Source organism: Dryobates pubescens, chromosome Z (genome assembly GCF_014839835.1).
Source record: "Dryobates pubescens isolate bDryPub1 chromosome Z, bDryPub1.pri, whole genome shotgun sequence".
Taxonomy (NCBI): Eukaryota; Metazoa; Chordata; class Aves; order Piciformes; family Picidae; genus Dryobates; species Dryobates pubescens.
Window position 1 is genome coordinate 92,669,627 of NC_071657.1, and position 288,358 is coordinate 92,957,984.

A 288,358-nucleotide genomic window follows, 5' to 3' on the forward strand; every position below is an offset into this window, starting at 1 on the left:
CCTGTGACCTTCCAGTTCCTTGATCTCTCCAGCAGGGACACACAAACTGGATTGCCACATGTCACTGAACTACATCCCTGGACATCACAGAATTTACTATTGGGAAACAAAATAAATGCCAAGCTCCTGTTTTTACCTGCTGACCTTGCTGGAAAGAAATGGTGCTTTAAATGGATAAAGACATGTATTATTCTGTTTTCATGACTACAGATATGGCTAGAGACACCTACAGTGTTAATGTCAGAAAAGGCAAAAACCCACTCTTCTGGAAGCAGGTTTCCCTGTAATGCAAGACATCTTCTGTGCCAGAGACCACTGATCCCAGAGTAAGCACATTTATATCCAACTACCCATCTAGAATGGGAGCAGTCAGAGTACACTTCCCACTGGTAAAAATTTCTAGCTGTACAACCCTGGTGATGCTCCTTGTCCCAAGCCAGCCTCTCTGTTGTCAAAACTCAGGAGGGAAGACAAAAGACGATACTGCTGCTGTCTCATCCCCTGCACTGCTGTCTGGAGCTGTGGGGACGCAGGCCATGGGCAAGATTTGAGCTGCTTTTGTATCCATACCTTTCACACAACTGTTTTAACCATGAGGGGGAAAAAAAAAAAAAAAAAAAAGAAAAAAAGTTAAAGCTGCTTCAGTTTTGTTTGTTTCTAGCAACACAGTCTCAAGCTGCGCCAGGGGAGGTTTAGACTCGAGATGAGGAGAAAGTTCTTCACCAAGCGAGTCGTTCGTCATTGGAATGTGCTGCCCAGGGAGGTGGTGGAGTCACCGTCCCTGGAGGTGTTCAAGAGGAGATTGGACGTGGCACTTGGTGCCACGGTCTAGTCATGAGGTCTGTGGAGACAGGTTGGACTCGATGATCCTCGAGGTCTCTTCCAACCTTAGTGATACTGTGATACTGTGATATTGTAATTTTGTATAATTTTACACTTGGATTTGCAATAGTTTCTGCCACAGTCATTAACCCAACACAGCTCATAGGCTGTGTGCATCAGGCTGCAGCATGTGCCACTCTTGCACTGCCACAAGACCTGTGCTTTCTGCACTGTGAGATGGGAAATGCTGGTGAAAATGGACGTGCACTGACATTCCATTAGTGCATTTCTTCCTTTAGCTTCCAATGATGTTTTCCCTGCTTTGGCTTTCTGGCTTCTCAGTGGTGTTAGGTAACATTTCACTGCTACTCAGCAAAGGCAAAGATGCACCCCTCCAAGCTGCCTTTAGCACAACTAATATTTTGTAGCGCTCAAAGTGTGCCAGACTGATTCAAGAGCCTGATCTACACAGTATTTTCAGGATGAATTGATGTAAAATGCCATACCAAGGCCATGGAAGAGGTCTTCATTCATGTTGTCATGCATTTTAATCTTGTTCTCTTTTTGTTTTCCAAAAGAAAAGTTGATTCATGTTGTGAAGCTATAATTATATGTGAATTTTCAACTGCTATAGTTCTTCCAAATGCTGTAGTTCTTTCACTAGATTTCATAATTCTTTATAACAGAAGGATGCATACAATGTCTTCACAAGATTAAATAAGACTGAATAACTACATTAAGCTACATAACCATTTACAGTTCAATAGCTGCTTAGATAAATGTAAACAGCATATGCTCTGTCTCTAAGAAACTTCATATTTGTGATATGCCAAAGCAACATTTAGATGGAAATTAGAAGTCAGCTAAATTACATGCAGCAGAATTTAAGAGTAGTTTTATTTGTTAAATTGCCTTACATTTGCTGGATACAAAAGAGAAAATAAGCTTATCAAATCGTATTCTACATTAAAAACTGATTTATGAAGTAATACAATGAACTGAACAGATTGTTCCTGGTGACTGTGTCCTTCAAGATTTTAGAACTAATAAATTTCACTTCCACACTTCATTTTTATTTGTAAACTGGATGACAAAACTTGCTTGCTTTTTTTTTTTTTCTTTTGCTTCAAGCTGGGTTCTCATTTTTGAGGGACATAATTTTTTGGCATAACTACTTCAGGAAAATGGGCTAGTCTCTGCAGATGCAAAACAGACCTGTTTCAGTGGAAAGTTGTTGGTGGTTTTTTTTGGTTGGATGGTTGGTTTTAGAATACATACATACATAGAATAAACCAGGTTGGAAGAGACCTTCAAGATCATCGCGTCCAACCCATCAACCAATCCAACACCGCCCAAACAACTAACCCACGGCACCAAGCACCCCTTCAAGTCTCCTCCTAAAAACCTCCAGTGATGGCGACTCCACCACCTCCCCAGGCAGCCCATTCCAATGGGCAATCACTCTTTCTGTATAGAACTTTTTTCTAACATCCAGCCTGAACCTCCCCTGGCACAGCCTGAGACTGTGTCCTCTTGTTCTGGTACTGCTTGCCTAGGAGAAGAGACCAACATCCGTCTGTCAACAACCTCCCTTCAGGTAGTTGTAGAAAGCAATAAGGTCACCCCTGAGTCTCCTCTTCTCCAGGCTAAGCAACCCCAGCTCCCTCAGCCTCTCCTCGTAGGGCTTATGTTCCAAACCCCTCACCAACTTTGTTGCTCTTCTCTGGACTCGTTCCAGCAAGTCAGCATCCTTCCTAAACTGAGGGGCCCAGAACTGGACACAGTACTCGAGGTGTGGCCTAACCAGTGCAGTGTACAGGGGCAGAATGACCTCCCTGCTCCTGCTGGCCACACTGTTCCTGATGCAGGCCAGGATGCCATTGGCCCTCTTGGCTGCCTGGGCACACTGCAGGCTCATGTTCAGTCTACCGTTGACCAGCACCCCCAGGTCCCTCTCAGCCTGACTGCTCTCCAGCCACTCTGACCCCAGCCTGTAGCTCTGCATGGGGTTGCTGTGGCCAATGTGCAGAACCCGGCACTTGGATGTGTTCAATCTCATGCCGTTGGACTCTGCCCATCTGTCCAGCCTCTCGAGGTCCCTCTGCAGAGCCTCTCTATCCTCCAGCAGATCAACTCCTGCCCCCAGCTTGGTGTCGTCAGCAAATTTACTGATGATGGACTCGATGCCCTCGTCCAGATCATCAATAAAGATGTTTTTTTGGGGGGTTTGTTTTTTTGTTTTGTTTTGTTTTGGTTTTTTTTTGGGGGGGGGGTTGTGTGTTTGGGTTTTGTTTTGTGGTTTTGTTTTGTTTTGTTTTTTCAGATGCATGTCCACTGCATGATATTGCAAGATTTTGACATGTTTTCAAATGTCAACAACAAACATGTTCTGCTGGGCATTCTTTTTCTTGGTGCACCAGGCATATAAACTTACAACCTATTCTGAAGCAGAAGATAGGCGGGCGAGAAATCCAGAGTTCAGAGATGCCAATTCCTCTCATCTGTCTCTGAGGCTACAGGGATAGCAAACAGGGGTGGGATGATGAGAGTCCATTTAGACCTTAACATTTCATGAGATCAGCTATGAAGCTGATCTAGAGCGATGTTCTTTGCTTTTAAAGGTATGTTTTTCATTGCAAATGCTGATGTGTTGGTTTCATAATAAAAAGTCCACTGCCTCAGTTGGTTTGCAAGAAACATCTGTGCTCTCATTTCTCTTCAGATCATATGATCTGTATCGATACAGTCCTTTCACACCAGTGTCCAAACTAGAGAAGGGTGCAAGATTAACTTCTTGATTCCACTTGGTACAAAACTGAACTTTAGTTAGCCCAAAATATGGAACCAGATTAAGTGGCTGGAGAAAGACCACATTGTTAAATCAGAAATGCAACAGTGAGGTCCATGAAAAGATGATCTTTCATTATCACAGTGTGAACCTATTCTTTGCTACCTGGGGTTGCTGATATTTCCTTCTGCCCAGGTGAAATCAAGAACTCAGCTGAGCTCTTTCACAGTTCTGTCTTTCACCAGAATAAACTAATTTTGTCCTCACAGTGTCATAGGGCAATTTGCAGTACTATAAAAAGCATTGTCAGCTCAGACTACTGTTCTCAAGATATTTTTGTCATTACAGATATTAGAATGAAAAACTTCATTCCTGTGCTCTTGACTCTGCCTAGAACTGGATATGAGAGTCTACACCAGTTGGTGGGAACTATGACCAAATCCATGAATACTGAATACTCAATTTCCCATTGATATTAGAGGTAGATTAGGAGCCTTGTCACTATTGTGGGTCTCATCTGTTTTCTAGATTGCTTTAAAGTTGTTGACCTTGCCTGTGCAACATCAAGTAATACATTCCTGTATGTGGCAAACGTACACACATGACTGTGCTGTAAGGGTATCTCTGCAGTGCTCTCGGAGGGATTAGTCGCAGTATTCTTTGCCACTGGGAATGAGCTATGTATGTTCTTTACCCTGAACATGAATTCAGGAGGCCAGGACAGAAATGATTGTTGCAGTGCATCATAACTCTGTTCATTTTAGCATGCTTCCCAATAAATTGCTATACTGTCATATCATATTCTTAAAAATCTCTGAGCGTGCTGCATGTAAACATACTGCGTGCAACCTGAGACACTGAACAGCTCTGTGCTCTAACACAGCTGTGCATGCTCCAGCTGCTGCAGTGACAGGGCTTTACCTCTCCCACTGCAAGCTTTTTCCTATTCTGCTTTTTTTCCTAGTTATAACTTAGCCTGTTTTAGTTCTTCACATTACAGCTTTTCAGCCTTCTGTTTAGTTCACTTGTTATTAAGTAACTTCCATTTAAGACTGTGAAGAGCCAACTGCAGATAACTGTGCATAGCTCTCTTACTAGTTTAACCCCCTCTGCAGCAGGAAGGCTTAGGTCAGACACTGTCCCTTTTCAGTCCAAATGTCATTTCCAAGAATAATTTTCCCTGGTTGCTTAGCAACTTCTGTTAATCTTTCCATTCCCTCATTCATAACATGCTGCCTCTGGCTTGCTGTTTACAGTGTCCTGGTAAAAAAAAAGTTAGAAAGTCACTCAAATTCATTTTCATTGCTTTTCTTCCCAGTATAGTTACTTTCAAGGTTGGTTTGCCTGAGGAATACATAAGTCACAAGATTTGCAGGAAATGTAGAAACAAATATACTATTGGGTTTATATACTGAGGCACAGAGGTGTGACTCAGTTTAGCTTTTTCTGTCTCTGGGGGACCCTAGGCTGGGCAGAGGCTGCTTCTTGCTCTGTTGATAGGCAAGCACCTGAGGAAATCTTCACACAATCATGTAGAGATAAGCTTCAAGCTCCTAGCGAGTTCCTGTGTCTTTTTTTGGGCCCTTGCTGTTTTATACTCATTTATGCACAATTTTTTCCCTGTAATTTCTATGATGCTCAAGACCTCACTTCACAGATAGTACTGAATGTCACAACTTTCTTACAAAGTGACCATAGGTCACTTCCAGTTCAGAATCCAGTGAAGGTGGTATCATATTAACTACAGTTAAAATTGCCCTGTTATCTTAACATTCTAAATGTTAATAAAGATTCTTTCTCTGAACAAAATATTTTTTCTGAAGGGTATGTAGCAGCCATTGTCCAAACACAGGAGCTTAGAACTTTTCTCATCTTTCCAACTGCACTAGCATATCCACCAGCAAGAACAAAAGAATAACAACAAAATATCACTATAGCCTCATATGGTTTGATTTTCAACTCTGCTAGCATCTCCCTGTTTGCTTATGCATAAGTAATGAAGGTGTGTGCTGCAGTTTTGTATGTGTGATTGCACTGGCACTTTATTTTTCTCAAGCTTTAGGAAAACATTGTTATGTTCTTGCCCCCAGACATATACCTGAGGAAACGCCAGCTAAGACCTTCATCCATTTTTAAGGTCTCCTTTGCTCTACGACACCAAGCAGAAACCAATGTCAGTCCAGATCAAATGACCCTTTTAATGAGCAGACAACTGAAATGCAACAATAATGTAACTTCAAGTTCTTAGCCTGGAGAAGAGGAGACTTGGGGTGACCTTATTGCTCTCTACAACCACCTGAAGGGAGGTTGTAGACAGGCAGAGGTTGGTGTCTTCTCCCAGGCAACCAGCACCAGAACAAGAGAATACATAGAATACATAGAATAAACCAGGTTGGAAGAGACCTTCAAGATCATCGCGTCCAACCCATCAACCAATCCAACACCACCCAAACAACTAACCCACGGCACCAAGCACCCTGTCAAGTCTTCTCCTAAAAACCTCCAGTGATGGCGACTCCACCACCTCCTCAGGCAGCCCATTCCAATGGGCAATCACTCTTTCTGTATAGAACTTTTTTCTAACATCCAGCCTGAACCTCCCCTGGCACAGCCTGAGACTGTGTCCTCTTGTTCTGGTACTGCTTGCCTGGGAGAAGAGACCAACATCCGTCTGTCTACAACCTCCCTTCAGGTAGTTGTAGAGAGTAATAAGGTCACCCCTGAGTCTCCTCTTCTCCAGGCTAAGCAACCCCAGCTCCCTCAGCCTCTCCTCGTAGGGCTTATGTTCCAAACCCCTCACCAACTTTGTTGCTCTTCTCTGGACTCGTTCCAGCAAGTCAACCTCCTTCCTAAACTGAGGGGCCCAGAACTGGACACAGTACTCGAGGTGCGGCCTAACCAGTGCAGTGTACAGGGGCAGAATGACCTCCCTGCTCCTGCTGGCCACACTGTTCCTGATGCAGGCCAGAATGCCATTGGCCCTCTTAGCTGCCTGGGCACACTGCAGGCTCATGTTCAGTCTACCATCAACCAGCACCCCCAGGTCCCTCTCTGCCTGGCTGCTCTCCAGCCACTCTGACCCCAGCCTGTAGCTCTGCATGGGGTTGCTGTGGCCAATGTGCAGAACCTGGCACTTGGATGTGTTCAATCTCATGCCCTTGGACTCTGCCCATCTGCCCAGCCTGTCGAGGTCCCTCTGCAGAGCCTCTCTACCCTCCAACAGATCAACTCCTGCGCCCAGCTTGGTGTCGTCAGCAAATTTACTGATGATGGACTCGATGCCTTCGTCCAGATCATCAATAAAGATGACTGAGAACACAGTCTCAGGCTGCATCAAGGGAGGTTTAGGCTGGAGATTAGGAAGAAGCTCTACACAGAGAGAGTGATTGCCCATTGGAATGGGCTGCCCAGGGAGGTGGTGAAGTCACCATCGTTGGACTTGACAGGATGCTTGGTTGCATGGTTTAGTTGATTAGGTGGTGTTGGATGATAGGTTGGACACGATCTTGAAGGTCTCTTCCAACCTGGTCTATTCTATTCTATTCTATTCTATTCTATTCTATTCTATTCTATTCTATTCTATTCTATTCTATTCTTGGCAGAATTCAAGACTCTATAAAAGCCATTTTTACATAGTCCAGAACCTGTAGTCATGTGCAGTGCAGAATGGAGAGTGCTAGTCAAAGATGAGAAATAGGATCAGTTTTTAATGTGATTGGAGACATCAGATGGTTACCAGATTATTAGTAAGTCAACTGCTAAAACAGCTTTCCGAAAAGAAGCAAAACCCAGCTAAACAGGATGCAGGATATCCTTCTGACATGAAGGAAGCATCAACCAAGAGAAGTTCTTCATCTGTATCAAAATTATAGACAACCATTATTAGTAGTGAGTTTATTCCTCTCAGCAGGGCAAGAACAACAGGATATTATATGCTGTCTCATTGGAGGAGAAAAGCACAAATCCTGACTTGCTTACTTAAACTGCAGGAACTAGGTAGAACTATGAAGACACCCACTGCTAGTGATGATACACCCTGGGATCAGTATGACATTAAATGAAATTAGATGGATGAGAGAAAAAACTTGTCTCAATTTTTTCTGTTCCCAGGAGTGAGATAGAAACAAGATAAAAATAATAGAGACACATCATTATTCATATTACTACAGAGAAATGGATTTTCTTTTTGCAGAGCCTTAACAGAAGTTTTTTGAAAGACTGGGTGAACAGCATCTCTTGTGTTGCTGCAATAATTATTAAAAATGGAGGCAAGCAGAGCAGGAAGGAAGGTAGCACTTTCAAAAGGGAAGGGAAGGGAAGGGAAGGGAAGGGAAGGGAAGGGAAGGGAAGGGAAGGGAAGGGAAGGGAAGGGAAGGGAAGGGAAGGGAAGGGAAGGGAAGGGAAGGGAAGGGAAGGGAAGGGAAGGGAAGGGAAGGGAAGGGAAGGGAAGGGAAGGGAAGGGAAGGGAAGGGAAGGGAAGGGAAGGGAAGGGAAGGGAAGGGAGGAGAAGGGAAGGGAAGGGAAGGGAAGGGAAGGGAAGGGAAGGGAAGGGAAGGGAAGGGAAGGGAAGGGAAGGGAAGGGAAGGGAAGGGAAGGGAAGGGAAGGGAAGGGAAGGGAAGGGAAGGGAAGGGAAGGGAAGGGAAGGGAAGGGAAGGGAAGGGAAGGGAAGGGAAGGGAAGGGAAGGGAAGGGAAGGGAAGGGAAGGGAAGGGAAGGGAAGGGAAGGGAAGGGAAGGGAAGGGAAGGGGAGGGAGGGGAAGGGAAGGGAGGAGAAGGGAAGGGAGGGGAAGGGAAGGGAAGGGAGGAGAAGGGAAGGGAAGGGAAGGGAGGAGAAGGGAAGGGAAGGGAAGGGAAGGGAAGGGAAGGGAAGGGAAGGGAAGGGAAGGGAAGGGAAGGGAAGGGAAGGGAAGGGAAGGGAAGGGAAGGGAAGGGAAGGGAAGGGAAGGGAAGGGAAGGGAAGGGAAGGGAAGGGAAGGGAAGGGAAGGGAAGGGAAGGGAAGGGAAGGGAAGGGAAGGGAAGGGAAGGGAAGGGAAGGGAAGGGAAGGGAAGGGAAGGGAAGGGAAGGGAGGAGAAGAGAGGAGAAGAGAAGGGAGGAGAAGAGAAGAGAGGAGAAGAGAGGGGAAGGGAAGGGAAGGGAAGGGAAGGGAAGGGAAGGGAAGGGAAGGGAAGGGAAGGGAAGGGAAGGGAAGGGAAGGGAAGGGAAGGGACGGGAAGGGAAGGGAAGGGAAGGGAAGGGAAGGGAAGGGAAGGGAAGGGAAGGGAAGGGAAGGGAAGGGAAGGGAAGGGAAGGGAAGGGAAGGGAAGGGAAGGGAAGGGAAGGGAAGGGAAGGGAAGGGAAGGGAAGGGAAGAGAAAAGAGAAGGGAAGAGAAAAGAGAAGAGAAGAGAAGAGAAGAGAAGAGAAGAGAAGAGAAGAGAAGAGAAGAGAAGAGAAGAGAAGAGAAGAGAAGAGAAGAGAAGAGAAGAGAAGAGAAGAGAAGAGAAGAGAAGAGAAGAGAAGAGAAGAGAAGAGAAGAGAAGAGAAGAGAAGAGAAGAGAAGAGAAGAGAAGAGAAGAGAAGAGAAGAGAAGAGAAGAGAAGAGAAGAGAAGAGAAGAGAAGAGAAGAGAAGAGAAGAGAAGAGAAGAGAAGAGAATTACCCGGGTTGGAAAAGACCTTCAAGATCATCAAGTCCAATCTATCACCCAACAACATCTAATCAATTAAACCATGGCACCAAGTGCCTCACCCAGTCTCTTCCTAAACACTTCCAGTGATGGCGACTCCACCACCTCCCCAGACAGCCCATTCCAATGGACTCAATGCCCTCATCCAGATAATCAATAAATATATTAAAGAGCATGGGGCCCCGCATTGATCCCTGGGGGACACCACTAGCGACTGGCTGCCAGCTGGATGTGGCACCATTCACCACCACTCTCTGGGTTCAACCACTTCCTAACCCAACACAGAGTGCTGTTGCCCAAGCCATGGGCTGACAGCTTGGCCAGGAGTTTGCTGTGGGGGATGGTGTCAAAGCCCTTGCTGAAGTCCAGGCAGACTACATCCACAGCCTTCCCCACATTCACCAGACGGGTCACCTCGTCATAGAAGGAGGTCAGGTTGGTCAGGCAGGATCTGCCCTTCCTAAATCCATGCTGGCTGGGCCTGATCCCTTGGCCATCTTGTAAGTACTGTGTGATTGCACTCAGAATGACCTCTTTCATAATCTTGCCTGGCACTGAGGTCAGGCTGACAGGTCTGGAATTCCCTGCATCCTCCATCCAGCCCTTCTTGTGGATGGGCATCATGTTGGCCAGCTTCCAGTCATCTGGGACCTCTCCAGTGAGCCAGGACTGCTGAAAAATGATGGAGAGTGGCTTGGCCAGCTCATCTGCCAGCTCTCTCAGCACCCTAGGATGGATCCCATCTGGTCCCATGGACTTGTGGGGATCCAAGCAGCTAAGATCTCTAACTGCTTCCTCCTGGATCGCAGGGGAACTGTACTGCTCCCTGACTCCACCTGCCAGCTCTGCAGGCCAGCTGTCTGGAAGACTTTCTGTCCTGCCATTAAAAATTGAGGCAAAGTACCTCAATTGTTAAGTACCTCTGCCTTTTCCTCATCTTTTCTAACAATATTCCCCTCTGTGTCTACCAAGGAGTGGAGGTTGTCCTTGCCCCTCCTCTTGCCATTAATATATTTGTAAGAGGATTTTTTTGTTGTCTTTTACAGTAGTGGCCAGTCTAAGCTCTAAATGGGCTTTTGCCTCTCTAATTTTCTTCCTACATGACCTAGCAACATCCTTAAACATTCCATGGGTAACCTCTCCTTCCTTACACAGATGATACACCCTCTTTTTTTTCCCTTAATTCACTCAGAAGCTCATTGCCCATCCAGGCTGGCCGTCTGCTCCGGCAGCTCATCTTCTGGCACATTGGCACAGCCTGTTCCTGCCCCTTCAAGAGTTCTTCCTTGAAGTAGGTCCAGTCCTCCTGGACCCCTTTGGTTTTAAGGGCTGTTTCCCAAGGTACCTTCTGAGTTAGTTCCTTAAGTAACCTGATGTCCGCCCTCTGGAAGTCCAGAGTGGAGGTTTTGTTGCTGCCCCTCTTAGCTTGACTGCATATTGAAAACTCAATTATCTCATCGTCACTGGACCCCAGACAGCCTCCAACCACCACATCTCCCACCAGCCCTTCTCTGTTAAAAGAAGGTCAAGCAAAGCCTTACCCCTGGTAGGCTCACACAGCAGCTGGGATAAGAAGCTGTCCCCCATACACTCTAAGAACCTTCTAGACTGCCTCCTCTCTGCTGTGTTAAGTTCCCAGCAGATATCAGGCAGGTTAAAGTCGACCATAAAAACAAGGTCTGGTGATCTTGAGACAGCCACTAGCTGCCTATAGAATAATTCATCAACTTCTTCATCCTGTTTGGGTGGTCTATAACAGACTCCAACCAGGATGTCAGCCTTCTTGGCCTTCCCTCTAATTTTCACCCACAGGTACTCAACCTGATCATCCCTGATCTCTAGTTCCATGGCATTTAGAGCCTCCCTGATGTACAGGGCCACCCCTCCCCCCCGTCTCGCTTGCCTGTCTCTCCTGAAGAGCCTGTAGCCGTTAATTGCAGTGCTCCAGTCATGTGAGTCGTCCTACCATGTCTCTGTGATGGCAACTCCATCATAGCTTTCCTGCTGTACCAAGGCTTCCTGCTCCTGTTGTTTGTTACCCATGCTTTGTGCATTAGTGTACATGCACTTCAGCTGGGCTGCTGGTTTCACCCCTGACTCCAGCTTACCACCCTCAGACTCCTGTCTGGGGGACTGGTTTCAGCCCCTTCCCCCTTCAAATTTTGTTTAAAGCCCTGTACATAAAGGAGATAAACACAGGACAGGTATTAATTCAGCAAATATCCAATCAGATGACCTACAACGATGGAAAAAGTGGGAAAAAAATTGCATTTCAATTGCTTGATTTTGCAGTTAGGAGCAAAAGAATTGGAAATTTCTCATTTACAAGAAGACATTTAATATAATTGACATTACAGAAATCTAGTGGGAGGAACTGCATGTCTGAGATGTTAAAAACATTCCTTTAACCTGGTTAAGAGGAATAAAGCAGGTATAATGTAGGTGGAAGATTCATCCCATGTGTCATAGGCAACACTGATCACTGTAGGGACTTGAAACTATGGTCCAGAGCACAAACTAAAATAATTTTAAAAACCCACAAACAAACCAACACAAAACAAACCAAAAAACCCCACAACAAACAAAACAAAACACACACACACACACACACAAAACCAAACAAGCAACAGAAGACTGGACAGCAGCTTGAAAGATGGTTATACCACCTACAAGTTGATGCTTTCTTTAGCTCTTTTTTTTTTTTTCCTTACTTGAGACATGAGTAGATTGAATGTGGTAAACCAATTAGAAGAGTATATATATATATACATATAGAGAGAGAGATGATAAAACTGTTGTCTTAGTCAGGTTGCTATTCTGAAATTTGTGGCTTTGACTTGGATGCTACCTGGCGTGCTGCTGGATCCTATCCTTATCTGTTCTTCCCTTCAGAATGCTAACTGGTGTTCTGGTGGGTTTCTGTAAACATTTGTAAATGTTAATCTAGTGTCAGAAGGTCATTGTACAAGTTGTTTTTATCCTCTCCAAAGTTTCTTTATTTACATTCCCACTAAAAAGTCTTTCAAGGTCTGAAAGTTTTTCCTGTTTCAGTTGTTTCTGAATCCTGTAAGATAAGATGCATGGTTTAGCATAAGTACTGGGGTTTGGAACACAAGCCCTACGAGGAGAGGCTGAGGGAGCTGGGGTTGCTTAGCCTGGAGAAGAGGAGACTCAGGGGTGACCTTATTACTCTCTACAACAACCTGAAGGGAAGTTGTAGACAGACGGATGTTGGTCTCTTCTCCCAGGCAGACAGTACCAGAACAAGAGGACACAGTCTCAGGCTGCACCAGGGGAGGTTCAGGCTGGATGTTAGGAAGAAGTTCTATACAAAGAGTGATTGCCCATTGGAATGGGCTGCCTGGGGAGGTGGTGGAGTCACCATCATTGAAGGTGTTCAGGAGGAGACTTGATGGGATGCTTGGTGCCATGCTTTAGTTGTTTAGTTGGGTTGGATTGGTTGATGGGTTGGACGCGATGATCTTGAAGGTCTCTTCCAACCTCGTTTATTTTATGTATTCTATGTATTCTATGAAAGATTTGGCCAGCTTCATCTGAAAGAAATGAGCTGACAAAAGAGAAATAATAAGTTTTTAAAGAAGAGTTTTCAGATAGTTATTAAGCTACAATCAAGACAGGAATTTTATTTTTGAGCAAAAGTTCTTACTGGAAAAATGAATATAGAGAGAAGACAGATGTGTAACAATGAAACAAGAAGGAATAGGTAAAATGAGGACGATGTCTAGTTTAGAGCATATGAAGATGTAACGAGGAAGTTAAAAATTGTTGGTAAAATCTGTGGGAGGTAGGACAAAGAACAAAGCACCTTCCATTTAAGTGTTTTAAGAAGAAAATATTACTGAAAGTAAGGTGAGCACCTATTTACTTAACAGGTCCTTCTGCCTCATTAGTAACAAACTTTCTGATATCATTTACTACTTTATATCTGGAAAAATCAAGACAATATACTTGATAAAATGGAAGATTCCCAGACCAGTAGAAACATCAAGCTATATAGAGAGAGGGTGAACACTTGAGTCAGCAGGAACAGATAACTTTTTCATGAGTCATGACATAGATTTTCTGAGGAAGATTCTAGACAGGTGATATTCTATGTAAGATAAATTTTAAAATAAGTTTTAGGAGAGGCCAGAGTAAATACCTGATGACTGAAAGAGCTGCAACATTGTCCACACTTCAGAAGGAGCAAATGGAATGACAGATGGTGGCCTAGTTTGACAGAAATCTCAGGCTAAATAGTGGGAAGCCAAACAATCAATTGTAAGAGATTAAGGGACAGAAAATGCCATTTTACATCTGCCATGGCAACGCATTTGCCACTGCTGCTCTATTCTGCCCAAACACTGAGCTCTGCAGTCAAGAAGATAGGGCTAATCTCAAAGGCTAGGGCCATTTTGACCTTATTCCCACATTTCTGTCCCTTTTGGTACCATTTGCCCTCTTCGTTTCCTTTTTCCCATAGTTGTAGCTGGAGAAACACTTTATTCACTGAATCTTTATTGGCTGGAACAATCTATCTAATCTACCATGGGGGTTAATTGATAAAGAATTAGAGGAAGACAATAATTGAGTAAACGTGATTTTATGGAAAACAAGTCTTGCCAGTCAGTTGGTTTAATTTATTCAGTGGCTGAAGGTAACTGTCTTAGAATACATAGAATACATAGAATAAACCAGGTTGGAAGAGACCTTCAAGATCATCGCGTCCAACCCATCAACCAATCTAACACCACCTAAACAACTAACCCATGGCACCAAGCACCCCATCAAGTCTCCTCCTGAAAACCTCCAGTGATGGCGACTCCACCACCTCCCCAGGCAGCCCATTCCATGGGCAATCACCCTCTCTGTATAGAACTTTTTCCTAACATCCAACCTAAAGTCTTGAAGTCTTGAATGGTGGTAACACACTTGACTTTGTTCTTTACAAATTCACAAATGAAAAATGAGTGCTCTAAAATATCTTCAAAGCACATCAACTGGTTAATGACTTTCTTATAAGATAGTAGGGGGAAAATGTTGCCCAATATTTGAAAATCCATCATCAGCTATAGTTTATAGAGCTCCAGTGCACAGCAGCTTGCTCATAACCTAAGCAATGAGATAAAACATGAAACAAATTCAGTTTTACAGAAAGTTTTCAAGGTAGCAGTGGAAGACTGTAAAAAAGGTACAGTGCAGCTGAGAAATCAGCAAAGTGTAGATATACACAACCCAGCCTTCACTGAGATAATAACCAAACTGAGCAAATTCAGTCACTGAAGAAGAAACATTCACTTTGCCTAAATACAAGTGCAAATACAGACTGTACCAACCTCCTTGCATACCTGTGAGTTCTCATGTGCCCAGGGATCCAGGTGGCATTTAAAGACTGCTTACACTGATGCACCTAAAGAAGGGAGAGAATGTTGGATAGTCAGATGTGCACAGAAAAAGGACAATTAACAGAATGACTGTTTGCAACACTCAGCAATACATCTTAAGGTACCTTCTTGCATGTGAGAGACAACCGTTATTTAAAATGGGAGGGTTTTTTTATATATAAAAGTATGCCATGAGTATGTCACAGGGTGAGTCAGACACTGATTGGGAAAGAGCTAGCAAGGGTTTCAAACTATAAACTTGGTTTGAAAAATAGAGTGAAAAAAAGTAATGAAAAGTCTTACATGGATAGGACTGGAGGAGTTTGCATGGCTTATCAGTTTCATCACACCACAATTTAAGCAAAAAGGTGTGGCACAGAGATATCCTTGGACTCTTCTCTAAAGAGCTTGGGTAACTCAGACTGGAAAGGATAGCAGGAAGTTGTTCATGCATCACCTGCTCAAACATGCAGGAGCAACAAGATCAGATCATGGCACTTGAGGCCTGATCTTGAAAAGCTAGAACACCACAGACCCCACTGCCTCTCTTGCTATCCTACTCCACTCTGGAGTATCCCCACAGGGAAAAAAACCAACTTTCCCTTTATATATAATGTAGGCTTCTCTTGCTTCAGCTCAGAGCCACAGTCTCTCATCCTGATGCCTTGCATTACTGTGGAAAGCCTGATTCCGACTTCTCAGTGACCTGCCTGTAAAAAGCAAAAGGCCACTAGAAGTTGCTACCAAAGTCTTATCTCCTCTAGGCAGAAGCAGGCCTGTCCCTCAGGCTTCCCTTGCAGAGCAGGTGCTTCAGTCCCTGTGCCCCCTCATGGCTCTCCTCTGGTTTAACTTGACCTAATCAATCTCTTTTTGAGGTTCTGTTCACAGAAGGAGTTGTTGGCCATTGGAATGTCTTGCCCAGGGAGGTAGTGGAGTCACCATCCCTGGAAGTGTTCAAGAGGGGATTGGATGTGACACTTGAAGCCATGGCTTAGTTAGTCATGAGGTGTTGGGTAACAGGTTGGACTTGATGATCTCTGAGGTCTTTTCCAACCTTATTGATTTTATGATTCTACGAAAAGGCTAGCAAGGTACTCACATTAGTTTCCTAGAGGAGATTTGCAGTCAAAATAGAGTACTGCTGGTCTGATGCTATTTGGAGAAAAACTCTATTTTTTATTGCTTGTATGAACATGTAATAGTTCCACTGGTCTAGTATTATCAGTAAAGTGCTCATCTTTCATATCAGTGCTATCTCTGTCTTAAAAAAACTCCCTAATAGTAATGAAGAAGATCAGGCTGCTACTGATCAGAGATTGAGCTGATTTTGGCTGGATTTGATTTGTGCTCTGTCTTCTGGAGCAGGACATAACTCATCAGACTTTCACAGAGGAATGGGAAGGATCTGTTTTCTGACTTGAGAAGGTAATCAGTTAACCTGAGCTAAGTACTGCTGTGAAAAACAAAACAAGAAACCAAACCAAGATAACAACACTACCTGTAAATATTCATTTAATACCTTGCAATAGTTTCACCTGACTAATATGAGGTTTATTTATATCTGATTTTGTGAATATTCTGTTCAATGAATTTACTTTATGAACTGACATAGAAAACACTAAGATTTTATGTTCCAAAACATTTGGCCTGGAAACTTATGCTTAAATGCCAAGCAACATGTGTGTTAAATTAAAACAGCTCAACTTTCTGAAGCCTAGTTACTAAAAAAGTAAACAGTAGTTTAATAGTAGATAACAAATCAAATAACATTCCATTTCTGGACTGCAGAACGTGAAAATAATTGCTTGGATTGTACATCATCTTGTCCATCTCACACAGGCAAATATCTCTTTCTGAAAGATCAGCCTCCCCCTCTTCACCTCTACTTTTTACACCAAACCCAAAGTACTGTTCCCAGTGTAGGCTGCTTCTTGAAAATTTGCTTCAGATTAAAACAGTTAATAATAATTACTATCTCTTATTTGTGGAGTGTTGGAAACAAAAGAAACATTACAATAGAGACGTTAAGTTCCTGGAATACATCCTCTTAAATGAGAATGAGATTCATCCAGAATGAATAAACCATGATAGACGCAATTCATGTTGTGCTCAGAAAAAGCAGTTCTCTTCCACTGTGAAAGGGGCTTTATTAACTAATTACACAGTAATAATCAGAACATGCTGATCCCAGGGATTAATGACCAGAAGTGGGTGATTTTTTTTCTGTGCACACCTTGGCCCAATAGCTCCCAGCATGCCCCTAGTTAGTCATCCTCAGGAAATTGCATTATTCTTATTGGCATATTAAACTGCATATGAGAGCAGAGTCTTCAGGTTTATGGATAGCTTAATTTTGTTGGCTAAAGCAGAAACAGCTAGTGTGTACAGCAAGGGAATTAATGTCGTGTGTATCAAATTAATTTGGAATAATCCCTGAACTTTCTCTTCCTTTGATAATCACAACAGATTTTTCTACTAGTAACATACCTGATTTTATTTCACACCACTATCTTTATTACCAGCACCAACATTTTCATATTGCTACCATTTGTCTCTCATTTTAGAAACTAAACAATGGCATATACATAATTTGACAATTTTGGAGCTTGATGATTTCAAAACAGTAATTGCAGTCATTCATGAAATTACAAAACCTCTGAAGAAAGGAAGGAAAGGAATGAGCTTGCTTTCAAAGAGAAGAGTGACTCCCATTAATTAATAGTACTGAAAACCATGACCTCAAAGATCCATTTTCCAACCATTAGGAAAGGGTGCAGACTTTTTCCTACTGGATATGTTCTTCCTTCCACATAATTCATAGAACTGCTTTATTAGATCCCATCTAGACTATGTAATCTCTCACAATAGGATTTTCTAAGACAAAATAGCAGCGTGTTTCAAAACTGTGAGGAGATGAATATCCTTACAGTTTTGAAACACACTGCTATTGCTGCTACCTGTAAAACAAGACCTAATGGCTTTGTTTTGTGGTAATTAGTGCGATGGGGCAGTTTCTGCAACAGGTTTTCCAGCACTGGCTATTATTTGAGGTTTAAACAGGGTATGGTCTGCTACTGGCAGCAATGGCTTGATCATATTTGTAGGCATGGCATGGCACCACCATGGTAACTTTCCAGACAAGCTTATGTGGGACAAGTGCTCTGGATTTGTGCCATTTTGTAGTAACAATGGTCTCCTCATTTAAGCAGGAAACAATATCAAAGCATTGAACATGCCTTCTGAAGAAAGCAAGGCTAAGTGAAAGAAAAAAAATGGAAAAGCAGCTACTCTTTAGTCCAATGTAGAAATATAATGAGCTTAGGCGACTTTCATCTAAGCTCTCCATGGGCTTTGGGTAAATATATCTTGCATTATTTTTATTTGTAATTTTAGAGAACAATCTTCAATAGTTATGCATTAAATTTTATTTTATCCAAGTAGGACCACAGATTCAAAAGAAAATGATGTTTTTCCCATAATCATATTATCCCCATCTCTTACAATCACTCATTAACATAGTCTCATTTTATCTGGATAAAATACAAAAGCAGTATTTCAAGCCATCATTTCACAGATGAGATAGCAAGGTCCAGAAAGATTTAAACACTGGGGAAGTGGTGCCTAGAGGTAAAGCCTCAGGACAACAATAACAGGTCATCCCATCTTCCCTCTTGCCTGGCCCATTCCCTTGCTCTGTGGCAGAGTGGATATATATATTGGAGTATATTGGAGCAGGTTAGGTGTCTTGTGTGGGTTTTTTTGGTGTAGGTTGTTTGGTTTTTTTTTTCGGTTGGTTGGTTTGGTTTGGTTTTTTGTTAGGTTTGTTTGCTTTAGTATGCATTAGAATCATGGAATTATTTGAAAGGGAAGAGACTTTAAAGATTATCCAGTTTCACAGCCCTGGACACGGCACTGGCTTTAGTACCAATTACTAGTCTTAAAGAAGAATGTGCTATATACTTCACAGTCAGACTCATGCTCAGCTAGGTCTCTTTTTTCAACAGGGATACACAATTGAAGATGCCCTGTGTGTCTCAAGCAATGAAAAGTCTGTCCTGAAAGTATTATCTTCCCTGAAGCATGACGTGTTCTGGAGGATGGAGAAGTCCTTAAAGCAAAGAATTTGTCATTATTCTAGCAATGATTTTGATGAGGAGGACTTCTAACTCTTGTTCTGAAATTGAGGAGGATGTAACAGTTAGCAAAGCACACGTTCCTCACATATTTGCCATCATTTTTATGAGGCAAGTAGCTGCATGCTGTACATCACAGGCTTCCTGAAGTGTTCATATTAAGACAGAGGAAGAAGCTGCTGTGAGAGTCTATACAACACATGACAGGAATGTTGATGAGTAGAGGTGCTTCCTTGCTGGGAAGAGGAGAAACTTTCTGTACAACCTGAAAACTTCCTGACCAAAATACAAGCACAATGCTATACTCTGCTAGCCTGGTTCAAGGTGCTCAAAATACTGATGAGACTAAAAGATGAGGTAGAAACTTAAAGTTTCCTAGTACTGGTATAAAACTGTTAATACTCATGTATGTCTTGGCTGGGTAAAATTTCTACCAGCTACTCTCCTACCATCAGTTCAGATATTCCAGGCTCTGGAGTTCCTGCAAAAGGAAGGAAAGGAAGAAAAACCATTGCTGTCTCTACAGGTGTGGCATAAATGTCTTGTCTCACAAGCTCCCTGAGGATGAATAATGGGAGGGAGGGAACAAAGTGGGTGAAATAGAGCCTAGGTGGGTCACTAATATACAGACCTACATAGTCAGAAATATTTTCCTAACCAAGTCCCAGAAAGCGCATGCAGGTCTGTAAAGCCCCGTATAAGGTCTTGATACCAAAAGCCTGCCAGAAGCCTCTCAAAGCACCTGCTTATTCCAGTAGCTTAAGGCCAGCAGCAAGCTGCCCATGATGCCAGCACTCATCAAAAGAAGAGCACTAGTTTCCATTTGGTCATCCTCATGGCAGGGATGGCACTTTGGTTCTGGGCAGTGGCGGGCAGGTTTGCTCATGGCAGGTCAGTCACAGCTTTCCACAGTCATTAGTACTTTTAGCCATGAAGGTCATATGGCCTTCATTCTATGGACAAAGTGGGAATCATTATACCACAAACAGCCTTCTGAGGTTTCTGTTTGAGAGGACAAGTCTAAATTTCAGTAAGACCATTAGTTGGCTTTTGCTACTTCTAAGCAAAAATTGCTCTAATTTTGCCTTAGAAACAAGAAGAGAATCCAGGGAAGCATAGCTAGCAGCCAGGACTAATTACCTGTGTATCACACAGGACAGCATTTGTCTGATACAGTTGTGTCTGGGAAAGAGAATATTCATGTGGGGCTACTGAAGAAGATATGTAGCTGGATTTGATTTGGTGTGGTCATAATTTGTAATATTTCATCTGTATCAACACGCTAATCTCTCTGGCAGTTAATTTTCTTCTGTGTTGTTTTAAAATGCTCAAATTATGTTTTTCCAGCAAGGTACTTGCTCAAGGGTTTCAAAGAAAAGGTCAGTTACCTAAACTGTCTTTGATAGCTTCTAGTTCTCCTGTTACTCAGGCTTAATCCCCAGTGAAATATATGAGACAAACTTCTGAGTGTGACTAGATTGTCTTAGAATAATATATTAACAATACAATTTAAAAATTACTATACATTTTTTTGTTTGGATTAAAAAGTGAAGAGCTTGCCAGAACTGCAGAGCCCTGAAGCTGGAAAAGGGCTTCTTTTGCTGCCTGCTGAAAATCATTGATTGGTAAAAACAAGCCATCTTGTGGCTATGAATAGCAAGAATGGAGGCAGACATCTCCATCTTGGAGATATGAGGACACGAACAGTGGCAGATGAATATGCTGGCAGCTGGAACAAAGCACCAGGAGACACTGATGCTCATATGTCACTTGGTCTCTCCAAATCAAGACCAGGTATCTTTCTGAAAAAAAAAACAAACACCAAATCATAGAGCCATGGGCTATGGTGAATCTTTATAGCACACAGCATATTGGTCAGACTAAATAACCAGAGCTATCTTCCCACTGAGGGAGAAGGGAAGGGTTCAGATTTGGGTTAGTCTCTTCTCCCAAGGAACAGGTGACCGGAGAGAGGAAAAGCACTCAAGTTGCACAAGGGGAGGTGGGATGTAGGAACTATTTCTTCCCCTTGAGGGCTGTCAAGCCCTGGAGCAGGCTGTGCAGGAGAGTTATGGAGTCCCATCCCTGGAGGGATTTAAAATCTGTGGAGATGTGGTGCTGAGGGACATGGTTAGGTGGTGACCTCACAGTGCTGGGTTAACAGTTGGACACAATGATCTTGAAGGTCTCTTCCAGTCAAAGAAAGACTTAATATCCATTAGTAAACTGCTCAGAGCAGCAAATGAAAGATTGTGCATTCAGTATGAACCACAGGCAGGAACTGAGACAGGCAGAAGATGCAATTTCCTCACCTTCTAGAGGGCAAATCACAGCTCCTTTAGTCAATAAGGCCACAACGTATGTTATAGCAAGGCACATGGATTCTTGATTTCACCCCTACATGGTGAAACATTTTTCCCTAGGAAAATTTTATTCTTTCCATGCTTTTTTATTGTTGTTTTAATATGAGACAAAGAACAGGAACAGTGCAAGACTTTCTTTTGTAGCTCATTTTATATCCCATATCTGAAAATGAAATGTAGCATGAAATTTACTTTTTGTCCTAATGTGAAATTGGATCAGGTAAAAGCAATTTCTGTGCTCCTAGCAAGCAGAGCTCCTTAAAATGGCTGAAAAGGCCTCCACTCGGTTTAGAAAAAAATAACCATCAGATTAGTACCTCAGCTCACAATGCTTTTATTACCCTCTGATATAAAATGGATGATACTGAATTACAGATGGATCACCGTATCAAACAACAAAATTATGAGACTTTCCTTTTGTACTAATGCATTGTTCAAGTCCTGGCACACTCTGCATCATAAAACCCATCAGTCTCTATGCAGCTGCAGCTGAAAGAATGTCTGCCATAAAACATCAGCTTTGTTTGTAACAACCAGAAATACAGTTTTTACTTTAATAACAGTGTTCAGTGGTTCATGTTAATACATAAGAAGTATAGGCTTGGAATGCTTGGATTTATTTTTATTAATTATTCCTCTATTTGAACGTGGCAGTAGAGTTCAGAAATCTCTGGGGGAAAAGTTATATTATTACTATTATTCATGCTTAGTCTAGCAGGACAGATCAGCTGCCTGGGAGGTTGTAGCAAAACAGGGAAGAAGAACAAGGGTTCATAGTCTCTTCCCCAGTGGCTTCCCTATGTACTTGTCCCTGCTGTAGGAGCCTGGTGACAGACACAGAAGTTGCCACAGCACTGCCCAGCTGCCTTCACACCGCCACCCTACAGCATTATGCAGTAGCATATGCTCTGCCACAGCCCCAAGGTACAAAACAGCCCCATGGTGGCAGAGTGTAGCTCCTTCTGTGCCACACGAGATGCTCTTGTGAGAACTTCCGTGAAGAAGCTCCTTACAGACCACATCAAACAAAATCGACTTCATCAAATAAAACAGCTCTGAGATCAAACCAGTCCTTAGAAATCCTCGGTTAAAGAAAGTTAAAGAACATTAATACATGTAAATTAGTGGAATAAGCACAATGTGCCTTCTTCCACAGATCTGTAGTGCTGGCATCCCTGTGTATGGACAAAACAAGCTGTCTCTGAGGGCAGCACTCTATTCGTTGCCTTGCAAAGTATGTAGAAATACTGCCAAAACAGCATGGTTTGCACAAACAAACAAACAGTCCCAGTTTGTAATTAGTATAAAGCAGAATGATAAAATATAATGAAAAATGAGACCTTCCCCAGGCCATAAATAATTGTTTTTGACACAGTGTTGAAGAGCAATTTGTCCATGTACGAGAACAATGCAGGATGAACAGCAAACTGTGAGAGCTTTCATACATCAATAAATTAAAATTATCTAGGACGAAATTATACATGGACATGTAGACTCATGTGCATACACAGAGAGTTCACTGCAAAAATTGCTCTCAAGCTGTCCTCTGAAACCACAACTGTCAAAATAACTAAATTTTCAAAGACTCAGGTGCTTGGCTTCACCTCTCAGGCATCCCTAATGCGAGAAAGGGATTAGCCACAAGTAACAGCTTAAGCAAGTGCAGGATGAAGCTTCCAGACAGCAAAGCTGCTCTTATTTTGAGGAAGGCTGTTGCCATGGTTTCTACAAAAATATTCCAGGTAACACTGAACTAGTCACTCATCCTATTTCAAACATATTCCTCCTGCTAGTGGTGATGGTGCATCAAAAATCCTTGCCCCGGCATCCAGGCCTTTCAGCTGGGGAATTTCCAACCTGTGGTAGGCAGCCACAGATTAAGCTCCCTGTGCTCTCCTGTTTTGCAAGAGTTGAAGGTGCCCAGGCTAGCATGGCTGGACTGATGCCCACGAGCTAGGGGAATGGCTCAAGGCACAGCACATCACTGGAGCCCCCAAACTACCAGCTTGCTACTCCAGGGTACAGAGTAACTAGTTCAAACCCTGTGGCTACTTTCTTACCTGCCACTCTGGTTCACCAACACCCTGTGTCTCTGCTGTCCCCTGCAAAGACCCAGTGGACCCCAAGGACCTACCCAGATCCCCAAAGCAAGGTTTTCCATGATGAAACCTCACTGAGAAAGGCCTGAGCCCAAGAGCATCCATCCAAGTGCCCAAACTACCACCTATGGTCTCTCCTAGAGCAAAACTCTGTGAGCACCGCTTTGAAAGGATAATGAAATACTCCTAATGATGGAGGCGGGGTGAGTGTGGCTACACACAGAAGTATGGTCAGACCTCCCATTCACCAGGATTAGCTAATCCAGTGACTAACATTAAATAATATTACTACAAAATATGGACATTTACTGCTAAAATAATCCACTTTTAAAATGTAGTGGCATACAATGAAAGCCATTTGTCTGCAGTATGAATGAATGCAGACTAGAACAGGCACACTTGGAGAAAGATACAGCTGGACAGTCCCTGCAAGGGCATAAAACATCCTGAAGCACTTAGCTGTGGAAACCATGGGCAAGGAGCTGTGGGATTTTTCTCTTGAAATACAATATAGATAAACTAAACACCAGGAAGAAGAATTGGTAAGGCCAAGGCAAAAGTTATAAAATGCCATTAATACTGGCAGTGTATGTATCAATATATATGACAATATATATGTCAGTATCAGGCTGGGAGTGGAAGCTTCCAGACACCAGAGACTGTGGATCAGCTTCTTGGTCTGGACAGTGGGCAAGACTGAATATTGAAGTAGATCTTGGCAGACATATGAGTGGGAAAACAGAAAGTGATAGACAAGGATAGTGGGAGACTAGACGTGGTGATTCAGGAAGCTTGATTCCTATTTGCATAGCTGCAAGCAGAAAAAGTTTAGTCTGAAATTTTTAGGTTTTTCATGGTGCTGATGCCAGGTAGCATTGATGAAGCGTGCTTTTACCCTTGCCATCTCTGTAAGAGGTTCATTCCCATCATCACAAATGACCCAGCCTGGTTTCACCACTTTCTGTTATTGTCACCTGATCTGTAGTCACATAAAACTAATAGGATCTGATAATCAAAAAGGTTTAAATTTAAGCAAAACTATTTCTGGAGTAAAATGTCCTTCTGCAGCTACATTTTCCCCTTGGAAGACCTATTACAGAATGGCCTATGCCTGCCTGACTGAAGTACCACTGTATTGATGAGGCTTCTGTAAAAACCTATATAAAATGTGTGCAGTCTTGATAGAGACACGTACATAGACGGGAGGAGTCAAGTTAACACCATGCATTAGAGCTTCTGCAGAGGGCTACTGTAAATTGCTTTATGTGGTGCCTTCCAAAGTTGTAAATTTAAATGTGATGAAGGAAATAACAGTCTCTTTTCAGATCACTGGGGAAGAGATCATTTAATGTCATTAATATTGAGTAAGAATGAATTACAAGCCCACTGTCTCTTGTAAAAACTGAATGAACTCTGTTGACTCCAGGGCTTTTTGCAGCCACTACAATTTGGAAAGCCCTTAGGCCTCAACAGCACCATCCTCACAGCCTGGTTTGGCCTGGAACTGGGGACTGTATTTTTTTTCCTTAGTGGACAATGAGACCAGCAAAACCTTAGTGTTTATAGTGAGTGAGAAACCTGGTGTTCAGACAGTGTTTCTAGGGCTTATAAGCATAAACAGAAGAGCATGTGCCTTTGTGCATGACTTGTACATGAAAGAATAAACAGCCATGAACAGTAGGTTATTTTTGAAGAACAAATGAGGAACACTGGGTTGCATGCACTATCTGGATATTTCTTCACAGTGTGACTGCTGCATGCTCTGAATAGAAAGACTGAATTATATCTTAAGGGCTGCAAGCATACTTGTCTTAGCCTATATGTAATGAAAGACTGTGGCCGTTTGACGCTGTGCCTTTAAGGAAGGGGCACACTGGCTAAATGTTTGTAAAATATTTTGGTATTCTAAACGAATTTCATTGGCCAAGGATTGTGGGAGGTCAGATTGGACCCGGGGGAGCTGGGAACTTTCTCTCAGTCTTCCTTCCTTCGCTGTCCCTTTCGGCTGGATCTGCTTCTGGGATTCTGGCCAACTAAGATAAGATACTAACTCCCTGTGCAAGGCCTTTATTCTTTTCCTGCCCTGTTAACTGTCCTTGTCTCTTCTTCTACCTCTTTTGGGGGAGAAGGGAGGTAGGGGGCTGAAGGGGGCACAGGGGGAAGCCCCCTCTGTGGGGGGTCTGGTTTCTGGTTGAGTTCATTTGCTGTATATTCCTGTATATATTGTAAAGGCCCTGTATTTGTTGTGTTGCATCTAATCTGTTTCCCTGTAAAATATAATCTCATTTCTCCGACTGGGTTTAGCCGTGGTCTCTTTCTCAGTGGGGGAGGGAAAGCAGAGCCTTTCCTTTCAAACCACCACACACTCTTTTTATTGGCGCCCAACGTGGGGCGCCAAAAAATGTAATGGGTTGGGGCAGACCCCCTCCCCACCACAGGCAGAAATAACGACTCAGACAAACGGATTGCAAAAGTGATGAAAGTTTAAATAGAAAGCGGTGAATGTTACAGAAAACCCAAAGCGCAGTGACAAAGAAAGATCCCATCCCCACCTGAGGGTGCATGCAAAACCCCCAGGGCTCCTCCTTCCCCCTCCCTCTGCTGGGCTAGTCTCAGCTGGCCAGGCCTGAGACTGCCCATCCCCCTGTGGCCTTGGGCCCAATCAGGCCCATGGCCGGGAGATCTCTCCCCCAGTTACCAAGTCTCGGAGAGGGAAGGAAAGAGGAAGTGCCAGACCCCGCACTGGATCTTATAGTGGTGCAAAGAATTATGGTAGGAAATACACACTTTCCTGTGTCCATCCCTCAGGGCTGGACTTCTGGACACAGGAAGTGAATGCACCAGGGGGGCACCCAGCTCAAACTACAACAAAGACTATGCTCAAAGGGTGAGAAAATTATTCTTCTTTTAGGGACCGGATGTGCAGGATTCCTGTAAACTGGGAAGAGTGGGAAAAATACTCCTAACATTTCATATTCATTTAGGAATAGTGTGGCCAGCAGGAGCAGGGAGATCATTGTGCCCCTGTACTCTGCATTGGTTAGGCCGCACCTTGAGTACTGTGTCCAGTTCTGGGCCCCTCAGTTTAGGAAGGACATTGAAACACCTGAACGTGTCCAGGGAAGGGCAACAAGGCTGGTGAGAGGCCTTGAGCACAGCCCTATGAGGAGAGGCTGAGGGAGCTGGGGTTGTTTAGCCTGGAGAAGAGAAGGATCAGGGGTGACCTCATTGCCCTCTACAACTACCTGAAAGGTGGTTGTAGACAGGAAGGAGTTGGTCTCTTTTCCCAGGCAACCAGCACCAGAACAAGGGGACACAGTCTCAAGCTGTGCCAGGGGAGGTTTAGACTCGAGGTGAGGAGAAAGTTCTTCACCGAGCGAGTCATTCGTCATTGGAATGGGCTGCCCAGGGAGGTGGTGGAGTCACCGTCCCTGGAGGTGTTCAAGGGGAGACTGGACGTGGCACTTGGTGCCATGGTCTAGTTGTGAGGTCTGTTGGGACAGGTTGGACTTGATGATCCTTGGGGTCTCTTCCAACCTTAATTATACTGTGATACTGTGATACTGATTCAGTTTGTTTATGGACAATGACAAAGCTGTCCTGAAAAACCTCACCTAGCACAGTGAGTTCTGCTGGTTTAATGCATAAGAGCCCCATGCATATGTGGAAGCAACTGCATGCCCCTGCAGAAGACACTGGTGTTACAGTTACACCAGCTTCTCATTTAGACAGGTGGCAGACTTTGAAATGTGTGGTGTTTAACAACCCTCGCTCCCAATTTCTACGGAGAATCTACTTGTGAACAGCCCATAAGCAATGTGTCAGTTTGTCGTGGATAGCTTTAGAGATGGTCCAATGCACATCTAGGAATACTTTCTCACAGTCAAGCTTTTTTTCATCCTTCTACCATACACAAATAAATCCAAATGACTGCTTTGGAGTACTAAGGGTTAAGCAGGATTACAAGCTGATGATGCCACATGTGAAGCTTTACAGCTTTTCTGCTTGCAGAGGAGGACTCTTCCATAGTGATCAAAACACATGCAACAGCAACAAGAGTAACACAAAAATGGGCATAATGGTTTGCAGTTTTAGGTTCTGTAGTCTAGGTCAGATTTGTCTCTCACTCTGTGATGGTTTGTGTACAAAGTTTTCTGAAGTGAAATTCAAACAGTGAGTGCAGAAAGGTAGAAAAAGAAAGAGCTTGCCTTTTTAGGACAGGGCATGCTTTCAGATAATGTCATATCATATTGGCAGTTCTCTGAAAACCCAGTAATTGCTCCACTGTGCATAGCATACTGTCAAAATTACTTGTTGTTGTTGTTGAAACTGCCAGAGTTTTCCACCCAGTGGCATTTGTCTGCACTTAAAAATAGAAGAAGACAGCTGGAACTTGGGGTTTTTCTGTCCCTAAAACCTGAGCTTCAGCAATTAGTGCTGCAAGTGCTTCACCCAGCAGGTCCTATGATTTGCTGTGGGGGAGAGATCAGCTCCACAATGATGTCTTAGGGAAAGTCAACAGACTGGCAATAGCCAGAGAGACACTGCACAGCTAAACAGGCAGGTGTGGGTTTGGGTTTTTTTGGTTGGTTGGTTGGTTTTCCCTCCTCCCTCTCCCTCCCCCCCCCCACCCCCCCACCCCCCCAGTTCCCACTCTGTGAATAATGTATTTTGAGCTATCATAGATGCAACTGATATGTTAGTGTTTTCAAAGAAAAACTTTATTTTAAACAAATAAAAAAAATCTCAATTGTAATAGAACTTTGTGATTTCATGTGTGAATGCTGGGAAAAAATGCAAAGCAGATGTGTACAGGAGGGTAATCTGAGTCACAAAAATGCACCTTTTGTAAAAACTCAGAGTAAAACACTTACAAGGCAGCATCTCTTGCTTTCCAGAGGTATTTCAGGGCAATGGACAGTCATACCCAGTACAGACAGGAATGACAAGCTGGATGGCTGTCATGATGCCAGGCAGAGAGTGTCAAGTGCAGCAGGAAATCCACTCATCTGCCAAGACATACAACAGGACCCAGAGCATCCTCCTCAAATTCTGTAAAAAGAAACTAGGATCCATCCACAGGAAGAGAACAGGAGAGATCAGGGACATCACTCACATCACTGGTTCTCCAATAGCAAATTGATGTGCTATTAGAGGGCACAGTCTCAGGCTGCGTCAGGGGAGGTTTAGGCTGGAGGTTAGGAGGAAGTTTTACACAGAGAGAGTGATTGCCCATTGGAATGGGCTGCCTGAGGAGGTGGTGGGGTCGCCGTCGCTGGGGGTGTTCAGGGCAAGGCTTGACAGGATGCTTGGTTGCATGGATTAGTTGATTGAGTAGTGTTGGATGATAGGTTGGACATGATGATCTCGAAGGTCTCTTACAACCTGGTTTATTCTATTCTATTCTATTCTATTCTATTCTATTCTATTCTATTCTATTCTATTCTATTCTATTCTATTGCAAAAACCTAGGAAAAATAATCCTAGATGGACCTACAAAGCAGACCAGGATTATGCTACAAGAGCAGACATGAGAAGCTCTCAGTTGTCCCTAAAGTCTAGACTGAGTACTGGCGATGGGTTCAAGCAGAGCAGAGATGTGCACTGAGATTCCATTGAGGTGAATGCCCCAGCAGCAATGGTACACAGTGCCACCACCCTGGTTCACTAGTCACCAGTGCTGTGGAGGCCAGGGAGACACACCCTTCCTGGGACCCCATACAGCTGAAACACAAGGTACCAAAAGTACAAGCATGATGTCAGCAGAGGAGTGCAGTATGTCTTCAAAAACCCTGTGGCTTTGATTTGTTGCACCCAAGGTCTCACAGCACAAACCTCATCGCTTTCTCTCGAGATTCCTCCACCTATTCTGTTCCTTGTGTGGGGCCATGAAGCTCCATCTTAAAATAAGCCTATGTGGCCCATTTCCCTGACTGAATGAGCTCTTTAGAACTTGCCTCTTCAGATACTGAAAAACTGTCTTTTAATTTGCAGTGTAAATTTATTCATGATCAATATGTATCCTTTTGGTTCTGAGCTAGTATTATCCTTCAATTCAAAAAGCTCTTTCCTCTCCTCAGAAGTTACAAGCTGACATATTTATTGAGAGACACTACATTCCCTCTAACCTTTGTTCAACTTGGCTAAATGAGCTAAGATCATCAAAGGGAATACTATAATTATTTTTAATACAATTACCAGTTCTACTAACAAGAAAGAACAGAGACTACAAAGTCAGGGGGGCTTTAGTAGTAACAACTAAAACAAGAAGAATCCTGTCTTAGAGGTTTTAGCTGGAAGCAACCATTAATTTCCCTAATACACATTTCCCCATGAAACACAGCAATACACAGGTCTCCTGCTAGAGATAAGCATAATTCACTTTACCCTCCACAGTACCAAACCCACCCACCAGCCAGCCAGCTGCCAGCTGGAGCAGCTCTTTGCACATCTTCTGGTCTTTGCCAGCATGGGTCTCAGGAGGTCCCTCCAGCTGAAGCACAGGCAGCAAGTGCATTAGAGGTAGGAAGCTGGCTCTATTGAAGGGTGATCATTTCGCAGCTTATTACTGAATTTGTTTTCCACCAACAGACTGCCAGATACACTTTCCAAACAAGATTTTTTTCAGCCTGTTTTGCTGGTTGTTTTAAGGAAGAAAAATCCCTTCTGTTCTTCAACAAAGCTGTGTTTTTAAGACATTTATGGTTTTATTTTGATGTGTCAGAGGTTGAATGGCAAGTAAATGAACTGAGGAAATTTGCCCCACATTGGGAAAGAACGCTGCCATTAAACCAGGGACACTCAATATGCCAAAAAAAATCCATCTCTGAAAAGGAATAGTAGTAAAAAGGTCTACAGTTTTAATGACAGTCTTCTCCAAGAAGTCAGTAGCTGAACAGACACCAAGCTGTGGTTGGAGTGCAGGACTGCTCACCCACGGTTGGTAAGAGAGGCCACAGAAGGACACCCTCAAGTCACTTGTCACCTTGTCTGAATTAGAGCCCTGCAGGGGTGAGGGACACTTCATTAACACAAACCTACTCCAGTAGGAATTAATCAGCTGTTGAAACCTCTATCCACTCTGACTCACTGTGCTTAAATCCTGATGACTCTAAGTATCCAGGAATTGTAAATATCTATGTAGATGCATATAGGTACATGCATCTGTATAAAAGATGCTTTCATAAGTGCTAGAGGAAACAGCTTCCATTTGCATAGAGGAAGAAATATGTTCTTGCCCTTCAGTCTGATAAAACTTGTAAAAGCTGTAGATGATTTCTCTTCTTCATCTGTGGTTCATTTTCCCCAAATCATTACATTTAAATCCAATGTCAAGACATTCATGGGAGACAAGTGTTGCAGGGGAAAAAAATAATAAAGAAGAAGAAAGAAAGCAAAAACAATTTCCTTATACTGTGTGATGGATGGAGATACAAATGTCACCATATGGCTGAAAGGTGCTGTGCAGCTAAGTGGAGGTGGTTCATTTGCAGCCCAAACTGCACCACTGTGCCCAGGGAGGGGCCACCCCAGGCAGTTTGTGTTAGAGCTACCTGGGGCAGCATTCTAGGGCAGGGATTTGTTCATTTATGTTGTGGCATATGTCTCTGCAGCTTTTGCCTTACTGGATTAATCCTGCCTCCTACCTTGCCCACAAAGCACACACAAGAAAGAGGAAAACACAACTCCTTGGAGGAAGAAAAGGGGAGAGGCAGAGAAGACACTATTCAGTAAGACTCTATTCAGTAAGCCATTATCGCAGTGAGGAGCTGGGCTCCCAGCCATGTTGACTGTATAAGCAATATATATACATAGAATACATAGAATAGAATACATAGAATAAACCAGGTTGGAAGAGATCATTGCGTCCAACCCATCAACCAATCCAACACCACCCAAACATCTAACCCATGGCATCAAGCACCCCATCAAGTCTTCTGAAAACCACCAATGATGGCGACTCCACCACCTCCCCAGGCAGCCCATTCCAATGGGCAATCACTCTCTCAGGGTATAACCTGGACACAAATTTGAAGACAATACGACTAAATGAAGCTAGCCCTTATGTTCTGTTAAAATCACAGTTTAATTTCACAGACATTTTCAGAAGTCTCCAACATGAGAAAAAGCAGAGGAAATACATGAAAAATGTGAATGGTAAGTGAACAATGAGCTAGTAAATGAAGAACAGAAATTCTTGTCCAAAAGTGCATAACTCTTTCCTTTCTTTTGCTTTATTTTACTGTTTGTTTTGAAATATATTTTGCATTTCTGGGACTTTAAACATGGGCTCAGGTTTCATTAGCACATGTAGCTTCAGCCCCTGCACACTGCAAGGCCTTCAGGCCCTCAGCATGGCCTCACACAGCCTCCTGGCACTCTGCCATAGTGGAAGCAGACCAGAGTCATGGGCCAAAGTCTTCTGGACACAGGACATGAACATGAGCATGTGCAAAGAGGTGCACCTGCACCATTTACTGTTTGTCTAAGGCTGATTTTCCTTCTCTTCCCCTCCTGCTAAACAAGAGCCCAACAGGAATGTGAAAGGACAACCATGATCTTGTGTCTGGACGATCTCGCACTTCTATACAGCTGCTAAATCCCTGAGAAAATATCCTGGAACAGGAAAAAGTTCTGCCTTTTCTTCAACCACTAAGAGTTTTTTACCTTTTTCCTTACAACAAAGGAACAGTCTCCTGATGATGCCAAGAAAAATGTTGATCTATAACTTAAAGAAAACAGCCTACAACCCCACATTATTCAAAGCCAATTTCTGTGAAAAGCAGTTTTCATGAGCAGCCAGCTTAGGCAATGAATGGATGATTTAAAACATCTGTTTGTAGTTTTCTCCTAAGAAATGACAGATTAGACCAGAGAACACTGTAATTTAGACATGTTAAAACAGGCTCTAAAAAAATGTATATTTTGGGTTGTTTTTTTTAAATCAAACCTTTTCTTACTACACATTAATGATACCCAGCCAAGAATTCTTTCAACAGTACCACACACTGTGGGGAAACTGAAATATATTAATCTCTTTTCAAAGCAGGTGATTTAAAAGCATTATTAAAGTAAGGCAGAGAAAAACAGCTAAATTTCTTTCCTCTAAAGGACCTGAGGTCAATTTTCCTTACTGCCAACATTTTAGTCTTTAATGCATTTATTTTCTTGAGATATATTTTTTTCTTTTTACATTGGATAAGCCTTTAGGTAGAATAGTCTGACTTCCGCAGCTAATGTTGCTCTAGAAGACTTTCTGAACCCTTTCTCCTGTTTCTTGAGGTCTCCTGCAGCAAGCACCCTCCCACACCACTTGAACATGAACATGCTTGTCAGGTCTGTGTGCAAGAGAGACAACTGCCCTCAGAGCTGCCTCTGGATAGAGGCCTACCATAGCCATTCTACAGAGGGAAAGGAGTACTGATCCATAGACCATTTAATTTTCACTCAAAGGCAGTGTGAAGGAGCTTAAGATACAGAAAGAATGTCAAAGTATATAGAATACATAGAATACATAGAATAAACCAGGTTGGAAGAGACCTTCAAGATCATCGCGTCCAACCCATCAACCAGTCCAACACCACCCAAACAACTAACCCACGGCACCAAGCACCCTGTCAAGTCTTCTCCTGAAAACCTCCAGTGATGGCGACTCCACCACCTCCCCAGGCAGCCCATTCCAATGGGCAATCACTCTTTCTGTATAGAACTTTTTCCTAACATCTAGCCTGAACCTCCCCTGGCGCAGCCTGAGACTGTGTCCTCTTGTTCTGGTACTGGTCACCTGGGAGAAGAGACCAACATCCGTCTGTCTACAACCTCCCTTCAGGTAGTTGTAGAGAGTAATAAGGTCACCCCTGAGTCTCCTTTTCGCCAGGCTAAGCAACCCCAGCTCCCTCAGCCTCTCCTCGTAGGGCTTATGTTCCAAACCCCTCACCAACTTTGTTGCTCTTCTCTGGACTCGTTCCAGCAAGTCAACATCCTTCCTAAACTGAGGGGCCCAGAACTGGACACAGGACTCGAGGTGCGGCCTAACCAGTGCAGTGTACAGGGGCAGAATGACCTCCCTGCTCCTGCTGGCCACACTGTTCCTGATGCAGGCCAGGATGCCATTGGCCCTCTTAGCTGCCTGGGCACACTGCAGGCTCATGTTCAGTCTACCATCAACCAGCACCCCCAGGTCCCTCTCTGCCTGGCTGCTCTCCAGCCACTCTGACCCCAGCTTGTAGCTCTGCATGGGGTTGTTGTGGCCAATGTGCAGAACCCAGCACTTGGATGTGTTCAATCTCATGCCGTTGGACTCTGCCCATGTGTCCAGCCTGTCCAGGTCCCTCTGTAGAGCCTCTCTATCCTCCAGCAGATCAACTCCTGCCCCCAGCTTGGTGTCATCAGCAAATTTACTGATGATGGACTCAATGTCCTCGTCCAGATCATCAATAAAGATGTTATATATCACAGGCTGGGTGAGGTGGGAAAGGAACCTTTGGAAGTCATCTTGCCCAATCCCCTTCTTAAGCAGGTCACTCAGAGGATATTGCTCAGAGCACCACGGAGTCAGGTTTTGAACCTCTCCAAGGATGGAGACTGCACACCCTCTCTGGGGTGCCCAAGGCATCTGGCATGACTTAATGCAGGTTGGACTTGATGATCCTTGGGGTCTCTTCCAACCTTAGTTATACTGTGATACTGTGATACTGTTGAATAGGCTTGATGTTATCATCAGAAGTATTTCAGTTTCAGCTTTTTCAACATGGCAACATGAAATGTAGCTGCTTATAGCATTACTATAAAAGTCAGTTTCTACCAAATTTAGAAGTGTCCAATCAAATATATTTTTCACTAAATTAAGACAAGAATCATAAAAACACTTCTGTTGGAAATAGCCTTCAAGACCAAATGTAAGAGATGTGGATGAAAGAATAAAAAGAACTAGAACGTGTCTGTTGCTTTGTGCAATCCATAAATTGTCCTGCATGAAAATACTTCCAGCAGCAGTCTCCTTCTCTGCCCCTGACAGGCACTGGGGCGTGCAGGCATGCACAGGCTCTGGGGTACCCAAGCACATCATCATGACCTGTTGATATCCTGCATGTAGGTTTATTAGCACAAGCGGACTACCCACAACCCACCTTGTCTTTTGCTTAGACATACCCTTTTCAAATGTGAATCCCTCTGTTATACAGTGAAGTAACTTACAATGAGACATGAACACTTGCAAAGACTCTGTGTGGTACCAACCAGGAAGCTGCACGGTGCCTTTGTACCCAAGGGACAAGCAGGAACACTTGAGCACTGTCTCATCCTGTTGCCCTCACTGGCACTGTCCTTGGTGGCTGCAGCCTCACTGACCAGCCCAGTAAACCTGCATCTGCAGCAGACCAAAGTCTGTTGGCTTCCCTGCAGCACTCGGACATCCCTTTGAAGCAGTGTTCAGGTCATTGTTTTCACTACCCTTGCCTTGTATTATTTGCCTCCATTTTGCTTAGAATCCCCTTTGGTGTTCGTGTAATTGACTTACAACACTCTATGCCTAGGGTTCATCTGTGAACACCCCTAGGTGAACACCAGAGAACACAACCTTCTGTGTTTCAATACTCACTGGCACATCTGTCACAGCTAACGGATGTGTAGGAGTGTGTGACTCCTGATTTAGAGAACTAAAGTTGCTAAGGTTTTTGGTCTAAGTTAATAGAAGGATATTTCTTCTTCTCAATGTGGAGGACTTTCTCCGAGAAACATGCAAGGATTCAAAGTCTGACAAAATGATGACTGGAAGCTGGCTAATGTGATGCCCATGCTGGCCACACTATTCCTGATATAGGATGCCAGGATGCTATTGGACCTCTAGGCCACCTGGGCACACTGCAGGCTCATGTTCAGCCTACCATTGACCAGTACCTCCAGGTCCCTCTCTGCTTGGCCACTTTGCCTCCAGCCACTCTGACCCCAATCTGTAGCACTGAATGGGGTTGTGGTGGCCAATGTGTGGAACCCAGCACTTGGATGTGTTAAATCTCATGCCCTTGGACTCTGCCCATCTGTCCAGCCTGTCGAGGTCCCTCTGCAAAGCCCGTTTATTTTCCAGCAGAACAACTCCTGCCCCCAGCTTGGTGTCGTCAGCAAATTTACTGATGATGGACTCAATGCTCTCATCCAGATCATCAATAAAGTTGTTAAAGAGCATGGGGCCCAGCACTGATCCCTGGGGCACACCACTAGTGACTGGCCACCAGCTGGATGTGGCACCATTCACCACCACTCTCTGGGCTCGGCCCTCCAGCCAGTTCCTAACCCATCACAGTGTGTTCCCATCCAAGCCATGGGCTGAAATCTTGGCCAGGAGTTTGCTGTGGGGGATGGTGTCAAAGGCCTTGCTGAAGTCCAGGTAGACTACATCCACAGGCCTCCCCACGTCCATCAGGCGGGTCAACCTGATCATAGAAGGAGATCAGGTTGGTCAGGCAGGACCTGCCCTTCCTAAATCCATGCTGGCTGGGCCTGATCCCTTCACCATCCTGTAAGTGCTGTGTGATTGCACTCAAGATGACCTGTTCCATAATCTTGCCTGGTACTGAGCTCAGGCTGACAAGCCTGGAATTCCCTGGCTCATCCAACCGGCCCTTCTTGTGGATGGGCACCACGTCGGCCAGCTTCAAGTCTTCTGGGACATCTCCAGTGAGCCAGGACTGCTGACAAATGATGGAGAGTGTCTTGGCCAGCACATCTGCCAGCTCTCTCAGCACCCTAGGGTGGATCCCATCCGGTCCCATGGACTTGTAGGGATCCAAGTGGCTGAGCCTCCTCCTGGATCACATGGGAACTATACTGCTCCGTGCCTCCATCTGCCAGCTCAGGAGGTCAATTGTCTGGAAGACAACCTATCCTGCTATTAAAAATTGAGGCAAAGAAGGCGTTAAGTACCTCTGCCTTTTCCTCATCTTTTGTTACTATGTTCCCCTCCAAGTCCACCAAGGACTGGAGGTTGTCCTTGCCCCTCCTCTTGACATTAATATATTTATCAAAGGATTTTTTGTTGTCCTTCACAGCAGAGGCCAGTCTAAGCTCTAAATGTGCTTTTGCCTCCCTAATTTTCTTCCTACATGACCTAGCAACATCCTTAAACATTCCATGGGTTGCCTCACCTTTCTTCCAAAGATGGTACACCCTCTTCTTTCCCCTTAGTTCTTTCAGAAGCTCATTGCCCATCCAGGCTGGCCATCTGCCCCGGCGGCTCACCTTCCAGCACATTGGCACAGCCTGATCCTGCCCCTTCAAGAGTTCTTCTTTGAAGTATTCCCAGCTCTCCTGGACTCCTTTGTTTTTAAGGGCTATTTCCCAAGGAACCTTCTGAGTTAGTTCCTTGAGTAACCTGAAGTCCACCCTCCAGAAGTCCAGAGTGGAGGTCTTCTTGCTGCCCCTCTTAGACTGACCGAGTACTGAAAATTCAACCATTTCATGGTCGCTGGACCCCAGACAGCCTCCAACCATAATTTTTCTTTTCCTTTTTGCACCCAACTGTGAATGTTTATACTTCTTCACTCTTCTGCTCGAACTCTGCAGCTATCTTCTAAAGGCAGAGCCTGAATCTGTCACAGTTCTTCACCATGAGGGTGGTGAGACACTGGAACAGGTTGCCCAGGGAGGTAGTAGAAGCCTCATCCCTGGAGGTTTTTCAGGCCAGGCTGGGTGTGGCTCTGAGCAACCTGATCTAGTGTGAGGTGTCCCTGGCATGGGGGTTGGAACTAGATGATCCAAGGTCCCTTCCAACCCTAACAATTCTATGATTCTATAACTCTATGATTCTATAATTCTGTAAGTTGTAGAAGAAACTGGAGTTCAGGCAATGATATCAACCCTTTTGGGTCTTCAAAAGCTATCCATGATGTTTAAAGTTGATTTCAGAGTGCTCAGCTAGGACCTCAACCCCTGAACACATCACTTTCGACAATGTTATACTGAGCAGGATGCACATTTGGAAAACATCAGTGTCACAGGGGGTTGAGGGGCCAGCGGCCAGTGGAGAGCCCGAGGAGTGTGGCTACCTCATCACCCCTGCACAGTGCCCAGCACAAGCTGTCTGCCATGAAAGGCTGTCTGCCTTTCTGTCCAAAATTGAGCTGTGCTTTTCAGTTTCAAAACATCATCTACCAAATAATTACTTTAAAATAGCCAAAAGGCTGGAGTTTTGTCAATGTGGAATGAAATTTTAAACAACCTTTTTCCCCCCTGCCTTTTGGGAGTTGATCAAAGTCTCTTCAGCACTGGGAAGGCAGAACTTCAGCAATTTTTGCTGGAAATGTCTGCAACTATTTGCTAGCTATCTTTGCCCTCTGGTTTGCCTGTGGAGGAAGATTCCAAGGAGGCACCAGAAATCTGTCTAGGGAGAGGGCAGCTCAAGAGTTGTGCCTATTCAGCCTGTGAAAACAAAACTTTCAAGAGAATACCTATAAGCTGCCTATTTTCTTTTGCAACTATATTGAAAATAAATGTTTCAGCTGCACTGAGAAGGAACATTCGGGTAATTTTTATTCTTATGTGGCTTTTCGTCCTAAAGTGTTTTATTTTGTATTGCACTTCACTGAAAACAAAAATCTACTTCATTGATCCGAAGTGTTCTAAATGGTTGATTCTAAATTAACCATGTTGTGTACCCACCCCTCCCCTCACCCCCATCCCCACCCTCCCTTTAATAAAGGAAACTTTGATGGTTTGGACTCTTTTTTTTTTGTTGTTTTCCCCATTTTACTATGAAAACAAATAGCAACATTTTGGACTTTTCCCAGTAAAAGGAATATTGAATTTCAACCAAATCTTGTTGAAAATCCCAGCTGTTATATTCACAGGGATATGAATTGCATAGTTTTATCTACACATTTACAAGCAATTATTTTTTAATTCCATTTTTTGCTGGTCTTAATAAAGATCTTGCGAGCTAGAGGTAGAGGCTGGGGAAGAGTCAAGTTTGTTGCTTCTTAATGGTACAGGTGTGAAACATTACCTGCATCCCTATTTACAGCTAACAGCAAGATAATACACCCAAGAGACAAATCATAGGCTCTTTTGAAGTATGTTAGCTCAGAAACACAGCACCCCACAGCATTCAGCAGACAACAAAGGTTTGCAGAGGCATTGTTGAGTTTATTGTTGGAGAGTAAAGAAGATATGAATGGACACAGGACTATAATATAATTTCATGAAAGGGCACCAAGAGAACAAATTGAAACTGACATCTTTGCAGCATGACCACAGAATCAAATAGGGATGAAGTCCTAAGGAGAGTGATGGTGGAGGGTCCTGGACCAGCTGCTCTGGAAGAAAACAGTGGGAGGGTGCTCAACTGCTTCACTGACCCTTTTCCAAAATGAAAGAAATGGTCTGAAAACACATTTGTTCACCCTCAATACTTGTTCCCAGGCTTTTATCAGAGATGCAGTTTCCCTGGGGAATATTTCTTTGTTCCTGAAGAGTGTGTTGGAGAGGCATGAGACTCCAATAACATCCTCATAGAAAAGCTCAGGAAATGTGGCACAGACAATTGATCCATGAGGTGGATTGCAAATTGGCTCGACAACAGAGTTCAGAGGGTTGTCATCAGTGGCACAGAGTCAACTTGGAGGCCTGTGGCCAGTGATGTTCCCCAAGGATCAGCGCTGGGTCCAGTTTTGTTCAATATCTTTATCAATGACCTGGATGAAGGGATTGAGAGTACCCTCAGCAAGTTTCTTGATGATAAAAAAATTGGCTGCGGGGGAGAGGGGATTGTTGACTGACACACTGTCAGGCTGTGCAGCCATCCAATGAGACCTGGACAGGCTGGAGAGCTGGGTGCAGGCAAACCTCAAGAAGTTCAATGAGGACAAGTGCAGGGCCCTGCATCTGGGGAGGAATAACAGCAGGCACCAGTACAGGCTAGGGGTTGCCCTGCTGGAAAGCAGCTCTACAGAGAAAGACTTTGGAGTGCTGGTGGACAGCAAGTTCTCCATGGGACAACAATGTGCCCCTGTGGCCAACAGAGCCAATGGGATCCTGGGATGCATCAAGAACCGTGTGTCCAGCAGGTCTAGGGAAGTTCTTCTCCCCCTCTACTCTAGCTAGCCTGGAGAAGAGAAGGCTCAGGGAAGAACTTTATTGCTCTCTACAGCTACCTGAAGGGAGGTTGTAGCCAGGAGGGGATTGGTCTCTTTTCCTAGGCAAGCAGCACCAGAACAAGAGGACACAGTCTCAAGCTGTGCCAAGGGAAGTTTAGGCTCAAGGTGAGGAGAAAGGTTCTTCACAGAGGGAGTTGTTATCCATTGGAATGGGCTGCCCAGGGAGGTGCTGGAGTCACCGACCCTGGAGGTGTTCAAGAGGGGACTGGACATGGCACTTGGTGCCATGGTTTAGTAGTCATGAAGTCTTGGGTGACAGGTTGGGTGTGATGGCCTTTGAGGTCTCTTCCAACCTTATTGATTCTATGATTCTATGAATATACAGATAAGCAAAGTTACATTAATCTTATTATGAGCTGAAGCAAAGTGAGAGGATGAACTTTTAATGATGTGCTCAAATGGGAGGCAAAAAAGTAACTTTTTTGGTACAAGGAAAACTACCACCACTGGCCAAAAAATTTCCTTTAAAACAAGTTTCACAAGACTTCTAGCCATAGGCATGGGCAATGAATAAGCTGCTCTCCTGGTCTTGGGAGTATGGGAACCAGTCCTTTCCATATGAATTTTAAAATTATCTGGTTCTCCTGTGTATTTTCACATTGTCCTTTGTTTTTTATAGTACCATGATCATCTGGGGACTACCCAGAGCCTTATTAAAAGCCTTGACTGAGCACATACAAATAATCCTTGTCAGCTCTAGTGTTGTCCAAAATACTAATAGGTGAACTCTATGCGCTTTGGTTCTCTAAAAAGCTCTGAGGTTGAAAATTTGCCTGCTGCCTCACTGTTCCCTCATTTAAAGTGGCTAATAGCAAAACACAGGACTTCCAGGCACTATGGCCTCTAACATGATGAGCAGTGTCTTTTCCAGGACTGGTAGCAAGACAGTGACCTGGCCAAAGAGATTTTAATATATCCTTGAACCAAACCACTTAGCATCACTTCAATGTGTTTGACTGAGAATCCCGAGACTATCCTGTCATCATCTGTGGAAGAAAAGGTACCCCAAAAAAAACTAAATCTCTTTTTTCAAGAGAAAAAATTGAACTTACTTTTTCCTTACACAGGCCCAAATGGTGAAAGCCAAATATTGTGTTTGCTTATGACTGTTCTTGTGAATATTCCCAAAGGTGGCCTCGGCCCATTGTTGTGAGGCCAGCTGTGGTCCAGTGAGCAATGTTATCTTTGCACCTTCCAAGAGTCCTTCCAGTGGCTCTGCCCAACACACATCAGCTGCTGTCTGGGCAAGCATCAAGTGATTTTATCTTTATTGAGTCACACCAGGAGAGACAAGCTTTTAGTCTCTCACACCATCTCAATATTTGAAAGCTACAGGCTTAAAACATTTACTGTGACCCAATGATGAGAGCACACATGAGCACACACCTGGGAGTGCTAATTCTGGGATCCTCAGGCCACAAACTCACTAAACTAATAGCTGTTTCGTAGTCAATGCTCAGCTGGCTAAAACTGTAATAGGCAACCTCCACACCCAACTCCACACCTTCCTCTGCTCTGTATATGATAGCTTTCAGATGGGCCCCAAACAAGTCAGGGTTCAGCACTCAGCATCTCAAAGATACAAAATCTATACAAAATGTTTCATGTTGCTCTGCACGGTATAGATCAGACTTTGAGTAGGAGGGCAACAGCAGGGGCAACTGTTGCACCGGCAGCAGCATTACATAGCACTTCCCAGTTCTTCCATCCTACTGTCACTATCTCTGCTCTGAGGACAGCTGTATGTCCTGCACATGCTGCAAACAAATACTGCTGCCCCTGGCAGGTCCTGCCTGGCCACTTTCTGCCAAAATCAAAAAACCCTTTCAGGTCAGGATGCCTGTTGGACTTCAGTTCTAAGCCCATGATCCTGAGGTCCCTAAGCACATGCTTAAACCTCATCAGATTTGAAGATACTGCACTTGTAGAGATTACCAAGAGGATTACACACACACACACACCTGCCCCACCCCAAATCAATACCCATGAGCAGTGACCTCTTGATAGTTGAGTTCACTGACCAAGTATCAGTGGCTACATGATGAGATCAGTGAGGCTATTTACTTGAAAGCTCCATGTCTGCTGTATCTGGTTTCCATTTACTGCACCTGGCCCGTATTTTCTGCTCCCTGATCCCTTTACCCCTTTCAGCTCCACCCTGAAAATAATCTGCTGCACAATTAAAATCCCCATAGAAACAAGCTCTCAAGTTGATATGTTCTCAGAAGGATTGTTTTGCAGAGGGTCAGAAAGCTTGTTAGGTAGAGACATACAATAGCAGCAATAGAGATAATGAATTACTGGTTGTGACCTCTCCCACTATTGAAGTGAAATCGTGAGTGATTCTCACAATTTCTTCATTTCCCTGTGACAGTATAGACAACCTCAAGATTTTTGTCCCTATTGACGTCAGATTTCTTTCAGACTGGATGACTTTTGCAGCTCCACACCCAAATCACTCCCTGATGGGTTGTTTTTTTTTTTTTTTTGCAACTTGATCTGCCAACATACCGAGAATGACTTCCCTGCAAGACTGCAGGCAAGTTCTTTAGAAACTATAAATGGGATATTGCAAAGCTGTGGTTTATTTTATATTGATCTTCAGCCTCTTTTCCTCACTGCAGCAGTTAACATGTCCTATAAATGCTGAATTGCTCTTGATGAGAACATGGCTGTGTTGCTGCAGATGAATTTCTTCAGTTTTACAGCTAGCAGGTTTATGCAGTTAGCTCCCCCTTGCCACCCCTCTCTCCCCTCCAAAGCTGTACATTGTCTGAAGAAGGGAATAATCTGAAAATGTCAGTGTTAATCAATACAGCAGGAGAAAATCAGCAAATAGCACCCAGTAAACCCAAAGGGGAGGGACCAACAATACTACAAGTCCAACCATTAACCTAGTACTGACAAGTCCACTAATAAACCATTTCTTTAAGCACCACATCTATGCAACTTTTAAATACCTGCAGGGATGCTGACTCAACTGCATGCCCAGGCAGCCTGTTCCAATACTTGGTAAGAAATTTTTGCTAATTTACAGTTTAAAGCCTCACTGACACGACTTGAAGCCATTTCCTCTCATCCTGTCACTGGCAGCTCTGGAAAATACACTGAAAACTGCCTTGCCACAACTGTTAAGATACACCCACCTCACAGAAGTGCATTATTTTCATTTTTCAAACACAAGCATCCATGTGATTTCCTAGCCAAAGTGAAAATCAGAGAAAATACACCTTTATTTTTTGTTTTGGTTTGGTTTTGTGGTTTGGTTTTTTTTTCCTGAGAGAAGGTAAATGAGTAGCAATGCAATTAGACACAGGCTAGCAATTAGACACACTCTAGCAAACCATATATGTGCTGAGCAAACCAGATGTGCTGATGCTCAGCAGTCGCTCTGTAAAATCATTCCTCAGCACTATCTTTGTCCAGGCCAACCATCACAGCTGTGTTTCAGCTGGGAGCAGCTGGAGTGAGCAGTTTCTCCCTGAAGCCATCCAGCCAAGCACAGCATGCACCAGTTCTGTTCTTCTGGTCTCAGTTTCCCTTGCTGCCATGGCTTGGCAGACACATGGACAGACAGATCTTTTACCATCTCACCTTCACCTGAGAACAAGTCTGGGCACACAGGAAGCCTGCTGAAATTTGAGCAGTCTTTCTTTAGCAAAGGGAGCTAATCTGTTAGGATCAGAAGGGTTCCAGTAGGAGCAAAACACAAATGGTGGGTTCTATTGGAGCAAATGCAAGGTGGAACAAGACCGAAATGATTGGCAAGCCTGAGTGCCTAATAATAGTTTTAAAGCTTGCATATCTAGGAACATTTATTGGAAAAGTCTACTTTGGCTGCTATAGCCTCACACAGCTTGCTTTATTCCTGGACAGATCTGAGAAAAAGTAGTAATTGCTTGTACAGCCAGAACTTCCAAAGGGCTGGGGGAAGTACTATTTGGCAGGATATGGGTCTCAAATCCAATTTACAGTCTCTATTCATTCATTACCTGAAGAGATGAGACTGAATTTGTTGTAGAATTAATGTATACTGGTAGTACCAGTGCAATTCTTCCACGGCACCCATTTTAATTTTTGGAGGTAATGTGTAAGTTTGGGTTTGCTCAGGTGTTTTTTGCAAACTGTTCTCCTGCTGATTGCAGTTTTTGTGCTTCTTGCAGCATGCCTTCCCTGTGTTTATGTAGGTTTCAAATTCCCTTTTCCACCTGTGTATTATGTTCTTTCCAGCTGACAGAACCAAAGGTAGTATTTCAGAACTTATGAAAAATACAAGTAGTTAATAGAGGCACTTATGAAAGAATGTGATTGATTTAGGCAAGCTAATCTTAAACAGGAAAATCTCACTTTGTGCTGTGCTGAGGTGCCAGCGCATCTCATTGCTTGACCAGCCAGTTTTTGGGTGCCTTCAAGCTCTCTTCTGAGCTTGCCCAGAAACACTTGTCTTAACACAGGTAGATGCCTACATGCAGGCGAGCCAGAAAGGAGGGGAAGTTAGTTGCTTGCTATGTTAATAAAACAAAAACCATTCTTCAAAGCGTAATTCAGCCCTTGCCACAGAACGACATACAGGCTTGACTGTCTCCTGCTCCTTCTTAACCTGTCTCTTCACAGCCTCATAGCCCTTGCAATCCTTTTTGCAAAGTACATCTGCTTCCAGCTCACTCTGCAGCATTGGTGGGTTAGGTGCTTTCCTGGGACAAGTTTAAGAGGGACATTGAAACACTTGAACATGTCCAGAGAAGGGCAGCAAGGCTGGTGAGAGGCCTTGAGCACAAGCCCTATGAGGAGAGGCTGAGGGAGCTGGGATTGTTTAGCCTGGAGAAGAGAAGGATCAGGGGTGACCTCGTTGCCCTCTACAACTACCTGAAAGGTGGTTGTAGACAGAAAGGGGTTGGTCTCTTCTCCCATGCAACCAGTGCCAGAACAAGGGGACACAGTCTCAAGCTGTGCCAGGGGAGGTTTAGACTCGAGGTGAGGAAAAAGTTCTTCACTGAGCGAGTCATTCGTCATTGGAATGTGCTGCCCAGGGAGGTGGTGGAGTCACTGTCCCTGGAGGTGTTCAAGGGGAGATTGGACGTGGCACTTGGTGCCATGGTCTAGTTGTGAGGTCTGTTGGGACAGGTTGGACTTGATGATCCTTGGGGTCTCTTCCAACCTTAGTTATACTGTGATACTGTGAAGAGAGATGTGGTTTTAATTTTCCTGGCCTGAACCTTAACACTTTCCTTGCGGAGTTAATGCAGGGAAAGAAGCAGCATCACTATTTGTCAAATGAGCTGTGGCTGTGACACTTCTATACAGGAAACTGAATAAATCTATATACCTGGTGAAACCCTTCGGCAGTCGGGTGGATGGACACCAGCTTGCAAGTTTCATGTGGGCACAGGCTTTGTGACAAAATGTGCTGACTTGTGCTACACTGAGGGCAGGACTTCTCACCTTGTGCAACGGCAGCAGTGGCAATGCCCAAAAGTCTAAGTATCTATCACAACTCTGCACAAATTTCACAGTTAAGATTTTCTCTGAATTGCCTGCTCAGGAGACAGCTCTTAGAGCATGGAAATAGAAATTCTTGTTATAGGTTCTACTACTCCCACAAGCAAGTAATGTGGTCCTTGTTACTGTAAGCCATTACAGCTATAAAATACAATGTACCACAGGAGCAGACAGGAGAGAAACCATTGGCCTTGAAGGCAAAATGTCTTCCGTGCTCTCACTTCTAAATATGTACATACATGTGAACCAGGCACAGCAAGTTTCTTCACCACAGACACAATTCCTACCTTTACCTTCGCTGGAGCTTCAAAGTCTGATGTGATGTAAATACATTCAAGAAAGACATTTCTTTACCCCTGCCCCCTCCATGCAGCATTTCTTCCGAAGTCATTCTGTTAAAAGCTGCCACACATACTGCACTGTAGGTATATTCAGAGATAAGAACGTGGTCTATAGCAGTGAATTGGTGTGGTGGTTTTAGGCTATGCCTGTAAAAGTTAGCTGCAGATTTTTGAGCAGAAGAGTGAAGAAGTACAAACAATTCACATTTGGATGTAAAAAGGAAAACGAGATTATTCTAAACAACATGGTTGTTGACACAGAAGGGAACATCTTTGTAACAAAGGATGAGGAAAAGGAAGAGGTACCTAACACCTTCCTGGCCTCAATTTTTACTAGCAGGACAGAACGTCTTCCAGACAGCTGGCCTGCAGAGCTGGCAGAAGGAGCCAGGGAGCTGCGTAGTTTCCTTCTGTTCCAGGAGGGGGGAGTTAGAGATCTCCTCAGCTGCTTGGATCCCCACAAGTCCATGGGATCGGATGGGATCCATCCTAGGGTGCTGAGAGAGCTGGCAGATGAGCTGGCCAAGCCGCTCTCCATCATTTACCACCAGTCCTGGCTCACTGGAGAGGTCCCAGATGACTGGAAGCTGGCCAATATGATGCCCATCCACAAGAAGGGCTGGATGGAGGATGCAGGGAATTCCAGACCTGTCAGCCTGAGCTCAGTGCCAGGAAATATTATGGAACAGGTCATCCTGAGTGCAATCACACAGCACTTACAGGATGGCCAAGGGATCAGGCCCAGCCAGCATGGATTTAGGAAGGGTAGGTCCTGCCTCACCAACCTGACCTCCTTCTATGATCAGGTGACCCGCCTGGTGGATGTGGGGAGGGCTGTGGATGTAGTCTACCTGGACCTCAGCAAGGCCTTTGACACCGTCCCCCACAGCAAACTCCTCGCCAAGCTGTCAGCCCATGGCTTGGACAGGAGCACTCTGTGTTGGGTTAGGAACTGTCTGGAGGGCCAAGCCCAGAGAGTGGTGGTGAATGGTACCACATCCAGCTGGCGGCCAGTCACTAGTGGTGTGCCCCAGGGATCAGTGGGGGTACTGCTTGATGGTAGGCTGAACATGAGCCTGCAGTGTGCCCAGGCAGCCAAGAGGGCCAATGGCATCCTGGCCTGCATCAGGAACAGTGTGGCCAGCAGGAGCAGGGAGGTCATTCTGCCCCTGTACACTGCACTGGTTAGGCCGCACCTCGAGTACTGTGTCCAGTTCTGGGCCCCTCAGTTTAGGAAGGAGGTTGACTTGCTGGAATGAGTCCAGAGAAGGGCAACAAAGTTGGTGAGGGGTTTGGAACAGAAGCCCTACGAGGAGAGGCTGAGGGAGCTGGGGTTGCTTAGCCTGGAGGAGACTCAGGGGTGACCTTACTGCTCTCTACAACTACCTGAAGGGAGGTTGTAGACAGGCAGGGGCTGGTCTCTTCTCCCAGGCAACCAGCATCAGAAAAAGAGGGCACAGTTTCAGGCTGTGCCAGGGGAGGTTTAGGCTGAAGGTTAGGAAAAAGTTCTATACAGAGAGAGTGATTGCCCATTGGAATGGGCTGCCTGGGGAGGTGGTGGAGTCACCATCATTGGGGCTGTTCAGGAGACTTGAGGATGGCTTGGTGCCATGGGTTAGTTGTTTAGGTGGGTTAGATTGGTTGATGGATTGGACGAGGTGATCTTGGACGTCTCTTCCAACCTGGTCTATTCTATTCTATTCTATTCTATTCTATTCTATTCTATTCTATTCTATTCTATTCTATTCTATTCTATTCTATCTATTCTAAATTTCATTGGTCAGATGTGTGGGATGTATGCTAACAATTTCACATGCTTTTTCATTCATTCCTTTCTCTCTCTGTTTTTGCCCTGCTTTACTGGAGAAGGACCTTATCTGCTAACCTTGAGATAACACTAACATGACTAATGACGTTTTTCTGAGCTAACAGTATTCTCTAAAGTCTCTTTCTCTTTTCTTCTAATTAGAAGAAAGGGGGGGGGGGGGATAGTTAGGGGATAAGCGGGGCAGTTTCCCCCATTCAGGGGGGTTTCCATGCTGTTTTCTGCCTTTAAATACCTGTATAACATTGTAAATACTGTATATTTGTTCATTTTCATTGCATTCCATTGTAGAGTGTAGTTATTGCTTGTAAATATAGCTTCCATTTGCTTTCCTGACTGAGTGAGCCAAGCTTTTGTTAATGCTGGTGGGCCAAACTACCGCAGCAGGTATGTGCAGAAAAGGGACTCAGAATGCTGCAATGCATCAAAGAAGTGACAGGATATTGTAAGAGAAGTAACAGAAGATACACAAGATACTGCTCAGATATGCCTGGAACCAACTGGTTTCTTTCTCCTCTCGTCAAACTTCACCTTGAGCATTTGTATGAGTGGGTTTTAGAGCTGCAAGACTGGTACATTATCTGCGTAGTTTTTGCACCTACCTTGTACCCCCCTTCATTGAGGTGACAGACTGTTGGATTTTGACCACACATAAATTACTGAAGAGTTTCATTTCTGGGCAAATCATCGAGGTTTCTTTATGAGCTGAAACATTTTTCTTCACATTTATCTACCTGCTTTCCACTGATACAGAAGAGAAGTTGATACTACGAAACAATTAATCATGACCTGGTAACACATATGGAAGCATATGTAGTCTTTGGGTTCATTGAAAACCAAGTCATTACAAAAGTGAATGTGATAATAACATTTGACCCATGTGGCAGTTTTAGGCTATGCCTTTTAAATTATCTGCAGATTTTGAGCACAAAAGTAGAAAAATATAAATAATTCACTATTGGGTGTAAAAAGGAAAACAAGATTATTCTAAACAGATTCATCAGGCAGGTGTTCCGTAACATCTTTCACATTTCACTTCCATTTCTATTCCTTCTTTTCTCCTGTGGTCTTGGCTGCTCTGCTTTGCTCAGGGAGACAAATAATCGCTTCTGGTTGGCCTTGAGAAAAGAAAAGAACACTAACACTGCTTTTTTTTTTCCTAACATCCCTTCCTTTTAACTAAAAAGAAAGGAAAGGTGGGGGGAGGGGGAAGGGGGACATGGAGCAGCTTCTCTGTTTCTCTGGGAACCCAGAGGGGATACAGGGGGGGTTTCCATGCTATTTTCTAATTGTAAATATCTGTATAATATTGTTAATACTGTATATTTTGTACATATTCATTGCATTCCATCGTAGAGCGTAGTTTTTTCTTGTAAATACACAGACATCTGAAGAGATAACACAGAGAACCCAGCTGATAGCTGAGTTTTAAGACTATTTCTGTTTATGAAATCCCTCCACCTTCAGCCAAAATCTTGAGGTTTTTATGTGTACTGAGGTGTGACATTCTGGTCCCGTTAAGGTGAACACAAGCTAACCCTTTTCTGCCCCTATTGGCAGAACAGAACACCATAAAACCCAGTAACAATATATGAAACCTGGAATTTTCAATCTTTATTTTACTGATTGCTTGCAAAATCATAGGCTTTGACATTTAGTTTTCAGAGATTACAGTACAGCTACATTTTCTACTAATAATTCAGTCTTTTGCTTTTCCAGTGACAAAAGTGAATAAAACACAAAATGAAGTAAGTACAAATGTGCTAATGTAGTAGAGTCATCATCTTCTTCAGGACAAAGAGTATCAGCTGTCCATGTCTTGTGAAATGTAGGGGATGATCTCAGTGATTTCCTAATAAACCTTCATGAATATCAACCACCAAAGAAAAACCTAGAGGCTTTCATCCCTGTAATTTCAGTCATCACAACTACTGCTCAGAACCACACTTGAGTCCACAGAGAGGGACATACTTAGGAATGCTTTAATTTCTAATCCTACTTTACAAATCAATTAAAAAAGTGGAATCACAGATTGTTGCATTTGGCTTGTGTGGACATATGACATTTTCATAACAATACCAACATTCTACTACAATGATAATGTCCTCAAGATAAAGAAGTTCAAGTGTGACATACAGATATTTGCATCACTGTTGTGTACAGAGACCCTTTTCTCCTTTATTCCTCAGTTTTCAGCATCATGTTGACTTTTGCTCTCTTGCACTAACATGGATACAAATAAGAGAAGACTCAGAACCCCAATATCTAGCATGTGCAACAGTCTTCAAGTACTCTTCCACACTCTTAATCAAGTGTGATCGATCCCCAAGCTGAACAGAAAAAATAACCCACTGCACAGACTTTAGCTGGTTATTCCTCACAACATCCCTGTGAGGTAGGATGAAAAACATCTCCTTTTCCAGCAACCAGAGACAAGGCAGAGAGCATGGGTGACACGTCTCAAGGCAGTAAGTGGAGAACCACAGAAGCTGAAACTCAGGAGTTCTTGACTCCTGATTCTTTGCTTCAGAAACCAAGGTTCTGAACTTCCAGACATTAATGGGTCATTAGTCTCTTTTTAGCCATATATTGATAACTATGGCTTCTGTGCGTATGCCAGCAAAGCATAGTTCTATGGTGGCAGCAATATACACCTGAAGCTGCCCTCAGGTACTTCCATACTTTAGGTATATGAACAAAAGTTTGCTGTAATTAACTAATCAGTCCTACAACTAATGTAGCATAGGTAACTGTAATAGACTGACATTTTATTTCTACGTTTATTTCCCAGATATTTCTTTTTTCCCTGTAGTCAAGTTTATAGTGACTCCCTTCCCTTTCATAGCAGTTCTTATACTCCTCCCCTAAAACCAGCATCCGTTCTGGGTTCTCTCTATGAGATCTTTAAGTGACAATGAACAAGATACCTTGAGAGATCATAGCATCCTTGGCCCTGAAAGCAAAAATAGACACGTTTTGCTGTGTACAGCACCACAAGGGTCCAAATTGTCACAGAGGTGTCTTATGAATTGGGGAAGAGGCCTCTGGGCTGCTCTTTCCAACATCAGAACAGTTTCATACTGAGCTAAAATTCTCATCTTTTGTTTTTAAAGATACTTTTAATCTGCCAAGCCAGTGTGAGCAGAATTTCAGTCCACATCCACAGCAAGAAAAATAGCTAAACTTTAAGAAGGTTACTTGTTTGGAATTAGTGACTAACACAGGAAATACTTCTAAACAGAGAAAACAGGTGTAAACTAAAGCTACATAAAAACTAATTTACTCTACTCCTAGATTAAGATACTCTAGAGCATTTTGATCAGCATAATTTGAAGTCTGGCATTCGAATCACCTCTCATAAAATCACTTGTGTATGTTTAAACATGAAGTCAGTGCTTTCCCATGGGTCTTGCCTATATGATCAGGCTACAACACAGCCTACCACCCATTAACCCCCATGAGTTCAAGTCATACAGTTTAGGATAATGTGAATACTTTTGTTCAAAGGCATATAGTTTATTCCTTTGTGGGAAGAAGGATAACCTGTTTTTCTATAGACAAGAGGTCATCAAAGACTTGTTTGGAGTAAGTGCAGTTAAACAAAATAATCTCTCTAATCAAAACAGTTTTACTGCTGTAACACCTATGTGTGGATCAAGACAAATCTTGGAACTGTCCCATGAACAAGAAGGACTCCTTATTTCAGAACGGAAAAAACGCAGTACAAAGGCTAGTAAAGCAGCTAAATTCCACAGGATTTTCATTTCTAACTCCCCAGAGATGTGTTACATTCCTTACACAACACACACTGACTATAGTGAATACTTCATCCATCTAGCATTAGAATGCTTTTCTATATCACATCCCAACACTTATTACATGTATGATAGTCACCTACATATATTTATTTAGGCATCTGTATTTTGCATACTTTCAGTCACTTAATTTGCTTCAGTCCTGATGTCAAACATTACATCCCAAATTTTTGTAATTGAAGAACTTTAAGTGTTCATACTTATTTGAATAACAAAAACCACCATACTTTGAGAGAACACTGTTATTTAGTTAATGTAGATTTCCAGTCAGTTCATGCTTGGCATAACTAAGATATCCTGTGAAGATCTGGGATGTGAGATCTAGTCTGTCATATCACCTATTCCCAAAACCAGCCGTCACTTTGTAATTAGTAACAGGGAAAGTAAGATCCCTGTTATAGAAGGGGTCAGAGTTGAACTTTGGGAGTGTAGCCTTGTTACTGCCAGGACACATACACCATGGAAACAGCAGATACATTCAGGCCTAAGGACCCAGTTATTTCCACTGTTTAGTTTCATCAGTCTCCCTAAAGGGTTCAGAAAAAAGGGAAGTCCATACTCCTGATGTCTTTAAAGCTATGTACATTTGCTGTATGAAAAAATCCCCATACCTTTACAGGAGAATGGATATGGTAAGTGCTGTAGTTACAAATCAATGGAATAATTTGTAAGTTTAATGACAACAGAAAAAGCAGAGGCAATCATAAGTTTTGCATGGTCATTTTCTGAAACTGTGCAAAAATTGTAGTATTTAGCAGAGAAACTACAAGGCATTTTTATAAAACACTGTTCATTTACATTTTAGTACAACACTATTCAAAATTTAGAGAATAAATTCAGCCTTCCATTAAAATCGGTAATGTTATGCAAATAAAATACAATTCAAGCTTATAGGTTGAGTTTAACTATCTGGAAACTACTTACAAAAGCCTTTCAAGAAAAATCAAAAACCAAACAACAACAACAAAAAATTAATTGAGAAACAATCATTGATTTCTTTTCACTGAGCTCCCATTTGGAAACAAGCCTTCTGGCAAGTTGAGCCCAGTCTGCATTTCATGTTTAAATCTGCCTCATTGGTATTAGTTTTGGAGAAACCTAGTAAAGAAGAAGGAAAAAAACATAACAGTTGGTATACAGATATATCAATGAATCCACTATTCACTTCCACCTCTATTAGCAACATGTCAATGAAGATTAGAGCCACTGCATTTAATTAAACTGATACATTTACAGTATTTCAGAGATAAACACACCCACAACTACGTTTTCTGATGCAGGATCCAAGGTATGTGAGGTGCTTTTACCCAACCTCTCACCTTCATTTATTTTGAGTTGTGTTATGGATTTAAGAATGCAAACAGACTGAACTTGGACAGCTGAATCTGTACTTGCCCCTGCTAACTTCATGATCTTCCCAGATGGCTTCCAAGGCCAGCAGAAGGAATAGCTGAACTCAAGTGAAGCAGCTCCTCAATTATACAAAGTAGAAGGTGGCATGTAAACATAACAGAAGAAATAGGCCATGGGTTAGTTAACACATGCGCCTATAAATGGTTTGTGTACAGTGGGGCTGCACTTGCCATGAACAGCAATGGGAGAGAGAGCTGCAGATGAGCAATGACTTCAGCCATCACCTTCTAATCCATTTGCATTCACACACCAGTACTCTGAATGATGTAGAGGTAACAAACCAGATTGTCTTCAATACATCATTGAATTGCCACTGCAGTATCAAAACAAGCATGCCGATGAGTCTTAACATTTACGATTTTCCTTCTTTGCTCAATGGCCAATTGCCTTTTCCTTCCCACTCATCAGGAGACAAAATGCTGTCTACCAGTGCCAGGTCTGCACAGAAGCAATCAACTGAGCTTTGGGGATATATAATGTATACTATACACATACTGCACCTATAGTATTTGTATACATTTTAATTTTTTATGATGATAGAATCAAATGTATCCAATTTACTCTATTTAACTTGCCTTCTTCCATTCATATTAATTTTAGTTGTTCGGCAATGACACAGTTCAATATTCTAATTTCACCATTTTTTTAGACTTGCCTTTTCTATTCACATCCATTTCTGTGTGAAGACACACTTCTGTATTCTATTGTTTTAATTGCACATACTCATAAAAATCAGTTAGTGATAATAGATGATATCCATCAGACCAAAAAATCCCCAAACCAACAGTTAAGCCTAAACAGGAAATTAGATGAGACATTTGGTTGAATCCTGACTACAGGTGTACACAAATACTCTGTGGAAAAGATCCCCTATAGAAGATGCAAACTACTTTAAATATCTCCAGCTCTTGCCCTTGTTTAAATAGGTGCCCCAGGGTGAAGATCAAAAATAACTCATGTGATCTCACTTGTTCAGAATGAAAAAAAAGTTTTACAGATAATCTCACTCCTAGATGATTAATGTGCTTCCCTGAAACATGACATTTCTTCTACCTCCTTACCCCACCGTTTTTTCTTAATGTTACTGAATAGACTCATTCATGAAGGAATGATACATATGGGCCTTTCCAAGCATTAAAGCCTCTTTCTTTAGAGGTGCGGGGCTTTATTTCCTGTACCAGTTGGATCTCTATGTTATCCCTCCCTCATCAACTACATATCATTTATAACCTTAAGAGAATAGCCATCAAGGAAAGCTTAGTTCATGAAGAATGTGTTTACTGTATCAAATGGTAATGTAACATTTTCACTGGATGAAATTTTTTATTGATTTTTTTTTTCAAAGTTGTGTGTGAACTAGGACAATAAATAGATGTAAGAGGTAGAAATGTAGAGAAGTTGGAGTAAGTTCCTGAATGAACCACATTCCTAGGCTAGTTCCAGAAATGTTTCAATATTTCTGACTCCAAGGGCCTATGTGTCTTGCTTGATTTGGGTCTGTTTCTGCCTCACCCAGGTATGGTTCTACTGAAGGAAAGGTGAAAACTGGAGAAAGATGATAGCATCATTAAAATCTGTATTCTGCAAATAATGACAAAAGGCAGTTACAGGAAGAACTGATTGTTTTGCTGCTGTTGTAGACTTCGGTGCCATCAAAACCTCAAGTGTTTACATTTCAATGAGCATATTGCATTAAATGTAATATCTACACATCTGATGCTACCAGCTGTCATTTGTGTGTGCCACTATCCACTTCAGAAAGGGTCTCATTCCCCTTGAGTGTTGAAATGCCACAATGCCTGATGAAGGTAACAAAGATGGCAAGGCTCCAGCACTTCTCAGAACTGGACCCAAATACAACTGTTTGCTTTCAATAAAATGTAATTATACAAACAGAAAAATGATAATGTAACAAAAGTGATGGTTTGTGATGGGGAAAAAAAAAAAAAAGGAGTAATCAAGTCTGAAATGCAGAAAGCCTCTTGAGTCCACTGATTAAAGTCCTAGTGGAGTCAGTCAGTTTGGTAACATTCTGTGCTAAAAGCACAGCACTTTGCGAGGACTGAACATGCTTAATGAAGACTATTTTACAGTACATAGCTGCAGAATTGCTACTTCCTAACATCAGCTCATAAACAACACATTCTTAATATTATTTCACTTACAGCTTATCTTGGAAGCTCCAAAATACTTTGCTAATGCTGAACAGGTAGATTTATTGGGAGCAGCTGGCTTGGGCAGCCCTCTGTACAGCCTCACGTGGCAAGAGGGGACACAGCCTCAGGGACAACCTGCAGTTCAGCCTTGGCAACTCTCTGAATCCCCAAACCAAACTACCCTTTTCAGCTACACAAACATCTCTCTGCTTATTTCATTATGTTTCTTTATAGCAAGCAGTTCTTTCAAAGCCTGATTCTGGATGATGCTTAGTCTTAACAGCTCCTGTCAGGTAAAAGCAACTTACTGATCAAAAATATAAAAATAGTCCCTCAAAATGAACCAAATAACAAAAACCAAAACAAAATCCCACAAGTTGAAAAAAAATCACCAAATGACAACCAGCATTAGCATTTTTGTTAAAGCAGAAGCTGCCTATCCCTTATTAACTCCTAATTATTTGAAATTGCAGATAAAAGGGAAAAACCATTTCAACATCAGCTTTTGCTGAAAAATCTGTTTCTAAAGGGACTTTCTGATTGGAAAAAAACCACAACATCCATTTGAAAATGAACTCAATCCTGCAACAGCCTTAAAGGATAATGGACTTCTAGAAAATAAAACTCTATCCTCTATTATTTTGTACCCATTGGCTTGAACCTGGACCGTCACTAGCCAGTTGCTCTTCAACAATGTAGTGTTTCCTTGGCACAGGCTTTTCCTAAACAGAATGTTCTCTCTTAAGATAATTTTGTAAAACTAAGCTTTTACATTAAGAAAATAAAGCAAAATCAATCCAAACCAAACTAAACCAAAACCAACAACCAAAAACCCCCAGTGAAACCAAGCCCAAAACCAAACCAAACCAAATGAACAACAAAAAATGAAAAAAGGAGGGGAAGGGGCTGTTTTACCCAGACAGACTTACCCTGATTATTTTTATAATGAAATATATCTACAGAAGTATGTTCCTCAGTCTGTTCTCTCATGGTTTCATCAATGGCATAAGCCAGTACAAGCTCAAACAGATTAACTGCCAAGGTGATCTATATGCTAGGCTACAGCAAATCTGATTTAAGCCAACACTTTGTCTTCACAGCACAGTAAAATCAAGGACAAACTGTTTATTTTTGATATGATGCCAGTCTATAATGAAGACTGTTGACTCTAAATAACATTTTCTTTGACATTTTGTGGTTGCAAATGTCCTTTAGGAGATGTTTTCCAAGTAAGTATGCAGGCTATGAAAATGGGAGTGTACAGACAGATGCGTCTCAATGAAAGCCATATAGGTTTACAGCTTTCTAAAGTTCTCCTCTCCTAAAGCAGTCTGCATGGGGAGAGACAGTTACATATAAAGTACAGCTATCCCACAAGATGTTACTTGCAAGGAACAGAGAGATATGTATGGTTACTTCAGATCATTCTCTGTATCCATTGAAAAAAGCTGTTAGAAAAGGGTCATTTCCCACCTGATAGTTGTGTTTCAAACTAGCAAAACATAGGAGGCAAAACCTGTGGTAGCAACAGAGTATCACTCAAGTTCCTGTTGACAATGTACCCAGGAACAAGACGTCTCATTCGGAGAACATAAATAATCACAAGCACAACTCTTACTCTTGCAAGGAAGCCTGAGGAGTGGTCTTTAAATGTGGAGAAAAGAACTGAGGATGCTGCTTTCTTAACAAATGCTTGTTGCAGTGCCCAAACCTCTATTTCTTGAACTCCAAAGCAAAGTGAAGGAGCTGTAGGCATTCACTGTATATTGAAATCAGTTCATCAAAGGTCTAATATTATACAACAGTGACCGAGTCTTGCTGACACAGATACCAGTGTAAGACTTGGTAAGGATTTCAGTGAGAGGAGAATAGGGTCACTGTGGTCTAGAAACATTCCTTAGGAAGGGGTGGGGGGGTGGGGGGGGTGGAGGGTGGTAGAGAAGGGAGGAAAGAAAGAAAAAGAGGAAGGAAAGGGAGGAAGAGCCAGTGCTCCTCTATGCCACAGCTTTAATAAACAAGTAACTGCAGCTCATACTTCTAGCTGCAGTGCTATGGCGATTTCAGGTGCTTTTGAATGTAACAATCAGCAGGGAATGCTGACCCCCAGGCATACATCGGCAGAGGTACGTGCTTAGCAAGGAAGCACCGCTTTGCAAGCATAGGACTTTTACAACCTGGTTAATTCTATTCTATTCTATTCTATTCTAGTCACATGTTTTCAAGACAAATACATGGAAGTGCATAAAACAAGCAGCATCCACATTTTCATACCCACAGCTCCTTTAGTGCTGCTCATGATTTCATGCATGACTGCAGCAGCCATAAAAACAGAATCACAGAATGGTAGGGGTCAGAAGGGACGTCTGGGGATTGTATAATCCAATGCCCCTGCTAAAGCAGGTTCATCTTGAGCAGGCTGAACAGGAACATGACCAGGCAGGTTTTGAAAGTCTCCAGAGAAGGAGACTTCAGGATATCTCTGAGCAGCCCATTCCAGTTCGAAGGAAATAAGCTTTTCTGGTGAATTTCTTTGCTTTAGTTTGTGCCCATTGCCCCTTACCCTATGATTGGGCACCACTTGAAAAAGTCCAACCCCTTTGTCTTTGACACTCACCCTTTAGATATTGATATACACTGATAAGATCTGCTCTCAGTCCTCTTTTCCAGGCTGAACAGTCCCAGGCCTCTCAGCATCTTCTCCTAAGACTTCATTTTTCCAGTCCTCTCATCATTTTTGTAGGCCTATGTTGGACTCTCTCCGGAAGTTATTGATCGGTCTGTTGTTTCCTGGGTTCTCCCTCTTTCTCTCTTTGAAGACTAGCACAACACTGGCTTTCCTCAAATCCTCAGGCACCTCTCCTTTTTCTCTATGACCTTTCCAAATTCCAGACTACAAGCCAAACTAGAGTTTGCTGTCAGAAGAACTAGGGAATGGTGCCCATAAGTGTCCCTTCCTGATCCCAGTGAAGCAGATCATGGAGACCCTCACAATGAATTCTTGCATTATCTCTCACCAATTGCTAACTTTCAGCTGTCCTAATGAGTCAAAATTTATACTGCTGCTTTGCAACATTTACAGGAAAGCACTAAGAAACAGTGAGCAGTGTCAGTCCTTATTTGGTCCTTTATTGCCCTGTGATATCCCACTTTGATGCTGCAATGCTTAATATCATAGTCTGTAATTTGAAATTAATTTCTTCTTTATCAGAACTCTTTGGTTGCTCTTGTTTTCATTGCCTTGATCACAGGCTGTTGGACTTCACTTTGGGTACCACATTCTCAGCTGTATACATATTGGTCACCTGAATGAAAAAGAAACCATCTCCTTCCGAACAAGCATGTCTGGACTGATGTCTTCTCACAGCAAAAATCCTTCCCCATAGTTTCAGTGTATTTAAATGATTACTAAACATGTGCCCTTCAAATTCATCATGAAGTTAATCTCCTAGTTAAATATGTAAGGATGAAACAAAGTGACTGACCACAAGAGATTCAAATCTATGCAGCCATTTTTATATTTCCATTTTGGATCAGCCAAAGAAAAAGAAGCCCTGGAAGTAATAAAAAGTTTTAAAATGTGTAATTTTTTCTTAATTACAGTTAGAAGATGAATGAATATATATATATATATATATATGTATACATAGATATATGTATATATCTATGTATACATATATATATACACACATATATATGTATATACATATATATATGTATATACACATATATACATATATATGTATACACACACACACATATATAGATACACACATGTATGTGTATATATATTTGCACAGAGAATTGCTGAATATGGAAAGTTGCTTCCACTGCAAATTAAAAGACAAAAATGCCTACTATAAAATGTTACATGGAAAACTAATAATGGAGCAAATTGATTTTATAGCAGTTTTCTATGCTCCACAGTTGCAGATCACTTGTCTTCACTAACTGAACAATTTTTGTCAGATAAACAAATGTATTTTTAAAAGTTATTTATTGGAAATATTTTAAACCCCACAAGAAAAAGAAAGCAATTTTATATTCAGCTACTGGAAATGCTTTCTCATGTTCACAGAAAATGAATGAAATTCCACAGGCTCATTGTTCAAAAAGTTTTACATAATGCCAATAGTATGCTCAAAGCCTTAATAAAAAAAATTTCATATACTAGCTGTTTTGCAACTTTTCAATTTTTTGCCCAAGCCTTTCCATGGAGCTCTGCAAAGGGTAAGAGTATTGCACTTCACTTCCAGATATTCCCAAATTATTTTTACAGCACAATTTGTACAGTGCCATACCGAAGTGTTCTCACCAAAGTTGGGCTACCTGCCTAAAAGACTTTATGATAAAGAAGAAAAAAAATCCCTAACATATGCCAGCAGTGTGCCCAGGTGGCCATGAAGGCAAATGGCATCCTGGCCTGCATCAAGAATAGTGTGGCCAGCAGGAGCAGGGAAGTCATTGTGCCCTGTGCTCAGCACTGGTTAGGCCACACCTTGTGTCCTGTGTCCAGTTCTGGGCTCCTCAGTTTAAGAAGGACATTGAGACACTTGAACGTGTCCAGAGAAGGGCAATGAGGCTGGGGAGAGGCCTCGAGCACAAGCCCTGTGAGGAGAGGCTGAGGGAGCTGGGATTGTTTAGCCTGGGGAAGAGGAGGCTCAGGGGAGACCTTATTGCTCTCTACAACTACCTGAAGGGAGGTTGTAGCCAGGAGGGAGTTGGTCTCTTCTCCCAGGCAAGCAGCACCAGAACAAGAGGACACAGTCTCAAGCTGTGCCAGGGGAAGTTTAGGCTCGAAGTGAGGAGAAAGTTCTTCACTGAGCGAGTCATTTGTCATTGGAATGGGCTGCCCGGGGGGGTGGTGGAGTCACCGTCCCTGGAGGTGTTCAAGAGGGGTTTGGACGTGGCACTTGGTGCCACGATCTAGTCATGAGGTCTGTGGTGACAGGTTGGACTTGATGATCTTTAAGGTGTCTTCCAACCTTGGTAATTCTGTGATTCTGTATGAGAAGGTCATGACAACACTGTATGTTGTTAAACACACATATGCAATTAGTTACAATCCAGTGTGCTACAGTTTTCAATTAACAAGTCAGTTTTATGTTAGCATTAAGTGAGGCTTAAGAATGAATGTGAATGCCAAAAGGCAGTGGCTTTCTCAATTATTGCATATTCTTCGTACAAAACAATAGAGAGAAAAACAAGAGATATCAACAGCAGAACATTTAATTGGCACTGGTAGCCCAGAGTGGACATATGTAGTCAACTCCTGTTGAGAAGACTCACAACATCACTTAAAGATTGAAACTTAGAATCATAGAATTTTTAGGTTTGGAAGAGGGAGTTAGGTAAACTAATTTGTACAGCAGAAAAACAAATATTCATCCATTTCTCAGATTACAATCTGGTCTGCTCTTCGAAGCACCACACAAGTTCCCTTTACACATTTCCCTTTTACTCTTAGTCATTTCTCTTCATTTTCCCTAATTTCTAAGGCTTCCAATATAATCACACTAGATTAGCCCTAAATGTCCTTCCTTTTTTCATTGTTAAGTACCAATGTGCCAATCTACTCAGTCCTCTCCTACAAGGAAGGAACTTAACACATCTGTAAGTCTTCATGTGATGAGTATTTGTGGAGAATATTTGTTGTGACCCCAGATTAACTATATTGGTCTGTAAAATGACTTACCGTGAAGTCACAGCCAGTACTTTTCTTGATATCATCCACTGTCAGCCCTTCCCAGATTTCCACAAGGGTCAATCCCTTCTTCTTGTCCACATCAAACACAGCCTATCAGGTGCATATAGCAGACAATTAATTCATTGGTATCAAAGCACAAAATGAATATGTTGCTAGTAATATTGTGGAAGATGGGGCGCTGAAGCAACAAAAGATGCCATTATCAGTTAGTTTCAGTTTTTACTTTCCTGACTAATTTCTGCTAAATTTATTTGTACCTGAAAGAGTATGTGCCATTTACAACTGTTCTTCACTGTATGAAATGAGGACTATGCCTCCAGTTCCCATCTGGTCAGACCTGAGCAGTTCGAAGGAAAGAGCCAAGACACTGTTTGCTGCATACCAATACTCACCAAGAGATCCTGAAGGAAAACAGGAAAAGGTAATGTCTTCCTCCTCTATTTCATTTTAAGCCAGTACAGAGGTACAGAATGGCTGGCCAGCTTTGTCAGATTACAAATTTCTCCACAGTTACTGCACACCCAGTGCAAATTTTGGTATTTTCAGAAGCAAGAGATGAAAGGCAACATTTCTTACTGCATTTTTAATAGACACCCTGGGTGGAAGTGGCAAAGGAGCAAAGACTGTTCTAATGTCTTCATAAAGAATGCTTTCCACTTCCAAGGCTCACAAGCACATAAAATAAAAACACCTATGAAATTATCTGCACTTTAATGGTGGCTTCTCAGAAGACTCATTCTCCAGGCCCTTCGCCAGCTTTGTTGCCCTTTTCTGGACCAGCTCCAGGATCTCAATCTCCAAAACTGAACAGAGTACTCAATCTGTAGCCTCACCAGTTCTGAGCATAGGGTGACAATCGCTTCCCTGTTACTCTGCTGACCACACTATTCCTGATACAGGCCAGGATGATGTTTGCCTTCTCAGCTACGTGGGCACACTGCTGGCTCACATTCCGCTGGCTGTCAGTCAACACCCCACATCTTCTACTGGGCAGCTTTTCAGCCAATCTTCCCCAAGACTATAGGGTTGTTGTGAACCACATGGAGGACTTGACACTTGGCCTTGTTGAGTATCATGTAGCCTTTCTTGGCCCATCAATCCAGCCTGTCCAGGCTCTTCTGTAGACCCTTCCCACCCTCCAGCAGACCAACATTCCCTCCCAGCTTACTGTCACCAGCATTTGTGTCATCAAAGGCTGAGGGAGGTGGGTCTCTTTAGCTTGAAGAAGAGGTGTTTAATGCTGGGGGGGAAACTTCAACCTACCACAAGGAATGACCTCATTAATGTTTATAAATAAGTGACAGACAGTGTTGAGAGGACAGAGCCAGGCTCTGTTCAGTGATGTCCAGTGACAGGACAAGGGTCAATGAATACAAGCTGGAGCATAAGAGGTTTCACATAAACATAAGGAAAATCTTTTTCACTGGGAGGGTGACAGAACACTGGAACAGGCTGCCCAGAGAGGTTATGGAGACATTCAAAACCTGCCTGGGTGTGTTCCTGTGTGACCTGCTCTAGGTGATCCTGTTCTGGCAGTAGGGATGGACTCAATGATGATTCAAGGTCCCTTCCAACCCCTCATATCCTGTGATTCTGGGTAAAGCAAACAGATTTGTCAAGTGGTGACAGATAAATTTCTGTCTGTTATTTTCCATTACTCCTTTTCATTCTTATTTTCCTGTGTCTGTGGCCAGTCAGTAGAAGACTAGAAAAATTTCCACATTTTCATTTATGTTCTCTTACTTTGTGGAGAAAAAAAAAATCTTTACATTACAGTAGCAAATATACCACTGGGAGAAAGCAAATTCTACAGCAGTGCCTTTGATGCATTCTACTTAGTATAACAGATGGTTCACAGAGGAACTATTCAAAGCCCTTTAAAATATGAACACTGATAATAAAAGGAGTATGATTACAGCAAAAACCTTAAGTCACTTATCCTTTGCTGAAAAATCCACTAATGTACTTTGAGCAGCAGCAATATAAGATGGTCACATGTACTTGCACTGGACAGTCAATTGCTTCACAAATGGACTTAAGTGAAGAGAAAAGAAGTAAAGACCAGCTACAGGTTGTGTTTCTCTGAAAGCCTCTGTAGTACACACCAAGGAAGATGTCAATCATGTGACATACATGTGCTACCCAGTGGTTGCTCTTGGAAAGAAAAACAAACAAGCTGTGATTACAGCTGTAGTTGAGGATTTGTATCTCACACAGCAAATTTTCAGGCATACTTTGGGAAAAATAAGGAGATACACACTTTGCATATTTCTCATATGTGGCACCTTTGTTCTGAAGCTATCTCCTTGTAGGGTCCAGCATGCTTGATGACAATGATGAAGGATTTAGAAGTAAAAAGATGAGCCCCCTGACTTCTGGAAGTGAACTCCAAGGGAAGCTTAGAACTTCATTGGCAACAGACACTGAATACATCTTTAATTTTTACTAAGCTTCATTACTTTTACTGAGTGAGTCCCTGCTTAGGGAAGGGGGAGGAAATATTGATAAGGATTCAAGAAAAGTACTTTACCTTCTCTGTAATGATGCGGTTGACACATTGTTTCCCAGTAAGTGGTAAACTGCACTTTTCCAAGATTTTATGGACATTGCCCTGTGTTTAACAATATACAGAGAAACATTAATTTTCAAAAACAACTTACTCAAAATTTAAATATGTATGTGAAACGCAAAGCTGCAGCCACTCAGTTTCACTTGCTGGAGCGTGTCCAGAGAAGGGCAAGGTTGGTGAGGGGCTTGGAGCACAAGCCCTATGAGGAGAGATTGAGGGAGCTGGGGTTGCTTAGCCTGGAGAAGAGGAGACTCAGGGGTGACCTTATTGCTCTCTACAACTACCTGAAGGGGGGTTGTAGTGAGGCAGAGGTTGGTCTCTTCTCCCAGGCAACCAGTACCAGAACAAGAGAACACAGTCTCAGGCTGTGTCAGGGGAGGTTTAGGCTGGAGGTTAGGAGGAAGTTTTACACAGAGAGAGTGATTGCCCATTGGAATGGGCTGCCTGAGGAGGTGGTGGGGTTGCCGTCACTGAGGGTCTTCAGGGCGAGGCTTGACAGGATGCTTGGTTGCATGGTTTAGTTGATTAGGTGGGGTTGGATGATAGGTTGGACACAATGATCTTGAAGGTCTCTTCCAACCTGGCCTATTCTATTCTATTCTATTCTATTCTATTCTATTCTGTTCAAGGTACCCAGAACACTCTTCGAGTTCACTGCTATTGCATATTACAGCTCTGGTGATTTGGGGCAGTAAGTACTGAAATTCCACACATCGGAAGGTGACTAATAAGAGATTTCAGTGTGCCACTGAGTGGGCTCCTGAGTTTGAGTTCTTCACACTTCTGCTTCATAGTTTGTCTTCCATGTGGCAACGTGAGCATAAGATATACATGGGACCTCACTGATGACACATGAAGGACAAAAATTAGGGAAAGACATTTCACGCATGATATTTCTCTTACACTTTATCACCAACAGTATGAGCAGGGTCAGTCATACACACAGGTATTTCAGATCCTCAGGGATCAAGCGCATAGTCATGCTCTGAAAATAGCAAATCCAGCTTCTTTACCCACACTGAATCAGACTTAAAGAGATGAGTGCAATATGCTCATCTTCCAATGCCAAACAGATGTTACATCACCTCTGACTTAGAAAGCATGCAAATATTGTAGAAAAGAGTACTGTGGTAAAGGATGTATATATATAAAAAACCCAGAATTTACTTTAACTTACATCCTTTTCTGGAGCATCAAGTGTTAGCTACTCTAAATCCTGAGAAAAATATTACCTAAGAGAAAACTTAGCTTCCAATAAAAAGTTGGGCAGATAAGGTTTGGGTGATGATTTTGGTTGTTTTGGGTTTTTTTTTCCCTTCCTCTCTTTTTTATTCCTTTTTTCCTTAAATTTTCTAAAATAGGAGTTCACAAATAGCTTTAGATCCTGCTAAATGAATGTACGCTGCAAGTGCTCTCAATGGATATAAACCAGACAGATCACTGCATTTTTAGTCAGCATTTGGAGGTGTTTTACAGAGGTAGCATTAAGTGCACATTTTTCTCATATCACAGACTTTTACTTTTTTCTCTAATTATTAATTTTCAACTAGGCATTTCAGAACTCTCAGAGCTGTATGTCTTAGACATATCTTATTTAACCACCCGAATGCAGTATTTTTTGAAGTTCACAATCATCAGTTTGCCTTACAGATTAATATAAACTCAAGAACCATTTCTCATCCAGTTTGATTCCTGAGTGACAACAAAATGAACAATCCGTGTGCTTCTGAATTTATTTTTTTCTATGAAGAACTATGTCTTCATTCCAGTTCCAATACTGGCAAGATCCACATCTGGTATCAGCATAAATATTCTGATGAAACTCACTCACTCAATGAAAATAATGACTCCCAACAGTGTTACTTTCAACTGATCTGCTTGTATCTTGTTCATCTTGAGGACCTTGCCATGAACCATGGCTGTCATTAATCTGTGATATTTGCAATATGTCCAATAAAACATCAGGTATAATTTGCAGCCATACAAAATAAAAATGTCTCTTCTTGATAACCACTTGAGACTGAAATGCATGGACTTGCAGAAGTGACACCTGAGTGGCTTCTGTAACCCTGAGAACTGGCACATTCCAGTTTATCAAAACACTCAAGCTGAAGATTATTGTAGCATGTTAGCATTGAAGACGTCTTTCAGAACAGGAATCAAAATGGGACTACATGAGTTACTGTGGGCTTTGTTCAGATAGAGAAAGACTGTTGTGTAGATACATAAAACATTAATGTGTTTCAGGAAAAAAAAAATAATTAAGATATTCTACAACAAATTAGACTTAAGGTCGATTTGCCACATGTCTCATTGCAACCTAAGTATATGGAGCAAAAATTTGGTGAACCTCCTGTTTCCTGACTTGCTGTGATGTACAGATTTCCTGAGCTCAGACTGCTTCTAGACAATAGCATTTAATTGTCACTGATGAACTTTAAAACAGTCCCTCTCATATAGCCTTAATTCTTGGAGCTACTGCATCAACCTGCCAATCATCCACAACTTCATTATCTAGCTGTAAAAAAATGTTCCTTGTTTTAAAACATGTGTTGCTAATTTCAGTTGACTACCCTTTCTTCTTTTCTTAGGCAGGGACTAGCCATTCTGCAGTCAACTTCTCCATTTTGTGTATGTCTATGTTACTTTTCATAAATGGTGTATCTTAAGCTAAAGAACATTCTTCAAAACTCATTTCATGTTCTATCACCTTTCTTCTGCATCTTTTGTTTTTCATCACATGCAAAGATCTAAGTAATAAAAAATGTAATTAATTTGGGGGAGAACATATTTAGTTCTATTTGTAATATACTGCATATCAGAGTTCTAAAAGTTAATTCTTTGAGTATTAAGACTAATTTCACCCTCACAATTAGCTGTACCTTATATTTTGCCTGCACTTCAAAGACACAGCCTATTGCTGTTTAAATACTGCAACATGTGTACATAAAGCAGAATGCACTTTTAAACTCTTAGAAAACTTATTTAAATGTTTAACAAGCCATTGCCATTACACTAAAAAACTTGAAAAGTATTAAAAGATCTTTCACAAGATGACAAAACAGACAAAACTGACTGCAGAGGCCACCTGCACTGACCATGTCCACTGAAATTACTGTATATGCCTTCCACTGTATTTCCATTCATCACATCTTGACTGCAGTTGATTTGCAGGAGACTCTGGCATCTAACAATATATTTATTATTTACTTGGGGAATAAGGTGAAAAAAATGACCCTATACAAAAATGCCTGTAGACACAGAAGAGTGTCACAGTGCATGCAGATGTTCCTTTTGACTCAATGGCACACTGGGCTTTGAAAAGGACAAAAGACTGCTCTCTTGATGAATGGATGCATGGGGCCCAGCAGTTGGCTGGATCTAGACCACAACAAGCAGCCAAAAAAAGATCTGTTCTACGAAGCTGTCAGTACCGATTTGACTAACAACTTATATTTCCATACCAACAAGTATTTAACCATAGGGAGCTTCATTTTTCAAAGGCAAAAAGAAACACCTCTGGGGTAGCCACCTACCATAGGTCTGGCACTTGATACTCTGATTAAATTTGCATGAGCTAAAAACTGTGTACAGCTTTTAAACTTTAAATTAGAATTTCATTTTTTCCCTTGGTGGAAAGAGGAAAGAAAGCATATTAGGCTAGCTTCTAATAGACTTCCACAACTAACAGCAAAACTGTCAAATTTTCACAGAATGAATTTAAGATGTTCTTTTTCTTCTTCCTCTTCTTCTTGTATGTTTTTTTGGTACAACACAAAACACTTATTAGACAGAAGAATCAGAGCCTTACCTTGGCTGAGTGCTCCATGGTGACAACCACTTTAGTCTGTGCACTAGATACCAGGTCCATGGCACCCCCCATTCCTTTCACCATCTTACCCTAAAATTAGATTTTGATGTAAATATAACATTCTTACTATATCACACACAAAAAACAATAAAATAAACCAACAAAAGATACAATCTATTGTTTGCAATGACAGCTCAAGACACTCACCTCCTCCTGCACTGAAAGTCCACCTATTGCACTGAAAGTCCACCTATTTCATCAATGCCATGTACAAATGCTAACATAGCTCCACCAGAGTGAAAACAGCTGTCTCATTTTAGGCTCCATTAGACAGGATAAGAATGATGACTAGAACAAGAATTCATTGCCATAGCTGGTGCTCTGGGATGTAACCTATGATTGGGTACTACCGCTGGCTTAACAGAAGCTTTGACAGTAATGGACAATGAATTTAGTTCCAATGGTTCTGACCCTGGAAAAGGAAAGTGTTCTTTTTTTTGTTGATAGAAATGTCATTATTTGCTCAAAACAAATCTTTGCTTATTGTCCTGGGTTAACACAGCCCACTCTCACAAGCCTTTCCCCTTCCCCTCACCTCCTCCCTCATGGGGGAGAGGGGAAAAAAGGGTCTGAGAGTCAGAGTTGTTAGTTGAGATAAGGACAATTTGCTACTCTATTGTAGGGACAGAAAAGAAAAGTAGAAAAGGTACCGACTAGACAGAATCCCATCACAAATGTAAAATGAAACCAGAAACAAAATGAGACAAACCCCAGCCCAGAAACTGGGGAAGAGACACAAAAAACCTGCAACAGGAAACTTTACAAACTATAGAATATGTTGTAATTCCCGTGAGCCCTGGCCAACCCCTTTCCAGTCACGGAGTGAGAGAATGATGTTCAGCATGGTGTGGAATATACAGTCCAGATTGCCCTGCTGCTCTGGGCCACTGGGGGTGGGAGGGTTCCTCTCCTGCCTCCCTACCAGTGAGGCCAGTCAGTTTAAACCAATACACTTACGAAATGTAGTACATTTCAGCACTCTCCCACTGCCAGCAATTGTTCATATCACTGTATCAGCACAAGCAGATTTTTTTGCTCTATTCCAGCTATCTGTGCATGTTATACCAGAAGACAGCAAACTGACGTTTGTCTTTCAGTACGAGCAAAGCTTTCTGCCTTTGTTACTTATTCTCAAGAATGTCAGAATTGCACCTGTTCTCACAGCCCATGTATTATGGCTCAGTGTTAATCTAACTATATTTTTATTTTGTGTCATGCTGCAGCATTCAACCCCTGCTTGCTTCCCTCATCAGAAAACGAACACATCTCATCTAAAAAGGTAAGAGGTGGCACACTTCTGATGGAACTTTACTGTTAGGATAAAGTTCTATCAGTGTCAGCAGAGTAGTCATTTTTAGACAACAAGCACTGGACTCCAAAAACTAAACAAGGAAACACATCATATGCCACTCTGGAGCTGCTGAAGAGGGCAGCAATGAGAGTAGAATATCAAGGCATCTACATGATAGGGGACGTTAGCCGGAAAAACAAGGCAAAAAATTTTACAGGTTAAAATAAATTAATTTCTGTCCCAAGTGTTTTGTGTTTGCTCTCTTCTGATTGATTATCATCTGCAATTGAAATAAATTAAGTACAGTAATACGATGCATGCTCTTTTATGTATAAAACATAATAGTACATGATTAACCAACTAGAACAATTCCCAGTATAAAGCTTTTCTTTTACATTTCCTTCTATTAGCTATGTGATTCACTACCTTACTAGTATCACTACCTATAATCCATAATATAAAACATATGGAAAAGACTTGTCTCATTAAGGGTCCAGGCCAGCAAATCACTGTTCTCTTGATCATAATGAAGGGACTGTATGCACATACACCCTCCCCTGTTTGGACAGTGAAGAACAAATTCAATCTTCCTATATCTATAAACAACTCCTTTGGAATTTCTCAGGTCAGAAACTTGTTTAGTATCAATCATATTAATTAACATTATTACTAAATCTCTGTCCTTACCTTCCTGGCAATGCTCAGATCTTCTCTATCCTACCTGGAAACACAGAGCTCTTATATAGACAGAAGTGACTTCTCACCTGCCTGCCAGAGGCTTACTGATTAGATAATGCAGAGTAGCTGAACACAATGGGTTATCTTCTCAGTATCTCAGAGTTGAGGCTTATGCTATTGGTACACCTGTCCTGATAATGCCCTTAGTTAATTTTTCAGTCCTTGTAGTTCTATTAATTAGTACAGACCTACAGCAGATAGAAAATATCTGAAGAAATAAGTGGCAAGGAAGGACAATGACAAATCTGCTGGAGAAGCTGTCACAGAACACTGAGAGATTTCATTCCTATGCAGGAAAGTGCCATTATGTTGAAGAGAAAGACATAAGAAGCTTTAAGTTACTACATCTGCTCCTGCTCTTTAAGAAAGTATTCTCATCACTGCATTATGCCTTGTAAAGCAAATAAATTAAGCATTAACTCCAACTAGCCAAGTAATTACACCCTTTTCCTTGAGGAATATCCAAACCATAAGAACCTTTGTTTTAGTGTAATACTTTGCACATAATATGCAGTCTGCCAGTAATATGTGATCTGTCATGAAAATAAACATTTTACCCTTCTGAAGATCAGTTGCAATAGATACTTTTGCAGTGAAACCTCTCAAAAAACAGAAGCTGGCTTTACAGTTGTATTGGTTTGAGCCTTAACTGGGAGTTAAGAGCTCAGATGGGGGCAAGGCTGAGAATCTCTCCCCTGCTCCTCCCTCCTCCCTCCCAACAGAGAGGGGTAAAAAAAGGAAAGGGAAGGAGCAAATCCACCGAGCAATAATTTGGAGTTGGCCTGGAAGTAGAGAGGTAAAGAGTTTTCTTTAAACAATATATATGTAACAATAACAGGTAAGGTTCACAAGGGCAAGGAACAAGGATAGATTGGGGGGGGGGGTGGGCAAGAATACAAAACCAGTCTCTCTCTCTCTGAAGAGGCACGGAGGCAGCAGGGAGGATGATCAGGCCCAACCACGTGGCAGAAGAGCAGGAAGGCAGCCACAGCAGCTCTCATCCAGGAGAGGCAGGAGCCGAAAGGAGGCCTAATGACTGCAAAGTCCTGCTTTTTATACCCTAGCTGGGCAGGGAGGGGGGAGTGGAACAGACTCAAGTTTTCCAGGGGGGAAAATGCCCTGCAGGGAGTGCAAAGCCCCCGCAAGCCCTCCACCCTGTTTTGTTTCTTTTCAGAATGGGCATTAACCCACCACAACAGTGAATAGCTGAAGTGGGAACCATACATTTCACTTCACTTTTTTTTTAACTTATTTTTGATTGAACAGGGCAAACTGCAAGCAGTAAAACTGTTCACTCTTGGTTTCTTGATAAGGCATTTCAGCATAATGCAGTAATCAATATGAAACTCAATTGTTTAAAAAAAATCATAAAACTAAAAAAAATTAATTTTTTTTTTCAAAAAAGTATTTCAAATAAGCAGCTGTTTAACCATATAAAGTGCCTCTGCAGGTTTCCTGCTCCTTCTTGAGAGGTTGGTATGGTCCAGTGTTTGCATGTCCTCCCCTCACTTACGCAAGACTATTTTTATTAGTTTCCAATTACAATAGCACCACTAAAGAAATCAGAAGGCAATACTTAGATCAGTAGTAGAGCACTGGTAATTTGAAGACCTGCATCAGGAACAGTGTGGCCAGCAGGCACAGGGAGGTCATTCTCCCCCTATACACTGCACTGGTTAGGCCGCACCTCGAGTACTGTGTCCAGTTCTGGGCCACTCAGTTTAGGAAGGATGTTGACTTGCTGGAATGTGTCCAGAGAAGGGCAATGAGGTTGGTAAGGAGTTTGGAACACAAGCCCCATGAGGAGAGACCGAGGGAGCTGGGGTTGCTTAGCCTGGAGAAAAGGAGGCTCAGGGGTGACCTTATCGCTCTCTACAACTACCTGAAGGGAGGTTGTAGACAGATGGATGTTGGTCTCTTCTCCCAGGCAGCCAGTACCAGAACAAGAGGACACAGTCTCAGGCTGCAACAGAGGAGGTTTAGGTTGGATGTTAGGAAGAAGTTCTATACAGAGAGAGTGATTGCCCATTGGAATGGGCTGCCTGGGGAGGTGGTGGAGTTGCTGTCATTGGAGGTTTTCAGGAGGAGACTTGATGGGGTGCTTGGTGCAATGGGTTAGTTGTTTAGGTGGTGTTGGATTGGTTGATGGGTTGGATGCGATGATCTTGAAGGTCTCTTCCAACCTGGTTTATTCTATGTATTCTATGTATTCTAAATCCCCCTTTCCCCATCTCCATCAGCAGAGGTTTGAAATGGAGAAAGGCGACGGCTACGAAATTGCCTTCCCAGGTGTGAAATTGCCTTCCCCTTCTCCTGGGGACAGGTAATCAATGTCCATTCTTCCCGACAGGGCAAAGGCCCCTCACAAGGTATTTACTGGTGGGGGAGGTCGGCTGGGTTTGGGGTTGGGTTTGGGGTTGGGTTTGGGGTCATTCTGCCCCTGTACACTGCACTGGTTAGGCCGCACCTCGAGTACTGTGTCCAGTTCTGGGCCCCTCAGTTTAGGAGGGATGTCTTCCAACCTGGTTTATTCTATTCTATTCTGTTCTAATGCATATGGAAATACAAGCTTGAATAATTCCATTTAAAACTGAGTACCAAACGATAGCCAAGCTGAAAATATATACCCACTTGGAAAGGAACTGAGTCACTTACTTTTTATGAATTCTAGCACATACTGCCAACTGACCTAATACTGCATTAAATAGTGTTCAGTCTGAAATTTCTTTCCTTCCATTAAATAAAAAATACATATGCCTCACACTATGCTAAAAGTGAGTAAAACTACTATTCCAAAAACTCAGAAGATAAAGGATGCTTCTAGTTTAAACTAGAGTTCTCATGCAGGCTTCCCATTCAACCTGAATTTTCAGGCAGCCCCCAGAAGACCTTGAACAGGCCACCTAGGATGACAGAGTAAAGATCTGAAGAATGTCACTATGATCTCTGATGGTCAAAGATTTGCAGCTTCTTCATGAAAGGAAATAATTATAACACACTAGGGACAGCTATTAAAATCCAGAACAATAGGAACAGTATAAACTCCACATGGAAAAGCAGAAATGAAGGTAATGCAGTTCATACAAGATACTTCCATTGTTATTATCAATGGTACTAATGTGGTAGTCAAAAGGATGAACTCAGGACCCCTTCAAAATGTTCTGCTGTGCCCATATCTACAGTGGTATGCATGCACTGCTAATACACATTAGTCACAAAGTTGTCTCACCCTGTACAGGTACTGTCTGCCTTCACAGATGTGCCAGCTTCAAATTACATGCACAGCACAAGTAATGAGATCATCAGAGCCATATGTAACTATTTAAAAAACAGTATCTCATCAGCTGCTGTGCAGCTACATGTGCTTGGTTTGCAGTTTTGTTTGTTTATTTGGGAGGATGCATATTAGCACAGACCTTAGGTTTCTAAGAAAAAGATACCCATCAGAAGGTAATGTTTAAAAAATGCATATGCCTAAATCTACTGTAACTACACAAAAATACAGATGGCAATTCTTTGCCAATTGCTGACAGTCAGGTCGAGTGTTTAAAGGAAAGGTAAATTTATAGTTCATTCTAAAATGAAAGCCACAACACTTCCAGGTTTCATTCTTCATTGTTAAAGACTCCATAAAGATAATATAAAAAAAAAAAGATGGGTAGGGCTGAATATATGAACACCATCATTGAACATCATCACTGGAGGTGTTTAGGAAGAGACTGGATGGGGCACTTGGTGCCATGGTTTAGTCGATTAGATAGTGTTGAATGATAGGTTGGACTCAATGATCTCAAAGGTCTTTTCCAACCTGGTCTATTCTATTCCATTCTATTCCATTCTATTCCATTCTATTCCATTCTATTCTATTCTAATCTAATCTATTCTACTGAAACATACTTCTCCTTGTCCATTTTCCAATGATTTAATGTTCTTATATATATAGCACAGTTACAGATTTATTGTAATTAGTCATCCCTGGGGAGACATTATAGCAGCCTCCCAGTACCTGAAGAAGGCCTGCAAGCAAGTCAAAGAAGGACTTTTTACAATGTCGAGGGGTAATGGCTTTAAAATGAAAGAGGGTAGATTTAGATGAGATGCAAGGAAGAAATTCTTTAGAATAGAATAGAATACATAGAATAGAATAGAATACACCAGGTTGGAAGAGACCTTCAAGATCATCGCGTCCAACCCATCAACCAATCCAACACCACCTAAACAACTAACCCACGGCACCAAGCACCCCATCAAGTCTCCTCCTGAAAACCTCCAATGACGGCGACTCCACCACCTCCCCAGGCAGCCCATTCCAATGGGCAATCACTCTCTCTGTATAGAACTTTTTCCTAACATCTAGCCTGAACCGCCCCTGGCACAGCCTGAGACTGTCCTACTGTGAGGATGGTAAGAACCAGTGGGAACAGGTTGTCCAGAAAAGTTGTGGATGCCCCACTCCTTGGAATCATTCAAAGCCAGGTCAGATGGAGTGGACAATGTCCCTATCCTAGATGAGCTTCAAGGTTCCTTCCCACCCAAATCATCCTATGATTCCAAAATTTTGTCACTATGACAGCTAGATTAGATCTTATTCTGATTACCAAGAAACATTACCAAGAAACACTGCAAAATTATTAATTGGATTTTTGAATCAATAGAGTTAATAATAGAGCAACACAACTAAGAGTTAATGCTGGCTGAGTGCAACAAAGCTAAGCACACTCTACATGCACAACAGGGTGAAAATCTCTTTTAAAGGATGTCCAAAATGATGACTCAGCTGTATGGCTTAGGAGTACAGAAAATTACACCATTTTCAAGACTGCTGACCAAGTACCTCATAACACACACAAAGTGAAAAGCAAAATTCAAAATAAATTGCATTTTTTAAAAAAATAGAGCATAAGTTCTTGAGCAACTAATGCTTCTTGGAAAAATCTATTAATAATGCTTTCCTAAAATGTAGCACACACAAATAAATGCATTAACTATATATTTTAACTTTCCCTAACCAGGAAATTAAGGCAGCATAAAATATGTGCAAAGAAAGTTGGTCAATTTTTTCTCCTCTATTTTCTCATAAAACTAATCGGAAATAACAATTTGCAATAGGTTTGAATGACTGAGTGAAATGCAAATGAATACACTGAGAAACCACATCTCAGGAGCAACTCAAAACAGTCTGTGACATGCTTCATTGAAATGGATTTGCTTTATAGTGATGAATGCTATTTCACTGTAATAGGACAGTTAAGCCTTCAATCTACCTTTGCATACTGTGTTCAAAACACAAAGCATAGCATGTATTAATTAAATATCACTGTCAACAAAATACTACTCTTGCTTGAAAGTGATGGTTCCACATAGTAGTCACAATTGTTACCACTAACCCACAGATCAGGAGTCTTTTGATTGATGCTTATATTTTTGAGATAGGAAGAATTCCCTCAGCTGTTCTCATTATGCAGATTCCTAATGCAAATCTGCCACTTCCTACACTGAAATTTTAAAAGATTATGAATAAAACACCAACAGTGAGCTCCTACTCATTCAATGCAGTCTGAAGAGAAACAAACACAAATAACATTGATAGAAACAACCAAAATGTGGAAGAATTAAGGCTACCATAATACACTCCCTTTCTCCTTTGAGGATCTACAACTCTTCCAATGGTGGCAATTACATGCTGCAAGGGTCCTACTGGACTTCCAGACACACTTTCATTGGGAGAAAAGCAATGAGATGATACACTACTGTAGGCTTTGTCCCAAGGCACATCTACAAAACCTACTATCTCTTTGTAATATTTCAGTGAAATGTAGATTTCCAAGGAGATTCTATCTAACAACAGGTCTTCTCTTTTGTTCAACTACTGTTGTAGAATCCTACTCAGTCTTGTCCTAGACATCAGGTAACCTCACATTTCTACTAAGAGAAAGTGAGTCATTGAAAGACACAAGCCTGCAGATTTTCTATTCATACAGAATTCAATTAATTTGTAGTGCTCAAGAATAGAATAGAATAGAATAGAATAGAATAGAATAGAATAGAATAGAATAGAATAGAATAGAATAGGTTGGAAGAGACCTTCAAGACCATTGCGTCCAACCTATCATCCAACACCACCTAATCAACTAAACCATGCAACCAAGTACCCCATCAAGTCTCCTCCTGAACACCTCCAATGATGGTGACTCCACCACCTTCCTGGGCAGCCCATTCCAATGGGCAATCACTCTGTGTAGAACTTCTTCCTAACCTCCAGCCTAAACTTCCCCTGGAACAGCTTGACACTGTGTCCTCTTGTTCTGGTGCTGGTTGCCTGGGAGAAGAGACCAACCTCTGCCTGTCTACAACCTCCCTTCAGGTAGTTGTAAAGAGCAATAAGGTCACCCCTGAGTTGCCTCTTCTCCAGGCTAAGCAACCCCTGCTCCCTCAGCCTCTCCTCACAGGGCTTGTGTTCCAAACCCTTTTTACAATTAACAGTTGAAATACGGTTCTCAAGATTTCTTGTAATGTTGTACAACCTGAAACAAAACATTGACAGCTTGATGCACTAAGTGCAACAGAAATAACAGAAGAGAGTTCATAGACAAGTGGGTAAATATCTGGAAAATGAGGAACTGTAGCATAACAATTCTTCCCTTTTCTCTTCTCTTCTGATCTCTGGCTGTTTTGCTTCGCTTGGTAGAGATACCCTGCTTATCGGCTGGCTTTGGCTAAGTCTAACTTCTCTGCTCCTCTCTCTTGCCCTTTTGTACAGGGGGGTAGGGGAGGCAGGGAGGGAGAAGCTGGTGGTTTCCTTGGGCTCTTGACCAGGGGGGTTTTCGTGTTATTTGCTATTTGGAAATAAGTATATAATATTGTAAATACTGTATATTTTGTACATACTCATTGCATTCCATCATAGAGTGTAGATTTTGCTTTTAAATACAGCTTCATTTGCTTCTATCTGAGTTGGTCTGGCAAAGTTAATGTTGGGGGGAAAATTCAACCCGCCACACATCTAATCATGAGGGGGACCTTCTTTACTTTGAGAGTGGCAGAAGGCTGGAAAAGGCTGCCTAGAGAGGTGGTGGAGTCTCCACCCACCTGGATGCTGTGTTGTGCAACTTGCTCTAGGTGAACCAGCTCTGGTGGCAGGGAGTTGGACTAGGTATCTCCAGACATGCCCTATCATTCTGTGATTCTGTGATGTTTTAAATACCTGCACAGGTGATGACTCAGCCACTTCCCTGGGCAGCCTGTCCCAGTGCTTGACAACCTTTCAGTAAAAAAATTTGTACTAAAATCCAAACTAAACCTCCACTGGTACAACTTGAGGCCGTTTCCTCTTATCTTTTCACTTGTTACTTGTGAAGAGAGACCAACACCCACCTCACTGCACCTTCTAGGGAGCAGTAAGGTCTCCCCTCAGACTCCTTTTCTCAAAGCTAAACAGCCCCAGTTCCTTAGCTGCTCCTACCCTTCACTGCCCTTCTTTGGACAAACTTTGCCACCTCAATGTCTTTCTCCTAATCAGAGGCCCCAGACTGAGCACAATATTTGAGGTACAGCTTCACCAGTGCTGAGTAAAAGGGACAATCACTTCCCTAGTCCTGCTGGCCATGACATTTCTGACACACCCAAGGATGCTTTCGGTCTTGGAGTACACTGCTGGCTGATATTCAACTGTCAACCAACACCACCAGGTCCCTTTCCACCAGGCCACTTTGCAGTCACACTTCCACAAGTCCAGTGGAAGACCAGTGCCACAGAGAAGCATGTCAGAAGTTCTCATGGTTTGTTTTGAACTATGCCTAGCCTGTGATATAGGTGATAAAGGAATTATGTACCTCTCATTAGGAAGGCTGCAGAAAACAGGGTACTTCATATTAAGGCATAGGCCAGTAGAAACTGTTTCATAAAATGCCTCTATTCTGAGCGTCTCAATCCAACATGGATTTAGGAAGGGCAGATCCTGCTCTCCAAACTGATCTCCTTGTATTATCAGGTGACCCGCTCGGTGGATGTGGGGAAGGCTGTGGATGTGGTCTACCTGGACTTCAGCAAGGCCTTTGACACCGTCCCCCACAGCAAATTCCTGGCCAAGCTGTCAGCCCATGGCTTGTACAGCAGCACTCTGCTCTGGGTTACGAACTGGCTGAAGGGCCAAGGCCACAGAGTGGTGGTGAATGGTGCCACACCCAGCTGGCAGCCAGTCACTAGTGGTGTGCCCCAGGGATCAGTGCTGGGCCCCATCCTGCTCAATATCTGTACTAATGATCTGGGTGAGAGGATTGAGTCAGTCATCAGTAAGTTTGCAGATGACTCCAAGTTGGGAGCAGGTGTTGATCTGTTAGAGGATAGAAAGGCTCTGCAGAGGGACCTTGATCGACTGGACAGATGGGCAGAATCCAACATGATGGCATTCAACAAATCCAAGTGCTGGGTGCTGAACTTTGGCCACAATCCCATGCAGAGCTACAGGCTGGGGTCGGAGTGGCTGGAGAGCTTCCAAACAGAACAGGACCTGGGGGTGCTGATTGACAGCTGTCTGAACATGAGCCAGAAGTGTGCCCAGGTGGCCAAGAAGGCAAATGGCATCCTGGCCTTCATCAAGAACAGTGTGGCCAGCAGGAGCAGGGAAGTCATTCTGCCCTTGTACTCAACACTGGTTAGGCCACACCTTGAGTCCTGTATCCAGTTCTGGGCCCCTCAGTTTAAGAAGGACATTGAGACTCTTGAATGTGTCCAGAGAAGGGCAACAAGGCTGGTGAGAGGCCTAGAGCACAAGCCCTATGAGGAGAGGCTGAGGGAGCTTGGATTGTTTAGCCTGGGGAAGAGGAGGCTCAGGGGTGACATTATTGCTGTCTACAACTACCTGAAGGGAGGTTGTAGCCAGGAGGGGGTTGGTCTCTTTTCCCAGGCAACCAGCACCAGAACAAGGGGACACAGTCTCAAGCTGCACCAGGGGAAGTTTAGGCTTGAAGTGAGGAGAAAGTTCTTCACAGAGAGAACCATTAGCCATTGGAATGGGCTGCCCAAGGAGGTGGTGGAGTCACCATCACTGGAGGTGTTCAAGAGGGGACTGGATGTAGCACTTGGTGCCATGTTTTAATCATGAGGTCTTTGGTGATGGGTTGGACTTGATGATCTTTGAGGTCTCTTCCAACCTTGGCAATTCTGTGGTTCTGTAAAGGGGAGCTACAAACAAAGCAAATACAGTCAGGAAGATCTGCAGTCAATCTCTCAACTTTTAAAACCCCAAGTAAAATGATTTAAACTGCCACAGAAGCCAGGACAGGTGTGACAGTGCATGTTGATGCTGCTGTTCTGTAGATGCAGCAATTTTTGATTGTAGCTTGAGACACACATAGGTCAGGATACTGTATCCTTCACCCATGAAGTGAAATGTGCTCCATCCAATAGCTCCCAGCAGCCATAGGCTTAGACTCTGCTCTGCCTGTCTGCTCTGCTCCATGGCCATGTCTCTATTGTTTCTCTTCTAGCTCTCCTGGGCACCTTCTCCCATCTGCACTCTGTCCTCAGGGCCTACTCAGAAATTTGCCATCTCCTTCTCCTTTCCCTCCTCAGAAACAAACTTGTTAGTTGAGGAAATAAAGGGAGAAAGACAAAAAGCCATTATGTAGTAGAGCTTAATGGAATAAAACTACCGATAAATACCAGCGTTTAGGAAGTAACTTCTGCCTAAGCAAACAGCATGTTTTAGTGCATGTAGTTAAAATATTTTCCCTTTACTCATGGGATTTTCCTCTCTATTAGACATTAGCAGATAAGAGCAAAGATTATTGCAACGAGCCTTCCTCAGCTCAATTCCTAACAACACATGCAAGTAAATAAAGGTATGGACACACGAGCGCTACAGTGTTACCAAGCTCTTATGGGACAGAAAGGATATCTTCATCATGGCACTTATTCAAACTACAAAATTGAGTGTTATCACTTGCCCCTGAAATGGCAAACACCATCAATCCATGAACCCAAGAGCTATAGTATGCAAGAAATTTTTAAACCAAACTTAAAAGTTAAATGAAAACCATATACAGCAAATACAGCTTGAAGTTTCCTTACACGATGAGCTTTTGGCAAAGTTGATCTCTGCATCATGACATCCAAATCATATAACTAAAAAAAGATGTAGCTTACTCATAATTCAACTTAACTGAAATTAACACACCACATTATTTACAGGAAAAGCAGGAAGATCTGAAAGTGTAAGTGCTGGTTAGTCCCATTTTAAAAAATCTGTGCTGTAGAACAGTAATAACACGTAAGTAAAGCAGATTAAGGATCACCTGGACCACCAGGTATCAAAAGAGGGACATGGATGCAGGTCCCTCTCCATCGAGGCAGGACAGGCAGGCAAGGCCCCTTCCAATCCTCTCAGTCTTCCCAGTTGCCCACATACCAGAGGTATGGGGCTCTTGAAACAGAGGGTCAGACACAGGGATGGAGATGATTGTTCATGTACACAGCCACCCAGGACTTGTCAGCCAGCTTCAGAATTTAGGACTAGTGGAAATGAGAAAAAAAGAAAGGTGGTAGTAGTAGGGGATTCTCTTCTCAGGGCAACTGGGGACCCAATTTACATGCCAGATCCATTCCATAGGGAGGTCTGCTGCCTGCCTGGTGCACAGGTTAGGGACATTTCTAAGAGACTCCCCAGTCAGGTGCAGCCAATGGCATCCTGTCTTGTGAAAAAAATGATGTGTCCAGCATGAGTAGGCAGGTGATTGTCCGCTTGTACTCAGCTCTGGTGAGGCCACACCTCGAGTATTGTGTCCAGTTTTGGGCACCTCAGTACAAGACAGATGTGGAGGTTCTGGAATGAGTGCAGAGGAGGGCAATGAAGCTGGTGAAGGGCCTGGAGAATAGATCTTATGAGGAGCAACTGAATGAGCTGGGGCTGTTTAGTTTGGAAAAGAGGAGGCCAAGGGGGGACCTCATTGCTGTCTACCTGAAAGGACATTGTGGAGGGGCTGGTGCTGGTCTCTTCTCTCAGGTAATTATTGACAGAACAAGCAGGAATGGCCTCAAGCTACGACTGGGTAGGTTTAGACTGGACATTAGGAAAAAAATTTTCACAGAAAGAGTGGTCAGGCATTGGAATATGCTGCCCAGGGAGGTGGTCGAGTCACCAGCCCTCGATGTGTTTAAAGGTCATTTAGATGTGGTGCTTGGGAATATGGTTTAGGGATGAACTTTGCAGAGTAGAGTTATTGGTTGGACTTGGTGATTCTGAGTGTCTTTTCCGACCTGAATGTTTCTGTGATTCTGTGAAAACAAAGTAATCAAAGGAAAATCATTGCTGATTGGAAAGGCTCCCAACTTGCTTTATGGAGGCTCTTCAGGCATATTTACTCACAGTCAAGACTAAACCACTGCAAAGCATATTTGTGGCCAAAGATTAGTGCCAAACGAGGACAGCAAAAAGTCACAGGGGCCGATGTGGTATATGCTGGTAAAAAGATATACATCAGAGATAGGAAAAACACATACTAAAGCTACCCAAAGTCCTATTTTATGGCTTCAAGTTTTCAAAACGTTATCTGTTACTCCTGAATTTGGGGCTGAACATAAAGAAAAGGCATCTTTATAAGCAAAATAAACAACTCCAGATACGGCAAACAATACCCTTGATATGGATGCAAAAGTGAAATCAGCATCTAGTAGAGAACATAAAGCACTGAAGGAAGGGATACAGAAGTCTACACAGTTCTGAGAAAAACTTAGAATGTAAAATGCTGGCTTCCTCTTTTGATAGTTCAGATCTCGAAAGATAAGTCACAAAAATTGTCAGTGAAAGAAGGTGCTGAACTTCTGTGAGGTGAAAAGTATTCTGAACTAGAAGTGTACAAAGCTACTGGAAAAGCGAGTAGTACACAGTCCCTGAAAGCATTGCATGGTATTGTATGCATTACTTGTGCCTGAAGTCTCTGTGAGTACTCTTCAACCTAAGTTTAGGACAAAAGCTAAAGCTGAGTTTTTAGAAGCAGTTTAGCCAAGTGTTTTGCTCATCACAGATGTTACTAGCAAGTTGAAAATAACACAAAAATAATTCTGCTATTTTATAATTGGGATATATCTTTGGAAACTGATGCTAACAGGAATCAAGCTCTGGGTAGTCAACTAGATATATTAGGAAAATATTCTCCATGTTGAAGTTTATACAAATACAGCAAAATTTGAATTTTCAGGTGTTTCTCTAAATGTATATGAGCAAAAATTAGATTTTTTAAAAATTCAATACTTAAACAGCATCAAAACATACTTTGTTGTATGAAATGTAAATACATGTTTATCGAGTTTAGAAAAGTCGGTAAGCATGACTGAATTTGTCAAACATAGAAAAGACAGTCACTAAAACAAACAAAAGCTGGCATGAGAAAATGGCAATACATATTGATTTTAACCACAAATTGCTTTGGTTTTTTTTTTTCAAAAGGTCTGCAACCCTATTAACACTGCTAAAAAACTTTGAAAAACAGCAGGAAAATCCCAAGACAATGAGAGTGGAAGTCAAAATAAAAATAAAACTGGAAGTACAGTAGAATGGTCTTTAAAAAATACAAAAAAAAACAAACCCAAACAACACCACCACCAAACAAACAACCAAACCAACCAAAAAAAATTAAACAAACAAAACCACACAAACCTAGCCTGGAGGAGACTCAGGGGTGACCTTATTACTCTCTACAACTACCTGAAGGGAGGTTGTAGACAGGCAGAGGTTGGTCTCTTCTCCCAGGCAGCCAGTACCAGAACAAGAGGACACAGTCTCAGGCTGCGCATGGGGAGGTTTAGGTTGGATGTTAGGAAAAAGATCTATACAGAGAGAGTGATTGCCCATTGGAATGGGCTGCCTGGGGAGGTGGTGGAGTCGCTGTCATTGGAGGTTTTCAGGAAAAGACTTGATGGGGTGCTTGGTGCCATGGGTTAGTTGTTTAGGTGGTGTTGGATTGGTTGATGGGTTGGACATGATGATCTTGAAGGTCTCTTCCAACCTGGTTTATTCTATGTATGTATGTATGTATGTATTCTATGTATGTATAAACACACACCCCCCCCACAACAAATCAAAAGCAAACCAAAAAACACAAAAGCCCCCAGCCCACCTCAAGTAAAAGGAAACCAAGCACAAAAACAAGTGGTAGTTTCTGGGGCTCATGACACTGGCTTTCAAGAATGATCACGCTAGTCAGTAGGTTTTAGATTCAGTACAGATGTAACTGCATGAAATTCTATGTCCTGAGGATATCAATACGGTCAGTTGAAATTACTGCAATTAAAATCTATCCACTGGTATTTCAGGAGTGCTTTTTTTCAGAAATTTCAGCTTTGTGAGCTCTCACAAGAGGTGCACTTTTCTAGTTTACTTGGAATACTTTAGAGCAGGAATCCATTTTTATTACTTGTTCAGTTGGGTATTTTGAAGAACACTTGTCTTGCCGCTTCAATTTACAAAAGTAAGAATAAAGCAAACAGCAATTCCTCCTACCTAAGATTCAACCATCCTCCTGATTTCTGATAGGCTTTTCAGAAAAAGCTTAAGTAAACAGAAGAATTCACCAGGTGCAGAAACATTTCACTGATTTTGTAGGACTAAAGGATTGTCAAAGAAGAAAATCTCAGGAGCTAAGCAATCTGGCATATAAAAGATTGTCTAGGCACATGCTTATATAATAACTTCCATTTTGAAAAAAGCATAAAAAGAATGTCAGTCTAAGGGAACTGAGCTAAAAAAACCCTAGAATTTATCTGACAATTGAAATAAAAGAATTATTAGATTAAAATACACTTGAACTGTGCCTATAACAAAATATCTAAAGAGTTTACAAAAAAATATTCAGTTCATGCTGTACAATTTACCTTTAAATATTTTTTCTGGTCGCTCTTCAAAATTTTGACAGAAAATGTAGTAAGTCAGAATCATTTTTAAAAGCTGCTATGTAAACGAGTAATTTCTGCTTGTGTAAGTGTCACAGCCATCACAAGTGAACGTGAAGAAAGTGCTTTCGCAGAAGCAGAGCTACTTTGTCCATGTGAAAGATAAGTTCTCTTGAAAACTTCATTTCTCATGAATGAAAAAAATTCCCATTCAGCTTGTCAGTGACAGATCCTTGCAGTACTGGACTGACAGTGTATAGTACTTAAATTTAGTTATGTCAATCACCTGCAAAACCCCCATAGTTTACTAAATGTAGGAAGTTTTTAAACTAGTTCACTAGTGCACCAGTTCATCTGTTCTCAGTTGTGCAGCCATAAAACCAGGTTGTGCTGTGAGAAGATGTAAGCAACACTGGTTTTTTATGGATTTATCTCCTATGTGCCATATTCCAACCTGGCCATAACCTTTCACATCCATCCCTACAATCGCTCAGACAGACACAAGGAATGACACTTCAGATAATCCTTTCTCCCACATCTGCCTGTACAGAGTCTGTCTGTGCCCCCTCTTGCTAAAAGCAGCATATGCTTCAGACACTGTTCCAAGACTTGTGCTCTCATAGGCCGTCAAGATAATTCACACAAACTGCTGGGATGAGCTAATACTACTCCAAGAGCATATGAACTTGGGGCTTTTTCTGCTATACTTAGCTTTCAAATTTCAATGACTTTCCAGAGACTTTTAGTACTGCTCATACACATAGAAATATGTCCCATTAGCTTAAGCCTTGCTAACATTTGTTTCTAGATATCACTGAATTGAAAGCCATTGAAAACACCAAACTTGCAAGCCATGTGAAAGATACATATATTATTTAATGTTGAAACATAAAACATGTTCTTTGTGTCCAAATAATGTCTTAATGTCTTCAGATGCATAAATAACACCGGGATAATATGATATGTTTGCAATCTATAGGACTATTTGGGTAAACAATAGTATTGCCACCTCCTAGATGCATTCCAAATGGAATGTTGTGATCATTTGACAGGCACGCCGTGGAAAATAATTTTAAAATAACTTTATGATGGGCTATTCTTTGCAACTACATGGAAAGAGGTTGCAGAGACGTGGTGGCTGGTCTCTTCTCTCAGGTAACAAGTGATAAGAGAAGAAGGAATGGCCTCAAGTTGCACCATGGGAGATTCAGATTAGATAGTAGGAAACATTTCTTCAGTGAAAGGGTCATTGGGCACTGGAACTTTGGGCTGCCCAAGGAAGTAGTGGAGTCACCATCCTTGGAGACGTTAAAAGATGTTTGGATGAAGGAGCTTAGGGACATGGTCTGAAAGTTGTGTACAGGAAGATGTTAGGTTATGACTGCACTCAATGATCTTAAGGTATTTTTCAAACAGGCGATTCTGTGATTCTATGATGGTATTTTACATCTTCCTCCAAGTTCTTGCTCTAGATGCAACTACATGGGAGTTGTCACTCATAAGAAAAAGCATTAGTCTTGAGCAAAAAGAGGGGACATTTGAAAGGCATAGACCCAAGAGCAAGTAAAAAGGCTTCCGTACATCATGTCTAGCTTTTTACGATGCTACGGAAAAGCATCATTGTAAAGGGTCAACTCCAGATAAATGACTGCTTACTGCCAGCAGTATGCAAGAAAACCTGCTGACCTTAAAGCTGCACATACCCTCTATTTCAATGCTTTAAGCTTCATAAGCTCCAACCTGCTTCAGCACTTTTCTCCTTTGTCTGATGCTCAGTTACATTTTTATTATCCTAAGTACAGTGTACTGACAGTAGTAGAAACACATACTTACAGGAATCATCCAGTTGGCCAGGTCACCATACTTAGACACCTGCATGGCTCCAAGCATTGTCAAATCAACATGGCCTCTGGCAACAAAAAGTGTGTAATCAGCATATCATGCTCAAGTAACAAGCCACAAATCTTAACAAGCATTTGTTCACATTCTCAATACCTCTGTATAAGAACAGTGGTATACCACTGACATAGCAACTATTTTGTCACACACGTAAGTTGGCGGTTTTCCCTTCCCAGATGTATCACTGATGCAAAATTTTCTGTCTGCCTACTAAGCCTCAAAAATGTCATTACTTTTGTCTTCTTTGGGTTTTGGTTAATTGTATGTAGAGTCAATCAGCTCTGAACTCATACTTTTAAGTGCACTCCTTCACATATTTACATGCACTCATTATCTTTTCAGAGCCATTAGGATTTAGTGTGTGTTTGCATCCAGCCTCCTTCCTGAAAAACAAACTAAAAACAGGTGCCCACAGTGAATTTCCATTAGGGAGGTGGAATGAAGATTACAGTTGCAAGCCGAGCAAAAATAATACACAGAGTGCAAGTACAGATTAGATACTTGGAAACAACCAAAAAGAAGTTGTTAAAATAGAGTTATAGGTATGTATGACCAAGTGGTGGCAGACACAAACATCACTACAGTATCTGCTAGTTGCAGTGGTTTTCTATTTCCAATAGCTAGACCTAATCCTCTGTAAACCAACACAGATTAACTCCATGTTAGTTTTACAGGTTGTTAAATGCTAACCACATTTGAAGAATTGCTAATTAGCTCAGTCACTGACTCGGTTTACTCTTTCCATGTTTCAAAAGATCAGTTTGTGTTGTTACATACCCTCTTATCATTGCAAATGATTCATCGCTAGAGAAATAGGAAGAACCTGGAAGAACAGTGACTGTCTCCTTACCTGTAAAAGAAATAAGCTATAGTAAGTATGTATTTTGTTTCTTTGACAAATTAAGTCAGAACCATTCACCAAGAAATAACGTGTTTTTATCAAATTCCTCTGGATTCTGTAAAACCGTGAAGCTGATCACACTTACTATGTCACATATAAACCTAATCAACCATAATGAATTGTGAAGCAATTTGTTACAATTTGTTCAACAAAAGGATTGCCCACTCTTTGACAACACACAGATCCAGGCAAGACACTGACATCAGAGACTAAGAAATCAGTCAACTTCAGTTTTCTGCTCAATCCACAGGAAAAGTGAGAGGTAATCATCTTTTGAAACAGAGGAAGAACATCTTCAGGAGACAGGGGGGTTACAAGGGACAGCAAACAGATAAGATGAAACAGTCTAGAGTGACAATTATGTACAACACATTAAAAAATGACAGATTATTCTGTTCTTGCTTTGTTAAAGTGCACAAGAATATATTCCTGTGTACAGTACTGTTCTCTGTACAGTGCTTGGGTCAAACAACAGAGCACATATGCAAATGTCTTATTTCGCCTCTGTCCAGAGCCATCTCTACCCTCACCTGCCAGAACTTTTAATCAGTTTAAGCACATGGAGGGCCTCTGGAAAGACATAAGAAACACAGCTGAAGGTGAAGTTATAAACTATGCATGGGAAATTTGAGAGCAAAAAACCAAAACACCAAAGACAAAAGAATTGAGCACTAGACAACATTGTGAAGAAAAAGTTAGTGTAACAACAAAAGGGAAGAGGGATGAGACATCATTAAACAGTTTCCAGAAAACAAGGTAAAAGAGACAAAGAGATTAACTAAGACAATGAGAAATGGGGAGGAAGCACTGTACCAAAACTAAAGTAAGAGACCTGATCTAATTTACAAAGTTCACTTGATGTATATTATATGACAAGGCATTGTATGGAAATTAAATGTTAACATACAAAACTAGTAAAGTCTTGAATGTCAGATCACAGGAATTCACCATGTAAACATTCAGATCAGCTGTGAGAATGCCTGAATTACTTTTCCCCACCAGGTACCTACCCAAGGCAGTGAAAGAAACAACACAACCTATGAACAGCAACACAGAACGAGAGCCCTGGGATAAAGTGACAAGCTAAGGCACTGCTGAGAAAAGAGAGACGCAGGTAGAGGATTGCAGACCAATGTAACAAGAGCACCACATGACCCACTACTTGAAAATGCAGTCCAGAAGACACCCGAATCACAGAGCGCTAAGTGTTGGAAGGGACCTCGGGAGATCGTCTAGTCAACCACCCTGCTATAAAGCAAGTTCACCCAACACAGGTTGCACAGGAACAGGTCCAGGTAGGTTTTGATTATTTCCAGAGAAGGAGATTCTACAACGTCTTTAGGAAGCCTGTTACAGTGCTCTGTCACATCTGTAATGGGGTCTTCCCTTGGGTTCACACAGAAGATCCTGATTTTCAGTTTGTGCTCATTGCCCCTTGTCCTGTCACTGTACAACACTGAAAGGAGTTGACCCTATCTTCTTGGCAAAGATAGATGTCTATATATATGTATATGTATATATATATGCAAATTTCTCTGAAATATGTGGGTTTTTTTCTTATCCCATTTTCTGAATGTCTCATGTAAAGTTTATCACCACAGTAACTGAAAGACAGACTTGTGTTTTACACCAGAAATACGTATTTTATACATGTATATACATACACACACACAAAGATAGATAGTGATAAACAGGTCCCCTCTCAGTTTTCTCTTCTCCAGGCTAAACAGAACCAGGTCTCTCAGCTTTTCATGGCAAAAGAGATGTTCCAGTCCACTCATCATCTTTGTAGCCCTCTGTTGGACTTTCTCCAGTAGGTCCTGGTCTCTCTTGAATTAATGAGCCCAGAACTGGTACTCCAGAAGTGCCCTCACTAGAATAGAGTAGTAGGGAAGAAGAACCTCCCTCAACTTGCTGGCAACACTCGTCTTAATGCACCTCAGGACACCACTGGCCTTCTTGGTCATAAGGGCACACTGATGACTCATGGTTAACTTATTGTCCACCAGAACTTCATGATCCTTCTGAACAAAGCTCAATCGGTAGTTGTAAATATTTCTGCTGTGAAACACAAGTCTATCATTCAGTTACTGTGATGATAAACTTCATCTGAGACATTCAGAAAATGGGATAAACAAAAAGCCCCACACATGTATTTCAGAGAAATTTGCAGATAAAAATTTGGTGAAGCTCTGTTGTAGGGTGCCCCTTCCCCCACCACTACCTGCAGAGGTTTGAATGGGGGAAGACAAAGGCATGAAATTCCTTTCCCCTCCCTCTGGTGCTTTGAGTGGGGAAAGATAGAAAAGGCACCTTTCTGCCCACCAGGGGCTAAAGTCCCTCACGCGTACTCACTCGTGGGGAAGTGCGTGCCTGGGACCTGGAATTGTGACTGGCTGGGTTCTTTGCGCCCAGTATATATAGGCACTGGACACATTGTCTAGGGAAATCTTAAACAGAGTGACCCGAAAGTGGTCTGGGACTCATTCTGGACTTGTTTTGGGATTCACTAGATTCGTGACAAAATTGGAGAGATTAGCCTGCAGCACCCGTACCTGGCTTCTCCCCAGACCTACGTACCCTGGGTTCCTGCTCCTGCTGGAGTGACCCTGCCTGCCGTTCGCTGGAAACATGCCAGCAGTACAACTTCTCTTGCGCTGCTAAGGCAGTGCTGCTCCATGAGATTTGCCTCAGGGGAGCTGCATCTAAAGACACTTTAACTTTGGCGGGTCTCTTTTCCTCTGGATTTATGCCGAGTGATCCACAAATTGGATTATAAAGCTTGCAGCTCTGAAGGCTGCCATTCGAGGAGAGATCCAGGGACCATCTCCAAGGACCATCTCCAAATACCTACTCTGGCCTCATGAGTAAAATCCATCAATTGGCTTTCCCTAGGCTTGCATCTGATTTATAAGTGGGGTAAAACTATTTTGTGGCTTAGCATTTTCCATTTTCTGACTTCTCTAAACTGAACTAAAGTTGCCCATAAGCAACTTTGTGAAATTGCTGACTGAATAGAACCTGTAAATAAAATTTAACTTGTACATAATTTTGGGGTGGGGTTTTCAGGATATAAAGGTAACTATACTTTTGTAATTCCTGCCTTGTTAATTCTTTCCCAATCAAAACATGCCCAAGCAGGGAATGTAATTACAAAAGGTGGACTTGGGAGAATATGCTGGACTGTTCCAGTCAATGAATGTGAATTCCTATTTCTTTGTCATTTAGCTTCTGTTTTATTCACGTGGTTTTACAAATTTGGATAGAAAGCACCTAGAGGGATCTTAATCCAAGTAAATGCTACTGGGATTTTGCAGTTTCTGGCTGTTTCAGCAATAATAATAATAATGATTTTGGTGGTATAGCTGAGGTTCACCTATCCTGTGTCCTACCCACTGCAGTTTCAAAGGAAGATGTGAAGGTACTAAGCAATTAATTACCAATACTGGAATAATGATTTCCAACCTCTTATGTTAGCTTCATCCCTGCAAAATTGTCTCTTAGAAAATATTTATCAAGCATAAATAACAATTCAAAATCATCTTGACATCCATATAAAAGCAGAATGATTTTTCAGAGTATTTATCAAGTTCTTATTTTTCTTGTCACTCTCTTAATGCGTTTGTCTCTAATGCACCCATATTAAAATCTGTGTTCTGATGTGCATGCATATAATTTCAACTTCTATAGTAAACAGTTTTTATTCTAAGTATTTTTTCCTTCCAGTGATACCTTTAATAATTTTTACTGCTTTCTTATAAAAAAACACCACCTCAATTTCAGTTGAAGCACTAAGATAATACTCATATGCGTCTGACATTTTCCTTCATACTATATATCACAGCACTTGCCTATCTACTGGTGGAATGCTGGACTCGATTTCTTAATAATTTCTTATTTCAAATCAGAAGATGGCCTTAAATAACTTCTTATTTACAACATACTACTGAAGGGGCAGTAACACAGCAGTATGAAAATGGTATCAATTAGTTAAGGCAGGCAGCAAACGTTTCAAGTCAGTGAACGCCTGCTGGACTGCACCCTTGTATTACATTAAAAGCTTGTTTTGATGTCAGTACTTTATCTCCTTTGAATTTTCAGAGTTTAACTGTACTTGCTACAGCACTTGGGAAAGGTAATGTCTTTATAGAGAGACACAGACACACCCACACATATGGGTGCACCCTTGGCAGTGTTAGGTTAACTGCTGGACTCCGTGGTCTTTTCCAACCTAACCGAATCTCTGGTTCCATGTCTGTGTAGATAGCTGTGAATGTAAGCATAAATTAAAAAATGGGTAGATGTCTGCTATGGGTCTGTAACCTATACCATTAATATCAGTGAGAATTTATAAGGAGCTGAAGTCTACTTCTTTTGTCACAACACAAAACAGACAGAACCTTTCATGAAGAAAATAGAAATCAGACAGATGCACTAAAATGTAAAAAGATCAAGTTTTTACATTGTATGACTGATTCAGAGGTAAAATGCCTCATAATATCTGGGCAAAAACTCTGTGTGAGTACTGGCATTCCCCTCCTGAAGTGGCAAAAGCAGACACCTGCAGCAGAGCCCACCAGTATGTCAGATCCCACTTTGGAAGCTCTTTCCCCTTGCCCTGGCTACTCTTCAGATGAATCATCTGCATTCCTAGCAACTCAATAGCCAGAAATACACCAAGCCATTATACACAGGATATTTTAAAACATGTCCCAGACATAAATCATTGACAGTCATTTTCTAGAAGACACAAGGTGAAAAGTAGCTGCATATAGGCCTCACAAAACAATCTCATTTCTGAAAAGAAATATTTGACCATTTACTGCCTGGCCTGGAAGAGAGTTTTTTCCAGTAGCTACAAAAATGCATCAAAGCATGAGCTCTGTAACTAGAATATTAAGCACCTCCTGATTAAAACCAAGCTTCACATAAAAAGAATATAAATACATTAATATCTGTACATTAATGCCCAGGCATCTGGGTTCAAATACTGCATGAAAATAAAATTTTCAGATTAGCAACATATAATAATTTCTCATAAATTAAGATTATTTAGAAGATTTTACCTGCATTAATCAGGTCTGGATCTACTTCACTTTCAAGTGGATAAGGACCCTGTCAATAAGACAGACATATGTATCTTTCAGATACAATTCATAACTGCTTTATTATTTCTAAATGCTCATTACTTAAAGCAAACCATCGACCACCACAGAACTTCTCTGATAATACAAGCTACAATTTACACCAACCAATGTATCATGATACACTGTTAGAAATTTCAAATAATCATGGAGTGACAATTTAGTTTGGATTTTGGGTGTTCCTTGTTTTCTTGTTTTTAAGCAAAGTGAGATGTTTTTCAAAACAGGTACATAGGTGCAACTTCATAAAGCCGTAAGACAGTGAAAATAATATGCTCTTTAAGCTTTATAAGGCTTACAAGGGTCGGTCTTGTGAACTACTAAAAGCTCTTACAGCAAAACATGTACTTAAGGAGTGCACTTAGCAAAGTAGTGATAATGCCCTGAAATATATATTTTCTTAAAAACTTCCCTGCACTACAGAGAGGACTTTATGATCATGCAATGTGGCGTATATTTGAGAATGATTTTACGTAAAATTATAGTTGACATGGCTTGACATGGAATAAAGCACAGCCATTACGAGGTAAGCAGACTGCAATAATGACCAGGACACACTCTTACCAAACCCAGGACTCCATTTTCACTCTGTAAGTGAACAGTTATGTCTGGACTGATGAAGTTACTAGCCAACAGTGGGATTCCAATACCTAGATTAGCTGAAGAGAACTGGTTAAGGCACAAATAGGAACATATGTAGTGCAAACTAGTATACAAAAAAACCCAAACCAAAAATCATTCTATTATGATTAGGACTGTTTTCTTCACAAATACTTTCATTTTCAGTTATATACCTCATATTTGTGATGAATTATTTCATCACTTGGACTGTGTTCTGTCAAATGCTTTACATGACAAAAACTTCACAGCGCAGGTAAGCTTCATTTCCAATGTAAGTAACTTCTTCAAGGAATTCTTGCAAAACATTTTAACAGCTAACAAGCCCTCCAGATATACTTGAATAAAAACTCCAGGTACCCTATGTCTTATCATAACACCTTCTTCAATAGAGCATTATTAAAACGAGGAAGCCTCAGGCTCTGGGAAAGACAAGGTGCACAGTGAGTAACCTATTTCAAATGGCACAGCTGGGATTATTATTCTAGTGAGTCATCACTTTAACCTGCATGTAGCACAGCTGAAGGATACCATACATACCATCCTCAAACTCTAAAGCAGCCCGTCTGATGATCCTTTCCCTCAGATTGTCTCCTTGTTTTTGTCTGGCTTTTGAATCTTCAGGCTTTCGGATTGATAAGCGCTGCAGGAGAATTAATCATAAGATGAGATTCCAGATTCTTGCTTCTCAAGACACAAAGGTCTGATTTGTGATTGCAGTGAGATACTTTGTCTAAGAATACTGCAATTTCTACAAAGAACAGCCTTTATTCTATTGGTTGAAGCTTATCTAAGCAAATGGAGTCATCAAATATCCCCAATGATAGCCTTAGAGCAAAATGTTATTTGTCTGCTTTGCCAAGGCTGAAAGACTAAATGATAAACAGACAAGAAGGCACAAAGAATTACTGCAGATACTAAAAACTCTGAGATTCCCTACCCAGAGATACCTGAATATATTTGTAAAATGTCAACCTAAAACAAAAATGCTTCTGTCCTTCTGCATTCATCCAATTCAGTGGTGGCATTCTAGATTTATACGCTGGAGACAGACAAGTGCCAGTCATCTAAAGTTACTGGGAGATGAGTAACTAACTTTTAAAATATAAATTGGTATAATCTTGCGTAAGTCTGCCTGAAGTTTTTCCTGAGACTTCCTAGCCTTAGGCTGATGCATTCTAAATCACATCTAGGTGAAAATGCCATGACAGTCAAGAAATTTTGAAGACCTTTTTCATAAATTGTTGCTCATATAGATTATGTTCTTTATGCATCTCTCCCATGCATATAAAACTGCTCTGGCCAACATTACATCTTCACATCCTCTCCTACTGCAGGCCATAATGAATACATGTAAAATGTTCCTCCTTTCCCTTTCATCACCATATAAGGATTTTTGCAGACTTCTTTCCCCATGTTGGAGTCACTTTCCTCTTAGGTAGTCAGAAATAGTACCAGTCCTCTTGAACTCCCCAGTAACTTTCCTTTTATGCTGTGATTGTCTTCCTTCCCTAGAACTGCTTTGCATTACAGTCTGAGAAATAGAATAGAATAGAATAGAATAGAATAGAATAGAATAGAATAGAATAGAATAGAATAGAATAGAATAGAATAGAATAGAATAGAATAGAATAGACCTGGTTGGAAACAACCTTCAAGATCATCGAGTCCAACCTATTCATCCAACACTATCTAATCAACTAAACCATGGCACAAAGCACCCTATCCAGTCTCTTCCTAAATACCTCCAGCAATGGTGAATCCACCACCTCCCTGGGCACCCCATTCCAATGGGCAATGAATCTTTCTGGGAAGAACTTCTTCCTAACATCCAGCCTAAACCTCCCCTGGTGCAGCTTGTGCCTGTGTCCTCTTGTTCTGCTGCTGGTTGCCTGGGAGAAAAGACCAACCCCCACCTGGCTACAACCTCCCTTCAGGTAGCTGTAGACAGCAATAAGGTCTCCTCTCAGCCTCCTCTTCTCCAGGCTAAGCAACTGAAGTTCCCTCAGTCTCTCCTCATAGGACTTGTGCTCCAAACCCCTCACCAACTTTGTTGCCCTTCTCTGGACATGTTCCAGGAAGTCAACATCTTTCCTAAACGGAGGGGCCCAGAACTGGACACGTACTCAAACTGCTTCACTTCCTAGTTATGGAAAGAGCAAGAATAATCACAGAGGGTTTCTCTGCAGCAAAGAGAAGGTTGGCTGTCAATGGGTCCACGTCCCAGTGGAGGCCAATGACAAGCAGAGTCCCCAGGGATCAGTCCTGGGACTGTTCTTGTTCAACATCTTTGTGGGTGCCATGGACAGTGGCATTGAGTGCACCCTCAGCAAGTTTGCTGATGACACCAAGCTGTGTGGTGCAGCAGACACGCTGGAGGGAAGGGATGGCATCCAGAGGGACCTGGACAGGCTGGAGAGGTGGGCACAAGCCAACCTCATGAGGTTCAACAAGACCAAGTGCAGGGTCCTGCATCTGGGTCGAGGCAATCCCAGGCACAAATACAGGCTGGGCAGTGACTGGCTGGAAAGCAGCCCTGAGGAGAGAGACTTGGGGGTGCTGGTGGACGAGAAGCTCAACAGGAGCTCTCAATGTGCACTTGCAGCCCAGAAAGCCAATCAGATCCTGGGCTGCATCAAGAGAAGTGTGGCCAGCAGGTCAAGGGAGGTGATTCTCCCCCTCTACTCAGCTCTGGTGAGACCCCACCTGGAGTACTGCATCCAGTTCTGGAGCCCCTATTAGAAGAGGGATATGGATGTGCTGGAAGGTGTCCAGAGAAGGGCCACAAGGATGATCAGAGGGCTGGAGCACCTCTCCTATGAGGACAGACTGCAGGAGTTAGGGCTGTTCAGTCTGGAGAAGAGAAGGCTCTGAGGTGACCTAATTGTGGCCTTGCAGTAGCTGAAGGTGGCCTACAAGAAGGCTGGGGAGGGACTTCTCAGGATATCAGGTAGTGATAGGACTAGGGGGAATGGAATGAAGCTGGAGGTGGGGAGATTCAGGCTGGACGTGAGGAGGAAGTTCTTCACCATGAGAGTGGTGAAGCCCTGGAATGGGTTGTCCAGGGAGGTGGTTGAGGCCCCATCCCTGGAGGTGTTTAAGACCAGGCTGGGTGAGGCTCTGGCCAGCCTGATCTAGTGTGGGGTGTCCCTGCCCATGGCAGGGGGGTTGGAACTAGATGATCCTTGTGGTCCCTTCCAACCCTGACTGATACTATGATACCATTATGATATAAAGTATGACTTGCACTAGAGGAATCTCATCTTAGATGCATTAGGCAAGAACTGCTAGTCAAAACAAGTAAGATTTAGACTGGCTTCTCTATATTCTCTTTTATTTCTTATCTCTCTTCTTATCATCTACAACACATTGACACACATGGTCACCTCCACCATGTATGATTTTTTATAGAAGAGTAAATAAAACTGCAATTTTCTTCCTATACTTCTATTAACGAGAGGTGCCACTGTAATTTTGAGTTACAAAATTACACAAACAAAATTAATCTCTGATACATCTTTGCAGTGCAGTTTATAGCAGCTTAGATTTTTTTTTTCCTCCCCTTTCAGTTCCCTTTCTTTCTTAAGCATATAGGGAAGGAGGCAGTTATCTAGGTAGTTGTATCCACTTATGCAGCCAAGCCAAGGAAAAGTAGGTGTTTGCCTTCTCTGGACAGCCACTTTTTCATCCACTGCTAAACTTCAACAGGAACAGCAGTTTAATAAATGCAAAACATATTTCTCTAATTAAAGGTAAAAGCCTTTTGTGAGACATTGTATCCATTCAGAAGAAAGAAACAGACCATTAGTTGCAGTCTAATACAAGCATGCCCGAAGGAAAGAAAAGGGAAAAAAAAAGAAAGTTTGACACATCTGTTTCCAGTCCAATACTCAACATGCAATATGCTTTTGCAGGATGAACAGATGGTGAAAAAATACCCCACTTGTTACCCTTAACGTCCATAAAAGAGTCTACTTGGAGAAGAGGCCTTGTATGACTTTCTAAGACTTTGTGACTTGACTTTAATAATAAAAGATTAATTATTAAATTATTTTCTTGCACTTATTTTTTTCAAGATGTTTTCCTCCTTGCATCACATATCTTCCCTTCCACTAGGTCTTCTGATGACATTTAGAGTTAATTTCCATCTCCAGCACATAGAGACACAGGGAAAATACAGAACTTTCAATTGCACTTTAAGGGCATTGTCACAGCACCAATATGAATGTAGAGACATAGCTTGAGAGAAGAAAAGACATAGAAACATAGCTATAATTTTCTTGGATGTTTTTAGTGATGGCGTATTATTGCTGCTATTTTCAATAGCTATCAATATCTTTTATTTGTACAAGAAATGCCACTGGCTAAAACCATTCCTGATGAAAGAAAAGGAAAGAAAGGTTCCAAGATCTTTGCAGTGCAATTTAATTCAACACATGGCACAAAAGGAGCTGAGACTGCCCTACATGTCCACTATTAAAGGTCACCAGTAGAAAAAGCATGTAATTTTCCAAGTCAACTTTCTGTCTAGGTGTTCCCTTTGTTTTGTTTACAGAAAGCAAATTGAGATAAGAGACACGTAGCATTTTCCGTCAAATATGTAACCGCGTTAAAGACATCCAGGATTAGAGGCAGTTGCTCTAAGTCATTCAGGTATTGAAACAGGGTGAGGTACAAGAAACAAGGCTCAATTCTCAGACCCCAAATTATCTATTAGCTACATAAGTACCTACCTAAACTCTACTATTAACCATACTTGACAGGTCTTTTTCACACTATTTTCTTAGCGCTAAGACTTGGCAGCTAAAGTAAAAACCCTGTAAACTGTAAAATGCTCCCCAAGATGAAATATGTTGTGACCAAGAAGCTGAGGTACATACTTCAATTCTCTTCTCAAACTTCTCTCCTTTTATCAGGCGATCAACATAGATTTTGGGAACATGAATGTCTTCTGGGGCAAATGCTCCTACATCAACGATTTCTTCCACCTACATAGAAAACAAGAAAGTATTGAGAAAAAAAAAATTCAGTAAGAGATTTTATTAGCAATGATGTTTCAAATATTAAATACACAGATAACAAAGGGATAGGACAAAATAGACATACATTTTAAAATACATTTTAAAATAGGATGGGTTTGGTGCTTATCTTTCCTCTTCTTTCAAAGGAAATTTCTACATGTAAATTAAAAATATTTTATGTTTTTGCAGCCCTATTTGTAGAACAACCTTGAAGAGGTTAGGAAGAAATTCTACACAGAGAGAGTGATTGCCCCTTGGAATGGGCTGCCCGGGGAGGTGGTGGAGTCACCATCACTGGAGGTGTTCAGGAGGAGACTTGATAGGGTGCTTGGTTGCGTGGTTTAGTTGATTAGGTGGTGTTGGATGATAGGTTGGACGCGGTGATCTCGAAGGTCTCTTACAACCTGGTTTATTCTACTCTATTAAATGTACAGTTACATTAGCACTATGAACAATTGAAATCCAAACAGAAGGAAACAATATGCTAGTTACAGAATGTTAGACAACAAAGCAGAAGTATTAATTTTAAGGATACAAAACCAGAAGCTGAGTTGTTCTCTATAGTGCATTCAAAAATAAAACTGAAAACATTTGAACTGTTTCAGCACTCATCCACACATAGTACATTTGAAATGCCATCTCTTTGGAGCATCACAGACAACAGGGTTTTCCTTCCTTCTCTGTCCAAGTTCAAGATAGTCTTGCTGGAGACCCTGCTATGGCCAGATGCCTGCAACACAGATCTTCAGCTATGGCTTGTGTTTTCCCTGACAAGTTTCAGGTACAGAACTCACACCGCGCTGTGACACAGAACAGGTACTACTGTTAGGGCTGTGCCTGCATGCAACCACAGGGAAAATTTAGAATTGTAAAGCCATAGAGTTGAAAATAACAATCTGAAACAATCTATTCAAAAAGAAACTAATTGTTTCCAAACGGCTTTATCACCAGGACCTAGTTAAACTTTCAGAAATGTCTAAAGTCTAAGAACTCCAAAACAAGATCCAAGGTATGACATCAATAGAGGTACATCACTCAGCAGCCATCACTAGTGAAGCAACATTAAAGAGCTTAAAATTCAATTTGGCATCCTACTGTTACTGCACAACGTGATCAATAATAAAATCTATTGTACAACTCATTGACAGTTATCTTCCTACTGTGCCTTTAAGTGTGAGTATAAACAAACAAGCCAATGTACCCTAAAGCAGGAGAGGGAGAGGAAAAATTAACAAACTAATGACCACAGGATCAGTTTCAGATGACATCTTAAAAAAAAGCCCTGGGGTAAAGAATCAGGAAGAGACAAGTTCTGACATCTATAAAGCAAAGGTGGTAAGGAAGAGACAACAACAGCCACAGTGACACCAACACCAGCATAATTCCCGAATTCACCTTTTTCTAATTAAATTGATCTTCAATTATCAGGTGGAAAATTAGGCCTGGGGAATTCCAATTGCACTAAATTGAACTTTCTCATAGAAGATGACATTTGCTGCAGTAGCAGACCTTATAAAACCAAAATATTTGCTGGCACAATTGAACCAACCCCCCAAAAAAATAAAACATAGTGTCTCTCCCCCATTCAGAATACACAGAATAAATAATTTACCCAACAATAAATTATTGGATTTTGTTATCAGTTACCACATTCCTTTAATTAGTCAGTATTTAGTCTCTTTAAGAAACAGCACTTGGCATGATAGCTTTTCCTCACAAGTGCCATCAACACCATTATTTATTGTATTAAACAAGCATAACACAAACAAACTTTATTTTGCCCTAGGGATTTCAAATAAGCTAAATACCTCTGGTAGTCTGGAATTCTTTTGTGTCCACAGACAGCCCCCCACTATTCTTACTTGCATTTCGTAATTTACATGTTCTACCATTCTGTGAAATAAGCATAAAGTGTAATTAAATATCCATGTAGCATTAAGATGGAATTTTTAAAAGAGATTAATAATTTGCATGTCATGCCTGCAAGAATACACACCCTTCAGCTCTGCAAGTGAGATTAATCAGCTTGCTTTTATGGAAAAAGAAAGAATTCACACCACGAAGTACAAATGTCACCTGATTCCTCCAACTCTCTCTCCCAGCACTTCTCACAGGGAGGTAGATGATACTGCAGCTGAGGCACTGCAGATGGGCTGCCAGCAGCCTCCATCAGTGTTGCCAGCAATGCTACCACAGAAACCAGGAAATGTGATAGCTATGGGAGTCAGCGTCTTAACTTTCTGCGACCACTGCAAGACACAGCCCAAGCACCTTTCTAGATAAGAACAATAATGCAAAAAACAACAGTTCCATCACTGGGCATATTCTCTTCCCTTCAAGGTTTTGTATTTCTTTACAAGTCTTTTCCATAACATAGAATAGAATACATAGAATACATAGAATAAACCAGGTTGGAAGAGACCTTCAAGATCATCGCGTCCAACCCATCACCAATCCAACACCGCCCAAGCAACTAACCCACAGCACCAAGCACCCTGTCAAGTCTTCTCCTAAAAACCTCCAGTGATGGCGACTCCACCACCTCCCCAGGCAGCCCATTCCAATGTGCAATCACTCTTTCTGTATAGAACTTTTTTCTAACATCCAGCCTGAACCTCCCCTGGCGCAGCCTGAGACTGTGTCCTCTTGTTCTGGTACTGCTTGCCTGGGAGAAGAGACCAATATCTGTCTGTCTACAACCTCCCTTCAGGTAGTTGTAGAGAGTAATAAGGTCACCCCTGAGTCTCCTCTTCTCCAGGCTAAGCAACCCCAGCTCCCTCAGCCTCTCCTCGTAGGGCTTATGTTCCAAACCCCTCACCAACTTTGTTGCTCTTCTCTGGACTCGTTCCAGCAAGTCAACCACAGCCAAAGCCTCAATGAGACTTACAGCATTTGTATTAATATTTAAAAGTATGTGTGTGAGTTTTCTTTGTATACTGCTCTCCATCTTATCTATCCTGTTCTTTCTTCTCTCTTGCTTAACTTGCCTCAGGCTTTTATTTTGTCATGTACAGAAGAATCCCTGTAAACTTCAGAGAACATCATATGGCATCCCACCCAAGAGACACAAGACTAGAAATACACAAAGAGGAAACTAATCACAGACGGCCATCTCCTGCACTATTTTTAATTAGTAACCCAAAATACTGTGCTTCATTTAGATTGCCTCAATCACATGAGTTTATTTCAAATCTTAACTTCATCAGCATGCTAAAAGATAGAAAATGTTTACAACTTTGCCACACAGGTAAAGTTGAAGACTAACTTTAAGAGACAGCATGGGCTGAGTTCCCATTTCTGAGGAGGGATTCAAAATTCTTTCATCATTTCAAGACTTTCATAGCATTGGTTTTCTTCCTGGGTGTAAATCTTGTGTGATTGCTGACAATGGGAGCAGAATGAATAAATTCAGTTATTTCTGAATACTGGTTCATCTCCAAGTATACCCAGAACATAAAAGCTGTTCTCTGCTATGATTCACAAGAGCCTTCTGCCACTCCTATGTATTGACACTCACAGAATCAATGGTCATTTGTTTCACAGTATCACTTCTTCCTGTGATTTACATCTGATGATGCAAATAGTGTAAAATAGTGTAAAAAATAAATAGTTAAATAGTGTAAAATAGTGTAAATAGTGTAAAATAGAACTGTAAATAGTGACAAAATTGACAAGAAGGGCACCAGGGTGATTAAGAAGGAATTCAGGGCCCTTGGACAATTGATTGATGGGGCAGGAGCTCAAGTGGTGTTCTGCTCAGTTCCCTCAGTGGCAGGGGTGTACACTGAGAGGAACGGGAGAACCTGTACCATGAACAATTGGCTCAGGGGATGGTGCCAGCAGAATTTGGTTTCTTTGATCATGGGGCAACTTTTACTGCACCCGACCTGCTGGGTCCTGATGGGGTGCATTTATCTAGAAAGAGAAAGCGAATCCTAGCACTAGAGTTGGCAGGGCTCATTAGGAGGGCTTTAAACTAGGTCTGAAGCGGGTGGGTGAGGAAATCGGTCCCTCTGCAGAGGAAAGAGTAGGGCACAAGGTAGAGTCAACTGAGAGATCGAGAGCCCAGCTGCAGTGCATGTACACCAATGCACGCAGCCTGGGCAATAAGCAAGATGAGCTGGAGGTCCTGGTCCACCAGGGTGACTATGATATAGTTGCCATCTCAGAAGCATGGTAGGACAACACACACGATTGGAGTGCTGCACTGGGGGGTTACAGGCTCTTTAGGAGAGACAGGCGAGGGAGAAGAGGAGGAGGGGTGGCTTTGTATGTTAGGGAGTCACACTCTGCCACAGAACTCGAGGTGGAAAATGAAAGGATTAAGAGCCTATGGGTTAAAATCAGAGGGCAGCCTAACAAATCTGACATCCTGGTTGGAGTCTGTTATAGAACACCCAGCCAGGATGAGGAGGCTGACAAATTATTCTATAAGCAACTGGAGGCTGTCTCAAGATCATCAGATCTTGTCGTTCTGGGTGACTTCAACCTGCCAGATATCTGCTGGGACCTTAATTCAGCAGAGAGAAGGCAGTCCAGAAGATTCCTGGAGCGAATGGAGGACTGCTTCCTGATGCAGCTGTTAAGCCTACCAGGGGTCAGGCTCTGCTTGACCTGCTGTTCTCCAATAGAGAAGGGCTGGTGGGAGATGTGACCGTGGGAGGCTGCCTAGGGTGCAGTGACCATGAGATAGTGAAGTTTTCAATATGCAGGGAGATAGGGAGGAGCACCAACAGAACCTTCACCTTGGACTGCCGGAGGGCAAACTTCAGCCTCTTTAAGAAACTTATTTGTAAAGTTCCCTGGCTACCAACCCTCATGAACAGAGGGGTCCAGGAGGGTTGGACCTACTTCAAACAGGAGCTCTTGAAGGCACAGGAACTGGCAGTTCCCATGTGGCGAAAGATGAGCCGGCGGGGAAGGCTCTGGGCCTAGATGAGCAAGCAGCTCCTGGAGGATTGAAGGGGAAAAAAGAGGCTGTATCACCTTTGCAAGGAGGGGAAGGCTTCTCGAGGTATGTTCAAGGAAGTGGTTAGATTATGTAGGAATAAAATGAGAGGCAAAGGCCCAGTTGGAACTGAAACTGGCCACCTCTGTGAAAGACAATGAAAAGCAATTTTACAAATATATTACCACTAAAAAGAAGGGCAAGAAGAACCTCCACTCCTTACTGGACCTGGAGGGGAACACTGTGACTGAAGATGAGGAAAAGGCTGAGGTCCTGAACACCTTCTTTGCCTCAATGTTTAACAGCAAGGCAGGAGAAGTTCAGGATGAGTGGCCTCCTGAGCTGGGTGATGGGGTCGGGGAGCAGTGTAATGCCCTGGTAATACATGAGGAATTAGTTCAGGACCTGCTGAGCCACTTGGACACTCACAAGTCCATGGGACCGAATGGGATCCATCCTAGGGTGTTAAGAGAGCTGGCAGATGAGCTGGCCAAGCCACTCTCCATCATTTTCCTCCAGTCCTGGCTCACTGGAGAGGCCCCAGATGACTGGAAACTGGCCAATGTGGTCCCCATCCACACGAAGGGTCGGATGGAGGAACCTGGAAACTCCAGGCCAGTCAGCCTGACCTCAGTGCCAGGGAAAGTGATGGAACAGATTATCCTGGCGGCAATAACTGCGCACCTGAAGGATGGCCAAGGGCTCAGGTCCAGCCAGCATGGATTTAGGAAGGGCAGGTCCTGCCTGACCAACCTGATCTCCTTCTATGATCAGGTGACCCGTCTGGTGGACGTGGGGAGGCCTGTGGATGTAGTCTATCTGGACTTCAGCAAGGCCTTTGACACTGTCCCCCACAGTAAACTGCTGTCTAAGCTGTCAGCTCATGGCTTGGACAGCAGCACTCTGTGCTGGGTTAGCTGCTGGAGGGCTGAGCCCAGAGGGTGGTGGTGAATGGTGCCACAACCAGCTGGCGGCCAGTCACCAGTGGCATCCCCCAGGGATCAGTGCTGGGCTCCATCCTCTTTAACATCTTCATTGATGATCTGGATGAGGGGGGGGAGTCAGTCATCAGCAAGTTTGCAGATGACACCAAGTTAGGAGAAGATGTTGGTCAGTTAGAGGGTAGAAGGGCTCTGCAGAGGGACCTCAACCAGCTGGACAGATAGGCAGAGTCCAATGGGATGGCATTCAACAAGTCCAAGTGCCAGGTGCTGCACTTTGGCCACGGCAAGCCCATGCAGAGCTACAGGCTGGGGTCAGAGTGGCTGGAGAGGGGCCAGGCAGAAAGGGAACTGGGGGTGCTGATTGACAGCTGTCTGAACATGAGCCAGCAGTGTGCCCAGGTGGCCAAGAAGGCCAATGGCATCCTGGCCTGCATCAAGAACAGTGTGGCCAGCAGGAGCAGGGAGGTCATTGTGCCCCTGTACTCTGCACTGGTTAGGCCACACCTTGAGTCCTGTGTCCAGTTCTGGGCCCCTCAGTTTAGGAAGGACATTGAGACACTTGAACGTGTCCAGAGAAGGGCAACAAGACTGGGGAGAGGCCTTGAGCACAAGCCCTATGAGGAGAGGCTGAGGGAGCTGGGATTGTTTAGCCTGGGGAAGAGGAGGCTCAGGGGTGACCTCATTGCCCTCTACAACCACCAAAAAATGCCAAAAATTACAATGACATTCATGCAAAAATACTTGAAAATAAAAGGGCCTTTCCTTTGAGTATGTACCTCTTAAGCATTTTCTACAGCCTAATTAGGTCCTCCATGACAAGGAGACGAAACTAAAGGCCTTCTAAGTTCAATTCTCTCTTTTTTCTGACTCTAAGGTCAGCTAGACCATGAAATTTCTACTCCTGCCAAACTCCTGCGATAATGAAATTATTCCAGTCAATAGCCATCCTGAATAAGAGACTTTTACAACTTCAAAAAGCAAGCATCTACCAAGTAATCTCATAAAAGTACAACTTGGTCAATAATCACCATGTAATATCCCCTGACAGATTATATGTATTTTACTTTTATTTTCTCTGTGCTAAATCTCCTCAATTAGCTCCACTTCTATTTATTTATTTGTTTGTTTATTTTAGCTACTTCTCTCACCCTTCTCTGCACCTGATGCCTGTTTCCTCCAAACACCCCTTTCCTTTCCACTCATTTAGAAAACAGACTGTACTGAATTATCTACTGTAGGTACTCATACATAGCAGTTCTGGAATAAGAAATGCAAAGAAATGAGGAATCACACTTGATTATCTGCAAAAGCTATCCATACGCATGAAAGAATATGAAAAGTTTAACCAGCAGCCTCTCAAAAAGTTCTGACACACACAGAGGACTACATTTCAGAATTTTTTAAGCTAGTCACACATTAGAACAATACATCAGAACAACCAAGCTACACAATATTCTTAAATTTCAAGAGTATGTTCAAAGTCAGAAGATATTGAAATTCCTCAAAGGAGTAAGAAAGTAACATTCAATTTTTATATATATTTTTTTTCCTCTTGTAACTGGACAGAATGAAAACTTTAACCCAGAATGAAAACTTACTTTGGCAGACTCATTTAAATTGCAATACAATTTTATAAACCAAGTAGTTATTTTGACAATAAATACCTGCTATCAGCCTTGCCTATACATACGTATTATTAAAATGGATTCTGGAAGTATGAACTGAAACCATCAGTCTTTTTTTCTCAGGAGGTTTCAAAGTACACAATGAATAAAGAAGCCAGGTCTGCTAACTATTAGTGGTTACTGAAGTTACTCCATTAAACTGATGGAATTCCCCATTTGAAGATTTGCAGTGGTAGGTCCATATAATTCTGTATGCAGAAAGTGAGTGTGAAAAATTATAGCTGTTTTCCTGCTTCCTTAAATTAATTCATTTTGATTTTTCTATTGTAAAATTGTTGAAGGAATATAGTATTTCCTTTATTTATAAATGATATGGCAATATTAACCAAAATATTAATAACCTTTATTAATATGAAAATTGCCAAAATGTGTCAAAAGGTTTGATGTACAGTTAGGATATATTTACAATGGGAATATACAGTATTTGGGCAACTGTGGGAAACTGTGATGAATCTGTGGACCCTTTGATGGGCCAAGAAGAGACTGACCTTGAAAATAATGCTGTGTATCCATGAGAAAATATTGTTGTGTACCTGTGAATAAATACATTGTCATATACCCCTGAATGTCTGGAATGTGCCTGGGCTGAATGTGCAGTTGTGGTGGTTTGAGCCTTAACTGGGGCTTAAAAGCTCAGATGCGGGCAAGGATGAGAATCCCCATTTCCCTCCTCCTCTTCCCCAGCAGAGTGAGAAAAAAAAGGAGACGGGAGCAAATCCACTAAGAAATAATTGGGGTTCGGCTTGGAAGTAGAGAGGCAAAGAATTTTTCTTTAAATAGTATATATATATATATGTATTTATGTAACAATGACAGGCAGGGTTCACAAGGGTAAGGAACAAGGATGGGAGAAGGAAAAGAAAAAAAAATATGAGATACAGAACCAGTCCTTTGCAAAGTGTGGAAGCAGCAGGGAGGACCACGTGGCAGGGGAGCAGCAAGCCAGCAGCAACTCTTTCGTCCCCGTGAAGCAGAAGGAAGAGAGAGAGCAATGGCTGCAATGTAACTGACCACATCCCAATTCCTTCCAATGCAGAAAACAATATTGCTAGTAATATTAACACTACTGAAATGGTATTGTCTAACATCTCTGCGAACAAAATGTATGCGCTTTAGATACATTATTCTTGTATTTCATTGCTTATTTTCAAAATACATTAGATTGAAAGTCTTTGAACTCATTAGAAGGTAAGAATAAGAAACAGACTTTTTTGTTGTTGTTAAAATTATTCATATATTAACAAGAAGAATAAAAAAATTAAAAGTTACAATGTCACTTTTAAAGTCATTAAAAGATTTTGTTTTCTTACTCATATCAAAGCAATGACAAATTAAAAGCATCTGGAAGAGATCTCATCTCCTATGCATTTAAGAAAATGTAACTTAAAGGGGAGGAGATAAATTTAAGCTTTACTTAAAAAAATTACCTAGGAGGAATATAAATACTGAAGGGAGAGGTCAAAAAAAAGCACAACCCATCATCTTAAATTAAAAGCTGAAACCTTTAATTGCATGAATCAAAGTGGAATTCTTTCTATTTCCCAGGCTATGCTGGTCCAACCATCCCAAAATGTTCAATATCAATATATTTTTTTTCCACAGTGATAAGGAAGAAGGTAGTGAGAGTATTTTTTCAGGAAAGAACTGGAAGAAATAAAACTACTCATGGTAGTGTGTCATGCAGCTAAGACACTTCCAACAGAAACCACAGAAATGCAGGTATCGAGAGACTGTAAGTAACAAATTTTAGGGAAAAGAAAAATCTTCCACTTAACCATTATGCTTCCTTAAAGCTGCCTGGAAAGGAGAGCACTAGATTTATACGGAAATAGAAAACAAGAATAAAGTGATTCATCAAAGCAAAAATATCATTTGATGCTGAAACTGATAGAAGCATGCTGAATCGGTCTTTCATACCATAAAAACAGAAGGATTTCTTTCCTTCTATTAACAATTACAAATTGTCAGCACATCAGGTATTCAAAGTGATAGCAAGTATGACCTCTACTCTCCTGATCTATCTCTGTATTTATTAATCAGAGTGAATAACCACTGAAGCACATCAAGCCAATATCAACATCAAGCCAGTGTAAAGCTCCCCCCTACTTAAGCAAAGAAAATCAAGGGGTAGTCTACTTTGGCGTTCAGTGGGGACAGGAATATTTTTTTTTAATTGCTGGTGAAAACAGCAAACACAAAGCACATAACCCCTCCTAAATGCCTGACAGGATATGACCAAACACCACAGCATCAAGAATGTGCTGCTGTCCAGGGCAGGAACAGTGCTTCTCAGCTGCCCTTACCCCAGGATGGTAGAAAGTTGACATGACTTTTCAAAGTACACAACTGAAAAAACAACTGATAACCCCCCAAATCCCTGAGAGCACAGAGCAAAGGCACATAAGAACACTCCTAATTCACTTAAAAGAACAAGGGAGAGACCAGTACAACTTCCTTCAGTCTGGAATTACAATAGGCAAACTTTTCTGCTTCGAAGGTAGTGTGGGATGCTATTTTTATTGAGAAATTAGGTTTACTGAAAAAAAACAATTGCTAGTTCTTCATTTGCAGTTCTTGATGTTCAGTCTGTTTGAGAAATTCAGCACTTTGAACGCTGGGGAGCACAAGCACTTCTTAGTGCATTGCTGACACAGCTAATTGGCCACACACTTCACCTGTTTTGATTAGGAACATATCTCAGCTCTCCTCTTTGCCTTTCTCCACATCTTTCAGCAGGAAAAATGAAAACAGATGCAATACATTTGACTTACTCTAAAGGGTGACACAAGCCAGAAATGTGTCTGGTTTGCTATGATAAAAAACCCTAAACACCTGTTTAAAAATGAAGTTACTTTTAGTTTTTTTAGGTATTGCTCAACCACAAAAGATAAATGAAGGAAATCACCATCTATTTCATGGGAATACCAACGGGTGTACAATACCACACACTGGACTTCATGAGCGTAGGTTTTCCACTCTTCAATTTAACACAGTTTAGGAAAGAAATGGGAACTTTCAAATAAAGACCAGGAAATCGTCTGTGAGACAGCAATATAAAACAACTTTGTGATTCTCATCCATTCTTTCATCACCTTCAACAGCCTGAAAATTCAGCATGATTTGAAGTCAGGACCATTCTGATATCACAATCCTTTACTTCTCTTTAATACCTCACTTTCTTCACTAAATAATTCTATTCTATAGTGTCTGAGGGAAGAGTACTGCAAGAGAAAACGAAAATCTGAGCTACTGGTTCATATGATTAAGATTCTCACTGCAGCAATAGTCACAAGGCTGCAGCTTTTCAAATCTCAATGTTCTGACCACCCCAAAAAAAGAAGCATTTGTTTCGTGTCAGTAGGCAGTTAACTCACATTGCAAACAATTTGTATGAGTTTCAAATTGGATGTCACATCTTTTCTCATTTTGTACTAAAAATCTCTGTCAAAGATGTTAACAGTGCAGAACAAAAATTATTACTTGAAAACACAAAAATAGAAGTATACATGCATACAAATTCCTCCAGTTATGACTAAAACTCTGCACAAATTTTTCAGTGATACAATCATGTGAGTTACAATGCAAAGGCATATGAATTATCATTATTTTATTGTACATATTAGTAAATACAATCAAAAGTTAAAGCTGAAGTATTTGAAATCCTATTGATTTTCAAATCTGTGTGATGCTAAACTTAAGAACTATTAATTACATATACTTTAAATGCACGTTATATCAGGATTTCTACAAATCATTATGAAAAAAAAACCCAAAACAAAACACAAACCAACACTAAATTTAGCTTTAGGAACAAACAGAGGCTTTCCACCAGTCTCCTCAGCACACTGACTTCCTGGCAACCTGCAGTATCTACTGAACAAGCATGGACTTGCTCTAGCTTATTCTGTTTAAATGTCATATTTGTTCTTAACATATGTGACAAGGATAAAAGGATTTTTTTCATTGAATGTAATATTTGTATCTGCAATGAACTTCTGAATCTCATGATACTTATTCACTGAAGTATCAATTTAGAAAGAAATATATACGAAATATAAGAAGAAATATAAGAAATATAAGAAATATATAGGAAATATATAGGAAATATATAAGAGTTAGGTAAAAGAAAAACAAATGCAAATCTTCCAGCACAATATCATGTGTAGAAACAGTAGTCAGCGACAACTTGATCCACTATGAATTTTAAGCACTTAATATTCAATACTTCATCAATGAAGCACCAAATCTGAACCAACCACAGGAAACAAATAACAAACAGAACCAAAGAAACAAACAAACAAAACAAAAAACAAAGCCCCCACAAAACACAAAACAAACAAAAAACCTGCACAAAACCAAGCAGCTAAATAGTCAACTATTAAAGATGTTTACTTCCCTGAAAATCAGAAGCATGTTAACTAAATGTAAAAAGAACTACCTTTTGAACTCCGTTCTAGCCTAGTCTAATCATCACAAGATGGCCCGCACAACACCTGTAAAAATGTTTTGGTTTTCTGTGCATATTTCAACAACCACATTGTTGTAGGCACTAAATTCCTCCAGAGGACAGTCCTTCCCCAAGGGGGTGGACAGTCCCTTCCAGAGGGAGGCACAGGGTATTGTACTCTTATTCTGTTGCCTTTTCCGGTATCTCTTTATATAAAGAGCAGATTGTCCAGTCAGCTCTTTCTCTTCCTCTCTCACCTCTCTACTCCAGGTGCATAACTGCTGCTATCATGTTCGGCTGTGTGGGAGTGAGGGCTGGCAGGTGGGAATCCATTTCTTGCTCCATAGCTAAGGCCTGCTCTGGGACTGTCTTCGGGGGTGGGGTGGGAGGGGGGTAGGGAGTGGTAAGGCTGAGGGGGGATGGCAGTGGGGAGGGGGTTGGTGGAGAGAGGAGGGGAGCTAGGGGTGGTGGGGTGGGGTGGGGAGCTAGGCCAGGGCCAACACTGAATGTTTTATCTTGGTGTCTTTTGTACTTTTATTTTTGTATATTGTATTTCTATTTAACCCCAATTCTGTGTGTTTATTTAACTCCTTTGGGGTAAATTGATTCTGTCCTCAGGCCAGAGCTATTTCAGCTCAAACCAAGACACACATGCACATACAGATGCAAGGAACTGGGTATAATGAAGGGAAACAAAAATGATGAAAGAGCATTCAGGATTGGAGGTGGGCTTCTTTTTGGAAAAACAAAAATTTCTGTGCCTATGGTGTGTAAATGTTTCTAGAAACTGCTTTTCCAAACCACTACTAGTAATTCCCAGATTTCATTTCCAATCCTTCTCTGATTTGTTCTTTAACCTTCTATGACTGGTGCCGTAATAGCCACTAAACTGTTCTTTATTATTGATGAATACCGAAGCAGAAAAGACATTAAAGTCTTCAGCCTTCCATGCATTGCTAGTTTTACTTGCTTCATTAAGCAGTGATCATCAACCTTCCTGGTCTCCCAGCCACTATGCATATATTTGTAGAAAGATTTCCTGCCATGCTCAAGTCTTCTTTATTATATACTGGGATGGAGATTTCTAGTTTTGCTCCTACGCGATTACGCTTTCTTGTTTGTTCGGGATTTGTAATGCTCAGCCTCAGATATCTGACATCAGTCTCACTTTGTCCTTATTGTGCATGTGTTTGAGATTGCAATGAATCTGATCAACGTCCCAACTCTTGCTGCTCTTCTGACACTCTCTCCTTGGTGAAGAAGTTTATTCTCCAGATGTCAACATAGTCTTTGCCTAGCATCATTTCTTCTTACCTATACCTCACAGAAGCCATCACCTACAAAGTCCTTGAACTCACAAAATTAGTCTTCTTAAGAGGCATTCCTGGTATTTTGTCACTTTTCCCTTCAATGATTTTTATGGATGAGTCTGCATTTCATAAACATCCCTCCACAATGCTCACTCAATTCTTTTATCTGAAGTTCCTTTTGGAAACATTACTGTTGTGTCTGTGTTCTATAACTGAGTTATGAAATACAGATCCACAAGCATTTCTGACTCAGGTTTTAGCAAAAAACTAAGCAATCCAATCATGTAGCCAAAAGCCCTGGGAAAAAAACACCAGGATGTTTAAGATTCAAAGATCTCCATAATACTGATTATTTTTATGTGTGTGTGTGTGTATATATATATATATATATCTCCTCTCTCTCTATATATATATATCCTATATTACGGCAACTAGAAATCTGCTGTTACTTGTGCCAAAACCTGATGTTAAGATGACAGGACTAAGCAGTTCAGTGCCTATCCTGTGCTAATAGGATTCTGGAATACAACATTCACTCAACTGCAGATCCGTGGGACACCTCAGTAACCATTCTGTGAGTGCATATGGAGTGCACAGAGCAATTAAATGATATTGGAAAAGGCTACAGCAACACACCAGTTCAGCAGTTACATCATTTGCATAGAAGAATATAAATTCTGTATCCTTCTTGGCTTCAAATTCTGATCTGTGGTTTCCCATAAATACATCCTAATGCAATGCCTGTGCTCAACCCAAATCCAGAACCACTGCCTTTGACATGGTTCTATTTCAAGTTCCATGACTGGGGCATCCAAGTAAGGGAAGATATTCTTTTAGGTTATTTCTGAACTTAAAAATAGTACTTACAGGCTTTTCACAGCAAGCTGTCACTACACTAAAACACTGATTAACTTCTCAGAGCAGAACTATGCATCCAAGGAAAGTTTTGCCATTGTTAAAGCACTTGGAGGGGTAGACATGAAAAGAAAATTCATTTTCTAGTTTCCTCAATAAAACACAATGCTATGATTTAGCACAGATAACAGAATACAAATAGCTTATTTCAGTCTGCTTCTGTCCCTCAGTGCAGTGCAGTTCATTGTACCTGAGATAATGGCGCTCACTGACGTGGCTGTGTTGTTACTAGGCAACCAGAGATAAAATGCAGGGTTTAATGATTTTTATTTAATGCATTTTTATGAGAAAGTACATTCTCTCTTCTCCTCTTGATTTTATTTGAGGGGGAAATGCTGTTTACACAGGGAGAGAGATTTAGCCATCCTATCCAAACTGAACAAGAAAATTATTCAAACTGGACATTCAAACAGCCAGTCAATAAATACTTCTAAACATACTGACCATTACTGCCATCATAGAGCCATGTAATGTTTTGGGTTGGAGGGGACCTTGAAAGGTTACCTAGGCCAAACCCCACTATGATCATAGCAGCTTCTGAGATCTCAAATCACTTCACCAAGGACAAGTATTCAGTAGGTCTGTGGTAGTTTTAGGCTATGCCTTTAAATTTTATTCACAGATCTCAAACAGAAAGTAGCAAAATGTAAATGAATCGCTGTTGGGTGTAAAAAGGAAAATAATGACAGGTCTAAACAATCCCACTGGATAGGCTGTGCCAGGGGAGGTTCAGGTTGGATGTTAGGAAAAAGTTCTATACAGAGAGAGTGATTGCCCATTGGAATGGGCTGCCTGGGGAGGTGGTGGAGTCGCTGTCATTGGAGGTGTTCAGGAGGAGACTTGATGGGGTGCTTGGTGCCGTGGGCTAGTTGTTTGGGTGGTGTTGGATTGGTTGATGGGTTGGACGCGATGATCTTGAAGGTCTCTTCCAACCTGGTTTATTCTATGTATTCTATGTACAACCTGGTTTATTCTATGTATTCTATGTATTCTATGTACATAGAATAAACCAGGTTGGAAGAGACCTTCAAGGTCATCACGTCCAACCCATCAACCAATCCAACACCACCCAAACAACTAACCCACGGCACCAAGCACCCCATCAAGTCTCCTCCTGAAAACCTCTATGTATTCTCCGTATTCTATGTATCTACCATAAGATAAAGTTCGCAAAACAATCTTTCTCTCTTTTTGCTTCTTCGGCTCTGGCTGATGCCTCTCCTGGCTTTACTAACCTTGACTGCATTGCTTTTGTTGTGATTGGTATTAACAACAACTTTTCTGTGCTCCCTTTACTCTTGTCCATTGTGTACAGGGAGGTAGCGAAGGAGGCAAGGAGGGAGAAGCTTGCTGCTCCTTGGCCAGGGGGGTCTTTGTGCTGTTTATCACAAATACCTGTAAATATTGTAAATACTGTGTGTTCTTGTACATATTCATCGCAGTTTACATATTAATTGTAGTTTTGCTTGTAAATACAGCTTTCATTTGCTTCCAACTGAGCTGGTCTGGCCAATGTAATGTCGGGGGGGTAATTTTCAACCCACCACATCACAAGGTCTCGCAACACAGAATAACAATGGGAAGGAAATAGACAACAGCTTGGTGACATTTGAGATTGTTACAGATGTTTATGTACTCCTCCATGGTAGAGAGCAAGAGCCCAAGCCTGTATCACCTTTAAGCTCTCCAATGCTGTCACACACACCTTGCAAGGTAAGATTATGTTTCTTTTTGTGGCTTTAGGTTCTCTTGATTTTCTCCAAAACAGAGGCACCATCCTCAAAAGCTATCTGTCCCACCAAGGCTCTTCCTACATAAGCCTCTATTGGAAAATGTGCATCTTAGGAAGCATTCTAACATCACAGCCCTTGCTTTGGCAGCCTAAGTACACATTAAGGAGGCCTCTCTGTAACTGCAAGCTGCTACACATTTCATTCTCCATCACACAATTCAATGGGTCTGTTGAGGGGCCTGATAGTAATGCCACCTGCATTCAGCAAATGTGTCCTTCATGCAAGTGTGTGTTGGAAATATTACCACATCTACAAGACGACAGAAGCTCTCCAGTATATTCACATTTCAAGTTCTTCCTCTGCACCTTTACAAGGCCTTATGTCTCATATGTAGAATACAAAATCACAGAATACAGAATTAACCAGGTTGGAAAAGACATTTAAGATCATCAAGTACAACTTATCACCCAACACCATCTAATCAATTAAATCATGGCACCAAGTGCCCCACCCAGTCTCTTGCTAAACACCTCCAGTGATGGTAACTCAACCACAATCCTGGGAAGTCCATTCCAATGGCAAATCATTCTTTCTGTGAAGAATTTCTTCATTAACATCCAGCTTAAACCTCCCCTGACACAGCTTGAGACTGTGTCCTCTTGTTCTGACACAGGTTGTCTGGGAGAAGAGACCAACCCCTACCTGGGTACAACCTCCTTTCAGGTAGCTGTAGACAGCAATAAGGTCTCCTCTCAGCCTCCTCTTCTCCAGGCTAAACAACCCCAGCTCCCTTAGCCTCTACTCATAAGGCTTGTGCTCCAAACCCCACCCCAGTTTTGTTGCCCTTCTCTGGAGATGTTCCAGCAAGTCAACATCTTTCCAAAATTGAAGGGCCCAGAACTGGACACAGGACTCAAGGTGTGGCCTAACTAGTGCTGAGTTCAGAGGCAGAATTATTTCCCTGCTCCTGCTGGCCACACTATTCCTGATACAGGCCAGGATGCCATTTGCTTTCTTGGCCACCTGGGCACAGGGCTGGCTCATCTTCAGCCTACTATCAATCAGTACCTGTAATGGGTTGGGGCAGACCCCCTCCCCACCACAGGCAGAAATAATGACTCAGACAAACTGATTGCAAAAGTAGCGGAGAGTTTAAATAGAGAACAGTGAGTGTGCACAAAAGGAAACATAGTGACAAGAAAGGAACCAAAGTAAACCCAGAAAGATCCCAAACCCCACCTGAGGGTGCATCCAAAACCCCCAGGGCTCCTTCTTCCCGCTCCCTCTGCTGGGCTAGTCTCAGCTGGCCAGGCCTGAGACTGCCCATCCCCCTGTGGCCTTGGGCCCAATCAGGCCCATGGCCGGGAGATCTCTCCCCCAGTTACCAAGTCTCGGAGAGGGAAGGAAAGAGGAAGTGCCAGACCCCACCGCAAAATTTATAGTGGTGCAAGGGATTATGGTAGAAATACCTAATTTCCTGAGTCCACCCACTGGGATGGACTTCTGGATACAGGAAACACCCCTGTAGCAGAGGGCACCCAGCCCAAACTACGACAGTACCCCCAGGTCCCTTTCTGCCTGGACACTCTCCAGCCACTCTGACCCCAACCTGTAGCACTGCATGGGGTTGTTGTGGCCAATGTGTAGAACCTGGCACTTGGATATGTTAAATCTCATGCCGCTGGACTCTGCCCATCTGTCCAGCCTGTCAAGGTCCCTCTGCAGAGCCCTCCTACCCTCTAACAGACCAACACCTGCCCCCCAGCTTGGTGTCATCTGCAAACTTACTGATGATGGACTCAATCCCTTCATCCAGATCATCAATACAGGTATTGAACAGGATGGAGCCCAGCACTGATCCCTGGGGGACACCACTAGTGACTGGCTGCCAGCTGGATGTGGCATCATTCACCACTACTCTCTGGGCTTGGCCCTCCAGCCGCTTCCTAACCCAGAGCAGCGTGCTGCTGTCTGAGCCACAGGCTGTGAGCTTGGCCAGGAGTTTGCTGTGGGGGACGGTGTCAAAGGCCTTGCTGATGTCCAGGTAGACTACATCCACAGCCTTCCCCACATCCACCAGGTGGGTCACCTGATCATAGAAGGAGATCAGGAGATCAGGACTTGTGGGGATCCAAGTGTCTAAGCAGGTCTCCAACTGCTTCCTCTAGGATTACAGGGGAACTATACAGCCCCCTGACTCCATCTGCCAGCTCAGGAGGCCAGTCGTCTGGAAGACAACCTATCATGCTATTAAAATTAGATGCAAAGAAGGTGTTAAGTACCTCTGCCTTTACCTCATCTTTAGTTAAAATATTCCCCTCCATGTCCATTAAGGAATGGAGGTTGCTCTTCCCCGTCCTCTTGCCATTAATATCTTTGTAAAAGCAGTTTTTGTTGTCCTTCACAGTAGTAGCCAGCCTAAGTTCTAAATGGGCTTTTGCTTCTCTAATTTTCTTCCTACATAACCTAGCAACATCCTTAAACATTCCATGGGTTACCTCTCCTTCCTTCCAAAGATGATACACCCTCTTTTTTTCCCTTAATTCACACAGAAGTTCATTGCCCATCCAGGCTGGCCGTCTGCCCCGGCAGCTCATCTTCCAGCACATTGGCACAGCCAGTTCCTGCCCCTTCAAGAGTTCTTTCTTGAAGTAGGTCCAGCTCTCCTGGACCCCTTTGTTTTTAAGGGCTGTTTCCCAAGGTACCTTCTGAGTTAGTTCCTTGAGTAACCTGAAGTCACAGTATCACAGTATCACAGTATCACAGTATAACCAAGGCTGGAAGAGACCCCAAGGATCATCAAGTCCAACCTGTTCCAACAGACCTCACAACTAGACCATGGCACCAAGTGCCACGTCCAATCTCCCCTTGAACACCTCCAGGGACGGCGACTCCACCACCTCCCTGGGCAGCCCATTCCAATGACGAATGACTCGCTCAGTGAAGAACTTTTTCCTCACCTCGAGTCTAAACCTCCCCTGGCACAGCTTGAGACTGTGTCCCCTTGTTCTGGTGCTGGTTGCCTGGGAGAAGAGATAAACCCCCTCCTGTCTACAACCACCTTTCAGGTAGTTATAGAGGGCAATGAGGTCACCTCTGATCCTTCTCTTCCCCAGGCTAAACAATCCCAGCTCCCTCAGCCTCTCCTCATAGGGCTTGTGCTCAAGGCCTCTCCCCAGCCTTGTTGCCCTTCTGGACACGTTCAAGTGTCTCGATGTCCATCTTAAACTGAGGGGCCCAGAACTGGACACAGTACTCAAGGTGTGGCCTAACCAATGCAGAGTACAGGGGCACAATGACCTCCCTGCTCCTGCTGGCCACACTATTCCTAATACAGGCCAGGATGCCATTGGCCCTCTTGGCCACCTGGGCACACTGCTGGCTCATGTTTAGGCGGGTGTCAATCAGCACCCCCAGGTCCCTCTCTGTTTGACAGCTCTCCAGCCACTCTGACCCCAGCCTGTAGCTCTGCATGGGGTTGCCGTGGCCAAAGTTCAGCACCTGGCACTTGGACTTATTAAATGCCATCCCATTGGACTCTGCCCATCTGTCCAGTCGGTCGAGGTCCCTCTGCAGAGCCTTTCTACCCTCGAACTGACTAACATCTGTTCCCAACTTGGTGTCATCTGCAAACTTGCTGATGACTGACTCAACCCCCTCATCCATATCATCAATGAAGATGTTAAAGAGGATGGGGCCCAGCACCGATCCCTGGGGGACGCCGCTGGTGACTGGCCGCCAGCTGGAAGTGGCACCATTCACCACCACTCTTTGGGCTCGGCCACCCTCTGGAAGTCCAGAGTGGAGGTTTTGTTGCTGCCCCTCTTAGCTTGACTGCATATTGAAAACTCAATTATCTCATGGTCACTGGACCCCAGGCAGCCTCCAGCCACCACATCTCCCACCAGCCCTTCTCTGTTTGCAAAAAGAAGGTCAAGCAAAGCCTTGCCCCTGGTAGGCTCACACAGCAACTGGGATAAGAAGATGTCCTCCATACACTCTTAGAACCTTCTAGACTGCTTCCTCTCTGCTGTGTTAAGTTCCCAGCAGATACCAGGCAGGTTAAAATCATCCATAAGAACAAGGTCTGGTGATCTTGAGACAGCCACTAGGTGCCTGTAAAATAATCCATCAGCCTCTTCATCCTGGTTTGGGTTGTCTGTAACAGTCTCCAACCAGGATGTCTGCCTTGTTGGCCTTCCCTCTAATTTTCACCCACAGGTACTCAACCTGATCATCCCTGATCTCTAGTTCCATGGCATTTAGAGCCTCCCTGATGTACAGGGCCACCCCTCCACCCCTTTTCCCTCTCCTGTCTCTCCTAAAGAGCCTGTAGCCATCAGTTACAGTGCTCCAGTAATGTAAGTCATCATACCACATTTCTGTGATGGCAACTCCATCATAACATGCACTTCAGCTGGGCTGCTGGTTTCACCCCTGACAGCTGCCCCCAACTTGGTGTTGTCTGCAAATTTACTGATGATGGACTCAATGCCCTCATCCAGATCATCAATAAAGACATTAAAGAGCATGGGGTCCAGCACTGATCCCAGGGGGACACCACTAGTGACTGGCTGCCAGCTGGATGTGGCATCATTCACCACCACTCTCTGGGCACAGCCCTCCAGCCAGTTCCTGACCCAGCACAGAGTGCTGCTGTCCAAGCCATGGGCTGACAGCACCCCTGACTCCAGCTTACCACCCCCAGACTCCTGTCTGGGGGGTCTGGTTTCAGCCCCTTCCCCCTTCAAATCTGGTTTAAAGCCCTTTCAATGAGTCCTGCCAACTGCCTTCTGTGGGATAGGCTGTCCTTATGTGCTAGGATCTTTCTTCCCCTTTGGGACTGATATGCTCCATCTGTTGCTAGTGGACCCAGTGCCATATAAAGTTTCCCAAGATCAAAAAACCCAAAATTCTGTTGGTGGCACCAGCTTCTGAGCCACATTTTAATAATATGTCACCACTGAACTTCTTTTAGATCTGCTGATTTCCTGCCTATCCTGCCTTTGCAATAAGAGCAAGAAAGTGTGCATATATCTGAAAATTAACTGAAAGCCTCAGGCAAAGAGCATGCTGAGGGCTCATGTGCAAACAAAGCTACAATTCTGACTGCATACTTCTGCAAGTTCTGCAAGATGAGGTCAAGAGATTAATAGAAGAGGTTTTATAAAAATGCAAAATTGTAAAAGAACTAAAACCAACAAATAAATTCCTGCATAATTTGGCTTTCACAGATAGATAAAGCCAACTTACCTAATGCTGCCAGTACTGGGTTTTTTCACATTTTTACTCTGCAAAGGTTACCTTCCAGCTAACAGGAATCAAGTAATACAGTTTAAAATGTCTTTTTGCCCCTTAATATTAGTCATCTTTAAACTAAAGTAAAAATTCCACTGGATTTTCACAGACCATTACGTGCATAAATGTCTATCCTTGTTATCATGATTGTTACCAGGTTCTACTTCCCATCACTTAGATAAACAAAAGAAATCAATGTCATGGTTTGAAATTGTTGTGCAGGTCAATAAATACCTCTTTCATTTTATTAGAAGTTTGAAATCCATGTATTTCTGATCCCCAAAAGGGTACCGAACAACTACTTCTGAACATTTGCCCAGTCAAAATAAGCAAGGCTGAGGGTCAGACACTTTGCTCCAAAATTCATTCTAGGGAAATTTTAAAAATCAGTAACCTTCCACAGTGTGTCACAGCCATAACTGGTAACTATCCAGCTCCACTTCCTCCTCCTTTAATATGTTTTTTAAAAAATAGTCTTTTACTCTGTACACATTTCAGATTTTACAGTACCCAGGGTTAATTTAGGAGGACAGGTTAACAAATGGAATTGATTCCCAGAGCACTTTCCCTTTCATGAAGATCATAGATATCTTGAATTTGGTTTTCTAGCAGTTTATATGCACCTTGATACGGATCTTAACCTTGCCAAGTGCCATTCTACACTTCTATCAGTGATCAGGATCTAAAATAAATTTGGGGAAAGACTGCCAAAATAATAAATCCTAAGAATCAAGAAGCAGTATGAGACACAACAGGCAGACTGGTTCTACTAAACCCCTCTCTATTATATTCCAAAAGTCATGGCAGTCTGGGGAAGTCCCCACAGAATGGAAAAGGGGAAACATTACTCCCATTTTCAAAAAGGGTAAGAAGGAGGAACCAGGGAACTACAGGCCAGGCAGTCTCACCTCTGTGCCCAGAAAGATCATGGAGCAGATCCTCCTGGAGGCACTACTGACTCAGAAGAATACTGAAGAGGTGATTGGGAACAGTCAGCATGGCTTCACCAAGGGCAAATCCTGCCTGACCAACCTGGTGGCCTTCTATGAACAGGTGACAACATTAATAGATGAGGGGTGAGCAACTGATGTTGTTTACCTGGACCTGAGCAAAGCCTTCGACACTGTCCTGCACCACATCCTGGTCTCCAAACTGGTGACACATGGGTTGGATGGGTGGACCACTAGATGGATAAAGAACTGGCTTGATGGCCGCACCCAAAGAGTGGCTGTCAATGGGTCCATGTCCCAGTGGAGGCCAGGGACAAGCGGAGTCCCTCAGGGATCAGTCCTGGGACCACTCTTGTTCAACATCTTTGTGGGTGCCATGGACAGTGGCATTGAGTGCACCCTCAGCAAGTTTGCTGATGACACCAAGCTGTGTGGTGCAGCAGACACGCTGGAGGGAAGGGATGGCATCCAGAGGGACCTGGACAGGCTGGAGAGGTGGGCACAAGCCAACCTCATGAGGTTCAACAAGACCAAGTGCAGGGTCCTGCATCTGGGTCGAGGCAATCCCAGGCACAAATACAGGCTGGGTAGTGACTGGCTGAAAAGCAGCCCTGAGGAGAGAGACTTGGGGGTGCTGGTGGACGAGAAGCTCAACAGGAGCTCGCAGTGTGCACTTGCAGCCCCGAAAGCAAATCAGATCCTTGGCCTGCATCAAGAGAAGTGTGGCCAGCAGGTCAAGGGAGGTGATTCTCCCCCTCTACTCAGCTCTGGTGAGACCCCACCTGCAGTACTGCCTCCAGTTCTGGAGCCCCTATTAGAAGAGGGATATGGATGTGCTGGAAGGTGTCCAGGGAAGGGCCACGAGGATGATCAGAGGGCTGGAGCACCTCTCCTGTGAGGACAGACTGAAGGAGTTGGGGCTGTTCAGTCTGGAGAAGAGAAGGCTCTGAGGTGACCTAATTGTGGCCTTGCAGTAGCTGAAGGGGGCCTACAAGAAGGCTGGGGAGGGACTTCTCAGGATCTCAGGTAGTGATAGGACTAGGGGGAATGGAATGAAGCTGCAGGTGGGGAGATTCAGGCTGGAGGTGAGGAGGAAGTTCTTCCCCATGAGAGTGGTGAAGCCCTGGAATGGGTTGTCCAGGGAGGTGGTTGGGGCTCAGTCCCTGGAGGTGTTTAAGACCAGGTTGGGTGAGGCTCTGGCCAGCCTGATCTAGTGTGGGGTGTCCCTGCCCATGGCAGGGGGGTTGGAACTAGATGATACTTGTGGTCCCTTCCAACCCTGACTGATACTATGATACTATGATAATATGGCAGTATTACAATGCTGAAGATTCTTGAGCTGGTCAAAATTGTGACAGCAAGATGGACATAAAAAGAAAGCAGAAGATGTTCCACATCTAGAATCATCAAGACCTGAATCAGTTCACTGTATCAAAAACACTGAGAAGCCACTTAGAGGGAAGGATATGCACATTGTAGAAAAGGTTTTCACCTAGCAGATGAGAGAAAAAGTATTGCATGAAACCTAAAGCCAAACTAATTACAGTAAAAAGATATATTTGTACCAGTGAAAGTGATTAACCACTGGAGCATGCACAAAAACAATGCTGATTTTCCATACCTTGCTTTGTTTTCATCACGGCAGGATACCTTTCTGATTAAACCTATCTTCCACAATTCAAGCCACAGTCTGATTAAATGCACATATTGAGCTTAACAGTAGCATGAGTGAACAGCCTAGCATCTCCCCTTTTAATGTAAAGTTTAACAAATTAAGTTTTGATCCTGTAAAGGAGATTTCTTCTAAAAGACTGGTTAAAACTAGATGTATACAAACAAATGAGGAAAAAACAAACAAACCAACCAAGCAAAAAACCCAACCCATCAGAGCTGCTAGGAGGAACAACTTTATTTTTCCATGTACTTACATTATTTTTAAAGGAACTCAAAAACCAGAAAGAGAAAGCACTATTTTTTGCTAGTTACTAGTGCTTCATACTAGACAAGCAGAGGCTGGAAGTGTATGTCTGGTTGCCTAACACATACAAATCTCCACATTCAAAATGGGGATGGGAGCACCCGACTGAGAAACTACAATCCTGCAAATCTCAGTTAATCACTGCATGACTCTCTGTCCTTAATTCAGCTAGGCTAAGGTTAATTTTCACAAGAAGCTGGGAGGGCCACACTCTGGTTAGTCAACCAAACCAAGCATGCCAATGGGGTATTTGATACCATCCTGACTGCTATATATGGGGAGGAGAGGAAAGGTGTGTGGGATTTTGCACATGGCAGGTGTTGTAGTGAGCACTGAGTTTTATAGCACTCATGTAGACATTATTTCATTAGCATTATTGTTATTTCTTTGTTTCTTTTATCTTCCTGTTGTTCTGCTAAAACCTCCTTATCTCAACCCACAGTGTTCTCCCAATTCTCCTTCTCATCCCCCTGGGTGAAGGAGTGTGAGCAATGATCAAATGGCTGCTTGGGGCTCAGTTACCAGCTGGGCCTAAACCATGACACTCTGAAGACAGTCTGACCTGTAGCTTGATGGAAAGGAGCGGGGATGGCTTTACATTTCCACTTCTTGGACTGTTTGCTTGAAATAAGTTAAATGGTAAGTGGGCAAAAAACAGAAACAGAGCAGGGAACAGATAGCAGAATTCAGAAATCCCAACAGCCAAGAGTATCTGACTGACCAGACTAATCAAACATTTTTCTTCTGCCTGTAAGTGGGACTGAGAATTTCACCCTCCAATCACCAACAACTTTAACTAAGGCATCAGGAAAAACTCATTTCAGTTTCCTCAGTTTCCTCAGAATCAGAACTAGACAGATACAAGTTGATGATTCTCACTACTGAGCATGTACTAGATGCCATATTGAGATACCTCTTTCTGTTTCCCTGGGTCTGAACTGTCAAATGCAAATACAACATTCTTAATTCCACTTTGGAAGAAAGATACTTAAAAGTTAAGCCAATGAGGCATTGCATTTGGCTCAAAATACCTATTTGTCCCAAATCTCTGGTTATGCCTCTTCACCCATTAATTCATCCACATAAGCTAGAAAGGTAAAGTGAATATTAATGTGTCATCTTACAAAAAGCTTGCCAGCTCTCAAATGGCAATACAAGACTCAGGGTGGACACAGTTCACAGCAGTTCTACTAAAGACTGTTAAGTGGAATTATAGCAAGAAGGACGTCACTTAACTGCTGCTCACTGACAAGAAAATTCTACCCTATCACATGTGGATAAAAGAGCAAAAACAGAGAATGAGATTCAATGTAGGTGGAAGGCTTTGATCTACTTAAATTCTCTGAATGCAAGACTGAACAAAGTATGAAGGGCAAGTGACTAGAAGGAAAGGGAATGATGAAATATTCTGCATTTCATCTTTACATGGAAAAAGTTTCTAAACTTTTCTTAAAAATCTACTGTGAGAATTCATGTACTGTTGCTGAATTGTCATGGTAAGTCATGTGAAAAATTCCGTGGTACTTTTTACCATTGTTCTGTAAAAGCTCAAGCTCCCAAATATATCCAGATATGTTTATATAACAGATACACTTTCCAGGGAAGATTTTAACAAAACAACCCAAAACCTAATCCCCAAATATTAGAAAAAAAAACACAAAACAAACAAACAAACAAACAAAAAAACCCACAACCAGAAAAACACCCACACAAACAAGCCTCAAGAAATACAAGCCTCTTCCATTTAGAATTTACTAGAAATAGACTAGAAGTGTTCTTCTTGATCTTACTGTCAAACTGTATTTAGCTTTTAACAGGCATGTAAGAAAACCTTACCAGGGAGTGATGGAGAGCTAATAGAGTAGTCCATCTTTTAGATATTGTTACACTCTATCAACTCTCCAGTCACCAATATATTTCCAAGGTAGACAGCTCCATGTTTTCAGACACTATCATTTTAGACAACAAGAAAAAAGGACCGAAAGACTGGAGGAAATCTCTAGATCTCATCCAACCTCTTTCGTAGGGCATAACTAAATGTCTATATTTCATTCTGGGTTCATATTTATGTAATTTATGACATTTTAGAGATAGCTCCATGATTTGCCCAGTCCATGTTGTGATGTACTTACCCTTATTATCCAGAGGTTTTGCATAAGGTCTTCTGTGAATCTTCTCAAACACAACCTAAGACTACTGACAGCCTACTGTTTGTTCTTTCATCCACATGTTATCTAACAAATTTGAAAGCTGTTTCTCTTTTGAAGGCTAGTCACAGCAAAGACAAAGTTCTGACCAGGATCAGATGCAGTAGTAAACTGAAGAACTGATAACCAAAACAGAGCATAGTGTTAGGAGTAGGCAGTCCAAGGAGACAGGTTAGATCACTGTCACTGGTATGAGATCCCCAAATGAGGCAAGAACATGAAAACTTTGTTCCCAGGATACCGTGCAAAACCAAAGGATTTGTTGACTACAAGTGTATAGGGCTTACAATGTTTCAATGCCCTACCTCAACCACAGTTGTCTTGGCAGCCTTGCACATAGGTTGGTTGAAGTTTCGTGCAGTTTTTCTGCAAAAGAAAAGAAAATTAACAAATACTAAAAGCTGTAGCAGTATGAGCAAAGACTTAGAGATAAGCTACTAGAAGTATCTCTGTACTAAAAACATCACAAATAATTTTTGCCAAGTAGGCAACTAATAAAAACATAAGAGGGAGGGAAAAAAATTACGGAATTATGTAAGATGTATGAAATCAAATCAGATTTTGCTACATCAGAAAAAAAACACTACAGGTTTTTGACTTTCAATCACTCCATTGTGTAGGCTACTGACATCTTCATTTACTAGATCCAAGGGCAGCAGCAAATTGTACTTTCTACCAATATAAATTATCATTAATTCACTCCACAAAGAATAAAATTAATCTTCATGTGGGGGGATCCAGAAAAGGGTTTAATGACCTCCCAGTTCCTACATACAGTTTCATAATTCAGACTAGGACTTGCGATAGCACTTCACATGTAGTGAATTTAATCCAGTTCTCTTGATTTAAGAAAGCTATGCCAGCTTTGGCACTCATGCAAGATGCTGGCTTTCGTCCTAAGTATTTCCACACAGTATTTCAGCAACAAGGACAATGATCCTCTAGGGAATAAAAGTAACACATGGCATGTATCACCATAGAATTACCAAAACATTCAGGTTGGAAAAGACCCTCAGGATCACCAAGTATAATTGATAATCCTGCTCTACCAAGTTCACCCCTAAAACATATCCCCAAGCACCACATCCAAACAACCTTTAAACACATCCAGGGCTGGTGACTCAACCACCTCCTTGGGCAGCATATTCCAATGCCTGACCACTCTTTATATGAAATTTTTTTTCCTAATGTCCAGTCTAAACCAACCCAGTCGTAGCTTGATGCCAGTCCCCCTAGTTCTTTCACTAACAACCTGTGAGAAGGGACCAGCACCAACCTCTCCACACCGTCCTTTCAGGGAGCTGCAGAGAGCAATGAGGTCTCCCCTCAGCCTCCTCTTTTCCAAACTAAACAGCCCCAGCTCGTTCAGTTGCTCCTCATAAGATTTATTCTCCAGGCCTTTCACCAGCTTCACTGCCCTCTGCACTCATTCCAGCACCTCCACATCTCTCTTGTATTGAGGTGCCCAAAACTGGACACAATACTTGAGGTGTGGCCTCACCAGAGCTGAGTGTCCCTACTCCTGCTGGATACAGCATTTCTGACACAAGCCAGGATGCCATTGGCTTTCTTCACCACCTGGGCACACTGCTCATATTCAACTGCTTGTCATTTAGAACTACCAGATACCTTTCGTCCAGACAACTTTCCAGCCACACTTACCCAAGCCCGCTATGTTGCTTGGGATTGTGCAGGACCTGGCGTTTGGCCTTGTTGAAGCTCATCCCATTAGTGTTGGCTCATTGATCCAACTTGGCTATCCAAGTCCCTCTGTAGAGCCTCCCAGCCCTGGTGCAGATAAACACTCTCACCCAACTTGGTGTCATCTGCAAACTTGCTGATACAGAATACAGAATTAACCAGGCTGGAAAAGACTTTTGAGATCATCAAGTCCAACCTATCACCCAACACCATCTAATCAACTAAACCATGGCACTAAGCGCCTCATCCAGTCTCTTTTTAAACACTTCCAGGGACAGGGATTCAACCACCTCCCTGGGCAGCCCAGTCCAATGGCCAATCACTCTTTCTGTGAAGAATTTCTTCCTAACATCCAGCCTAAACCTCCCCTGGTGCAGCTTGATACTGTGTCTTCTTGTTCTGGTGCTGTTTGCAACAGGGAGATGAGACCAACCCAGCTACAACCTCCCTTCATGTAGTTGTAGACAGCAATAAGGTCTCCTCTGAGCCTCCTCTTCTCCAGGCTAATAAACCCCAGCTCCCTCAGCCTCTTCTCATAGGGCTTGTGCTCCAAACTCCTCCCCAGCTTTGTTGCCCTTTTCTGGACACGTTCCAGCAACTCAGCATCTTTCCTAAACTGAGGGGCCCAGAACTGGACACAGGACTCAAGATGTGGCCTGACCAGTGCTGAGTACAGGGGCACAATTACTTCCCTGCTCCTGCTGGCCACACTATTCCTGATAAAGACCAGAATGCCATTGGCCTCCTTGGCCACCTGGGCATACTGCTGGCTCATGTTCAGCCTACCGTCAACCAATACACCCAGGTCCCTCTCTGCCTGGCCACTCTCCAGCCACTCTGTCCCCAACCTGTAGCCCTGCATGGGGTTGTTGTAGCCAATGTGTAGAACCCAGCATTTAGATGTGTTAAATCTCATGCCCTTGGACTCTGCCCATCTGTCCAGCCTGTCAAGGTGCCTCTGCAGAACCCTCTAACCCTCTAACAACACCTGATCCCAACTTGGCATCATCTGCAGATTTACTGATGATGGACTCAATCCCCTCATCCATATATATCATCAGTAAAGATACTGAACAGGATGACACACTCTATGTCTTCATCAAGGCCATCAATAAAGATGTTAAACAGAAGTGGTCCCAACAGTGAGCCCTGAGGAACACCACTTGTGACTGGTCACCAGCTGGATTTAACTCCATTGACCACCACTCTTTGGGCTTCTTTGCCCAGCCAGTGCTTTATCCATCAGAGTGTGTGCTCATCCAAGCCAGAAGCAGACAGCTTGTCCACAAGGATTCTGTGGGAAACTGTCTCGAAGTTTTTCTGAATGTTTAGGTAGACAATATCCACAGCCTTTCCCTCATCCAACAGTCAGGTCATCCTGTCATAGAAGGAGATCAGGTTGGTCACGTAGGACCTGCTCTTCATAACCCCATTGTAATTGGGCCTGAACCCCTGTTTGGTCTCTATATGTCATGTAATGGTGCTTGAGATGATCTGCTCTATGACCTTGCCTGGTACCAAGGTCAGACTGACAGGTCTATAGTTTCCTGAATGCTCCTTTCTTCCTTTCTTGTAGATGGGTGTTACATTTGGGGACCTCCCCAGTTAGCCAGGACTTTGGGTAAATAATGGAACGTGGCTTGGTGAGCACATCTGCCAACTCCCTCACCATACCAGGATCTGCACCAAGAACCCAGCAGACACAAGGAAAATTAAATGACTTGTGTCAGCCTCTCTCTGTAAATTTCAGAAAGCAAACAAAACTGTGCTGTAATATTTAAGAAAAACTATGCCTATTTTAGATTGGTTCCACTGGGATCTTCTCAGCAATTTTCTCTTTCAAAATGTAGAATTCTTAAAAAAGAAAAAAACCCAAAAACCAAAAAACTAGGGCTGTGAACAGGTGAAAACCTCCTTTCCCCCCACCCCTGTTCCACAGAAACATTTCTTTTAACTGATCATTCTGATTTCCCTATACTTCCCCCCTCTTCACCCTTTTGCCTACCATATCCATGCTGAACTTTGGGATGCTGCTGCCACCTCGTGGCTTTAGAGGAAGTAGGGAATTTAAACGGTCAAATTCCGAGCCCATGGCGCAGTTTCAACAGGATTTGCAGTGCAGAGCTCTACAGACTCAAAGCTAAAGCCGTACATCCTAGGGAAACCCTGTTTTACTGGCAATACACGAAAGCTGTGAAACCGCTAACAGCAATGGTACCTGTGGGTCTCCCTGGGCACTGTGTAAACATAAAAGTATGTAAGATTAGGCAACCATAAAAAACATATCACCATCACACTTGAATTAGTATTCTAGAAGAATAAAATACCAGCTACTAGTGATTATGGGGAACTCTTTTAAACTAGGTAGAAAATGAGAAGAAAAACAGAGTCAGAAAAATGGAATTAAATTATCAGAAGAAAATATATAAATGGGGAGAAGGCAGATTGACTACTCTCCTGAGCCAAAAACTTTCTCAAGATTATACTGACTGGTCTGCCAGTTAGAATAAATAAATAAATAAATAAACATAGGCAAAAATACAACAAGAAATCATTTCATTGTCAAATTAAGAAGAGTTAATGAGCTTGATTCTGGCTCTATTTATAAAAACTTATGCAATTTCAAATGTTCCTGGATTAGTAAAGTTCTTTCAGAAGCAGCAGACTTTTACAAGATGAAAGGTGTTATTTCTAAAGAACAAATTATCCAGCAGAACAAAACAAGGAAGCACTATTTTTCCAACACAGAATAATGTTCAGCTTTTTGGAGTATGAAATCCAGCAACTAGCTAGCCATGTCTTCTTTTTTATTTTAAGATAGCTTTCTGGACATCTAGACACAGCAATGATCACAAAGTCCATTGATCCAGGGGTAGATACCTAAACTGACCCAAAGGCAGGACGACAGCTTTACTTCCAAAGGCAGAAGACCGTGAACTAGTTCATAGGCAGCTAAGAGGGCCAATGGCATCCTGGCCTGCATCAGGAACAGTGTGGCCAGCAGGAGCAGGGAGGTCATTCTGCCCCTGGACACTGCACTGGTTAGGCCGCACCTCGAGTACTGTGTCCAGTTCTGGGCCCCTCAGTTTAGGAAGGAGGTTGACTTGCTGGAACGAGTCCAGAGAAGAGCAACAAAGTTGGTGAGGGGTTTGGAACATAAGCCCTACGAGGAGAGGCTGAGGGAGCTGGGGTTGCTTAGCCTGGAGAAGAGGAGACTCAGGGGTGACCTTATTACTCTCTACAACTACCTGAAGGGAGGTTGTAGACAGACGGATGTTGGTCTCTTCTCCCAGGCAAGCAGTACCAGAACAAGAGGACACAGTCTCAGGCTGCGCCAGGGGAGGTTCAGGCTGGATGTTAGAAAAAAGTTCTATACAGAAAGAGTGATTGCCCATTGGAATGGGCTGCCTGGGGAGGTGGTGGAGTCGCCATCACTGGAGGTTTTTAGGAGAAGACTTGACGGGGTGCTTGGTGCCGTGGGTTAGTTGCTTGGGTGGTGTTGGATTGGTTGATGGGTTGGACACGATGATCTTGAAGGTCTCTTCCAACCTGGTTTATTCTATGTATATTGGACAAGGGTTAGGGAGAGGTCAAAGGGAAAATTTCACTCTCTTTCAGGCAGCCAAGAGGGCCAATGGCATCCTGGCCTGCATCAGGAACAGTGTGGCCAGCAGGAGCAGGGAGGTCATTCTGCCCCTGGACACTGCACTGGTTAGGCCGCACCTCGAGTACTGTGTCCAGTTCTGGGCCCCTCAGTTTAGGAAGGAGGTTGACTTGCTGGAATGAGTCCAGAGAAGAGCAACAAAGTTGGTGAGGGGTTTGGAACACAAGCCCTATGAGGAGAGGCTGAGGGAGCTGGGGTTGCTTAGCCTGGAGAAGAGGAGACTCAGGGGTGACCTTCTTGCTCTCTACAACTACCTGAAGGGAGGTTGTAGACAGACGGATGTTGGTCTCTTCTCCCAGGTGGCCAGTACCAGAACAAGAGGACACAGTCTCAGGCTGCGCCAGGGGAGGTTCAGGCTAGATGTTAGGAAAAAGTTCTATACAGAAAGAGTGATTGCCCATTGGAATGGGCTGCCTGGGGAGGTGGTGGAGTTGCCATCACTGGAGGTTTTCAGAAGAAGACTTGATGGGGTGCTTGGTGCCGTGGGTTAGTTGTTTAGGTGGTGTTGGATTGGTTGATGGCTTGGACGCGATGATCTTGAAGGTCTCTTCCAACCTGGTTTATTCTATGTATTCTATGTATTCTATGTAAACCACTTAACTACACCTGTTACATATCTAATGTTACAAAGATGAAGGGACAACTCAAATATGAGTGGAATTTACTTACTGCAAAACTACTTGAAGCATTAGAAGATGACCCAGTGTGATTGTCTGTGCTCTGACTCAAATTCTACCTTCAGCACCTCTGTTCCTTTGTCAAGAGTGTACTTTCATTGGCACCATCCACATCTCTGCTGGTAAAGGCAATCCCAAGGCAATCAACAAGGACTTCAAGGCTCTGGGAGAACTAGTTGAGGGGTCAGGGGTACAGATAATTTTTTCATCAACACACTTAGTTGCAGGAAGGAATACTGGAAGGAACAGGTCAGCAGCTGTAATTTACAAGTGGCTCAGAGGCTGGTGCTGGTTTTTTGATCTTGGGGAATTTTCTATGGTACCAGGTCAGCTAGCAACAGATGGAGTACATCCATCCCAGAGGGGGAGAAAGATCTTAGTGCATGAGAATGGCCTATTCCCCAAAGGGAAAAAGGTTCTAGGAAGGGAGTTGGCAGGTCTCATTGACAGGGCTTTAAACTAGATTTGAAGGGGGAAGGGGCTGAAACCAGTCCTCCCAGGCAGGAGTCTGGGGGTGGTAAGCTGGAGTCAGGGGTGAAACCAGCAGCCCAGCTGAAGTGCATGTACACTAATGCACAAAGCATGGGTAACAAACAAGAGGAGCTGGAAGCCTTGTTGCAGCAGGAAAGTTATGATGGAGTTGCTATCACAGAAATGTGGTGGGATGACTCACAGGACTGGAGCACTGTAATTGATGGCTACAGGCTTTCAGGAGAGATTGGCGAGGGAGAAGGGGTGGAGGGATGGCCCTGTACATCAGGGAGGCTCTAGATGCCATGGAACTAGAGATCAAGGACGAGCAGGTTGAGTGCCTGTGGGTGAAAATTAGAGCTGACAATCTGGTTGGAATTTGTTATAGAGAACCCAAACCAGGATGAAGAAGTTGATGAATTATTCTATAGGCAGCCAGAGGCTGTCTCAAGATCACCAGACCTGGTTCTTATAGTCAACTTTAACCTGCCTGATATGTGCTGGGAACTTAACACAACAGAGATGAGACAGTCTCAGTTCTCAGACTGTATGGAGGATAGCTTCTTATCCCAGCTGCTGTGTAAGCCTGTAAGGGTAATGTATGCTTGACCTTCTTTTTACCAATAGAGAAGGGCTGGTGGGAGATGTGGTGGTTGGAGGCTGTCTGGGGTCCAGTGACCATGAAATAGTTGAGTTTTCAATATGCAGTCAAGCTAAGAGGGGCAGCAACAAAACCTCCACTCTGGACTTCCAGAGGGCAGACTTCAGGGTACTCAAGGAAGGTACCTTGGGAAACAGCCCTTAAAAACAAAGGGGTCCAGGAGAGCTGGACCTACTTCAAGAAAGAACTCTTGAAGGGGCAGGAACAGGCTGTGCCAATGTGCCGGAAGATGAGCCGCCGGGGCAGACGGCCAGCCTGGATGGGCAATGAGCTTCTGAGTGAATTAAGGGAGAAAAAGAGGGTGTATCATCTTTGGAAGGAAGGAGAGGTAACCCATGGAATGTTTAAGGATGTTGCTAGGTCATGCAGGAAGAAAATTAGAGAAGCAAAAGCCCATTTAGAGCTTGGACTGGCCACTGCTGTGAAGGACAACAAAAAATGTATTTATAAATATATTAATGGCAAAAGGAACAGCAAGGACAACCTCCACTCCTTAGTGGACACAGAGGGGAATATTGTAACTAAAGAAAAGGCAGAGGTACTTAACACCTTATTTGCCCCAATTTTTAAAACCAGGATAGGTTGTCTTCCAGACAATTGGCCTCCTGAGCTTGCAGATGGAGTCAGGGAGCACTACAGTTCCCCTGTGATCCAGGAAGAAGTAGAGGCCTGCTTATCCACTTGGATCCCCACAAGTCCATGGGACCGGATGGGATCCATCCTAGGGTGCTGAGAGAGCTGGCAGATGAGCTGGGCAAGCTGCTCTCCATCATTTACCACCAGTCCTGGCTCACTGGAGACGTCCCAGAAGACTGGAAGCTGGCCAACGTGATGCCCATCCACAAGAAGGGCCAGAAGGAGGAACCTAGGAATTACAGACCTGTCAGCCTGACCTCAGTGCCAGGCAAGTTTATGGAACAGATCATCTTGAGTGCAGTCACACAGCACTTACAGGATGGCCAAGGGATCAGGCCCAGCCAGCATGGATTTAGGAAGGGCAGGTCCTGCCTGACCAACCTGATCTCCTTCTATGATCAGGTGACCCGCCTGGTGGATGTGGGCAAGGCTGTGGATATAGTATACCTGGACATCAGTGAGGCCTTTGATACCATCCCCCATAGCAAACACTTGGCCAAGCTGACAGCCTGTGGCTTGGACAGCAGCACTCTGCACTGGGGTAGGAAGTGGCTGGAGGGCCGAGCCCAGAGAGTGGTGGTGAATGGTGCCACATCCAGCTGGCAGCCAGTCACTAGTGGTGTCCCCCAGGGATCAGTGCTGGGCCCCATGCTCTTTAACATCTTTATTGATGATCTGGATGAAGGGATTGAGTTCATCATCGGTATGTTTGCAGATGACACCAAGCTGGGGGGAGGTGTTGATCTGTTAGAGGGTAGAAGGGCTCTGCAGAGGGACCTTGACAGGCTGGACAGATGGGCAGTCCAAGGGCATGAGATTTAACACATCTAAGTGCCAGGTTCTACACATTGGCCACAACAACCCCATGCAGTGCTACAGGCTGGGGACAGAGTGGCTCAAGAGTGGCCAGGCTGAAAGGGACTTGGGTGTACTGGTTGATAGTAGGCTGAACATGAGCCAGCAGTGTGCCCAGGTGGCTAACAAGGCCAATTTCATCCTTTTCATTCTGTCAATCACAGAAACATGGTTGTTTTGTAATCTATTACAGTTTCCTCCACCATAGTTTCCGGTAGACTATGTTCCTCTGTCTTCTGAATGGGTCACTGCTTACTATGAACAAGTTCTTCCAACATAGGAATATTCCACATGCAATAATCCTCTGGATGATGCTGTTTCCATCTTTGATTAATTACACTTGATGAAAGTCAAGATTTTCAGGTCTGTTCCAAAATGGAAGTAGTATCTGGTACTAACTGTATTGTGTGAATGTGGGAGACATATGAAGACTTGTGAAAGCAACAGGAGTACCAGGAAAAGAAAGAGAGACCAACAAGACATAACAGAAGTGAGGTTGGAAGGGAAAATGCAAGCAGTATGCTTTGGTGGAGAATGAATAAATTGTTCAGAGGTGAGTAAGCATCAGTAGATATACACAGGGTAAATGAATAGACAGTAGGAGATCAAGACCAAGGAAAGACAAGCCCAAGAGGGAAGAGTGTTTCCTGCACTTCATGTCTGATAGCCTAAGAAAAGCAGTTTAGCAGCCACCAAATTCACCGACAGGCGCACAAGAAAGTTCGGTCAGAAACCATCTTGTCCTGCCAGTGGGAAAGCCAGGATGTCTAGAGCTGGGTCAAGTAAAAAATTCTTTCTTGAGTATTTTAGTTTAATATTATTATTAAAAGACATATAGAAACCTGTGTATATATGCACAAGAAAAAAAACATTACTTTATCAGTATTATTTTATCTGCAAAATTTTCAGTTGCCTTTTCAACTCCTTGTTTCTTTCAAGACTTAAAAAGGCAGACTGCATCGTTCAGCATCTTCTACTAAACTGCCACTGATTTCAACACTTACCTTTTCATCTGATAGCCATAAAACAGACAAATAAAACCCGTATGTTAAACACAGACAAACCTCTCCTGCTTCAGCTCAGGACAAGCCAGAACACAAATACAGTAAATCAGTGATGCTGTGGCTAGTGCTACACTTTTCACTGCAGAAGATGTTTAAATTCATACAATGCCTCTCCCTACACCACTGGAATCAAATCAACTTTAAACGCACTTTTGTGTGGACAGAATCAAGTTTTCCCATCACTGACTGGCCAGGAGACTCACTCAGATCCCTTCTCTCCTGACATACTTGAACCTGTACTTCTTGAGTCAGCCTTCAATTACTTAAGGAGAAGGAGCCAAACTAACATGGAAATTGAACAGAATGTCAGTACGATTTGACACAGTCAACACAATGACTTTGTTCTGCTATGGCCCATTTTCAGCCACCAATGTTTTATTTAACAGTTATTTTTTTCAGTTCTCAAAAGTCATTTGAAAAAGCAAATGTATTTTGTTTTTTATTGCAGTATAATTTGACAGTAGGGAAAGGCAACATGAAAGAAAGCAAAGTCAGTAAAACATTACTTTGCAATCACACAGAAGACAGGATTCTCTTCTGTTTTCTTTCATTATCTAAACCATTAAAGAATCTCTTCCTACTTGTAGACAAGTCATACCTGAAAATGATGTTTCCTGCACGATCAGCCTTCCATGCTTTCACAAGAGCAAAATCTCCTGTAATTGACTTCTCCAGAATAAAGTGACGGCCATCAAACTCTCGCACCTACAAAGAAAAGTACATCATTGAGACATAGGCTTCCTCAAACCGATTTCCCATGCAAAATTAATTTTATCAGTTTAATTTTACATACTACTACATTTAGACTTCTTTTCATACTGAAGGTTTGATCTGAAAAACTGTAGGTCAGCTGTTGTCCTGGTTTGAGGCCAGGCAGATAGTCTCTTGCCCCTGAAAGGGGCAAAAGAATGACGCTCACACAAAGGGATTGCAGAAGTGATGGAAGGTTTAAATGGAAAAGCAATTAGTGTTTTACAGAAAGCTATAAGCATAGTGAGAAAAGAAACCCAAAGCATACAGACTCTCCCTACAGCATACCCAAAAGCCTCCCAACACTTCCCTTTTCCCCACCTGAGGGTATACCCAAAACCTCCAGTGCTCTTTCTTCCCTCTCACCCCACTAGGCTGGTCTCAAGACTGGCCAGGTCTGAGACTGCCCCTCCCCCTTCTCCTCCCTGCATTATCACAGTATCACAGTATAACTAAGGTTGGAAGAGACCCCAAGGATCATCAAGTCCAACCTGTCCCAACAGACCTCATGACTAGACCATGGCACCAAGTGCCACGTCCAATCTCCCCTTGAACACCTCCAGGGACGGTGACTCCACCACCTCCCTGGGCAGCCCATTCCAATGACGAATGACTCGCTCAGTGAAGAACTTTTTCCTCACTTCGAGTCTAAACCTCCCCTGGCACAGCTTGAGACTGTGTCCTCTTGTTCTGGTGCTGGTTGCCTGGGTCTAGCCAGAAGGTCTAGCCAGGCCTAAGAGGCCTAAGAGGCATTGAGATACTCCCCCACCATTACCCAATAGGGAGCATCTCTCACAGGAACAGAAAGGGAAGAAAGAAGTGAATTATTTTGCAGATAGATTTATAGGGCACAGGATATCATGCATATGAAATACACTGTTTCCTGTGTCCACCCACTGGGCTGGACCCTCAGGATGCTGGAGGTATCGCTTGTGTAGCAGGAACAGGAGGCACCCAGCCTAAACTGCCATAGCTGTGTAATAACAGAGAAATACAGGAAGGCTGTAAACCCCAGTTTTATCAAAATGTTTCTATGTAGTGAAACAGAATGAAAATCAGATCCATAACCCTGTTGCTCCACCTAGTGGAATTAGACATGCTTTCTTCTTCATATCTACAAGCTAACCAAAAACTGAAGGGCTAAAGCTGAAGAAGTTCGTAATTACTGCTCACCATCAGAAATCTCAGATCCAAAATAAGGTGGATTTGAGATCCTGTACTCAGATCACAATATCCGAATGGCTGAGTTAATTTGATTTTCTCTACAGCAGTATTTGTGATTATATTATGCCTCAAGCCAGGACATGTAGCTGACAATTAGCATTTTAATCATGTATGTAAACATTTCTTTTAATAATGGAGGGGAGAGTGTGCTATTTAAAATTTCTGAGAGAGGGAGGAAATATGACAAATGTGCATTGGAAGTAATTTTTTCATTCCTATAAAAAGAGATCTGAAGTTTTTTAAAATGACACTTGCATTAGAAATGGATTTTGTGAACAGATTTGATCAAATCATGCTAGTCATGTTATTAGGTCCCCAAGAGACTGAGGAAAGTAATAGAGACCTTCCTACAAGATTGGAAGAAATATGTTGTCAAATTGCAAGCTATTTAAAAAACAAAACATTCCTTCCAAAAGTAAAATATCATGATGTAAACAGAATAAAGGAGAAAAGGACTGAGTTAATGATTAGATACTGAAAATAGCCACCTATAAATACATGGATAATTGCCTTTATCCCAGCAGAGGCAGAATTTAATGTATTCATGACCTGCAGCATTAGCCCCATGCATTTCTTCAACTACAGTTATGGCACTGAGAAATCTCTTCCCTTCCCCACTTCTACATCCAGTTTCATTATGAAGCCCCAATTTGTCACTTGGAAATGGCACACTATTTATTTATTTGCAATTTCAAATACTCAGACTAAATTGCATTTCAACTGTTAGAAAATAAGTTTCCAGAAAGTTTATGTACACTGAGCTCTTCCCCATTTAATACAAACATGTCTTATGTCTCCTAATGCTGAAACTTCATGCAGAGCTGCAGGGCTGCTTACTCCATATCACAGTATGTAAGAAGCACCTGGCCCACTAATAAGGGGTTTTCCTCAATTTGTTACTGTACAATACAGGGGCCTGGTGTAGATTTTGTTTGAATACACAGTGAACCTAGCCAGAAAGCTGTCAACTGAAAAGAAACTGCAGGAGGTGGGGTTTTCATATGGATCAGTTCTTGATGCTAAGCCACCCTAAGGCTGTGAAAACTCTTCTAACACAAAACAGAGGGCAGAAGTAATCAGTGGAAAGAAAACTGACGTGGCTGGTAACACAGACATCCTGTTAAAGCAATATACCAAAGTTAAACTTGTCCCAGAGGTGGTTAAACTACAGTTTCATTGGAAATTTGTAAGAGATTCCATTTTCAAAACAGAAGGCTTCCTAATAACAAACTGACATCTTACCTCTCTTGGTTGGCTGGCAATAGCAATAGTGCCATCTGTATTGTATTTGATAGGTGCACCCCCTTCCTGCACCAGTGTCCCGTAGCCAGTGCTAGTGTAAAATGCTGGGATTCCTGCTCCTCCTGCTCTAATGCGTTCAGCAAGTGTGCCCTGTAGGAAAACATATTTAAGAAGTCGTCATTTGGGAACAATAAATCAAGCTTTCATGAACGGCTTGCATAAACTTATTGTTAAATCCTGTCATTTGGAGCTTCTATTTCTGAACTCAGCAGTCCATATACTCTATTTCTTCCTCCCATTTAAGCTCTCCTTTGTGGGATTGATACTGCTTATGACAAGAAATGATTCACACACAAACACAAATTGCTCAACAGCTCACTGTCACATGACTCCATTTTAACTTCCAAACCCCAACACTTTGCTGTGTCTCCTCTCCTTCAACTTGTTTCCCACTCCAAGAGCTCTTCTCTTTCCCACCTGGCCACATATGCTAGAAGGTTTTTCTGAGTCCTATGTATTTATGTTTCAATCTCCACTATCTTAAGAAAAACTTCGTACCTCACTTCAAGTTGAAACAGCCATGCATAGCAAATTGAGAATGGAAGAGGGAGTCCAGTGATCTGGGCTGTTCATGCTAAGAATACCAAGAAGCTGACAGAACACCGTTTCTAAGCTATCTGACCACCCCATCTGCATTCTGCTTCATGTCCAGCTGCACCATAGATATTAAAAGCCCAAACTCCTCATCAGCCTTAAGTATGGACATACAGCAAAAGACACATCTCCTGCTTTTCACTAGTGTCCTTTCTCAACTATTTTCTTTCTATTTTTTTTTTTATTCACTACAAGACTGTCATGGTCAATTATCTATCTTGACAGCCTCCAAAACACAGGCTGCATTTTCTTCAATTATCCTGCATGAAAGGCAATGACTTCTGATAGGTTTACAAACTGGTGGCAAGAGGCAGACATGAACTATGCAGTGATGCAAAGTCCTGTCTTCCAAACAGCCTTAGCATTTCAAGGCCTCGCAATGACCTCTCCTTTACTGTGTAAGGAGAACACATAAGTCCCCAGCCTAAAGCCACAATAAATTTGAAGTGCCTTTTCCTTAACACAAATATTTCAAATCCCTGCATTTCCTAGCAAGTACTTCATTCACCTTACTATTTACTATTGCACAGTGCAGACTCAGTATCTTCAGAGTCAAAATGCATAGCTTCTCTGTGCAGTCCACCAAGTCAATTACTTGTCTGAATTCAGGCTCTTCTAGGTAAGTAAGAATGAGGGGGGGAGAGAGTGGGACAGGAATTGTAAGGTGATAGAAAGGTAAGATTTGTGGCATTTTAAACATTAAAAGTGGCAAGTACTTGGTGTTTTGTCAACTGACTTGAGTATACACTGCCAATCTTTGAGGCCCAAAGAGATATTCCCAAGAGATGGAGCCCAAAAATCTTCTCCATAAAAATATGAGAATTCTGCTCTTCCCAGAGAATTGAATTAATAGCTGTTTAAAGCCCAAAGGTAAGTATCACCTTTGGAAATGCATCACACAAATATGCTGTAACCTTTAGAGCACTAATTTCACAAAACTAAATCTCAGTAGAATATGACTGATATTGAGGATTTTAGGATCTCATTGTATTTGTGCTATCTGGGTACCCTGGCAATGCTAACACAGTTAAAATTATGGTGCTAAAAGATAAAGGTATAAATATTTCCTTTTAATGCTATGCAAAGATCAATTTAGTTAAGATTAAAGACGTTTCAAAATGAACTCAAATAGCCTAATTTGATTCCTTCCAACCCACTAGATGGCAGCATCCCCTAAGGCAAGGACAAGCTGCTACCAACAGCGGCAATTCAGCAATTCACTGACTTTTTTTCCCTTATATAGAATAGAATAGAATAGAATAGAATAGAATAGAATAGAATAGAATAGAATAGAATAGAATAGAATAGAATAGAATAGAATAGAATAGAGTAGAGTAGAGTAGAATAGAATAGAATAGAATAGAATAGAATAGAATAGAATAGAATAGACCAGGTTGGAAGAGACCTTCGAGATCATCGTGTCCAACCTATCATCCAACACCACCTAATCAACTAAACCATGCAACCAAGCATCCTGTCAAGCCTCGCCCTGAACACCCCCAGCGACGGCGACCCCACCACCTCCTCAGGCAGCCCATTCCAATCACTCTCTCTATGTAAAACTTCCTCCTAACCTCCAGCCTAAACCTCCCCCACAGTAGCGAGCACACTTGCCGGGTGTTTTTCACAATCTGTGAGAAACTACCAAAAAACTGGCACTATACAACAAAAATACATAATCATATCTATAATGTCATATCATATCATATCATATCATAGAACAACTTGTAAAAGGAATTCACAGACCATGATTGCAGCATACCACTCATCATCCCAAGTTGGCAAGTGCCATCTGTCTTTACTGTGCATCTACACACAGGCAAAACATTTGTACTGCAAAATAATTTTGTAAGAGCACTTAATCAACATCCTAATCAGCATTTTAGATTAAATCATGAGTCTCCTCCTAGAGATGCTCCTTACCTGAGGTGTAAGCTCAACTTCAAGCTCACCAGATAAATACTGGCGCTCAAATTCAGCGTTCTCTCCCACATACGATGAGACCATGCGTTTTATCTGCTTAGTCTGAAGCAGAAGACCGAGTCCAAAATTGTCAACACTGTGCGGGAAAAGCCAGACAATACTGAGCATTGGTAACAGTTTGTTGCAATGAAAGCATTTGCTAAACCTAAGAAGATAGAAAAAAGTTACTGCTTCCCACTTTAGACAGTAAGGAATTTGAGATAAAAATCAAATTCCAGATTTTAGGAGCAAGAACATCAAAGCTGCAATTAAAATCTAGGAGTGCAGTGCTCAAGACATCATCTCTTCAAAGGCATTGGTTATATTCAAAACACAGACATTTCACATATAACAGCTACAAATACCAGCTTTAGAAGTGACGTTATTTTATGTCTGTGCTCTTTCTAAAGCCTTACTAATAAAATGGGACATGGCACAATCTGCCTTTAAGTGAACATATATTTACTTTTTTTCTGTTGTTGTTTACACTTTTAATCCCCAGGAAAAAGCAAGTGATTGCTCAGCCACTGAAGAAGAAAGGCATGTTCACATGTATGGTGCTGGCTTGTAAGGTAAGAGAATATTTGTACTTAAATTTCCTTATTACAGCAAGCAATTAACTTCCTTATCAAGAAATTGCCTACTCCAGCAAAAGATAGCCATACTCAGTCAGGATTTTCTTCTATATGTCACACTCAGCAAGGCCTTTGACACCGTCCCCCACAGCAAACTCCTGGCCAAGATGTCAGCCCATGGTTGGATGGAAGCACACTGCAATGGGTTAGGAACTGTCTGGAGGGCCGAGCCCAGAGAGTGGTGGTGAATGGTGCCACATCCAGCTGGCAGCCAGTCACACTAGTGGTGTGCCCCAGGGATCAGTGCTGGGCCCCATGCTCTTTAACATCTTTATTGATGACCTGGATGAGGGCATTGAGTCCATCATCAGTAAATTTGCTGATGACACCAAGCTGGGGGCAGGAGTTGATCTGCTGGAGGGTAGAGAGGCTCTGCAGAGGGACCTCGACAGGCTGGGCAGATGGGCAGAGTCCAACAGCATGAGATTTAACACATCCAAGTGCCGGGTTCTGCACATTGGCCACAACAACCCCATGCAGAGCTACAGGCTGGGGTCAGAGTGGCTGGAGAGCAGCCAGGCAGGGAGAGACCTGGGGGTGCTGGTCGAAGGTAGACTGAACATGAGCCTGCAGTGTACCCAGGCAGCCAAGAGGGCCAATGGCATCCTGGCCTGCATCAGGAACAGTGTGGCCAGCAGGAGCAGGGAGGTCATTCTGCCCCTGGACACTGCACTGGTTAGGCCGCACCTCGAGTCCTGTGTCCAGTTCTGGGCCCCTCAGTTCAGGAAGGATGTTGACTTGCTGGAACGAGTCCAGAAAAGGGCAACAAAGTTGGTGAGGGCTTTGGAACACAAGCCCTACGAGGAGAGGCTGAGAGAGCTGGGGTTGCTTAGTCTGGAGAAGAGGAGACTCAGGGGTGACCTTATTACTCTCTACAACTACCTGAAGGGAGGCTGTAGACAGACGGATGTTGGTCTCTTCTCCCAGGCAGCCAGTACCAGAACAAGAGGACACAGTCTCAGGCTGCGCCAGGGGAGGTTCAGGCTAGATGTTAGGAAAAAGTTCTATACGGAAAGAGTGATTGCCCATTGGAATGGGCTGCCTGGGGAGGTGGTGGAGTCGCCATCACTGGAGGTTTTCAGGAGAAGACTTAATGGTGCCATGGGTTAGTTGTTTAGGTGGGTTGGATTGGTTGATGGGTTGGACGCGATGATCTTGAAGGTCTCTTCCAACCTGGTTTATTCTATTCTATTCTATACTATCAGTTTTAAATGAATGCCAGAAACAGTATTCAATGTTTTTTCTTGTGCCAATGGTTCTGAATTCTGATATCCTAAAGACATTATTCTCTATCAGTCTCCAGCATTTTTGTGATGTCTGTCACTCTGTGCTGTCTATTGGTGTTTCAGGAGTTACTGTATGAAAAGGGCTTTGTAAAAAGAAGACGTTTCAATTTCAAAAAGCAATGCTAAGCTCTAAAAATGTAAATAAACAGATATTGTATTACAAAGGTAGGCATCTTTCACATTTCCCACACATTATAGAGGATGTAGTCAGCCTGGTGTATTTGTTCCTAAGTCCTCTACATATATGTTTGTTTCTGCAGCACAGAAGTGGAGAACTCAGACCTTCCACTCCTCTATGGGAAAGGCACCATGATCCAGGAGCATCTCACAAGTGATGCATAGCCACACAATGGCTTGAAATTTCAGGATAACAAATACTGAAAAAACATGAAAACAATCTTTCAAGAAACTAAATCCAGGACCCAGCATGCTATAATTAGCATGCACATATGCCTACTGAAAACACCATAAGAGCACAAAAAAAAGCTTGTATTTTGTAACTCTAGTAATAGTGTTAATAAAAAATATTCCTTTCCAAAATAAATCTCACTTTTTTGGTATTTTTAGACCACCCTGTCTACAATACTGCTTCCTTCTCTAGTCACTATCAGAAACAAACTCTCCTTCCACAAATCATAGAATCACAGAATCAATAAGGTTGGAAGAGACCTCAATCACAGAGCACTTACAGGCTCGTCAAGGGATCAGGCCCAGTCAGCATGGATTTAGGAAGGGCAGGTCCTGCCTCACCAATTTGATCTCCTTCTATGATCAGGTGACCTGCCTGGTAGATGTGGGGAAGGCTGTGGACGTAGTCTACCTGGACATCAGCAAGACCTTTGACACCATCCCCCATAGCAAATCCTGGCCAAGCTGACAGCCCGTGGCTTGGTCAGCAGCACTCTGGGCTGGGTTAGGAAGTGGCAATAACAGCACCATCTTTTCACCTCCTACCACAACACTGACAACAGCTGCATGAACATATGTGGAGTCTTCTCAACTGCATAATGAGGACTATTTTAAGACACATCACTTCTCTGCATATTCGGGCAGTTTGGAAACCAAGTGAGAGGAACTGAAACAAGCTTCTTTGATCTGGTTCTATGAGTTCCATGTTCTCTAGATGTAAAGAACTTGACTTACTATAAAAGCTTCCTATATTCACCAACGCTGACCTATAAAAATGTTAATCTAACTCTGATGCAATGTTCAAAGTGTTGCAGTGCCAAAGCCTTGAGAACAAAATCTGTGTTGCCTAGAAACAATGTTTATTTCTAACTCCGCAGGGGAAAAAAGAACTCCAGCAGTTTGAAACTGAGAAAGTAGAACGAGTAGAAGGAGAAGTCCTGCCGGAAAGATTTCTTTTTTAAACCCAATTAAAAAAAAACCCAAACAAACAAACAAAACCCCAAATGTCAGAATACAGGGTAACACATGTAACTCTTGTTATAAAAGACAGCAAGCAAATATAACACACAATATCTGACGGCAGTTTAATTGATTTGTGTAACTATAGCACTGTGTAGCAGAAGTGCAGAGGCTAAAAAAACTGTGCAGTGCTTTATAGTGCAAGAACAAGCAGAGGCAGCTTGAACTGCTGACAAACCATAGTTTGCTACTTCTGCACATCGTTCGCATGTTTAATGATGTTCTTATTGCAAAATTTGCAAGCTTTGCAGTAGAAATGGGCAGACACCAGATTTCAGCATGCAGACAGGACTCCTAATGCTTGTTTACATGAGCAAGGGATGGCAACAGAGGGTTAACTGCAGATTTCTAATGGTTAAAGAAATTTCTGACTCATTTCACGAAGATCTTTCTATAATAATTCCTCTTACAGTCTCAGAAACAATTACTGGACTACATTGTTCTTATCAAGACTGTGCATACCATTCAGTAGGAACCCATGAAGGATCCCATACAGACAACTTGATTTCCTCCTATATTACAGGCAGGTATCTTCTCTCCAACAAAACTTACTATAAAGTTCCCTATAGAAACAGAAGTTGCACAAATGTTATTGTCATACTCTCCCAAGTTCATCCTCACATAATTTACTCTTTCTCCTCACCCTAAAGACAGTCAATTCATTATAAATAATAATAGCAATTGCAGTGAGGATCGATCAGTCACCAAGAATACATAGCCTTATTTTGCTATCACAACAAGAAAAGGAATTTTACCTCCAGAAAGTCAAGCAGCAGGGGAGATCTCCCTGTTTGATAATACAAAACTATTGCAACTCCCAAGCACACTTTATCTTCAGAGCAGCATCCAAAAAACAATTGCTGTTACTCCAATGCTTCTTTCAGATCTAAATTTCTTTAAAGGAAACATAGCACTATCCATCTTTTTTTAAGGATGCAACCTGCATTCAGGTTTCCAGTTAAAATAATCCTCTTGCTTTCCACAGAGTTTTCCTTTCCAACAAGCCCTACAGAACCTGATAAAGTAGTCAATAAAAATTTGCATTCTTATGCTGAAAAAAGGACACTTGGTGTTGGATGATAGGTTGGACATGATGATCTCGAAGGTCTCTTCCAACCTGGTTTATTCTATTCTATTCTATTCTAAAGAGATTTTATTCTATTCTATCATGCTCTGGCAAGAGACATAAGACGGCTTTTGGAGTTTTTTGAGTAAAAGGAGGTAATTACACTTCTCTTTCTGCCTTTGTAAAGGCATTTACATGTGTCTAAGAAGACCCAGAGTGGTCATGACAATCTGGCTACCTTTACTGGGAACACTGGAAACCAATGGTGAACTGTGTCAATTAAAATATATGGCTCCACTCTACATCTCTTGAAGTAAGTATTTTTCCATACTCATTGTTCAAGGATTCTCCAGGACCTATGGTGCATATTCCTGGCATATTTCACCAAGACCAGAAGTCACTGGTAAAGATAAACATGAATATTTCAGTTTAGAATTAAAACGTGTAGGAGAATTAAAACATGCTGCAGATAACATGATGTCCCATCTGTCCTTTCTCCTCTCATAATTTGGAGATTGGAAGGATAAGAGGGTAACTACATCATCCCTGAGGACTCAGATTGAGAAAGAAAAGCATTTAGTACGAATCCTGGAGCAAGGCTTAACCTCAGAGAGAAACCATTTTCCTGCAATATAATGTTGCTGCAAAAAAGCCTCTTTATGGTTGGTCCTACTCCTGGAGAATGCTTTATGTACACACATGAATCTAAAAACACTTCAGATACATGAGCAGTCTCTCCAAGCATTTGGCAGGTCTGTGCATTGCACAACTATGCATGGAACTTGGTAACAGATGGACCTGTTCCAGAGTTAGACGTTTTCCTGGCAAAGGACTAGGGTGGGAGAGTGAAGCAATTTTCTTTGTCATTCTCCACTGAAAGGAGACTACATCTCATCTGTTTTACTTTGTAACAGCTTTTCAGTCTTCAAAAGGTTCTGCTCCAAGTTATATGCAACTACATCTTCTAGTAGGTCCACACATATGCTGCCCAACTAAAAGAAATGCATCAATCACTACTGGTTTGGCATCTTCTAGTAACATAGCCTAAAGCTTTCAAGCTCACAGGAGTGCCTGAATGTATCACAGCCTCCTGGTGTGTCAGCCACTCCTCCCATTTTTCTATCATCAGCAAACCTGCAGAGAGTACACTCCCTTCATACAGATCACTGATGAGTAAGTTGAATAAGACTGGACCCAGTTCCCATGGGGAACACTGCTACCCATGGGCTTCCAACTTCACCCTGCACCACTGATCACAACCCTCTGTGCTCTGTTATGCAGCCAGTTCTCAATCTACCTCCCTATCCATTCATCTAACTCACACTTCCTAAGCTTCCCTATGACTATATTATGTGAGACAGTGGCAAAACCTGATTGATAATCATCAGAGTGACAATCCACTTCTCTTTTTCTGTCCACCAGTTCCAGCAGGGTGCATAGAAGGAGGGTAAAACAAGGAATAGGAGTCAACTAACATGTAGAAGAAAAGAGATTCCGCTCACAGGAATGTAAATTAGACAGAAACAATGTTTATTTGCTCTCCTGATTCTTGAGACACTGTCTTCAGTTGCTTTTTTCTTTCCTTTTTCTTAGGACATTTTCCCATCTGTCCTAATGAGAACTACTTAATGGAAAGGGAAAAAAGAAAGGTAGAAGCTTCACAGGGAAGTTACACAGTATAAAGGTAAGATAAATATTTGAATTTTTACCATGAATGCATGATATTTCAAGAGTCTCCTGGCTGAAACCTAGCCTAGGTTTAACTTTCATCGTCACTTTTCTACAAATAAGTTAACAAAGTTCCTCAATCATGCTGAGACATACACCTATTTTGTGTTTTGTCTTTTATCACAATCAGAAAGTGATCTGTACTGCTAATAGCACCATGCAGTGCAAAACTTTGCACAATTTGCCCTGACAAAATCCTAAATAACCTCTACACTAAACTTAGCAACATCACCTGGTCTGATTTTCAGGGATTTGGAGTTCATGCAGTGTCACCAATATACCAAACATAATAAAGCATCTGATTAGATTCTTTACAAAGAAGGGAGACTATTTTAAAAAGAAAGTAAACTGCTTCAAACAATCAGCAGTGGAAATATCTCAGATACCTTGCATCATTATTTTCACAACAGATTTTAATCTGCACAGGTTTTTATCTGTCTCCATTCACCTCAACACCACAAGACAATAGTTATTAGTGACATTCATTTCACTTCTGAAAGTGTCTAACTTGGAATGTTAAAAGATTTTCTTATGCATATACAAAAATAACACACACAGAGTGTAGGATAACCTGAGAATCACCTTAATCATATCTTTGTAGACAGACAAGCTTTCTTGCCAGGCCTTCATAGACTTTTCCAATTATATTTTAACTCTCTAAAACAAGGGACCATCGAATTCATGCAATTAAAACCACCTGACACCTTACACAATGTGAAAAAAATTCTCAACTTTCTGTGAATTTGCAATGCAACTTCCACCTGACAGTATTTATATAGACGTGTGAGTAGATATAAAACTAATATATACATAGACATATATATTATATACATAACACGTGTAACAGAATAGAATAGAATAGAATAGAATAGAATAGAATAGAATAGAATAGAATAGAATAGAATAGACCAGGTTGGAAGAGACCTTCATCGCGTCCAACCTATCAACCAATCCAACCCACCTAAACAACTAACCCATGGCACCAAGCACCCCATCAAGTCTCCTCCTGAACACCTCCAATAATGGTGACTCCACCACCTCCCTGGGCAGCCCATTCCAATGGCAAATCACTCTCTCTGTATAAAACTTCTTCCTAATCTCCAGCCTAAACCTCCCCTCGTGCAGCCTGAGACTGTGTCATCTTCTTCTCATGCTGGTTGCAACAGGGAGATGAGACCAGCACCCACCTGTCTACAACCTCCCTTCAGGTAGTTGTAGAGAGCAATAAGGTCACCCCTGAGTCTCCTCTTCTCCAGGTTAAGCAGCCCCAGCTCCCTCAGCCTCTCCTTGTAGGGCTTGTGCTCCAAACCCCTCACCAGCTTTGTTGCCCTTCTCTGGACACATTCCAGCAAGTCAACATCCTTCCTAAACTGAGGGGCCCAGAACTGGACACAGGACTCGAGGTGCGGCCTAACCAGTGCAGTGTCCAGGGGCAGAATGACCTCCCTGCTCCAGCTGGCCACACTGTTCCTGATGCAGGCCAGGATGCCATTGGCCCTCTTGGCTGCCTGGGTACACTGCAGGCTCATGTTCAGCCTCCCATCGACCAGCACCCCCAGGTCCCTCTCTGCCTGGCTGCTCTCCAGCCACTCTGACCCCAGCCTGTAGCTCTGCATGGGGTTGCTGTGGCCAATGTGCAGAACCCGGCACTTGGATGTGTTCAATCTCATGCCATTGGACTCTGCCCATCTGCCCAGCCTGTCGAGGTCCCTCTGCAGAGCCTCTCTACCCTCCAGCAGATCAACTCCTGCCCCCAGCTTGGTGTCATCTGCAAATTTACTGATGATGGACTCGATGCCCTCGTCCAGATCATCAATAAAGATGTTAAAGAGCATGGGTCCCAGCACTGATCCTTGGGGCACACCACTGGTGACTGGCTGCCAGCTGGATGTGGCACCATTCGTCACCACTCTCTGGGCTCAGCCCTCCAGCCAGTTCCTAACCCATCACAGTGTGCTCCCATCCAAGCCATGGGCTCATAGCATGGCCAGGAGTTTGCTGTGGGGGACAGTGTCAAAAGCCTTGCTGAGGTCCAGGTAGACTACATCCACAGGCCTCCCCACACCCACCAGACGGGTTACCTGATCATAGAAGGAGATCAGGTTGGTCAGGCAGGACCTGCCCTTCCTAAATCCATGCTGGAAATATATGTATATATAACACATATATATTTATATACATATATATACATACATATATATAAAACCAAAAAAGTAATAATGATGGAATCAAGCTCTAAGAGCTACATATGCAAGAACAAACAAGGATTCTGGCAAAAATGGCAGATGTATATTAACAGAACTATGCAATTCAAAGCAATGACTGAAAAATTAAATAGTATTGAAGTTTAACATAAATCAAATGTCTTAATCCTGCTTTAATTCAAAACATGTAATTGCTAAGAACATTGGAAAAACTTTTCCATATAACACAGAGAAATCTTTTTTGCTTTGAAGCATCAGGTTCAGTAAGTTTACCATTGCATCTGATGCTATGGAGTAGTGGGGCCTTACCCAAAGATTGGGCCACTGAAAATAGTGCATTAGGAAAAATTTATTACACTCAACAGAAATGACAGTACACTCAGGCATCATGACCTACAGTTCAAATGTTTATCTCAAAGGTACTTTCTCCTTACTAATGTGTAACCTTGTAACACAAAGAATTTCTTCAATAAGAGCACAGAAACCAAACATTGAAAAAGCTGCTGATACCCTTGAAGCACAGAACAGACTGAATCTGTGATAATCTGACAGCATGCTGTAAGAATTCATTTGATACGACAGTGAGACCACATGTGCAGCTACTACAAATAATGGACTTCATTTTTGTCAGGTATGGAGTCAGGCCAGTAGAGTGGTAAATGAAAGAGTTGATATCAGAATCTGATTATAACCAAAATTATTTAACCGTTTGGCTAAGCTGACAAGAATGTATTTCGTGTTGTGACACAGATCCTGAAAGAATAGATCTGATCACCTGTATCAGCGTCCAGAGAAGGGCAACAAAGGTGGTGAGGGGTTTGGAGCACAAGCCCTATGAGGAGAGGCTGAGGGAGCTAGGGATGATTAGCCTGGAGAAGAGAAGACTCAGGGGTGACCTTATTGCTCTCTACAACTACTTGAAGGGAGGTGGTAGCCAGGTGATGGTTGGTCTCTTCTCCCAGGCAACCAGCACCAGAACAAGAGGACACATTCTCAAGCTGCACCAGGGGAGGTTTAGGCTGGATGTTAGGAAGTTCCTCCCAGAAAGAGTGATTAGCCATTGGAATGTGCTGCCCAGGGAGGTGGTGGAGTCACCATCACTGGAGGTGTTTAAGAAGAGCCTGGATGAGGCACTCAGTGTCATGATTTAGTTGGTTAGATGGTGTTGGGGGACGGGTTGGACTTGCTGAACTCGAAGGTCTTTTCCAACCTGGTTAATTCTATAAGCTACAAAGTCCACATCCACTGTAACTCAAAATCAGTATGCAAGTCACAAGCAGATGGGAAAATAGCAAGGCCAAAGAAGGTATTGCATACTAACCACAACTATGTTGGGAATTTACTGAATCAGGTTTATAGCATGGATCTACAGACATGTAGAGCAAATAAATTATTTAATTATTACTTAAACAGTAATGTAGCAAAATTTTAATAAAACAGCTTTCAGTAGCTGAGACATAGTCCCCTAAATTTAAAGGGCTTGTAATAACATAGTGTAGAGGAAGTATTTAAAATACAAATCTACGCAAAACAAGTGAGTTACAACAAAAGGTGTGAGACATTGTTATTTCAGAGGGACACTTGCCCACTGTATTATCTTTCACTATCTCCCTGGTTCACAAGCTCAAGTTTCCCCTGCAGCAAGTTCTGAAAATTCCAGAGATAGTGAATATTTGTACTGCTTCACCTTCAAACACTTTGCCTTGTTTGGCTTGGCAAAAGAGTAACTACTCTTAAAGGTGCATTTCACTAGCTAGCACACAAATTGGACAGTCAGTGTAGCAGTGCAACTACTGTACAAAACACCCTTGGCAAGCCTTTCAAAGGCTAAAACAAGGGCTTTACCTGGCAGCAACTACATGATTTGAACAGCAATCTCCTTATTACACTTCAGTACAGAACAGCAGGGTGTGAACTTATAAACATCCTACACCTTTGAAGCTGTTTCCAGACATTACCAATCATTTATAGGCTTTGATGAACCTTTGTTCCTGATAAAACAGTTAGTAAGATCATTTATGATCTTTGCAATTACTACTTGCCTCCACTGCACTGTCTCCATTGCTGCTATTCAGTTATAAGTAGATGGCTCCGTAGCACATTTTGTGGTTCACGCATATTAAAAGATGTGACTTAACCCCTGCAGCATGCTCTGCTCTGCCAAAGAGATTGCCTCCTTTCTCCAAAGATACTGGCTCCTTCCCCACTCCAGTTAAAAGTTGCCTGCTAAACCCACTTCAGGATTAGAAAACCTAATTATAATCAATTATTTCCTGTTTCCTGGAAGAGCTGGAGAAGCTGCAGCCATGATGATAAAGAAAAGCACAGCAACTGCAGCACAACAGCACCAAAGCAAAACACACTGAATTCTAAGGCCTCTTGAAAAGTGGCAAATTACTTAACCCACAAAGTACCTGACATCTCAAAACTGCAAGAACGTCTCACACCCCGAAGTACTATTGCTGCAGGTATATAATTGCTCTGCTACCTCAGTTTCAAAATCTAATTATTGCTGCAGTATTTGGTAATATCACTATACTTTTTTGGCAGGGATTAGAAGATTTTTAAATTATTATCAATTGCTGTGATGAGAACTCTGACTTTATTAATGCTGACATCTGTGCTTTAGCCCAGTTAACAAACCCTGATGGACTACAGCAGCCTAAGTTTCATATAGTAATAATACAAAAAAATAAGGACAATAAGTAAGACTATATTTTATTATTAATTTACTTTCAAAATCAACGATACTGTTCAATATGACAGCAAAAGCAGGATTTTTACAAACTAGATTTTATAAAAAGCCCAGATGCCCTTTGGTATTTTCAAATCATCACACTGTTCTGTGAGGGGCTTACCAGACTCCAGTGAATATTTATGGGAAACTAGCTTAAAGAAATAAGAAAATTTGTTTTTTTGCCAGCAAGTGAACAATTTGCAGTAATTACTCGAGCCTCAAAGTTCCAAAAATTTTCAGGACAGTTAGCATTATTTCAAGCAAAATTGATTCTAACTTGTAACATCACTAACTATACGCAGAAGACAATACAAAACATCATCTTCTCCATTTCGTTCTGCAACACATTTCTTCTCCCTTTTCCTCAAATTTAAACTTCCCTCACTTTTCTCCAAGGACTATCTGTGCAATCTCTTTCTACATATATGTGTATATGTTGCATATCTTAATATGTACTACCTTAATATGTACATATCTTAATATGTTACATGTATATAAATTTTAAGTTACAGATCTCTCCACACAGAATGGTTTCTATCTCTTCCTTCCTTCTTTTTGTTATCCAGCAGAAATTGTTTTGCACAAGAGCTCAACTTTTACTGTATATGAGCAAAATACCAACACAAACCACACCTGTTATCCAATGAATGCACAATGTCAAGCAGGAAGCACTGAAAAAAATGTGACATCAACAGATTGTGAACTTCAGCCTTGGAAGGCCAGAAAATAAATATGCATAAAAATATACAGAGATATTTGCAGCATGTGGCATGGACCCTGATCAGCAAGAGACAGAGAGACATGTATATATATATGTATATATATATGTATATATGTATATATACATATACATGTAAAAGTGATCTGTGGGGTTTGAATGGTATTCTGGCTTTAACTTATATGAAATACAGTCAGGTTAAAATCAAAGCAGACAAACACAAAGCTATGGGCAAAGTATAAGGGAGATTTAATGATGCTATTTTCAACAAATAGCACAAATCATTATTAGATAAATCCCATCTAATTTACTTCTTTGGCAAGGCTGCAGAAATTGAAGGAGGAAGGTTTGTCATCTATTTTCATTTTGTACCAAGAATGACATTCATGACACCAAAACAATCTTTCTGGCTCACATAAATTTGTCTCTCTTTTATTCTTACACAGGTACAGAAGCAAGTGTCTTCCCAGTGACATATTTCCCCCCTTCAACTCTTATTCTGCAATTGGATAAAGGCTGAACTTCTACAGAACAGATGGGAGACTTCCAACCTAAGAGCTTCTAAGTGGAAGCATAAATGAAGTTCCATGAAGGTAATATAAAATCCTCATTATTATTTCACCACAAACACAGTATGCTACAGTAAAAAGTTCACCAGAAATGTAGTAAAACACATATTGCCATTTGGTGAAAGTAAGCAATATCATTAAAAAAAAATTTAAAACCTCAAACACAAAGCTAGAAAGAATGTTCACAATTTTCCTTACCCATATGTAAACCATAATGTAAGCATGTAATCCCAGTACCTCTGTCTGTGTGAAGACTCTTACTTCACAAGGCAATAGATTTTATGATAGGTTACAGTATCACAGTATCACAGTATAACTAAGGTTGGAAGAGACCCCAAGGATCATCAAGTCCAACCTGTCTCGACAGACCTCATGACTAGACCATGGCACCAAGTGCCATGTCCAATCTCCTCTTGATTAGGTTCCCTAATCAAAGCAAGTTTGCTAAAGAAAGTGTACCAGGAGTTATTAGTCTTCCAATATTCTTTAAATCTACAATGAAATAAAGCACACTGAAATTATTCTGGTGTTGAAGGTGACATTTAATGAAACAAGTCACTGAACGGGATTTATGGACACCTGCAGATGCTAGTCATCCAACAGCACTATGAGGAATAGAATATTAGTCTTATCAACCAGGCTGATTTCAAACAAGAGTTATTATAGTCTGCAAATCAATCTTTCTATTTAATTTAACTTCCACTTTATCAATTAACTTCTACAGAAGTGGCTGCATCTATGTCTCTATATGAACATCATAAGGTATTGCAGAGTCTACTCCAATGACCAGCCTATGTGAATAAGCCCTAATGACAAACTGAGAAATTACATGTAAAAGAACAAAAATGTTACAATCCCACATAAATTCCTTTGTAAGCAACATTTAAAAAAAAATAAAAATAAATAAATTCCAGGCCTTTTAAAAGAAGCTCTCTACTCATTCATGACAAATATTCCTCACTGTTGTTCCGTTGTTTGCATTTTTGGGGCTTTTTTGAAGTAACAAAACCACAATAAGGCCAGACTGTGGTTAAAAAAAGCAAATCCCTATCTAGAACTTCAAACACACATAAATAAAATCACTGATAATATATTTAAAGCATCCAAGACAGGATTTTCAGTTACAGTCAACCAGTTAAATATATATAAATATACCTAATTGCAACTGCCTACAAGAATAACAATTGGACCCTGACAAAGCTGGGTATACATGCAGTACTGTACCTTCTGGACTCATTCCAAAAGTAGTATGCTTGAAGAAAGCTGTGTAGTTAATATGAAAATTCTTATGATGAAAAGTAAGACTTTTTCCAACATGTTATCTTTTCAACATGAATGGAGTGCTTAATCTATACTTAATAGACAACAGACATATGAATACCTACCCTGCATTATTACTGACTGCTGTTATTCCCTTTACTCCAGTCTTCAGTAAACCCCCAATGAGGTTTTCAGGGATCCCACACAATCCAAACCCTGTGTAAAACAGAAGAAAACTGAACATGTAAGAACTGTTTGAAATAGATTAATCAGAAGTCAGAAAATGTGCATTGCTGAATTTAAAATCTTTTTTGAGTGGAACAGGCTCCTTAGTTGACTAAACAAACCAACACTTCTGGAAAGAGTTGCACCCTAGTACTGTAATCTCTCGGTTACTAGATGCTTCACAGTTTGGATGAAAGCCAGCCAACCATCAAAGATCTACTAATGCACAAATGACCTTTGCAGAAGGACAACAGGACCTTGGCTCTCCTGATGCGTGTCCTAACCACTGTACTCATTATTCCTTCCCCTCTTTCTACCAAGTTAACCTTCAGTTCTTTGCTGTACATAACAATGTGAAACAGGAGAAGAAAGGAGTTGTCTCATACAGCTTAGCCTATAATTAGTTGATGAAAATCTTGGAAACTTAATACCCTCAGGAAGAAGAGTATCTGGAAGCACAGTAACCCAGACCTCCACCCACTCTGAGGTGCCTCCCACTCTCACCTATTTTGCAAGAACCCAGTATGTCTGAAATGAAACACCATACCACATCTGAGGCTACCTGAGTCTCAGGGCAGACTCTCACCCTACAACTACTACCACTTCCTTCCCAGTCACTTAGCCACAGATAGTCTTTTGTTACAACAAAATAATTCTTCCTAAAATACATTTTGCCCTATTACACATCTCAAATGAGGTCTCCCATGTTTTATGTCATTACATTAATTACTTCCTCAATCCTAAAATTCACTTATAATCCACTAAATAGAGACACTGCTTTTCTTTCAGTGGATTGTCCAGCATGTAGTGTGGAAATCATCTAGAATATTCAAAAGCTCAAAGTCACAGTGAAATGCAGTATGACAAAACTTCTTGACTCTTCTGGAAATGCTTAATAACCATTCAGTGTAATGTAAATAAGCATTACCTTCAATTCCTACAGCCAAAAACAGGTTATGTGATTTGATCAAGGTCACAGAGACCCAGTGATTACATAGATACAGAATATGAAGAATGATACCATAAAAACAATCAAACCAAATTTTAATCTACCATACATAAATAATGCTAATTTGAAAAGGCCTGAGTTAGTTTTCTGCATTCAAACTAGCACAAGTAAAGGCTAACACTTCATTCCTGGGGAAAAAACATATTAATGATAATTTTTTCCTCCTCAAACAAAAACTAAAACAACTTATTTTCTCACTGAGAGAGCCAGCCAGTCATTAGCAGAATAGAAAATAACTTGGTTAAAACACCTATACAAGATGAATGTCTTCTCAAAGTAGTTAAAGTTAAATGAAACACAGTGAAATAACTAAAGGTATATCACTAGCAGAACATGTGATTGCAGCCATAAAGAATTTAAGTATTTACCCCCAACAAGTATAGTTGCCCCATTAGGTATATCTTTCACAGCTTCAACAGGATCAGTATAAAATTTGGTGTTGTGATGAGAGCTGGTAGAAAAATAGCATCCACAAATCTGCAAAAACATTGAAATAAACAGGGGAATTAATAAAAAGCATTACAAAGTAGTTTTATATCAATGACCATTTTTCTGGCTATGTAAGTGGGAAACTATTTTTTAAAACAGATATTGCTACTGTAAACACTAAATATTGAGGGGTAGGGGAGGAAGAGACAGGTTCAGGTCTTCAAAATAAAAACTTTATGTCTTCAAAATAAAAACTTTATTGCCCTATTTTTTCACTGTACTCCACACTACTCATGTTTATGACAATCAAAGTTGTATGAAAGCTTTAGACTTAACTTGATCTGCATCGACTTGACAATAGTGGTGAAATAAGCAGCCCAGCTGAAGTTCATGTTCACTAATGCACGTAGCATGGGTAACAAACAAGAGGAGATGGAAGCCTTATTACAGCAGGAAAGTTATGATGGAGTTGCCATCACAGAAATGTGGTGGGATGACTCACATTACTGGAGCACTGTAATTGATGGCTACATGCTCTTCAGGAGAGACAGGTGAGAGATAAGGGGTGGAGGGGTGGCCCTGTACATCAGGGAGGCACTGGATGCCTTGGAATTAGAGATCAAGGATGACCATGCTGAGTGCCTGTGGGAGAGAATTAGAGGGAAGACCAACATGGCTGACAGCCTGGTTGGAGTCTGTTATAGACCACCCAACCAGGAGGAAGAAGTTCATGAATTATTCTATAGGCACCTAGAGGCTGTCTCAAGATCACCAGACCTTGTTCTTACAGGCAATTTTAACCTGCCTGATACCTGCTGGGAACTTAACACAGCAGAGAGGAGGCAGTCTAGAAGGTTCTAAGAGTGTATGGAGAATAGTTTCTTATCCCAGCTGCTGTGTGAGCCTAGCAGGGGTAAGGCTTTGCTTGACCTTCTTTTTGCAAACAGAGAAGGGCTGGTGGGAGATGTGGTGGCTGGAGGCTGGAGGCAGTGACCATGAGATAATTGAGTTTTCAATATGCAGTCAAGCTAAGAGGGGCAGCAACAAAACCTTCACTCTGGAGTTCCGGAGTAGAGGCATCAGGTTACTCAAGGAACTAATTCAGAAGGTACCTTGGGAAACAGCCCTTAAAAACAAAGGGGTCCAGGAGAGCTGGACCTACTTCAAGAAAGAACTCTTGAAGGGGCAGGAACAGGCTGTGCCAATGTGCCGGAAGATGAGCCGCCGGGGCAGACGGCCAGCCTGGATGGGCAATGAGCTTCTGAGTGAATTAAGGGAGAAAAAGAGGGTGTATCATCTTTGGAAGAAAGGTGAGGCAACCCATGGAATGTTTAATGATGTTGCTAGGTCATACAGGAAAAAAATTAGAGAGGCAAAAGCCTCTCTAGAGCTTAGATTGGCCACTGCTGTGAAGGACAACAAAAATTCCTTCTACAAAAATATTAATAGGAAGAGAAGCGGCAAGGACAACCTCCACTCCTTAGTGGACATGGAGGGGAACATAGTAACAAAAGATGAGGAAAAGGCAGAGGTACTTAACACCTTGTCTCAAACGTTAACAGCAGGATAGGTTGTCTTCCAGACAACTGGCCTCCTGAGCTGGCAGATGGAGGCACGGAGCAGTATAGTTCCCCTCTGGTCCAGGAGGAAATAGTTAGAGACCTGCTTAGACACTTGGATCCCCACAAGTCCATGGGACCAGATGGGATCCATCCCAGGGTGCTGAGAGAGCTGGCAGATGAGCTGGCCAAGATGCTCTCCATCATTTTTCAACAGTCCTGGCTCACTGGAGAGGTCCCAGAAGACTGGAAGCTGGCCAACATGATGTCCATCCACAAAAAGGGCAGGAGGAACAACCAGGGAATTCCAGACCTGTCAGCCTGACCTCAGTGCCAGGCAAGATTATGGAACAGGTCATCTTGAGTGCAGTCACACAGCACTTACAGGATGGCCAAGGCATTAGGCCCAGCCAGCATGGACTTAGGAAGGGCAGGTCCTGCCTGACCAACCTGATCTCCTTCTATGATCAGGTGACCTGCCTCATGGATGTGGGCAGGCCTGTGGATGTAGTCTACCTGGACTTCAGCAAGGCCTTTGACACCATCCCCCATAGCAAACTCCTGGCCAAGCTGACTGCCCATGGCTTGGACAGCATCAGCAGGATCAATGCTGGGCCCCATCCTGTTCAATACCTTTATTGCTGATCTGGATGAAGGGACTGAGTCCATCATCAGTAAGTTTGCAGATGACACCAAGCTGGGGGCAGGAGTTGATCTGTTAGAGGGTAGAAGGGCTCTGCAGAGGGACCTTGACAGGCTGGACAGATGGGCAGAGTCCAAGGGTATGAGATTTAACACATCTAAGTGCCAGATTCTACACACTGGCTCCAACAACCCCATGCAGTGTTACAGGCTGGGGTCAGAGTGGCTGGAGAGCAGCCAAGCAGAAAAGGACCTGGGAATACTGGTTGATAGTAGACTGAACATGACACAGCATTGTGCCCAGGTGGCCAAGGAGGCCAATGGCATCCTGGCCTGCATCAGGAATAGTGTGGCCCACAGGAGCAGGGAGGTCATTCTGCCTCTGGACTCAGCACTAGTTAGGCCACACCTCGAGTCCTGTGTCCAGTTCTGGGCCCCTCAGTTTCAGAAAGATGTTGATTTGCTGGAACATGTCCAGAGAAGGGCTACAAAACTGGGGTGGGGTTTGGAGCACAAGTCTCAAGCTGCACCAGTGGAGGTTTAGGCTGGATGTTAGGCAGAAGTTCTTCCCAGAAAGAGTGATTGCGCATTGGAATGGGCTGCCCAGGGAGGTGGTGGAGTCACCATCACTGGAGGTGTTTAGGAAGAGACTGGATGGGGTGCTTGGTGCCATGGTTTAGTTGATTAAATAGTGTTGGATGATAGGTTGGACTCAATGATCTCAAAGGTCTCTTCCAACCTGGTTTGGTCTATTCTATTCTATTCTATTCTATCCTGTTCTATTCTATCCTGTTCTAAATATCCAAATAGATTTTATATTCCTGAAGTCCATCCTAAACTGCTGTTTCTTACTGTGAACAAATTCACAAATGCAATTCTTCAACATGAGTTGCAGCATCCCAAAGACTGCTTTAACCTATCAATGATACTTTTTTCTTCAAAGTCATCGAGACTGTCCCAGTTTGAGTTGGAACATAGCCAATTATGTTCAGTGATTTTAATTTTCAGCTCAGACTCTTCTATGTAACTGCCCTTTCTAAGTTAATGGCGTATGTATCCAGACAGTGTTGTTTCTAGAAGCGATAATCCTTGGATATTTATAGTTACTAACAAGGATTGGTATGAAGAAAGTTTCTTGCTTAAACTGCCAAGGTTAAACCTTGAGCACCACGCTGTGGGGGGGCAGGCAAAAAGTAAGCCTGGGGAGGAGTGGACATGACAGGTGACCCTAAACTGATTAACAAGGTTTTCAATTTCATATATGTGTTATGTTCAGTATGAAGCTAAGGGATCACATGAACCAAGCTCTCTTCAATGGCCAGTGTCCAAGGAGGACTCTACCCATTCTGCCTTTGATCCCAATCCGTGTGTTTCTGAATCCAGTTCAAGAATGCAGATCCTGAATCCTATTTCCATCTGCTGTAGAGTCCAGTCTGGGCCTTCCCCAGTGCCTGCCCAGAGCATCAGTAGTGAAAGGGACAGAATTGCCATCAGGAGTGGGCATACTGGGGGATGTGTGGGTGGTGTGTTCAAGACTGACTTTGCATTTATTTGTATATATCTCATTTTACTGATTTTATTTTCATTGCAGCTCTTTAGTTTTCCAGTTTGTCAGTCCCTCATCCTTATTCAGAGGGACCTTGACAGGCTGGCCAGATGGGCAGAGTCCAAGGGCATGAGATTTAACACATCTAAGTGCTGGATTCTACACACTGGCTACAACAACCCCACGCACTGCTACAGGCTGAGGACAGAGTGGCTGGAGAGCAGGTTGGACTTGATGATCTCAAAGGTCTTTTCCAACCTGGTTAATTCTATTCTGTTCTATTCTATTCTAGTCTATTCTAATCTAGTCTAGTCTAGTTTAGTCTAGTCTACGCTATGCTATGCTATGCTATTCTTTTCTAGCCTAGCCTAGCATATTCTATTCTAATTCTATTCTATTCTATTCTCCCCTTTAGGAAGAGAGGGAGGTTAATAGACAGTGTCTGTCACCTACGTAGAGGCTGGCACAGCCCTAACCCTTGACACAGACACAAAACAACCAAAAATGGCAAATGCAGAAATCCAACACTATCACAAAATTTGACAAGAGAACACGGCACTATGGGAAGTATAGGCTTGTTCTGGCAGTATAATAAGCAGCAACTCTCTTCAACAGGGTGAACTTCCACCATCTTCCCAGTGCAATCTCAGAACTCTACTGTTGGTAGAATATGGGAGAATCCAATAAACTGATGAACAGGGGAGGGCAAGAGGGAAATCAATACAAATCCCATGTTCAAAACTACACAGTGCAGAGCCATTACAGAGTTATCATAACACATCTACTATATTCTTAAGTCAGTTACCCTATTTGTTTTTTCTTAAGTATTTTCCACTAATACCAACATGTACTACTATTAATCAAGTACTGTCAAGGCATCAGGACCAACTGACACAGGCTTCATAAATTGAGGGTATTTGCAAGTTGAAATACTTCTTACTGGTGTTTCCACTTCTAATTCCACAGTAAAGTGAGAAATTTCAAACAAGGGAGAGGAGGATGAGTAAATAAACACCAAACAAGCTAATATATACAGTTTTGAAGATAACAGCCCAATTCTTCCCTAAAAGGTTGCCTTAAGATTCAGCTATAACCAGGGTAATAATTTTTTGTTCAGTTTCAAAATTATACAAGCTGCCTTCATTATAAATTGAAGGCTGCAAAAGTTTATACTAACTATTAAGAAAACCCTTCTGAACTGAGGCTTATCTCCTTCCCTATGGAAACACTGACACTGCAATGCTTTGATGAGTAAAAAAAAAAAAATATTAAAAAAATCAGCACTTGAGGTCATCAGGGAGAGGGACAGGTAAGAAAGAGTACAAATGCTTCCTCATGCTGGATTATACCACAACTTTCTATCAGAAACACCGTTCCATAACAACAGTAAGGGTGCAAAGAGTGTCTCCTCTGGTGGCAAATTAGTGTTAAGTACTGGCAGCCTCTGGAGCCACAGTACAACAGAGCTGCATGCAGAGGCACAAGGGCCAGGGCTGGAGGGAGCCCAGGTCACAGCTGTGTCCTTGTACCCACACATAGGAAAATACTTCAAAAAGATCACATGGCATCTTTTCCACTATCTTTCTAACTGCCTGTTAACAGCAGGGAACAACAGGCCAGAATGCATTACGTATGCGTGCACCCCAAGGTTGGATGTCTCTAATGAGGCTATCTGCCCTTCTACACCAAATATGCTTTCCAATCCCCTTCCCACCACTCTGCCGTTTGAGAGCCATGGACTTTCAGGAACACACGATGACAGGAATTAGTCATGTTACCCCTGCACACCAAGGCTGCAAGCTACAACTTCAGGAACTGGCTGCAATTCTGGCATCCCAGATTTAAGAGAGAAGTAATATGGGAACAGAGGAGCTCCTAGAATTATCCACAAAACTGAAGCAAACATTATAAAAGAGTGAAATATCATTTAGCAAAACAAAGACTGAAACCACAGGATACTATGAAACCACGAGATACTATTATTTGTCCAAAACGAGATCAGGAAGACTAAACATAGGCATAAAGAGGCCAGATAAGCTCTTTAAAATTAAGTAAGAAAAGCCAAGGAAACCATTCTGGATGAATGGGTCAAAAAATCAACTTGTCTATGGTTACACATGGGCTGGAAAGCATTAAACTGGTGAGGATTAGGAGAAGCTTCCCCCAGGAGAGCAAACAAGTGGGCTGAACTCCACACATCTTTGAATACCAATACATGACAGAGTGTCCAGAGAGCTGTGCTCTCCTTGCCTACACCTCCAGCCCACGTTTAGAAAACCTTGACGTGGCAAGAGCATGATCGAAATATATTACATACTGTAATTGTGCTGCGATTTCAAATGCAGGGGAAATTTACCAAACTAAACCTCAAAGCCAAACCTCTAGGCCGGCCCCCAAAGTCACCACATCCCAACGCACTGCTGGGGTCTGGCCTGCCCCGGAGCCGAGCTCTGCTCCCCACCCCGCCTTCCGCCTTCCGCAGCGCCCACGGGCCTCCTTCGGGCCAAACCCGTCACGTTAATAGGGAAAAAAAACCGACGAAACAAAACCCATCACTTTGCCGTGGGGGCGGACAACCCCTGGGCTCTGGCCTCCTGCTCCCACTCAGCTCGCGTCTCCGCGGCAGACATCGGCACTCCCAGCGAAGACGGTCCCGATCGCGGCCGCAGCGGGTACCCAGTCAAGGTCACCGCCGGCTGGGCGGGCGCGGCAGCGGCTAAGTGCCGGCGGGCAGAGCGACGCGGAGCGGTACGCAGACTGCTCGCGGGGCCGCCGGCTATGGGGAAGCGCGGCCGAGAGGCGACTTGAGGGTCTGACCGCTCCCGCCTCTTTGCTTTACCTCCACCGCGGCGCCCCGCACCCGCGCAGCGGGAAGGAGGATGCGACGGCTGAATGTCGGCAGGAGGAATTTGCACGCCGCCATCTTCGCGCTGCGGACCTCTCGGGGAAGGGGATGCAGAGGGGCTGCGGGCTGGTCCGAGGCGGCAGCTGCTGCCGTCCAACGCCAAGCGAGAAGAGCGGGAGCGGGCAGGACAGCGGATGCCGCGGGCAGAGGGAGGGTGGGGGGCTTGGCCGTGACGTCCACTGACGTCGGCTGCGCCCGAGGCGTGGCCGTTGACTGCGGGGAACCGCCAGCTGCAGGGGCCCCGGCGGCTGGCGGCTCCTTTCAGTTGATGGCCCGGCTAAGGCGATGGCCCAGGCTGGAGCGTGGGAGAGCTGTCCAGCCGCGCCGCAGCTGCCGAGCCCAGAGACTCCGTCCCGGGCGCTGTCCCACGGGGGAATCGGCGGCAGGGTCAGGCAGGGTGGAGTAGCAACCCCAATCCTGGAGCTTGGGAAGCAGAAGCAGTCCCCCCGTACTACAGCTCGCTTATAGCATCGACTCAGCAATCATCTGTTTTGTCCCCGAAACTCCTCAGACCCACGAAAAACAGTCACGGACAAACTCACCTATGTTACAGTAACTTCAGATGTAAATGGGGAAGGAGGGTCTATGTTTTCCTTCTAATGCTCCACTACTTTAATGGATAGACAACTCAGATGTACCATTCCAAATATCTCCTTGTGAAATTAAGGTGGCCTTATCACTTCACGGCCGAGGATTAATGTAATAACAATTAAAGTAAGGACAGAGGCTTAATGGTTAAGTTTCCAACGCACAGCCCTCAGAGTGAGCCAGGCTCCAGTAATCACATGGTCTCCACAGGCCACTTGGATGCTATGTTTGGGTGGGAAAATGTTACTAGAATAGATGCATACTTGTTTGAACAGCCACGTCATGTGATCTGCTGTTATTTCTGCTACTCCTAGAAGGAAAATTCAAAGCATACTTCTGCCATCATTTACACGTTATAAAAATACTCCCAATGACCAGTGCATGACAAATGATGCCCCATGGAACAGAAGGACTCAGAGAAAAAGGTGAGAAACTCTTTAGATGCGGAAAAAGGTAAATTCCCCTTATGCTCATGACAGGTCACACTTCTTCCGTGTTGCTTCCAATGCAGCTGCCAACCTTCTCTGTTCTTTGCCATCTTACTATGAACATACAGCAGGATAATTTACAACATGGAAACCAAAGCTTTAAGAGTGTGCTGCCAGTCTCCAAAGCGTGCACTCCCAGTCCATTTTATTTGGAGCAAGGGTCTACCCTTGCAGGTGCTGGTCTGGCACCTGCAAGGCACCTTTCATGACAATCTTGTGCATTTTAAAAGGTGGTGGTACCAGTATTTACAGTTCACAAAACAGACAAACATTGCAGCTACCAGTGAAGCAGGACCATCTTCACTATTGGCAAAGTACTGATTTCTGAAACTCAGTTCTACCTAAATTTAATATAGACATGTCAATCCGTAAGTCACATTTCCTTTCATGAAAATAAATTCCCTCATATTGAAAAACTTGTCTGAAAGAAATTTTTTCTCTTCTGTTCAATAAATATCTTTGTATAACTGACAAGGGTCTGCTCGTGCATATCATTACATACTCACCTAGCATTTCTTTTGCTTAGTGTTTAGACTATTTGGGACTCCAAGAGTGTTCTTCCTTGAAGGCTGGAGGATGGGGGATAACTGCATGCAGTAGGTGCATTGCATGAGAATTAATGCTTCCTTGGAACATCTATTATTATTGTTCCAGTAGGGGTACTGGGCTAGATGATATTCAGAGGTCCCTTCCAACCTCAACCATTCTGTGATTTTGTGATTATACAAATCTGGTAATCCTACTTATATAAACTACAGTTTCTGAACTAGGAAATTAGGAGGATATAATTTTCCCCTCTCAGGTACTACAGATTATCTATACACAAAATTATTCCTTAAAAAATTTGCAAAATCTGCATGCTTTGGACTTCAAACCTTTTAGAGGCTTAGAGAAGCTCCAAACACAACAATGAGTAGATGAAAGAATTTGTTCTAGCGTAGTTTACAGAGGATAGTGGATCACTTAATTTCTCTTAATTTTCAAGATGTCTTAAAGCTCTTCACAGAGCAAGGACTACAACTAAGTAACCAGCACAATACAAGTCTCTAATATGTTCAAGAATATTTTAATATGCTTTTATTTAATTCACTGAAGTAAATTAATAGTGCCAGCATTAAAGTCAAAAACTTTCAAAGTTCGACAGCATTGACAAAAGAGTAGTGGGAGAGGTTTGAGCCCTTAGTGCTAAAACCAAGTCAGCAGGTAGGAATTCTAGGTTAATCATTACACACACTGTATAACATGAGCTCATTTATACTACTACCACGCATAATAGGATGTTAAAAGTCAGCACTCCAATACAGCGAAATTGTATTTCTCAAAGAAGCAACCAAAAAGTGAGCAGATATTTTTTATATATTTGATTGACCTATACAGGGCAAAGAACTAGAACTCTGAGATGAACAACTTTGTTTCTGCACAAATTTCTTAAAATTTGTTTATATTTGATGAAGGTGTCAGATAATTAAAATGTAGCAATTTACCTTACTTTCACATCCATTGGAATTTGGCAAGAAAATTCAGATACTGAGAACACCTAAACTTACCTCCAGCATGTGAATAGGTCCCAGTTCTAATACAAGAGGTTAATGTTTCAATTGTTTTGAGTATTACTCAATATACTAAAGTGTTTTTTATATCAATCCTGTAAGACCACCTGAAACTCATCTTTGGAAAAAGTAAAATTAATGTAATTCCCTTGATATGGGATAGAAAATCAAAGAAAATTCAAAGACTATTCCATGGCATCTACATCTCCCTGCACAAATGGAGCACTACAGGAAAAACAAATAAAGGAAGGATATAAAATGTATGATACAGGCCTAAAGGCATTATAAATTATACAATTATATCATATTAAAATTATAAATATATTCCAGTTGAGAACATAAAAATAATTACAAGCTCAATTTTAAGATTAACTCACAGCATTTGCAGGAAATATATTTAACCAGGGAAAATCAAAAGGGCTACTACCTGCACCACCAAGGAGTACACTAGTAAGCCATGTGAACTTAAATATTCAACTTATTTAATGATGTTCAGGTGAAAGGAAGGTCATTACAAAGAAAAATGGGTATTCACAGGTCTAGTGAAAACCATATATGTTAAAAACAGGTAGTGGTTTGGCAATTGAAAGATCACATATATACACATATATAAATAAAAATACTACAGGCAAAATTAAACTGGAAAACAAAAACAAACAAAAAACCCCCACCTGAAACCCAAACCCCAAAGCCATCTTCTAGGCAGTTATGGTGATGTAAAGCAAATGAAAGACTCACAGAGACACCTTTTTTGAAGGGAACAAGCTATGAAGCTGTTGAAGAATCCCTTTGCCAACTAACTCTTTCAAGATACTGTTTTCACATTCCTAAGCTTAAAATCAAAGGGGATATCAAACTATGAAAGGATCCTGAAGCTACATAATAAGGATGAATCAACAATCCTTTGGCAAGAGCAGTTCTTTAATCCTGAAGCACCTCTTGAGCAGACAACAGAACTTTTTTTGTTTTGTTTTGTTTTGTTTTTTTAATTACAAAGACTAATTAAGAAAATAAAATTCCCTAACTGGATGAGAATGTCTGTACTGACCAAAACAATCTGTGAAGATTTTGTTTGTTTCTTTCATACTAGTCTAATTTCTGTTATAGCAGTCCCATATTTCAGACAGGATGCCCTGCTTTCATATAAATGATACAACAGCTTCTATGTCATGTCAGACTATCGTATCACTATTACAAACTAAGATAAGCCACTATGCAGAACTTCTTAGAAGACACTGAATGTATTATACTTGGTCAAAACTGGAGTTTTGAAGTTACAGCAGCAAGTTATTCACTTATTAACCTTGACAGCACTGAGATTTAGCCACTGAAATACCAGCAGTTAAATCAACAGTTAAATAGTTACTTCAGTTTGGTTGTCTTAAAAATATACAACTTTCCACTTTCCAACCACTCCAAATGCTGCACCTCAATCCAGACCCAGTACTTACCAGATGTAATTATACAACACTTTACATTAATGTTTTTTGTTTTGTTTTGTTTTTTTTAAATAGAACCACAAATTCTGTCAGTCAGCATGATTCTTGACACCTTCTATTCATGGTCATAAACTGTGTATTTAGTAACTGCCATCAACACTGCCTAAATTACTCAAGTGTAATATCCTTCAACAGTGACAGTCAGCATACTGGATCTGGAGAAAGGGTGTCTTATCATTTCATTACAGCAGAAGGAAAACAAAATGTCTGCTCAAGAGATCTTTGCAGACATCAGCTGCACAAGTTCTGTATGTATTGATATTTATGGAGCTTAGTTGAAATTCGCACCCAGAAAACCCTGTTAATCTCTTATACCTCTTGTTTGCCAGGCAAGAATGTGACAAAACAGGAAAGTGGTTTTCTTCCCTGTTCTTGCCAAGCTGGAATAATGGAGATATTATACAGTCTACACGAACAGTGTTGTAAGAGTAAAGGTAAACATAATAAAGGGGCTACAGAAACTGTGAACAGGAACCCTGAGCAGCTGTCACGCTGCAAGTCAGTTCATGTTTGGTAGCACTACTGGAGCAGGATTTTCCGGACTCTGCAATGCAAAGTTATATAGGTAAGCCACGCAGGGTACTTGTGAACAAACCTCATCAGCAACTGAGTATAGTTTAAACTCAGAATCTAGGAGGCCTTTATAAAACCAGCAGTGAAAAAATATTTTTTCTTGTTTTTGATGCAGAACTTAGAAGAACAAACATAGAGCCTTAACACAATAATGCAAAACTTTGGTGGCAGACATTTAATGCAGTAAAAAGCTCTCGCACACACACCCCACACACACCCCCCCCAAACCTCACTGTGGCTAGTGCTGTACAGTAAGACCACAGGACAGCCACAAGAGCTGGAAATCAAGAAAAACACCTGTCTGGTTCAAAAGTTTCGCCTGTAACTGCACTTCCTTTTTTAAGTTTGGGCTTTGCCAACCATTTTAAGGGTGTGGAGCATAATTGTCAAGCACCATTTCTTGGATACAAGATTGCATGCAAATTCATGAGTGCCTTTGTAGTTATTTTATCAGCTGCAGACCAGGGTGCCAGTTCCCAGCATGTGCTGACAAAACCAAGTGTAAATTCATTCTCTACAGTGCCCTACAGTGGGCAACTTATAGATGACAAATTAATATTGCCAATAGTCCAAACATTACACATCCAATAGGAAAAGCAGTCATTTCCTGTGACATTTTGTTTCTCAGTCACAATCAGATAGATGGACGTGGAAGGAAGTTTAATTAACTTTCACACAAAAGTGAAATCTGGCAAAATCTGAAATTTTTGCTGTTAATTTATTTAAAGGGGATTTAAAATGAACATACAGCTCACTCATTCATCTCTTCAAAGGCTTCTTAGAATCAGTTAGTTTCAGAATATCAGACTATCAGGACTCCCCTGGTTTTGGTAAAGTACACCTGTTTAATTTTAAACCTGTTTCTACAAATACACATTCAAAGGAGCTTGGAAGACTGCTAAGCTTAAGCAGCTTGTTGCAGAGCTCTCAGGCCTCTTGCTCTCAATTTCATCAGATCCAAACATCTCGTCAAAGATCTATATGGTTTATTTTGGGGGCCAGTTTGAAGCCATATTCTAACAACTTACTGAAGACTTCCATATTGTGCTTTTGGGGCTTTGCAGAGTTTCAGGAAACAGTCATTTCAGACATCCCTACCATGAAAGAGCCGATTAAAGCTGGACTCTACTGAGCGCACTGGTGACACCTTGTGGCTTACTGCTGAATTCAGAGCTTCGTTTGACATTTGTCCTCCTCCAGCATCAACGCCTATCCTCACCGAAGACTAGAAGGCCCAGAGAAGTGCTGCTTTTGTAGCAAGTTTGGCATAGAGATCCCTTCGTAACAATGGTAAGTAGAAAGACTGGAATAAGTTTTCAAAATCAGTAGCTTATATTTATTTTCTCATGCCTTTGAAAGACAGGGTATTTGGCTGATCACAGGTTTAAAAGTGTACCCTCTCACTTTCACACTCCCAGGCAACAGATTTTCAGCAAGCCTACCAGAACACCAGAGGTACTTCCACATTCTACTCCACACTTAGAATATAAGAAACACTGACTTCTTTCCCTAGTTAGGACAGCACATTTATTTGCATGGTTGAACATTCAACTGTAGTACAGGAAAAGAGGTGGGGAGGCCTGTAACACAGGTAAGCTTACCAGTCATGTCCATCTGAAAGATACAATTACATGAGCACAACTTAAAAGGCAGCACCATAAAGAGGGGGAAAAAAAGGGCAGAGGAGCTGTTTGAACTACTAATCTTCCAAGGCAAATGTTTGCCAAGCTAAGGTGTGACACCTCTGTCTTGCATTCTCAAGTACATGTTGCTTCTTATCAATCCCATGATTCTTTCAGGAATATGTTTTGCTTTGTTTTTCTCCTGAGAAAGTCAACTAGAACTAGAAGAGCTGTAATGCTAAGCGCTACGTAGATTAATACAAAACACCAATTAGTAGATTTAATTTTGCTATCATCCCAGGGAATAACATTTTACAGTGGCAAAACCTTTACTAAAAGCAAGATGAAGGTTCTCTGAGAGCAGATTACACACTATAGTTTCAGAAGGTAGTTACAGACTTGGTTTATAGCCATTGAGATCAGCTTGGTGATCCAATTGCAGACTAGGTCTGTGGAAAAAAAGAGCAACATTCAGTCAGATAAGCAAGCCATCATGTGACTTTAGCATTAATACAATTAAAGGTAGGAGCATGCTGCCAGGGACATGAGTCTGGTCATTTCTCTGACTAAATGGTATTACTTCTTTATTGTCCAGAAGTCAGCCATGAAGGATGGGGAAGAGTCAATCATGAAGGAGGAGGGAAGATTCTCCACTAGTCAGTGAAGACTGGGTTAGGGATCAGTTACACAAATTGAATATTCACAAGTCCATGGGGCCTGATGAGATGCACCCAAGAGTGCTGAGAGAGCTGGCTGATGTTGTCACTCTACCACTCTTCATCATTTTTGCAAAATCCTGGCAGACAGGAAAGGTGCCTGAGGACTGGAGGAAAGCCAACGTCACTCCAGTCTTCAAAAAGGGCAAGAAAGAGGCTCCAGGAAACTACAGACCAGTCAGCCTCACCTCCATCCCTGGAAAATTGATGGAGTGACTCATGGAAGAGAACATGATGATCAGGAGTAGTCAGCATGGATTTACCAAGGGGAAATCATACTCTACTAATCTGATAGCCTTCTATGATGTTGTAACTGGGTAGATGCAGGGAGACCAGTGGATGTAGTCTACCTTGACCTTAGTAAGGCTTTTGACACTATCTCCCATAATATCCTTGTGAGTAAGTTCAGGAAGTGTGGGATAGAAGAACAGACAGTGAGATGGATTAGGAACTGGTTACAAAATAGAGTCCAAAGAATGGTAGTCAATGGTGCCAAGTCCAGCTGGAGAGCTGCAACTAGTGGAGTCCCCCAGGGATCAGTGCTGGGTCCAGTCCTTTTCAGTATCTTCACCAATGACATTGACGAGGGGGCAGAGTGTCTGCTCAGCAATTTTGCTGATGATACCACACTGGGAAGATTGGCTGAGACACCTGAAGGCTCTGTGGCCATTCAGCGATACCTGGACTGGAGAGCTGGGCAAAGAAGAACACAATGAGGTTCAACAAGGATAAGTGCAGAGTCCTGCACTGGGGAAGGAATACTAAACTGCACCAGTACAGGTTAGGAGGTGATCTGCTGGAGAGCAGCCTCATGGAGAAGGACCTGGGAGTGCTGGTGGACAACAAGTTATCCCTGGGACAGCAATGTGCCCTTGTGGCCAACAGGGCCAATGGTAACCTGGGGTGCATTAAGAAGAGTATGTCCAGCAGATACAGGGAGGTTCTCCTACCCCTCTACTCTGCCCTAGTGAGGCCCACCTAGAATACTGCATCCAGGTCTGGGCTCCCCAGTTTAAGAGGGACATTGATCTACTTGAGAGAGTCCAACAGAGGGCTACAAGGATGATTAAGGGACTGGAGCATTGCCTTATGAGAAAAGGTTGAGAGACCTGGGGCTGTGGACTGTATCAGGAACAGTGTGGCCAGCAGGAGCAGAGAGGTCATTCTGCCCCTGTACTCAGCACTGCTTAGGCCACACCTTGAGTCCTGTGTCCAGTTCTGGGCCCCTCAATTTAGGAAAGATGTTGACTTGCTGGAACATATCAGAGAAGGGCAACAAAGCTGGGGAGGGATTTGGAACACGAGCCCTACAGGGAGAGGCTGAGGGAGCTGGGGCTGCTTAGCCGGAAGAAGAGGAGGCTCAGGGGAGACCTTATTGCTCTCTACAACTACCTGAAGGGAGGCTGTAGCCAGGTGGGGGCTGGTCTCTTCTCCCAGGCAACCAGCACCAGAACAAGAAGACACAGTCTCAAGCTGCACCAGGGGAGGTTCAGACTGGATGCTAGGAAGAAATTCTACACAAAGAGAGTGATTGCCCATGGGCTGCCCTGGGAGGTGGTGGAATGGCCATCACTGGAGGTGTTTAGGAGGAGACTTGATGGGGTGCTTGCAAGGCAAGGAGCTCCCAGCTGCCACAGATGTCTGTATTTCTTGTGCACAAAGATCTGGCTAAGAACAGGACTGTAAGTATTATTTGGTTTGGTGGGAATTGAGGTTGGTGAATCTGTGTGTGAGATGTGGACTGGACAGTCTGGATTCACGAAGCAAGTGCAGAGTCCTTCTAACTGTGTTTCCAGTATCCTGCGAAGGACTTGGCTAGTGAAGGGACAAAGCAGTCGGTGATGGAAATGGGGTGGGGGTCGGGTAGGCAGACCAGCCCCAGGAAAAATGGGAGCAACAGGGTACCCAGGAATATACCCCCCGACAGTCCACTGGGGTTACAATTAGCGTGTTGGAGGGATAATCCTAATACATGGGATAAGGCAAAAGTGATAAATTATTGTATAGAGGAAGGGGCTAGAGAGAAAATTAGACCAGACAATTTATTAGGACAGCAGGAATGAGGATTTGGGAAAAGGAAAATCAGCAGGGGCCTCCAGGTGACCAAAATGAATCACACCCTGATTAAGCAGCACCCAGGGGGCTAAATACAAATAAGGCATTTGACATGTGTAGAGATGAGGGAAAAAACAAAAGCGAAGGCCAAAATTAAAACCCCTAGGCCTCACCAGGACCAAGGGAATGCTCAAGCTGGAAGTAAGGGTACCGAATGTTACTATTGTGGGAATGCTGGGCATTTTAAATGAGATTGCCCACGAAGGAAGAGAGATCTTAAGGTTTTTGAGGAAGATATAATTAGCTTATATAAAGAAGGAGCAGAGAAGTGATTCTGGAAGCTGAGTTCTGCACTGCCTGGGATTGCAGGCATTACCTTTCAAAAGCAACTGCCTGGGGTTTTTTGGGGTGGGTTTCTCCCTTCCCTTTCCTGGACCATTTTATTAAGCTTTGCATGCATTCATGTGCCAAGCAAGCATAGGAGGGGAAGAGAGAGAAGCCACTTTATAAAAGTAGGACCCCAGGAAGAAATTTAAAAACTTTTAGTAGATACAGGAGCTGAATGTACTTGTGTTATCAAGGCTCCTGAAGGGTGTGTGGAGAGTAAAAATACTGTAAAAGTTTTAGGGGCAAAAGGAGAAAGGTTTAAAGTCCCAGTAATTATCTTTGCCTTTGAATGGGAAGATCCAGTCACCAGGAGAAAGCAACAATTGAGGTGGACAAGATGACCCCTAGGTTTTACAGAACCTCCAAATTTATTTGGTCAAAACTTTGAAAAATAACTATTGTAATTTCCACGGGAAAAGAATGTTTTAATCACACAACATTAATCTCAGGAGAAGGGGCAACTGAAGTTAGAAGGACTGCCATAAACCTCTTGAATTTCCTAGGAAATTTGGGATTAAGAATATCTAAAAGTAAATTACAATTTGTGGAACCTGAGGATAAATATTTAGGACGATGGTTAAGTAATGAAGCTAGGAAGATAGATCTCGAAAGAGTAAAGGGGATTGTATCTCTTCTAGCCCCCAAAACAAAAAGATGAATCAGAAGATTATTATTAGGATGTTGTAGATTATGGATCAAGGGATATAGTCAGTTAAGATTTTATATGAAAAATTAGTAGAAGATGGTAACTTCATTTGGACAGTGGAAGACAAGGAGAAATCTGAAACAACTAAAAAGGCTCTGACTACTGCTCCAGTGTTGAGCTGAGTAGGCCGTTCCAACTTCTTGTTAACATGGAGGGGTGGCTTATGGAGTGCTGACTCAAGAATGGGGAGGGTCACGTAAGACAGTAGCATACTTATCAAAGTTACTAGATCTGGTAAGCCAAGTCTGGCCGGTGTGCATTCAAGCAGTGGCAGCCACAGCACTAGTGGTGGATGTCTTCACGTTATCTTACACTGCCTTGACCAGCAATAGGGGTATCAGGGGCTCTTTCACCTGGGGCAAAAGTACCAACAGGAGCCCTAGAAAAACAAAGGCAAAGAAGTTTTTATTCTGGCTTGCAAAGAGCTCCTGCTGTGCTGGCTCCAGATGTCTCAGTGCTGAGGCTTGCTGCAGCCACCTGTATGCTGCGTCCCCTGTACTCCTCTACCAGTGTAACAGATGTCTCTACAGAAGAAACTCACACCTGACCTGCCTGTAACAGTAAAAAGGGAGGAATGAAGAGCCATCAGCTCAATGAGCAGGTTAGCACAGAGGTCCAAGAAGCTGATCAGCAGAGCACTCTGCTGCTGCTCATGTTGTGCTGTTTTGGCTCTCATTATCGCATCAGTAGCAAAGCAAGGTGCAGTTAGATGCAGAATTTCTTTCCCTGTAGCTGGCTGAGCTGTTCGGTGTGCCAGGTGTGTGGATGCTCTGCTGCCACTTGCAGAGCTGCAGGCACCTGCCCATGGCTTTAGTGGGGATTAATCACTGCAGAGGGCTGGGGCAGGGGGGTGTTGTTCTGTGCTCCAGCTGTTGGGGCTGACAGTCACCCTGATCTAACCTGTTAACATCCGGGAGCAAGGAAGAGTGTCCCCCCCACATGTGCAGAGCAGGCCTTTCTTTTTCTGAAACCTGCTGCACCACGAAAGGCTTACAGTGAAGACAGCGAGGCTCTGGCTGTAAATAAATCTGTTCACATTCCAGTTCACAGCCAAAGGTTAGCAAATGGGAAACTCTTATCGGGGTATGCAGGAACTGATGGGCTAAGAACGGAAAAAAAATGGGAAGAAGGTGATGCAACAATTAATGGACAGTTTGGGCATACATTGGAACCTCAACAGGAAGGTCCCTTTCAGGTCTTGCTTACCAGATAGACTGCAGTTTCAACGATTTAACCATACTTTCAGAGTTACACTTCTGCAAGTGCAAAAATGCCAGTACCAAAATGCAATTAAACACCCCCAGTGAAGATAAATTTAAGAAAATAGTTTGTCTTAAAATCTCCACTTTCAGCATTCATTTCCATTCACTTACGTACATCTACTTCACCCTGAGGCTGCAGTATTTGATGCAGACAACATACAGACACGCAACGGACTCTCTCTGGGGACCCTGACACAGATCTGCAGAAGCTGTGTATGTTTGTCATAGAAGGGCTTTAAAGTCACAAAGAATTAAAGCTGAAGTTCCAGCCCTGAGGGTACACTAGGCTTGCCCAGCAGTCCCGGCTGCCGTCTCACTGCCGGTCCGCGCAGCCTGCAGTAATACCGAGGAAGGCCTAAGGCGTCCTGGTCTTCCTGCTGTCTCGGCCTGGGGACCTACAAAACCGCTGTTGAGGTGACAAACCCAACCCGCAGCATACCGGCGTGGTCCTACCACCACATGCGGCCTTATGCAGCACCTCCGCCGCGCTACTATACCCTCCCATCCGTCCAGGCGGCGCAGGCGCCGCACGCCCACAAGAAGCCGCAGTGCCTGCGCCCCCCCGGCTCCTGGCTGCTGCGCCTGCGCGCCTCTCCTCGCCGCAGCGGCCCTGCCCAGCAGCCGGCGCCACGGGCTGGCCCCTCCAGTCACGCTGCCTCGGGCCGGCAATGGCGGAAGCTGGAGCTGTCGAGACCAAGGGTGCGGTGTTCCCGCTGCAGCGGCGGCTGGCGACCCTTGGGCGGCGGCTGGCGGCGCACAGGGGAGCGGGCGGTGACGGTGAGAAGCTGCAGGAGGGAGGGGACGGGGCTGGGCCCTGCCCGGCGTTCCCGTGTGCCGCTCCGCCCTCTGATGCCGTCGCGCCGTGCGGCATTATGCAGCGCTGCTGTAGGGAACCTGGGGCAGTAGGCCCTCGGCGGCGTGGCAATTGTTCATCTGCTTCTTGGTCCTCTGAACAGAATCTCCCCAGGAGCTGGTGCTGGGCCAGGCCTCCGTCTAGAGGCTCCGTCCGGAGACTTTTATGTGGAGCAGAGCGGCAGAGCCCCAGAATGCCTCCCTGCGTGTTAGCAAGTTCTGTTGTTGTTATATGACGTATTTGCAAATGTATTATGTATTTTGAAACAGAGCACAACAGCGAAAAGTCTTTGATTTTGGCTTGAAAGGTGTAGTCTAAGGGGACAACCGGCCACTTTAGATGTTGCCTTACTCGGCTGCTCTTGTAGATACTGAAAAGGCGGATAAAACCACATGTAGTGAGAAAGAACTAAGGCTGTTGATGGGTGCTTTTCAGTGTTAAGGAAACGTTATGTTCTTCCTTCAGATGTCTTCTTAGCAAAGGGCTCAGCTACTCTGGACAAATTGAAGGACTTGTGTAACAATGGGAAAGGACATCCTTCCATGCTTTTGCAGCAGTATACACAGGTAGTGTATTTAAAGCAAGAAAACACGCTATGCCAAGGGTATGGGAGAGAGTTTGGTGTATGGAAAAGTATGGCAGAAAAGAGATCTGATAGTTTGTGTGTATGTACTGAACGTTAGTGAAGTACAGGGCTGTGCTTACCTGGATTAGAAGATGATTTAGAATTGTGCAGCTGCTGTAAGGACAGAAACGGTTTTGAGTGTGCATTCACTGTCTGCAATTGGAACACCTTGAATTTGCAGCTTTTGTAAACTAAATGGCAAAGAATACCTTGAAATTGTTGTGTAAGCTGTAATAAGTTTGTGTATACTGTGCACCGCTAATTGATTATTTTGCTGGTAGCACTTTTACATTGTGTATCTTCATAGGCTGTCTTAGACATTACATATTTTGAGGAAAATCAGCTTGTGGATGAAGATTTTCCAGAAGAATCTTCCTTGCAGAAAGTGAAGGAACTTACTTACACCCTTTCAGAACCAGAAGACCTAGTGAGGGAATGCAACATAAAAGAAGAAGTGAGTACTTGCATTATTCAGCCAAAGAATTAATTACTTAGTTATTAAAAAAACAAACTAAAAACCACACACCCACAAACTCCCAGACACTAGCATTTATATACTCGAAATCTTTTGGAAGTTTTTCAGGTCTTAGTTGTATTTAAATAATGATTCTTGAAAATATTTTTTCAAATAGCTTGTTGCGTGCTCAGTATTATCCTTGCTATCTTTTTGTCATTCCATGTCCTTTTGGCAATTTAAATCTGAATTATTAAGTTTGTGGCTGTTAAGTACAGCTTCTACAGTTAAAGACAGTATAATAACACTCTTCGCATACATGTGTATAGGAGTAGTTCAGATGGTTTGCTTTTGGATTTTATTTCAGCCCATCAGTATCCTCGGTGCAGAGTTGTTAGAATGTCTTTACTGGAGAAAAGGAGCCCTGCTTTACATGTATTGTCATACAGCAAAAGAAAGGAGTGAGTGGCTACGAGAAAATGTTACCATATTTAAAAAGGTAAAGGGAATAAAAAAGTTCTCTGTGCATGAAAATACAGTTCTAAGGTTACACCTCACTTTCAAGGTACAAATTTTTTTTTTCTTTGTTTTAAATAGGGTTTTGGGAGATTCATTGCAAGAGCTATTTCTGACTGTCATTAAATTGCTCTGAGCTGAACTAAAAGGTCTTTTTTCCCCCCTTCTTTTTTAACTGTTCAGTGTCTTAATGATGGCGTTCATTACTTGATGAAGATGCTTAGCTTTAGATGCCCTATTCAGCTAAATGAAGATGTCTCACTTCATGATAAAGACACAGCTAGATTACTCAGTGAAGGTAAAGAGATAACAATTCCAAAACCCCTACAACCCACTCCTTTTAACTGCTTTGATTTATGGGATTATTGATTATTTTTATATGACTTCATTTGTATTCAAAACCTGTCACATTTTAGAATAACAATAACTAAAAAAGATGAGACATAATCAGAATAAGCAGAATTGCTTATATTTGCCAAACTTTTATTTTGTCTACACTTTATGTAGCTTTCTGTAAGCTGCTTTGCTGTGGTATACTTACATGAAAATCTAAAGCTGCGTCAGTGTGACACAGGTAAAGTGTTGCAGTAGGCTGGGATTTTTAAACTAGTGCTGATGATGTGATGTCCATGCTGTACACACTGAAAACCAGCTTTGCTCTGTATTGATCACCTTCTTGCTTAATTTAATCTGAATGTGCTTTTTGCACCAGTTCAGCTCCACAATGCAAAGCTAAGTTCAAGAGCTGATTTGTAGAATGATTCAACAGGACCTTACTTGATTTGTTATCAGTGACCACGCATACGTGTCTTTCTATTCAAATACTAAAACTGCTGCTGGTTAACTTCAGATGATACTGAAGCAGCATTGTTTTCCGGGCCTAAATTCTGGGAGGCACAGAAGTGTTCTGAAATAAATATGCTTAATCATGCCTGCACTCAATGGATTGTAGAGAAATACTGAAATTATCGAAGATAAATAGGCATACACGTACAGATACATGCATATCAGAATAATTTTTATGTGGCAGTGTTAAAGCCTGTAGCATTATGGAGAGGCAAGGTGAATAGAGTAATGAGGAAGGCCTTGATCCAGGTTCTCTTCTGGGTGGTATCAGTTATCTTACAGTTAAAATTTGGGGTTTGGACACTTCACTAGGTTTGCACTGGCTGTTGGGATTTGTTTCCCCAGTATCACTGAAAAAAACCAAACATGTTTAATAAGCCGTGTACTTGCTTAGAACTAATAAAGTACTTGATCTAAATTACTTTTGCAGGTGTATTTAGTGACACTCACTTGCTCGCAATGATGTACGGTGGAGAAATGTGCTACTGGGGATTGCAGCACTGTGGAGAAGAGGAGGAGAGCCTTGAGACCATAGATTTTGTCTCTAACAGTGACCTGGGATGCACTTTACAGAGCATGTCTCTGGATTTCCGAGAAACGGGCAAAAACATGTTAACAAAGTATGTGGTTATGTGTGAGGGACCCTTAAAAGGCCAAGGGTGGAACACAACAACTGCAAAACAAATGTTGTGCCACTTTGTGGAATCCCACAAATAAAATACACTGCTTTGGCAGTTTCTGGAAGAAACCTTGTGCCCTACGACACTCAGGGACATGGTATTTGCTTCAGTCTTCTTACAAAAGGATTTGCATTCAAAGAGCACTCAGAAGACGGGTTCGAAGTCTAAAGCGTTTATAATAAACCCCACCTGGTTCACACGCAGGGATGACTTGGCTTTCTCTCCGCCCAGCCTCTTCTACCGGCGCCGGCGCACTGGGTGCGAGAAGCGGCCACGGGGCTCAACGACATGTCGGCCGGCGGCGCGGAGGAGCGGGGCGGTTTGGAGGCCGCGGTGCTGGGTCGCCTCCGCTCTCTCCGGGAGCGCTGGATGCGGGGGCCCCGCGAACGTGGTGCCACCGCCACGTTTGCAGATCGCCCGCCTTCAGCGCTCCCAGAGGACGCGGAGGAAATGATCACCCTGCAGATGCTGCCGGTGCGTGCGGCCCTGTCGCCGGGAGGGTGGGCGGCGGCGGGGGAAGGAGCTCGGGGATCCCGCTGCTTGCATCTTCACTGCCCAGTTCCCGGATCGTTAAACCTCTGCTCTCGGCCGTTTTCAGATTGATGTGCAGCTGCATATCATGTCCTTCCTGTCACCCCAAGATTTGTGCCATTTGGGAAGTACGAATTTTTATTGGAGGGCAGCTGTACAAGATCGGTTGTTGTGGAGGTATTTTCTCGTGAGGGATCTCCCCTTTTGGACGTCCATTGACTGGAAATCACTCCCAGATGCGGAGATACTTAATAAAGGCTTTTCAGAGGTCAGCGATAATGAGCTGTATGATTACATGGCAATGTAAGTATATTCATATTCTCTTCCACAACTGACAGCCTGTTCAGCATTAATATTCACCCTGCAGGCATGTTTCATGTTTATAGCAGTAACTGCTGTAAGCTGCTGCTTACATTTTAGCGTGTTTCAAACCTATTTTATTTTTGAAGTACACTTTTTCTCTTGTTTGACAGTTTGGGCAGACCTTTCTGTTTGGATTCAATGATAATGTAAAACATTTTTTAAAAGTAAGAACTATTATTACCAGTTGAAGGTTTTTGTAAACTGCACTGCTCCTGTTCCACAGAAATACGATAATCTCTGCATACTGATGATCTTGGTGAAAATGTGTCCTTTGCTCTCAGCACAATGAACAAAGAATTTCTTACCTTAATAAAAGTACTAATACATTTTCAAACTACAATAAATGGAATGTGTCTTTGGGTTTTTTCATCTTACCTGGGAGGCCTAGGAAAGAAAGGGTTTTTTTTGAGTGTACACAGAACAAGTGATACTGCTTTATCTGTGATGGTCAAAGGCATTTAAAACAAGGGTGGTGGTTTCAGATAGTATAGTTGGAAAGCAGAGCAACACGTGTTTGACTGAGAAGCACTCCTAAAACAACTGATTAATTGGAATTTTTATTTAGTTTTCATTCAAATCCATTTAATTTGCAACTCTTTTTAAGTTCACAGTTAAATTCACAGAAGGTGATTTAATGAATCTGCTTCATGATAAGTGCACAAACTCCTGTGTGTGCCCTTTATCCTCCCTTTACGGATGTGGAAGACACACCCACAATTTGAAGTGCAAATTGTCTTCCTCGTTTTGAACATTGTACTTAAACCACTTCAGGTCTGAATACTTCAGAGCATTTCCTATTTGATACTGTCTGTCACTGATTTCTGTTGTATCTGTGAGCACTTAATGGTTTTGCTGATCTCAACTGGAGTCTTTCAGTTTCTGCGTAGAGGAGCACATATTTAATGTTTCCCTGAAATCATGTCTAGAAGCTGTCCACCATGACCACAGAAGCAAAGACTGAAGCTGTTTCTCTAGAATGTCTGTCATTTCTATGGCTGTTACTTCTTTCCCTTAATCACCAATGTCTTTTCATATCTCCTCCTTTCTGCATCACATGAGCACGTGATCTTGGAGGTAACACCTGTCTCTGTTCACAACATATATTCTCTGTGTATAGGGAAGATGGTCCATTTCAGGTGGAGTTAAGGTGTTCCATAGTTAAACACATAAGCAGTCAAAGTTTGAAATGCACTCAGAAGTCTTAAATTTTTCATGTCATATGTGACTTAACCAGATACGATGCTACTTTATTAATAAATGTGTGTTCAGTGAGGGTGGAGGAGTTTTTAATTTTATTTTTTAAAGTCAGCTACAGGATCCATGGATAGAGGTGTTCTGAGGTCCAAAAAGTCAGTACTTGAAAGGAATTTATACTGGTGTTTGAAGCCATCAGATTGTAGCTTTGTAATTTTTGACCTGTGCTTAATTGTACCATTAGCATAGCATGAGAAATGTGAGACCTAAATCAGTTTATGTTGTTTGATTAATACCTCTTTTGTGTTTAATTTTTAGTTGTGTCTATTTTACACAGATACAAAAATAGTTGTCCTCAGAACAGAAGAAATTTGAAATCAAGCCGTCCCCGGTACGAGGCTGTGACTTCATTTTTGCAGTCGCTGGTCGCTCAGGCAGAACCTCGCTTCGCTATGTTTGGACCAGGTTTGGAAGAGCTGGACGACTCTTTAGTACAAAAGATGATGACATGCCCAGATATTCTGCTAGTAGCTGGCCTACCTCAAAGACAAATTCATGGTAACCCTGTTTGTTTTTTTTCTTTTAATGGCTTTCTGATACCATAAACAGAACACTTAAAAAAACATTGGGATGTTTTTCCTGTCTTTGAAATGCAGTAGCATAATGATAAAAGATCCTAGAATAAATGCAGTGAACATTTGGGATAACATTATAGTTTCAGTGAAATTATGATTAAATTTACACAGTGTCATTTCTTTTTTCCACGTAGGAATTGGATCAGGAGTCAGTTTCCAGTTTAATAATAATCAAAAATTCAATATTCTGACATTGTACTCAACTACCAGGTAAGACCAGTGGACAGGTTAGACTGATAGGCCAAGGCTAACTGTATGAAATTTAACAAGGCCAAGTGTCAGGTCCTCCACCTGGGTCACAAGAACCCCATGGTAAGGTACAGACTTGGGGATGTGGTGTTGGAAAGCTGGGACTTGGAGAGGGATCTGGGGGTTGTGGTTGACTGTTGATTATGAGTCAGTAGTGTGCCCAGGTGGTGAAGAAAGCCAATGGCATCCTGGCTTGTATTAGAAACACTGTGGCCAGCAGGAACAGTGAGGTGATATCCATACCTGTACTCAGCTCTGGTGAGGCTGCACCTCTGTACTCAGCACTGGTGAGGCCAAACCTTGAGTATTGTGTTCAGTTCTGGGCCCTCACTGCAAGAGGGACATTGAGCTTCTGGAGTGTGTTCAGAGAAGGGCAGTAAGGCTTGTGAAGGTTCTGGAGCACATGGCCTATGAGGAGTGTCTGAGGGAGCTGGGGTTATTTAGTCTGGAGAAGAGGAGGCTGAGGGGAGACCTCATGACTCTGCAACTACCTGAATGGAGGTTGGAATAAGGAGGGGGCAGCCTCTCCTTGGTGGCAAGTGGCAGGACTAGAGGAAATGTTTTCAAGCTGCGTCAGGGTAGGTCCATGCTGGATGCTAGGAAATACTTTGTCACAGAGGGGTTTATCAAACACTGAAATGGTCTGCCCAGGGCATTGGTGGAGTCACGGTCCCTGAAGGTGTTTAAGCAGCATGTGAAGCTGGTGCTTAGGGACAAGTTCTAGTGTTGACCCTTCAGTGCTGGGTCAAAGGTGGGACTGGATGATCTTTTGAGTTCTCTCCCAACTGGATGTTTTCTGTGATTGTGTGATTTGTTCTCCACACACAAAAAAAAACAACCAAAACAACCCAAACCACAACAAAGAAAACATTATCAACAACAAAAACCCAACAAAACACAAGAAGAAAGCCAAAAAAAATGCAAACACCAACGGGGAACCAGTTTTGACCTTTTCCTCTTGTTTTTGTTACGTGTATACTTGCATGAATGGATATCCATTAGAAACTGAAGCTTCAATACATGTAATTTCTTTGTCTCTTTCTTTCTCTCCCCCCCTCCTCCCCTTCCCCCTCTAAAACTGAATTATTGCATTCTCAACTGCTGATACGTTGATACCTAAATGTTGAAATACTTTTCAGTGCAGAAAGAAGAAGAGCAAGGCAAGAGCAAGCTGTTGCTGTGAATAAGATGTTCTACCAAGAGAACCAAGGGAATCAGCAACCCACACACTACACTGTAATAGATCAAGTGAAAAAGGTGTGCGAAGTAGTTGATGGATTCATTTATGTTGCTAATGCAGAATCCCATAAAAGTAAGAGGTTTGTCTTTATTCATATTTTGTGAATGGTTGGACTGTCATGAAAGTTGCAAAGAATAGGCAAGACTGTTCAAAAATGTGCTTTTATTAGTGCTATTTCTTCATGACTTACCCAAAGAGGCTCCATATCCTAGGCATGCTGCTTCATATTTCTTTGAGGGGGTTTATGGTGCCTTCTTTCATTTATGATGGATACTGGTACGGTTACCATCTAAGCTACATGTTGGAAAGAGTCTGGATTAAATAACAAACAAACAAAAATCCCAACCCCCTGGGCATGGGTAGGAGAAGAAGCCTGAAATGCACTGTTGGTGTCACAGCCCGGAGACAAAACCTTCACCAGGAAAACTGCAGTGAAAGATGCAATCAGTTTGAATCAGGATAATCCTATGAGAGTACAATCCAAATATCTATTAGGATAATTACCTTCACATTCATCAGTTTTAAATGGGGGAAAATGCTAGCTCAGAAAAAATGTGTAAAAAAATGAGAAGGAATATACTAAGGAGAAAAATACGGTCAGTAGCCTCTGCAGTGTTGTGAGTGTGTCTTAATGGTTTCTTGCATCTGTGATCTCTGTTAAGTAGTCCCAAAGTGCTCTGATGTTAAGGACTAGAAAAGGCTGCTTGTAGAGTCTATGGAGATCTTAAAATATCATCTAAGTGTGATGTGAACATCTTTGTGACATGAGCGTGGATTTTACAGTCTTACGATAAGCAGAACTAGATAGTATGGCCATGTGTCTTCCAGCCCTCTGTTCCCTGACCTCTGAAATCTTAAATCTTTGAAAAGTCAACATGCCCACTCCCCTACCCCTGCCCTCTGGTTCTCCGTGGCATTTGCATGTACTTTAAAATTGTTTCTTAGAGCATGATCGTCAAGAAGAACTGGCTCGCATTTTGGCAATGATTGATCCAGCCCTTGGACCTGCAAACAGACCTCTGCTAGTTTTGTCTTGTGTCTCTCACACTGATGTGAAAAGAATTCCATGTGTTTACGTGGCACATCAGTTGCAGCTGAATCTGGTACATCAGCCCTGGATGGTACTTGCTTTTAAACTTCTATTATATATTTCTCTGTGGCTTAAATTAAATTTATGCTTCTAGTAGTTCCTGAACAGCACCTGTGTAAATAAATGTGCAGCTTTCAACACTAATACATAAACTCTCCACTTAAATGAAGAATTTTGGTTTTCTGATCCTTGGTGATGAAGCATCTGAACACAAGGGAAGCTAAGTGACTTGCTCAGGAGCAGATAGGAAATATCGTATGGACACACAGTGTAATCAAGGATGCAGTGTTGTTCTTAAGGGAATAAGGAAGCTTTGGTGAATTTAAATCTGAATTTCACAAGTCATGGCCTAAGGTCTTAGGCACAAGGTAGATTTTTCGGCCATTTCAGTCAGGAGACTGTTGACTGTCATTTGCTTCACATGATACATCAAACTTTTGATAAATCAGTTTTTTACCTAGCATGTGAGGTCCTGAACCTGTTCTTTATGCTTGGCCAGCACAGTTTACATCAGTATGGCTTAGCCACATGTAATTTATTTTTGGTGGTGTTATGTAGTGTTACGTAGATGAAGAGGAATAATCAGAAAAACAGTATTCTGATTTGAGATAATTCCTTTGTTTCCATAAGGAAAATGTTTACAGGCTTTTAAAAAACCATACCACTTACATCAGCCACTTTTTAATACATTTTAAAATCTGCATTGAATCTTAAACCTAGCAGCATTTACAAGAAGATTTTCCAAGTAGTTTCTCATCAATAAAGTACAACGTTGCAGAAAAGTTGATGGAACAGTTGCATTAAAATTCACCTTGATACTAAAAATGCAAGGCTTTCCTAATGGGTCTTATAATCCACTTTCTAAAGAGCAGTGTTTTCTTTTTGTATCTTACTCTTAAGAAACCTTTCACTGTGTATGGGACTTTAGATCAGTGATAAAAAAATTAGATTTGGGATAAATATTTTTTACTTTGATGCTAGACATGGAATCATGCTAAAATGCTGTTAAATATGGTTACCTATTATCTCTTATACATTAAGTCTGTTGATTTTTTAATTTTTTTTTCCCCACAGGTACAGGACACTGTAGCTGCAACTTTATCTGGATTGGTAAATGGAATTGAATGGCTCCTGGAACAAGTAAATTGTAAAAATGCACAGTAATCTATCTGTGCATTGGTTTGCTGTATAGAGACTTTTTTATGGGTTTGGATGAGGAGTGAATCTTGTCCTGACAGAACACTGTCAGGAGAGAGATTTAAAAGGCAAATAAGCATATAAGTAAGTAAACAAATAAATAAGTAACTCATATATACACACACACACGTATCACAGTATCACAGTAACTAAGGTTGGAAGAGACCCCAAGGATCATCAAGTCCAACCTGTTCCAACAGACCTCACAACTAGATCATGGCACCAAGTGCCACGTCCAATCTCCCCTTGAACACCTCCAGGGATGGCGACTCCACCACCTCCCTGGGCAGCCCATTCCAATGACGAATGACTCGCTCAGTGAAGAACTTTTTCCTCACCTTGAGTCTGAACCTCCCCTGGCACAGCTTGAGACTGTGTCCCCTTGTTCTGGTGCTGGTTGCCTGGGAGAAGAGACCAACCCCCTCCTGTCTACAACCATCTTTCAGGTAGTTGTAGAGGGCAATGAGGTCACCTCTGATCCTTCTCTTCTCCAGGCTAAACAACCCCAGCTCCCTCAGCCTCTCCTCATAGGGCTTGTGCTCAAGGCCTCTCACCAGCCTTGTTGCCCTTCTCTGGACACGTTCAAGTGTCTCGATGTCCTTCCTAAACTGAGGGGCCCAGAACTGGACACAGTACTCAAGATGTGGCCTAACCAATGCAGAGTACAGGGGCACAATGACCTCCCTGCTCCTGCTGGCCACACTATTCCTAATACAGGCCAGGATGCCATTGGCCCTCTTGGCCACCTGGGCACACTGCTGGCTCATGTTTAGGCGGGTGTCAATCAGCACCCCCAGGTCCCGCTCTGTTTGGCAGCTCTCCAGCCACTCTGACCCCAGCCTGTAGCTCTGCATGGGGTTGCCGTGGCCAAAGTGCAGCACCCGGCACTTGGACTTATTAAATGCCATCCCATTGGACTCTGCCCATCTGTCCAGTCAGTCGAGGTCCCTCTGCAGAGCCTTTCTACCCTCTAACTGACTAACATCTGTTCCCAACTTGGTGTCATCTGCAAACTTGCTGATGACTGACTCAACCCCCTCATCCAGATCATCAATGAAGATGTTAAAGAGGATGGGGCCCAGCACTGATCCCTGGGGGATGCCACTGGTGACTGGCCGCCAGCCGGATGTGGCACCATTCACCACCACTCTCTGGGCTCGGCCCTCCAGCCAGTTCCTAACCCAGCACAGAGTGTTGTGGTCCAAGCCACGAGCTGACAGCTTAGCCAGCAGTTTACTGTGGGGGACGGTGTCAAAGGCCTTGCTGAAGTCCAGATAGACTACATCCACAGGCCTCCCCACATCCACCAGACGGGTCACCTGATCATAGAAGGAGATCAGGTTGGAGAGGCAGGACCTGCCCTTCCTAAATCCATGTTGTCTGGACCTGATCCCTTGGCCATCCTTCAGGTGCACAGTTATTGCCGCCAGGATAATCTGCTCCATCACTTTCCCTGGCACTGAGGTCAGGCTGACTGGTCTGTAGTTTCCAGGTTCCTCCATCCGTCCCTTCTTGTGGATGGGGACCACATTGGCCAGTTTCCAGTCATCTGGGGCCGCTCCAGTGAGCCAGGACTGGAGGAAAATGATGGACAGCGGCTTGGCCAGCTCATCTGCCAGCTCTCTCAGCACCCTAGGATGGATCCCATCAGGTCCCATGGACTTATGGGTGTCCAAGTGGCTCAGCAGGTCCCGGACTAATTCCTCATGGATTTCTGGGGCATTACACTGCTCTCCGACCCTATTACCCAGCTCAGGAGGCCACTCATCCTGGACTCCTGCCTTGCTGTTAAACATTGAGGCAAAGAAGGCATTCAGGACCTCAGCCTTTTCCTCATCTTCGGTCACCATGTTCCCCTCCAGGTCCAGTAAGGAGTGGAGGTTCTTCTTGCCCTTCTTTTTAGCGTTGATATATTTGTAAAATTGCTTTTCATTGTCTTTCACAGAGGTGTTCAGCTTCAGTTCCAACTGGGCCTTTGCCTCTCTAATTTTATTCCTACATAGTCTAACCACTTCCTTGAACATACCTCGAGAAGCCTTCCCCTCCTTCCAAAGGTGATACAGCCTCTTTTTTCCCCTTAATTCCTCCAGGAGCTGCTTGCCCATCCAGGCCGGTCGCCTTCCCCGCCGGCTCATCTTTCGGCACATGGGGACCGCCAGTTCCTGTGCCTTCAAGAGCTCCTGTTTGAAGTAGGTCCAACCCTCCTGGACCCCTTGGTTCATGAGGGTTGGTACCCAGGGAACTTTACAAATAAGTTTCTTAAAGAGGCTGAAGTTTGCCCTCCGGAAGTCCAAGGTGAAGGTTCTGTTGGTGCTCCTCCCTATCTCCCTGCATATTGAAAACTTCACTATCTCGTGGTCACTGCACCCTAGGCAGCCTCCCACGGTCACATCTCCCACTAGCCCTTCCGTATTGGAGAGCAGCAAGTCAAGCCAAGCAGAGCCTGTCCCCTGGTAGGCTCACTTAACAGCTGCGTCAGGAAGCAATCCTCTATCCGCTCCAGGAATCTTCTGGACTGCCTTCTCTCTGCTGAATTAAGTATATATAAGTATGTACGTTTATATATGAGTTTGAATGCCCAGCTTGACAGGGTGCTGGGCCATGTTATTTAAACTTAGCCCGAAAGGTTGGGTTAGATAGTCCTTGAGGTCCCTTCCAACCTGGTATTCTATGAGTTTATAATTAATGTTCTTCCAGTTCCAGTCCTGAATTAGAAGTATGATTGCCTGTGTCCCAGCAGCTGATGAAGAAATTAATTTGGGGGCAAATCTGAGTGTTTTGTTTTTTCTTGTTTCCTTCAAGTTGAGGAGTGTTTGGGGTATAGTCTTTTCTTACTATATCTGCTAGGTGTATCTAACCTGCAAACATGCCTTACACTATGTTAGTATATCAGCACAGTCATGTGACACGTGTCACATTTAGTAAGATCTTAACAATGATTCCCAACCAATGAAAATGCACTGTGGTAGGTTGACAGACCATATCTCTTTCAAAACAGTAAATTCCATTGTATTTTTCCCAGAAGCAATGCCTGGACAAAAAAAAAAGCATCTGCAGGAGAACTGTCAGCCCAGATCGTAATTCTTAGATGCCAACAATGTGCCATGCATAAATTGGTTGTTTCTTGTTTGTGATCTTACTAACCAGCTATAAAGGCATTCAGCATCTTCTGTTTTTCTGTTCCAGTTCTGGATCTCACTTCAATGTCATGAATAAATGTTGACTCATTAGTACTTCAGAACATTTATTGATTGCACAGGACTTAATAATTGCTTAAGTAGTTTTGGCCATTTGCCTATGTGATGTGTATTTGGCTTGACATTTTCTGCAAAGTTCCAAATATTTTTATAAAAACCATTTTAGACCGTTTTACAAAAAGCACTTTCTATGTTGGTGTAATTTGGGATGCTCCTAGTCTTTCATCTTTTTCATTTTTTTACATTATTGGATGATGTTGATAAACTTCCCTTCAAGCCTCAGTATGTATTTATTTTGTTCTTGAGGTTTTGTGTGTGGTGTTTTTGTCTCTCTCTCTTCTACTCTCCTCTCTACTCCCCCTTTTTCTCTCTCTCTGGAAATGCAATAGTCTTACAATTTTTCTTGGTACTTGGATAAATGACTACATTGTGCATATGCAGCTGTAACTGCCATCAGTCTGGTGGATGTGTATGAAGCCCAACACAGCTGTGTCAGACATTAATTTGGAGATTTTTTTTTAACTACTTAATGAGCTAGGACAGACAGAAGTTCTATTACTTGTTTTTCATATTTATGTTGTATTAACCCATCTTCCTAGACATTTTTTATAATCTCTTCTGATCAGACCTTATGACTGTTTCAAGGGAAAATCCATGGGAAGATACACTATGATGCTTCTTTGTGTTGTTTCTTAATAGCCTGTGTGTGCTTTTCCCTTTAAAACAGAGAAGACAAAAAAAAAGATCAGTGAGGGGGGTGTATGGGATTTTTCTGCTATTCATAGTAATTCCCCAATGATCTATCTGTCAAGGGCTGAATGCAGCAATCTGCTGCTCTGTTAGCTATTACAAATACAGGGGTTTGTGCCAGATCCCTGTTCTGCTTTCTTCATAAGGAATAAACTATTTTTTAACAAATGGTATTTACAGTCTACCTGTGAGCTCTCCTGCATGCGTGCACATGCATGTGCACACACAATACCATGTCTACCGTCATGCTGTCATGACAAAATACCATTAGCCTTTAGTAAACAGCATTCTTTGCTATCTAATTAACAGATACTAATTTGCTGTCATTTGAAAAGGCCAAAATAATGTGGGGAAGATGCTTTTTCTTAACCTAGAGAACATCAGTTATATTGACAATAACTTTAAAAATTACGTGTTTAAGGATGCAGCCTAAGAAACAAACACTGGGTGTTAGAAGTCCGTGTTGTCACAGAGCTCCATCATGATTGCAGAGCTTGTTGCAGTTTAGTTTTCATGACTGACTACTGTGGTGGATCAGTACAGGGGAGAAAGGTGACTATTTGTGCTGTGCAAGGGGACAGCGTAGAGCTTAGATCCACAGAGGCATGCAGTGGCAGGCAGCCAGCCCATTGGGAATTCATACGCTGAATAGTTGTAGAAGTGCCCTGTGGATTTCACTTAGGGCTACCTTTTAGATTGCAACTAAAAGACTTCCTACTATTTAAATTCCTGAATCTGCTGACTTTAGAAGGGTAGTAAGTCAGTTCAACATGTGACTACACCACACCCCACCCCTCTATAACCTCCTTTTAGGTAGGTGGAGAGAGCAGTAAGGTCTCACCTCATCCTCTTCTCCAGACTAAATCCCAGTTACTTCAACTGCTTCTCTTCAGACTTGTTCCCCAGACCCTTCACCAGCTTTGTTGCCCTTCTCTGGACATGCTCCAGCACATCAGTGTCGTTGTACTGAGGGCCCCAAAACTGAACACAGAATTCAAGGTGTGACCTCACTAGTGCCAAGTACAGGGGCACAATCACTTCCCTACTTCTTTTGAACGTGTCATTCTTGGCAGAGAAGTTATTGAGTAGCTCAGCGTTGTCCTCATACTTGCCCTGCATCCAACAAAGGATGGAAATTCTTCATCTTCCTTTTGGTGCTGATATATTTATAGAAGTATTTCCTGTTCTAACAGCTGAAGCCAAATTAATTTCCAGATGGACTTTGGCCCTTCTGATTTTCTCCCTCCATAGGGAGTCCATAGTCCTCCTGAACAGCCTGCCCCTTCTGATGACCATCAACTCTCCTCCCTAGGCTGCAACCCAGTCTCTGTATTCAACCAGGCCAGCCTTATTTCCTGACAACTAATTTTTTGACACATGGGGATGGTGTGTTCCTGCACCTTTAACACTTGATTCTTGAATAGTGTCCAGCCTTCCTGGATTCCTTGGACCTTTATTGCAATAAGTGACGCTGTGATGAGTTTTTGAGAAATAAACCCATGAGGTTCTGCATCTCAGACATCTTGCTATCCTTGAAATGAATTCTAATGGTCACTTTCCTGGCCACTAAGGCAGAATATTTTTTTTAATGTTTACCTCGTGGCCACAAGATAAAAGGTTGAAGTGACAGTATACATCATTTGTAAGAAAACTCAGTTACTATGCTTTCCTCAGCAGCATTCCCCAAAACAGCATGGCTGTGGGGATGGGAAATATTTTTGAAACTTAGAATAACAAAAATGACTGCTGCCAGCTGTAAAGCAGTGCAGGAGTGGATCTGCCAAGTATGTACACTGACAGCAACCCCATGACTTGCAAAGTGTCTCACAGGTCCTTCTAATGGAGTGGCCCTGAGTGGCTGCAAAGGCAGCAGTACGAACCTTTTGCTTCCCTGCAGCTTCGGAGGGGAGTTGTGGATCGTTGTGTCCCCCACTGGGTGGCACTGATGATCCACGCCAGCCACTGACACAGTCCAGGCAGCATCCTTACATCTTTGCCAAAATTACTTCAAGTAATCAATTTTACTCCCTTCTCAGATACAGCACAGGCAGATGCAGAAAAGCCCGTGAGAAAATTGCCATGTTCTTAAAGGGCTTATAGGCTGGGGATGTGCTCCTTCTTCATCTGATGTGTATCAGCATTGATTTGTATGGTAGGATGAGTATTGTAGCTCTAAAGAATAGCTGGAGTCACTCTCGGGAGTATACATGGAAATAGCTGCTGACACCATCACAAGGTGATGGACATTTCAGTCTGGATGTGGCTCTGGGCAATGTTCCTCTAGTTAAAAGTGTCCCTGCCCATGTCAGAGGGGGTGGAAATAGATGATCCTTGAGGTCCCTGACAATCCTGTGATTCTGTCTGTGATTTTGTTTGTTCTATTTGCCATTTAAGGACTAATTTCTGGAGAAATTATTTTCCTTAGGCACAAGAGAAGAGGAAGCTCTTCAGCCAGTTAAAGAAGGTGGTATTAGAGCTTGTGCATGAATCTCAGGCCAGAGACTGTTGCAAACAATCTGCTCTCAGTTCCCTCAGGAGGATGAAACCACAAATAAAAAGAATGTAGGTAGGCATGTAGCAGAAATGTTCAACAGGTAATCTGGACAAACAACAAAGCATGGTGAATCTGGATAGAGTGGTATGTTCAAAAGCCGGTGAGATTAGGTTATCTCACATGCTAACTTGCTCCCCTTCCAGCACTACTTTCAGTATTTCTGCCCTTCCCAGCAGGGAGGTCATAAGTGGTCCAGAGGGAGGCAGAAAGTCCTGTCCATTTCTGTTGTGCAACTTCTTACAGGTAGCAGTCTGGGCATTAATGGTCAGGATACCTGGGCAGGTATTACAGTCTCTTAACAGTCTTAGAGGCCCTTTGCTGGATTCTTTCTTGTTTATATCTCATGTTCTGCTGGCTTGAAACTGGACACGCTGCTCCAAGTTCAGATCCACAAGTCCCAGTTTGAGGAGAATGAGCACTTGTCATCAGCGTAGCTCAGTGTGTGGTTAGCCTTCATCACTTCATAAGCACTCTGCTAAATACAGCTTCGCTGTTCAGTAGGAGCTCAGATTCCTTTTTAAGAGCTGCTCCCAAACCAGTCAGCCCCTGACCTGCACTGGTGCATGCTGTGTTCCCTCTTGGATGCAGGACTTTGTATTCTTGGCTCAGCAAAACACCTGCAGGCCCATTGAATTCACACTTGCAAGACTTCTGGCTGCCCTTGCCCAAGAAGCCAAGTATCCCTAGTGACACTGGTCTTATATATGGCAGCATGCAGAATCAGTCACCTCATGGGAGAGAAAAAAGGCATTCAGTCTTTTCCTGAAGGCTGAAATAAATCTAGCTACCTACTCCATCAAAAAAATGAACAATATTAGTCTTGGAGACTTAAATTCCTCCACTGCTTGGCAGACTCATGGAAGATGAGAGCTGTGAATATGAAATGGAGGTTGTGGAGTCGCCATCATTGGAGGTGTTCAGGAGGAGACTTGATGAGGTGCTTGGTGCCATGGGTTAGTTGTTTAGGTGGTGTTGGATTGGTTGATGGGTTGGACGTGGTGATCTTGAAGGTCTCTTCCAACCTGGTTTATTCTATGTATTCTATGTATTCTAAATCCCCCTTTCCCCATCTCCATCAGCAGAGGTTTGAAATGGAGAAAGGCGACGGCTACGAAATTGCCTTCCCAGGTGTGAAATTGCCTTCCCCTTCTCCTGGGGACAGGTAATCAGTGTCCATTCTTCCCGACAGGGCAAAGGCCCCTCACAAGGTATTTACTGGTGGGGGAGGTCAGCTGGGTTTGGGGTTGGGTTTGGGGTCATTCTGCCCCTGTACACTGCACTGGTTAGGCTGCACCTCGAGTACTGTGTCCAGTTCTGGGCCCCTCAGTTTAGGAGGGATGTTGACTTGCTGGAACGAGTCCAGAGAAGGGCGACAAGGTTGGTGAGGGGCTTGGAGCACAAGCCCTATGAGGAGAGACTGAGGGAGCTGGGGTTGCTTAGCCTGGAGAAGAGTAGGCTCAGGGGAGACCTTATTGCTCTCTACAACTACGTGAAGGGGGATTGTAGTCAGGCAGAGGTTGGTCTCTTCTCCCAGGCAACCAGTACCAGAACAAGACAACAGAGTCTCAGGCTGTGTTAGGCTGGAGGTTAGGAGGAAATTTTCACAGAGAGAGTGATTGCCCATTGGAATGGGCTGCCTGAGGAGGTGGTGGGGTCGCCGTCGCTGGGGGTGTTCAGGGCGAGGCTTGACAGGATGCTTGGTTGCATGGTTTAGTTGATTAGGTGGTGTTGGATGATAGGTTGGACACATAGAATACATAGAATACATAGAATAAACCAGGTTGGAAGAGACCTTCAAGATCATCGCGTCCAACCCATCAACCAATCCAACACCGCCCAAACAACTAACCCACGGCACCAAGCACCCCATCAAGTCTTCTCCTGAAAACCTCCAGTGATGGCGACTCCACCACCTCCCCAGGCAGCCCATTCCAATGTGCAATCACTCTTTCTGTATAGAACTTTTTCCTAACATCCAGCCTGAACCTCCCCTGGTGCAGCCTGAGACTGTGCCCTCTTGTTCTGGTACTGCTTGCCTGGGAGAAGAGACCAACCTCTGCCTGTCTACAGCCTCCCTTCAGGTAGTTGTAGAGAGTAATAAGGTCACCCCTGAGTCTCCTCCAGGCTAAGCAACCCCAGCTCCCTCAGCCTCTCCTCATAGGGTTTGTGTTCCAAACCCCTCACCAACTTTGTTGCTCTTCTCTGGACTCGTTCCAGCAAGTCAACCTCCTTCCTGAACTGAGGGGCCCAGAACTGGACACAGAACTTGAGGTGCGGCCTAACCAGTGCAGTGTACAGGGGCAGAATGACCTCCCTGCTCCTGCTGGCCACACTGTTCCTGATGCAGGCCAGGATGCCATTGGCCCTCTTAGCTGCCTGGGCACACTGCAGGCTCATGTTCAGTCTACCTTCGACCAGCACCCCCAGGTCCCTCTCTGCCTGGCTGCTCTCCAGCCACTCTGACCCCAGCCTGTAGCTCTGCATGGGGTTGTTGTGGCCAATGTGCAGAACCCAGCACTTGGATGTGTTCAATCTCATGCCGTTGGACTCTGCCCATCTGCCCAGCCTGTCGAGGTCCCTCTGCAGAGCCTCTCTACCCTCCAGCAGATCAACTCCTGATCTTGAAGGTCTCTTCCAACCTGGTTTATTCTATTCTTGGTTTCTGCTCGTTTTTTTTTTTTTTTTTTTTAGAATTTAGGCCAGAAATCTGCTTTTTTTTGGTTGAAATAGGTGTCTTCCTATGATAATCAACAACTTTCCTCGGTAAATCGACAGATTGAATCTGGAAATCCTGTGCTTTGATTCTGAACTCTACTGGATTCTGGGGGAAAACTTCTATTCTATTCTAGCCTATTCTAGCCTATTCTAGCCTATTCTAGCCTATTCTATGATTAGCAGGGTGCTTTGTGCCCAGTATTGCATTGGCCTCAGACACATTATCTAGAAATGCTTTAAATAGTGACCAGAAAACGGTCAGGGCTCTTGCCTTCATCTTGCTCGCTCCCATTTTCCGCTCTTATCTTGGACTCACTCTGCATTCACAGTGAAATTGAAGAAAACAGCACTCACACCTGGCTTCTTCTCAGACCTGCCTGCCCTGGGGTCCTGCTCCCTGCCTGCTGCTGGAGTGACCCTGCCTGCTGTGAAACTGTGGCTTTCTAGCATTGTTCAGACAGTGCTGCTGCCCATGAGTTTTCCCTCGTAGCAGCTGTGTCTGCAGGCACTTTGATTCTGGCGGGTCCATTTCCTTTGGATTTGTGCCGTGTTATCCACAAATTGGATGGAGCCTGCCACCAAAGAGAGACCTAGGGACCGTGAATAAATTCCGGCTCCATCTTTGTGAGTGAAACCTGAATTTTCATTGGCTTTCCCTAAGGTTCCTGGCTTGCTTTTGATTTTATAAGTGGGGTGAAGCTATTTTGTGGCTTAGCCTTTTCCATTTTCTGAATTCTCTAAATTGTACTAAAGCTGCCCATAGTCATCCTGGTGGAATTTGAGAGTGAATAGAACCTGCAAATAACCTAATAAGTTTTATAGCTAATTTTGGGGCAGGGCTTTTGGGAGAAATAAAGATAACTATATTTTGTACTTCCTGCCTCATTAATTTAACCCAAATCAAATTATGTCTCATGTCTGACAGATAAGGTAGAATAAAATAGAATTAACCAGGTTGGAAGAGACCATTGAGATCATTGAGTCTAACCTATCATCCAACCCTATCTAATCAACTAAACCATGGCACCAAGCACCCCATCCAGTCTCTTCCTAAACACCTCCAGTGATGGTGACTCCACCACCTCCCTGGGCAGCCTATTCCAATGGGTAATAACTCTTTCTATGAAGAACTTTGTCTTAACATCCAGCCTAAACCTCCCCTGGCACAGCTTGAGATTGTGTCCTCTTGTTCTGGTGCTGGTTGCCTGGGAGAAGAGACCAATGCCCACCTGGCTACAACCTCCATTCAGGGAGTTGTAGACAGCAAGAAGGTCTCCCCTGAGCCTCTTCTTCTCCAGGCTAAGCAACCCCAGCTCCCTCAGCCCCTCCTCATAGGGCTTGTGCTCCAGACCCCTCACCAACTTTGTTGCCCTTCTCTGGACACGTTCCAGCAACTCAACATCCTTCCTAAACTAAGGGGCCCAGAACTGGACACAGGACTCAAAGTGTGGACTAACCAGTGCTGAGTCCAGGGGCACAATGACCTCCCTGCTCCTGCTGGCCACATTGTTCCTGATACAGGCCAGGATGCCATTTGCCTTCTTGGCCACCTGGGTACATTGCTGTATCATTTTCAGCCAACTATCACCCAGTACTCCCAGGTCCCTTTCTATCTGACCACTCTCCAGCCACTCTGACCCCAGCCTGTAGCACTGCATGGGGTTGCTGTGGCCAATGTGTAGAATCTGGCACTTAGATGTGTTCAATCTCATGCCCTCGGACTCTGCCCATCTGTCCAGCCTGTCAAGGTCCCTCTGCAGAGCTCTCCTACCCTCTAATGGATCAACACCTACCCCCAGCTTGGTGTCATCTGCAAACTTACTGATGATGTTCTCAATGCCCTCATCCAGATCATCAGTAAAGATATTGAAGAGGATGGGGCCCAGTACTGATCCCTGGGGCACACCACTAGTGACTGGCTGCCAGCTGGATGTGGCACCATTCACCACCACTCTCTGGGCTCGGCCCTCCAGCCGCTTCCTAACCCAGAGCAGAGTGCTGCTGTCCAAGCCATGGGCTGGCAGCTTGTCCAGGAAGTTTGCTGTGGGGGACAGTGTCAAAGGCCTTGCTGAAGTCCAGGTAGACTACATCCACAGCCTGCCCCACATCCATCAGGCAGTCACCTGATCATAGAAGGAGATCAGGTTGGTGAAGCAGGACCTGCCCTTCCCGAATCCATGCTGGCTGGGCCTGATCCCTTGGCCATCCTGTAAGTGCTGTGTGATTGCACTCAAGATGACCTGTTCCATGATCTTTCCTGGCATTGAGGTCAGGCTGACAGGCCTGTAATTCCCAAGTTCCTCCTTCTGGCCCTTCTTGTGGATGGGCATCACATTGGCCAGCTTCCAGTCATCTGGGACCTCTCCAGTGAGCCAGGATTGCTGAAAAATGATGGAGAGCAGCTTGGCCAGCTCATCTGCCAGCTCTCTCAGCACCCTAGGATGGATCCCATCCGGTCCCATGGACTTGTGGGGATCCAAGCAGCTGAGATCTCTAACTGCTTTCTCCTGGATCACAGGGGAACTATACTGCTCCCTGACTCCATCATCCAGCTCAGGAGGCCAGTTGTCTGGAAGACAATCTCTCCTGCTATTAAAATTTGAGGCAAAGAAAGTGTTAAGTACCTCTGTTACTATGTTCCCCTTTATGTCCACCAAGGAGTAGAGGTTGTCCTTCACAGCAGTGGCCAATCTAAGCTCTAGAGAGGCTTTTGCCTCTCTAATTTTTTCCCTCATGACCTAGCAACATTCTTAAACATTCCATAGCTTAGCTCTCCTTCCTTCCAAAGATGATACACCCTCTTTTTTTCCCTTAATCCACTCAGAAGTTCATTGCCCATCCAGGCTGGCCGTCTGCCCCGGCGGCTCACCTTCCAGCACATTGGCACAGCCTGTTCCTGCCCCTTCAAGAGTTCTTTCTTGAAGTAGGTCCAGCCCTCCTGGACCCCTTTGTTTTTAAGGGCTGTTTCCCAAGGTAACTTCTGAGTTAGTTCCTTGAGTAACCTGTCATCTGCCTTCCAGAAGTCCAGAGTGGAGGTTTTGTTGCTGCCCCTCTTAGCTTGACTGCATATTGAAAACTCAATTATCTCATGGTCACTGGACCCCAGACAGCCTCCAATCACCACATCTCCCACCGGCCCTTCTCTGTTTGCAAAAGAAGCTCAAGCAAAGCCTTACCTTTGGTAGGCTCACACAGCAACTGGGATAAGAAGCTATCCTCCATACACTCTAAGAACCTTCTAGACTGCCTCCTCTCTGCTGTGTTCAGTTCCCAGCAGATATCAGGCAGGTAACATTGCCCATAAGAACAAGGGCTGGTGATCTTGAGACAGCCTCTGGCTGCCTATAGAATAATTCATCAACTTCTTCATCCTGGTTGGGTGCTCCAGACTCCAACCAGATTATCAGCCTTGTTGGTCTTCCCTCTAATTCTCACCCACAGGCATTCAACCTGATCATCCTTAATCTCTAATTCCATGGCATGTAGGGCCACCCCTCCAGCCCTTGTCCATCACCTGTCTCTCCTGAAGAGCCTGTAGCCATCAATTACAGTGCTCCAGTCATGTGAGTCATCCTACCACGTTTCTGTGATGGCAACTCCATCATAACTTTCCTGCTGTAACAAGGCTTCCAGCTCCTCCTGTTTGTTAGCCATACTGAGTGCATTAGTGTACATGCACTTCAGCTGGGCTGCTGGTTTCACCCCTGACTCCAGCTTATCACCCTCAGACTCCTGTCTGGCGGGGGGGGACTGGTTTCAGCCCCTTCCCCTTTCAAATCTAGCTTAAAGCCCTGTTAACGAGACCTGTCAGCTCCCTTCCTAGAACCTTTTTCCTTTTGGGGGATAGGCTGTTCTCATGTGCTAAGATCTTTCTTCTCCTCTGGGACAGATGTACTCCATCTGTTGCTAGCTGACCTGGTGCCACAGAAAATTCCCCAAGATCAAAAAAAACCAAAATTCTTTAGGTAGCACCAGCCTCTGAGCCACTGGTTAATTACAGTTGTTGACCTGTTCCTTTCAGTATTCCCTCAAATTAGACTGAAATTAGAGAGTGAATTCAGAAGAACTGAAAGTAGGGCCACACTTATTCCAAAATAAGAGCACTTTGTTCATTCAAAGTGGGTTAAACTACACTGGAAGGACATACTCCTGTCTGGTGAAAAGAGAATCAGTGTATCAGATTTAAACTGAGATAAAATGTCAAAAAATGGGTCCAGGGTAACTTCACAGAAGATAAGCATAAAGAGATAAAGGCTTCCAAAATACAAATGCAGTGAGTTAAGTCTTTGTATTAAATATTTTTATTTCTTGTTTAACAAACTGTGATCACAGGACCTCTGCATGGTGTGCATTCTGTTCTCAGGAAGCTATAGGCTACGTGCTGTTCTTCAGCTGCAGCACTATTTGCACCTTGACAGTCCTGTATGACTGGTTATTGCCAAGAGTGTTCATAGTGAGTAGCATGTTTGTGGACCCAGGTTCAAAAGGCACAGTTCACAGAGTCCATCCAGGGTGACAGCAAATGACAGCAAGGAGTAAGGTGGGCTTGTCTCCTCTGAGGAGGTGCACCCAAACCCTAAAGCTTAGTACCAGATTGGTAGTAAGCTGGTACCAGTTCCTAAGTAAAGCATGGATGTACCCTGAATCCTCTAAAACCATATTCCTGCTGGCTTAATTTAAGAGAAGACTGAGATCTTCCAAATCACTGCTTCAGATCACAGAGTCACGAAACAGTCTTCCCTGTGTTTATCATCAGGGTTTCTAAAGATAGGTTTTCATCACAGAACTATTCAAAGCTATTTAAAGTAGGATATTGTTGAAAGTATCTAAAGTTAGAGACCCAAAGCCCTATACAGAGAGAAAAAGAGAAAACATTTCGGAGATCCTGTGTTACTTTAGTACATTGTAACATCACTACTCCTCAAGAAATTGGTTTATGATACTAAATTCGTAGAATCATAAACAGTTTATGTTGAAAGGGACCTTAGAGATCACCTACTTCAGCCAACACCTCTCAACTATACTGAGCTGCTCAAGGCCTCATCCAATCTAGCCTTGAACAGCCCCATGGAGGAGGCATCCACAACCTCCCTAGGCATACTATTCCACAGTCTCACCATCCTCATACTGAAGAACTTCTCCCTAAGGTCCAGTTTAAACCTACTCTGCTTCAGCTTAAAACCATTCCCACTTGTCTTATTGCTAGACAACATTATGAAAAGTCCCTCTCCAGCCCTACTTAAGGTATTGGAAGGCAGCTTTAAGGTCCTCCAGAATCTTCTCTGTGCTGAGCAACCCCACTCAGCCTCTCTACATAGCAGATGTGTTCCATCCCTCCTCTGGACTCAGTCCAACAGCTCTGTGTCCTTCTTATAATGTGGACATCAGAACTGGATGCAGTGTTTGAGCTGGGGTCTCACAAGATGTAATGGGTTGGGGCAAACCCCCTCCCCACCACGCGCAGAAATAACGACTCAGACAAACGGATTGCAAAAGTAGTGGAGAGTTTAAATAGAGAACAGTGAGTGTGCACAAAAGGAAACATGGTGACAAGAAAGGAACCAAAGTAAACCCAGAAAGACTCCAAACCCCACCTGAGGGTGCATCCAAAACCCCCAGGGCTCCTTCTTCCCCCTCCCTCTGCTGGGCTAGTCTCAGCTGGCCAGGCCTGAGACTGCCCATCCCCCTGTGGCCTTGGGCCCAATCAGGCCCATGGCCGGGAGATCTCTCCCCCAGTTACCAAGTCTCGGAGAGGGAAGGAAAGAGGAAGTGCCAGACCCCACCGCAAAATTTATAGTGGTGCAAGGGATTATGGTAGAAATACCTAATTTCCTGAGTCCACCCACTGGGATGGACTTCTGGACACAGGAAACACCCCTGTAGCAGAGGGCACCCAGCCCAAACTATGACACAAGAGCAGAGTGCAGGGTAAGAATCACCTCTCTTGACCTGCTGGCCACACTTCTCTTGATGCTGTCTAGGATACTATTTGTATTCTGGGCTGCATGAGAATACTGCTGGCTCATGATGAGCTTCTCATCAGTCAATACGTCCAACTCTCTTTCTCAAGAGCTATACTCAACCCACTCTGCACCCAGCCTGTATTTGTGCTTGGGGTTAGCCTGATGACGATGCAGGACCTTGCCCTTTTACTTGTTGAACTTCATGCAGTTTGGACTGGCCCACTTCTCAAGACTGTCTAGATCATTCTGGATGGCATCCCTTCCCTCAAGTGAGTCCACTGCACCACATAGCTTGGTGTCATCAGAAAACTTTCTGAGGGTGCACTCAATGTCAGACTGATTTTTAAGCTCTAGGATTGTTTGTAGTTATCTTGGCTGATTTCATAGTCAGAAACTGAGGACTGCAATTTATTTAGTCCTATGCTTGCCAGTTCCCCTCTCTATAGAGCAAATACGACCCCTTGCTTAATTTGGGTTCACTGCAGTGATTTTCCCTGTGGTTCAGTTGATTACTGGCATAACTCAGTCTATAGCATAATGCAGCATGTCTCTAAGCAGGGAAGGCTAAAAGAACTTGCTTTCACAATTAAACAAAAGTGAATTAGTATAATTTTCTGTCAGAAATAGATGCCATTCAATACCAGTAAGGGAAAAAAATCTGCTGAAGTCACTAGTGACTATTTACTTTGAATCAAGAGCCAAATGTATTTTGATTGACCTGTTCGTGGGCAAATTTCCTAGTCAGCACCATTGTTGTCTTCCTTTCTTCCAATCCTGTTTGTAAAGAGTTTGACTGGAATGGACAGAGGTGCATCTCCTCATATTCTTCATGTACTAAGTGTATGTACCATTCCAGCATCAACACACATGCATTGCACCTGGCCTCAGAACTCCTCTGAGCTTCTCCTTTCTCCCACCATCCTGGCATCCTAGTCCCAGGCGGAGCTTTCGGTCTCAGTTCTGATCTTTCACTCTCTCCACCGAGTCTAGCTGAGTTTTCACTAAGAAGGTAGGTATAATCCAGCAGGTCTTCACCTGGCAGCCTCCAATCCATCTCCCTCCTTGCCCAGATGTCCAGATTGTTTTCCACTTCTAACAGCTGCATTATAGCCTGAGATCTTACTTTCTACTGTTATCTGTACTTCTCAAAACTGCACCTTCCCTGGGCTTTCCAGTGTTTGCTAGCTTCCTTTCTCTCTCCAGGTACTCACTACAACTCTGTTTCTTCAGTATCCTTCAGTCATTTGTACAAGGTCACCACAACACGCATAGTGGGTCAGTCCATTGTCTCTAGCAGAGAGATACATCATCTACAGTAATAAGAAAGGAAATGTACTTTGCTGGATGCCAGCAATTAATTTTTCAGACATTCTGAAGCAGGCATGGTATCTTTGCATTTGTGAACACTAGTAATTTCTCCTTACTGCCTTTTTGTATGTGTCTGTCTCCTTTATTTTTTAAAAGTTTTTGAAGCCAAGCTCATCTATCATCTCTTTGTCTAGGTCATCCTTGGTATCTCTTTATCAAAGTTTCTGGATCTAGATTTTATTTTTATTTCTGCAGTACCTTCTGTCCTCAGTCACAGAGCAATTTGTGCAAAGCACCGATCAAACACAAAGCAGGAAGGTAGATCTTACTCTGGGGCACTCACCATTAACTAGGAGAATTCACATGGATAAAAGCGGAAACGTTTGGCCAGATGAATAGGTGGCTCTGCACAGTGATACAGGCATCAGAGTAAAACAGTCTTAAAGACATGTCTTCATTTACCCACCTATTTTCTGATATTGATCTGGTAAGCAGTTATTTTCCCCACGTTTCAGATTTTTTTTTATCTTTTTGTTGCCCTCACAGTGGTTTCTTTCTCTTGCCTGCAAAACCAGATTCTGTAAACTTCCACTGCTGCTTCTTTCCTTTTATTGTGAAGAATCAGAGAGTCTTCTTCCTGTTCACATCACTAAATCTGGGAAAAGATGCTGGAAAACCTACTACGTGAAAAAAATATATCTTGCTTACATTTGATAATGGAAGAGTATCTTTAGAAATGTTCTATCTGAATAGCCCTTTTACAAATTCTAGGTCCCACTCCTTTGGTGGTGATCATCACATACTACACAAGGACAACCTTTTCATCTGCTGCCCTTGAAAACAGCTTCTAGGTTTCTGGGCCATGCAAAAGTCTTCTGGATGGTAAAAAGACAATGAAAACTGAAGCTGAAACATAAAGTGAAAGCATGAGTTGGAGTTTAGAACAGCAAATTGATGGTCTAGAGGTGTTTTTCTTTAGTGCTGCTCTCAGACTCACTGAATTCTTAACATTTAAAAGGCAAACAAAATGAGACATATATCAATGCATTTCTTGGCAGATACTTCCCTCTCAGCTCAGAATCAAGTCTCATAAAAATATCAGACTGAGAGTCTCTTACTTTCTGTTTGCTTCATAGGAGAAGTGTCAGGAAATAAATTCTTATTAAAAAGCCAACCCAAACCAAGACGAACCAATCTGTGAACTATTTTAAATAGTTGTTCCAAATATTTTGTATTTGTACAAAAATGTGGAACTTCAGCTCTTTCCTGAATGCAAGAAAATGATTCTGTGCTTTTAAAAACACTTGTGATACTCTTCATGAAAACTGCTCAGTAAAGAAAATTACAAGCACACATTTGTTTTGTTAAATCCAGAAAAAGACTGAATAGATGGTTTTGGTTTAGGTAATTTTCCCCCAAAAATAACCAGAAAGGAAAAGGGTGCAGAAAATCAGTTTTAGATATGTGGTAAAAATTTCTCCTTTGTCTGCAGGCATTGTGATACAAAGGACACGTGTGGAAAGTACGGTACGGAAATGCTGGGGCAATCTGCAGTAGCAGACAGCACATCTCAACATCCAGACACCCACAGGCTTAAAATTCTTTTCAACAGAATTCTACACAAAATCCCCAGTATTTCTCTCTTTATGACAATGAGGGAGAATATCACTGCTGCCTAATTAGGTCACTGCTGCAGAAATGACAGTTGGATGTTCTTATCACTGAGGAGAGAGCAGTAAGCACCAAACCAAACAGCTGCTGCTGTGGTGACAGAGCTTGTTGCAAAGGAAATGCTGATGGAGATAGCAGTGGAATTTATCATTAAAATAGATTTCACTACTTCATGAATGCTTACTAACTTCATGAATGCTTACTATTTCATGTTGCTTACTGGCAGTTTAAGCCAAAAGTTGCACCCATGTCATCAGACCAGTGAGTATTAGAAAGAGCCTATAATTATTAAAACTTGTTACATAGTTCCAAATAAATAAAGAGGCTTTTCCCCTTTTTTCTTTCCATACAGGCAGCTAAGTTAGGCAGTGTGTTAGTTCTGATTGTTTTAATACTGTTTAGCCAATTTGGAAAGGATAGAATTAGGAACAGCTGAAGACAGAATGGGGAAAATGAATTAGTTAACTTTCCTCATAGAGAGGAAGTAAAGGAATCTCCTACTTCCAGCAGAATGGGGTTTTTTGTTTGTTTATTTTGAATGTTGTTACTCTCTTTGTTCTCAGAATGTAGGTGTGGAGGTGCTCTGCAGCCTTATCAACGGGAAAGAAAATTGCATGCATGTATCAGGCAAAAGGCCTGGTGGCATTCTGCCCTCTCAAGAGCACTCTGTTTTCAGTCCTTGGGTCCAAAAAGAAACTCATTACCTGAATGTTAAAAGTCATTGCACCAAGAATTGTTGTTACTGATTTCAGGTATGTCATTAAATATTTCTCTGCATATTTCACAGGTATTTTTTTTCCACTCTGTCACTACCACACCCATAATAAGGAGTTGTGATGGATGCAGAATCCAGTAATTCAAGAATATTCAGCGTTTCAGGCCTGAGTTGACTAAATCTGGACTGTTCTCTCAGGAGGTGGGAATCCTGGCTCAAATCAGGAATGCAGTCAGGCATAGAAGGAGCTAGAATTTCTGTTTCTTCTGAATACTGGATGAACTTCTTAATGTAAGGTCTATACTGTGTAAAAGACAGCAGCAGTACTGATGTAACTGCCTATCCCTCATCAACATTTCTTTAGTTACAGCCTAAACATTTTAAATACTCTGTTATTTGAACTGTAAATTAATTTATTTGCTATCATGGACATTCCTTCCTTGCTTTTTCCTTTGGCAAATAATATTAACTGAATTCAGTCATCACTGAGACTGACAAAATAGTTGTTGAATAAACAGTGCTTTAAAAACAGTTAACAATTAGAAGATAGTTTGTCTATCCATGCTTGTCTGGCACTATGAGACAGATTGTGGTATTCACAGTGAGTCCTGCAAACAACTGAGGAGTCTGGACATGCATAAAGTAAGGTATCTGAGATGCATCACCAGTGGAAGTTGTAGAATACTTATAGCAGTGATACTCAGCAACACAGGGAGGGAGGGGGAAATGGGATTGGAGAAAAAAAGTTTGAGACTCAGTATTTGAGACCACTTGTGTATGTACTGAAGAGGCTTACAAGGAGAACAATTTCTTTAGTTCCATGGGCTTTGTGGTTGTGACAAGCCCCCAAATGAAAAAGCACATTGTTGACCCTCAACAGACTGCAAGTACTTTACTCTGGGGCTTCAGAGTTATAGTAATAAAGTAGCCTGAGATAGGGCAACTCTGTGTGAGGTTGAGCCACTGCAAAAGGAATGAAAAACTCATGGGAGCAAAGAGAATAATCAAGAGAAATTCTGATTTTGTCAGTTAGTGAGAAGACTGGTGTTAGCTCATTTTCTCTTACTCCCAGAGCTCATTTATTCATTGATTTCCAAGTGGAAAATACATACATGGTTCTCCCAGAGCTCAGAAATCATATTATTTCCTTAATCACTTTACCAGACAAAAGAGTAAGTCAGTCATAGGGTTCTTGCATTGATCCTTCTTTGCCTTCACTCTGATAAGGACATATAATTTCAGGGACTGTTATGCCAAGCTGAAGGGATCTTAATATTTAATCTCCTGTTCATTTTCAAGTCTTTTAGCACTAAGATACTTTTGAAAGGTCATATTAACCTCCTCTTTAGGTGTTTCCCATTTGAACAGTGTATTATCTAATGGCCTATAAAAGGATATATGGGTAAAATACTTCTGAATTGCAACAGAACTTAGTCATCATGGATTTCAGCCAATTTTAACACCGAGGTAATGCTTGACAGTGGTTAGTCAGTTTTGCACCTCTTAAAAAAGTCCCAGCTGTCACATTTGAGCTTAATTTAACTTTGTTCATGGTAGCATAGAAAGTCTATGAGTAAGCAGGATGAGCAGTGAATTGAACCTGTAGTGCAGAGTTCAGTAGCAGTCTTATACTTTCATTCATAATCTTAGTAACTCATTGACCAGGTGGAGACACTATGCCAAGGTCAGGACAACTGGCCATCTGAGCTGGCAGATGGAGTCAGGGAGCACTATAGTTCCCCTGTAATCCAGGAGGAAGTAGTTAGAGATCTCCTTAGCCACTTGGATCCCCTGGTGGTGAATGGTGCCACATCCAGCTGGCAGCCAGTCACTAGTGGTGTGCACTGAGGGATCAGTGCTGAGCCCCATGCTCTTTAATATCTTAATTGATAATTGGGATGAGGGAATTGAGTCCATCATCAGTAAATTTGCAGATGACACCAAGCTGGGGGCAGGAGTTGATCTGCTGGAGGGTAGAGAGGCTCTGCAAAGGGACCTCGACAGGCTGGACAGATGGGCAGAGTCCAATGGCATGAGATTGAACACATCCAAGTGCCAGGTTCTGCACATTGGCCACAACAACCCCATGCAGAGCTACAGGCTGGGGTCAGAGTGGCTGGAGAGTGGCCAGGCAGAGAGGGACCTGGGGGTGCTGGTTGATGGTAGGCTGAACATGAGCCTACACTGTGCTCAGGTGGCCAAGAAGGCCAATGGCATCCTGGCCTGCATCAGGAACAGTGTGGCCAGCAGGAGCAGGGAGGTCATTCTGCCCCTGTACACTGCACTGGTTAGGCCACACCTCGAGTCCTGTGTCCAGTTCTGGGCCCCTCAGTTTAGGAAGGATGTTGACTTGCTGGAACATGTCCAGAGAAGGGCAACGAAGTTGGTGAAGGGCTTGGAACACAAGCCCTATGAAGAGAGGCTGAGGGAGCTGGGGTTGCTTAGCCTGGAGAAGAGGAGACTCAGGAGAGACCTTATTGCTGTCTACAACTACCTGAAGGGAGGTTGTAGAGAGCAATAAGGTGGGGGCTGGTCTGTTCTCCCAGGCAACCAGCACCAGAACAAGAGGACACAGCTGTGCCAGGGGAGGATTAGGCTGGAAGTTAGGAAGAAATTCTACACAGAGAGAGTGATTGCCCATCGGAATGGGCTGCCTGGGGAGGTGGTGGAGTCACCATCATTGGAGGTGTTTAGGAGGAGACTTGATAGGGTGCTTGGTTGCATGGTTTAGTTGATTAGGTGGTGTTGGATGATAGGTTGGACGCGATGATCTTGAAGGTCTCTTCCAACCTGGTTTATTCTATTCTATTCTGTTCTGTTCTGTTCTGTTCTCATTCTGGACATAGTTGTTTTTGTTTTTTTCCAATCAGGGTAGAAACTTCAAGGGGAAAAAAATTGAAGGAAGTTGTATTAAGGAAGTTGTTTGAGGATGTTGTTAGATTATGTAGGAAAAAAATTAGAGAGCAAAGGCCCAGTTGGAACTGAAACTGGCCACCTCTGTCATAGACAATAAAAAGCATTTTTACAAATATATCAGCACTAAAAAGCGGGGTAAGAAGAACCTGCACTCCTTATTGGACCTGGAGGGGAACACTGTGACTGAAGATGAGGAAAAGGCTGAGGTCCTGAACACCTTCTTTGCCTCAATGTTTAACAGCAAGGCAGGAGGAGTTCAGGACGAGTGGCCTCCTGAGCTGGGTGATGGGGTTGGGGAGCAGTGTGATGCCCTGGAAATCCATGAGGAATTAGTTTGGGACCTGCTGAGCCACTTGGACACTCACAAGTCCATGGGACCAGATAGGATCCATCCTAGGGTACTGAGAAAGCTGGCAGATGAGCTGGCAGATGAGCTGGCCAAGCCGCTGTCCATCATTTTCCTCCAGTCCTGGCTCACTGGAGAGGTCCCAGATGACTGGAAACTGGCCAATGTGGTCCCCATCCACAAGAAGGGTTGGATGGAGAAACCTGGAAAGTCCAGGCCAGTCAGCCTGACCTCAGTGCCAGGGAAAGTGATGGAGCAGATTATCCTGGCAGCAATAACTGAGCACCTGAAGGATGGCCAAGGGCTCAGGTCCAGCCAATATGGATTTAGGAAGGGCAGGTCCTGCCTGACCAACCTGTTCTCCTATGATCAGGTGACCCGTCGGGTGGATGTGGGGAGGGCTGTGGATGTGATCTACCTGGACTTCAGCAAGGCCTTTGACACTGTCCACCACAGTAAACCGGTGTCTAAGCTGTCAGCTCGTAGCTTGGACAGCAGCACTGTGTGCTGGGTTAGGAACTGGCTGGAGGGCCGAGCCCAGAGAGTGGTGGTGAATGGTGCCACATCCAGCTGGCAGCCAGTCAGCAGTGGCATCCCCCAGGGATCAGTGCAGGGCCCCATGCTCTTTAATATCTTGATCAATGATCTGGATGAGGGGGTTGAGTCCATCATCAGCAAATTTCAAATGACACCAAGCTGGGAGCAGATGTTGATCTGTTAGAGGCTAGAAGGGCTCTGCAGAGGGACCTCAACCGACTCCTAACAGAGTGCTGCTGTCCAAGCCACAAGCTGACAGCTTGGCCAGCAGTTTACTGTGGGGGACGGTGTCAAAGGCCTTGCTGAAGTCCAGGTAGACCACATCCACAGGCCTCCCCACGTCCACCCAACGGGTCACCTGATCATAGAAGGAGATCAGGTTGGAGAGGCAGGACCTGCCCTTCCTAAATCCATGTTGGCTGGACCTGAGCCCTTGGCCATCCTTCAGGTGCGCAGTTATTGCCGCCAGGATAATCTGCTCCATCACTTTCCCTGGCACTGAGGTCAGGCTGACTGGTCTGGAGTTTCCAGGTTCCTCCATCCGACCCTTCTTGTGGATAGGGACCACATTGGCCAGTTTCCAGTCATCTGGGACCTCTCCAGTGAGCCAGGACTGGAGGAAAATGATGGAGAGCGGCTTGGCAGCTCATCTGCCAGCTCTCTCAGCACCCTAGGACAGATCCCATCCGGTCCCATGGACTTGTGAGTGTCCAAGTGGCTCAGCAGGTCCCAGACTAATTCCTCATGGATTTCTGGGGCATTACACTGCTCCCCGAGCCTATTACCCAGCTCAGGAGGCCACTCATCCTGGACTCCTGCCTTGCTGTTAAACATTGAGGCAAAGAAGGTGTTCAGGACCTCAGCCTTTTCCTCATCTTCAGTCACCATGTTCCCCTCCAGGTCCAATAAGGAATGGAGGTTCTTCTTGCCCTTCTTTTTAGTGGTAATATATTTGTAAAAATGCTTTTTATTGTCTTTCACAGAGGTGTTCAGCTTCAGTTCCAACTGGGCCTTTGCCTCTCTAATTTTATTCCTACATAATCTAACCACTTCCTTGAACATACCTCGAGAAGCCTTCCCCTCCTTCCAAAGGTGATACAGCCTCTTTTTTTCCCTTAAATCCTTCAGGAGCTGCTTGCCCATCCAGGCCCAGAGCCTTCCCCGCCGGCTCATCTTTCGGCACATGGGAACTGCCAGTTCCTGTGCCTTCAAGAGCTCCCTCCTTTGGGGGAGGGGAGTTTATTTTTTTTCCTGACAAATGGAACACTTAGTATATATCCTACCTATTCTTCAATTTTTTAGGTTTTTTTTTCATTTTAGCAAATCACAAGGTGCTGCATGAACCGTTGTACAGATACCTAGCTATGCGCATATTCATGATGGTCCTAATGTGATTGTAAGTTAATGCTTGTGTTACTCCTTAGTCAGAATTATGTGGACACTCGGAGAAGGCAAAGACAATGGCCAAAAATTCAAACTGTAAAAGAACATTTTTTTTTCCTTTCTGTATTGAATATGTTAGAAGTAGTAGGGAAGCTTCCAACAGAATTGTTTTCTAAATGGACACACTGGAGAACCTGCCTCACATCAAAAATGATGGAGAAAAGACAGCAGACACATGGGCAAAATGAGCAGTAAGTAGAATCCCACAGATAATTTCCCCCCATTCTAAAAGAATTCAGGATTTAAAGTGGCTGAATTGCTTACAGTACTGTATGACTTTATGATAGTCCCAGGACCCAGAGCTGCAGTTTGAAGGAGGTGATGGAGACCAGATAAGGCTGCAATTGTAACTCTGTGCTACTTTGACTCCTGTTTTATCAGAGAATGAATACAGAAATTTTACCTGCAGTAAAATTATTTAGTCAGAACCATTTTGCTGTTAAGGAGAAAATCTGTTATCATGCCAGCAGAATCAACTTGTATAACAAAATTACCTTAATTGGGAAAATCATGTACTGATTTATACCATTACTTCTGTTTTCATCGCTGTGGCAGTATTGCATTGTCAGTAACAAAACGTTCCTGAATTTATATATAGCCCTGTGCAAGCAAGTATTTAATTTAACCAGAAAAACAATGTATGAAGTGGTTTGTTTATTCAAGGAAAAAAAAATTTAAGAATAATTTTGATAAATAGAACCTGCATTTCCAATCTGAAAAGGCTATCAAAGCTTTAGCCCTTTGCTAATAAACACCTAGAGAAATGTTAGCTTTGTAGGCAAACATGCTTTTTTGCCTGTGTTAGAGTCCTAGAACCGTTTCAGCCACCTGCAGAGTACAGAGCTTGAGTGAAGTGCTTGAGCACCATCCTGCACCCACCTGCAGGAGCCGAGAGAATCTTTCTGCACAATAAGAGAAGAAGAAGGCAGCATTCTGGGCATTCTTTAGTCTAACAGGTACGGAGGTTCAACTGCCTCAAGTAGAGGGACTTCAAAGGAGAGCCTGTTTAGTGGGCTAGAGTGGCCTGTACTATTTGTTTGGTTTTGATATATGATCTGATGGAAAGGAAGGGAAGTTTTATGTCTGAGAAGGAAAGGACTAGGTAGCAGAGGTAACACTTCTCCAATGCACATGGTTATTTTTTACTTATAATATTGTGTGGTTTTGTGAGTAAGTAATTTATGCAATTTCAATATTTACAACATTATGAATGCACCTAGGGCTGGTTTAGAACAAGATTAGTTGTGTGGATATGTGCAAATAGTTTCCACAAAATGTGATGCCTGAGAAAGCAAAAGTTGTGTCCAGTTCTGGGCCCCTCAGTTGAAGAAGGATATTGAAACTCTTGAATGTGTCCAGAGAAGGGCAACAAGGCTGGGGAGAGGGCTTGAGCACAAGCCCTGTGAGGAGAGGCTGAGGGAGCTGGGATTGTTTAGCCTGGAGAAGAGAAGGATCAGGGGTGACCTCATTGCCCTCTACAACTACCTGAAAGGTGGTTGTAGCCAGGAAGGGGTTGGTCTCTTCTCCCAGGCAACCAGCACCAGAACAAGGGGACACAGTCTCAAGCTGTGCCAGGGGAGGTTTAGACTTGAAGTGAGGAAAAAGTTCTTCACTGAGCGAGTCATTCGTCATTGGAATGGGCTGCCCAGGGAGGTGGTGGAGTCGCCATCCCTGGAGGTGTTCAAGGGGAGATTGGACGTGGCACTTGGTGCCATGGTCTAGTTGTGAGGTCTGTTGGGACAGGTTGGACTTGATGATCCTTGGGGTCTTTTCCACCCTTAGTTATGCTGTGATATTGCTTGGATATGAGTAGGAAGCAGTGCTGACTGCCTCTGCAGACTGTTTGGAAGGGCATCAAACTTTTCCTAACAAATAGACCACAGCAGTAATGAGACAAGGGCTGAAAAGTACTGAAATAGAACATAAGAGGCTTGTCTTGCTTGTCTTGGTAAATCTGTACAAGAAGTTTACAGCCCTTTTTGTCATGTTCTAAAGCCATTTTCCTAACCTCTTAATTTTTTGCTTTGCTAGAGGCATTGTGGTTAGATATTAGCAGGACAAGAGTTGTCTGTCATGGTCAGAAAAGAGTGTGCTGCAGTAATCAGAGTGTAAGTTGACTATGCACAGCCTTCATGCTCACTTAAGCAGCTAAATGATTTGTCCTGATGTTATCTGTTTGAGAGTTTGTTAAACCTTTATGTTTCTGAAGCCCATGGTTGTTCATGGGGCTGCAGGACTAAAGAGAACATGCTGTTTTGAAAGGAAGACCCTGGAAACAGAGAATCAGCAGTCTCTAATCTTTTCTTTTTTGCTCCCAGTTCATGCATTTATTACTGGAATTAGCTTACAAGAAAACCTCATTAAGCCTCTTCTCCTTACTAAGCAGAAAGCCTGTAGGGACAGGAAGCATGGTTTTCAATAGAAAACACTTAGTTTCTGTAATGAATGTTAGCAACATTGGAACACACAGTGACCTGAGTGGTATTTTAAATGAAACAACAAAACCAGTTTGGGACAGGGGTCAAGCAGGGGACATCCGCAGTCCAGACAACATATTTTGAAAGGTGGAATTTTCTCAACTTCAAGAGTGGGTTTTTTGGAGGGAAATCTGCACTGTATGATAGGTTTCTCTTTTATATAATTTGATCTTTCCATTGATACTATTAAGTTACTGAATTGCATTGTCTAAGTGTCTGTTTGGTCGTTCTTTGCAGATGTCACAGTGGACATGAGTCTTCCAAAAGAATTTAAATGCCCTCGTGGCCAATAGCAGATGCTGTGTGTAATGAGAAATAAAAAATGGTTGTAAGAGAAATATAATATATGGATCTGTTCACTTCTGCAAATTTGGCATGCAGCATATTTGAGAAAACACCCTAAGCATCAGTTTGAATATGATGATTGCAGCATGGAAGATACATGTCGCAACTGATGTGAGTCAAAGGTGTTTTCTGGGGGGGTTTTGAACAAACACTGTAGAAAAACTGAGCACAACCAATTAAAGATCTCAGGTGGACTTCTTTTATGAAGAAACATAAGAAACAATACTTTTTTTTTTTTTTTGCTAAAACATTCTACTTTTCCTTTCTTTTAAGATTTTGTTTTGTCATTTGCATAGATGCCATTTGAAAATTCAGATTTATAAAAAAAAAAACACTTTTTTTTTTTCCCCCCCATAGGATCCTTCCTGTCATGACTTGTATATGTAGTTTCATGTTTATCCTAAGAGTTCCACCTTTACAGCCAACTTCCTTTCTCTGCCTCTTTATTACTGTTGTTTGAAGATAGTGCTATAATGAAAAAAAAAAAAAAGAGGAGAATAATACATTTTAAATGTGGAATCATTGGAATTCAGAATTCCTATTTTTAGTCTGGTGGTTCATGAAGAAATTCAGCCAAAAAATGTATGAGAACAGGCCTTCTTAGACTGCAGTTCTGACTATGTTATACCTAAGTACTGCCTCCGTTGCGCCATTTTGTGGCTGTGTGGGAAACCCAACAACCTAAGCGAATAACTTTCTTGAAGTGATAGATCAAAACTGGGATCTTCAGAATCCAAATTTCTGACACAAGAATGGCATGTTCAAATGGATTTAGAAAGTAAAATCTCTTAATCACTGTTCTGTCACTGAATATCTGTAAAATTGTCACACAAGACACTAAGCCATAGTGTTTCTGTTTCTCTTCTTGGCCGAGTTGAGTAGTATTACCTCTAGCTTTTAGAACTGGACCTTAAAATAACCTATAGTTTATGTATGTTTTGGCTGCAAACCAACAGGAATTTTGCTGTCATTTGATGGAAGCAGAGCTGCTTCTTAGGAAAACAGAAGTTCTGTGGGAACAGAAAACTAGCCAGATCAAGTGTTATGGATCCCTCATTGTGAGATGAATGGTTTAAAAGACATAGTAATTGCTACTGTCAGTTCATCAGCATTGAGACTTAATTTGTAATGCTGGATCTTAGGGAAAAAAACACCACAACAAACCAATCCCTATTTAAACTGTTGTGGGTTTTTGTTTGATTTGATTTGGTTTGGATTGGTTTCTTTGCATCTCATTTCATGGACTCATAGAATGGTATGGGTTGGAAGAGTTGTTGAAGGTCCTCTGTTTCCAACTTCCTTGCCATAGACAGGGATGTATTCCACTAGGTAAGATTTCTTCCAACCTGACTTTGAACCTTTTCAAGGGTGGGGTATCCACAACTTATCTGGGCTGCCTGTTGCAATGCCTCACCACCCTCACAGTGAATAATGGCCTCACATCTGACCTTTCTTTCAATTCAAAGCCATTATTCCTTGTCTTAGCATTATCTGCCCTTGTTTTCTGCCAGCTGACTGATGACTGATGGCATTTCCTACTTCTCCCTAAATTCCTATCTCTGAATCTGCTAAAAGGCTTAGGTGTGCCGCAGATGCGTCAGCCAACTTAACCTTAATATTTCTGATAAGTTGCAACAAAAGCAAAGCTACTCTTTATTGCTGGAAAAAGATTACAAGTTCAGCATGAAAATAAGTGCTCAAACCTGTTTTCTGGAGTCTGAAAGCCTGGTTCTTCCCCATCTTTGTCTGCAGAGGAAACCTGCAGAATAACCACTGGGAAGGTCTCCCAAGGGAGATCGAAACAGTGAGGAGCAAGTTTTTATTGCTGCACAAGTAATGTCTCCTGACCATAGGAGAACTTGCCATTTTGGGCAACTAAAATCTTCAGTGGATGTAACATCATTTTTGCTAGAATCTAGAAGTGCTTCAGCTTTAGTACCAATTAGTTCATAAAATACATTGCAGATATCATGAAGAATGCCAGTTTGTAGAGATGTGATGTGGTATCACAGCAAGTACTGTGAAGAGATGCACAATTTAATAGCAATGTCATGACAGACTGGGTTCTGTGACATGTTCCTGTTCTTCAATTTAGGACAAAAACGATGGTTTTGTTTAGATGGGTAGGATGCTATAATGAAAAATATCAGCTTAGAATGGATTGTAATATCTTCTATCTGTGCTTTTTTTCCTTCTCAGAATGCAATACAAAATGTTTATTTCATTTTGCATTGCCAGGAGAAAAGGAATGCCTCCTAAGATGCTTGCTGCAGCATGTTTTTATCTTCTCATGTCTATGTGGTTAGAATCATACAATTGTTAGGGTTGGAAGGGACCCTCCTGCTATGGACAGGGACACCTCACACGACATCAGGTTGCTCAGAGTCACATGCAGCCTGGCCATAAAAACCTCCAGGGATGAGGCTTCTACCACCTTCCTGGGCAACCTGTTCCAGTGTCTCACCACCCTCATGGTGAGGAACTTCTTCCTAATATCCAATCTGAACCTACCCATTTCTATTTTTTCCCATTAGCCCTAGTCTTATCACTACCTGACACCCTAAAATGTTCCTCACCAGCTTTCTCGTAGGCCCCCTTCAGATACTGGAAGGTCACAATTAGGTCTTCTTGGAGCCTTCTCTTTTCCAGACTGAATAGTCCCAGCTCCCTCAGTCTGTCCTCATAGGAGAGGTGCTCCAGCCCTCTGATCATCCTCATGGCCCTTTTCTGGACACATTCCAGCACCTCTAGATCCTTCCTGTAGCAAAGGCTCCAGAACTGGATGTAGTATTCCATGTGGGGTCTCACCAGAGTATAGTAGAGGGGGAGAATCTCCTCCCTAGCCCAGGATGTGATAGGCATTCTGGGTAGCAAGGGTACGCTGGTGGCTCATGTTGAGCTTCTCATCCATCAGCACCCCCAGGTACTTTTCTTCAGGGCTGCTTATATCTCAGTTTTTGATGTGTGAATATTTCTCAGTAGGATGCTTTCAGTATGTGTTGGGGAAGCAAGGGAAACAAGTATTCATATACTTCCAGAATTAAAACTGAACATTTTTCTAATGCAAGACTGACTCTCCAAAGTGATACAAAGTCCACACACACCAAAGGAATTGCATTGTTATTTCCAGACATGGAAAGAAACTCTAAAATACTGCATAAACTTCCCACGCTTAGTTTTACTACAGCTTTACTCAGGAGCCTGAGCTTTCTGAAGCAAAGGCTTCCTATTGTGCCCAAACCTTTGCCTTTCACTCCATAGGCTGTAGCAATCACCAAAAAAATTCTGAGAAGGTAAGACATGAAAGGAACTATATTTTGTTGTATGCAAATTAAAACTAGATTGATATTGTATATTGATTTCTTTAAAACTGAGAATTTTGTAGTACAAGACACACACACCCCCCACACACACCATCCTGAATAAAAGAATAAAATCAAGCTTTTCCCTAGGTGTTTAGTGATTAGAGTTATCATCAGTAAAGAAATAAGAAAAGGATAAGATACCCTATCAAGTCTCCTCCAGAACACCTCCAGTGATGGTGACTCCACCACCTCCCCGGGCAGCCCATTCCACTGGGCAATCACTCTCTGTGTAAAACTTCCTCCTGACATCCAGCCTAAACCTCCCCAGGCACAGCCTGAGACTGTGTTCTCTTGTTCTGGTACTGGTTGCCTGGGAGAAGAGACCAACATCCGTCTGTCTACAACCTCCCTTCAGGGAGCTGTAGACAGCAATATGGTCACCCCTGAGTCTCCTCTTCTCCAGGCTAAGCAACCCCAGCTCCCTCAGCCTCTCCTCGTAGGGCTTGTGTTCCAAACCCCTCACCAACTTTGTTGCCCTTCTCTGGATACATTCCAGCAACTCAACCTCCTTCCTAAACTGAGGGGCCCAGAACTGGACATAGGACTCGAGGTGTGGCCTAACCAGTGCAGTGTACAGGGGCAGAATGACCTCCCTGCTCCTGCTGGCCACACTGTTCCTGATGCAGGCCAGGATGCCATTGGCCCTCCTGGCTGCCTGGGCACACTGCAGGCTTGTGTTCAGCCTTCCATCAACCAGCACCCCCAGGTCCCTCTCTGCCTGGCTGTTCTCCAGCCACTCTGACCCCAGCCTGTAGCACTGCATGGGGTTGTTGTGGCCAATGTGCAGAACCCAGTATCACAGTATCACAGTATCACAGTAACTAAGGTTGGAAGAGACCCTAAGGATCATCAAGTCCAACCTGTTCCAACAGACCTCACAACTAGACCATGGCACCAAGTGCCACATCCAATCTCCCCTTGAACACCTCCAGGGACGGTGACTCCACCACCTCCCCGGGCAGCCCATTCCAATGACGAATGACTCGCTCAGTGAAGAACTTTTTCCTCACCTCGAGTCTAAACCTCCCCTGGCACAACTTGAGACTGTGTCCCCTTGTTCTGGTGCTGGTTGCCTGGGAGAAGAGACCAACCCCCTCCTGTCTACAACCACCTTTCAGGTAGTTGTAGAGGGCAATGAGGTCACCTCTGATCCTTCTCTTCTCCAGGCTAAACAACCCGGCACTTGGATGTGTTAAATCTCATGCTGTTGGACTCTGCCCATCTCTCCAGTCTGTTGAGGTCCCTCTGCAGAGCCTCTCTACCCTCCAGCAGATCAACTCCTGCCCCCAGCTTGGTGTCGTCAGCAAATTTACTGATGATGGACTCGATGCCCTCGTCCAGATCATCAATAAAGATGTTAAAGAGCATGGGGCCCAGAACCGATCCCTAGGGGACTCCACTAGTGGCTGCCAGCTGGATGTGGCACCATTCACCTCCACTCTCTGGGCTTGGCCCTCCAGCATGGTTTAGTTGGTTGGGTGGTGTTGGATGATAGGTTGGACACGATGATCTTGAAGGTCTCTTCCAACCTGGTCTATTCTATTCTATTCTATTCTATTCTATTCTATTCTATTCTATTCTATTCTATTCTATTCTATTCTATTCTATTCTATTTATTCTATTCTATTCTATTCTATTCTATTCTATTCTATTCTATTCTATTCTATTCTTATATGCTGTAGTTGAGGCCATTAATAATAAGTAATGGAAATGTGATAATGTGTACTTAATCATGTGCTTTACTGGGAGCTATCAATAGCAAGTTATACAGAGAGCAGAATCACAAAGAGGTGAGTGTTATTTATTTGATAGTTATGATACACAAATTAATAAAAACTAATTAAATTATGGCCTATAAATTTATGTATGTTATTTTATAACAGTGTATTTTTGACAAGTCTGTGTTTACTGTAAAATATTAGTGCTGGGTTTCAGATTTTATCTGTAAACTTTTATTTTGTGGTTTGCTAGGTAAAAGTTGTCACGAGTCTCTTACGACTTGCAAAATGAAATCTTATCCAGCACTTCTTTATTTTCTACTATTACACAGAAGCATGAGGGATATGGAGCCACTGGGAGCAGGATTGGCTCAGAGTAGTTTACCTGCACCTTGAATGGGTGTTCATTGAACTCCCTTACCATAGATTCCTAAAGAAACAGCCATTGAATGAAAACAAAGTCCTTGTCAGTCATAAAGAAAATAGAAAGAAGCTGCATGAGAATAATGAGTAGCAGTTTTCTAAGTGACTTTATCCCACTTCCCATATAAAACCCCCAAATTTAGTAGACCTATTGAAAATACAATGAAAAACATCACAAGGTTGATGAGAAACATGAGATGGCTTGCATTTCAGGAATTACTCTTTAAACCAAAGACCCTCCAGCCCACAATATAAGATACAATAGAGGCATTTTAGATGAAAGACACACACTTGGAGATAGACTAGACTAGACTAAACTAGACTAGACTAGACTAGACTAGACTAGAATAGAATAGAATAAACCAGGTTGGAAGAGACCTTCAAGATCATTGCATCCAACCCGTCATCCAACACCATCTAATCAACTAATCCATGCAACCAAGCACCCTATCAAGTCTCCTCCTAAACACCTCCAATGATGGTGACTCCACCACCTCCCTGGGCAGCCCATTCCGATGGCCAATCACTCTCTCTATGAAGAATTTCTTCCTAACATCCAGTCTAAACCTCCCTTGGCTAGGATCTGTTTGTATATAAGATTGTAAATCTTCAAAATCAAATTAGTAGAACCCAAGTTCAAGAGACAACAATAATGATGAATTATTGGTGGACTGAAGGGATTGTCATGAGTGCCAGAAAGCTTACGGAAGACAAGACATGCTCCTGGGAGATAAATCCTCTGAGAAGTGATAATTATATTTGGCTCAAGTTTCCCTGAGCTGCAGGATTTTTGAGTTTTTGTGAATGCTTTTTAAAAGCATTGCTATTGGCTCACACCACTTTAGTATTCACTTTCAGGCATCTGCCTGACCTTCTGCTCAAGACTGAGTATTGGACTTGAAAACCTTACCCAACATAGCTATGTTCAGTCTTTCCTCTCACAGTCTACAACTGGATGCTTCTAATTTTATCTCTTCCAGGATGCACTTATCCTGATGTGGTAGAATAGAATAGAATACATAGAATAAACCAGGTTGGAAGAGACCTTCAAGATCATCGCGTCCAACCCATCAACCAATCCAACACCACCTAAACAACTAACCCATGGCACCAAGCATCCCATCAAGTCTCCTCCTGAAAACCTCCAATGATGGCGACTCCACCACCTTCCCAGGCAGCCCATTCCAATGGGCAATCACTCTCTCTGTATAGAACTTTTTCCTAACATCCAACCTGAACCTCCCCTGGTGCAGCCTGGGACTGGTAGTTCTAGGCTACATCTTTAAAACTTTTCTGTGGATCTTGAACAGAAAGTGGTAAAATGTAAATAAATCACTATTGGGTGTAAAAAGGAAAATAATGATAGTTCTAAACAATCCCCTTGGGGAGATAGGGGACTTATCTCCCTTCTCACTTCTTCACTCTGGGAGAGATTAACTTCTGCCTAACCTTGGCTGAATTGTTTTGGCTAAGTCTAACAAAATATTTCTCTGATGCTTTCTCTTGTCCCTTTTGTGTACAAGGGGGTAAGTGGGTGCTGGGAAGGAGAAGCTATTAGCTTTCCCTCATCTTTGACCAGGGGGATCCTTGTGCTGTTCATTAATTATAAATATCTGTAAACACTGTAAATACTGTGTATTTTGTACATATTCATTGCATTCCATTGTAGACTGTAGTCTTTATGAATACAGCTTCATTTGCTTCCAATTGAGCTGGTCGTGCCTCTTTAATGTAATTGGGAAATTCCAACCCACTATGGCCCTCTTCAGGTACTGGAAGGTCACTATTAGGTCTCCCCAGATCCTCCTCTTTTCTAGGCTGAACAACTCCAGATCCCTCAGCAGAGGTACTCCAACCCCTTGATCATTATCATGGCCCTCCTCTGGACCTGCTCCATGAGGTCCATGTCCTTCCTATATTGAGGGCTCCAGACTTGGATGCAGTCTACTCCAAGTGAGGTCTCACCAGAGCAAGATAGCAGAATCGCCTCACTCAATCTGCTGGCCACACTTCTATTGATGCTGCCAAGGATGTGATTGGTGCACACTGCCTGCTCATCTCCAGCTTCCAAGTCCTTTTCCACAGGGCTGCTTTCTATCACTTCATCCCCCAGTCTGTATTGATAGTGAGGATTGTTCTGGCCCAGGTGCAAAACCCTGCACATACTCTTGTTGAACCTCATGAGGTTCACCTGGCCCCACCTCTCCAACTTGTCCAGGTCCCTCTGGATGACATCCTGTATCTCTGGTGTATTGTCAGCACCACACAGCTTGGTGTGATCTGCAAACTTGCTGATGGTGCTCTCAATCCCATTGTCTATATTGTTGATAAAAAGTTTAAACAGCACAGGTCCCAGTATGGACCCCTGAGCAACATCAGTTGTTACTGCTCTCTATCTAGATGCAACCATCTAGCCAATCCATGCCTCTCTGACTTGGCAAGTAGGGTGTTGTGGGGAACAGTGTCAAAGGCCTTGCAGAAGTCCAGATAGATCACATCCATAGGTTGTCCCTTACCTACTGACATAGCACTTTATCATAGAATGCCACTAGATTGGCCAGGCAGGATTTGCCCCTCGTAAAACCATGCTGGCTGTCTTGAATCACCTCCCTGTCCTCCATGTGCCTCAGCATGGCATCTAGGAGCATCTGTTCTATGATCTTCCTAGGCATGGAGGTGAGGCTAACAGGTCAGCAGTTCCCAAGGTCCTCCTTTCTACCCTTTCTAAAATGGGTGTAATATTTCCTTTCTTCCAGTCCCCAGGGACTTCACCTGACTGCTGGGACTTTTCAAATACACTGGAGAGTGGCTTGGCAACTACATCAGCTAATTCCCTCAGGACTCGGGGATGCATTTCATCAGGCCCTATGGAGTTGTGTATTTTCAGATTCCTCAGATGATCACAAACCTTGTCTTTGCTTACAGTGGGAGGAACCATGTCAACCTGGTCTCCAAATTGTGGTTCATCAACATGAGAGCAATGAGGAGAAGCATTGCCGGTGAGACTGAGGCAAAAAAGTTGTTGAGAATCTCAGGCTTCTCCACATCCATTGATATTATTTCCCCACTGTTTCTCCTCAGGTGGAATACACTTTCTTTAATCCTCCTTTTCTAGTTATTGTGTGTGTGCAACCCTTTCTTTTTTTTCATTACGTCTGCAGCCACGTTTGGTTCCAGCTGTGCCTTGGCCTTTCCACATCTTGTACCGACACAACTGGACAACGTCCTTATACTCTTCCCAGGATGCCTGTCCCTTCTTCCATTTCCTGTGTAGTCCCAACTTGTCCTTTAGTTTGAGCAGCAGGTCGTGACTCAACCATGATGGTCTCTTGCCTTCCTTGATGATTTCTTGCATGTGGGAACTGAGATCTTGTGTGCTCTATAGAGAGCATCCTTACAAATCTGCCAGCTGCATTCCGCTCACTTGTCCCTGAGGGCCGTTTCCCATGGGGTCCTATTTATTAACCTCTTGAAGTCCTGGAATTTTGAGCAATAAGGTCACCCCTGAGCCTCCTCTTCTCCAGGCTAAGCGACCCCAGCTCCCTCAGTCTCTCCTCATAGGGCTTGTGTTCCAAACCCCTCACCAACTTTGTTGCCCTTCTCTGGACTCGTTCCAGCAACTCAACATCTTTCCTAAACTGAGGGGCCCAGAACTGGACACAGGACGAGGTGTGGCCTAACCAGTGCAGTGTACAGGGGCAGAATGACCTCCCTGCTCCTGCTGGCCACACTGTTCCTGATGCAGGCCAGGATGCCATTGGCCTTCTTGGCCACCTGGGCACAGTGTAGGCTCATGTTCAGCCTACCATCAACCAGCACCCCCAGGTCCCTCTCTGCCTGGCTGCTCTCAGCCACTCTGACCCCAGCTTGTAGCTCTGCATGGGGTTGTTGTGAAATGTGCAGAACCCGGCACTTGGATGTGTTAAATCTCATGCCGTTGGACTCTGCCCATCTGTCCAGCCTGTCAAGGTCCCTCTGCAGAGCCTCTCTACCCTCCAGCAGATCAACTCCTGCCCCCAGCTTGGTGTTATCTGCAAATTTACTGATGATGGACTCAATGCCCTCATCCCAATTATCAGTTAAGATATTAAAGAGCATGGGGCTCAGCACTGATCCCTCAGTGCACATCACTAGTGACTGGCTGCCAGCTGGATGCGGCACCATTCACCACCACTCTCTGGGTTCAGCCCTCCAGCCACTTCTTAAACCAGTACAGAGTGCTCCTATCCAAGCCATGGGCTGGCAGCTTGGCCAGGAATTTGCTGTGGGGGACGGTGTCAAAGGCCTTTCCTGAAGTCCAGGTAGACTACATCCACTGCCTTCCCCACATCCATCAGGCAGTCACCCGATCATAGAAGGAGATCAGGTTGGTCAGGCAGGACCTGCCCTTCCTTAATCTGTGCTGGCTGGGCCTGATCCCTTGGCCATCCTGTAAGAGCTGAGTGATTGTACTCAAGATGACCTGTTCTGTAAACTTGCCTGGCACTGATAGGCCTGGAATTCCCTGTCTCATCCAACCGGCCCTTCTTGTGGATGGGCATCACGTTGGCCAGTTTCCAGTCCTCTGGGACCTCTTCTGTGAGCCAGGATGGTTGGTAAATGATGGAGAGCAGCTTGGACAGCTCCTCTGCCAGCTCTGTCAGCACCCTAGGATGGATCTCATCCGGTCACATGGACTTGTGGGATCCAAGTGGCTAAGGAGATCTCTAACTACTTCCTCCTGGATCACAGGGGAACTGTACTGCTTCCTGACTCCATCTGCCAGCTCAGGAGGCCAGTTGTCTGGAAGACAATCTCTCCTGCTATTAAAATTTGAGGCAAAGAAGGTGTTAAGTACCTCTGCCTTTTCCTCATCTTTTGTTACTATGTTCCCCTCTGTGTCCACCTAGAAGTGGAGGTTGTCCTTGCCCCTCCTCTTGCTATTAATATATTTATAGAAGGATTTTTTGTTGTCCTTCATAGCAGTGGCCAGTCTAAGCTCTAAATAGGCTTTTCCCTCCCTAATTTTTTCCTATATGACCTAGCAACATCCTTAAACATTCTACAGGTTTCCTCACCTTTCTTCCAAAGAGGATACACCCTCTTTTTTTCCCTTAGTTCTTTTAGAAGTTTATTGCCCATCCAGGCTGGCCATCTGTCCTGGCAGTTCATCTTCTGGCACATTGTCACAGCCTGTTCCTGCGCCTTCAAGCGTTCTTCCTTGAAGTAGGTCCAGCTCTCCTGGACCCCTTTGTTTTTAAGAGCAGTTTCCCAAGGAACCTTCTGAGTTAGTTCCTTGAGTAACCTGAAGTCCGCCCTCCGGAAGCACAGAGTGGAGGTTTTCTTGCTGCCCCTCTTAGCTTGGCTGGGTACTGAAATTTCAATTATTATTATATGCTTTTGAATCTCTCAGGTATTTTTGTCAGCCTTATCTCTTGCATCTGTATAATACATCATGTAATTAGTTAATAACTCCGCTCACACACTAAGCTTGCATGGCCTTCGGTGTCACTCAGAGAAGTTTGTGATAAATGTTTCATTAGATCTTTTCTGGTCTGTGTCCTTATTCCAATAGCTGATACAAGTCAGAGCAAATATGTCTTGTGATTAGCCAAGGTTTTTCACTTATTACTTTAAGAACAGTCTATCAATCAGCTTTAAGCAGCTGTCCCTGTAGGCACTTACCTTCTCTTTCGATAATATACATGCTTGGTTATCGCCTAGTTGTGTCATATCTGAGCTCATCAAATTTGCTGGGTTTTCTCATATACAAAAGTGGTATGTTGCTTTTAATGGCACCTTTCACCTTTTTAATGCCACTTGGCCTTGATCTGTATAGTATTGCTTTCTGCCTGAGTAGTGGTAAATGGATAGACTACACTGAGTAAGCCTGAAGTACTTAATATGAATTACCCATCGGATAAAAACGTGGCACTGAGCAGAAAAATATGGAGTGAATTCTCATGCATTAGAGATACCATTAGAGGCATTAGAGGGAGGCAGGAAAAAGGCTGTGCCATGTAATTCTGTTCTATATCATGTTAGATTTATTTTATGACTATGATATTTCACCATTCATTATCTTCATGTGTATTTCTGGCAAAGCTTTTGTCATGCATTTATAGAATCATAGAACTGTTTCAGTTGGAAAAGATCTCTAAGATTATTACAGACCCAAGCGAAATGGCCCAGCTGGCTTCCTGTCATATAATTACTACAGTCTCAATGAAAAAGCAATGGGTGATGGTAATGGGTGACTCTCTTCTGAGACACACCGAGGCATCCATTTGCTGTCCTGATCCACAATCTAGAGAGGTGTGTTGTTTACGAGGGAATCACATCAAGGATGTAACCAAGGTTACCTAGATTTGTATGTCCTATTGACTCTTATCTGTTGCTGCTGCTTCATGGTAGCAGCAAGAACACAGCAGTATGCTATCTACAGAATATCAAGAAGGCCTGTAAGGCACTGGGACTAGCAGTGGACGATTCAGGAGCACAGGTATTCTTTTCATCAATCCTCCCAGTTATGGCAAAGGGGTTTGAAAGTGCTTACAGAATAGGGAAAAATCAGCAAATGTTTGAGGGAGTGGTGTCATGGACAAGACTCTGGCCACCTCAGCCATGAAACTTACTTTCAGAAATCTGGTCTTCTGGGGACTGACAGGGTGCATCTTTCAGAGAAGGGGAAAACCATCTTCGGACACAAGCTTTCCAATCCAGTGAGAAGAGCTTTAAACAAGAGTTGCTGGGGAAGGGATGCTCAATCCATCCCACATCAAAACCAATGACACTAATAGGTACTTTGGGCCTGGAGCTGGACCACAGACTGGGAAGAAAGCACCTGAAGAGCAGAATAAGGGTACCCCAGTCAGTAAATCAACTTCAATTGACCCTTGACTTGAATGCCTTTACAGTAACACACAGCACGTGGGGAACAAGAACGAAGAGCTACAGACATGCACATGCTGCAGGGCTATGATGCCACTGACATTACTGAGATACAGTGGGATGGCTTGCATGACTGGAGCCTGGAGTTAGATATAAACTCTTTAGGAAGGACAGGGAGGGGACAAAGGTAGGAGGTGTGGGCCTCTACAACAAAGACCAACTGGAGTCCATGGAGCCCCGCCTGGGAATAGAAGAGGAGGTGACAGCTTAAGGGTAAGGATAAAAGGGAAGACAAGAGAAAGCGACATCATAGTGGGTGGTCTGCTTCAGGCCATCTGACCAAGAAGACTGCATGGATGAGGCCTTCTGTAAACAGAGAGGAGCAGTTTTGCATTCACAAGCACTGGTCCTCATGGGAGAGTTCAGTCACCCTGATGTCTGTTGGAAAGACAACACAGCAAGGCACTAGCAATCTAAAAGGTTACTGGAATGCATTGAGGACAATTTCCTCCTCTATGCATTGAAGAAACCCACAAGAAAAGGTGCTGTGCTGGACCTTGTCCTCACCAACAGGTAAGGGCTGGTGAGTGTTGTGAAATTTAAGGGCAGTCTTAGCTACAGCAACCATGAAATAATAGAGTTAAGATCCTCAAGGTATCAAAGAGGGTGCAAAGCAAGCTCACTACTCTGGATTTCAAGACAGCAGACTGATTCTCTTCAGGAATCTGGTTGGCAGGGTGCTGTGGGACAAGGTCCTGGAGTGAAATGGGCCCCAAGAAAGTTGGTCAGTATTCAAGAACCATCTCCAGGCCCAGGACCAGTGCATCCCAAGAAGAAAGAGAGCAGGACAGAGTTCCAGGAGACCAGCATGGATGAACAATGTGTTCCTGGACTTGGGCCATAAAGAAGATGAACCTGGTGTGTGGCTGAGGAGAGAGGAGGCGGCTCGAGGAGCTCAGCACTGGGGGCTTGGTTTTGGCTTTGCTTTCTTTGCTTTTCAGGCGGTAAGGGGCTGGTGGCTCGGGACCTCCTGAAGAGGGGAGGAGAGGCAGGGGGCTCGGGTTGCCTACGTGCCTGAGGGCAGTGGCGTAGCTGGGGAAGGGGTTGCCGCAGAAACCACGACAACCAAACAGAACCCAGTGGCGTGGCGGAGGAGAGCGGAGGCAGCGGAGAGGAGCTCAGCCAGGCCTGCTCACTGACAGGGGGAAACAAAAAGCTGGGTGGAGAGGGTGGTTACTGCAAGATGGTTATTACTGGAGCAAAGGCTAGTAGAAGAACAGTGGGCACCCAAACAGAGACCACACATAAGAATGCAGCTGTTCAGGTAGGTGGCTGCAGTGAGTGCTGGAACCTGGCACTCGATATGGAGGATGGAAGGAACAACTCCTGTGTTAGGTGTGGGCAGATCAATGATCTGATGAGCATGGTGGCCAAACTAAAAGAAGAGGTGGAAAGGCTAAGAGCTATAAGAGGCTGGATGTGGCTCCGAGCAACCTGATCTAGTGTGGGGTGTCCCTGCCCATGGCAGGGGGGTGGAACTCGATGATCCTTGTGGTCCCTTCCAACCCTGACTGATACTATGACACTATGAAGAGTCTATAAGCAATGGAAATGAGAATGGGCCATGTGGAAGGACTACAAAAGAATTGTCCAAGCAGCCAAGGATGAGGGTTAGGAAAGCAAAAACAGAGATAGAATTAAACTTGGCTAGGGACATAGAAGGAAATAAGAATGTGGTGAGTTGAAGCATTAACTTTTAGCTAGACTAACTCAGAAGCAAATAAAGCTGTGTTTACAAGCAAAAGCTACACTCTACAATGGAATGCAATGCACATGTACAAAATATACAGTATTTACAATATTATACAGACATTTACAATTAGCAAACAACACGAAACCCGCCCTGGTCAGAAGACCAGACAAGCCTGTTCCACTGCCCCCCCAACCCGCCTTGTCCCAAGAAAGAGAAAGGAGTTGAGAGAAAGCAGTGGGTTAAACTTATCCCAAGGTCAGCCAGAAGCATGTTGTCTTCTCCCAAGCAAAGGAAAACAGCCAAAATCAGAAGAGAAAAGGAATGGGAATGTGAAATGGGAATGTGAAGAATTGTTATGATACAGCTTCTCTTATCCCAGACATTTATCCAATGAATTTGCTTAGAATAATCTTTTGTTTTCCTTTTTCTACCTAATAGTAATTTTTTAATATTTGTCTACTTTCCTGCTTGAAATCTGCAGTTAAATTTTAAAGGCATAGCCTAAAACTAATACAAAGAAGAATTTCTTAAGGTACATTAGTTACAAAAAGAAGGGTAGGGAAGATATGGGACCTCTCCAAATGGAAAATGGAGTCTTGGACATGAGGGATACAGAGAAGGCTGAGGTGCTCAGTGGCTGCTTTTCCTCAGTATTCACTGCCAAGGGGTCTAACTGCACTGCCCAAGCTCCAGAAAAAAAAAGTGGGGAGTGGGGAAAGGAAGATCCACCCACTATAAGAGAAGATCAGGTTTGAGACAATGTAAAGAACCTGAAGATGTCCAAGTCCATAGGGCCCAATGAGATCCACCCGGAGGTCTTTAGGGAACTGGCAGATGAATTTGCCAAACCGCTGTCCATCATATTCAAAAAGTCGTGGCAATATGGTGAGGTCCTTGCTGACTGCAAAAGAGGAAACATAACCCCCATCTTCAAGAAGGGCTTAAAATAGGAAGACCCCACAAACTGTAGAGCAATCTGTCTCACCTCTGTGCCTGGCAAGATCATGGCCTAGCTAAAGCATACAGAAAACAAAGTATAGGTGATTTGCGGTAACCAGCATGGCTTCAGCAAGGGCAAATCATGCCTGGTGAACCAGGTGGCTTTCAGTGATGGAGTTACAGCATCAGTGGATAAGGGAAAGGCAATTGATGTCATCTACCTGGACTTGTGTAAAGCATTTGACACTCTCCTGCATGACAGGCATCAGTGCTGGGCCCCATCCCGTTCAATATCTTTATCGATGATCTGATTGAGTCCATCATCAGTAAGTTTGCAGATGACACCAAGCTGGGGGCAGGTGTTGATCTGTTAGAGGGTAGAAGAGCTCTGCAGAGGGACCTCGACAGGCTGGGCAGATGGGCAGAGTCCAACGGCATGAGATTTAACACATCCAAGTGCCGGGTTCTGCACATTGGCCACAGCAACCCCATGCAGAGCTACAGGCTGGGGTCAGAGTGGCTGGAGAGCAGTCAGGCTGAGAGGGACCTGGGGGTGCTGGTTGATGGTAGACTGAACATGAGCCTGCAGTGTGCCCAGGCAGCCAAGAGGGCCAATGGCATCCTGGCCTGCATCAGGAACAGTGTGGCCAGCAGGAGCAGGGAGGTCATTCTGCCCCTGTACACTGCACTGGTTAGGCCGCACCTCGAGTACTGTGTCCAGTTCTGGGCCCCTCAGTTTAGGAAGGATGTTGACTTGCTGGAACGAGTCCAGAGAAGAGCAACAAAGTTGGTGAGGGGTTTGGAACATAAGCCCTACGAGGAGAGGCTGAGGGAGCTGGGGTTGCTTAGCCTGGAGAAGAGGAGACTCAGGGGTGACCTTATTACTCTCTACAACTACCTGAAGGGAGGTTGTAGACAGACGGATGTTGGTCTCTTCTCCCAGGCAAGCTGTACCAGAACAAGAGGACACAGTCTCAGGCTGCGCCAGGGGAGATTCAGGCTGGATGTTAGAAAAAAGTTCTATACAGAAAGAGTGATTGCACATTGGAATGGGCTGCCTGGGGAGGTGGTGGAGTCGCCATCACTGGAGGTTTTTAGGAGAAGACTTGACAGGGTGCTTGGTGCTGTGGGTTAGTTGCTTGGGCGGTGTTGGATTGGTTGATGGGTTGGACGCGATGATCTTGAAGGTCTCTTCCAACCTGGTTTATTCTATGTATTCTATGTATATGTATTCTAACTGCATCATATCAGACAAGACAAATAAAAAGAGAGAGACTTTGCCAAAAAAAAAAAAAAAAAAAAAAAATCCAACTCTCAGTCTAACCACCACGGTTATTAAACCATGTTTACACCTTTCTGAATTCATCCAGGGGCAGAGACTCCATCAGTTCCTTGGGTGACATATTCCAGTGCCTGACCACTCTTTCAGTAAATACATTTTCCCTGATATTCAATCTGATAGAATGGAGCTAGTAAGTGCTGGTTTTGTTTAGTCTTTTTCAATTTTCATTGTGTGCTATTGAATTTAAAATAATTCAAAGAAAGTCTTTGTCCAAAAGGTAAATTGCTGGTTTTGCACTTGAATCACCATGTCACCGTACAAGCTGGCAGATTCATGAGGTAAAAAGGCTCCCTGGGATAACAGGGAAGACACCTTAAAGCCAGGCTCTTTCCCATGACCCAGATAGAAGGCTGGGCAGCCCCAGTCTTGGGCATTGGACATTCCTTGGGAACAGGGGATGGCATTGGTCCATGGGTAGGGGTCACATACAGTGAGATCCACAGCCAGACAGGAACATATGCTAGAGTCTCTAGGATGCATGAAATGGGCTTCTGGGCTAAGGTTAAGAGAGGCCCTGGGAGACACTGGGTCAGGTTGTAAATCCTGCTGGTGCCCTCAGGAATCTGCCATACACAGAAAATAGGTCAGAAAATCAAATTCTCACAACTCTGAGTTGTAATTGCGCTTTGAACTGTAGTGACTTTAGGACATATTTGTACTGATGTATTCATCCCTCCCATGGCTCGAGCGTATAGTAGGCTTGGGCAAAACATTGTCACTAATATTTTGCCAGAAATAACTTCAAAAGCTTCATTGTTTGTGTGTTTGCTTGCTTTTTTAAATCAAAGTGTTTCATTTGGGAATATTTTTCCTGGCATTAATGCTGATGTTAATGGTATTATAATTTCTAAGCAATTACATAAATATGATAGAAAGTCATCCACGTAATAAGAGCTCCTGATTGTGTTCTTTATCTGCTGGTTATATGTTTGAACTGTGGGGTTATTAAATGTGGGGCTCAGTATACCCTGGTGAAGCTGATATTCTTTTAGTAAAATTCTTAAATACTTGTTGCCCCAAAATGCAGAGTAGAATTGAGCTGCCAGTTAGAAAATTCATCATGGACATGGTGCATCTAGGTTGTATGTCATATGCCATATACAATAGTATCACCAGGAGGGATTATCTAATGAATCTGTGTCTTGGCAAAGGAAACAAGTGTTTGACATAAATCAAAGTAGCGGAGGCACTGCTCTGCAGGGTACACTCTCACTTGGTCTTGTCCATAGCCCCATTATGTGCATCCTGTATGGAGAGACTAGCCACGGTCGCCATGCCACCAATTCGGTGACCCCACTGAGCAGGCTGTGATGATGAAAAATAAAAAAATGTAAAAAATATATTAGAAAAGCCAGTGATAGGATAGCTGATGAGGACTTAGTTTGCTGTCACTGATCAATGGTCCTTTGTCTTAATAACATGACTGTGGTTGCAGTTCAGGGAGGCTGTGTCAATCATAATTAATTGCATGTGGGTGCAGACACACATGTCGAATAGGAGATCACCATTAACAAGAGCATTATCTAACTTTTGGAGACTAATCTCTTTGAGGTGGATTGGAAGCCACAACAATTACATTAACAGTCTTTGTAAGGTGTTTTTTCCAGTTTTCATCTGGTGGTGTGGGTTGGGTTTGTTTTGGTTGGGGTTTTTTTGTTCGTTTGTGGTTGTTTGGTTTGGTGTGGGGTTTTTTTGGTGTTGTGTTTGTTCGTTTTGTTGTTTGTCTTTCTTTTTATTTTTTCCACTGTACATACCCCACCTTGGAACTAGTTATACCTGAACTGAAAATCTGGGAGGAGAGGACAAGAGGGAAGACCACCAAAATAAATAAGGGCTAGCAAATGTCTGGCAGAGCTGGAGTTCTGGTTGTTCTTTATCAGACAAACATACTACAGCACACTCTGTCCTAGTTGCATGTATCCCTCATAATCTTAAATTGTTCTTTCTGTATTATCAGTGAATATTTCTTCCAGGATACTCTCTTGGGAAGTGATCATTAGATAACAACAGTCCTGTGTCCAGCTTCTTTGCCACACTAATAATTAAAAAACCCACAAACAACAAACCCCAAACAGCAAAAAGCATAATTATTTGCTTCTGAATAATTCAGTACTGGAGTTGTTCATAAAATACCAAACTGAGACACTACTGTTAACCAAAGCATATGTGGTAGTTTTAGGCTGTACCTTTAAAATTTTCCACTGAACCTGAGCAGAAAGTGGTAGAATGTAAATAAATCACTGTTGGGAGTAAAAAGGAAAATAAGGATAAGTTCTGAACAATCCCAATGGACAGATATGTGCCATAACCATTAGTCTGGTAACAAATCTTTCTTTTGGTTTCCTTCCTCTGAGAGACACTAACTTGCTTCTGCTTGACCCTGGTTGTGTTCCTTGTTTTGGCTGAGTATCCTAACAAATGTATTTGTTAAGATTTCAGAGAATTCTGTTGACAGTTTCATTGGTTGTGTCTTTTTTTTTTTTTTTTTGCTGTAAGTTTGATGCTACCTCAGCACCTTTTTGAGAGCAAGCTATGAGGCTCTCCTTGCTGAAATTTTGCATAACAGTTAATGCCAGATCAATTTTCACTGATCTGAAAAACAGTCTTCCTTGTATCATTAACTGCATGTTATTTTTATTAGTGGTTCAACAGAAAGATTGTCTGTATTTGCAGTTGTAGTTAATTCTAGCCCCACTGTCAGCATTTTACCAGACTGTTTGCTTTGTCTGCTTTAGTTTAATGTATCACTTAGATGAAGCAAATAAACCTTTGTTCCGTTTTTCCAACTCAGCAGGTATCCGATTCATTGCAATACATATTAGTAAATGGTGAATGTACTTATATTTTATCTTGTAATTTAGGAAATTCTGATTATAAGCCACATAAAATTTAATTTTCATTCTATTGTCTACACATAAACAGAAATAATTTTGTCTGCTTTTTGTCATGCTGTTCAATAGTGGGCTTAGATCCAACTGAGAGCTTAAGTTACCACAGTTTCATGCAATGCATACATAACTTAGTATTCAGACACAGCCATGCTGGTCATCAGTTAATGACTTAATTGACAGTTACAGCTAGAACAAAGGGAATGTTTTTTCCTGACAAACCACATGAGAACAGCATGGAGGAACTAAACTCTAGGAAGCAAAGAAAGACAGCATAAAAAGAAAATATTATTTGGTAAAGAAGAAAGCACTGAGCAAGAATCTTTAGCCATTGGTGTACAAGAATAATGTTGTAGTCTGGAACAAACTTTTCGTTCATCCAGGCAGTATTGACACATCACACCGGTACCTTCTGCCTGTGCTACCTCTACAGATGAGGTCTGAACAGCCATTTTCAGATGCCTTTTTCTAGGCTGCTGGAGAATATTTATCAGCGTCTTGAGATGGCAGTGGTTCCTCATGTATCAATTTTTTTCTTCTGTTCCCATGAAAATGTCAATATGTTGGTCATATTTTTGATATGGTTTACATTTTGTACATCTAAAGAAATTGTATCCTATTTATTTGTACTAACAACTGGTAGTAGAAATCAGTTCCTGCCAGATCAAAGGAGTGTAATAGCTGCTGCTGAAATACATTTGTAGTCTATCAAAGTTTTTCCCAGGATTATTTTAAAATAATTTTGAGTCATCCCTTGGTTCTATATTTAAGTAGAATTCAAGGGTCTTCTACCATGCATGCTTCATGTAACAGTATGGCTCATAGTTGTAGTTTTGCCCTAAAAGCTTTTGCACACATGAAAAAAATTAAGAAATGGAATTCCTGGGTACAGTAAAGACTGAAAAGTGAGCACCTACAAATAAGTAAGGCACAGCATGTAGTGGTGAGCAAAGCTGTTACTTGCCTAGCTTGTATGCAGAAACATAAAAGCCTTTTAGATATGGTAATTTGTACTGACACTGTGGAGCATGCACTGGTGTGAGGCTGTTGGAGACCATTCACAGCTTCTTTTCCCACCTCAGTGGCAGTACAGTGATGGTCTGTCCGGGTAGGTTGATATTTGCCTAGGAGAGGATTGGGTCTTTTCTCTATGCAGCCAAAGATGCTCACTGACAGTCTGAAGAGAGTTTGCTGCCATGAGTCATAGGACTGTCTCTATTGTAGCTTACTGTGAGTCCAGCACAGTCAGGGCTTCAATTTCTCATAAAAGGACAGTGTTCAAAGTCCTGGTTGTTCAGTCTCACTGACTTTCATAAGCCTGTAATTGAGCTGTGTACAAATATGCATACTCAGTTCTCTAGAATTTCAGTTTTCTGCCCCTCGGTTGAATGAACCTTATTCCCTGACGACTTTTATTCCCTGATAGTCTACATGACTTCACAACCAGCACTTCTGTTCCCCTTACTGGATTTTTGTGAAATCTACTGTTATCAACAGTATTCCTTTGACTGGATGATCAGCTACATTAAAAAAAAAAAACAAAAACAAACACAAAAAAACCACAAAAAACCCTACCCAGTCAGTCTGTGCCAACTGCTCATACTGCTGTATACTGCATAACTGAGTTTTACTGCTAAGTCTCCATCCTTCATCAGGGTTTCAGCTAGGAACAAACTGAGCTGTCTGGTATTTCTGCCGTTGGTCAGAGTGGAAACTACTAACAGAGTAAAGAGGAGGCTTGCTGAAATCTTTTTGAAAGAAAACCCACCTGTTTCTGTACAAAAGGGCCTTATCCAGAAGCCTTTGCAATATTACCATTTTATGATGACTTTTGCTTATAGGAGCTCCCTGGCATGTTTTGGCGTCCCCAAATTGCTGCAAATCTCCGATCCCCCTTGCATTTTGCAGAAGTGAGAGGCTGCAGTTTTCAGATAAGCCCCACTTTACATGAAGTAGTTTATTTAAATGGGCTAAATAAATGGAAATATTTTTATAACAGTCAAAAGAATGTATTTTTTTAAAGCGTGGCAAGATTGGAAAATCAGCTTCTGAAAAAGTTTGTGAGTACCAAAACTCTGAGTTATTCAATCAAGGTTATCTTAGCAGCAGAGTATATGCAGGGGCTTTCTGACAGAGTTAAGTTTAATCTTTGTGCTTGACAGCTAAGAGAAAAATTAAAACTTCTGTTTTTCTTCCCCAATAGTAGCAAACTAACATAAGAGGAGCAAGAATTATGACTAAAATATTTTTATTCCCAAAGACAGATTTTTCAAATAAAAAAATTGTGGTTGTGCAGTAAATTGTCTTTTTTTGTAGTCCTGTCCTGTGTTTCTTCTCCATGCTGCTCTCCACATCCTTATGTGCCCTCCCATAAAAAAAATAGGTTGAATACGTAAGAGTAAATCTTCACAGCTAATCAAGTTCTGCAGTTTTAGTACTGCTGCCAATTTTATCAGTGAAAGATTAATTTCTTTAATTTGAGACCTCTATGAGGGACCTCGACAGGCTGGGCAGATGGGCAGAGTCCAACAGCATGAGATTTAACACATCCAAGTGCCGGGTTCTGCACATTGGCCACAACAACCCCATGCAGTGCTACAAGCTGGGGTCAGAGTGGCTGGAGAGCAGTCAGGCTGAGAGAGACCTGGGGGTGCTGGTTGATGGTAGACTGAACATGAGCCTGCAGTGCACCCAGGCAGCCAGGAGGGCCAGTGGCATCCTGGCCTGCATCAGGAACAGTGTGGCCAGCAGGAGCAGGGAGGTCATTCTGCCCCTGGACACTGCACTGGTTAGGCCGCACCTTGAGTACTGTGTCCAGTTCTGGGCCCCTCAGTTTAGGAAGGAGGTTGACTTGCTGGAGTGTGTCCAGAAAAGGGCAACAAGGTTGGTGAGGGGCTTGGAGCACAAGCCCTATGAGGAGAGATTGAGGGACCTGGGGTTGCTTAGTCTGGAGAAGAGGAGACTCAGGGGTGACCTTATTGCTCTCTACAACTACCTGAAGGGGGGTTGTAGTGAGGTGGAGGCTGGTCTCTTCTCCCAGGTAACCAGTACCAGAACAAGAGGACACAGTCTCAGGCCGCGTCAGGGGAGGTTTAGGCTGGAGGTTAGGAGGAACTTTTACACAGAGAGAGTGATTGCCCACTGGAATGGGCTGCCTGAGGAGGTGGTGGGGTCGCCGTCGCTGGGGGTGTTCAGGGCGAGGCTTGACAGGATGCTTGGTTGTATGGTTTAGTTGATTAGGTGGTGTCGGATGATAGGTTGGACACGATGATCTCGAAGGTCTCTTCCAACCTGGTTAATTCTATTCTATTCTATTCTATTCTATTCTATATAAACACTTCATGGTTTCTATAGATGCTTTTTCTGAACTTTAAGGAATTTTTCATTAAATGATCAGTTATAATTAATCCAGCTGTATTTCCTTTGATGTTACATATACTAAAAGAATACTGAAAATTTTCTGGAATGCAGATTGTTGGGAAGAGAATACACATGTCTTGTTCTGTGAGTAACATGCTCAGATGCTTTAAGTTATTATCTTGTTCAGGAAACCTTGCATGTGTCCTTTATATTGTGCATGATCTAAGGCCTTGATGAATTACTATTAACAATAGAACTGCTTGGGATGAATCAGCATGTTTCATGCATTATATTGTTATTATATTATATTATATTATATTATATTATATTATATTATATTATATTATATTATGTTATATTATATTACATTATATTACATTATACTATATTATACTATATTACATTACATTATATTATATTATATTATTATATTATATTATTATATTATATTATATTATATTATATTATATTATATTATATTATATATCTTTTACAGTTCTTCACCCAACACAGAAGATACAAATTGTCTTTGAACGATACTAAGTTGAAAATTAACACAAAAATGACACCCATTTAAAAAAGTTAAATCAGTCATAGAATGAAAATGAAGTAGGATTTTCCATACTGAAAAGAGAGTTCAAAAGATATTTATTTTATTTTAGGTGAGTTATATAGCATGAGACAGTTTACATAGCTTAAGGCTACAATTAAAGAAATAAATTCCAAAGTAGTTACACCTGATAAGCATGCAGGTGATCCAACCAAGGTAACCTAGGGTGAGTAACTGAATTTCAATCCATTAGTCTCATAAATGATAAAGGTGTCCTAGAGACAAATCTGTTTAGAGTGCACGTGTACTGTCTGGCATACTGCTAACACTGCATAGCTCTCTGTCGTCTTTGATGTTTAGAGATTACAACTAGTGATATTTGTCTTCTGATAAGTAGTGAGGGGTGTAACTTTGTGCAGTTGCCAATGTGTGAGTCAAAGGTTTAAAGAAGCTGAGATACTGAACTTTGCACATAGTTACTGCTCATTCCCAGCCCTGTAGTTGCAGTCTGGCAAAAGCATAAGAGAGCATTGATATTTTTACAGAGGCATCATGCCTTTGTGCTAGTAAATAACAACTGCAGAAAGAATAATTTCCCTACCAGAAAAAAGAGATCTTTCTGCTAGATTTGATGCTTTGGCATGAATATTGACAGTATTTATATTGCTGAACAAAACTGTTAGGGAGCAAAAATGAGCAGTAGACCACTGGTGGTCCCCATTGCTTCATTGTTAGCACACAGATACAGCTATGCCAACCAATATTTGACTATCTTGGCTATCCGCTAACCTATGCCAACTAGTCTAGGAACAGCTAACAGGGTAGCATGCACCAAAGCCATGCTCAGTAGGCAGTATCAAAATAGATACAGTGCGCTGCCTTCCACTGCTGTCTCTCCATCTCCAGATACTTGTGTGCTCTCATATCATACCATTGCACATTCAGCACATTCCCTTGACTTCCAGCTTCCAATTAAGAAAACACCTGACAAGTCTGACAAGTTGAAAAAAAATAATCTTTCCCTCACATTGAATGAAAATAATAGTAATAATCAATGAATGATAGGGTTTTAACAGAGCTCTGGAGATTATCTAGTCCACTCCCCCTTGCAGAGCAGATTAATCTAGCGTGGGTTGCACAGGTGATCCCTTTTGCTAAACCATTACCTTAAGCACTGATAAGATCCCCCCTCAGTCCTCTCTTCTTTAGGCTAAAGCTTCAAATCCCTCATCCTTTCTTCATGAGAGGTGTTCTACTTCCCTCATCATCTTTTGTATCGAGTTTGGCTGAGATGGAGTTAATTCTCCTCAAAGCATCCTTCTACTGCTGTGTTTTGAAGCAGTTGTTGATAACACAGCAATGTTTTGGCTGCTTTTGAGCAAGCATCCAGGCTGTGTTGTTCCGATATCCAAAGCCCTAATCCATGGGATTTCTCTACATAGTTACTCAAGAGGTCAAAGTTAGCCCTCCTAAAGTCCAAGGTTGCAATCCTACTTGTTGTTTTGAGCCTACTACCCATGATCTGGAACTCTAACTTCTCACGATCCTAAAGCCAAGGCTGCCCTCAATCTCAGAGTCCTCTACCAGCCCATCTTTTTTTGTCAGTATTAGGGCCACTAGTACACCTCTTCTTGTTGGCTACTCTGCCACCTGAGTCAAAAAGGTATCATCAATACACCAGAGAAACCTCCTGGAGTGTACATTCCTGACTGTATGATCTTCCTAGTAGGTATGGTATCATGGTGATTGAAGTCTCCCATAAGAACCAAGGCCTGTGATTGTGAGGCTACTTTTAGCTTACTGCAGAAAACCTCATTAACTTCCCCATGCTGATCAGCTGGTCTGTGATGAACACTCATATTAGCCTGCCCCTTAATCCTTACCCACAAGCTCTCAACTTGCTTGTCATTATAACATGTCAGGACACCATACATGGCTTCAAAGAACCACATAGACTGGCATATGTCTCCTTTCACAGGGTCAGGACATGATTCATTTTTGTGTTATCATGACCACATATTGTCAAAGGAGATGAATCTGAGAGGGTGAGAGAAAAAAATCAGTAAATCTGCACTGTGAGAAATTTCTAGGCTGATACAAGGTCCAGTACAGACTAATGAAAAAATATTTGTTTTATTCTGTTTAGGCTTTTGTAGTGAATACATAGAATACATAGAATAAACCAGGTTGGAAGAGACCTTCAAGATCACCGCGTCCAACCCATCAACCAATCAAACACCACCCAAACAACTAACCCATGGCACCAAGCACCCCATCAAGTCTTCTCCTGAAAACCTCCAGTGATGGCGACTCCACCACCTCCCCAGGCAGCCCATTCCAATGGGCAATCACTCTCTCTGTATAGAACTTTTTCCTAACATCTAGCCTGAACCTCCCCTGGCGCTTGTGTAAGGTCAGTTGCTAAGATTCTAATTAAAAGACCCCTTAAATATTTTGCAATCTTGCTAATGGAGAGCTGTGAAGGATGAAACAAGATATATGGAAGGGAACAACAAATTCTGCAATCATTTTGTTACCAGACTCCTTTAGCAAAAGGGATGAGCAGTGGGGGTTTATAAAAGTAGGACACTACCCATGCACCCATTTGTAACAGATTTACAGAATTAATGAGTATAGGATGCATGAACTTTGTAAGCAATTCGATGTGTTTGATAAAATTTTCAGCAAAGAATATTTATAGATATTTTATTTCTGAAGCTATAAATATTTCATAAGTATTTATTTGTGTCCTCAGGCAACCACATGGAGAAACCTTGCACTGATGATACTTACATATCTAACATGTAAAAGAAAGACTCAGATGATAGGAGACCTTTTTCACCTATGCACAATTGCAACATAACTATTCCCATGAAATATGGCTAAAGATAGGAAAAAAAAAGATGTAGCTGAAGGGCATGCTGGAAAATGAGTGAAGTTTCTGCAGTGAATATACAGAGATCAGAAGGAAGAGCCTGTCTCAATATCCATTTTCATTTGTTATTTGAGTGTGGGAGTGCACTGAGTCACTGATCTAGAGGGGAAATGGTAAAACATCACACAGACATATAATTCCTTTATTAGATATAGTTTTGTGTTCAGAAAATTAGCACAGCCCTGTTGAAACCTCAGGCACTTCCTAAGGTACGTACTTTCTTATTGATCAAAGGTATTTATTGCAATTCACTAGAGAGTGTTTTTAGTTTCCTGCTAGGTTGTGTGCCTGGTGATCATTTTGCTGCTGAAGGACTGAAGAATAAAGTGTTTTCCTTTTGCTCTGCAAAGGTTCCCAGCAGGCTGTTCCAAAGGGAATATCATTGCAGGATTATGATGACAGTAATTTTACCAATTATTTGATCTATTAAAACTCCTGAATTTAATTCTGCAGACAGTGTTGTAGACTGTTTTGTTTCTTTGAACATTGCCATGCCAGATACAGTAAACTCCTCATGCTGAAGAGCATTAATCTCTCAATAAGTGTTATATGAGTTTGAGATTAATTTTCTTCAGAAGACACAGAAGTGCCCATGAGTATCCTGTAGCCAACCAAAATATTTAAGTCCAGCTGCAGGTTAACACAATTCTTACAGGAGGTGCTGAACTCAAATCAGGGCTACTGTGGAAGCATGGCTAATGAGCAGCTGTTATCCATGAAAGAGCATGTCTCCACCAGAACCATAGGATTAAAGGGAAATTTAGATTTGAGTGAACCATCTATTTTAACTGCCTGCTCGTGCTACAATTGGATCAGGTTGGTCAGGGCCTTGTCCCAGGAGTGTCCTGGAAATCTGGAAGGATTGCACAATCTCTTGGTCACCTATCCAGTGCACAATCACCCTATTTTTTCCTGATGTCTATTCAGAAACTCCTTTGCAGTGATCTTTACCTCTTGACTTACTCACTGCTGAGAGTCAGGCTGGATCTTCACTGAAGCTTCTGACTGGAGCTGAAGACAGCAGTTAGATTCTCCTAAGCCTGTAAATCACCTCAGGCCACAGAACTTGTTCTCATATATTACATTCTTCATTCTTTTAACTGTCTTTTCAGTCTTTTTCAGCATTCACACCAATTTGCCAATGTCTCTCTTATACTGGGGGACCAAATCTGGCTCTGACCCTGTTATCACTGGCAGAACTTCGGGGTTTTTTGATAGCAAGTCAAATTACATGGTATCAGTCTTGTGGGTAACAGATGAGGTACACCTGTCTCAAAGAAGGGAAGGATCTTTGTGCAGCAGTTTTCAGGGCCTACAGAAATTACATTTGAAGGGGGAAAGGATAAAAACAGTCTTTCCAGAGACAAGCTTGGAAGGAGCAGGGCTATATTTGATGGTTGCTGCAGTAGCAAGTTCTTTCAGTCTGCCATTTCAGTGGAGGTAGAGGGTGTAGATCAGCAAAGATGCAAGAATTGTTGATGTATTAGAAGCTATGGAAGTACCTCAGAATTATCTGGGGGGTTTCTTCCTCAAAAAGTATGACAGAATCAATAGCCCATCTGAAGTGGATCTACATAAATGCAGGCAGCATGGTAAACAAATAGGAGCTGGAAGCTACTGTGCAGCTGGAAAACTATGACATAGCTGGAAAACTATGACATAGCTGCAATCACAGAGACATAATTCACACAACTGGAGTACTACAATGGTATGAGGTTCAACAAGGACAAGTGCCAGATCCTGCATTTGGGTCACAACAACCCCGTGCAATGCTACAGCCATGTGGAAGCATAGCTGAAGAACTGCCTGGCAGAAAGGGACCTGGGGGTGTTGATTGGAATCTGTCTGAATATGAGTTAGCTGTGTGTTCAGGTAGCCAAGAAGGCCAACAGCATCCTGGTCTGTATCAAGAATAGTGTGGCCAGCAGGAGTAGGGAAGTAATGATCCCCTTTGTACTTGTTAGTTTTGGGGCCCCTCACTACAAGAAAGATATTGAGGTACTGAGGCATGTCCAGAAAAGGGTAATGAAGCTGCCAAATGGTCTGGAGAACAGGTCTTATAAGGAGTGTCTGGGGGAACTGGGATTGTTTACTTTGGAGAAAAGGAGGCTGAGAGGAGACCTCATTGCTCTCTCCAACTACTTGAAAGGTTTTGGTGATGTGGGCTTCAGTCTCTTTTCACAAGTAACAAGCAATAAGACAAGAGAAAACATCCTCAGGTTAGCTTAGAGGAGGTTTGTATTGAATATTATGAAAAAACATCCTCACCAAAAGGGTTATCAAGCATTGGAACAGGCTGCCCAGGGAAGCAGTTCAGTCACCATCCCTGGAAGTATTAAAGAACACAGAGATGTGGTGCTTAAGGACATGTTTAATGGTGGACTTTGCCATGTTAGGTTAACAGTCAGATTCTACAAAAACTGGAGGTGATGTGTTGGATGCAATGATCTTGAAGGTCTCTTCCAACCTGGTCTATTCTATTCTAGGGTCAGAGGCCAAACCAGCAGCCCAGCTGAGGTGCATGTACACTAATGCACGAAGCATGGGAAACAAACAAGAGGAGCTGGAAGCCTTGTTGCAGCAGGAAAGTTATGACGTAGTTGCCATCACGGAGACATGGTGGGATAGCTCACATGACTGGAGTGCTGCAATTGATGGCTACAGGCTTTTCAGGAGAGATAGACAAGGAAGAAGGGGTGGAGGGGTGGCCCTGTACATCAGGGAGGCACTAGATGCCATTGAACTAGCGATTAGGGACGATCAGGTTGAATGCTTGTGGGCAAGAATTAGAGGGAAGACCGGTAGGGCAGACATCCTGGTTGGAGTCTGTTATAGACCACCCAACCAGGAGGATGATGTCGACGAAGCATTCTATAGACAGCTTAAGGCTGTCTCAAGATCTCCTGACCTTGTCCTTATGGGCGACTTCAACCTGCCTGACATCTGCTGGGATCTTAACACAGCAGAGAGGAGACAGTCTAGGAGGTTCTTAGACTGCATGGAGGACAGCTTCTTATCCCAGGTACTGCGTGAGCCTACCAGGGGCAAGGCTTTGCTTGACCTCCTCTTCACCAGCAGGGAAGGGCTGGTGGGTGATGTGGTGGTCGGAGGGTGTTTAGGGGCCAGTGACCATGAAATAATTGAATTTTCGGTATTTGGTCAAACTAAGAGGGGCAGCAAGAAGACCTCCACTCTGGACTGCCAGAGGGCGGACTTCAGGTTGCTCAAGGAAATAATTCAGAGGGTTCCTTGGGAGAAAGCCCTTAATAATAAAGGGTTCCAGAAGGGCTGGACCTACTTCAAGAAAGAGCTGATGAAGGCTCAGGAGCAGGCTGTGTCAGTGTACCGGAAGAGGAGCCGCCGGGGCAGACGGCCAGCCTGGCTGTGTAATGAACTTTTAATAGAACTAAGGGAAAAAAAGAGGGTGTATCATCTTTGGAAGAAAGGTGAGGCAACCCATGGGATGTCTAAAGAGGTTGCTAGGGCATGTAGAAGGAAAATTAGAGAGGCAAAAGCACATTTGGAACTTAAACTGGCCTCTGATGTGAAGGACAACAAAAAGTCCTTCTATAAATATATTAATAGCAAGAGGAAGGGCAGGGACAACCTCCACTCCTTGGTTGACATGGAGGGAAATGTTGCAACTCAGGATGAGGAAAAGGCAGAGGTACTTAACACCTTCTTTACCTCAGTTTTTACTAGCTGGAAAGAGCGTCTACCAGACAGCTGGCCTGCAGAGCTGGCAGAGGGAGCCAGGGAGCTGCATGGTTTCCCTGTGTTCCATGAGCAAGTGATAGGAGCTCTCCTCAGCAGCTTAGACCCCCACAAGTCCATGGGACCAGATGGGATCCATCCTAGGGTGCTGAGAGAGCTGGCAGATGAGCTGGCCAAGCCACTCTCCATGATTTTTCATCAGTCCTGGCTCACTGGAGAGATCCCAGATGACTGGAAGCTGGCCAACGTGGTGCCCATCCACAAGAAGAGCTGGTTGGATGAGCCAGGGAATTACAGGCCTGTCAGCCTGACCTCAGTGCCAGGAAAGATTATGGAGCAGGTCATCTTGAGTGCAATCACACAACACTTAGAGGATGGCCAAGGGATCAGGCCCAGCCAGCATGGGTTTAGGAAGGGCAGGTCCTGCCTGACCAACCTGATCTCCTTCTATGATCAGGTGACCCGCCTGGTGGATGTGGGGAGGCCTGTGGATGTAGTCTACCTGGACCTCAGCAAGGCCTTTGACACCGTTCCCCATAGCAAACTCCTGGCCAAGCTGTCAGCCCATGGCTTGGATGGGAGCACACTGCGATGGGTTAGGAACTGGCTGGAGGGCCGAGCCCAGAGAGTGGTGGTGAATGGTGCCACATCCAGCTGGCAGCCAGTCACCAGTGGTGTGCCCCAGGGATCAGTACTGGGCCCCATGCTCTTTAACATCTTTATTGATGATCTGGACGAGGGCATTGAGTCCATCATCAGTAAATTTGCAGATGACACCAAGCTGGGGGCAGGAGTTGATCTGCTGGAGGGTTGAGAGGCTCTGCAGAGGGACCTCGACAGGCTGGACAGATGGGCAGAGTCCAACGGCATGAGATTGAACACATCCAAGTGCCGGGTTCTGCACATTGGCCACAACAACCCCATGCAGAGCGACAGGCTGGGGTCAGAGTGGCTGGAGAGCAGTCAGGCTGAGAGGGACCTGGGGGTGCTAGTCGACGGTAGACTGAACATGAGCCTGCAGTGTGCCCAGGCAGCTAAGAGGGCCAATGGCATTCTGGCCTGCATCAGGAACAGTGTGGCCAGCAGGAGCAGGGAGGTCATTCTGCCCCTGTACACTGCACTGGTTAGGCCGCACCTCGAGTACTGTGTCCAGTTCTGGGCCCCTCAGTTTAGGAAGGATGTTGACTTGCTGGAACGAGTCCAGAGAAGAGCAACAAAGTTGGTGAGGGCTTTGGAACACAAGCCCTACGAGGAGAGGCTGAGGAAGCTGGGGTTGCTTAGCCTGGAGAAGAGGAGACTCAGGGGTGACCTTATTACTCTCTACAACTACCTGAAGGGAGGTTGTAGACAGACGGATGTTGGTCTCTTCTCCCAGGCAGCCAGTACCAGAACAAGAGGACACAGTCTCAGGCTGTGCCAGGGGAGGTTCAGGCTAGATGTTAGGAAAAAGTTCTATACAGAAAGAGTGATTGCACATTGGAATGGGCTGCCTGGGGAGGTGGTGGAGTCGCCATCACTGGAGGTTTTCAGGAGGAGACTTGATGGGGTGCTTGGTGCCGTGGGTTAGTTGTTTGGGTGGTGTTGGATTGGTTGATGGGTTGGACGCGGTGATCTTGAAGGTCTCTTCCAACCTGGTTTATTCTATGTATTCTATGTATTCTATTCTATTCTATTCTATTCTATTCTATTCTATTCTATTCTATTCTATTCTATTCTATTCTTCCCTCAATCTGCTGGATACACTCTCTAGTGCTGCCCAGTACTTTAACAGCTCTCATTGCCTTAAGGGGGCCTTGATGAGCCACATTCAGCTTCATCACTGATGCTGCCAGGACTTCACAGACAGAGCAGCTCCCCAGTAAGTCCAGTAAACCTGTACAGGGTTATTCTGCACCACATTTAGAACTTTCCATTTATTTTTTTTTAACTTCATGAGGTTTCTGCAAACCCACTCCACCAGCCTCCAAAACTCCATGTGAGTGTCATCCCTGATCTTCAATGTTGCAATGATAAAGTGAAGAAATTTATGGTAAAGGTATGCCCATGGTAAATCTATGCTGCCTGTTGCTTAGTAAGACTTTCTTGTCCTCTATGTACCCATAAATGGCTTCCATGAAGATTTATTCAATAATTTTTCAAGAGCCTATGTTGAAGCTGACAACTCTAGTACCTTTTCTTGCATTTTGTGAAAATGGAAATATTTATTGCCTTTTTCCAATCACTGTGAACCCTTCATTCTAAACTCTAGATTTAAACACTCTCTCTGCTTGGCCCTCCAGCCAGTTCCCAACCCAGCACAGACTGCTGCTGTCCAAGTCCCACAGGCTTGTTGGGATCCAAGTGGCCATCTGTGTTTTTCTGCTGAAACAAAATTCTTGTCACCTGTAGAGAGAGACTTTAAAGCCACAAAATTATGCATGAAAAAGAATCAACATTTATACCTTACTACTTGAAAGAAGCAAGGTGTGGAGATGAGAAGAAACACAATAGAAATAGAAAAAAGCTCACGATGGTTGAGGGATAGTTTTCAGTTTGTGCTTCAAGAACACTCTTAGCAACATCTTAAGACAAACTTTTCTCCAAACAATAGCTACTCCATGTTCATCTTTGTGCAAATAACTGCATCAGAGAGTTGTAGGGAGAGCTGACATTAAGACTGTTTCTACTAAATCCACAGATCCAGAGCTAAGCTGCCACTTTTCACACCAAGTAGCTAGGGAGGTAGGAATGACCAAAAGAGAAGGTGGAGGAGAACACACGAGCAGCTGTTGGGATGGAAGTTTCCCATCATCAGTATACCCTGCCTCTCATTCCTCAGTTCAAGAGCAGTATCAGCCCAACTTTTTGGGATGTGTTGGGGATGGAGAAAGAAGATACATTCAGGTGCCCAGGCAGTGTTTTCCCATCTTTTACAATTAAAAGAGTGGACAACACCTAAATGGTTTGAGCTGGAATAATCCACAGAAATTCAGTAACAGGCAACCTTCTCCAAATTGAAAGAGTTAAGGAAATTTTTTTTTTTATTTATTTATTTTTTAAAATGCTAGAACTGCTGTAGAAACTGCACAAGACATTTCTAGAGTTGTGTGCGCTCAAGTAACTATGGAAGTGTATAGCATACCTTGGAGCTGCATTTGTAGTCACAGAAGCATTCTCAAGTCCAGTTCTCCCTCAAAGGTACATTGCTAAAGAAGTCACATGAATCACTTTTCATAGGCACCTATTTCTGTATTATGTGAACCAGGAGCCATTTACATAGAATACATAGAATAAACCAGGTTGGAAGAGACCTTCAAGATCATCGCATCCAACCCATCAACCAATCCAACACCACCTAAACAACTAACCCATGGCACCAAGCACCCCATCAAGACTTTTCCTGAAAACCTCCAATGATGGCAACTCCACCACCTCCCCAGGCAGCCCATTCCAATGGGCAATCACTCTTTCTGTATAGAACTTTTTCCTAACATCCAGCCTGAACCTTCCCTGGCGCAGCCTGAGACTGTGTCCTCTTGTTCTGGTACTGGCTGCCTGGGAGAAGAGACCAACATCCGTCTGTCTACAACCTCCCTTCAGGTAGTTGTAGAAAGTAATAAGGTCACCCCTGAGTCTCCTCTTCTCCAGGCTAAGCAACCCCACCTCCCTCAGCCTCTCCTCATAGGGCTTGTGTTCCAAACCCCTCACCAACTTTGTTGCTCTTCTCTGGACTTGTTCCAGCAAGTCAACCTCCTTCCTAAACTGAGGGGCCCAGAAATAGACACAGGACTCGAGGTGTGGCCTAACCAGTGCAGTGTCCAGGGGCAGAATGACCTCCCTGCTCCTGCTGGCCACACTGTTCCTGATGCAGGCCAGGATGCCACTGGCCCTCTTAGCTGCCTGGGCACACTGCAGGCTCATGTTCAGCCTCCCATCGACCAGCACCCCCAGGTCCCTCTCAGCCTGGCTGCTCTCCAGCCACTCTGACCCCAGCCTGTAGCTCTGCATGGGGTTGTTGTGGCCAATGTGCAGAACCCAGCACTTGGTTGTGTTAAATCTCATGCCGTTGGACTCTGCCCATCTGTCCAGCCTGTCGAGGTCCCTCTGCAGAGCCTCTCAACCCTCCAGCAGATCAACTCCTGCCCCCAGCTTGGTGTCGTCAGCAAATTTACTGATGATGGACTCAATGTCCTCATCCAGATCATCAATAAAGATGCACTCTGCCAATATATTTCTGACTTTTTAAAATAACATTTATGAATAGACTCTTGGAATACATTGTGGAAAAGAGTAAAGTTTATCATTATGTTAGAGTTATGCGTGGATTTCTGTGTGTTTCCTCACCTCAGCTGCTCTGCATCACCTCCTTAGACTTTTGGTCATAATTTTTTCAGACATACTAGTTATGATTCTGCATATAAAATATGGGAAGTGTATCGCTCCAAATTTCATCTTTCCCTAAGCCTTCTATTTGTAATATTAAATGACCCTTGGACTACATTAATAAGTTTTTAGAAGAGGATACCCCATTAATAATCCTAAATACATGAGCAAGGTATGAAGATTAAAACAAAAAACAAAACCAAAACACAAACAAACAAACAAACAACCCAAAAAAAGCCAAACCCAAACCAAATCAAAAAATCTCCAGGAATTGCAATTTTAAAGCTGTGTTTATTTGCAAGAATCTCTTTACAGTCCAGAATGTAAATGTCTGATTTTCCTCATCGGATCAGGATGTTGTAAATGAGATGATGGGAACCAAGGGAAGGGCATTGAGTAATTGGAATAATTGCACTTTTCTTTCATATAACTTGCAGTAATATGCAGGGGTTGGTCTCTTCTCCCAGGCAACCAGCACCAAAACAAGAGGACACAGTCTCAAGCTACACCAGGGGAGGTTTAGGCTGGATGGTAGGAAGAAGTTCTTCACAGAAAGAGTGATTGACCATTGAAATGGGCTGCCCAGGGAGGTGGTGAAGAGACTGGATGAGGCACCTGTTGCCATGGTTTAGTTGATTAGATGGTGTTGGGTGATAGGTTGGACTTGATAATCTCGAAGGTCTTTTCCTGGTTAATTCTATTCTATTCTATTCTATTCTATTCTATTCTATTCTATTCTATTCTATTCTATTCTATTCTATTCTATTCTCTCCCCTTCTAGAAATAATTAAACAATTTGTATTGACTTTTTTTTTCCTTTTTAAAGAACTTCATGTTAAAGAGACAATCAGATTATGTCGACTTCTACTTGATCCTTATTACTAAAACTATTGGCATGACCTTTATGTGGTCAAAAATGTGGAAGATACTGTACAGTGAACTCACATTTTATCTTCCTATAGTAAAGATGTAAAAATAAAAATACTATCTTTGTATATTTGAGTTGGAATATGCCTCTTCAGTCAAGCTCTGGCTGTCAAAATTATGTTGGACCTTGGCTCAGTCTCAAGAGAGTAGATTCAAAGAATTTGTAAGATATTAACTCAAACAAAGCAAAAGGGTGTTGGATGATAGGTTGGACACAATGATCTTGAAGGTCTCTTCCAACCTGGTCTATTCTATTCTATTCTATTCTATTCTATTCTATTCTATTCTATTCTATTCTATTCTATTCTATTCTATTCTATTATGAAATTCAAAGTGGCAGCTGATTTTTTCCCCCATAGACTTCCACTTTAATATTTAATGAACTTTAATTATTTTCATTCTAATGTGTGGGCCAGTTCCTGCTTTGCATTTCTTAATCATTGCCACTGAAAGCAAATATGTAGCTTTAATTTGTAGAAAGACTTGTGCGCATTTCATTTTATCAGACTAAGTCTAAAAGTAATAAACCTTGACATAACAAGGAACTCTGAAAGGAAAGCCTCCAGAAAACTGACCTGCAGAAAGAAAGGAAAGCTAGCAGTCAGATAGTTTGCTCTGTATTGTGTTTCTGGATTTTGTGTGCTGTCCCATATAAAGTTTCATGCCTATATCATCCTCTTTTGATCCAGTTGAGGAATAGCTGTATCAGACCAGTATCCTGGTCTTCACCAGTGGTAAGTTCATAGAATCAATAAGGTTGGAAGAGACCTCAAAGATCAAGTCCACCATGAGGTCTGTCACCACAGACCTCATGAGCACTAAACCATGGCACCAAGTGCCACGTCCAATCCCCTCTCAAACACCTCCAGGGATGGTGACTGCATCACCTCCCTGGGCAGCCCATTCCAACAGTTAACAACTCTCTGTGAAGAACTTTCTTCTCACCTCAAGCCTAAACTTCCCCTGGCACAGCTTGAGACCATGTCCTCTTATTCTGTTGCTGGTTGCCTGGGAGAAAAGACCAACCCCCTCCTGGCTACAACCACTCTCAGGTTGTTGTAGACAGCAATAAGGTCTCCCCTGAGCCTCCTCTTCTCCACGCTACACAATCCCAGCTCCTCCTCATAGGGCTTGTGCTCGAGGCCTCTCACCAGCCTCATTGCCCTTCTCTGGACACACTCAAGAGTCTCAAGTTCTTAGAGAGCATAAGAAAAGTGAAGCATAGACTATTTTTCCCTTACCATATATCCTGGCTTTCTGCAGTCAGTGGGTTGATAGTAGGGGTGGATGAGTGGAGGAAGATTGTCTCTGTTTCTTGAATTGATTCAATCTATTTGGCCTCCTCAATAAGATGAAATAGTGAGTTCTATGAACTGGTTCATTGTAATTAAAATATGATTCAGTAGCCTGTCTCAAACACCCTTATAACTTCAGAGAAAAACCCTTTCTTTTCATTTTTTTGTAAGAAAGTTTCAATAATCATTCACCATTCGCAAATGGTTATAACAGATATCTATTCTGTGCCCATGAAGTTAAGAATTTTCACAGTATCACAGTATCACAGCATAACTAAGGTTGGAAGAGACCTCGAGGATCATCGAGTCCAACCTGTCTCCACAGACCTCATGACTAGACCAAGTGCCACGTCCAATATCCTCTTGAACACCTCCAGGGACGGTGACTCCACCACCTCCCTGGGCAGCCTATTCCAATGATGAATGACTCTCTTGGTGAAGAACTTTCTCCTCACCTCGAGTCTAAACCTCCCCTGGCGCAGCTTGAGACTGTGTCCCCTTGTTCTGGTGCTGGTTGCCTGGGAGAAGAGACCAACCCCTTCCTGGCCACAACCACCTTTCAGGTAGTTGTAGAGAGCAATGAGGTCTCACCTGAGCCTCCTCTTCTCCAGGCTAAACAATCCCAGCTCCCTCAGCCTCTCCTCATAGGGCTTGTGCTCAAGCCCTCTCACCAGCCTTGCTGCCCTTCTCTGGACATGTTCAAGTGTTTCAATGTCCTTCTTAAACTGAGGGGCCCAGAACTGGACACAGGACTCAAGGTGTGGCCTAACCAATGCAGAGTCCAGGGGCACAATGACCTCCCTGCTCCTGCTGGCCACACTATTCCTAAAGCAGACCAGGATGCCATTGGCCTTCTTGGCCACCTGGACACACTGCTGGCTCATGTTTAGGCAGCTGTCAATCAGTAACCCCAGGTCCCTCTCCGTTTGGCAGCTCTCCAGCCACTCTGACCCCAGCCTGTAGCTCTGCATGGGGTTGCCGTGGCCAAAGTGCAGCACCCGGCACTTGGACTTGTTAAATGCCATCCCATTGGACTCTGCCCATCTGTCCAGTCGGTCGAGGTCCCTCTTTTGTGAGGGAAGCAGGTGGCAGAGACATGTCTTAATGATGTCATGTTAACCACCAGGCAACTAAGGTTTGAGCTAAGGTCTTAATAATTCTGCTTGTTGTGGAGTTTATTCATACCATCTGGCCTAGTAGATTATCATTTAATAGCCTTTACCACTGGCTATACTGTTGCAAAGGTATAATACATATCTGCTGCTGCTATCCAAATGGCTGGAAATGATTTAGCTGCTCATGTGCTTTCTGGGTTTAGAATATCTTTTAATTTGCAAAACAAATACTTTCTTCCAGATTATCACTAGCCATCTGTTTCTGTGTCTCAGGCATTGACTTGCATTCCCACAGGTCTACTCCTGTGTTCGCCACTCCCAGATCTGGTCATCCTATTATCTTCAAGAGTCTACACAAATCCAATCCTCCTTGTGTGGCTACAGCACAGAATGTTCTACCAGTATCTCTGGTTCTTCCTTCCTCCAGTTTTTCTTAGTTGAGTGGCCCTCTGTGGATGTGTTCATTTGGTCCAATTCCTTGCACTCAAAGCTTTAAAAGTCTCCGTTTCACAAATCTGTTGAAAAAAGTTCTTTGCTAACATTAAGTTCCTTTTCCTTTGTTGTTTTATATCATCTGTGGTATTGGGAAAACTTGCCTAAACCCAGTATGGTCTGTGGCTAAAGATGGCTTTTCTATTTTTATTTCATGCATGTGTGTGAATTTGGTTCATTTGTTTGTTTTGTGGTTGGGTTTTTGTTTATTTTCTTTCTTTTGGCATATGTCTGCCAGACTACTTTTGCATATTGTATAGCCAGGGAAACTAAGTAGACCCATCCCCCAAAATATTTCTGACAGCTGAGTTTATGGTTGCTATTAACTTGCATGCACTCAGAAATATTGGATGAATGAGGAAATTGTTGCGCATAGAATAGAATAGAATAGAATTAACCAGGTTGGAAGAGACCTTCGAGATCATCATGTCCAACCTATCATCCGACACCACCTAATCAACTAAACCATGCAACCAAGAATCCTGTCAAGCCTCGCCCTGAACACCCCCAGCGACGGCGACCCCACCACCTCCTCAGGCAGCCCATTCCAATGGGCAATCACTCTCTCTGTGTAAAACTTCCTCCTAACCTCCAGCCTAAACCTCCCCTGACGCAGCCTGAGACTGTGTCCTCTTGTTCTGGTACTGGTTACCTGGGAGAAGAGACCAACCTCTGCCTGTCTACAACCCCCCTTCAGGTAGTTGTAGAGAGCAATAAGGTCACCCCTGAGTCTCCTCTTCTCCAGACTAAGCAACCCCAGCTCCCTCAATCTCTCCTCATAGGGCTTGTGCTCCAAGCCCCTCACCAACCTTGTTGCCCTTTTCTGGACACGCTCCAGCAAGTCAACATCCTTCCTAAACTGAGGGGCCCAGAACTGGACACAGTACTCGAGGTGCGGCCTAACCAGTGCAGTGTCCAGGGGCAGAATGACCTCCCTGCTCCTGCTGGCCACACTGTTCCTGATGCAGGCCAGGATGCCACTGGCCCTCCTGGCTGCCTGGGCGCACTGCAGGCTCATGTTCAGTCTACCATCAACCAGCACCCCCAGGTCTCTCTCAGCCTGACTGCTCACCAGCCACTCTGACCCCAGCTTGTAACTCTGCATGGGGTTGCTGTGGCCAATGTGCAGAACCCGGCACTTGGATGTGTTAAATCTCATGCCATTGGACTCTGCCCATCTGCCCAGCCTGTCGAGGTCCCTCTGCAGAGCCTCTCAACCCTCCAGCAGATCAACTCCTGCCCCCAGTTTGGTATCATCAGCAAATTTACTGATGATGGACTCAATGCCCTCATCCAGATCATAGTGAAATGGTACAGCTACAGATGTGTATGTAGGCCAAATTATACCACACAGGAGAGTTAAAAAGGTAAAATAAAGGAAACTGGTAGAGTAATAGTGATACAAAGTATGTTCACATCTTATCTATAAAAATTGCACTCTCAGTAAGGTGGTATCTGCTGCTGGTTTTGTTAATAGTAAACAAACCTTCAGCATTCACATATCTTTCTGTAAAGGCAGTAAGTGGTCTGTAGCTACGAACTGTATCATTCTGGCAGGCACCACCACTATAAACTCCAAAATTATATTTCAAACAGCTGTGTCACAATTTGAAGATAATGTAGCAGGTGATTTTTTTATGTTTTTCTTGTTGGTTTTTTTTGCCACTGTCTTCAATGCTCAGGGCTGTAACCACTGTATCCACGTTGCAGAAGGTAAGGACAAGGACTAGGAGAATGAAGATCTGCAAACTGTAAGGGAAGAACAGGTTAGAGACCTATTAATGAACCTGAGAGTGATCAAGTCTGGGGGATCTGGGGTCCCTTCCAACATAGCATCCTGTTATTCTGTGTGATTCTGAGTTGGGTCTGTTCAGCTTGGAGAAGGGAAGGCTCAGGAGAGACCATATAGTGGCTGTTCAGTACCTGAAGGGGCCCTACAGATAGCTGGAGAAGATCTCTTTTTCAGGGATTGTAGTGACAGGAGGAGGCCTAATGGTTTTACACAAAGGCAGGGTTTTAGATTCAACATTAGGAAGGAGTTCTTTATTATGAGGGTGGAATATTGTGGAAGGAACAGGGAAGTCATTGTGCCCCTGTACTCCACACTGGTTAGGCCACACCTTGAGTACTGTGTCCACTTCTGGGCCCCTCAATTCAAGAAAGAGATTGAGTTGCTGGAACATGTCCAGAGAAGAGCAACAAAGCTGGGGAGAAGTCTGGCGCTCAAGCCCTCTGAGGAGCAGCTGAGGAAGCTGGCATTGTTTAGCCTGGAGAAGAGGAGGCTCAGAGGAGACCTTCTTGTTCTCTACAACTACCTGAAGGGTGATTGTAGCCAGATGGGGATTGGTCTCTCTTCCCAGGCAACAAGCAACAGAACAAGAGGACACAGTCTCAGGCTGTGCAGGGGTAAGTTTAGGTTTGATCTTAGAAAAAAGTTCTTTCCAGAAAGAGTGATTGCCCGTTGGAATGGGCTGCCCAGGGAGGTGATGGGGTCAATGTCCCTGGAGGTGTTTAAGAAGAGGCTAGATGAGGCACTTGGTGCCATGGTCTAGTTGATTAGATAGGGTTGGGTGAGCAGTTGGACTTGATGATCTCTGAGGTCTCTTCCAAGCTGGCTGATTCTGTGATTCTGTGATTCTCTGTTGAGACACTGGAACAGGCTACCCAGAGAAGTTGTGGACCCCTCATCCTTAGAGGCATTTAAGACCAGGCTGGATGAGGTTTTGAGCAACCATGTTTAGTGGGAGTTGTTCTTGCCCATGGCTGGGGGTTGGAACTAGATGCTCTTTAATGTCCCTTCCAAATCAAGCCATTTTATGTCTGTGAAGTTTTCTTATTTTTTATGTTAAATTCTGGGGTTTTTCCTGAACCCTTTCAGCAACCTTTTTCTAAAGTATTGCCAAACAAAAAATTCAGAAATTAATGGAGATCCCAGTTAATATTTTTAAACAATGTCTGTGTTTTATATAAAATGAGAGTATTTTCTGCAGAACTGGGGGACATGTATAAGCAGAGCAGCACTGGGCCTGTGATGGGGTTCCTTCAGGTCTTAGTCATGACAGCACTGGGGTTTAGTTTGCAGTCTGGGACATGGGATATATTCTTAGTCTACATTCCCATAGCTTTTAATAATGAGTTGGGGCATTTGTGTCCCATCCTCAAACTGTGTTATGCTGCTGTGTCCACCTCATTTCAAATGTACACTCTGTGCCAGTGCAGCAGGTCCTACCAAGGAAGAAGGGGATTTCTACCTGAAAAGCAGAATTGTAGGTGTTTTCCACCTTGGAAGGTAGGGTTCCATGTTGCTGGGAACAGAAATTACTTCAAAAGCCAGGCTCTGCTACGGTACATTAGACTTATGCAATATATTAATGTTGCATGTATGTATTTAAATAAAGAGAGCAAATGACAAGTTAAGTATTTAGCTCCTGGACCCTTTTGTCCCAAGAGGACTACCCACAATATTTAAAATATCTCGAAGTACTTTCTGTGTGGCTGTTTATTTTGCAATCACAATAAAACACATAAGCCATGATATAAATCTGGGGCTAGATCCAAAAAGGAAGCTTAAATTTCTCAATACTTGGCTTTTACACAATTATCTTAGATCCAGAAGGCAGACGTAATGGAGATTCATGAAAACTATCTGCAAACACCTGTGTTCAGTCTTTTTCGTATGCTACAGTCACATAGCATCATTTTGCTGTCTCCATTTAGGATGTGGAATTCAGAATCTCGCTGAAAGAAGAAGTTTAAAATCCCAGCAGGACATGGATCACTCATTTCAGATACCAAGGGTATTGTTTTCCCTTCTGTTGAAACATTAGAGACCCTCCAACGGCTTCTGGAGAAACATCCAGATTCAAATCCCCTTTCCCAAAGGCCAATGCAAGCCACAGGAACTGCAAGGGTTTTCCATTATATCCCAACAGATGTCCAGGATCTGTTGAAGAAATCAGACTTTGCTACTCATCTTTTAGAGGACTGCTAACACTTTATCTGAATCATCTGTAACTGAGAGGATCTAGATCTGAGCATAGGCTACATAAAGACTACCAAACTACTGAAGTAGTAGACCAGCATCCTCCAGCCAAAGCATTCATGTGTTTTTCCCCTGAAAGAGACCATTAAAAAAAGCAAGTGGCAGTCTAATAGTCTGTGTTTAGGTCCTGATGTTCCTGTTTACTGCCTGAGTTATGTGGGAAATCCCATCTCCTGCTGATGGTGTTGCATGGATAAACAGGACTATTCATCTATTTTGACAAGAAGAGGTATGAGTCATATGAGATATAGCTTTTTCAAACATTTATATGAATGTGCCATTACAAAAAAAAAAAAAAAACACAAAAGCAACAAACAAATAAACAAAAACCCAAACAACCAAAACATAAAAAAATCCGTTGGGAGTAGAATTGTGTACATGAATTGAATTTCCAGCTAACACAGGCAAACAGCAGATGTTATTGCTAATATCTCTTCTCTATAAAACCCCATCTGAAAAATGACCTGTTATTGCCAAAGTCAAGACTACTGAAGAAATCTGCATTTACATCAGGCAGGCAGATAGTTCTTTCAGCCTGGTTTTTGGTGTTTTGTTGTTTTGTTTTTTCAGAACGGTGGAAAAGGCAGCAGAGAAAAACAACAGGAACAGATTTTCTTTTGCCTTCTGATTTGAAGTTTAACTCTGAGTTGTGATGTTTATGTTATGTTTATTGTTACCTAGACTAGTGCAGTAACAAGCCACTCTGATCCCAGCCTGTAGCACTGCATGGGATTGCTGTGGCCAATGTGCAGAACCCAGCACTTGGATGTGTTAAATCTCATGCCATCAGATTCTGCCCATCTGTCCAGCCCGTCAAGGTCCCTCTGCAGAACTCTCCTACCCTTGAACAGATCAACACCTGCTCCCAGCTTGGTGTCATCTGCAAACCTACTGATGATGGACTCAATGCCCTCATCCAGACCATTAATAAAGATGTTAAAGAGCATGGGGCCCATCACTGATCCTTGGGGCACACCACTAGTGACTGGCTGCCAGCTGGATGTGGCACCATTCACCACCACTCTCTGGGCTCGGCCCTCCAGCCAGTTCCTAACCTAAGGAGGTTGTTTTGAGATGGGTGTTGGTCTCTTCATCCTAGTATTGAGTGATGGAACAGGTAGAAATGGCCTCAAATTGTGCCTGGCAAGGCTTGGATTGGATATTAGGAAAAATTTCTTTAATGAAAGAGTAGTCAGAGGTGGAACAGGCTGCCTAAGAAGGTGTTGCGGTCACTGTCCGTGGAGGTGTTCAAGAAATGTGTGGACATGGCACTTAGGGACATTGTTTAATGGCCATGCTGGCGTTAGGGTGATGGATAGACTCGATGGTCTTAGAAATATTTTCCAACCAAAAGTATTCTATGATTCTGTGATCCATCTGGAATAACATTGACTGAATTCAAACTAAATACAAGATCTCTCTCCTATGAGCAGAGATGCAGGATGAGGTCCACAGTACCATATCATAATTTCTTTCGCACCTATATTTGCCAAACACAGAACAACAGATTTCACTCTTTAATGGAATAGTTTCTTTCACACTTACCTGTGAAAGAAAAACTAGACACACATGCTAAACCAAGACAAATTTCCTTTTTTCATACATAATTTTTAATTAACAGTATTGATACATTTCATCTTACAGGCTGAAGGGAAAGATGCACTTGAAATGGCTGTTCAAAATAAAGTAACTCATCATCCAGGATATCTGGCAGATGGAGGCAGGGAGCAGTATAGTTCCCCTGTAATCCAGAAGGAAGTAATTAGGGACCTGCTTAGCCACTTGGATCCCCACAAGTCCATGGGACCAGATGGGATCCATCCTACAGTGCTGAGAGAGCTGGCAGATGAGCTGGCCAAGATGCTGTCCACCATTTACCACCAGTCCTGGCTCACTGGAGAGGTCCCAGATGACTGGAAGCTGGCCAACATGATGCCCATCCACAAGAAGGACCAGTTGGATGAGCCAGGGAATTCCAGGCCTGTCAGCCTGACCTCAGTGCCAGGGAAGATTATGGAAGAGGTCATCTTGAGTGCAATCACACAGCACTTAGAGGATGGCCAAGGGATCAGGCCCAGCCAGCATGGGTTTAGGAAGGGCAGGTGCTGCCTGACCAACCTGATATCCTCCAATGATCAGGTGACCCAACTGGTGGATGTGGGCAAGGCTGTGGATGTAGTCTGCCTAGACTTCAGCAAGGCCTTTGACACTGTCCCCCACAGCAAACTCCTGGCCAAGCTGACAGCCTATGGCTTGGACGGCAGCCTGATCTCCCTGCTGCATCCACGCTTCTCTGAAGGACTGAAACACACATACATCAAGGGAGATACAAGGCCATCCAGATTTGGTTTTGTACATTTTCCTATTCATCCTTATCCCTTACCCTTGTAAACCCTCCCTGTTATTGCTACATATATTTTATTTTTTTTAAATTTACTTCTCCTTCTAAGCCAACTCAGATTATTTTTTAGTAGGTTAAACTCCAGTTAAGATTTAAACCACCACAGTAGGTTACTTGAGAAATACTGCTCATATTTTTTTCAGAATATTTATTATCCTTTTTTTTTGTTTCTTGGGTCCAAACAGGTTTTAATTTGTCTCTACTGACAAGCTTTGACTAAATGCAAAGAGCATTTTTGCTGTCTTTATTGGAGTGATACTAACCAATAAGTTCATGTAAGTGAATGCAGTGAAGTGAGAAAATAATTTTTTAAAATAATTATTTAATTTTTCTCTTTCTTTCACATTTGGTGGAGTCTGTTTATTACTGGCTAAAGAATTAATCTACACTTGCAAATCTAGTAAAGCAAGCTATTTTGTGCATTTAAGGTCTTGTACAGTGTGTTATTTAAGAGATGTGTAGAGTGTCTTCTCTGAAAAAAAGCCAGAAAATGTGTGTTGTGAATTCAGCATGACGAAATCTTATCTAACATCCTTGAAGAATGTAAATACTTCTCTCAATTTACAATAACTGTAGGAAGCTGTTAAGATCCTTTACATAAACAACAAATCAAAACAGGAAGCGTCCCTTCTATAGAATCACGTCACTGTTGAAAACAAAGGCACATTTTACTCTTCCTTGAAGAAAGTCAGTGTAGCAGTTTGGGCCAGGTGCCCCTCTGCTGTGGCCACATGAGACACACCTCCAGTGTCCCAAAAGGGTCCAGCCCAGTGGGTGGACACAGGAAGCTGTGTATTTCATCTCATAATGTTCTGCTCCCTACAAAAGCCACCTGCAGGGTCCTGAACTTTCTCTTTCTTCCCTCGCTGCTACCTGGTCATGGGGGGGAGCTGGTTAGGCCCAAGGCCAGGGGGAAGGGCAATCTCAGGTCTGGCCAGCTGAGGTTAGCCTAGCAGTGGAGGGGGGCAGAGGGGGAAGAAAGAGCCTTGGGGGTTTGGGGAGTACCCTCAGGTGGGGATGGGATGTTTCTGGGTATGCTTTGGGATCTCTTTTGTCACTGTGCTTGAGTTCTCTGTAAAAATATTCACTGCTTTTCCATTTAAACTTTCCACCACGTTTGCAATCTGTTTGTCTGAGTCTCATTTTTGCCCGGGGTGGGGGGGTGGGGTGTCGGCCTCAACTTATCACAGTCAGTTTTCCTTTAGAGGAACAAGCAAACAGGTAAGAGAAGGCTTAAAGACTCACCAGGCACAGAGATATTCTTGGCTTTGCTTCAAAGGAACAAAGGGAAGAAGAGAGGAAGGAATTGTACTTGAAATGTTAAGTGAAGAATCTTCACAGCTAAGTGAACTAAAGCTACCGGGCAGAGAAAGACCTAGTCTTGCTGATTGACAGCTGGCTGAACTTGTGCCAGCAGTGTGCAAGGTGGCCAAGAAAGCCAATGGGATCCTGGAATGTATCATGAATAGTGTGGCCAGCAGGATTGTGGAAGTGATCATGCCCCTGTAATTGGCACTGGTGAGGCCACACCTTGAATACTGTGTCCAGTTTTGGGACCCCTCACTACAACAAGGACATTAAAGTGCTGGAGTGTGTCCAGAGAAGAACAAAGTTGGTGAAGGATCTAGAGAACAAGTCAAGTGAGGAGTGCTGAGGGGAATGGATTTATTTATTCTGGAGAAAAGGAAGCTCAGGGGAGACATGCTTTCTTCAACTGCATGAAACTAGGTTGTTGAAAGGTGGCTGCTAGTCTCTTCTCCCTACTAACAAGTGATTGGAGGAGGAGAAGTACCCTCAGGTTGCTTCAGAGAAGGCTTAGATTTAGTATCAGAAGAAACTTGTTCACTGAGTGGTTATTAAACACCGAAATAGGCTCTCCAAGGAGATCACAGAATTGCCAAGATTGGAAAAGATTTTTAAGATCATTGAGTCCAATCATTAGCCTAACACTGACATGTCCTAAACTAAACTGTATCCCTAAGCACTGCATCTATACACCTCTTAAATTCCTCTGGGGCTGGGGCCCCACCACTTCCCTGGACAAGCCTTTCCAAGGAAAGATAACCCTTTCAATGAAAAAATTCTTCCTAATTATCTAAACTAAACTTCCACCAGCGCAACTTGAGGCCATTTCCTCTTGTCCTGTCACTTGTTCCTTGGTTGAACAGATGAATGCCCACCTCTTTGCAACCTCCTTTCAGTTTCCTTCCCTGAGCCTCCTTTTCTCCAGACTAAACAAACTGTGCCCTCTCAGCCACTCCTCATAAGATTTATTCTCTGCAACCTTCAGGGGACTGGTCTCTTATCCCTGGTGCAAGCAGCACCAGAAGAATAGAATAGAATAGAATAGAATAGAATAGAATAGAATAGAATAGAATAGAATAGAATAGAATAGAATAGACCAGGTTGGAAGAGACCTTCAAGATCATGGTGTCCAACCTATCATCCAACACCACCTAATCAACTAATCCATGCAACCAAGCATCCTGTCAAGCCTCATCCTGAACACCCCCAGCAACGGTGACCCCACCACCTCCTCGGGCAGACCATTCCAATGGGCAATCACTCTCTCTGTGTAAAACTTCCTCCTAACCTCCAGCCTAAAGAGGACACAGTCTCAAGCTGCACCAGGGGAGGTTTATGCTGGATGTTAGGAAGAAGCTCTTCACAGAAAGAATGATTGATCTTTGGAATGGCCTCCCAGGGAGGTGGTGGAGTCACCATCACTGGAGGAGTTTTAAAGGGAACTGGATGAAGCACTTGGTGCCATGGTTTAGTTGATTAGATGGTGCTGGGTGACAGGCTGGACTTGATGATCTTGAAGGTCTTTTCCTACTATTCTATTCTATTCTATTCTATTCTATTCTATTCTATTCTATTCTATTCTATTCTATTCTATTCTATTCTATTGCATTCTATTCTATTCTATTCTATTCTATTCTATTGCATTCTTTGGACACACTCCAGCACATCAGTGTCCTTATTGTACGGAGAACCCCAAAACCAGAGTACAGTATTTGAGATGTGGCCTTACCAGTGCTGAGTACAGTTGTAAGATCACATCCCTAGTCCCATTGGTCACATCACTTCTTATGCAGGCTAGGATGCTCTCTTGGCCATCTGGGCACACTTCTGGCTCATGTTCAGCCAGCTGTCAATCAACACATCCAGGTCCCTCTCAAGTAGCTTTCCAGCCACTCCTCCCCAAACCTGAAGCACTCTCAGGGGCTGTTGTGGCCAAAGTGCAGAACCTGGTATATGGCCTCATTGAAAATAATCTAATTGTTCTTAGCCTAATTATCCATTCTGTCTAGATCCCATTACAGACCCTCCCTACCCTCAAGCAGATCCATGCTTCCACCCAGCTTGGTGTCATCCACAAATTTGCTCAATCCCCTCATCCAGATCATTCATAAAGATGTTAAACAAGCCTGACCCCAGTGCTGGGCTCTGGGGAACACTACTAATGACCAGCTGTCAACTGGACTTAATTCCATTCACTACCATTCTTTGAACCTGGCCAACCAGACAGGTTTTTACCCAATGAAGAGTATGTCCATCCAAGCCATGAGTAGAAGGTTGAATTTCCATCCCTGGAGGTGCTTAGAAGCTGCAAGATGTGGTGCTGAGGGACATGGTTTAGCACCACACCTGGTAGAGTTAGATAAAGATTGGTCTCAATGACCTTGAAGGTCTTTTCTAGACAAAATTATTGTATCATTCCATAATTTTATTATCTGAGAGCTTTTCCCCATGATGATGATGATTGTTTTCCTCTTTTCAGGAAACAGGACTTTACCAGAGGTGTTTAGAATACATAGAATACATAGAATACATAGAATAAACCAGGTTGGAAGAGACCTTCAAGATCATCGCGTCCAACCCATCAACCAATCCAACACCGCCCAAGCAACTAACCCACAGCACCAAGTACCCCATCAAGTCTTCTCCTAAAAACCTCCAGTGATGGTGACTCCACCACCTCCCCAGGCAGCCCATTCCAATGTGCAATCACTCTTTCTGTATAGAACTTTTTTCTAACATCCAGCCTGAATCTCCCCTGGCGCAGCCTGAGACTGTGTCCTCTTGTTCTGGTACTGCTTGCCTGGGAGAAGAGACCAACATCCGTCTGTCTACAACCTCCCTTCAGGTAGTTGTAGAGAGTAATAAGGTCACCCCTGAGTCTCCTCTTCTCCAGGCTAAGCAACCCCAGCTCCCTCAGCCTCTCCTCATAGGGCTTATGTTCCAAACCCCTCACCAACTTTGTTGCTCTTCTCTGGACTTGTTCCAGCAAGTCAACCTCCTTCCTAAACTGAGGGGCCCAGAACTGGACACAGTACTCGAGGTGCGGCCTAACCAGTGCAGTGTACAGGGGCAGAATGACCTCCCTGCTCCTGCTGGCCACACTGTTCCTGATGCAGGCCAGGATGCCATTGGCCCTCTTAGCTGCCTGGGCACACTGCAGGCTCATGTTCAGTCTACCGTCGACCAGCACCCCCAGGTCCCTCTCAGCCTGACTGCTCTCCAGCCACTCTGACCCCAGCCTGCAGCTCTGCATGGGGTTGCTGTGGCCAATGTGCAGAACCCGGCACTTGGATGTGTTAAATCTCATGCCATTGGACTCTGCCCATCTGTCCAGCCTGTCGAGGTCCCTCTGCAGAGCCTCTCAACCCTCCAGCAGATCAACTCCTGCCCCCAGCTTGGTGTCGTCAGCAAATTTACTGATGATGGACTCGATGCCCTCGTCCAGATCATCAATAAAGATGTTAAAGAGCATGGGGCCCAGCACTGATCCCTGGGGCACACCACTGGTGACTGGCTGCCAGCTGGATGTGGCACCATTCACCACCACTCTCTGGGCTCGGCCCTCCAGCCAGTTCCTAACCCATTGCAGTGTGCTCCCATCCAAGCCATGGGCTGACAGCTTGGCCAGGAGTTTGCTATGGGGCACGGTGTCAAAGGCCTTGCTGAGGTCCAGGTAGACTACATCCACAGGCCTCCCCACATCCACCAGGCGGGTCACCTGATCATAGAAGGAGATCAGGTTGGTCAGGCAGGACCTGCCCTTCCTAAACCCATGCTGGCTGGGCCTGATCCCTTGGCCATCCTCTAAGTGTTGTGTGATTGCACACAGGATGACCTGCTCTATAATCTTTCCTGGCACTGAGGTCAGGCTGACAGGCCTGTAATTCCCTGGCTCATCCAACCGGCCCTTCTTGTGGATGGGTACCACGTTGGCCAGCTTCCAGTCATCTGGGATCTCTCCAGTGAGCCAGGACTGATGAAAAATAATGGAGAGTGGCTTGGCCAGCTCATCTGCCAGCTCTCTCAGCACCCTAGGATGGATCCCATCTGGTCCCATGGACTTGTGGGGGTCTAAGCTGCTGAGGAGAGCTCCTATCACTTGCTCATGGAACACAGGGAAACCATGCAGCTCCCTGGCTCCCTCTGCCAGTTCTGCAGGCCAGCTGTCTGGTAGACGCTCTTTCCAGCTAGTAAAAACTGAGGTAAAGAAGGTGTTAAGTACCTCTGCCTTTTCCTCATCCTGAGTTGCAACATTTCCCTCCATGTCAACCAAGGAGTGGAGGTTGTCCCTGCCCTTCCTCTTGCTATTAATATATTTATAGAAGGACTTTTTTTTGTCCTTCACATCAGAGGCCAGTTTAAGTTCCAAATGTGCTTTTGCCTCCCTAATTTTCCTCCTACATGCCCTAGCAACCTCTTTAAACATTCCAATTTCTGCTAGTAGCAGTAATAGATAACAGTGAATAATGTGAAAGAGCGAAATTCAAAAGCAATAACCAAGCTGCTTGTATTTCTGTACCATAGAAAGTAAAAGATTTAGACAAAACAACTGAAGCTCTTGTCTAAGTACTGATGAAGGATGAATGGGAGGTTTCCTATTGACATTAGGGAAACCTGCAGTAGCTAATTCTGCAACAAGCTGCACACCAAGAAGTGCAGAAGCAAAGAGTGAAAATGGTCCACACTCTAAGGGAATGGCTATAATCCTCTCTGGATAAAGACTTGAGAGCTTTTTCCTTTGTATTTGCTTTAAATTCAGTTCCTCTGTGATTTTGTTGTTGTTGTTGTTGCCACCGTTGTTTGTTGGTTGTTGTTTTTTTCCTGGCTCTTCTTCTATTCTGAGCCAGAATAGAAGCAAGTGTCTCAGGGTGTACCGCCATTGCTGAGTGCTGGAGTTAAACTGTGGGGATGTAATCATTTACCTTAAGATATCAAGAAGAACATTCTTTTCTTATCACAGTTCAACACTCAGGTTTAATAATGTAAACATCATGTGCACTGTTTGCTCAGTGTCAGGTCTGGATTTCTTAGTGGAGTGTTTTCAGTGAACCTTGAACACAGATGTGCTTCATATTTAAGCTGAAATCTAAAAACCTCAGGTAAAACACCATAAAAGGTTAGAAACTACTGAAGAAATAGATTAATACACTTGTAAGAACTGCTAACAGCAGGAAGCAAAACTAATTTTGTCTTCATAGCTGAAAATGCAATATTGTGCTAGCTACCACATCCTTCCACAGGAAGGTTTCAGAGGGCTCTTGACCACCTGTTAATTAGTTTGTATTTCTGGGAGACAAAGGTGTGTGCTGAGGTCATATGACGCACTATTTGATTCAAATGCATTTCAGCACACACAGCTCCTAGATAAATGAAAATTACATTTTCCTACATAGAGATCTACTGTGTGTACTTTGAGAATCTGTACTAATAGAATCCTCAACAGGAAGAAGCAACAAAGTACCTAACTTACTTCTGTCATGAAGAAGTTTTTGAGCAAAACTAGTACTCCTTGTTTGTCTGGTATGAAGTGTGAAGAGAAATTCTTGTGTAAGGATGCTACCTGCATTTAATACCTGCTTTTATTTCCCTGATTAATCCTTATTTTCCGCTTGTGTTATTCCTGTGCTTATAATTTTACAGCTGAGCATTGATGAAAGTCACAATTATGCCTTGGAGTAAGGCATAATCTATCAACTCCTCTGTCAGATCAGGATCCTTGTCAATGGTTCAAAGATATCTGTAATGTGTTTAAAGGAGGCACTGCAGTCCTGTGCCCAGGGTTGAGAACTGGAAAGACAGATTCCTTTTTAAAGTTTTCCAGCATAACTTTTGAAAAATTATTTAAATGTTTGCTTCCAAATCTCCCTCAGTTGCAAATAACGATGATAATGAGGCCGTAAATCTTTGCAAAGTACTTTGAGGCAAAAGTGACGTACAAATGGTGGATATGATCTTCAAGACCCTGTCTCACTGATTTCTTTTTTTCTCATTCATCTTATCTACTCACTTCATGCCATCAGTGTCACTGAGAATCTGCTTATAGAGCCAAATTTGCTTAGTAAGAATGACTGGAGGGAGGAAAAGTATATCTAAAGTCACCTGGAATGGCAGAAGGCGGCATTTGTAGTAAGTTATGTTCTTCCATAAAGCAATCATAGTAATAGATTTCATAGATTTCAAGAGCAGAGACCCAATCTTACAGCTTAGCCTGGCGTGCTACAGAACAAATGTTTCTAAGCCAATATAATTTCTGTGTCACAATGGTAAATATCCAATCGATTATTTAAAGTGCTCATTTAACAGAGAATCCACTCAAAAATAATAATGTCTTTTCGTGTCAGCTTCTAATTGTTCAGTTCTATTATGCTTTTTGTGTTTGATTAAGGAGCTGTCTGGCATTAGAAATTTCCTCATGTATATAGATACAGACCACTTCCAGGTGGTATTATGTAATGCATCTCAGGATTATTTTTAGACTTACTTTCTGAATAAATTCAAGGTCAACATCTCTTTTTCATTTGTGGAAACAAACAACTAAACAAAAAACAACAAAAACAGCAACAACAACAAAAAGGAAACCACTAAACCCCTTCAACCAACCAAACAAAATACCACATGAAAAAAACACCCCATGCATAAAATCTTTAAGGGAAAGACTTTTTATTGAGGCTGCTTATATCTAGCTAACAAACCCATGCACATTTGGCTACAGAACTATTGCTGCATGATGTTGACACACATTGGGGTTACTGGCAAACATGTATGTTAGCAAGTATAAGCAGTGTTGCCAAGCACATCCATACCCTACAGAGATCTCCATGGCCCTGTGAGAGACTAAGTCTTGTCTCTCTTAATGTGACTCAAAAAAGATAAAATCACCTTTGCTGCTTGCTCAGACAATAGCAGATGTGTATTGGGCAGACACCACCGGATAATGCACAGACAAGATCATCTCTACCCATCAGCTACCCTGAATTTCACCCTGGAAAGGGAGGATGGTGCAAAGGATGAAGATTGCTCACCAGACTGCAGCTGCCCTGGAAATAATGAGCAGAGGCCACTGCTATTGTTACTCTCTGGAATATGCATGTTCACCACATGGACACATACCTACAAAACTGTATAAAAAATCTGAACAACTACTGGCTCAGAGAAAGGAAAAGATGTGGACAATGCCTCTCTGAAGAAAATACCATGAGAGAAAAGGACAGAGACATCACCATGTAGCCTGGAAGAAGCAGACCAGGAGGAACTCTCTCTCTGTGTCCTAAGTTCCGCCTGCTGCAACTCATGGAGCTGAAGAGGCTGCTCAGAGAAGGAATTGGACTTGGACTTGGACTTTGGGCTCTCTCCCTCCCCTCCTCCAGTGGAGGAGAGCATGTCCTCCATGCCAAAGGAGCAGCATCCTTCCTCCACAAACCCAAACTGTCTTGGGGGGGTGGGGAGTGTGGTAGTATAATTCCTTTCCACTTCTCTCTCCCTTTTCTCCTTCTCACTTTCTATTTTTTTCCCTCTCTCTTTCCCTTCTTCTGATCTATCCACTTTATTCTGTTAATAAATAGCCTTGCTGTTGATATTTTGGCCTCTAATTTCATAACATGGGAGTATTCAAAAGAACTGAGTCTCTTTCCCTCTCTGGACCAAGACAGGCCCACAGAGATGTCCATGTCAAGACAGAGAGATACAAGGAAGTGTGATTTCTGAGAGCTCACTACTTGAAATATGACTTTATTTCTCCTAAGCAGTGCCATGTCAACCATGCCACACTGCTGAGTGAGATAAATATGTTGAAAATACTGGATACTGCTTTTAAATCATTAGTATGCAGCAAGATTAAAGAATAATCAAATTAGTTTCTAACCAAATTATACTATATGAAGAAAAAAATACAATCCTATCTGTCTCTAGCACAAATATATTAGTGCTAATGAAAACTCCAGGGCAGCTTTTAGCAATTTCATTACATACTACCTTAGAACATGGTAGTTCAATCAATCTCTCTAGTGCCACATTGCATTCTTAACCTCTTTTCAAACCAGTTTCATTGAAGGAATTGTGTTTAATCTGCAGGCTTCAGCTAGTTTGAATAGGAATAGAACATGATAGGAGTTCAAGTGCCTAAAACCAAACAGATTTAATTTAAAATAGCAGCTTTCAAGTTCTTTTATAATACATTTTCATCAAAGATCCTTGTAGTAAGCATGAAGATGTGTAAAAGGCTATGAAAGTCTCCAAGTGTGGCAGGGATCTACTTTTATTTTCTTTTCTCTCTATGTTCGAATGTGTGTTGTCATTTCCTCTGACTCTGCAACCATTTTGTTTCTTTTATGGAAGACAAATAATATTTTAAGTCTATAATCTACTATTTTTTGGTCATGCTTAAAAAAACTGTTGACTAGAGAGAGATGACTGTTCTCCAAAGGACCTTGCTGTATGCTTTCATGTAGTGTTTATGCAGATATTTTATGAATGTCATCACTACTACCTGTTTTGGAAGAGTCTTTTGGGAAGCAAACTTAGGTCTTTCATCTTGATCTGCTGGGAAGTTTCTTTTTTCCTTCTGGTATAAACTGAGTTTTTTCAGTCATCTTTTGGCATTTTAGTAAGGCTTACTCATTTGTATTTGCTAGACATTTCCCCATTCTATTGTTACAGCTGGAGAAAACAAACGTTTTTCAGTGGTCAAGCTCTAATCCTAATTTGTTTTTCAGGCTTTCTAGATACCATTGATTTGCCCTAGCTGTTTTCTCCAAGCTTACAGTTTCTGTAGCATCTTATCTGCTTTGTTAGTTCATTCACTACGTCTATCTTTCTGGCATCCTTTATAGTTAAGAATTTCACAATAGCACTCAAGACTGCTTCTAAAAGACTGGAATGTGCTCTTGTTAACACTAGATCTTGTGTAGTGTTCTGGCACTGTATGATGTCCCTGATCACCAAGATCCAAAAAAAAGAGGCAGGAAACAAGGAACAGAGGTTCTTTCCCCTATCTCCATTCCTTCCTTCTTCCCGCTGGCATATCCTATTAATGTTTGCTTCTCAGTCTGCAGCCATACAATTATTATTCATGAAAAAACCTCTTTATCATAATTAGAGTAGGTGAATTTCTGAGCATTTTTCTTTTGTCCTTCTGCAGACTGAAAACTGATTAAGGTTTAGGAAGCAAAGACTAGAACTTAATTATCACTTTTCAGGGCAGAAACAAATCAGCAGTGGTGATCTGGTGAGATTTTATTTATTTCTTTTAAATCAGTGACCAGGAGAAACAAGTGCATGGTGAAGTCCCAGTTATCCTTAAATAGCCTGAATTTCAACGAGGGTGATTTTTATTATTTATTTTTTTTTAACATCTAGGAATCATAGAATCATAGAATCAATAAAGTTGGAAAAGACCTCAGGGGTCATCCAGGTCCAACCGATCATCCAACACCTCATGGCCAGCTAAACCACAGCTTCAAGTGCCACATCCAATCCTCTTTTGAATACCTCCATGGATGGTGACTCCACCACCTTCCACAGCAGCACATTCCAATAGCAAATCACTCTTTCTGTGAAGAACTTTCTCCTCACCTTGAGCTTAAATGAACCCTAGCACAGCTTGAGACTGTGTCCTCTTGTTCTGCTGCTGGTTGCCTGGGAGAAGAGACCAACCCTCACCTGGCTACAACCTCTCTTCAGGTAGTTGTAGACAACAATAAGGTCTCCTCTGAGCCTCCTATTCTGCAGGCTAAGCAACCCCAGTTCCCCCAGCCTCTCCTCATAGGGCTTGTGCTCAAGACCTCTCACCAGCCTCATTGCCCTTCTCTGGACACGTTCAAGTGTCTCAATATCCTTCTTAAATTGAGGGGCCCAGAACTGGACACAGGACCCAAGGTGTGGCCAAACCAGTGCTAAGTGCAGGGGCACAATGACTTCACTGCTCCTGCTGGCCACACTATTTCTGATGCAGGCCCAGATGCCATTTGCCTTCTTGGCCACCTGGGCACAATAGCATGTGCCCTGGCTTCTATTGCTCTTTCATGAATATCAATCAAGACCAAGTTGCATTTCCTTGGCTCCTGTGGTTCTCTAGCTCACTACTCTGTGAGACAGTGCTAGCACTGGACCCTTGTCTTTCAGAAGGACTCAGGGCAAAATTAATCACTGGATCATTCGCATTATTAAGGGACAATTAAGGAATGAAAGTGGGTTACTTGACAACACTTCCCTCAATGTGGCTGCTAGTGGAAGTTCACCTAGTGGAAATCATTGTCAGGACAGGTTTGGCTGTGCTTTGCAGAAGAGATGTGGACGTCAGTGTGCAGAGAGGAGGGTTTGTCTCTGGCCACATTGTAGGGAACCTGTCAACTTCACACTGTGTAGTTTGATAGTTACCAGGGATTTCTTTTTTTGAGAGTTTTGATTGCCTTTCAATGAATGATGTCTGCTAGTACAGAACATGAGCAATCTTTTCTGTTGTGGAAACTTCAACATTTAAAGTTTATTTCTCTTTTTTATTATATTATTTAGTGCTATTCGTATCAGTTACTTACAGAAAAGGATGACAATGAAGTAGGAAGTACAGAATTACTCCAGCCAGATGAATTACAAATGAAATAGAGTAAAATTATGTTTCACTGCAAAGCAATTTCAACCATTTAAAGATATCTGTGTCTGAGCATTCCAAGTAAATGAAATGGAGCTATGTAATTATCCTTCTCAGAAAGCTGCAGAGGCTGCTCTATTTTGCAAACTGTCAGGCAGCGCAGTAAAACTGTCGCAAGCTTCAGCTAAACCTCACCATGCAAATGAGCTCACTGTCTCTCACCAGACAGTGAAGACTATTTGCCTGTAGAAGTTATTTTGAAAGATGAACTGGAATGTTAAACCCAACAACTGACAGCAAGGTATAGCAACACATCCTGAAGAGCGGGCAATAAAATTCCAGTGCACTGAATGTGTGAAACTGAGGGGCTGTCCAAGCTGAAAACATAGCATTTACCTTATTTTTATTTTATCTTTCCCCCTTGTCCCTTTTCTCCTGCATCTGAATGCTCTAAAATGTCATTAATTTCTGTCAGAAAGTAGCCATATGCATCAATGGGTACATTGGCATAAAACGGATTAAGGAATAAGTGGATATTTAATAGCTTTCAGGGCTTTCTGAGTGAACTTGTGGTTAGTTAGGCCTAGATTCTACAGTCTTTGCATATGTTAAGTGTTATCACTTTATTGAGAACTTTTTCAATGATATGGACAACTTTTGAGAATTTTCTGTGTTTCTTTCACAGCTTTATTCTGTTGTCAGGCCTTATACTGACAAACAAACATTTTATCGCATGAATAATGTCATATTAGTCCATGTGATTTTTTAGGTACTTGATACTTTAAGTTTGGCTGATACAGAACAGCACTTTAAAAAAACACCCAAACCACGTTTGTTTCTCAAGTATTCTGTAGCTGTTGTTTGCCACACATGCAAATCAAGCTGGAAACACTAATCTATTCCAGACAGACGTGTTCCTTTACCAAGGAGATAGTTCTATCTTATAACCACATATATGTCTTTAAAAAAAAATGAACAAAGTAACATGTGGTGATTAAAGCAAGATTAAAGTATAGTGGGCACATGTGAAAGAAACATATCTGTAACCTAGACATTCAAGGGCCATTAGTCACTTGAAATAAATACAACAGTCCTGGTGTTCTGGTGGAATCATTGTAGGTTTTCTGTTTAAAAAATTATTCTGCATCTGTTTGTTAGCTTATGATATCACAGTTTCATTCATAATTACATGGACATCTTTAAAAGAGTATAACTTATTTACCAAAGGACAGATTTTGTACTTTATGAACTCTAAAAGGACATACATTTCTAGCAGGAAATAGATGCTCAGTTTCTTCTTTGATTAGTGATGAAGTGACTGTGGTAGAATTTCAATACTTGTTATTTCTTTTTCAGACAATGAAGCCAATTAGTCTGAAAGATTATATTGCATACATTAAATTGAAAGAATAAGAATGCTCTGAAATTTTGGGTGTATTAAAACTGATGATGTGGGCTGTGCATTCATTTGTATCAGGTTGGAAAAAGTGAGAGTCTCTAACAACATAAATTATTAAGCTTAAATTGTTTACTTATTATGGGAAGATTAAAGAAAAAAAAAAAGTTCAGAGTGTAACCAGAATTCATAATGATGATCATTCCTACAAATGGATTTTCAATCTAATCTACAGTAAAGAAGGGGTAATCACATCCGGTGCTTTTAAAAAGATTGCCATTATTTGCAGAGAAATGTTTTACTTTCAGGTTCCAGTCTATCACAGTATCACAGTATAACCAAGGTTGGAAGAGACCCCAAGGATCATCAAGTCCAACCTGTCCCAACAGACCCCACAACTGGACCATGGCACCAAGCGCCACGTCCAGTCTCCCCTTGAACACCTCCAGGGACGGTGACTCCACCACCTCCCTGGGCAGCCCATTCCAACGACGAATGACTCGCTCAGTGAAGAACTTTTTCCTCACCTCGAGTCTAAACCTCCCCTGGCACAGCTTGAGACTGTGTCCCCTTGTTCTGGTGCTGGTTGCCTGGGAGAAGAGACCAACCCCCTCCTGTCTACAATTACCTTTCAGGTAGTTGTAGAGGGCAATGAGGTCACCCCTGATCCTTGTCTTCTCCAGGCTAAACAATCCCAGCTCCCTCAGCCTCTCCTCATAGGGCTTATGCTCAAGGCCTCTCACCAGCCCCGTTGCCCTTCTCTGGACATGTTCAAGTGTCTCAATGTCCTTCTTAAACTGAGGGGCCCAGAACTGGACACAGTACTCAAGGTGTGGCCTAACCAATGCAGTGTACAGGGGCACAATGACCTCCCTGCTCCTGCTGGCCACACTATTCCTAATACAGGCCAGGATGCCATTGGCCCTCTTGGCCACCTGGGCACCTAACAATGGCCATTTAAGAGAGGAAATCAGGGATGAGGAAGGAGTATAGTGATGAATGCATGGGTCCCTTGGAAAAAAAAAAGTGATCACACTAATTCTGCTTTGATTGCATAAGTGGTGCAAAAAACTAAACTGACTTGCCAGCCTTGAAATGTTTTTAAACAAGTCAGGTCTTGATGTAGATTTATTTTCAAGCCAATCTTCATTAAAGCACTGCTGATGATACTCTTAACTCACAATGGTCTGGATCTTGAAATCTTTTAACCACATAACTAGGTCCTTCTCTGTTGACTTGTCCTTCAAACAGTTGTGCATTAGCTGGAGTACAAAGCAGATTAAATAACATTTTCTGCAACAACCAACCCTTCCTCATGAAGAAGGAAAAAATAAATGAAAAGAGAGAAAAGATACGTAGGGAGACAGATGAGGATGAAGATTATTTCTAGAAGAAAGGATAAAATTAAACTGCAGTGGCCTTGAAAAAAATCAAAGCCAAAGCCAAACCAAAACAAAAGAACCAAACACACACACACAAATAAAACCAACCAACAAAACCAAACAAAACTAAATAAACCACAATTCAGTCCACACATTCAGCATGTTGTCTTTCACTGACCTCCTATATAAACTGAGCTGTGAGGCAATGCCTGAAGGAAGAGAGCCACAGATAAGACTTGCCTTGATCCTGAAGCTCTCCACATGTTTTGTGCAGGTCACAAGTAATATAATCAGTTCTCCTAATGGAGGAAGTACAAGCTTCAAAGTCATGCTGCCCCTGACAGTGTTTGTGAGGGCAAACAGGAGGAGAGAACAGCAAAGGATTGCTATGGTAAGAACTGCTGAAGAGGAGGACATTATCCACAATACACATTTCAGGAATTTTACTTCAGCCAGCCTCTTGTCTTCCCAGTGGGCCAGAACACATACTAGCAGCTGGAACAGTTCTTTCAGATGAGCATTGTCTGAAAAGCAATTAAGTTAGACACTCTTATCTCTCCCCACATTTTGAGCCAAGGCAGAGCAAGTGGTAACCATTAAAAGTGCACTCTTGAACTAAAGTAAAATATTTCTGATGGTCATGTGATGTCTGTGGTCAACATCTTTCACGATGTACTGTTTAGAGATCACTGAAGAGGCTTGAATTTCTGTGACTCCAACTTTCATTACCAGGGTTCCCAGCAGATGAATCTACCCAGAGAAAAATACTCTCCAATGTTAGATCACAGTTCACTGTTCTGCAGTGCTACTGCTGCACACGACGTGCCATGCAAGGGGAAACAAAGAGAAATGGGCTATCGTTGTTACTAAATAAACAGTATAAAATTACTCCAGGAGGAAAGAGGCTTGAAAGCATTTGAAAACGCTTAAAAATTATTTTCCTACTTTCTCATACTGATGAAGTTCAATCAAACCTACTGACTACTAAAATGTAGCTCCATCTACAGAACCTTTCATCTACGTCCACCAATTACCACAACTTCACCCTCTCCTTTATTTATACAACATGAATAACTAAACCAAAGCAATATCTAAGGAACCTGAGATGCACTGGGTGCAGGCTGATAACTGAAAAGTACCTCTGTGCAGAGAGTAAGTTGTGATGTGCAACCAACATGAGTGTTGGATTTTGTTAATTCTTTAATTATTTTTTTTTAACAGCTCTGGTGACAAAAATTACAGATGTAAATTACCTTGCTTCCTTCTTGCTTCTTGGATGATAGGTTGGACACGATGATCTCGAAGGTCTCTTCCAACCTGGTTAATTCTATTCTATTCTATTCTATTCCATTCTCTCATTAACATAAGAACAGATTAGAGTGCTGAAGCTATGGTCTATATTTAAGTATCTGTGGCTTTTTAATGTCTTTACTTTCCCTGTAAGAAGCATTAGCAATACCACTGAAGGCAGTGTTAAAAGCTAAACTTGCTTTATAAATGTTACAATGTTTACATAACAACCCTGTAAGCAGGGTCTAACATCAATTATTTCCCTCTCCTATAAAACAGAGTTCAGAAACAAACCACAAAAAACCTTAGCATAAGCAGAGTAAACAAGTCCTACACTTTTTATAGACAGTTATCACATGTTCACGGCTCATCACAAAACAACAACAACAACAACTAAATATGTTATGACAAATGGCAAGTAGAATTTCTTATAATTGGGTAAAGTATTTATGGGACTTGCAGAATCATGGCCTATGGAAAGGATGAGGGACTTCTGGCAATATTTTTTCCTCTTGGACAAAAGTCGGATGATATGTCACAGAAGGCAACCTGAAAATGCAGCATCTAAACAGATGTTTTAAGGTTTAGATATGAAATAATGATTCAAAACAAACGGCTGAATTATTTTTACTCTAAACACTTGAAGAGATTTTCTTTCTAGGACATAATTGAGTGCTTGGGGCTCTGAGCAAACTGGCAAATGCTTTTCAGTCTTAGTCATGTGGTATCCTTGCCTGGTGAATACTGGCAGAGCTACCTCAGAGAGATGATGTATGGGAACTCTTCAAAACCATTCCCTACAGCAATATCTTGGCAAGAGCGAGAGCTTAACAAGCCAGACCCAGTGGATTGTGGTCTTCAATTCTAATTCTTTCCACTACATAGTCATTCAAAGCCACTCTTAAATCAACCTTTCCAAAGGTTTATTATCTCTTTGTCTGAGATATTTTTCTGTATATAATCAAAAAGCAGCATTAATGATTATCAGTGTTTAAACACAGGTTTGATTAGGTAGATTTGGAAGGATTTAGATTCTTTCCTTTATTAGTCAGTATAGTTTCCAAATACCAGTTGTGCTAATTAAAATAAATTCAAGCAACCTTTTATACAACTAAAATCTTGTTCTGAAGCTAAACATTGTGGGGAGCCACAGAAGCAAAAAAAAAAGGGTTATAACCACCTATTCAGTGCTGCCTTTAAGTCTGTTATGAACAAAACAAAATAACAGACCTTTCCCTTTGGAAGCAGTTTCTGAATGGTCCTTCTAGACTGACAGCATCAGCAGGAGATGGGGATGGAAGCGTGCAAGGAAATTCAGGTGATGTGATCATGTGTGCTGCAAGGGTTAGACTCTTCAAGGGTACATGAATTTTGCATTCTCATACATAATTTTGAGTTTATTATTTTTTAAATATATTTTTTAAATTAATTATTTGAGCTTGATGTTTGGAGTGCTTTGCTGGAGAGGAAATTTAAATGTAATACAATAAAATTCGTACATATCAGGAAAAATGTTGAATCTAACTTCTTGTTTGGAATAAATAAAAAACAGTATTCCAAGCCAATTTGGTTTTCTAATGATGCAGTTTCTTATCAAATATTAAACAGAAGAGAAAAAGGAATTTGCTTGGCTGCTTGACAAATCCATGCAAGTTACCTCAAAAAAATAGAAGAGTTTGTAAAATTGACAGGATGGAAATCTTGCTTTCTGGCACCACATTCAAGAATCCATACTTTACCCTGTGGTTTTAATATATAGAGAGAAGCAGAGCTTTTTACAGAGGAACTGGAAGAACCAGCTGGTCTGGATGTTGCTGTGTTTTTCTTCATTATATCTGGAAGATAAGACTTTGCAGTTTCCAGTTTCTAACTTTGCCATTGTTCTATTTGCCCCCAGGTGGTCTCATTGCTCACTGAGATAGCACAAGAAGAGGTTCTCTCTGTCCTGATGACACAGATGGGTGAGCAGATTTTCTGGCCCAGTTATCATCTCCCACAATCACAATGGTTGGAAAAGACCTCTAGGAATACCAAGTCCAACTACTAACACTACCAGGGTCACTACTACACTATACCCTTGAGCACCATATCTAGATGACTTTTAAATACATCCAGGGATGGAGATTCAACCACCTCCCTGGGCAGCCTGTCCCAGTCTTTCATAATTCTTTCTGTATAGAAGTTTTTCCTGATGTCTAAACTAAATCTCCTGTGATACCATTTCCTCTTGTCCTATTAGTTGTGACTTGTGATGAGACCCACACCCACCTCTCTACAACCTCCTTTCAGGTAGTTGTAGAGAGTGATAAGGCCTCCCCTCACCTTTCTTTTCAGACTAAACAGCCCCAGCTCCCTCAGACACTGCTCACAAGACTTATTCTTAAGATCCTTCACAAGCTCACTGCCTTTCTCTGGTCATGCTCCAGCACCTTGGTATCTCTCTTATAACATTGCACCCAAAAATGAACACAGTATTTGAGGTGTGGCCTCGCCTGTGCCAGGTACAGTAGGACAATCATCTTGTCCATCCTGCTGGCCACACTATTCATGATGCAGGCCACAATGCTGTTGGATTTTTGGCCACCTGGGAACACAGTTGGCTCATGATCAGCTGGCTATCTATCAACATCTTCAGGTCCTTTTCTGCTGGGCAGCTTCCCAGCCACTCATCTCCAAGCCTGTAGTGTTACATGGGTTTGTTGAAGCCAAAATGCAGGAAACAGCACTTGGCCACATTGAAGGACATGTGATTGTCCTTGGACCATAAATCCAGCCTGTCCAGATCCCTCTGAAGAGCCTTCCTACCCTCCAGCATCTCACCACTCCCACCTAACTTAATGTCATTTGCAAAATTACTGAGGGTGCTTTTAATCTTCTCATCAAGACCACTGATACAGATATTAAAGAGGAGTGGCCCCAGTACTGAGCTCTGGGGAACACCTCTAATGACTGAGAATAGGGGACACAGTCTCAGGTTGCACCAGGGGAGGTTCAGGCTCGAGGTGAGCAGAAAGTTCTTCACTGAGAGAGTCATTGGAATGGGCTGCCCAGGGAGGTGGTGGAGTCACCATCCCTCAAGGTCTTCAAGAGGAGATTGGACGTGGCACTTGGTGCCATGGTCTCGTCTTGAGGTCTGTGGAGACAGGTTGGACTCGAGGATCCTCGAGGTCTCTTCCAACCTTGGCAATACTGTGATACTGTGAATATAAATATAGTTCATCTGTAATAAGTATTATCAAGCATGACCCCAGCGCACCAGTGTGAAGATCAACAGACACCTCATTTGCAACATCCTGACTTGAAAAGTGTGTAGAACCTCACAAAAGTCTGGCCCTAAGACTGCTAAGTAAGCCTTCGCAGAAAATAGCTACTTTTTTCCTCTTTCACCCTTCAACATAGCGTAATGCATCTCTTTCCTATAAACAGAAATGATGTAAACCCTCCTTTGAAGAGAGTAGATGTTGCTTTGATTTCAAATCCCTTCACAGATGCTGCTTCAAAACGTGTGCCTTTGCCTGTGTGGTCAAACTTCCAGTAATTTCTAAGTATATTTGACTGTAGCTGGGAGAGAGAGGTGGTAAAACAAAAAATGTAGATAGGGAATAATACTGGGCATCTCGGTTTTCAGTGTTAGACAGGAATACTTTGTCTTCTTTTTTTTCTTTCTTTTTTCTTTCCTTTTTTTTTTGTGTGTGTGTGTGTGTGTGGTCCTTTTTCCCATCTAATGTTAATTAAGGCACTACTTCTGTTATTTTAAGAAATAGTTACCAGTTATTTGGGGTGTTTATCTGTGTAACTCCTTCTGTAAGTTTTATATGTTTGTTGTCTCTATACTCTATGTATTTGAATACAAAACTCCCATGGCAAAAACTATCACTGTGCTCAGCAACCTTTAGCCTGGAATATGCCAGTTGAAAGACACTCCATGGCCATAGACTGTGCAGCTTCTGGGATCTGGACTATGTTCTGATGTGACTGTCATAATCTCTCTTTGCCTCTTTTAGGGAATCCAAATGGTAACCGTATTGCTGTTCAAACAACAATTACAATAGCAAGAGTTCTTCCACTAAAAATGGATGCTAAAACATTTTTCTAATGAACATCCTGTTGCTGTTCTACTCTCTCAGACTTGCTTTAGGGTTGGGTTTGTGGTTTTTGTTTTGTTTTGGTTTGGTTTGGTTTTTTTCTGGTCTATCTTAAGTCTGAACACTTTATTTCCTTCTGGTTTGATTCTTTTGTGTTACTTAGTTCACTAGGTTTTGTTACTTAGTTCACAATTTCTGGGTGAGAAATTCATATCAAATACATGTCCACACTGATCATCTGCTTTTCAAAGTCAGTTATGAAGAGCTATGTCATTTTTACAAGCTTCTATTTGACATCTATGAATATGGCTGATTTTCAGTCATCCACTTGTCAAGCTCTGCTCTTGTGATGCAGCAGAAATATTGGTTTTCATATGAGCTGTATTAATTGAACAAGAGACCAAGTCTGTGTTTGATCAGCTTACTGAGATAAAAGGACATTTTGGCTTAGCACAGAAAGGCAGGGGAAAATAACTAAAATTGATTATCCTGTTTATCGCTGACTCAATTTGTTGGTTTCCTTGGCAACTGACATTGAAGTAGATGAAGTTACTAGTAGCCTGAAGGAGATCAACACACAAGATTTCTAATTCTATCAGCCACATTACCATGTTTTGATCATCAGAACTATGGAGAGAAAAGTGCAGCCTTAATGGAGGGATTAGATTGTTATCACTCCAAATGTAGCTAGTCTGACCTAATTTTACAAATATTTGAATGGAGTGCTGTCAAGTAAATGGAAGAATATTGTGTTGTACTACTATATAATTTTTGTTCTTTGTTTTGTTGTCTGATCCATAGAGTAAGTCAAGTTTAGTCAGTGTTTCGTGTGGAAAAACCTTTTAAAAAACCCAACCTCCCTGCAGTTTCAGTGAGATGTCCTTATTTTTATATCTTACCTCTACACTCTGTCATATTTGATAGAAAGTTGATGCACTTGAGTTCTGGTGTGATTTTATCTTTCTGAAATCCTGTGAAATTCAGAAATTACAATTTACAGGAATAGGAATCTTCTCATAGAGTGTGTAGTTCACAAATCCATTCAACTGGAAGAAACATACTTAGTGGCTATAGATTTATAGGGTTTTCCACATTCTTGGTCACCTCTTCAGATGTAGCTATCTCTTTTCAAGGTAATATTATTTTAGAATGATCTCTCCTAAGTGCTGTTGTATAGGGTGTTCCACGACCCTGAGCACAGCTTCCAGGACAAGATGTAAGCAGGCGAAGATGTTTATTACATTATACAGCAAGGTTATATGCTCTATCAGAAGGCACGTGTCACACCTTAACTGGTTAGTTTCTACTGGCATGTATGTAATTAAGGTATACAATAGGTTAAAAAAAACCATTCAGCCACAAGGTGTTTCCATTCTTTTCCAAGTCAGAGACCAAACATAACCTTCTCTAATTCAAGCGAAGGCAAATCTTCCCCATAGCCTTCCAAAGCTATCCGAAAGCAGCCCTTCTCCTACACCTAAGCCTACAGAAGGAATGGCTGGGAGATAATATTGTTTATTCTGCTTACAAGATGCTGTTCAAGAGCTGTATTACATTTCAAACAATCATAGGATGTTTTGGATTAGAAGTAAGACTTTTAAAGGTCACTCTGCTCCTTGCAATCAGCAAGGACGTCTCCAGCTTGCCATGAACTGCATCCAACCTGACCTTCAATGTTTCCGGAGATGAGGCATCTACTGCATCTCTGGGTAAACTGTGGCAGCGTTTCACCACCCTTGGGGTAAAAAATTTCTTCCCTATATCTAGTCTGAATCTAGCCCCTATTTTATTTTAAAACCAGTACCCCTTGTCCAACTGCTGCAGGCCCTAATGAAAAGTATCTCACCCACAGTCTTACAGGCCCCCTTAAGTGTTGAAAGGAGAAAAGAAGGTGTCCTCAGAGACTTCTTTTCTCCAGGCTGAGCAGCCCCAAGCCCTCTCCACCCTTCTTTACAGGGGCCGTGTTCCAGCCGTCTCACAACTTACTGTCCTTCTCTGGATCCACTCCAACAAAACCACTTTGCTCCTCTGCTGAGTACACCAGAGCTGGACACAATACTCTAGCTGAGGCCTCACCAGTGTGGAGTGTGGAGTAAAGGGGCAGAATTCCCTCCTTTGACCTGTCAGTCATGCTTCTTTTGATGCACCTCAAGATATGGTTGGCTTTCTGCTTGCAATTGCACATTGCCAGCTGACGTCCAGCTTTTCATCTGCCAGTACAGCCATCTCCTCCTTGGCAAGGCTGGTCTCATCTCCTTCATAGAATCATAGAATTGTTGGGGTTGGAAGGGACCTCAAGGATCACCTAGTTCCAACCTCCCTGCCATGGGCAGGGAAACCTCACACTAGATCAGGTTGCTCAGAGCCACATCCAGCCTGGCCTTAAAAACATGCAGGGCACCTTCCTGGGCCACCTGTTCCAGTGTTTCACCACCCTCATGGTGACAAACTTCTTCCTAACATCCAATCTGAATCTACTAATTTCTATTTTTGTTCCATTCCCCCTAGTCTTATCACTACCTGACACCCTATGAAGTCCCTCACCAGCTTTCTTGTAGGCCCCCTTAAGGCACTGGAAGGCCACAAGGTCTCCTCAGAGCCTTCTATTCTCCAGATTGAACAGCTGCAACTGTCTGTCTTCATATAAGAGGTTCTCCAGCCCTCTCATCACCCTAGTGGCCCTTATGTGGATATGCTCCAGCACATCCAAATCCTTCCTGTAACACTGGGCACAGTACTTGAGGTGGGGTCTCACCAGAGTGGAGAAGAGGGGGAGAATCACCTCCCTTGAAGTGATGGCTATGTTTCTCTAGATGCAACTCAGGATTTGATTGGCTTTTTGGGCTGCAAGGGCACACCGATGGCTCATGTTGAGCTTCTCATCCACCAGCACCCCCAAGTCCTTTTCTTCAGGTCTGCTCTCAAGCCAGTCACTGCCCAGACTATCAGTGCTTGGAATTGACCTGACCCAGATGCAAGACCTTACGCTTGGTGTTGTTGACCTTCATGAGGCTGGCTTGGCTCATCCCCCAGCCTGTATTAATACCTAGGCTTGCCCCAGCCTGTGTGAAGGATCTTGCCCTTGGCCTTGTTGGCCCTCACATAGTTCTCACAGAACTGTTTCTTGAGCTTGTCCAGGTCCTACTGAATGGCATTGCATCCTGTTTCTTACGTGTGTCATCTGCAGCTTGGTGCCATTTACAATCTTGCTGAGGGTTTATTCTATCCCATTCTCCCTGTCATTGATGGAGATGCTGAGCAGCACTGGTCCTGATACGATACTGATCCCAGAAAAACATCACTTGTCACTGATCTCCATCTGGACATCAAGCCATTGACTGCTAGCCTCTGGATGTAACTACCCAATTAATTCCTTATCTACTGAACAATCCACCCATTAAATCTGTGTATCTCCACTTTAGAGAGAATTATGTTGTGGGAGACTGAGTCAAAGGCTTTACAGAAGTCCAGACGGATGACATTCATGAAGTTCACAGCTTGTCCATTTCCTCAGAAATGTACAGTAATTCAGTACTGGAGGTGTTCTCTGCTGCCTCAATCCAGCATCATTTGGTACTTATTTTTGATTTCTGATCCAACTGATCCATGAGGATCTGAGACCTGGGATTTGAAGCTTTTCACATCAGTATTGATAATTCCCATTTCTTGAAGTGACCTTTTATGAAGAAGCAAATGATGGTGAAGCTTTTTCATCCTGTTTGCAGACACTTTTGGACAACTGGAGCATGAAAACTGGGGAATCAGAGCCTGGCTCTCTGTGGCTGCGTCTGTACTTTGGGATCTGGGAAAGCTTCCTAGTTTCCAGATGTGGAGACTTTCCTTGAGCACACTGACTCCCTGTAGGACAAAATCTGTCTGTGCAGTTTTCCATCCACACACGCACACATATGTACACTCTGTTTCTAAGGAGAAAATCAAGGCACGTAGACCAGCAGGAAGACCTAGCATTTTCCCATGTTAACCTCATCTGGCTTGCCAAAAAGCCCACTTAGGATGCAATCCAGACACATTTGGATTTTTTTTTTCTCCTGATTTTTAATTGAAGGTATCTATTCTTCATCAGGATACTAAGATATATACATGTGTTAAAAAACTTCAGACTTTTATTTTTTTTGGGGGGGTGGAAGACACCTGAGATATTTTTCTATGGCTCTGTTTCAGAAAATTTTAGAGCATTTCCAGTTAACATAGGCCAAGAGAACAGTATTCTAACACACTGAATGGAAAGCATTCAGTTGTCCATAAGAAACATATGCACTGCTGGCAGTAATAGAGTAGCAACTCTAGTCATCTTTGGCAGGCTCAGATTTTTATTGTGTAGAAATATTTTCTCTTATTCCTTTTGCCTTTGATATTGAGTATAGGTCTAAGAGTTTGTAGAATTATCAGTGGCTTTTCCTGCCTAGAGACTTTAAATCTGCTAACTGAGGTACTGCCTCAAACTCATAAATTTAGGATTGAAAAAAATAAACCAAACCCAACACCCAAATCAGAAGGTTAATTCCAGTTTTCTCTTCTGGTGCTTATCTTTTAATGTTTAAATGAACGAATTAGCTTGAAGCTTTTCCCTACATTCAGTACAAAATGCTTACATATTAACAGTTGCACAGAGAGTAACCTTTTAAAATTGGGTTTTATTTAATTAAGCCATACACTAGCCACAAATCCTGATTCGCTCAATTGTGAATTGTCACAGTGGTGCAGTGTGCTTTCTCCTGCTGAAATCTCATTTGCCTGGTTTTCTGCCATAGGGGATATATCTGGAGCAAACCAAATTCTCAGACTTAACAAGGAAGAAAGTAAAGGATGCTGAAAGCCTATTTTGTTTACTAGTTTGAGCTCATCAGAGAGATCAACAGCATCAAGGGTTCTATTCATGGGCCGAGCTCATATATAAAGCAGTCACAGAGATGCTTCAAAGTGTGTTCAGATACAGACCAAAATTGTCCCATATGGGAGCAATGTCCTAGCACACTGTGCAATAGATCAAAATGTGGAAGGTCTTCTTGGCACTGTGATATCAAGTCTGCCTAACTGTTTTTCTTCTAAGATTTCTTCTGTGGATGTACAGAAACAAATAAAACAAAAGATAGGGGGAAAAAAAGTAATATAGTGCTTTGTAAAGTCACTTTTCTCTGTTTTAATAATCCTTTCCCCCTTCTTCTATTCCTAATTAAAACAGACCAGGTAGTAGCAGGGGTGAATATTTTACAGCCAAGGCATGGTTAATTGAGATTTCTGCAAGTGCCATCAATAAAGCAGGGACAGAAATTACTCATACCATAGACATATGAAAACGTGTGGAAATAAATCAAACTAAGGTGAGAATATAATGCTGATGCTTTCTTAAGTATCATGGAAAAAAATTCTGCCCCCTTCCCTGAGAACAAGATTTCTCCTTCATTTCTGAAATGACATCATGAAAGATTTTTCCGCTTGCCTGCAATGCACAGGGAAACTTTTATGACCAACACTTAATCCCTGTGCTCCCTTTGCACATAGAATACTGTGTTTCCCAGTTACTGCTCTTTCCAGACCAGGAAAATCAAACAAATTTGCCTTCAGGGATTCATTGGTTTTATTTAGCCTGCTCCAAAGCATGATAAAGTCAATTATCATTCTTCCTTTATTAGAACAAGATATTGCCTCCTATCGAAGAGAAAGTTAGATGAGGAAAGTCTCTGCTGACCAATAATTGGCTATTCTGTTTAGTCATCAAGATTCAGGGAATTCAAATTAATTCAGTTATTAGTTTCTAAGGATATTCATGCAAACCTCCAGTTTAAAGCTCTGACATTACTTGCAGTTAGTACTTCAATAGATAATTCAGAATTGTAGCTCTATGTATGTATTAATATTACATTATATGATGACTAGCATTCAAAGGCCTTCTTGGGATTTATTGCATCAATAACACTCCAATTCCAGGATGAGGGCATTGTGCAGGCTTTGGATTTCAGAGCCTCAGCACTAAAATAATCCACTTCTTCCTTTACTGTTTTTTATTTTGGTTCACTTGTTGACATTATTTCATTACTTAAAGTTGATTAAATAATTCTAATGTTCTATATAGAATAGAATAGAATAGCATAGCATAGCATAGCATAGCATAGCATAACATAGCATAGCATATCATAGCATAGCATAGCATAGAATAGAATAGAATAGAATAGAATAGAATAGAATAGAATAGAATAGAATAGAATAGAATAGAATAGAATAGAATAGAATTAACCAGGTTGGAAGAGACCTTTGAGATCATTGAGTCCAACCTATCATCCAACACTATTTAATCAACTAAACCATGGCACCAAGTGCCCCATCCAGTCACTTTCTAAACACCTCCAGTGACAGTGACTCCACCACCTCCCTGGGCAGCCCATTCTAATGGCCACTCTTTCTATGAAGAACCTCCTAACATCCAGCCTAAACCTCCCCTGGCACAGCTTGAGACTGTGTCCTCTTGTTCTGGTGCTGGTTGCCTGGGAGAAGAGACCAACCCCCACCCGGCTACAAGCTCCCTTCAGGGAGTTCTAGCCAGCAATAAGGTTTCCCCTGAGCCTCCTCTTCTCCAGGCTAAACAACCCCAACTACCTCAGCCTCTCCTCACAGGGCTTGTGCTCCAAACCCCTCACCAACTTTGTTGCTCTTCTCTGGACTCTTTCCAGCAACTCAACATCTTTCCTAAACTGAGGGGCCCAGAACTGGACACAGGACTCAAGGTGTAGCCTAACCAGTGATGAGTACATGGGCACGATGACCCCCCTGCTCCTGCTGGACACACTGCTCCTGATACAGGCCAGGATGATGCTGGCACACTGCTGGCTCATGTTCAGCCTGCTATCAACCAGTACCCCCAGGTCCCTTTCTACCTAGCCACTCTCCAACCACTCTGACCCCAGCCTGTAGCTCTGCATGGGGTTGTTGTGGCCAATGTGTAGTACCAGGCACTTAGATGTGTTCAATCTCATGCCGTTGGACTCTGCCCATCTGCCCAGCCTGTCAAGGTCCCTCTCCAGAGCCTCTCTACCCTCCAGCAGATCAACTCCTGCCCCCAGCTTGGTGTCGTCAGCAAATTTACTGATGATGGACTCGATGCCCTCATCCAGATCATCAATACATAGAATACATAGAATACATAGAATAAACCAGGTTGGAAGAGACCTTCAAGATCATCGCGTCCAACCCATCAATCAATCCAACACCGCCCAAGCAACTAACCCACAGCACCAAGTACCCCGTCAAGTCTTCTCCTAAAAACCTCCAGTGATGGCGACTCCACCACCTCCCCAGGCAGCCCATTCCAATGGGCAATCACTCTTTCTGTATAGAACTTTTTTCTAACATCCAGCCTGAACCTCCCCTGGCGCAGCCTGAGACTGTGTCCTCTTGTTCTGGTACTGCTTGCCTGGGAGAAGAGACCAACATCCGTCTGTCTACAACCTCCCTTCAGGTAGTTGTAGAGAGTAATAAGGTCACCCCTGAGTCTCCTCTTCTCCAGGCTAAGCAACCCCAGCTCCCTCAGCCTCTCCTTGTAGGGCTTATGTTCCAAACCCCTCACCAACTTTGTTGCTCTCCTCTGGATGTTAAAGAGCATGGGGCCCAGCACTGATCCCTGGGGCACACCACTGGTGACTGGCCACCAGCTGGATGTGGCACCATTCACCACCACTCTCTGGGCTCGGCCCTCCAGCCAGTTCCTAACCCATCACAGTGTGATCCCATCCAAGCCATGGGCTGACAGCTTGGCCAGGAGTTTGCTATGGGGAACGGTGTCAAAGGCCTTGCTGAGGTCCAGGTAGACTACATCCACAGCCTGCCCTGCATCCACCAGGCGGGTCACCTGATCATAGGAGATCAGGTTGGTCAGGCAGGACCTGCCCTTCCTAAATCCATGCTGGCTGGACCTGATCCCTTGGCCATCCTCCAAGTTCTTTGTGATTGCACTCAAGATGAGCTGTTCCATAATCTTGCCTGGCACTGAGGTCAGGCTGACAGGTCTATAATTCCCTGGCTCATCCAACCGGCCCTTCTTGTGGATGGGTACCATGTTGGCCAGCTTCCAGTCATCTGGGATGTCTCCAGTGAGCCAGGACTGCTGAAAAATGATGGAGAGCGGCTTGGCCAGCTCATCTGCCAGCTCTCTCAGCACCCTAGGATGGATCCCATCTGGTCCCATGGACTTGTGGGGATCCAGGCAGCTGAGTATATCTCTAATTACCCTATCCTGGAACAGAGGGAAACTGTGCTGCTCCCTGGCTCCTTCTGCCAGCTCTGCAGGCCAGCTGTCTGGAAGACATTCTGTCCTGCTAGAAAAAAATTGAGGCAAAGAAGTTGTTAAGTAACTCTGCCTTCTCCTCATCCTTTGTTACAACGTTCCCCTCCATGTCCACTAAGGAGTGGAGGTTGTCCCTGCCCTTCCTCTTGCTATTAATAATTTATAGAAGGACTTTTTGTTGTCCTTCACAGCAGAGGCCAGTCTAAGCTCCAAATGTGCTTTTGCCTCCCTCATTTTCTTCCTACAAGACCTAGCAACATCCTTAAACTTTTCATGGGTTGCCTCACCTTTCTTCCAAAGATGATACACCCTCTTTTTTCCCCTTAGTTCTTTTAGAAGCTCATCACCCATCCAGGCTGGCCGTCTGCCCCGGCGGCTCATCTTCCGGCGCATTGGCACAGCCTGATCCTGTGCCTTCAAGAGTTCCTCCTTGAAGTAGTCCCAGCTCTCCTGGACCCCTTTGTTTCTAAGGGCTGTCTCCCAAGGAACCTTCTGAGTTAGTTCCTTGAGCAACCTGAAGTCCGCCCTCCGGCAGTCCAGAGTGGAGGTCTTCTTGCTGCCCCTCTTAGCTTGACCAAATACTGAAAATTCAATCTCGTGGTCGCTGGCCCCTAAACAGCCTCCGACCACCACATCACCCACCAGCCCTTCCCTGTTGGTGAAGAGGAGGTCTAGCATAGCCTTACCCCTGGTAGGCTCACTCAGCACCTGGGATAAGAAGCTGTCCTCCATGCATTCCAAGAACCTCCTGGACTGTCTCCTCTCTGCTGTGTTGAGTTCCGAGCAGATGTCAGGCAGGTTGAAGTCGCCCATGAGGACAAGGTCAGGAGATCTTGAGACAGCCTTAAGTTGCCTAAAAAATGCTTCGTCAACTTTTTCTTCCTGGTTGGGTGGTCTATAACAGACTCCAACCAGGATGTCAGCCCTGTTAGCCTTCCCTCTAATTCTCACCCACAAGCACTCAACCTGATGATCCCTAATCTCCATCTCAATGGCATCTAGTGCCTCCCTGATGTACAGGGCCACCCCTCCACCCCTTCTTCCCTGCCTGTCTTTTCTGAAAAGCCTGTAGCCATCAATTGCAGTGCTCCAGTCATGCGAGTCGTCCCACCACGTCTCTGTGATGGCAACTACATCATAAATAGCCGCCCCCAGCTTGGTGTCATCTGCAAATTTACTGATAATGGACTCAATCCCTCATCCAGATCATCAATAAAGACATTGAACAGGATGGAGCCCAGCACTGATCCCTGGGGTACACCACTAGTGACTGGCTGCCAGCTGGATGTGGCACCATTCACCACCACTCTCTGGGCTTGGCCCTCCAGCTGCTTCCTAACCCAGCACGGAGTGCTGCTGTCCAAGCCATGGGCTGACAGCTTGGCCAGGAGTTTGCTGTGGGGGACAGTGTCAAAGGCCTTGCTGAAGTCCAGGTAGACTACATCCACAGCCTTCCCCACATCCACCAGGCGGGTCACCTGATCCTAGAAGGATATCAGTTTGGAGAGGCAGGACCTGCCCTTCCTGAATCCATGCTGGCTGGGCCTGATCCCTTGGCCATCCTGTAAGAGCTGAGTGATTGTCCAGGCTGGCCATCTGCCCCAGCAGCTCATCTTCTGGCACATTGGCACAGCCTGTTCCTGCCCCTTCAAGAATATTTGTTCCTTCTGTAATCTCTGTCTGGATTGCTTAATGCAGATCTGTTTTATGACAATTTTATTGGAAGTTTGGGGGTGTTGCTTTTTCAAAGTTGTATAATTCAGCATTACTTGAAAAGTAGATCCTGGTCTAGTTCTAGCTAGTTTTGTGGGACAAAGAAACTTCGGCAGGAGATTTGTCTGAAGCATACTTCTTATTTCTACAATTTCACTGTGTGAGACTTTATAACACAGAGGAATAATAAAGTGATTTTCATTACTACTACTTTAACTGTGACTAAGCAGAGATTCACTTTTACTGCTTAGGTTAGGCCCCACCTTAAGTCCTGTGTCCAGTTCTGGGCCCCTCAGTTTAGGAAGGATGTTGACTTGCTGGAATGAGTCCAGAGAAGGGCAACAAAGTTGATGAGGGGTTTGGAACACAAGCCCTAGGAGGAGAGACTGAGGGAGCTGGGGTTGCTTAGCCTGGAAGAAAAGGAGACTCAGGGGTGACCTTATTGCTGACTACAACTACCTGAAGGGGGGTTGTAATCAGGTGGAGGTTGGTCTCTTCTCCCAGGCAACCAGTACAAGAACAAGAGGACACAGTCTCAGTCTGCACCAGGAGAGGTTTAGGCTGGAGGTTAGGAAGAAGTTCTATACAGAGAGAGTGATTGCCCATTGGAATGGGCTGCCTGGGGAGGTGGTGGAGTCACCATCATTGGAGGTGTTCAGGAGGAGACTTGATGGGATGCTTGGTGCCATGGTTTAATTGATTAGGTGGTGTTGGATGATAGGTTGGACATGATGATCTTGAAGGTCTCTTCCAACCTGGTCTATTCTATTCTATTCTATTCTATTCTATTCTATTCTATTCTATTCTATTCTATTCTATTCTATTCTATTCTATTCTATTCTAATAATAAAGTAGTTCTCCTTGACTTTTAAGCTGAAATATTGAACTATCAAGGTTTCAAGACAGCAATCCTCTTTCTTTTCTCGTTTCTTCACTTAGCTTTCCACAATATGACTTCTGCTTCTAACATGTCTCCAAATGGAGAGTAGTACTGTGAGAGCTATGTTTTTGCTTCATAAACAAGCTGTGAAAGCTGGCAGTGATTGCTGTGCCATGGATAGAGAATTGAAATATGCTGTTGTCTGTTCAGTAGTAGCATAAAAATGAGACTTGTTTTTCCTCTATCACAAAATACTCCTCAGCAGCCTGGATCCCCACAAGTCCATGGGACCAGATGGGATCGATCCTAGGGTGCTGAGAGAGCTTACAGATGAGCTGGCCAAGCCACTATCCATCATTTTCCAGCAGTCCTGGCTCACTGGAGAGGTCCCAGAAGATTGGAAGCAGGCCAACATGGTACCCAACCACAAGAAGGGCCAGTTGGATGAGCCAAGGAATTATAGGCCTGTCAGCCTGACCTCAGTGCCAGGCAAGATTATGGAACAGGTCATCCTGAGTGCAATCACACAGCTCTTACAGGATGGCCAAGGGATCAGGCCCAGCCAGCATGGATTCAGGAAGGGCAGGTCCTGCCTCACCAACCTGATATCCTGGTATGATCAGCTGACTTGCCTGGTGGATGTGGGGAAGGCTGTGGATGTAGTCTACCTGGACCTCAGCAAGGCCTTTGACACCGTCCCCCACAACAAACTCCTGGCCAAGCTGTCAGCCCATGGCTTGGATGGGAGCACACTGCAATGGGTTAGGAACTGGCTGGAGGGCCGAGCCCAGAGAGTGGTGGTGAATGGTGCCACATCCAGCTGGCAGCCAGTCACTAGTGGTGTGCCCCAGGGATCAGTGCTGGGCCCCATGCTCTTTAACATCTTTATTGATGATCTGGACGAGGGCATCGAGTCCATCATCAGTAAATTTGCTGACGACACCAAGCTGGGGGCAGGAGTTGATCTGCTGGAGGGTAGAGAGGCTCTGCAGAGGGACCTCGACAGGCTGGGCAGATGGGCAGAGTCCAACGGCATGAGATTTAACACATCCAAGTGCCGGGTTCTGCACATTGGCCACAACAACCCCATGCAGAGCTACAGGCTGGGGTCAGAGTGGCTGGAGAGCAGTCAGGCTGAGAGGGACCTGGGGGTGCTGGTTGATGGTAGACTGAACATGAGCCTGCAGTGTGCCCAGGCAGCTAAGAGGGCCAATGGCATCCTGGCCTGCATCAGGAACAGTGTGGCCAGCAGGAGCAGGGAGGTCATTCTGCCCCTGTACACTGCACTGGTTAGGCCACACCTCGAGTACTGTGTTCAGTTCTGGGCCCCTCAGTTTAGGAAGGAGGTTGACTTGCTGGAACGAGTCCAGAGAAGGGCAACAAAGTTGGTGAGGGGTTTGGAGCACAAGCCCTATGAGGAGAGGCTGAGGGAGCTGGGGTTGCTTAGCCTGGAGGAGACTCAGGGGTGACCTTATTACTCTCTACAACTACCTGAAGGGAGGTTGTAGACAAGCGGAGGTTGGTCTCTTCTCCCAGGCAGCCAGCACCAGAACAAGAGGACACAGTCTCAGGCTGCACCAGGGGAGGTTTAGGTTGGATGTTAGGAAAAAGTTCTATACAGAAAGAGTGATTGCACATTGGAATGGGCTGCCTGGGGAGGTGGTGGAGGCGCCATCACTGGAGGTTTTCAGGAGGAGACTTGATGGGGTGCTTGGTGCCATGGGTTAGTGTTTGGGTGGTGTTGGGTTGGTTGATGGGTTGGACGTGATGATCTTGAAGGTCTCTTCCAACCTGGTTTATTCTATTCTATTCTATTCTATTCTATTCTATTCTATTCTATTCTATTCTATTCTATTCTATTCTATTCTATTCTATTCTAAAATGGCTAGTCGAAAGGTGTTGTTAGCACAGATAAACCACATACATAGGTATAATTCACTGTGTAGATACCAGCAGTCCTTACCTCATGTATAGTTTATCATCAAACAAGTAAAAATGGCACCTTTTTTTTGTTTTTTGTTTTAGCCTGGGATTATATTCCATAAGCAAAATATAATTTCATTCATTTCAATAATAATTTTTCAGATCACAAGCGTATAACCTCTTGTAGCTGGGTAAGGCAAGCTGATGTCATTCAATGTTGTGTGCTTTCCTCTCAGGGTGGTGCGATTCTTTATACATCCACTCTAGTGCAAACAGCTGGATGCCCACTCCTTTCAGGCTGAAGTAACAATTAAGGCTTAACAGTTCAATAGAATGAATGCATTGTGCTCTATTGCACCTCATTTTGGAAGGGGAAAGATGACTTTTCATCTGCCAAGGCCATAGCACTGTCTTAACCTCATGGTATGTATACTCAGGAGACTGATGGTGCAACAGCAGGAGAGTTTGCACTAAATCAGCCAAACTAAGATATATTCTGAACCCTAACCAAACCCAGGAAGGATTATGCTTAGTGCTAACAGGAGGCTTAGTCAAAGTCGTCACTGGTGAAGCGAGATGTGTAAACTGAGGTTACAAGTATCAGTGGAAAGAAAAAGGAAGATTTCTCAGGATTTTATGCTATTTTGGGCAATTTTTCTAGGTCATGATGTGGAGAAATTAAGACATCTAGGACTTTCTAAAGGTTTATGGATTGGCTTGATAGCAGCATAGGTGCTGCAAGAACCTTGGCAAAATGCCTTGTTCTCATGAGAGAACTCACTTTTCAGATAAATATTTGCTCTCAAAGGGCAACAGGTTTCAGAGACTTCATGTCAGGACCCTTTGTATAGCAGAGCACTGTTTAAAGGGATCAGTTAATGGTAAAGATGAGTTTTGGTGATGGACAAGCCATTTTTGCTAGTAGCTTGATGTTCACAATCTCAGTTTTAGGGCATGTGTTTTTCACAACAAATGTAGACTAGTAATACAAGTTTAAAGATAAGAAGTAGCTGCTGGCTATCTAATTGTATTTCATGTAGGGCTAGCAGGAGTGAGAAAACAGGTAGGAAACCTATTGGTAGGAAACTGTCAGATTGCTTTTGTTGGGTAATTAGTGGGGAAAGTAGGGGGGGAAGTGTATCCCTGTTTATTTACCCCTGTGCAAGCCAGTAGGAACTTGTGTTCCCTGAGTTTTCCAGGTGGTTCTCACTCTTTTGTAAACAAACAAACAAACAAACAAACAAACAAATAAATAATTTTTTTGAGCAATATGAAGGGGTTTGCAGTGGTCAATTGATAAGATTACTATGAATAAATTGTTGGTTTTGTTTGGCTGTTTGCTTCCTCAGTCTGTTAGAAATCTTTGCCTGTACACTAGCGAGCAAGAGAGATAACAATTACGAGACAAAAGACAGCATAAGCTATACACAAATAAGTTTAAAAAAATAACACAGAAGAAAGAAATTGCATATAAATTAAAAAGATATGCAGGTGAATATCAAAAGACTACTCAGGGAGAGGGTAAAAGTAGGTTGGAAAATTACTTTTATAGCTAGATTGGAAAAAGGCTTTACAGTATCCATCAGGTTAATGGGAACAGAAGACTTCAACATTTTCAGCATACAAAAGTGTTGCAAATTGTTGTGTTGAATATGACATGATAATAGGGGTATTGGATTTATAAATTAAATCCTGTAATTCAAGGTACTGCTGCTAATGGTATTTGCACTTCCCAAAGCAAGTAAATTATTTGTGCAATTTGTCACTTGCATTGACCCTGCAAAGGCCTTTCAGTGAAGACTCTTAGTCTTAGCTTAAATCAGCACTCTGCAGAGATGAAAACTGAGTCTGCTGTAGTTAATAATATTGTTCTTTTGATCCTGATATACAGCAGATGGGAAAAGAGAGAAGGAAAATAGCCATTTTATCCTGAAATTGTGTCCAGCTCACAGTTCATTCCCAATTGTAATTCTTTCTAGCAGTCACATAGCTATGACATAATATTGCCACAAAGTAGCTGGTAAAGTAGCCTGTTGTAGTTAACTCTGGATAATATTTCATATATTCTACAAGTCAGCTACATTGACACTACAAAATACACCTATTTAGATATTGTGTTGTTGTCATCCCTCTATCCA

At 43.0% G+C, this 288,358-nt stretch overlaps 3 protein-coding genes across 3 annotated transcripts; 2 read left to right on the forward strand and 1 right to left on the reverse strand.

Annotated features, from left to right (window-relative positions):
• Positions 1-50,949: 50,949 nt before the first annotated feature.
• Positions 50,950-160,193, reverse strand: OXCT1 (3-oxoacid CoA-transferase 1). Its single transcript, XM_054178046.1, has 17 exons — positions 159,956-160,193; positions 153,303-153,411; positions 151,826-151,916; positions 138,031-138,166; positions 135,454-135,603; positions 132,836-132,942; positions 122,814-122,874; positions 95,953-96,060; positions 91,604-91,715; positions 91,019-91,113; positions 90,377-90,425; positions 85,187-85,259; positions 84,344-84,419; positions 66,535-66,624; positions 62,685-62,765; positions 60,143-60,244; positions 50,950-51,979 (listed from the first exon to the last, which is right to left on the reverse strand). The coding sequence occupies exons 1-17, from the start codon at positions 160,031-160,033 to the stop codon at positions 51,944-51,946; spliced, it is 1,554 nt and encodes a 517-aa protein (XP_054034021.1). The 5' UTR covers positions 160,034-160,193; the 3' UTR covers positions 50,950-51,943.
• An 11,881-nt stretch (positions 160,194-172,074) lies between these two features.
• RIMOC1 (RAB7A interacting MON1-CCZ1 complex subunit 1) lies at positions 172,075-175,597 on the forward strand. Its single transcript, XM_054178645.1, has 6 exons — positions 172,075-172,238; positions 172,780-172,880; positions 173,247-173,393; positions 173,761-173,892; positions 174,093-174,207; positions 175,186-175,597. The coding sequence occupies exons 1-6, from the start codon at positions 172,130-172,132 to the stop codon at positions 175,470-175,472; spliced, it is 891 nt and encodes a 296-aa protein (XP_054034620.1). The 5' UTR covers positions 172,075-172,129; the 3' UTR covers positions 175,473-175,597.
• On the forward strand, positions 175,590-182,041 carry FBXO4 (F-box protein 4). The gene is made up of 7 exons (XM_009906515.2): positions 175,590-175,909; positions 176,034-176,269; positions 177,861-178,081; positions 178,293-178,368; positions 179,547-179,719; positions 180,593-180,768; positions 181,812-182,041. Exons 1-7 carry the CDS (start codon positions 175,724-175,726, stop codon positions 181,899-181,901), a joined length of 1,158 nt encoding a protein of 385 aa, XP_009904817.1. The 5' UTR covers positions 175,590-175,723; the 3' UTR covers positions 181,902-182,041.
• Positions 182,042-288,358: the final 106,317 nt, after the last annotated feature.

Bases quoted from the DNA above. Each gene is read 5' to 3' on its own strand.
- OXCT1 (XM_054178046.1), bottom strand. From the start codon at position 160,033: ATGGCGGCGTGCAAATTCCTCCTGCCGACATTCAGCCGTCGCATCCTC. The intron at 135,604-138,030 runs GTAAGGAGCATC...GTTTTCCTACAG, and splicing joins AAGTTGAGCTTACACCTCAG to GGCACACTTGCTGAACGCAT. The intron at 84,420-85,186 runs GTATGTAACAAC...TTTTGTTGCCAG, and splicing joins TCATTTGCAATGATAAGAGG to AGGCCATGTTGATTTGACAA.
- FBXO4 (XM_009906515.2), top strand. From the start codon at position 175,724: ATGTCGGCCGGCGGCGCGGAGGAGCGGGGCGGTTTGGAGGCCGCGGTG. The intron at 176,270-177,860 runs GTAAGTATATTC...TATTTTACACAG, and splicing joins CTGTATGATTACATGGCAAT to ATACAAAAATAGTTGTCCTC. The intron at 178,082-178,292 runs GTAACCCTGTTT...TTTTCCACGTAG, and splicing joins ACCTCAAAGACAAATTCATG to GAATTGGATCAGGAGTCAGT.
- RIMOC1 (XM_054178645.1), top strand. From the start codon at position 172,130: ATGGCGGAAGCTGGAGCTGTCGAGACCAAGGGTGCGGTGTTCCCGCTG. The intron at 172,881-173,246 runs GTAGTGTATTTA...GTATCTTCATAG, and splicing joins TTTTGCAGCAGTATACACAG to GCTGTCTTAGACATTACATA. The intron at 174,208-175,185 runs GTAAAGAGATAA...TTACTTTTGCAG, and splicing joins AGCTAGATTACTCAGTGAAG to GTGTATTTAGTGACACTCAC.